General features: G+C 40.7%; 5 protein-coding genes, 2 long non-coding RNA genes and 3 pseudogenes across 15 annotated transcripts; all 10 read left to right on the plus strand.

The window, feature by feature from the left end:
- Positions 1–6,398: 6,398 nt before the first annotated feature.
- DDX21 (DExD-box helicase 21) lies at positions 6,399–28,957 on the plus strand. Its single transcript, XM_001917940.5, has 15 exons — positions 6,399–6,593; positions 8,595–9,044; positions 10,329–10,404; positions 11,123–11,301; positions 12,993–13,110; positions 14,338–14,523; positions 16,148–16,293; positions 17,000–17,149; positions 17,531–17,692; positions 18,913–19,032; positions 20,203–20,276; positions 22,296–22,455; positions 23,339–23,473; positions 25,507–25,551; positions 26,108–28,957. The coding sequence occupies exons 1-15, from the start codon at positions 6,507–6,509 to the stop codon at positions 26,375–26,377; spliced, it is 2,358 nt and encodes a 785-aa protein (XP_001917975.1). The 5' UTR covers positions 6,399–6,506; the 3' UTR covers positions 26,378–28,957.
- Positions 28,958–40,467: 11,510 nt separating this feature from the next.
- LOC102149671 (unconventional myosin-XVIIIa pseudogene) lies at positions 40,468–41,902 on the plus strand (annotated as a pseudogene).
- A 1,813-nt stretch (positions 41,903–43,715) lies between these two features.
- On the plus strand, positions 43,716–82,518 carry KIFBP (kinesin family binding protein). The gene is made up of 7 exons (XM_001503642.7): positions 43,716–44,309; positions 55,401–55,499; positions 69,181–69,260; positions 69,593–69,776; positions 72,400–72,484; positions 77,475–77,590; positions 81,066–82,518. Exons 1-7 carry the CDS (start codon positions 43,884–43,886, stop codon positions 81,939–81,941), a joined length of 1,866 nt encoding a protein of 621 aa, XP_001503692.2. The 5' UTR covers positions 43,716–43,883; the 3' UTR covers positions 81,942–82,518.
- LOC138918845 (vitamin D 25-hydroxylase pseudogene) lies at positions 49,238–50,398 on the plus strand (annotated as a pseudogene).
- A 17,073-nt stretch (positions 82,519–99,591) lies between the features above and the next one.
- Positions 99,592–101,952, plus strand: LOC138916157 (uncharacterized). Its single transcript, XR_011423003.1, has 2 exons — positions 99,592–100,835; positions 101,596–101,952. It is a non-coding gene; the product is annotated as an uncharacterized lncRNA (long non-coding RNA).
- Positions 101,953–105,583: 3,631 nt separating this feature from the next.
- SRGN (serglycin) lies at positions 105,584–153,538 on the plus strand. 5 transcript variants are annotated; one of them, XM_070226376.1, is made up of 5 exons: positions 105,584–106,138; positions 117,929–118,004; positions 138,404–138,611; positions 148,097–148,244; positions 152,637–153,538. In XM_070226376.1, the coding sequence occupies exons 3-5, from the start codon at positions 138,536–138,538 to the stop codon at positions 152,878–152,880; spliced, it is 468 nt and encodes a 155-aa protein (XP_070082477.1). In that variant the 5' UTR covers positions 105,584–106,138; positions 117,929–118,004; positions 138,404–138,535; the 3' UTR covers positions 152,881–153,538. The 5 variants fall into 5 exon arrangements, with proteins under 5 accessions (XP_070082477.1, XP_070082473.1, XP_070082475.1 ...); XM_070226372.1 differs by lacking the exon at positions 105,584–106,138 and having other exon boundaries at positions 117,918–118,004; XM_070226374.1 differs by lacking the exons at positions 105,584–106,138; positions 117,929–118,004 and adding an exon at positions 137,208–137,285.
- LOC138916166 (uncharacterized) lies at positions 139,493–141,912 on the plus strand. The gene is made up of 2 exons (XR_011423026.1): positions 139,493–139,597; positions 141,235–141,912. It is a non-coding gene; the product is annotated as an uncharacterized lncRNA (long non-coding RNA).
- Positions 153,539–177,504: 23,966 nt separating the features above from the next.
- On the plus strand, positions 177,505–208,737 carry VPS26A (VPS26 retromer complex component A). Of its 4 annotated transcripts, none has more exons than XM_023644171.2 (9): positions 177,505–177,762; positions 183,792–183,941; positions 195,102–195,177; positions 196,339–196,495; positions 197,354–197,518; positions 199,337–199,443; positions 201,978–202,046; positions 204,396–204,538; positions 207,046–208,737. In XM_023644171.2, the coding sequence occupies exons 1-9, from the start codon at positions 177,760–177,762 to the stop codon at positions 207,157–207,159; spliced, it is 984 nt and encodes a 327-aa protein (XP_023499939.1). In that variant the 5' UTR covers positions 177,505–177,759; the 3' UTR covers positions 207,160–208,737. The 4 variants fall into 4 exon arrangements, with proteins under 4 accessions (XP_023499939.1, XP_070082562.1, XP_023499938.1 ...); XM_023644170.2 differs by lacking the exon at positions 177,505–177,762 and adding an exon at positions 177,808–178,109; XM_070226461.1 differs by lacking the exon at positions 195,102–195,177 and having other exon boundaries at positions 177,567–177,762.
- Positions 204,736–205,326, plus strand: LOC102147667 (large ribosomal subunit protein eL42-like; annotated as a pseudogene).
- A 352-nt stretch (positions 208,738–209,089) lies between the features above and the next one.
- Positions 209,090–240,168, plus strand: SUPV3L1 (Suv3 like RNA helicase). 2 transcript variants are annotated; one of them, XM_001917989.6, is made up of 15 exons: positions 209,090–214,087; positions 222,067–222,144; positions 222,525–222,632; positions 223,614–223,728; positions 224,882–225,050; positions 226,668–226,779; positions 229,226–229,303; positions 231,140–231,231; positions 232,357–232,537; positions 233,087–233,180; positions 234,120–234,339; positions 235,798–235,878; positions 236,219–236,395; positions 238,884–239,032; positions 239,686–240,168. In XM_001917989.6, exons 1-15 carry the CDS (start codon positions 213,817–213,819, stop codon positions 240,119–240,121), a joined length of 2,361 nt encoding a protein of 786 aa, XP_001918024.2. In that variant the 5' UTR covers positions 209,090–213,816; the 3' UTR covers positions 240,122–240,168. The 2 variants fall into 2 exon arrangements, with proteins under 2 accessions (XP_001918024.2, XP_023499944.1); XM_023644176.2 differs by lacking the exons at positions 209,090–214,087; positions 222,067–222,144; positions 222,525–222,632; positions 223,614–223,728; positions 224,882–225,050 and adding an exon at positions 225,558–225,726.
- The last annotated feature ends 12,819 nt before the right edge of the window (positions 240,169–252,987 follow it).

Consider the following 252,987-nt stretch of genomic DNA (forward strand, 5'->3'; position numbering starts at 1 on the left):
AGTGGTGAACAAGGCAGCTGCTATCCTCAAGGAACTTAGTCTAAAGACAAGCAATTATGAATGAGACTAATACCTAAAGGCTAAAATGAAGGTAGGTATGGAATGCTAAGGACTTAGTTGGGGTGTGCCTAACCAGTCCTAGGAGTCAGGAAGGCTTTTAGAAGAAGTGAGACCCAAAAGAAGTAAAGCAAAGGTATCAGTTGATCTAGCCAAGTATATGTGTATGGTGGGAGGAGGAGTTTAGAAGGGAGAGGGTTTGCAGGCAGAGAGAACGGTATGTGCAGAAACCCAGAGGCAAAGAATAGCAGGTAAGTATGAGGACCTACAGTTAGTTCCATATGGTTTGCATGTGATAGGCAGAGGACAGGGGAAAAAAAGGTAAGGATTTAGTATTTAATGGGGACCAGATTTTAAAGGCCTTGTGTGCATTGTTAAAGAGTTTAAATGTTCTCTTGAACACAGTGCGGGAACCATTAAAGGGTTTAAATTAAGGAGTAACATGATGACATTCGTGTTTTAGAAAGGGCTTGGATTATGCTGAGGACACTGGATTGCAGAAAGGCTAGAATGGAGGCTAGGAGACTTCTTAAGATGCTGTCAGGGGCCGTCCCGGTGGCGCAGTGGTTAAGTTCGCACATTCTGCTTCTCCGTGGCCTGGGCTTCGCTGGTTCTGATCCTGGGTGTGGACATGGCACTGCTTGGCACGCCATGCTGTGGTAGGCGTCCCACATGGAAAGTAGAGGAAGATGGGCATGGATGTTAGCTCAGGGCCAGTCTTCTTCAGCGAAAAAGAAGAGGACTGGCAGTAGTTAGCTCAGGACTAATCTTCCTCAAAAAAAAAGAAAAAAAAAGATGCTGTCAGAGTAATCCAAGGTGGAAGTGATGGTGGTCTGCACAGGTAACACGTTTTGAGTGATGAGAAGTGAGGCACTTGAGAGGTTGTTGCTTGTTCATGTCACATAGCTGGATAATATGTAGTGGAGTGAGGATTTGAACCAAGATAAGTCTAGCTTCTGAACCAGCACTCTTAACCACTGTGCTAAGTAGTGGCAGTGGACACTGAGAAACATGGATAGATTTCAGAGGTTTTTAGGAAATAGAATTGTTACGATTTACTACTTTGAATTGGAAGTTAAGAGAGAGGCAGAAGAATGAAACCTAGAGTTTTGTCACTAAGGTAAGGTACAAGGACGAAGAGCAAGAAAAGTTATGTGGGAATGGAGTGGGAATATAATTAGTTCAGGATTAGATATATTTTAATATTGAGTAGCCCATGAGATATGTAAGAGGAGATAAACAGCAGGCAGTTGGATTTATAGGTTTGAAGCAGGAGAGAGATCTGTTCTAAAGATCTGGGAATAATAAAAATGGTACTTGTAGGTAAGGTAGTAGATGAGATTATCTAGGGAAAGTATAGTAAGAAAAGAGGACAGAGAAGGGAACCCAGAGGCACACCAGTGTACTTACTGCATAGCAGAGGAAAGGGGGTCTCATATGAGAAGGGATGATGAGAAGAGGGCAGAAAGCCGAGAATTATGAGGCTTTCAAAGGAACCAGAAGACAAGCCTGAAATGGCCACTGAATTTGTCAAAAAGGGGACATTTGATGTGGGGAGCAGCCATATTAATAGAGTATTAAGAGTAGAAGCCATTTAGCAGTGGGTTCAGCAGGAAATGGGAGTTAAAGAAGTAGGGACAATAGTCATGAACATGTCTTCCAGAAATTTGGCTGTGGATAGGCAATAATAAGCTGAAGCGGGATGTAAAAGAAAGGACATGAGGTTGCAGTGAGAATTTTGTGTGTGTGGCCTGGGGGACAAGGGAGATGAGGGAAATTTGAGCATGTTGAAATACTAATTGGGAAGGAGCCAGAAAGGAGGAAGGGGGAAAAAGAATATATGATTGAGCAAAATCCCTCTGAAGACCCAGAGGGATGAGATCAAGGACACAGTGGAGAGTTTTAGCCCTAGATGGTAGGAGCACATCTCTAACATTTTGTCAGGAGCAAAGTGATTATTACTGTTAAGGTAAAAAGTTGAGGGAGTGCCTGCCTAATGTCTTCTATTTTTTTCTGTGGTATTCTTGCATTGTCATCTACTGAGAGTAAAGAAGGAAGCAGTAGGTTAGGAGACTTGAGGAAAGTGGAGAAATGCTGAGGTATCAGCTATGGAACAAGATGGAGAACTCACCAGGTAAACCATGGGTCACAGGCAGCTTTGGGGGCCCACTTGAGCTTAGAGACTGATTTTGTAGTGGCAGCAGTTAGAGTGATTGAGTGATTTCCTACAGCAACACTCAGCATTCTGTTGTAGGAATGGAAATGGGAGACAGTTGATTGAGGATTAGGGTTTTGCTCTGTGAGATGAAAGGATGACAAGGTGAAGAGGTTAAGAACTCCACAAAAGTGATTGGAGTGATGGTCCAGGGAGTCTAGAATGCCTAGGGATTGAAGTGGAAATGGGCTTGATAACAGGGAGAATGCAGAAGGGGCAAGGGACTGAAGATCAGTGGGGGCTATCTGAATTTGAGATTACAAAAGTGGAGAGGTTGGGGAGAAGACAGGTGCACAGTATGGTGGTAGGGCTGTTGGGGTCAAAGGTTATTTCAGTTGAGGTGGTCAAAGAGCCAAGAAGCCAGGTGTTATATGGGTGATTTTCATGGGCAAGGAAGTCTCCTAGAATGAAGACAAACTAAGACTGAAGAGAGAAAGGAAGACTAAGCCAGGTGCCAAAATATCAAAGAATGGTGGAGCCTGGGAAATTACCTGAATTGGGAGGGAAGTAGGGTGATATTACCACATACCTGCAAAGGGACAAGGGTATTTACATGAAAGTAAAAGAATAATAGTTTGGAAATGGCTTTGAGGAAAAGAGGACATTGATACCAGGGTACATGGAATATGAAGGAATGAGCAATATATGGATGAGATAGCTACAGGGAGAGTATTTTTCAAGAAAAGTCAGATTTCATTTAAGCCAAGGAGGGAGGAAGGACTCAGTGCTGGATTGAGAAAGAGGGAAATTTTGATTATGGGGAATGGGGTTCCAGATAGCTATGACTGGGGGGAAAATCTCAGTTGGCTCTGTGTCTGAGTAATTGTGAGCTCTAGATTTATATCCAGGATGAAATAGGGGCTCCATTCCTACTAGAGTGCATGAGTACTAGTACTTCAGTCATAATATGTTGTCTAGCTGCAATGTCCCAGGCACTATGTTTGGGGTACAAAGGTAAATACGGAGTGCCCAGTCTCGGCCCTCAGCTCAGAATCTAGTGAAACAGATGGACACATAAACTTAGGTCCATGGCAATGATTAAATGCAATGATTTGAAATTTCTACACAAGGGCACCCAGCCTAGCCCAGGAATGGGGGTGGGGGTTCAGAGAAAGTTTTCTGGATATGATTGAACATGAATTAAGTCAGGTAAAAGAAACAGGAAAATGGCAATGGGCATGCAGGCAAAGGCACAGAATAGCTCATAAAACAAGATCTAAATACGGCAAATGATAAGTAGCTCTTGTTGCTGGGATCTTCATGAGGAAAGCAGTGGTGCAAACATGGCAAGAGTCCTATCTTGGAAGGTTTGTAGGCCTTCTGTTGGACAACCATTGAAGAGTTTCAGGGAAGAGAGTGAAACAGATAAGCACGTAGGTAAATTCCAGCAGGTCAGAGATGGATTGAAGGGGTCCACTTGCTCGAGGCTGGCTTCTCTGTTAGCAAGGAAAGTGGGGCAAGTCCTAACAAGGTGAAATAATAACTTCCCATATCTTCCGGAAGGAGAACCCAGGGCAAATTCCTCACCAAATTCTCAGCTTTGGGCTGCATTCAGCCACCTATCTTTCCTCCTCCCTCAGAGCCCAAGCACCTCCATGACTCCAACTGTTGGCTCTTCAGAGCCTGTTTGTACTCTCTGCCCTAGTGTGGTCACTTACCAGCTATTTGAATTTGAATCAGTTACCCTGATCTTCAGTTTTTGAATTTGTAAACAATATCTTTTATTCCATTCAGCATTAGAAATCTGAATAATGAATTCACATTTTGGTGTGAATGTCCAAGAGCCTCCTCTCTCGTTGTTTTTCTTTTGTATATTTTGGAGGCAGTGCTTAATAAGGTTTTTTTTGGTGAGGAAGATTGTCCCTGAGCTAACATCTGTTGCCAATCTTCCTCTTTTTGCTTGAGGAAGATTGTTGCTGTGCTAACATCTGTGCCAATCTTCCTCTATGTTGTATGTGGGGTACCACCACAGTGTGGCCTGAATGAGCAGTGTGTAGGTCCACGCCTGGGATCCAAACTGGCGAACCCAGGTCGTCAAATTGGAGCATGCAAACCTAACCACTATGCCACTGGGCTGGCCCTGCTTACTAAGTTTTTTTAAACCACATTCCTTTTTTTAAATATTAGTAATATATGTCCACTGTGAAAAATTTGAAAAAATAGAGAAGCAAATACAAGAAAATAAAAACCACTCATAATCACATCGCTCAGAGATAATTACTGCTAACATTTTGTTGTGTAGACTTTTGAATTCATTGTGTGTATACATACTTTTTGAAATAGAAATTCTGCCAATTTTATGAAAACATATTACATCATCTACATCAAAGAAAACTGGTCTGGCAGAATCAATATTCAAGCACAACTTCACATTTCCTATCAAATGTTATAATTGTTACTGAATTTTATACTGATGACTAGGTTTCATACAGTAATTTGGCTACCTTTGAACCAAAAAACGGCCTTTTGCATGCTTCCTCGTGGAATATTGGCCTCGTGCCTATGTGCAGTTATGTTAAAAAGGAACTTATATAATTTATAAGCCTTGACAACAGTTTTCCATTTAGTAATGTTCTGGGCTTACTCTCTTGTTGAACATCTGTTGGCAATAAAAATGTCCCTGTACTGTTTACAGCAGTATCATGTTCAACAATATCATGTAGTTTTGTGGTTTATTAACCAGACTTCAGGTTCCTAATACCAGGATGATTTAATTGCTTTCCTACCTGGGCACATACCTAAAATTTATTTCAAGGGGTCCCTTCTTTTCCCCACCCCCCACATTGCCATTTTAACAATCAATCAACTTTTAGTGACAGGCTACTACGTGCCAGGCACTGTCTGAAGTCTTAAGGGTAGAATGATAGATAAATCAAGGCTCCTGGAGCAAGGATGTCACAGAGTTAAAGTGTTGTTGTACATTTACATGAATTTATCTGTTAAACTGAGACTGTGAAACATCAAATAATAGTTTATGTGAAACGTGAAATTTTTCCTTTAAATGGTCAGATTAAAAAATGTGCAGTAAAAACTAATCTTATGAAACAGAGAAAGCCAGCTTCTGGCATTTTCCTTTGTCATAAAATGACTACATTTTGAATTGTCTTTCTAAACACCTGTGAGTTTTAAAAGCTCTCGTTTATTGTGCTCTAGGTGACCAGGCACTGCTAAGCCCGTTTCATTCATTATCTTAATTTTATCAACTGATGAAGGTTTTCTTATCCCCATTTCATGCATGAGAAACTCAGGTTCAGATTAAGGTAACGCGACCAAAATCACAAAGCAAATGGTGCAGGTTTTCAAAGCCAGGCCTGATTTCAACCTATTTTTAAAAACGATTCTATGATAAACTGGCTCCCAATTCTTTAGATCACTAGTTCTTCAGAGGAAATTTAGCAACATTGTCATAGACCATTCAATGGACCACTTTCCTTCAACTGCTTGAATTAGTGTATTGTCCAAGTTATGCAAGACTAAGGGCCCCTCTATTTTCTAATAGAGGTCTATGTGGTCTGGGGCCCCCTTCTCCTGGTCTCAAGGAAGGTTTACGTGCCTCTCTGTGCTTTTAGAACAACTGACACTCCTCTATCTCCCACCAATCTATAAAGCTTCTTGAAGACTAAGGCTTGTGTATGATCTGTTACCGAATCCTAGCCCTGTTTCTCATACCTGACACGGTGAATGCTCAGGGGATGCTGAGTGCACGCGTGAAATGAATGACCAGGCTCAACTGAATTCTAGTTCTTATCCAGGCTTGTCAGTCTGGGCGTCTCCTTTCAGTATCGATGTTTCCACAAGACGATCAAGAATACACACCTCGCGCGTGTGTGCGTCAACGGATTTTGCAAACTCGAGCAATCTAATATAAAGCACTGAAGAGGGGCCACTCAAAAGCAACTACAAGTCTTCACTTTCAGGCCGGGGCTAGCGAGAATCTGGTCAGTGTTTGAACGAGAATACAAAGCCACCCTTTGTGGTTCCTTCCAGTTCCACCTTTCGGTAAGTGCCTCCTAGTCCCAGCGTCTTAAGCGGTCTATTCGCTAAGCGCAGCGAGCGTGAGCAGCCGGTGCTCCGGGCCTACACGTGGACCTCAGCCTCCTCCGAGGTTTCTGCTTCCGCAGGAAATGCTTTGCGACAGGAAGTGACGGAAGCTGGGTGGGCTGAAGGGGTAGGACTGTCTGTTCCTCTCCACGCGGTGGACGAGACAGTCGGCCGACACACCTTGTGCTGAGTGATGCCGGGGAAACTCCTTAGTGACGCGGATTTGGAGTCAGACGCAGCCATGGAGCAAGTGGAGATACCGCGAAAGCAAAGTGAGAAGGTGCGCTGAGAGGAGCGGGGCCGCGGGGCACTGGAGAGGAGGGGTGCCGGCGCTGGAGCGCGCGGCGCTGACCCGGCTCGTCCGGAGACCCGCGTAGGTCTCGGCCAGGGTCGCCCGGAGTGGTCTCTCCGGGCGCGGTGGGCGCGGTGGGCGCGGTGGGCGCGCTGCCCGCCCCACGGAGCCCGCGCCGCCGCGCCCCGGCATCTCTGGCGGAGACGCCGGGGCGGATCGGAACTGGGCAGAGGCCGGGTGTCCCACGTGGTCCCGGAGTCGGGGCGCCGGGTACCCGGGACGCAGTGTTGGACGTTCACGGATAGGCCCTACGTTGTTGGCTCAGGCTCAGACCTAACTCTGGGCGTGAGCGTGCGCGGAGGGCGATTGTAAGTCCGGTCAAGACGCTTTAGACGAGACTGGCAAGACCTTAAACCCATCTGCACACGTGGGCGGCGTCTGCGGTGACATGCTTTTTACCCTAGTAAGGAAGTAGAGTTTGTTTTCCGGTAAGCAGCCCTTAGAAGAGGAAATAATTCAGTTCCCCTTAAAGTTTATTTACCAGATTTCCCCTGGAAATATGAAGACGTGTTGTGGTGCTAACCGTACGCCACATTTTTGATAGAGGCCAATAGTGTGCGTAGTCTTAAGTGTCCTTGCTACCTGACTACCTCCTTCCTGCCGCTTCCTTAGACAGTGATTTAACTTGTGACTGAGTCTCTGTTCTGAGTGAGATAAGGTCCGTGGAAACAAAGATTGTCCCTGAACTTATGTTGTACATGAATTAGAATTTTTTTCCCTTGCTGTTTCTGGGTCTTTTTGATGGGGAGCTTTTACAACAACATTTTGGTGTTGTAGGAACACCAAAGAGATCGCAGATTTGTCCGCTCAGTTGGGGAGGAATTGATCCTGGTTTACCTGCACCGCATCAGTGAGCCTGTTCACTTGTGCGATGCTCCAATTAGGAGAGACATGACCAAACTCCATCACATTCCAAAGAGTCCACCAGAATGGGAAATCCACTCTTGTTTGATGGAACCACGGGATGAAAGAACCGAAGTCTTGCAGGGGAGACCAGATTTTTTTCAGATGCCTGGAGGACCATCATGTGGGAGAGATTACCTTTCATACATGATTTGAGAGCAGAGAGCAGGCCTGAAGTTTCAGGGAGGTGGAGTTCAGCTAATGTAGTAGTAGTAGTAGTCTCCATACTTCTGGGATTGGCCTGGGGCTCCGCCAGAGATTTGAACAGAGACTGTAACACTTGTCTAATTGTTTTCAGTAATATTAAGTACTTAAGTTTTCAGTAATATGAAAAGTTGGGGAAGGTCAGACATTTTGGGTAGTCTGGTTTGGTTTTGAGGTTTTACCCATTCCATTTCCTTGTAACTTGTGCTTTTTTCCCCCTTCTTTAAATTAGGTACATCTTTTTTACACGGGGGTTGATAGATTGTGGGTTTTTATAGCTTTTTGGTTCGTAAGATGTCTCTGTAAATCCATTTGCACTTGTGAGATAGGCGAGACAGATATTATGAATCCTTGTTTTACTTGTTCAGGAATTCTGCAGAAAAAAGAAATCTGCTGAACATCCTCCATCTGTGACACATATGGCATGTCACTCTATCAGAATTACATTAAACTGTACTTGCTCACTCTTTAGGAGTACTTACTTTAGAGCCTGTCGGAGCATCCCACCAGCAACCCCAAATCCATTATGAAAATTTGATTTCACCACTTGTTCAACCAACATGAATAGTTACCAAGAGGTATTCTCTTTCAAGCTAATGAAATTATTGATATACACTTATCTCCATATAGCCAAAAAATGGTATTAAGAAACATACCGTTTCATTTTTGCCTTATTGCCGGGTGAAAGTACGAATGTTGAAAAATGGCCCCAAATTGTGTTCTACATATAACTGTGATCTTGAAATAATCCAGAATTGATGTGCCATACAAATGTATAGATGCCTTTGTTCACTGTTTGTATTTTCTTGATTAACTTTTTAGAAAGGTAGAAAAGAGAAGCCAAAATCTACTAAGACTCAAGAGGCAGCAGAAGAAAAGGAAGAAACTATTTCCCCCAAAGCTAAAAAAGTTAAAAAGAAAGCAGGGCCTTCTGAGGTTGACATGAATTCTCCTAAATCCAAAAAGGCAAAAAAGAAAGATGAGCCATCTGAGGACGACATTCTCTCTCCTAAAACCAAAAGTGTGAAAAAAACAAAGGAGCCCTTTGAAAAGCAAGTTGTTTCTCCTAAAACCAAAAAAGTAATAAAAGATAAGGATCCTTCTGAAGAAGAAACAGGTGCTCCTAAGCCCAAGAAAATGAAGAAAGAAAAGGAAATGAATGGAGAAATTGGAGAGAAAAGCCCCAAACTGAAGAATGGACTCCCTCATTCCGGACCTGACTCTGACTCCAGTGAAGCTGCCAGTGAAGAAAGTAACAGTGAGTTAGAGCAGGTGAAGTTGCATTTTTATATGTGGAGTGTATCTTTCATTGTTGTTTGAGAAAAATGAATGGCTAATCGCTGCACATATCATTTGGTAACGGGAGGCAATTGGATGTCCACATTTCACGGGGGTCCCTTGAGCTGCAAGGTGAAACTTCATCTTAAAAATTGCATAGTGTCAGAATGCCTCCGTTGCAAATAAGCAGATCTTTCCAAGTTTAGGGAAACTCCTCCGCACACTTGGTCTGCTCATTTGCAAGTCAGAAATCAACAGGAGGGATATAGTAATGCAAATAGCCCCCCTCCCCTGGAGGGGGTTTCACCAAGGTGCATTGTTAGTGAAAAGGTGTTGGCTTGATTGCGTGAGTCTTCTTCTTCAAGCCCCTTAACTAACTTGAGTTGAACTGGATGAGTAAATGTCCACTTGGAAACTAATTCTCTTACCTTTCAGAAAATCAGTCATCAAAGAAAAATCCTGATTCTAATAAAAATAATTTTCTGTTTGCCATAGGCCATGATCAACATTTAAAAAATTTTTACTGATTATAAAAAATACGTGATCTAGAGAATTTAGAAAATATAGGAATTTACCAAAAAGAGAAAAGCTCCCTAGAATTTCAGCATTCCTTAATTCAGTAAATACTAAACATTTTTCAGGTACAGAGGTAACCTGTTGCTGAATTTGATATTTCCTTACAGTACTTTTAATGTATACATGTCTACAACTATTATTTTTTGTCAGATTAGGGTTCTACTATATGCAATCTTGTATCTTACCTTTTCTATTTTTATATAAGCATTTTCCCCACTTTTAAATATTAAATACTTTTAACGGTTACATAATCCATCATATAAATGTCTAGAAATTCAATTAATTATCCTTCTATCAAATAATGCCATGGTGACCAGTTTGTCGTAAATGTTTGTTCTTTATTTTCTGTGGAATTATGAGAGATGTTGCTGTGGAAAGGCTAATGACCCATTAAACAGTATCTTGCTGGTTTGGAATGGCTGTGGAATAGTTCTTAGTTGAGACTGAATCTGCCTTCACTAGCCACACATAGTATATGTGCAGTATATATTTGCTACAGATTTTTCTTTTGTTAGAGTTTTATAGATTATTAATGATATATTTCCTTTTCAGATGTCAATTTACCTACCAAAGTTTTTGTGTCTTTTTGGTTGATTTAGAAGAGATATAATAGGTTCTTTTGTTTCTTTCTCAGAAGGCTTCTCTGTATTAACCACTAGGGATAAAGTTATTAATTTCTCTCTGTGGCCCTTTACTTGATAGGAAATACCTGTGGAACAGAAAGAAGGAGCTTTCTCTAATTTTCCCATATCTGAAGAGACTATTAAACTTCTCAAAGGTAATATTCTTGGAAATATTGTATAATGTTAGAACATATTATTGGAAGTGCTGCACTCTTTGAGAGGAACTAGGACATATTCTTATTGGAGGCCAATATATGCGACCTTACACTGAAGTGTGTCTGTATATTCGGTATAGAACTATCCCACTGATGGCCTTTGCTGCTTCTTAAGCGGGTGATTAAAATTTATTCAATACTATATACATTCAGAAGTAACAACTGATAGTGCTGGTGCAATTAAACAGCGGATGCCTTGTTTGTATTTTCTTTTTTATCTTCTACTTCTTGAGGCATCTCTAGGTTAATGATACCGCCTTGACTCAGAACTCGTCTGAGCAGTGTTCCTGTGAATGAGCTAGGTAGTCACAGATGCTGAACTAAGTGTTTTCTGAATCAGGTGCAGCACAATCTGGACTGCAAAGCACCTGATTTTCAGGCTTATACTGACCTGGGGGCGGGGTTTCATGACAAGTAACCTAATCTCTTAAAATAATAAATATTTACTATAATTCAGTGCTTTAAAGTTTGTTGATATTTTTTAATCCAGCAGATTCTTCATTACCAGAATGTATTTGAACCTGACTTTGTAAATGTTGACAAGAGGGTAGAATTCCTTAATTCTGCAGGACCAGGAACATGGATATGCTGCAGTCCTCCAGGAGGGCTGGGATTTTGAGAACTGCGGTGTCAGATAACACGGTTAATGTGTTCACAGCCCGTGGGGTGACCTTCCTGTTTCCTATACAAGCGAAGACATTCCACCATGTCTATAGTGGGAAGGACTTAATTGCACAGGCACGGACAGGAACTGGGAAGACATTCTCCTTTGCCATCCCTTTGATTGAGAAACTTCAGAGAGAACTACAGGACCGGAAGAGAGGCCGTGCCCCTCAGGTAACTGTAACAGAGACCCCAGGGCTCCAAATCCGCCCAGGAAAGAACATTGCTTAGGCAATGATGACATACTCTCTTGTTTTTTATTGAGTTCTCCTTAAAGCCTTTTTTTGGTATTTGCTGTAGATTTGAAGGTAAACCAGAATAATTCCTTTAAGACCATTGGCCACAAACCCTGTATATTTAAATATTGTAATCTGGCCCATGGTTGTGATCACCTATATTATTAATGTTCATCATCTTCCTTTCAAACTGTTAGATGTCCCTGGGGCTCACAGGTTTGATAAGTGTCTAACCATTTTTGCCTAAAATGGAGAAAGCACTTTTAGTAGAGATGCATGAATAGAAGGAGGGGCCCTCAGAGAGGTGCAGAGGCCAAGCCCCCTTACACGATGGTGCTCGTTGAGCTCATTTCTGGAGAACCTGGCATTTGACGAACCTTAACCCCACTGAAATGCCTATGTTGTCTCCTTGGCTGTGGGTGCTTGCCCCTTAATTTTTGGCCCCACCTCACTAGTTTACTGGCCTTCCTGTGTCCGTGCTCCCTCCTCATTAAATCATTTAACATTTAAGTCTTTTTTTTTTTTTTGAGGAAGATTAGCCCTGAGCTAACTGCTGTCAATCCTCTTTTTGCTGAGGAAGACGGGCCCTGAGCTAACATCCGTGCCCATCTTCCTCTACTTTATATGTGGGACGCCTACCACAGCATGGCATGCCAAGCGGTGTTATGTCCGCACCCAGGATCCGAACCGGTGAACCCCGGGCTGCCAAGAAGCAGAACACGTGAATTTAACTGCTGTGCCTCTGGGCCGGCCCCTCATTTAACATTTAAACAAATAGAGCAGTAAACAAATGAATTATTCTAGCACCTAGACTAGTGCCTGGCACATAGTGGATGTTCAGTAAATATCTGTTGGATGAATGTGTTAGGTTGTTCTTAAATCATGTTTGTTTCATGCTGTTACTTTACTTGAGGATCTGTAGTGGTTTCGTGCTGTATGTCCTGTTGGATCAAACTCAGACTACTCAAGAGTTCAAAGCCCCTCCCTATGTTGGTCCTGCCTTACTTGTCTGACTGCCATTCGACTTCAACTTCTCTGTAGCGTAGGGGTTCAGACTACAGCTTTTGGAGCCTGACTGCCTGAATTTAAATCCAGGCTCTGCCTCTTAGCCTTTTGGTTTTAGAAATCTGTTGTGTATTATTGTAGGCATTACAATACAATTGTAGGTATTGCAGGTGAATAACCTGTGAGAATTAAGTGAGAATAGTGCATGTTAAGCATTTTAGTAGAGCCTGAGACATTGTAAAAGCTCAAATGTTAGCTGCTGTTATCATCACAGTAGACTCCTTGCACAAGGTGTTCCTTTCCTGGAATGCTGTTCTTTAAGTACTAGCAGCTCCATGCAACCTTCCCCAAGTCCTCCAGCCTGTTCCATGCAACCCTCCTGAAACACCATACATTTGGGCATCTACGTCTCCTCTGATAGGTAAGATCACAAGCTTTTCTTCTGAGTAGATAGGAACCATATTATATTTATGATCCTTCCACACCACAGTACATTGCAAAGCATGTAATAGATGTTCTGAAAATAATTGTTAGGATGAGTTGAACCTTTGGTAAGTTCCAAATTTGTTAAGAAACAAATACTGCACATAACTTTGAATTTAATTGTTAGTTTTTCCTTTTCAGGTACTGGTTCTCGCACCCACAAGGGAGTTAGCAAATCAAGTAAGCAGAGACTTCAGTGACATCACAAAGAAGCTGGCAGTGGCTTGTTTTTATGGTGGGACTCCCTATGGAGGTCAAAGTAAGTAAGTCCAAAAGTTAGAGAAGGAAATGCCATCCATTGTTGGATGCTCTGATTGGCTTTCTTCTGACCTTGACATCTGGCTTTACCAACTAGAGTACAGTCTAGTCATTTACGGTCATTTTCTCCTGTCATTATTGTTAAAGATGGTCAAGAACATGGTCCTGCATGATGATGTGTCAAATCCTGTATACAGTTCTTAGGATTTTTGTATTATCTATGTTTGTCTAAAGGCTTCAGAAGTATCTTACTGAACCCAGGAAGACAGTCCAGTTGGGCCCTTGGAACTAAAAGTCAGAATTCAGGGTTACTCTTTTTATGTCAAGGGCCTTGGGTCTCTGCCTCTTTTTGCGTTAGGCAGGCTTTCTTTTCTCTGGGTCCAAGGCCAAGTTTTGCAGCCCCTACTGTAGTATTCCATTTCTTCCCAGTTCAGACCTTGAAGCTTTATTATATAGAGCAGATACGTAATTCAGGAAGGGACTTAAAGCATTAAAAAAGTCTTAGCATTGGCACACAAGGCTTGTGATTATTTCTTTCCAGCTTTGCTGAAACGAAGGTAGGCTTTGGCATCAGAAAGGCCTGGGTTTGAATCTAGACTCTGCTCATAGAATAGCTGTGTGATTTTCAATTCAAGTTGCTTGATTTTTCTGCTCATGTATAAAATAACATGAGGAGAAGACTCACCCTGCAAGGGTGTTGTCATTGGGTTGAATTGGATAGTGTATGTAAACGGCCTCGTGTGATCCCTAGGCTGCAGTAGCCCTGCAGTGAAAAGCTGCGTCATTACCGTCTCGTCTCGGCTATATTGAACTCCATCTTCCTGAATGTGTCTACACCTTCGTGGAATACTTACCCTTCGCTCCTGTCATTCTTTCTCTATCTGCTTACCTCATAGAAAGTTCCTGTTTCTGTAAGATTCTTATTTTTACTTTGTCTATGAAACCTTGACACTTTCCACCAGCCAGGGGAGTCATTTCTTTCCTGGTGCTACCATCCCCCACTGGTGTATTTTTCTGTTATGTCATGTGATACACTGGACTGTCCTTTCTTCCGAGTTTCCCACACTGGATTAAAGAGTTCTTTGAGTGTTTTTATCTTCAATACTTAGCATCTTACCTTGTACTTGTAGTTAATAAATATCTTAGAATAAAAATATCTTTAAGTGGTACCCAACACTAATAAAAGGACTTAAAAACCCAGCATGTCTTTCCTTGGTGTTCTTTACAGTTGAACGCATGCGGAATGGGATTGATATCCTGGTGGGGACGCCAGGTCGTATCAAAGACCACCTGCAGAATGGCAAGCTAGATCTCACCAAACTTAAGCATGTTGTCCTGGATGAAGTTGACCAGATGTTGGACATGGGGTTTGCTGATCAAGTGGAAGAGATTTTAAGTGTGGCATACAAGAAAGGTAAACTCCAAATTCAAGGAACTTGTCATCGAAGAGTTAAATGAAGCCTAAGGAATTTGGGGGGTGACTGACTTTATTCAGGAAAACTTAAATTAAAAAAAATTCGTGATTTACACATAAACTACAATGGAGAAGATTGGGGAAAGTAAAAGAACAAAAATTCCATATTCTGCCAGCTTGGTGTACTTTGCTTTGGTGTATTTTTTCCTGGCTTTGTGCTGTTGTGTGTATGTGTGTATGTTAATTTTAATCTACTGTACCTATAATAGTTTGGCATAATACTCCATGAAGTGGTTGTGCCATGATTTAATTCCATCTACAGATTTTAATTTTTAGGTAATATAAATAATTCTGCTCACATATTTTTATGCAGGCAGCTTCCTTCACACCTCAGTATTTGGAATTAGTTCTGTTCTGAAGAGGTGAAATGACAGTAGTACCCCCCTTGTCCATGGCTTTGCTTTCCACAATTTCAGTTACCTGCGGTCAACCGAGGTCTGAAAATATGAAATAGAAAATTCCAGAAATAACCAATTCATAAGTTTTAAATCTTATGAATGCGATGTTTTAAATGCGATGTTCTGAGGAGCATGATGGAATCTCGTGCTGTCCCACTGCGTCCCGCCTGGGAAGTGAATCGTCCCTTTGTCCAGCGTATTCATGCTGTATATGCAACCCTCCTGTTACTTAGTGGCAGCCTCAGTTATCAGATTGACTGTCATGGTATCGCAGAGCTTGTGTTCAAGTAACCCTTACTTTACTTAATAATGGTCCTAAAGCGCCAGAGTAGTGATGCTGGCAGTTTATTACAGTATACTGTTATAATTGTTCTATTTTATTATTAATTATTGTTATTCTCTTACTGTGCCTAATTTATGAGTTCAACTTTATCATAGGAATGCATAGGAGAAAACACAGTATATAGAGGGTTCAGTACTGCCCGTGGTGTCAGGCACCCACTGGGGTTCCCAGAACGTACCCCCCAGATAAAGGGGGAACTCCTGTCCTGAGATGAGAGGTATAAATAGTTTATACTCCTCAAAATACTTTGTCAGATTGCTCTCCAGAAGGGTTCTGTCAGTTAACACTGCCATTTGAAATATATGAAAATGAAATGGTATTCTAAGAGCAACTGGAAAAAAAATTGAGATTGAGGAGCTTTTTGATACCTGACTTCAAGAATGAGTAGACTGAAATTCTCAACTCAAAATATTGAGGAAATGCTAGAGGGAGTATAGATGAGTACAGAATCTGTTCTGGTGTTTATTATAGGTTATTTGCTTAAGTGCTATAAACTGGTTGGTTACTGGGCTTGACGAATTGGTGTTTTCCAGTTGATAGGTCTCATTATAATGGACAGATTGCCCTTCATAAAGGCCAGTGGTCAGAAAGCAACATAAGTTTAAAGTACTTTGGACATTTCAAGGATCCTTTACGTAAATTATTTAGGCAATATTTCTTTGTCCATTGGGAACCTTCGTGTCTTTCGTTTTTGTGTCTTCAATGTTTGGCTTCGCCTCAATTGGTTGCGGTAGAATGTTATGGACCCTGGAAGAAATGGGTGAGGTGTGGATACTATGTAGGCTTGTTTGGGTTATTCATACTGACTTTCTTTCCCCCAAAGATTCAGAAGACAATCCCCAAACATTGCTTTTTTCTGCAACTTGCCCTCATTGGGTATATAATGTTGCTAAGAAATACATGAAATCTACATATGAACAGGTGGACCTGATTGGTAAAAAGACTCAGAAAACGGCAATGACTGTGGAGGTAAATGATTCATTCGGTTGCTGGAATTAGTAATAAATTGTGTATCATTTTTTTCCTGTCTGATGGTATTAAGGCTGGCAAATACTTTTTCCAAATAAATACTAAGTTTATGTGTAAAGCTAAGTAAAGATATATTTCTATTGAGTTGTATATGGTATTTGTGTTTTCTAAATTTCATCATCTGGTAGGCTGATTTCAGAATCTTTTGGAACCTAACTAACTGTCTGAATTATGTAAACTGAAAGAAATTACACCTAGAATTTAAACATCAGAGGGCAGCAGAGAAATCTAGTGTTTGTGTTGAAGCCATTTTTATCTTAGGTTGTTTACCTAGATGAACTCATTTCACCCAAGGAATAGGTCTGTACAGTAACTGACTGCTGATTGCATTTTTAAGTGGAAAGGACAAAACATCCAGAGACTTTCCTCTTGTCAGGTTACTTGGTTTCCTGTAGGAATCTGAGGAATGGCATTTCTTTCTATATTTACCTGGTGAAATCAGAAACTAAAGAAGGCAGATGCTCCCTGGAGGAAGGGGAAAGGCTCTCTGCTTTGATGGTTTACTTCTTCCTCTGGCGGTGGTGGCAACAGTCTGCTGCAGTCAGGCTCAGACAATGCTTCTGGTACCCTTAGTGCTGAGCAGGGGATTTCGATTTCCAGCTGGGCTTCACTAAATAGATCTTTTTTTTCCTCTCTCTCTTTCAAGCATCTGGCTATCAAGTGCCACTGGACTCAAAGGGCAGCAGTTATTGGGGACGTGATCCGAGTGTACAGTGGTTATCAAAGACGCACTATCATCTTCTGTGAAACCAAGAAAGAAGCCCAGGAGTTGTCACAGAGTGTGTCCATAAAGCTGGTTGGTCCTTCCCCTCCCTTTCTTTTAGGGAGAAAGCATCTTTCAGTTAATAGAGTGTAGGTGTTAGGCTCACCTAATCTGTCAGTCTCACAGATGAACAAAGGGTGGCTCAAACCCAAGGTTACACCGACAAAGTAGGTTTGATCGGTCTCATCCGCTGTTGTTTACCTTCTCAGTATAGTGGGTGCAGTTGATGTCATGACCAGGATTGGAAATAATTTGGAGGCTTGTCCATGTAAGGCACGTGTTTTCTCCCCTTTGCGTTATTTTCAGCGGAAGCCTCACCACAATATGAATGCCTTTGACAGACCTAACTGGTGCTCCCAAAAGTACCTGTCTTCTTGGGTCTGGTTTTCTTAGGCCAGTTTATTTCTTTGACAGGATGCCCAGTCATTGCACGGAGACATTCCACAGAAGCAAAGAGAAATCACCCTGAAAGGTTTTAGAAATGGTGATTTTGGAGTTTTGGTTGCAACCAATGTTGCTGCACGTGGGTTAGACATCCCTGAGGTTGATCTGGTTATACAAAGTTCTCCACCAAAGGTAAGTCTTTTTACTTAAATTTTATTTTGTTGTTTCTTTTGGGTACTGAAACAAATTGGAAGTTGTGTCATTTACCTTCATGTGATGAGTGAGAGCTCTGTCTGGAGTGCTAGGATGCTAAGGATGATTTTCAAACGAACCTGTCGTGAGGCCCCCCTCAGACCTGACGGTTGAGTAGAAATGCAGTGAGTGGCCGGAGGTTGGGAAGATATTTTCTGGTGAGAGAGGAGTCCTGGAAGCCTTCGTGGAGGTAGTGCAATTTTGAACTGTACTTTGAAGATGGGTAGGACTTAGATGGGATGAGATAGGATAGATAAACTCGTGAGCTCGAGGACAGAACGGAGAAAAGGCCTGAGGTTAACAGCCTCCGTGGTTAAAACTGCTTGGGTTTGTGGGTGGGAACCTCTCAGGGAGGGTCCTGGAGCACAGTTTATGGGGTGTGGATAGTGCTTCATGTAAACAAAAGTTGGTTTGAAGGAGCCTATTCCCATCACTTCAAGGGTGAAGATCCTACAACCTCCCCCCAAACTGGCAAATCCCTCAGGATTAAAGGTTGTTTACAATGATGGAGAAAAATACCTAATTAGTATGAAGCCACCAATTCTTATAAAGGAAATCCCATAGTGTGTGGCATAGATGCGGTGTAAATGACCCGGTAGGCCTGTGCTCTCCAGTCTGATAGCCACAGCCCAGTGGAGCTGTAGAACACTTGAAAGGCAGCTAGTCGGGGTTGGCCTGTGTACTCTAACTATAAAACACACATTGGAATTTTTTTTGGTTTTGAACTTTTTATTATGCACACTGGATTTTGTAGACTTATGATAAAAGAATGTAAAATATCTCATTGATAACTTGTTTTATATGGATAGCATATTGAAATGATAAAATTTTTGGATATATTGAGTTAATTAAAACTAACGTAACTTTTTCTTTTTAAACCTTCTTGTGTGGTTACTAGAAAATTGAAGATTGAAATTACGTATATGGATCTATTGACAGCACTATTTAGATGATGCTTTTTGGAGATTTGCCTGCAGAATAGGGTCCATTGTTCTAGAGGTTTTTAAATTCTTTAATTTTAGTAGTTCTTTAAATTGAACGGCTAGGGAACCTCCTCCCTCATACGCCCTGGGTATATCACCGTCACCCTTGCGTCTGCGTAGACTGCCCAGGTCTCTCTCTCCCTTTGCTGTCAAGTGTCACATGTTTTACTTCCATAGGATGTGGAGTCCTACATTCATCGTTCTGGGCGCACGGGTAGAGCTGGAAGGACGGGAATTTGCATCTGCTTTTATCAGCACAAAGAAGAGCATCAGTTAGCACAAGTGGAGCAAAAAGCGGTGAGACGATTTCCTGAGTCTTTATGCAGCCAGTGTTGGTTTCTTTATTCAATTTTTATTAACTTCAAATTATTTATTTCTAGCGTGTGGCCCTAACTGAAAGCTTGTTGTTAGACACGTGTTTTGGATGTTGTCCTATGATAGAAGGCCCATTTTGAAATAACTTTGCATTTAAAAGCAGTGGTTTTTTATATTTATAATTACATGGGGCATTCTTAGGTTTGAAAGGCAGTTTTCAGACAATGATGACATGACCACACCAGAAACATTTAAGCATAGATTAGGGAGTTACAGGACTTGCCTAAAAACTGAAAGGACATGAATATGTCAAAAGGATGAATTTAAAAATGGGAGAGAAGGGACTAGTTTTCCTTACAGAAAAACTCTGTAAGGAGATTCTTATGTAGGTGCTTCTCCTCCTCCAGGAGGTGGAGCTTAACCTCCCCTCTTCCCCTTTAGTGGACCGCACTTAGTCACTTGCTTGCAAAGAATAGAGTAGGGTCGGGGTGGGGGGCGGTGAGGACTTCACAGTGCGGAAAGTAGGCAACCACCACCTAGCCAGGTGATCGTGGTTAACATCAGCCATGAGCACGGGCTCCTGATACAATGTGACGAGACAGGCATTCCCTTCTGGTCTTCTTCCCCAAAACCCATAAGCCCAGTCTAAGCATGTGAAAAACATCAGACAGCCTCAAATTGAGGGACATTCTACAAAATACCTGACCAGCACTCCTTAAACTGTCACGGTCATGAAAAAGAAGGAAAGACAAACTGCCACAGATCAGAAGAGACTAAGAAGATGTGGTAACTAAATGCAATGTGGTGTGCTGGATTGATACTGGAACAAAAAAAGGATGTTAGTACAAAAACTTGTGAAATTCGAATGAACTCTGGAGTTGAGTTAATAGTAATGAAGCAATGTTGGTTTCTCAGTTGTGACAAATGCACTATGGTAATAACAATAGGGAATTCGGTGCACGGTATACAGGAACTCCCTGTGCTGTCTTTGCAACTTTTCTGTAATCTAAAGCCATTCCAAAATAAAAGGTTTATCTTTTAAATATGTAAAAAATACATTTGGTAAATATAAAAAAATCAGAGGACTACTAATCTTGATGGAAACAGTTGATGGCTACATTGCACATTAAAGTATGGTTCATTTTCTTGTAGGGAATTAAATTTAAACGAATAGGTGTTCCTTCTGCAACCGAGATAATAAAAGCTTCCAGCAAAGACGCCATCAGGTATGCTCTCCACCCTCGCTGTGGGCTGCTTCAGTGCTTGTCCTGTTTCCTGCATGCCTTTGTGAAGGAATGAGATTTGGCTTTTAAAATTTATTTTGTGGGGCCAGCCCCGTGGCCGAGTGAGTGGTTCAGTTCACACGCTTCGCTGCGGCAGCCCAGGGTTTCGCCAGTTCGGATCCTGGGTGCGGACATTGCACCACTCGTCAGGCCACACTGAGGTGGCATCCCACGTGCCACAACCAGAAGGACCCACAACTAAAATATACAACTATGTACTAGGGTGATTTGGGGAGGGAAAAAAAAGCAGGGGAAAAAAAAGATTGGCAACAGTTGTTAGCTCAGGTGCCAATCTTTAAAAAAAATTGTTTTATTCATTATTTTTAACAGTTTATAACCTGCTTGTTATAAAAACATTCAGACTGTAGTGAAGTGAAATTTTACCAAGAACAAAGCCTCATTTTTACTTATCCCTGCCCAGTCAATCCTGTTCACCAGAGGAAACCACTGTCACTAGTTGGTTTGTCTTGGGCATTTTAAGGAACTGCATCTTAGATAGGGTGTAGGTGCTTCCCATCTGGAGGTTGAGTAGATGGGATCACACATGATATCCCAGATCTTCATTAATCCAGTCTGCCACCCGGTAGGAATGAGAGTTGATTATTTCTTGAAGTTATAGTAAATATCTAGATGGTGAGGATCATACTGGTGTTGGGGGCAAGAAAATTATTTATTGTGTGGGATTGTCCTACACATTGAATGATATTTAGCTGTTTAGCATCCCTGACTGTGCAGTATATTCCTGGGGGTGAGTGGGGTTGGCATTATGAGAATCAGAAAGGTCCTGGCTGTTTTCCACATGTCTCCTAGTGGTGAGCTACATCCCCTGCTTAAGAACCTGAGTCTCAGCATCATGTTTAAAGTGCTTTCCACAATGACTATTGTAAATACGTGAAGTGCTTATTTAAAAAACAGATGGGGTGGGGGTTCATGATCAAAAGATGCTGAATATTAGCTTGGGAAAGTTCTGCAAATGAAAATAATCTAAGTGTCCTGCAGGCAGGGTTTCCTGTGACACTAGTTAAGGAAATTTGGTGTTAGGTGGCCAGGAAGGAGAAAAGACAGATGCTGGTGGTGTATGAGAGACAGCCTCTAGAGGGGGCAGCCTTGCCCAAAGAAGCTGCCTCACATAGCCTTGTTCATCTTTGTCCTGGGTGATCTTTTCAGCTTTGGGATGTGACATTTATTATCACCAGGATAATAGTGACTCCCTAACAAATGTATAGTCTCATAAAGGTCTTTATCATTTTCAACCTGATTTGGGGGTGTTTTTCTTTTATTTCAGAATGGAAATAGCTGTAGTATTTGATACCCATACTTATTATTAAAAATATTCAACATTTATTAACGTCACTTTTTTTTTTTAAGAGTTCTTTTTATTTTTCCTTTTTCTCCCAAAGCCCCCCGCTACATAGTTGTGTATTTTTAGTTATGGGTCCTTCTAGTTGTGGCATGTGGGACACCGCCTCAGCATGGCCTGACAAGCAGTGCCATGTCCGCGCCCAGGATCCAAACCGGCAAAACCCTGGGCCGCCTAAGCAGAGTGCGTGAACTTAACCACTCGGCCATGGGGCCGGCCCCTAACATCACTTTTAATGCCAGTATGGTGTGTCATTCTATCTGTTTCGTGGTTTATTTAATCAGTCCATATTGATGGCACGTTTAAAAATTGTTTATACTTTTTCTATAACACTGTGGTGAATATCTTAATATTTGTCTTATTATCTCCTTAGGATAAAACATTTTTTTTTGGTTTGATGGTAAGTTAGGATTAGATACACTCAGAGGAATGGATTTATTACTATAGAAATGTGATTGTGTCCATTGCATCTAAATGATCTTTTACACATGGAAGACTTGGTTTGGAAGTGATTTATTTATCTTGAGAAGCTGTTGTCTTGAAAATGAAATCTGTCCACTTCTACTATCCTTTCTCCTAACGAATATACTCTCAAACTGTAGGCTTTTGGATTCTGTGCCTCCCACTGCTATTAGTCACTTCAAGCAGTCGGCTGAGAAGCTGATAGAGGAGAAGGGAGCCGTGGAAGCCCTGGCGGCAGCACTGGCCCATATTTCTGGTGCCACCTCAGTAGACCAGCGCTCCTTGATCAACTCGGATGCGGTAAGGGTCCCTGTTGAATTTCGGACACTACTTTGCAGTTTGAGCTGGATTCAAAAGTGTTCTGTTTAAACTTTCCAGTTGTTTTAACTGCATGAAGGTAGATATATATAAACAAATCTAGAGAGACAGAGTAGATTGGTGGTTGCCACTGTCTTGGTGGAGGCGGGGAATGGCAGTGACTGCTGATGGGCACAGGGATTCTTTTTAGGGTGATGAAATGTTCTGGAATTTTAGATAGTTGTAATGGATGCGAACTTTGTGAATATACTAAAAACTCTGAATTGTACACTTTAAAATGGTGAATTTTCTGGCATGTGAATTATATCTTGATTATTTTAAAATCCTAAAATATATATTTTAGGGTCCTATATATATAGTCATGTGCCACATAATACTCTATGATGTTCACACAATGATGAAATTGCCAAATGATTCATTTCTTAGAACATATCCCCGTTGTTAAGTGATGCATGACTATTTATATGCATATACACACAAATGTGTGTAGTACACTTAGCCAGCGTACCTAGACACTTGAGCAGGTGTATGCTTTTCTTTTTTTTTTTAATATTTAATATAATTGTAGGTACTCATGTAGTTCTAAGAGATACTATAGAGAGATCCCTCATATACTTTGACCAGTTTCCCCCAGTGGTAACATTTTGCAAAACTATACTGTCACAACCAGGATATTGACATTGGTACAATCCACCAGTCTTACTCAGAGTTCCCCAGTTGACTTGTCCTAATTTGTGTGTTGGGCTGGGAGTGGTGTATGATTTTAGGAAGAGCTTTCCCCAAAATATTTTAGAAACATGACATCAGGTTTTTATCAGTTAGGTTTGTTTTTGAGACTTTAATTTTGTGCCCCTTTCTTCGCTAGGGCTTTGTGACCATGATCTTGCGGTGCTCAATTGAAATGCATAACATTAGTTATGCTTGGAAGGAACTTAAAGAGCAGCTGGGAGAGGATATTGATTCCAAAGTGAAGGGAATGGTCTTTCTCAAAGGGAAGCAGGTAAGGAAGGCTGGGGCCTCTGTTGTGAGCTTGCATTGGTTCAGTAGCTTTATGTGGGCAACTAAACACTGCACAGGGGTGTCTCCCTGGTCTGTGGGGATGCTGCATCTTTGCACTGTATAGTCTTCGCTGGACATTGTCATCCATGCCCCTCAGTTGCCACATAGTCACTGACAACCACTCTCCTGAATCTCTAACCTGAAGCATCTGCACCCAGCACTGGACTGGAACACCCAGCTGCTTCGCTGACACCCCCACTCACATGGGGTTTATTAAGCCACTTAAAACAAACTTACTGGAAACTGAATTCAAATTTAAAGTCTTGCCTTCCAAACCTGGCGTTCTTTCTTCTGAGTTCTGTTCTCATTTAATGGCATAGATTAGCCTAGCAGTTCTCAAACCTTTTGGTCTCATGACCCCTTTACATTCGTAGCAAATGTTGAGGACAGTAAAAAGCTTTTGTTTATGTGGTTTATATCTATTAATGTTTACTGTATTAGAAATTAAAAGGAGCTCCAGAAAATAAGAATGTCATGTTCCATTAGCTGTCAGAGCAATGGTATCATCCCCTGTAATGCAGTGTCTGCGAGACTCCACTGCCCCCTTAGGAGAGAATGAGAGTGAAAGGACAGATAACATTTTAGTATTATTATGAAAATCATTTTGACTTTGTGGAACCCCTAAAAGGCATGGACTATACTTGGAGAACCACTGCCTAGAGGACCAAATCAGGTTTATCTTCAACTCATTGTGTGGCCCACCATGTTGTTTACCTCCTTAAGCAACTCCACATAATCTATGGGATAAAGTCTTTCCAATGGGGGATAAGATCCTTCATGAGCTGACTCCTGTCCCCCTTACCAACTTCATCTCTGTCTCCTAACTGCCACACCTTCCTCTCCAGCAACGCCAAGTACCCCTTGCTTTCTTATCCCAAGTGCACACTCAACTCGCTGTTTATATAGTGTTTCTTCCCTCTACGGTATCCGTTATGACTTGGCTTAGCCTTGAGTCTCCCTGTGGAGCTTTCCCTGGCCGTATGGCAGAGTTGGGGGCATCTTTATCTGTACATCAGAGTTCTTAGGCCATACCTTTATTCAGGTAAATTTTACCTTGCTGTGCTTGCTTATGGCTTAGAGCTTCAGGAACACTATAACCTACTCAAGGGCAAAAACTGCTTTCTAGTTATCTCTATACACCAATAAGTGCCTGATTTGAATACTTAGTAAACATGTGAATGAAGATTCCCACAAATGGCAGAATCCATCAGTATCTGATGCTGCCTGTGGTTATAATTGGGTAACTTATTGGGTGGAAAGGGTGTTCCTCATAAAATGTTGCAGTTAAAGACAGCCCGGGGAGAGGCGTGCCTCTGTCACTTGCAGGGGTGGTTAGACTTTGTTTGTGGAGGCCAAGAAGCAGGAGGACTTCCTTAATTGGAGATGGTGCACTGCTTATCCTCAAAGATAGTGTCCAGTAAAGTATTTAATTTTTTAAAAAACTTTTTCATAGGAGGCTGAATTAAGAAAAACTGGAAAATTAACAATGGAAAATCATTTATTTTTCTGCTTTTACTTAGGTCATCCTGAATAGTTGACATTCTCTTTGATGGAAGGCAGTGTATTTTACTGGTTTTAGACCATAGGTTTTGGGGCCATGCAGACCAGATAGTTTAACATTCTGCCCTACTTCCCAGCTGTGGGGCCTTCGACAAGCCAGTCAGCCTCTCCAAGGCCCTGTTTCCTCGGCTGTGAGATGTAGCTAATACCTGCTTGAGGATTAGCACAGTGTTGTAGCCGAGAATGATCTCTAGTCAGTTCTAAGACGTTTTGAGTCCTTTTTTTAAATATCCTTGGCTTTTTGGTATTGTACTTTTGGGAGGTATAATGTGTTGGCCTCGGCCTAAAGTTCATCTAAAATTGATACCTCTGGGGTTTTTTTTCATAGTGCCTGGTCTTTTGGAGTATCTCTTAGTGTGCATTTTGTAATTCTAGTCCAAGGCGGGTTTAACTTGGGTTTGTTTTGCTTTCCAGGGTGTTTGCTTTGATGTCCCTACTGCGGCCGCAGCAGACGTGCAGGTATTCTTTCTCTTGGGTTTTGAAGTTAACATATCCAAATCGTAAAATGTTCATTATTGAAAATACAGAATATAGAGGGAAACAACAGCTCCCGTCCCTTTACTAAAAGACAAGAATTAAATTTTAGTATTTTTTATTCTGATATTTTCCTTGTTCAGCCTGCCTGTTTTCCCTTTCTACAGTTGTGAGCAATATCCAGCATTTTTCCCCAGTATGTTACACAGGGTTTACGTAGACACTTTTCATTGCTCTATCTTTGTTCAGTACTGCTGTGAGAAGTGTGTTTGGGCATGCTATATTTCTATGTTTACTACCTGGCGGCTGTGGATACCCCGTAATTGAATTGAATCAATGATGCAGTGATGAGGGTACTTCACATACCGAAACTTATTTCCACACACTTCAGTGACTGGCTTTTGGGTCATGAAGGTTAGTATTATTTTTGACAAGTGAGCTTTTAGGTGATTAGGTTATCAATCTGGCTTTTGTCTCATGCCTTTTTAAGCCAAATTCAGTAGAAATCAAAGCAGATAAAAACAAAACCATCTCTCATCAGGAAAAATGGCATGATTCACGGCGCTGGCAGCTCTCTGTGGCCACGGAGCAGCCAGAGCTGGAAGGACCACGGGAAGGCAGTCGAGGCTTCAGGGGACAGCGAGACGGCAGTCGAGGCTTCAGGGGACGGCGGGAAGGCAACAGAGGCTCCAGGGGACAGCGGGAAGGCAACAGAGGCTCCAGGGGACAGCGATCAGGAGGTGGCAACAAAAGTAACAGATTCCAAAACAAAGGCCAGAAGCGGAGTTTCAGTAAAGCATTTGGTCAGTAATTTGAAGTAGAGAACTTATCTGGCAAAAACAGAACTATGTTTGGCAACATTATTTTTCATACAAAGTGAAAAGCACATTGTGTTTCCTTGCTGACCACTTGCCCAGTCCCCTTCTCTTCCAGAGAGACAAGTTTCATCTAAATTATTTCATCTGATTATTACCATTTGTTACCTTATTGCTACTTCTGTATCAGGTTTTCCTTTTGAAAAGGTGTATGGATTCATTACATTTTTATTCTAATGTGTTGTCTGTACATTACGAGATAAAGTCAAGCGTGTGTTTGTCTAGACTTTTCAAGTTGACCTGACTGTGTACGTAAATGTCTGTTAATAGTGTCTTTCCCTAAATGCCTGTGGGGAGTGCCATAGTGTCTGGAGAGCACTTTGAGCAGTCAAGGCCGTCTTCTGTGTTTGGCATTCCTCAGCCACCTGCCTAGCAGTTACCCGTGTGGTCCCATAGCATGTCTTCTGAGAGTTAATACTGAACCAAGTTTTGAAGCAAGATTTCAGATTTAGCTGGGATGTAACACAGTTTATACCAGCATATGCTGCAGGTTTGGAGGATAGTGATACATTTGATAGGAGACATTGTAATGGTTAGCAATCATTATGTGCATTTTGATACATTTTTAGCTTCTCAATATTAAGATGATTCATCCGTCAGTGAATTCTTTACAGATTTTATATATCTATCAATATATATGTAAAGAAGTATTTTAATAGAAATCAAGTGTCTTCAAAGAATTCCAAATGTAGAAGATGGCCCCATAACTTTCTTCCTAAGTAAGGAGGCTGATAAATGGTGCTTGATGATAATGTACTCCACTTACTATTGGAAGATTAACATTATTTACCAAGAAGGAATTAAAGGAGTAGGGGCAGATTTGCATTGCTGAAGAGTCAAAAAACCATTGAAAATTTTTTTCACATGCAAGAAGGAAACATAGCTGTTGAGAGCAAAGAGAAGAACAAGTGAAGATACATGATAAAGTGCTTTTATTTTTTTTCTTTTTTGGTGAGGAAGATTGGCCCTGAGCTAACCTCTGTGCCAATCTGCCTCTATTTTCAATCTTCCTCTATTTTTTCATATGTGGGATGCTGCCACAGTATGGCTTGATGAGTGGTGTGTAGGTGTTAGTCCATGCCTAAGATCTGAACCCACGAACTGCAGGCCACTGAAGGGGAGTGTGCAAACTTAACCACTACACCACCACGCTGGCCCCAATAAAGCATTTTTTTAAATTGTGAAAACTTAATGGGTCATTAATGTTTCTAGAGGTTAACTGCTAATGGGCAAACTGGGGTTTTTAGGTAGAATGATCTAATTTAGTTTTTCAAAGGCCTAGTTCCTATAGCCACAGTATGGGATCTGTTTCTTTCTATTAGATTACTACTCCATTGAAAGGGTTTTTCTTTCTTGAGACTTCCTTTTAAGACAAACTCTATATGGCTATTTTAAATTGTTGCTCCGAGGGAACTGAAGAACTTAGTATAGCCCCTGGCCAGATAACTGTCAGTTCTCGAATATTACTTCTGGGAAACTTTCTGCATGGTGCAGGAGCTTAAGTGCGACGTTGTCCTTTCGCCTTAATTCCTAGAAATTCTGTACAGAGAATCCCAGGGAATAAACTGTGATGGGAGAAGTTAAAATACATGGCCGGTCTTGTTTTCATTATTTTAAACAACTGCAACCTTTCTAGGCCCTGGTTTCTCTCACTTAATCGGCTCTTTATCTGTCTCTTACTCAGCCACCTTGCAATGAGGGGCTCAGAGAGTCAACTAAACTCTGATTCTTGAGCGACGTCCTTTTTCTGTGTGGACTTCAGTCTGTCCTTGAATCCTAACTGGATGTCTCTCTGTTCTCAGCAGTTCTCTTGGCTTTTATTCCTTGATCCACTTGTTGATTTTCTCGCTTTTCCTCCTCCTCATGGTTTCCTGTCAAGCCGCAGGGACTGAGGGGAAGGCATTTGATGACAGGCAACTCACGTGTCCTGTGGATTACAGTTTACTAGATTCTGGGTTTTTTTCAAATACTGAGCAGCAGTTTATTAATAACCAAAACATTTCACAGTTTGGATAGGAATGGGTACCTTATCAAGCAGATGAAAAGGACATGGTACCTGTCCTTTAGGAAGAAACAGCTAAAACCTTGATGTGGATTAGCATAAAGAAAAATAATAAGGCATGAGTAAGAGGGAAAACTAATGGGAATTTCACTTTACGTAACTTAATTTTAAGGAAAACATGGCTGTTTCAATAAGTGAAGCTAAAATTTCTCCTAAATCCCGGAATTCAAACCATATTTATAAATGTATAATGCAGCTACTGTTTGGTTTAAATAGGCTCGTTGGGCTAGCCTTGGAAATGTTATCATTTTTACTATTTTCTATGGAGAAAATATTTTCCACTTTCTGTGTCAAACAACTCAATGAACTTTTAAGATAGAACCCATTTTTATGTTGAACTATCTGTACAGCGGTTTCTTTACAGTTGTACATAAAATGTTTTTACTGTAAAATTGAGTTCATGTATAAAATACTGCTTTGCACCATAATAAAGATATTAGTACTTACCTATTTACATTTTTGTTATTTTTTTCCTAATATTGAAAATAGCTTGAAATTTTTATTGTAAAAAATAATAAATGATAGCTGTAAAAATCCAAACATAGGAGAAAAAACAAGCAAGTAATAATGTCGCAATATCTATCATTTTTGTGAGCATCTCTTCCAGGAATGCATTTACAAAATTGGAATCATTCATTCAGGTTTTTTTCTTTGTTTGTTTGAGGAAGATTAGCCCTGAGCTAACTACTGCCAATCCACTGCCAATCCTCCTCTTTTTGCTGAGGTAGCCCGGCCCTGAGCTAACATCCATGCCCGTCTTCCTCTACTTTATATGTGGGACACCTACCACAGCATGGCTTGCCAAGCGGTGCCATGTCTGCACCCGGGATCCGAACCAGCAAACCCCAGGCCACCGAGAAGCGGAACATGGGAACCTAACCGCTGTGCCACCAGGCCAGCCCCGATTCAGTTTTGTGTATTGCTTTTTCCCCCTCAACATGTTGTGCATGCTTTTCTGTAAATACAAATCTACAACTTTTTTTTTAAAGATTAGCACCTGAGCTAACTATTGCCAATCTTTTTTTTTTCTGCTTTTTCTCCCCAAATCCTCCCACTACATAGTTGTATATTATTTAATTGTGGGTCCTTCTAGTTGTGGCATGTGGAATGCTGTGTCAATGTGGCCTGATGAGCAGTGCCATGTCCGCGCCCAGGATCCGAACCAGCGAAACCCTGGGCCACCAAAGTGGAGCGTGCTAATTTAATCACTCGGCCACAGGGCCAGCCCCAAATCTACAACATTTTGATGACTGGTATCTCAGTAGGGATATGCCACCATATATTTAACCAGGACTCTAGATGGCTGTGTTGGTTATTTGTGATTTTTCACTATTATAAACAACCCTAAAATGAATGTCCTTGTATAAATTTTTGCTTGCTTGTCTGATTGTCACTTTAGGATAAATTTTCTAAAGGTAGAATTGCAGGGTCCACATAAACACGTTAAATTTTGGTGCAAGTTGCTCTCCTAAACAGGACCGGTTTACATTCCCACCCTACGGCACAGGCAAGCCTGTTTCCCACATCACCATAAAACTGGATTTGGCTTCCTTTTCTCAGTTTGTTAGGCACAAAATAATACTGTATCATTTTTATTTGCATCTTTTAATTGAGTGAGGATTAACATCTCAAATGTGTTGGGCATTTGCATTTTTTAAAAGTTACACTAAACATTTGTCTTTCTATTGGGGTCTGACTCTTGTTGATGAGAGCTCTAAGTTTATTAGTAATAAACATCCTGTAGCAAATACTTTTTCCAAATTTTCATTTGTCTTTTAACTGTGTGGGGTGTTTTAAGAAAGTTTATTTTTTTATGAGGTGGTAAGTATCAGTCTTTTATCATTTCTGGCTGTCTTATGTTTAGGAGAATATTCTCTACCTCCAAGGTTATAAAAATATTCACCCATATTTTCTTCTAGAACTCTTGATTATGTTTCAATCTTCAGTTCATCTGGGATTTAGTGTGAGGATCAAGAAGTGATCTACCTTTATGCTCCCCACCTCCCTCCCACGTGACTGCTACTAATTCCACACCATTCAGTGACTAATCCATCTTTTCCTCAAATTTTTAAATTTTTATTTTAAAATAATTGTAGACTTAGAAAAGTGTTGCAAAAATAGTAGAGAGTTCCTGCATACTCTCCACTCAGTTTCCACCAGTGTAGCAGTATGTCCTGGAGATGGCTCCATATCAGTTATAGAGATCTTAACTCATTTTTGTTTGTTTTACAACTGCATCATACTCCATTGTGTGGGTAGTTTATTCAACTGTTTTCTTATTTCCTATGTCTGGGCACATAGGTTGTTTCCAATATTTTGCACCTACAAGCTGCTGCAGTGAGGAACCTCGTGTGTATGTATTTTCATACTGTTGGAGGTGTATCTTCAGGGTAGATTCCTGGAAGTGGGATGGCTAGGTCAAAAGATAAATGCATATGTAGTTTTTTGTTATGTATTGGCAAATACCCCTCTGCAATGGGAATCTTTCCCTGCAATTTATTTTTTGAAGAATCCAGGCCATTTGTTCTGTAGACTATGCCACATTCTGAATTTCACTGCTGCATCTTCATCTGTCATTTAACAAGCTCTTTCCCCCACCCCAGACTTAATGTAAATTGGTAATTAGATCTAGAAGGGTACACAATGTCCAGTTGTCCCTCTGTCTTAATAGCAGCAAGAGATTTTCATTTTCTAAATCCATAATTTCATTAGGGTTCTTGGAAAATGGTGATATTCTATCATTTCTTTTTCATTCATGAGCTGGAATACCTCTAAAGAAGGAAACTTGCCCTAATCAACACTTGGGTTACCCTGAATGCTGTTCCTACACAAAGGACAGAATAAGTGCTTGATTCTTCCCCTTTATTTGTGTACCAGATTTCAGAATTATGACTGGTTCCTTGCTTCCTTCAAAGGTGGCCAATGAGTTTTTCATTGTTACCACTGATTCATTATAAATTTGTGGATTTTAACGTTTGATATACTTTAATCTATTGCATTTATTTTATTGATGCTCAAATTTTCCCATCTTTGGCCAGCAAAAGCCTGTTTTTAAGTTGACACCTTCTCAGTCCTTCTGACCTGACCCTCATCTTTGATAGTTTCGTTGATTTCTGGTGTGACAAGATATCCGGACTCATCCTGCCCCAGAACCAGAATCATTTTCTCCAAGGAACTCTGTTTCCTTATAATAGGTAATGCTATTTAGAGCCTACAATCTGGGAACCAAGGCTTATTTTATGTCCTACATTGTTAGTATTATTTTTGTCTGGCTCATTAAATAGTTTAAATTTGTGCTAGATTTTCATTGTTGTTGCTACTATGAAAGTGATCGTTTACTCTATTGCATCATTCCTTTAATAAAAAGTTGTTGATTTTGCATATTTGTGACTGACCTACTTACTGAACTTTTTAACTTTTTCCTGTGTTCAGCTGTTTTACTTTGCTTTTTCAGGAAAACAGTCACACCATCTGTAAATAATGATAATTTTCCCATCTCCTTCCCAATCATTATACCTCTTAATTTGTTTGTTTGTTTTTTTGTCCAATTGCTTTTTCTGGCACTTTCAGATCAATATTATATAGTAAAGATGACATAGTCACCCTAGTCTTATTAATGAATTTTCCATTAAGTTGGCTCCCTGACATAAAAGACAAAAAAATTAGTGCTCTTATTAGTGAGCTTTTTTTACTGGAATGAACAGAACTGATAGACATTAACTGTGCTCTGACCAAACAGGTTAATTCCCTTTCCCCACAACACGCCTTGTGCTTTTCTGTGTCCTCTAATTGTTATCTTCCATGAGGTAGATCTCAGGTCACTGCATCTGGTCATCTGTACTCTATTCTGTTCATTGGACAGCCTCCACAGGGACTGCTTTATAACATCTCACAGGGATCTAAGAATGCACAACCCTCAAAATACTGATATAAAAAGAAGGCCAAGAGAGGGGATATGCTCCCCAAATGGCAGCTAGAACTCTTCCATCTCAAGTTTCCTAGTCCCATGCCTTTGTATTTCTTAGGTGTGTCTAAGGATTTTTCAAAATCCCTATTTGAGTTTTCATCTGGGTATTCTGCCAGTGAGATCTTTAGAGGTCAGCACCATGTGTCATGGTTTATTAATTTAGCTCCTACTACAAGACAGTCTAGCATAATGCTCAAAATTGTGGGCTTTGGAGGAGTGATGTCAGCATGATGGCAGAGTGAGCTCTCTCCCCTAAGATACAATGGAAAGGACATTCATATACCAACAGAGGACATTGACATGATCACAAAAGACATCTGAGAGACCCACGCAGCCATATGTCTGAAGGAGGAGGTGCTGAACCCCCAGAGGAAGTAGAAAGAGGTAAAGAGGTCTCCTCTCCTTCCTGAGTGGCAGTCACCCTGGGACTGTACGCAGCTCTGAGAGGAAAGGGAGGAGGGGGCGGCCCTCCGTGGGAACATCTTTGCTCTCCAAGTTCCCTCACAGCCCACGGGAAAGCCCCATACAGAGGTGACTAAGTTATTGCAGGGTGCAGCTTCATCAAGCTAGCACCCCAGGAAAGCAGATATCGAGGGCAGAGTGAGAACACCCTGGGGATTGCACAGGTGAAAGAAATCGCCCTCCCCCACCTGGTGTCCAGGTCAGCTGGTTGGTCAGAGCAACTGCACAGAGAGAAAGGCAGTGACTGTGAGTGAGTGAGCCATGGATCGTGGTGGGCTCAGAATATACAGCTCTTGACTCCCACTCAGTGGCAGCAAGTGGAAGCTGTGACCAAATACTATCACTATGCAAAGGCACAAATCCATGGACTCAAACAGCATGAAAAAATATATTAAATCTCCAGACCAGAAGGAAAATGACAAGCACCCAGAAATCAATCCTGAAGGCACAGAAATCTATAATCTAAATGACAAAGAATTCAAAATAGCTGTAATTTTAAAAACTCAACCATGTGCAAGAAAACACAGACAGTTCAATGAAATCAGGAACTTCACAAAAGAGCTTGAAACTATAAAGAAGAACCTATCAGAAATTTTGGAGATGAAAAACACTTCGGATGAGCTAGAGAAAAATCCAGACTCCTTGAATAATAGAGCTGACATTGTGGAGAAGAGAATCAGCAGCCTAGAGCACACAAATATAGAAATGCTTCAGATGGAGGAGAGAGAACTAATACTAAAAAGAAATGAAGAAATTCTCCAAGAAATACCTGACTCGATTAGGAAATGCAACATAAAGATTATTGGTATTCCAGAGAGAGAAGAGAAGGAGAAGGGAGCAGAAAGCTTGTTGAAAGAAATGATAGCTGAGAACTTCGCAAACCTGGAGAAAGAGCCGGAAATACAAGTGAAAGAAGCCAATAGATCTCCTAACGATGTCAATGTAAAAAGACCTTCTCCAAGGCATATAGTAGTAAAGCTGGCAAAAGTCAATGACAAAGAAAAAATATTAAAGGCAGCAAGGCAGAAGAAAATAACTTACCGAGGAACCCCTATCAGGCTTTCAGTGGATTTCTCAGCAGAAACCTTACAGGCTAGGAGAGAGTGGAATGATATATTCAAAATTCTGAAAGACAAGAACATTAAGCCAAGAATACTCTGTCCAGCGAAGATATCCTTCAGATATGATGGAGAAATAAAAACTTTCCCAGGTAAACAAAAACTTTTTGTTTGATTCCCTTAGGAGTTTATTGCCACAAGACCCCTCCTACAAGAAATGCTCAAAAAGGCCCTCATACCTAACAAAAAAGAAAGGGGTTACAAAGCCTTGAGCAAGGAGATAAATAGGCAAAGTCAGAAAATTATAGCTCTCCATCAGAACAGGTTAGCAAACACTTAATTATAACAATAAGGATAAAGAGAAGGAAAACACCAAAAATAAATATGGTCTCATCATTTTAGCCACAAACTCACAAAACAAGGTGGAATAAACTGTGACAACAATAATTTAGAAGGGGAAGAGGAAAGGGACTGAACTGGTTTAGTCTAAGGAAATTAGAGGCCATCAGAAAATGGACTATCTTATCTAGGAGATTTTTTTTTATACAAACTGCAGGGAACCACTAAACAAATAATCAGAACAGAGACACAAATGATAAATAAAGAGAAAACTAAGAATACCATCATAGAAAACTACCTAACTGAATTGGTAGTCCAAAATACATGGGATGAGAAACAAAGGAAATGCAGAAGAACTGGAAAACAAGCAATAAAATGGCAGCATTAAGCCCTCATATATCAATAATCACTCTAAATGTAAATGGATTGAATTCTCCCATCAAAAGGCACAGAGTGGCAGAATGGATTAAAAAACAAGACCCAACAATATGCTGCCTACAGGAAACACAACTCAGTTCTAAAGATAAACACAGGCTCAGAGTGAAGGGATGGAAGACAATACTCCAAGCTAATGGCAAACAAAAGAAAGCAGGTGGTGCCATACTTATATCAGACAAAGTAGACTTCAAGACAAAACAGGTAAAGAAATACAAAGAGGGGCAGTATATAATGATAAAAGGGATACTCCACCAAGAAGACATAACACATAAATATATATGCACCGAACACAGGAGCACAAATTACATAAAGGAACTATTAACAAACCTAAAAGGAGATATTAACAACAACACAATAATAGTAGGGGACTTTACCACTCCACTCACATCAATGGATAGAGCATCCAGACAGACAGTCCACAAGGAAGTAGTGGATTTAAAATAAAAACTAGACCAGATTCCCTTTATGGATACATATAGAACACTCCATGCAAAAATAACAGAATACACATTCTTCTCAAGTGCACATGGAGCATTCTCAAGGATAGACCATATGTTGGGAAAGAAGGCAAGCCTCAACAAATTTAAGAAGATTGAAATCATATCAAGCATCTTTTCTGACGATAATGCTATGAAACTAGAAATGAACTACAAGAAAAAAGCTGGGAAAGGGACAAAGATGTGAGGACTAAACAACATGCTATTGAACAACTAATGGATCATTGAAGAAATTAAAGGAGAAGTCAAAAAATATCTGGAGACAAATGAAAATGGAAATACACCATACCAATTCATATGTAATGCAGCAAAAGCAGTCATAAGAGGGAAATTCATAGCATACAGGCACACCTTGACAAACAAGAAAATCTCAAATAAGCAATCTTAAACTACACCTAACAGAATTAGAAAAAGAAGAACAAACAAAGCCAATGCTCAGCAGAAGGAGAGAAATAATAAAAATTAAAGCAGAAATAAATGAAATTGAAACCAAAAAGACAGTAGAAAGGATCAACGAAACAAAGAGCTGGTTCTTTGAGAAGTTAAACAAAACTGACAAACCCTTAGTCAGACTCACTAAGAAAAAAAGAGAGGGCTCAAATAAATAAAATTAGAAATGAAAGAGGAGAAATTACAATGGATACCACAGAAATACAAAGAATTATTAGAGAATACTATGAAAAACTATATGCCAACAAATTGGGCAATCTACAAGAATATAAGGATAAATTCTTAGATGCATAAAACCTCCTAAAACTGAACCAAGAAGAAATACAGAATGTGAATAAACCAATCACAAGTAAAGAGATTGAAACAGTAATCAAAAACCTCCCAAAAAAATAAAACTCCAGGACCAGATGGCTTCTCTGGAGAATTCTACCAAACACTCAAAGATTTAATACTTATCCTTCTTAAACTATTCGAAAAAGTTGATGAGGACAGAACACTTCTGAACACATTCTGTGAGGCCAATATCACACTGATACCAAAGCCAGACAAGGACAACACAAAGAAGGAAAATTATAGGCCAATTTCACTGATGAACATAGATGCAAAAATTCACAACAAAATATTGGCAAACTGAATACAGCAATACTTTAAAAAGATGATATATCTTGATCAAGTGGGATTTATACCAGGGACACAGGGATGGTTCAACATCACAAATCAATCAATGTGATACACCACATTAACAAAATGAGGAATAAAAACCACGTGATCATCTCAACAGATGCACAGAGAGCATTTCACAAGGTCCAACATCCATTTACAATAAAAACTCTCAATAAAATGGGTATAGAAGGAAAGTACCTCAACATAACAAAGGCCATACATGATAAACCAACAGCTAACATCATACTCAATGGGGAAAAACTGATAGCCATCCCTCTGACAACAGGAACAAGACAAGTGTGCCCACTATCACCACTCTTACTCAACATAGTACTCAAGGTTTTGGCCAGAGCAATTAGGCAAGAAAAAGAAATAAAAGGAGTCCAAATAGGCAATGAAGAAGTGAAACTCTCGCTGTTTGCAGATGACATGATTTTACATATAGAAAACCCTAAAGAATCCATGAGAAAACTATAGAAATAATCAACAACTACAGCAAAGTTGCAGGGTACAAAATCAACTTACAAAAATTAGTTGCATTTCTATACTCTACTAATGAACTTACAGAAAGAGAACTCAAGAATACAATCCCATTTACAATTGCAACAAAAAGAAAATATCTAGGAATAAATTTAACCAAGGAGCTGAAAGACCTATACAATGAAAACTATAAGACATTATTGAAAGAAATCAACAATGACATAAAGAAATGGAAAGATATTACATACACCTGGATTGGAAGAATAAATACAGTTAAAATGTCCATTCTACCTAAAGCAATCTACAGATTCAATGCAATCCCAGGCAGAATCCCAATGACATTCTTCATGGAAATAGAACAAAGAATCCTAAAATTCATATCAGGCAACAAAAGACCCCAAATAGTTAAAGCAATCCTAAGAAAAAAGAATAAAGCTGGAGGCATCACAATCCCTGACTTCAAAATATACTACAAAGCCATAGTGATCAAAACAGCATGGTACTGGTATTAAAATAGACACACAAATCAATGGAACAGAATTGAAAGCCCAGAAATAAAACCAAACATATATGGACAGCTAATCTTCAACAAAGGAGCTAAAAACATACAATGGAGAAAGGAGAGTCTTCAATAAATGGTGTTGGGAAAACTGGAAAGCCACATGCAAAAGAATGAAAGTAGACATTCTTTCACCATACACAAAAATTAACTCAAAATGGATCAAAGACTTGAAAGTAAGACCTGAAACCATAAAATTCCTGGCAGAAAATATAGGCAGTACACTCTTTGACATCGGTCTTAGAATGATCTTCTTCAATATCATGTCTACTTGTGCAAGGGAAACAAAAGAAAAAATAAACAAGTGGAACTTCATCAGATTAAAGAGCTTCTGTAAGGCAAAGGAAACCAGGATCAAAATGAAAAGACAACCCACCAACTGGGAGAAAGTATTTGCAAATCATATATCTGACAAGAGGTTAATCTCCAAAATATATAAAGAACTCACACAACTGAACAACAAAAAAACAAACAACCCGATCAAAAAACGGGCAGAAGATATGAACACACATTTTTCCAAAGAAGATATACAGATGCCCATAGGCACATGAAAAAGTGTTCAACATCACTAATCATTAGGGAAATGAAAATCAAAGCTACACCAAGATATCGCCTTATACCCGTTAGAATGGCTATAACAACCACGACAAAAAATAACAAATGTTGGAGAGGATGTTGAGAAAAGGGAACCCTGATGCACTGCTGGTGGGAATGCAAACTGCTGCAGTCACTATAGAAAACAATATGGAGATTTCTCAAAAAATTAAAAATAGAAATACCATACGGGGGCCAGCCCAGTGGCCTAGTGGTTAAGTTCAGTGCACTCTGCTTTGGGGGCCCAGGTTCAATTCCCAGGTGCTGACCTACACCACTCATCGGCAGCCATGCTATGGTGGTGACCCACATACAAAGCAGAGGAAGATTGGCACAGGTGTTAGCTCAGCAACAATCTTCCTCAAGCAAAAAGAGGAAGATTGGCAATGGATGTTACCTCAGGGCGAATCTTCCTCAGCAAAAAATAAAAAAAGGGGCCAATCCCATGGCCAAATGGTTGAATTTGTGTGCTCTGCTTCGGCAGCCAGGGTTTCGCTGGTTCAGATGCTGGGCACGGACTTAGTACTGCTCATCAAGCCTCGCTGAGGCAGCATCCCACATAGTAGAACCAGGAGGACCTACACCTAGAATATACAACTATGTACTGGGAGGCTTTGGCGAGAAGAAGAAAAAAAGAAGAAGAAGATTGGCAACAGATGTTAGCTCAGGTGCCAATCTTTAAAAAAAAAAAAAAGAAATACAATATGACCCAGCTATCCCACTGCTGGGTATTTATCCAAAGAACTTGAAATCAACAATTCAAAGAGAATTATGCACCCCTATGTTCATTGCAGCACTATTCACAATAGCCAAGATGCTGAAGCAACCCAAGTGCCCATCGAATGATGATTGGATAAAGAAGATGTGGCATATATACATATATATATATATATATATACAATGGAATACTACTCAGCCATAAAAAAGACAAAATTGTCCCATTCACAACAACATGGAGAGACCTCGAGGGTACTATGTTAAGCAAAATAAGCCAGACAGAGAAAGATAAACATCATATGATTTCACTCATACATGGAAGATAAATACACGGACAAAGAGAACAGTTTAGTGGTTACCAGTGGAAGGAGGTTGGTGATGGGCACAAGAAGTGAAGGGGTGCATTTCTATGGCGACTGACAAATAATAATGTACAAGTGAAATTTCACCATGTTGTCAATTATTATGACCTCAATAAAAGAAATGTGTGGGCTCTGGAGCAAAACTGCCTACTTATTTTATGTGACCTTCGGTAAACTATTAATCTCTGGATCTCAGTTCCTAAACTGTAGAATGGGGATAATAATTCTATCTCACAGAATTGTTCTGTAGATCAGATGATTTTAATGTAGAGAATGTTATCTGGCTCCTAGTAAGTAATTAGCTCCCATTATTAACCATGTGCCAATCACTTCGCTATTCATGAACAGATATATACTGAGCACCACGTATGATTATTATGGTAATTTTCTTACCAGTCTCCCTGCTTCTTCCCTTCGCCCCCCTTCAGTCTGTTTTCTGAATAATCCTGTAAGTCAGATCTTGTCACTCCTTTCTTCAAAACCATCCAACAGCTACCATCTCACTCAGAATATCCAAAGTCCCTATAGCGGCCTTACAAACCCTGCATAATCAGGCCCACATTACTTTTCTGACTTCATCTCCTACTTCTCTGTCCATTATCTCTACTCCAGCCAAGAGGTCTCCTTGTTCCTTGAAGACGAGGCACACTCCTGTGTCAAAGCCTTTGAATTTGCTGTTCCTGTGTCTGGGATATGAGCCTAATGTCTTCATGGCTCAGTCCCTTACCTTCAGATCTTTACTCAAAGGATGTCTTCTCAGATGGGCTTTTCCTGACCAGTCTGTTTAAAAATTGCACCCTTGCCTCACCTGCTAACACTCCTTATCTCCTCCTTTTTTGTTGTTTCCATAACACTCATCATCTGACGTTACTCTATAGTTTACTTTTTAATATCTTTAATGTCTTTCCCTATACTAGGGCAGAGATTTTTGTCCATTTTTAACTGCTGAATTCATGAGCCTACAACAGTGCCTGGCAAATTAACACTTCAAATATTTATTGAATGAGTGAATGAGTCATCCAAAGTGTTGTGGAAAATGTACTGGTAGGAAGCCAGACTGGCAGCAAGAATACCTGTTAAAAGTAATTCAGACAATGGTGGTCCAAACTATTGGATATGAAAAGTAGACAGATGTAAGAACTATTTAGGAGGTGGACTGGAACGGTACTTGGTTTTCTATTTAAGGATGAGAGAAGAAAGGAGGGTGCAGGAAATCACCTCGGTGTATAGAGGTGCCATTCACTGAGATGCAGAACTTAAGAGCAAACGTGGTGTGGGAGGGAGGGGCATGTGAATAGGAAGGTAATGAGTTCTGATTTGAACATACTGATATACAGGAGTGAGTGGAACACTCAGGTGTGGTTGTTCCAGTTGGGAGATGGATAATACTGCCTGGAGCTCCGGAGAGCCCTCTGGCTGGTAGACCAAGTTTTGGAACTGAGCAGCACATGTCATGGAAGCCCTGGAAATCCATAGGTCCTCCTGGGAGATCAGGAAGGGATCCTGAGGAACACTAACATTTTAAAGATGGATATTTAATTTCATTTATACTCCCTAGAATAGTTCTGTAGAGAGAAGTAACATCATTTGCGTTTATTATGAGAAACCTGAAGCTTAGAAAATTTAACTTGTCAATTAGAAGCAAAGCTGAGATTCAAACTTTCTGTCTATGAGCTTCCAAAATCAGTGCTCCTTTGCGTATCTCAAAGGGCTTTACAGAGCTAGGGCTGGACCACCTGAAGAACAATGCACCCAGCAAGAGGGAGACGGCCCAGCTGAAGAACCAGCCGGAGCGGTCAGAGCTCACCTGTGCAGCAGCCATCCAAGCACAGAAAGCAATGGAGGGGGAGATCGAAGACCTACACCTGCAGATCAATGACATCACCAGAGCCAAGATGGCACTGGAGGAGCAGCTGAGCCACCTTCAGCAGGAGAAGAACGAGATCCAGAAGTAGCTGGAGGAGGGTCAGGAGGACACGAATGAGCTGATGAAGAAGCACAAGGTGGCTGTGGCTCAGGCCTCCTGGGACCTGGCTCAGATGAATGATCCCCAAGCCCAGCGAGAAGAAACCAATAAGGAGAAGCAAGAGCTGCAGGAGAAGTTACAAGCCCGCCAGAGCCAAGTGGAGTTCCTGGGGCAGTCCATGGTGAACAAGTTCCGGTGAGTAGGCAGGAAGCTAAGATCCAGGAGCTGGAGATGTGCCTGGAGTTCGAAAGGGCCCTGGCTAGCTGGCTCAAGGAGAACGTGGAGAAGCTGACAGAGGAGTGGGATCAGAGCACAGCAGCTGAGAATTGGGAGAAGCAGCAGAACAAGAGGTTTCAGTGGCAGCTCTGGGACACCAAGGAGGAGATGGGCGAGCTTGCCAGGAAGGAGGCCGAGGCAAGCAGCAAGAAGTATGAACTGGAAATGGATCTGGAGAGTCTGGAGGCTGCTCACCAGAGCCTGCAGGCCGATCTATAACTGGCATTCAAGCACATTGGGGACCTGCAGGCCGCCGTTGAGGTCCAGATGGAGAGCAATGAGAATGAGGACCTCATCAACAGCGAGGGGGACTCAGATGTGGACTCGGAGCTGGGGAACCGTGTCAACGGGGTCAAGTTGTGGTTGTCAAAAAACAAGGTGCCTTCCAAGGAAGCTTCCAGTGAGGGCAGCTTGAAGATTTCCAGTGCCATCAGCTACTGGCAGTCCCTTGCCCCTGACCGGTCAGATGATCATGCACGACCCTCTCGACAGCACCTCCAGGCCCTCATACTCCCACAACTATCTCAGTGACAGCAACACAGAGGCCAAGCCAATGGAGACCAATGCATAGCCCTGGGGAGTGGTCCACACCCGTCCCACCTGGCCTGCTGCTGCCATGGTGCCTCTCCCAGGAAAGGGCGGGGCTCCCCCACCTGACTGCTGATCTGTATGGGAAACACCCAACCCTCTTGGGTCAGGTGGCTTTCCAGGCTGTGAGTGTCTGACATCTCCACATGGAAGAGGTGGAGGGAAGACAAGTTTCTGAAAACGGAACTTTTTGCTCCTTCTGCCTCCAAGTGCCATCCTCTTGGCTTCTACCTTGGGCCACCGTGGGCAGTGGCAGTTGGCTTGGCACTGCATGGAGCCAGCAAGCTGACCCTCATCTCAGCCCCCTGCTCAGGGACGGTGGACAGATTGCCTACCAGAACATTCTAGGTTGCTGAGTCCATGGGGAGGAGTTAGGGGTAGGAACAACAATTCCTTCCCCCTTGCTTGGGGTGAGGGCTTTCTCTTCTCAGGGCCTGCAGTCTTTTTACTTTTTAATTTAAATACCCAACCTCTCCATCACAGCTGCATCCCTGAGAGTGGGAGGGGACTGCAGTGGCAGGTGCGACCCTGGTGAATGACTAGGAGAATCTCATCTCCATCTTCACTCTTCAGAGAGCAGTTATTTCTCTGTGAAGCTGGATAGATTTGTGAGCAGAGCTGGGTCCAGGTTCTTAAAAGTCAGCATGGGGAGAGGCACTCAGGTGCTTCTGGGTTTGGGTTGAACAAACCTACACAGACGGGGTACATATGTACCATCTGGAACTTCCAGCCCCCACCCCTCCTCGTCTCATCAGTGTGTTAAGAGCAGTGACTTGCTTATAAGTAAACCGATTCATTCCAGCTATGCCAATTCAGGGCTTATTCAAGCACTGCCTCCCTCCCGCTCTGTCCAAGTTGCCTGGACCATAAGCTCAACTTAAGAGGGAAGACCTTGGGTTGAGGGCTTGTCATCAGAAAAACTGAAGACGGAAGATTTGGTCAGTGCTACTGTGTATTAGACATGAGTCCTCACTCTGTGTTTTGAGCCTGCGTTATTTTTCTTCTTCCAGTCGTCCTGACCCCACATACTTATCCAAGCTATGACAACATGCGGCCTGACCATCCCAGCTCCCACCCTAAAAGTCATCCCGCCAACCCCATCAGACTTGGGGGCCCAAGGGCGGTGCCTGGTGCTGCTGCCATCTGCTGTCCCCACTTCACTCCTACAGTTGGTTTGTCCTCATTGGGCTATGCTCTCTTTTCTGTTTACATGATATCTGAAAATAAATGTCCTTTTCCATGTGGAAAAAAAAGTTAAAACCTTCTCTGTCCCTCCCCCCAGATTTGACTTGATAATTTACGAAGGCATGTAATGGAAAAAGCCCTGCATGAGGTGGCTTGTCACAGCTCTGGGACTTAACTCGTGTTACTTTGGGAAGTTGTGTACACATTTCTCCAACCTGTATTTCAGAGTTGAAGTGAAAATATTTATCGATCATTGAGTGCTTTTTACATTCATAGCTTTTACTCAAGAGGCTAGATATTAATTAATAAATTATTTATCCTTGGTAAATCCTTGTTACATTTTTATCCAGTGATGGGCTGGGTTATACGCTAATATCAAACGGTTTCTTCTTCTGAGCATATATCAATTAACGAGAGTAGTTAGCTAGCAATGTTTGTAAGCAATACTTCCATGTGTTCTGTTCAAGTCACCTGATGTCTTTATATAGATACAACTTCACGGGGTCAAGAGAGAGAGGGAGGACCTGACTACTTCAGAGGGCGGGGCAGCCCCTGTGCCCACCCTCATTGACAGCTTTGCTTCCATGACAACGGTTGCTATGGTGACCACTACGCCTTCCCATTGGTCAGCGTAGAGCATATTGCGGTTCCCTTGGCGGACTCCATTAGTTACCGTTCTGCGGCGGCGTGTCGGGGCCGTAAGTGAAGTGTCGCAAAGCAGAAAGAAGGCGGGAGCCCCGATTGCAAACATTGAGGAACCCTAGGCTGTACAGGCCGCTATGGCGAACGCTCCCTGGGCAGAGATTCGTGAGAAATTCCAGGCCGCGCTGGCCTTGTCGCGGGTTGAATTGCATAAAAACCCCGAGAAGGAACCGTACAAGTCCAAATACGGCGCGCGAGCGCTGCTGGAAGAGGTCAAGGCGCTGCTGGGGCCCGCGCCTGAGGACGAGGATGAGCGGCCTCAGGCCGAAGACGGCTTGGGCGCGGGGGACCACGCCCTGGGGCTGCCGGCTGAGGTGGTGGAGGCCGAGGGGCCCATCGCCCAGGGGGCAGTGAGGCTGGCGGTTATCGAGTTCCATCTAGGAGTGAACCACATCGACACCGAGGAGCTGTCGGCGGGGGAGGAGCATCTGGTGAAATGCCTACGGCTGCTGCGCAAGTACCGCCTGTCGCACGACTGCGTCTCCCTCTACATCCAGGCGCAGGTGAGAGTGCGGCCCCCGCTGCTGTCGGCCAGAGCCGAGGGGATGGAGAGGGGCCCCAGTTCTCGCCAAGGCCAGGGGCACATGTTGTAAGGCACAGTTTGTCCCCGCGTTGTTGAGGCTTTGGGATAAGCGGCCTCCAAACTCCCTCTCCACCCTCATTGCCCACTCCAGCCCATCACCTGCTGCTTCGCTTAGTCGTGGTCATCGCGTTGGTTGCCCGAGATAACCTATATCGTAAATGCTCTTTCCGCCTCTTCTCCACCAGCCCAGATCCTGTTCATTCAATTAGGAAAAAATCCAAAGTAATTTAAGTCTTGAAGTCCCAAGGAAATTACAAAGAATGCCTGGAGTACATTCTTAGTTTAAAGCAAGGTATCTAAAATCTTCCGTTTCTATTCTTGCCGTATTCACTTTGTTTGCTCCCCAGGGAATTCCTGCCTAGCCTTCAAAACCTATCTCAAGAGTGACCTCATATTTTTAGTAACTTTCCTTGGGTCATTTTGTTTCAAACTTATTCCTCCCTCCTACCTTTGAATTCTTATGATACTTAGTTTCCCAGTTATATGGTACTTGGTTCATTAATAAATCTAACATTCTCGTCGGGAACATAACACTTCAAAATATAAATATGTATGAACTCCTTGTATGTGCCAGCTTCTTTGCTTAAGCCCACAAACCCTTAAACAGTAGTTGCAGATCCTAATGTATGTGATCCAGGGAACATTTACCAAAATTGATCATATGCTAAGTAGGGCTCAAAGGAAAACCTCAAAATTAAGAAGGAAATTGTATAGGTCATATTCTATTGTCATGACCCAATAAATAAAAGTTATATAATAACAGGAACTTTATGTCTTTTTGCTCGCTATTTATAACCTTAGTACCTGGCACATAGTAGGCCATTCTTAATATTTGTTGAGTGGATGGATGATGTAATGAAATTCATAAGATGTTGAATTCAAACAAAACCTCAATTTTCTTTAACCGTATGGCTGCCTAAGATCTTAATAAACATTTAAACAATTACTCCAATATTTCACAAATAGAATTCGAAACCTTCCTTAATGTAATATAGAATCTCCATTCTATTTTAATACCTCAAATCAGGATGCATCTTCAAGCTAATAGATTTTGTGTCATAATTTACTTGGCAGTGTTTTGTTGACATAAAATAATTGTGTATCTTAACAAATTGTGACATCTTACGTTCAGTGAAATGTAGTATTTCAAACAGCCTTTTCTGAAGGGTGAAGTATTAGAAGTATCTTTGCTAAAATCAGGAACAAAACCTCAATTAGAAGTTCTGGCCATTGCAATAATATAGAAAGCAAATAAGAGTTACTAATTTTGGAAAAATAAAGTAATTTATAAAAATAAATATCGTTTGCACATGTGATCCTTGTATACCTAAAATACCTAAAGTCATCAACTAAAAAACTGTTGGAATTATCAGTTAAGTAAAGCAGAGAATATAAGGTAGATATATAGTATCAGTAGTATTCTTGTATACAAGCAATAACTTGTTAAAAATGTTTTTAGAAAGTGCATTCACAAAAGCAGTATTAGGGGTTATAGAACTGGTAATTTTCTAAGGCAATATACCATGTTCCTGGGTGGCAAGATTAAGCATAATAGTATTATTCCGATATTCATTTATAGGTATGATGCAGTTCTTGCTGAAATCACAATAGGCTTTTTTCTTGGAACTTGACAAAATGAATATGTTTATCTGAAAGAATAAAGAAAAGTGAATATAAAAATATGAAAAGAGGTCTTCCCCATTTTACTGAGGAGGAAACTGCAGCACAGAAATGCTGACCAATTTGCAGACAGTCACATTGCTGCTGACTGGCAGAGGAAAAGGCCAGAAGACAAGCTTGTGTTTGGAAAGGTGTCCTGACCTCAGAAGGAGGCAGAGGTTTCCGGAGCTCTGACACTGCCTGAGCTCACCTGTTTCGTTTTGGATCCATGTGTGCTCAGCAAGGGCTCTGCCGAGTGCTGGGGATGAAGACGTGAAGGATTTTAGGGAGTCACTCTTCTGAGAGAGAAAATTAATGTAATTATCAACTGCACATTGTGGTGAGTGCTTTGAAGGAAAAGTGCAGAAGGGCTGTTTGGCAGTTGTGTTATTTCAGGTAGGGGCTTAAATCCTATTTAAACCAGTTTTTACAAGAATTATTCTAGGCTTTTGCAGCTCTCTAGTGCGTTACATTGTTAAAGGGAAACTGGATTTAGGTAAAGCAAATATATATAGTTCTTAGATTTTACTTTCCACCCTCCAGTTCTCTAGGAATGGACTGTATTTCTATGATTTCCATTGAATATATTTGATCTTTGGTATGTTGGTACAAAGCGTCATAATATTCTAGAGAAATCATGAGATGTGAAAGCATGAGACTAGAGGTTAAGTCCTCTTTCTTCAGATAAAACTTGACCTTCACTTCTCTGAATTTTAATTTTTTCTCATGTGAGGACAAAAATAACTGAAGGCAGTTAGGTGCTACTCTAATGTTCTTGGTTATTAATTACGGAACAATTTATTAGGCCTGCAAATTTAGAAGTATTTTTAAACCAATTATGTGAAATGGTGTCTTGCAGAATAGGAAATTGTTTTTCGTATGTAAATATTTGAACCGAAAGGAAGGCTACATTTGCAATGAACATTCTTTTCGGGAAGCAGGTGGTCTGAGTCTCCTATCATAACAGATTACAAGTTAAATCATAAATGTGCTGGAAGACTCATCTTGGGATACACAGATCTGGTTCAATGTATTTGAGAATTTGGCTCGATTAACCAGTCTTATTGCTGGTACAACTATTTGAGGTGACCATGGTCCTTTACAAAGAGGGCCCTTACTGGAGGTGGTAAAATCGAAGAGGGCTAATCTGTGCTGTTAGGTGCATAAGGGACAGAGGAAAAAGAGAGAGGAGCGAAAGTGAAAAGGATGTGTGCATTGAAGAGTAGACATTGTTTGCCTGTCTCTGCCTTAGGCTTAAGTTGAAAACCACCTAAGATATTAACTATTAGCTATGGCAGGATTTGATCTTAGTTGTGAAACACTGCTAAAGGTCTCCCATTGTCTTAGAATTATTTCCCAATTCTGACAATGTCAAAGTTAGTGTAAGTTGTTAAAATACTATACCTTTTTGGAAGTGGGAGGAGACGGTTATTTCCTGTACTTCTGGAAGGATTCGGAGGTGTGTGCTCACAGAAAATAATTTAGACTTGAAAATTGCTTATGAGAAATGACAGTCACTTCAAGTGACACCTACTTTTATGAAGTCTGTGAATTCAATTCTTTATAATTCTTTTTTGTTTTAAACATTAGCTTCAACTTATTTCTTTTTCTTTTTGGTGAGGAAGATTGGCCCTGAGGTAACATCTGTTGCCAGTCTTCCTCTTTTTGCTTGAGGAAAATTGTCCTGAGCTAACGTCTGTGCCAGTCTTCCTCTATTTTGTATAAGGGATGCTGGCAGAGCATGGCCTGAATGAGCAGTGTGTAGGTCTGCGCCTGGGATCCTAACCTAAGAACCCTAGGCTGCTGAAGTGGAACACACGAACTTAACCACCACACCTCTGGGCTGGCCTTCTTTATAATTCCTGAAAGGAAGACAACCAGTCCTCAGGTCTTACACATTCATTTTAGAGGCAATCTTAAATAGAAATGTACCACATTGAGAATTACCCTTTCCTTGGAGATTCACTCTGAATGTGTAAGCTTCTGCAGTGACTTTAATCTTAGTCCAAATTTTGAGAAGCATTCTCTAGCTAGCAAAACTAATGCAAGTGGTTTTTACAGATTATTTTCAGGTAAATGTAAAGACAATAAGATAATTCCTTTAAGCAAGTAGAGTTGACAACATATTAATTTATTTGTGTAATAAGCATTTATTGAGACCTGTAAGCACAGCACTGAGAGTCTATGGAGGATTCAAAGACCAAAGAGGTGAAATCACTGATTCTGAGGAGTGTCTAATTTAGCAGGCAAGCAGAAGACGAGAACATGAATGTTTCTTGTTGAAGGTATTATTAAATAACTGTCATGGTTGCTTCTAAGCATGTGCTTTGGTGGTTCAAAGGAGAGAGAGAAAAAGAGTGCACCAACAAAGGCTCTGTGGAGGATGGTCCCTAAAGACTTGGTATGATTTGCTATACAGCATGGCACTCGAGGGAGGCATTCCAGAGAGAAAACAGCCCAAGCAAAGGTTGAAAAGTGTGTGGCAGTTATTTACCAGTTTTCATCAACAGCACTCTTCGCATTCCTCTGTTATTAGCACTTAGCCCATGGTGTTGTAATAATATGGTTAAATGTGTGCCTCCACCACTATTCATTAATTCAGCATATATTTGTCAGTTGTCTTCATATACTATGTACTGTCCTGGGTGCAAAGATATAGCAGTAAACAAAGCAGAGATAAAAATCTCTGCCCTCGTGTAGCTTACATTCTAGTGGCAGGCAAGACACACAACATAAACACAATAAGTAAATTATATAATGTTAAATTATATAATATGTTAGAGTACGGAGGATGACATAAACTAAATCAGGGAGATGGAAAATGCTAGGGGGTGAAATTTTAAATAGGTTAATCAGAGCAGGCCTCACTGCAAAGAAGGCATCTGAGCAAAGCCTTAAAGGAAATAAAGGAGAAAGCTGTAGGAATTCTAGGGGAAGGACGTTCCAGGCCAAGAGAACAAGCACAAAGGCCAGGAAGCAGGAGTGTGCCGTGTGGAGAATCATCTTTAGAGAGACAGGAGGCTGTTGTGCTAACATACGGGAGACATGAAGGTGGCCTGGATCGGAGTGGCAGTAGAGGAAGTGATCTTCACTTTAGGTCTTGGAGGCATAGTGACTGTGGTTCACAATGGCTGTGAGGCAGTAAAGGAGTAGCCCGTCCATCTAAGTGACATTTTTGTGGACAGACCATGTCTTCCTTTGTTCATGATGATGACAAAAATGGGAGGCTTACTCGATTCCAGATATGGCTGAGGATGGATTGATCACAGAAGATTAGCTGTAAACAGCTTTTGCTATTTTGGATCTGGCAAAATCTTTGAGTCTAAAATCTTAGAAGAAACCAAAGTTTTCATTGATGGTATTGAAATATGCAAAGGTAGACCTTTCCTCTTGACTTTAAACAATTAATAACAAATGCTGTTTCAAACATAACTGATCTGATCATTTTTGGAAAACAGTTTGCTTATGAAGACACTGATTTTCAGCACGATCGAGTTATTTGGTGAAAATGTGGAGCTGGCTGCCAGTGCCTCAGCCTTTCCATGGATTGGCATCTTACCTTTTGGAAAACATCAACAGCTGCTTAGAAATGCAGCTGTGGCCTACGATTTTTCTCCCCAGGCTTATTGAAAAAGTTCCTGGTGACAAAAAGCCTCAGTTGCCTCAGCATTTTGTTGGTGCTTATTTAGATGAGATGGATCAAGGTAAAAATGACCCATCGTCTGCTTTCTCCAAAGAAAAGCTAATTTTCTCTGTGGATGAACTCATCATTGCTGGAACCAAAACTATAACCAATGTGCTATGGTGGGCAGTTCTTTTCATGGCCCTTTATCCTAACATTCAAGGACGGGTTCAGAAGGAGCTTGATTTAATTATGGGACCCAGTGGGAAGCCATCTTGGGATGACACATGCAAAATGCCTTATACTGAGGCAGTTTTGTGTGAAGTTTTAAGATTCTGTAATATAGCGCCATTAGCGATTTTCCATGGAGCCTCTGTAGATGTAGTTGTATGTGGTGATTCCATTCCTAAAGGCAAAGCAGTTATTACAAATCTTTATTCTGTACACTTCAATGAAGAGTACTGGAGAGACCCAGAAGTATTCTATCCTGAGCAATTTCTGGACAGCAGTGGACTTTTTGCCGAGAAGGAAGCTTTGCTTCCTTTTTGCTTAGGAAGAAGAGATGGTCCTGGAGAACAGCTGGCTCAGTGGAAATGTTCCTGTTTTTTACAGCATTGCTTCAGCTGTTTCACTTGCATTCTCCAGATGAACTGGTTCCAAATCTGAAGCCCAGGTTAGGCATGACATGCCAACCGCAGCCTTACCTCATCTGTGCAGAAAGACACTGAAAGTGCATGGATGTTTTGTGGAACAAGACTATATGTTCACCTCACCTCTGAACCTTGTTTAATTAGTCTGTGTGTTTAGACAAAAGTCACAGCGTCATAAAGCCAATGAACACAGATCTGTCTTTAAAAACAGTACTACTACTAATAATAAGCAATAATAAGCATTAGCTATGAAAAAAAAAGAAAAGTAATGCACTAAAACTAGCCTGCCAGGTACTAAAACAGTTAAGCAATAGTAATTTAATTAGATTCGGTTTGTGCTAGACTGTTTCCAAATTCTATTCAGTTGATCTGTTTATTCCATTACCACACTATAGCATTTTATTACATTTAATATTTGCTATACATGATGAGAGATTTGACCTCACTAATGATAAGCAAACTAAAAGAATGAAATAGAAAAATTGTAACAGATTGGCAGAAATTATTAAAGATATTTATTATACTCGTTGTTGAAGAGATTGAGGAAATGGATACTATCCATTAGCATTATTGCTAGTGGAAATAGAAATTCATAGAACTTTTCTGGAGATGAGTAGTTGTCAAAACTCTCGAGTCAATGGGCTGGCCCAGTGGCATAATGGTTAAGTTTGGTACACTCTGCTTTGGCAGCCCAGATTCTCAGTTCAAAACCTGGGCGTGGACCTACACCTCTTGTCAGCCTTGCTGCTCACTGGCAGCGATCCACGTACAAAATAGAGGAAGATTGGTACAGATGTTAGCTTAGGGCTAATCTTCCTCAAGCAAAAAAAAAAGAAGATTGGCAACAGATGTTAGCTCAGGGCGAATCTTAGCAAAAAAAGAACGGAAAAACAAAAAAACTCTTGAGTCAAGACTTTGACTTATAAGTTCCACATCAATATTCTAAAATAATATTGGGACAGGTATGCAAAGGTATGTTAACATGGATGTTCATCACAGCATTGTTAATTTAAAAAAAAGAATAAATATCAGTCAGTAGATATATGGTTAAATATGTTCTGGTACATCCATAGAGAAGAACAGTATGCAGCTATTAAAAATAATCATTTATATCTGTTAACCAAAATTATCAATATTAAGAGGGAGAGGGAAGACCATATGGCATGTTTGGAATTATGTAGAATGATTTCATTTGCGTGAAAGACTACCTATACATGTGTGTGTGTGTCTATGTGTAGGAAAAAGTTTGAAAGTGTCAGTTCATGGGGGATTATAGTGTTCCGACTGCTTTGACTCAATCTGGTGTCTCCTTCCTGGGACACTATAGATATACAGGATGTGGACCCACGTTAGATTATCAAAAGAGACTGTCCGCTTCTGTCTTCACCAGGTTCTGGGGGCCCTAGGGAGATTTTCCTCTGGTTTTCTTCTAATTTTTGCTATCGGCAGTATACACTTGCATTATCATTTTGAGTGATATTTAACTAATTCACTGTAGTAAAATTCCCTGAAAAATTAGATTATTCTCCCCACTGCCAGGATATATATGTATAAGGAGTACCTTTTGTGTGTGTTGATAGCTTTATTGAGGTACCATTGACATACAATAAACCCACATATCTTAAGTATACAATTTGATGAATTTTGACATAGGTATATACCCATGAAACAATCGCTGCAGTCAAAGTAATGAACATAACCATCACCACTGAAAGTTTCATTGTGCTCCTTTGTGATCCTTCCCTCCCTCCTTTATTCTCTCTCTCCCTTCTCCTTGTCCTCCTCCTCTACGTTTTCTAAATTTTCATTATGGAATCATACAGTGTACATACTCTTCTTTTGTTCTGACTTCTTTCACTCAGCATCGTTGTTTCATCGCTGTGTCTGAGATGATCATGTTTGTTTCTTTTTTAGTCTGTTAATATGGTGAATTACATTGATTGATTTTTCAATGTTAAACCAAAGTTTCCTTCGTGTGATAAACTCCACTTAGAGTTTTTCCTAAGTAAAACTTGGGTAAAGTATTAGACTTTCTATATATTGGTGGAGTCAATTTGCTAAAATTTTGTTAACATTTTTTGTATGCACATGAAGGGTATCAATCTGTAGTTTTCTTGTTAGGCCTTTGGTTTAGTATGAGATGGGAAGTGACCTTTCCTCTTCACTTTTCTGGAAGAATTTGTGTAGATTTGGTATTGTTTCTTCCTTACATGTTTGTGGAATTCACCAGTAGTACTTTTTTAGCTGTTTTTATTTTATATTTGACTTCCCCAGGGTCCTGCAAAGGACCTCATAAGTAGTATAGAGGAGAGAACTAACGAATCTCAGTACATTGTCACTATGACCTACAGTCCTAGACACTGAGGACTGAGCAAGTCGCTTAAACATATACATATAGAATAGGTATATTATGTGAAGCCAGGAGACCAGCAGTCTCTGTTCCAGGAGAATGATCAAGTTACCTTGGAACTGAGGGTTTCTAAATATTTTTTGTCATGTGCCCCTTTTGCAGTCTAGTGAAGCCTGTGTTTCATAAAACAATAATGATTTTAAATGTATAAAATAGAATGTAAAGAATTACAAAAGAAACCAATAATATAGAAGTTATTGAAATATTTTTTCATGTGTGTTTGTTTTTTTAATTAAGATTATGATAGTTTACAACCTTGTGAAACTTCAGTTGTACATTATTGTTAGTCATGTTGTAGGTGCACCACTTCACCCTTTGTGCCCTGCCCCCACTCCCCCTTTCCCCTGGTGACCACCGATCAATTCTCTTTGTCTATATGTTAACTTCCACCTGTGAGTGGAGTCATACAGAGTTCATCTTTCTCTGTCTGACTTATTTCACTTAACATAATACCCTCAAGGTCCATCCATGTTGTTGTGAATGGGACGATTTTGTCCTTTTTTATGGCTGAGTAGTATTCCATTGTATATATATACCATATCTTCTTTATCCAGTCATCAGTTGCTGGGCGCTTAGGTTGGTTCCACGTCTTGGCTATTGTAAATAATGCTTCGATGAACATAGGGGTGCATGGGACTTTTGGAATTGCTGATTTCAGGTTCTTAGGGTAGATACCCAGTAGTGGGATGGCTGGGTCATAAGGTATTTCTATTTTTAACTTTTTGAGAAATCTCCATACTGTTTTCCATAGTGGCTGCACCAGTTTGCATTCCCACCAACAGTATGAGGGTTCCTTTTTCTCCACAACCTCTCCAACATTTGTCACTCTTGGTTTTGGATATTTTTGTCATTCTAACAGGTGTAAGGTGATATCTTAGTGTAGTTTTGATTTGCATTTCCCTGATGATCAGTGATGATGAGCATCTTTTCATGTGTCTATTGGCCATCCTTATATAGAAGTTATTGAAATATTTTTTAAAACAAATGTGTGATATAGTAATATATGTGCTTCTTTATTAACATATTAAATAATAATACCTAATGATGTATCTAATAACTTCCGTAATTTTAAAGTATCAAGTGAATATAAATGATATTTTGAGAGATCTGAAAATTGTAATATGAAAATCTTTTCACTTCTATGGGTCACAAAATCCAAGGTACTGTAATACTGTTGCATTTTGTTTCCTGAATTCATAATTGGAAGAAGCGCTAAATTTTAGTAGGACATAGTAAAAATAAGTTTGTGATATTTTCCCCATCCACATTCAAAGACTCTGAATTCTCTTCGTGGATATCTTGTGGGTTCATGAGCCCCAATTTAAGAACGTGCATTGAAAACTGTTTCCTTATTCTGTTCCCTTTCCTAGGGAAGTAAGCAAAAGATGGTAGAAACCCAGCCTTAGAAGTACTCTTGTGCCTGAAGGACTATCCCAAGGGATGGGAGGCAGTCTATCCCCATTGTCTAAAGGGCAGCTAGGCGTCCAGTCTTGAGTTCTGACCACCTAAATGGGCCTCCTTGCCCTGTACAGAGCTGACAAGAGTCATGTGGAAGGACACAAAGTGGCTTAGTTTTAAAAATGTTATTTAGGATATAACCTCAAATCTAATCAACTTCTTCTTAGCACCTTCATGGCAGTAGAAAGAAGTTGGTGCTGTGGAAATCTAAAGGAAGTGATCAATACAAGAAAAGATACTACAAATGAAGGATTTTTGATTGACTAGATATCATTATAAAGCTATATAATTTTAAGAACTCTGGAAAATATAAACAAATGTTTTATTGTTCAAAATAGTAAACAAGAATCTGACTTAACTGATAAGGAAGAGCATATAGCATCTTCAGATTTATCGTACCATATAATTTGAATTATCGGAATTTGTGAGCTCATCTCCCTTTCTTCAGGCTTGAACCAAACAGTAACTGCTGAGAATGCTTCATTTTTTAAGAGGTCTCTGGGGGAGATTGTAGACATTTTGAAAGCATTGTATTTTCTGACTCATCTTTGTCTCTATGTATATTAGTTATCTATTGCTATGTAACATTTTACCCGCAAATTCAGTGGCTTGAAACAACAGACTTTTATTATATCAGGAATCTAGGCATGGCTTAGCTGGTTGCGTCTGACTCTCATTAGATTGTTGGCCTGCTGGGGCTACACTTGAAGGCTTCACTCAGGGAGGATCTGATTCCAAGCTCACTCACATGGTTGTTGGCAGGATTCAGTTCCTTACAGGCTGTTCTGAGAGCCTCAGTTCCTTGCCACGTGAGTCTGTCTGTAGGGTGTCTCACAACATGGCAATTGGCTTCCCTCAGAGCAAATAAGCAAGAGGGAGCATCCAAAATGGAACCCCAGTGTTCTGTAACCTAACCTTGGAAGAAACTTTCTGTCCCATTTGCCATATTCTGTTTGTTAGAAGCAAGTCACTAAATCCAGCCCATACTTAAGGGGCAGAGGGTGTACAAGGGCACGAAAACCAGGGGGCAAGGGTCATTGCGGATCCATCTTAGCGGCTGCCTACCGCTACATGAGGACAATATTACTATGAGTAATTCATTGTTAATCAGACTCCAGTACTATTAGATAGATAAATATTGACTGAAATATGCAAGTTACTTTAATTGGGAGATTTATGTTGTTATTTATTTCTCTTTGCTTTGTTTTCCAGAATAACCTGGGTATCTTGTGGTCTGAAAGAGAAGAAATTGAAACTGCACAAGCTTACCTAGAATCATCAGAAGCACTATATAAGCAGTATATGAAGGAGGTATGTTGCATGTCAGATAAATTTTAAGGTTTGGTTGAAGCTGGTGAAGAATTGATGTTAAGAATTCTTCATTCGTAATGTTAGTATACGACTCTTCGGTATACTCAGGCCTCTCTATAGAGCTGTCTAGGTGGTCACCTAGAGTAGCTGAAATTATTTTATGTTGAAGACTTTAGGGTTCTTAAAAATAATCCTTGGATAGGGTCTAATGGCAACCTTATTCCAAATATAATTGTATAGAAAATATTATTATAAAGTTATTCTAAAATACTGATATTTGCCTATTTTCATTTATAATCTAAATTCTGTTTTGATTTCCACTGAGAATAGTAGGGCATAAAGGAAAACAAATAAGTACTTAAGCAAAATATCTGAACTCTTTGAGCCAGTGGTTCTCAGATTTCAGCATGCATGAGAATCAGCTGGAGGGCTTGCTTATTAAAGCAGAGTGCTTGCTCCCCGACTCTGATTCAGTAAGCCTGGGTTGGGGCCTGAGAATTGGCATTCTTAACAAGGTGCCAGGTGCTGCTGATGCTCGTGGTCTGGGTGCTGCACTTTGGGAACCACTGCTTCAGGGCAGTGCTTTTTTCAATGATTTTTTTTTTTTACACCTGTGAAACTTCTGAAGCGCAGTAACTTAAAACTGATTGAGCTGCTCTGGTTAAGCAGGTTAGAAGGACCCTGAGCCCAATCCACTACAGATACCTTCCTCCCTCCCCACTGGGGTAGACAAGAGAGGTACGTAGAACTTCCGGGGCCCTAGGGAACCCAGAGTGAAAACTTTTACTTTAGTGGGTCACAGCCCTACAAAGGTGAAAAACCACTGTTGCCATCCATTTCCTTAATAAATTTTACCTACTAAAAGTTGGCAGTCTGGAGGAGGCCCTACATATTTGGGGGCAAGGAGGTATATAGGAAAACTCTGTACCTTCTGCTCAGTTTTGTTGTGAACCTAAAACTTCTCAAAAACAATAGTCTATTAAAAAAAAAAGATTGGCAGTCTTCTAAAATTGAAATGGATTTCAGTTAATTTTGTTTTGAGGCTATGTGTAGCACTCCTTTAAATAACCATATGTTTTGTGATTTCTCAAATGCAGAGTTAGGAATCAATGTCTTTATGAAGTTCACCAGTGATTTATATGTTGCTAAATTCAGTGGTAAATTCTTAGTTCTCATCTTATTTGACCTATCAGTAGCATTTGGCATAGTTGATTAGTCTCTCTTCCTTGAAACACTTCTTTTACTTAGCTTCCACTTGTCTGTTTTTCGTTTTTCTCAGTCTTTGATGCTTCCTCCTTATTTCCTCAACCTCTGAACACTGGAGTACCCAGAGTTCAGTCTTTGGACGTCTATGTTGAATAAGAGTGATGATAGTGGGCATCCTTGTCTTGTTCCTGTTCTCAGAGGGGTGGCATTCAGTTTTTCCCCATTGAATATGATGTTGGCTATGGGATTGACATATATGGCCTTTATTATGTTGAGATAATTTCCTTCTATCCTCGTTTTAAGAGTTTTTATCATAAATGGCTGTTGGATCTTGTCAAATGCTCTCTGTGCATCTATTGAGATGATCATGTGGTTTTTATTCCTCATTTTGTTAATGTGGTGTATCTCATTGATTGATTTGTAGTACATTTTGAAGTCAGGGATTGTGATGCCTCCAGCTTTGTTCTTTTTTCTCAGTATTGCTTTAGTAGTTCAGGGTTTTTGGTTGCCCCATGTGAATTTTAGGATTCTTTGCTCTATTTCCGTGAAGAATGTCATTGGGATTCTGATTGGGATTGCACTGAATCTGTAGATTGCTTTGGGTAGTATGGACATTTTAACTATGTTTATTCTTCCAGTCCATGTGCGTGGAATCTCTCTCCATCTCCTTATGTCATTATCTGTTTCTTTCAATAATGTCTTATAGTTTTCATTGTATAAATACTTCACCTCCTTGGTTGAGTTTATTCTTAGGTACTTTATTCTTGTAGTTGCGATTGTAAATGGAATTGTATTCTTGAGTTCTCTTTCTGTAAGTTTATTAGAGTACAGAAATGCAGCTGATTTTTGTAAGTTGATTCTGTACCCTGCAACGTTACTGTAGTTGTTAATTATTTCTGATAGTTTTCTGACGCATTCTTTAGGGTCAGATAATGCACTTACAGGTCTTCATAAGGTCTTGGAGTCTACTCTGAGTGAGATGGGAAGGTGATTAGAGGATTCTGAGGAGAGGAGTGTTGTGATTTGATTTGCCTTTGAGCAGAGTTGAGAACAGACTGAAGAGGGCATGAGAGTAGGAAGACCAGTTAGGAGACTGCAGCAATAATCTTGGCAAGAGACGATGGCGGTTTGGATCAGGTAATAGCAATGGTCTGATTCTAGATATAATTTAAAGGTGAACCCAACAGGATCTGCTGATAGATTAGATAGAGTGTGAGAAGGAATCTTCAAGGTTTTAGGCCTCAGCAACTAGAAGAAAGAAGCTGGTGTTTACAGGAGGGAGGTGTGGAAGGGAAGGGTATCAGAAGCTCGATGTTGGACAGTAATTTTAAAGATACCTACTCCATAAACAGTGTGAATGTCAGATGAGCAGTTGGACAGACAGGTCTGGAATTAGAGAGGGACAGACTGGGGAGATAATTTTTGAGTCATCAGCATAGAGATGGTATTCAGAACAAGGGAATGAATGAGGATGGAAAGAAGAGACTACATTTTCTTTCTTATTCTATATTTGAGCAATTTTATGGGAAAAAAGAATCACTTAATACGACAAATACAACAAATATTTAACTATTATTACCTTGGAAGCCAGGATGGTAGAGTAGAAAGAACAAGAGTTTGGGGTCAGACAAACCATGTTTAAATCCTGATTCTGTCGCGTAGTGTATGTTAACCTCACCAAATCTCAAATTCCTTACCTATAAATGGCAGTAACAGTACCCCCTTCATAGAATTTTTGTGAGTATAAAATGTATCCTACTTAAGCAGTCAATAAATACTAGTTTTTATTAGTTACATCTTCTAAAACTAAAATGTTAGTTTTTATTAGTTATATCATCTAGTTCCTCTGTCCATAGATGTGCGGTTTTATTTCTGGGCTTTCAGTTCTGTTCCGTTGATCTGTGTGTCTGTTTTTGTATCATACCATGCTGTTTTGATCCCTATGGCTTTGATTTGTGGATGTTGAACCATCCCTCTGTCCCTGATATAAATCCCACTTAATCATGATGTATGATCTTTTTGATGTATTGCTGTATTCGGGTTGCCAACATTTTGTTGAGGATTTTTGCATCTATCTTCATCAGCAATATTGGCCTGTAGTTTTCCTTTTTTGTGTTGTCCTTGTCAGGCTTTGATATCAGAGTGATGTTGGCCTTGTAGAATGTGTTAGGAAGTGTTCCATCTTCCATAATATTTTGGAATAGCTTGAGAAGGATAGGTACTAAATCTCTGAAAGTTTGGTACAATTCCCCATGGAAGCTGTCTGGTTCTGGGCTTTTATTCTTTGGGATGCTTTTGATTACTGTTTCAATCTCTTTCCTTGTGATTGGTCTATTCAGATTCTCTATTTCTTCTTGGTTCAGCTTTGGGAGGTTGTAAGAGTCTAAGAATTTATCCATTTCCTCTAGATTGTCCATTTTGTTGGCATATAGCTTTTCATAGTATTCTCTTATAATCCATTGTATTTCTCTGGTATCCCATTGTTATTTCTCCTTTCATTTCTAATTTTACTTATCTGAGCTTTCTCTCTTTTTTCTTTGTAAGTCTGGCTAGAGGTTTGTCAATTTTGTTTATCTTCTCAAAGACCAGCTCTTTGTTTCATTGATGCTTTCTATTGCCTTTTTTGTTTCAATAGCATTTATTTCTGCTCTGATTTTTATTATTTCTCTCCTTCTGCTGACTTTGGGCTTTGTTTGTTCTTCATTTTCTCCTTCAATTAGGAGTAGTTTGAGATTGCTTATTTGGGCTTTTTCTTGTTTGTTAGGATGAGCCTGTATTGTGATGAATTTCCCTCTTAATATGGCTTTTGCTTCATCCTATATGAGTTGGTGTGGTATGTTTTCATTTTCATTTGTCTTCAGATATTTTTTGATTTTTCCTTTAATTTCTTCAATGGTCCATTGGTGGTTCAATAGCATGTTGTTTAGTCTCCACATCTTTGTCCTTTTTTCAGCTTTTTTCTTGTAATTAATTTCTAGCTTCATAGCGTTGTGATCAGAAAAGATGCTTGTTATTATTTCCATCTTCTTAAATTTATTGAGGCTTGCCCTGTTTCCCAACATATGGTCTATTCTTGAGAATATTTCATGCGCTCTTGAGAAGAATGTGTATTCTGCTGTTTTTGGATGGAGTGTTCTATATGTATCTATTGAGTCCAACTGGTTTAGCTTTTCATTTAATTCCACTGTTTCCTTGTTGATTTTCTGTCTGGATGATCTATCCATTGATGTGAATGGAGTGTTGAGGTCCCGTACTATTATTGTGTTATTATTCATGTCTTCTTTTAGGTTTGTCAATAGTTGCTTTATGTACTTTGGTGCTCCTGTGTTGGGTGCATAGATATTTATAAGTGTTATATCTTCTTGGTGGAGTGTCCCTTTGATCGTTATATACTGCCCCCTTTGTCTCCCTTTACCTGTCTTATCTTGAAGTCTACTTTGTCTGACATAAGTATTGTGACATCTGCTTTCTTTTGTTTGCCATTAGCTTGGAGTATCATCTTCCATCCCTTCACTCTGAGCCTGTGTTTGTCATTGGAGCTGAGATGTGTTTCCTGGAGGCAGCATATTGTTGGGTCTTGTTCTTTAATCCACCTCTCCACTCTGTATCTTTTTATTGGAGAATTCAATCCATTTACGTTTAGGGTGATTATCAATATATGAGAGCTTAATGCTGCCATTTTATCACTCATTTTCCAGTTCTCCTGCACTTCCCAAGTCTCTTGTCCTGTGTATTTTGGTCTGCCAATCGAGTTATGTAGTTTTATGTTGTGTTTCTTTGTTTTCTCCTTATTTATTATTTGTGAGTCTGTTCTGCTTTTTTGTTTAGTTCTTATCCTGAGGTTTGTATTCAAAATCTCATGGATGATATAGTCCCTTTTCTGATGGCCTCTACTTTCCTTAGACTAAACCGATTCAGTCCCTTTCTTCCTCCCCTCCTAAGTTGTTTTTCTCACATCTTATTGCATCTTCTGTTATGAGTTTCTGGTTAAAATGACAAGATTATCTTTGTTTTTGGTATTTTCCTTCCTTTTGTCTTTAATACTATGCTTGAGTATTTGCTAACCTGTTCTGATTCTGTCTGCCTATTTACCACCTTACTCTGTGCTTTGTAACCCCTTTATCCCCCCCCCTTTTTTTTTTTCAGGTATGAGGGCCTTCTTGAGGATTTCTGTAGGAGGGGCCTTGTGGGTACAAACTCCCTTAGCTTATGTTTGTTTAGGAAAAGTTTTATTTCTCCATCACATCTGAAGGATATTTTTGCTGGATAGAGTATTCTTGGCTGAAAGTTTTTGTGCCTCAAATATTTGAATATGTCATTCCAGCCTTTCCTAGCCTGTAAGGTTTCTGCAGAGAAATCTGCTGAAAGCCTGATGGGACTCCTTTGTGGGTTATTTATTCTGCCTTGCTGCCCTTAATATTCTTTCTTTGTCATTCAGTTTTGCCAGTTTCACTACTATATGCCTTGCAGTAGGTCTTTTTACAGTGACATATTTAGGAGATCTGGCAGTCTCTTCCACGTGGATTTCCTTTCCTAGGTTTGGGAAGTTCTCTGGTATTATTTCTTTGAACAAGCTTTCTACTCCATTCTCCTTCTTGAATACCTATAATTCTTATGTTGCATTTTCTAATTAAGTAGGCTATTTCTTGGAGACCTTCTTCAGTTCTTTTTCATCTTAGTTCTCTCTCCTCCTCTGTCTGGAGCATTTCAACATGTCTATCTTCGATGATGCTGTTACATTCCTCTATGGTGTCCACTTGAGTGTTCAGGGAATCCATCTTTTGTTTTATTTCTTCCATTGTGTCTTTCATCTCTAATATTTCTTTTTTTTTTTTTTAAGATTTTATTTTTCCTTTTTCTCCCCAAAGCCCCCTGGTACATAGTTGTGCATTTTTAGTTGTGGGTCCTTCTAGTTGTGGCATGTGGGATGCCGCCTCAGCATGGCCTGATGAGTGGTGCCACATCTGTGCCCAAGATTCGAACTAGTGAAAGCCCGGGCCGCCGAAGCAGAGTGCACGAACTTAACCACTTGGCCATGGGGCTGGCCCCCTGATCTCTAATATTTCTGATTGATTCTTCTTTATACTTTCAGTCTCTTTTGTGAAGTAGCTCCTGAACTCATTGAATTATTTCTCTACATTCTCTTTTACCTCGTTTTTTGATGATAGCTGTTTTGAATTCTTTGTCACTTAGATTACATATTTCTGCATCTTCAGGACTGATTTCTGGGTACATGTCATTTTCCCTCTGGTCTGGAGATCTAATATAATGTTTGATATTGCTAGAGGGAGTGGCTCTGCTTTCTCACATCCTGTTGTTATTTGGTTGCAGTTACCATCTATTGCCACTGGGTGGGGGTCAAGAGCCGTGTATTCTGAGCTGTCTTCAGCCGAAATCCCAGGGGCTGGAGCTGGGCTGAACAGGTGGGAGGAGGGGCGCTTTCTCCTGCGTCCTCTCAGGGTTTTCTCCCTCTGCTCTCTCTGTCTGCTGTCCTGAGGTGTTGGCTTGATAAAGTCACCCTCTGTGAAAGCTTTTGCCCCAGTAGAGGGCTTCCCTCTAGGCTGCAAGGGCCCTTGGGAGTCCTTGATGTTCCCACGAATGAATGTCCTCTCCCCTGTTCCTTTCCTCTTGGAGGCTGCCCGCAGTCCCTGATTGCAGTCTTTAGAGGAAGGAGTGAAGTTCTCTCTTACCCTGTTCTACCTCCTTCAAGGGGGGCTCCAGCCTCTCCGCCCTCCATTATCTGGCTGCATGGGTCTCTCCAGCATTTTTGTGTTGTATTTTGATGTCCTCTGTTGGAGTATAAACGTTCTTTTCGTTGTATATTGGAGGGGAAAGATTACAGGAAAACTCACTCCACTATGATGCTGATGTCACTCAAGTAGTTCTCTTCCTTTGGAAGACTTAAGATGGGATTATAAGTGATTTACACCTATATTCATTGAATCCTCATAACAACCTTATGAGGTATAGGTACTGTTATTATCCTTATTATATAGATGAGGAAACAGAAGCACAAGAGATTGGGTGACTTGCCCAGGGCAATAAACAATGGAATCACTGGTTTTAGTGTCCCTGTATTGAAAGAAGATAATCTATATACTCTTCTTGTTCCCTTGAGAAAATATTAGAATAAATATTAAAAACTTTGATTTTCATTAGTGGTCAGTTTAGAAGAAGGATGTATACATTTTTCCTATTCGTCATGCTTATGTAAGTTTTTAAAAGAGCTTTTTTTTTTTAACTAGACAAAATTAAGACTTACAATACTTAAAATTACACATCTCTAAAAGCAAGTTGGTGGATTTCTTTTAAGCATGCTTGAATTCACCTGCAACAGCAGTTGAAATTTTGTCAATTGTGAGCTTGTAGGCAATCTTTTTTTATTTGTTTGACTCTTAGATTTTGTGGTTAAGAAAATTCCTGGGTAACATGAAAATGAACTGGTAAAAAAAAGTAGTATATTGGGCTTTTAAAATGTGATTTCTCCAAGGACTGGGGCTGGGTGGAGCTCCAGAGGCCAGCCCTGCAGCCCGGAGGGGAAGCTCCAGAGTTCTGCCTGGGCAGCAGACAAAACTCTCTGTCTGCTATTAGCAGAGGGGCTACGCCCAGCATCCACAATACCGGGAGGGTCCCGGAGAGGAGAATATCAGGCAGGGCAGCAGCTGACTGACCAGCTACCACTGAAATCGGGATCTCTGGCTATCCTCCAGACAGGGCAAAGGGCTCCCCGAGTTCCTGGGGAACAGGACTGGGGCTGGGTGGAGTTCCAGCGACCCAGCTCCGTAGCCTAGGGGGAAATCCTACAGGCTCACAGCAGCCTCAGCGAAAGCCTCTGCACAGCACTAGTAGAGAGCACCCAACCGGCAGCCACAAGGCTGGAAGACCCTGGGACAAAAGTAGCATAGCTAGGTGAGCTAACCACAGACTGTAGAAGATGCCAATAGCTCTGCTGCGACCCATAGTGGACAAGTGAGATTTTGTGGGTGCCAACAGTGACGGAGCGGCAAATATAAGTGATCCTACCCCTGGCCACTGGAAAAGCCCATAACACCGTTGCAGACCCCAAGGAGGGAGCACGTCTAGGTGGGCTGCAACAGTAGGCACCATCAGTCTGAAGCCCCCCCGTGACGGCCCCCATGACAGAAGAGGGAATCCAAAGGACCACTGTGACTACAAGGAGGGGCCCAGGCCTGGTTAGCAACTGCGGATAGAGTTCCTGGTTGGTGCAGTATAAACAGCTGCTCCCCCACCACAGCAGCAGAAACAAGTGAAAGGAGCAACTAAACTCTATCTCTATGCGGAGGCACAAATCAACAACATCAAGCAATGTGAAAAAATACATTAAATCTCCAGAACAGAAGGAAAATAACAAATACACAGAAAACAGTCCCAAAGAAAATGAGATATATAACCTAAATTATGATGACTTCAAAACAGCCATCATTAAAATACTCAATGAATTAAGAGAGAATTCAGATAGACAACTCAACGAGTTCAGGAGCTATGTCACAAAAGAGTTTGATACAATAAAGAAGAACCAAACAGAAATACTGGAAATGAAGAACACAATAGAGGAGATTAAGAAAAATCTAGATGCACTGAACAGTAGGGCCGATAATATGGAGGAAAGAATTAGCAATTTGGAAGATGGCAATATAGAAATGCTGCAGGCAGAGGAGGAGAGAGAAGTAAGACTAAAAAGAAATGAAGAAACTCTCCGAGAATTATCAGACACAATTAGGAGATGCAACGTAAGGATTATAGGTATACCAGAGAGAGAAGAGAAGGAGAAAGGGGCAGAAAGCCTATTCAAAGAAATAGTGGCTGAGAACTTCCCAAATCTGGTGAGAGAGATGGATCTTCAGGTGACAGAATCCAATAGATCTCCAAACTTTATCAATGCAAGAAGACCAACCCCACGGCATATAGTACTGAAGCTAGCAAAAGTCAACGACAAGGAGAAAATACTAAGGACAGCCAGGCAAAAGAAACTAACCTACAAAGGAACCCCCATCAGGCTATCAGCAGATTTCTCAGCAGAAACTTTACAGGCTAGAAGAGAGTGGAATGATATATTCAAAAATCTGAAGGACCAAAACCTACAGCTGAGGATTCTCTACCCAGCGAAAATATCCTTCAAATACGATGGAGAAATAAAAACTTTCCCAGATAAACAAAAGTTAAGGGAGTTCATTGCCACAAAACCTCCTCTTCAGGAAATCCTCAGGAAAACCCTCATTCCTGAAAAATCAAAAAAAGGAAAGGGGCTACAAAACCAAGAGCAGAGGAGATAAGTAGAAGAACAACAACAGAGAGTAGCAGCTCTTCATCAAAACAGATTAAACCATGGGACGAGAAACAAAGGAAATTGAAGAAAACCGGAAAACAAGACATAAAATGGTAGTGGTAGGCCCCCACATCTCAATAATCACTCTAAATGTAAATGGATTGAACTCCCCAATCAAAAGACACAGAGTGGCAGGATGGATCAAAGAACAAGACCCAACAATATGCTGCCTCCAGGAAACACACCTCAGCCCCAAAGACAAACACAGACTCAGAGTGAAGGGATGGAGAACAATACTCCAAGCTAATAATGAACAAAAGAAAGCAGGTGTCGCTATACTAATATCAGACAAGGTAGACTTCAAAGCAAAACAGATAAAGAAAGACAAAGAGGGACAGTATATAATGATAAAAGGGACTCTCCACCAAGAAGACATAACACTTATAAATATATACGCACCCAACACAGGAGCACCAAAATTTGTAAAGCAACTCTTAATAGAACTAAAAGAAGACATCAACAACAATACAATAATAGTAGGGGACCTCAACACACCATTAACACCAATGGACAGAACATCCAGACAGAAAATCAACAAGGAAATAATAGAATTAAATAAAAAATTAGACCAGATGGACTTAATAAATATATATAGAACACTTCATCCAAAAACAGCAGGTTACACATTTTTCTCAAGTGCACATGGAACATTCTCAAGGATTGACCATATTTTGGGAAACAAAGCAAACATCAGTAAATACAAGAGAGTTGAAATAATATCAAGCATCTTTTCTGATCATAACGCTATGAAACTAGAAATCAACTACAAGAAAAAAGCAGAGAAGGGTGCAAAAATGTGGAGACTAAACAACACGCTTCTGAACAAACAATGGATCATTGAAGAAATTAAAGAAGAAATCAAATATTATCTGGAGACAAATGAAAATGAGAACATGACATACCAAATCATTTGGGATGCAGCAAAAGCAGTCCTAAGAGGGAAATTCATCGCAATACAGGCTCACCTTACTAAACAAGAAAAAGTTCACATAAGCAACCTCAAACGACACCTAACAGAACTAGAAAAAGAAGAACAAACAAAGCCCAGAGTCAGTAGAAGGAGGGAAATAATAAAAATAAGAGCAGAAATAAATGATATTGAAACAAAAAAGACAATAGAAAGGATCAATGAAACAAAGAGTTGGTTCTTCGAAAAAATTAACAAAATCGACAAACCTTTAGCCAGACTCACCAAGAAAAGAAGAGAGAAATCGCAAATAAATAAAATTAGGAATGAGAGAGGAGAAATCACAACAGATACCAATGAAATACAAGGGATCATAAGAGAATACTATGAAAAACTATATGCCAACAAATTGAACAACCTGGAAGAAATGGACAAATTCCTAGGCTCCTACAATCTCCCCAAACTGAATCAGGAAGAAATGGAGAATCTGAATAGGCCAATCACAAGTAAGGAAATAGAAACGGTAATTAAAAACCTCCCCAAAAATAAGAGTCCAGGACCAGACGGCTTCTCTGGAGAATTCTACCAAACATTCAAAGAAGACTTAATACCTATTCTTCTCAAACTGTTCCAGAAAATTGAGAAAGATGGAGTACTCCCTAACACATTCTGTGAAGCCAACATCACTCTGATCCCCAGACCTGACAAGGACAACACAAAGAAGGAGAACTACAGGCCGATATCACTGATGAACATAGATGCAAAAATCCTCAACAAAATTTTGGCAAACCGAATACAGCAATACATCAAAAAGATTATACACCATGATCAAGTGGGATTTATACCAGGGACACAGGGATGGTTCAACATCCGCAAGTCAATCAATGTGATACACTACATCAACAAAATGAAAAACAAAAACCACATGATCATCTCAATAGATGCTGAGAAAGCATTCGACAAGATCCAACACCCATTTATGATAAAAACCCTCAATAAAATGGGTATAGAAGGAAAGTACCTCAACATAATAAAGGCTATATATGACAGACCCACAGCCAACATCATACTCAATGGACAAAAATTGAAAGCCACCCCTCTGAGGACAGGAACAAGACAAGGGTGCCCACTTTCACCACTCCTATTCAACATAGTACTGGAGGTGTTGGCCAGAGCAATTCGGCAGGAAAAAGAAATAAAAGGAATCCAAATAGGTAACGAAGAAGTAAAACTCTCGCTGTTTGCAGACGACATGATCTTATATATAGAAAACCCCAAAGAATCCATAGAAAAACTATTAGAAATAATCAACAACTACAGCAAAGTAGCAGGGTATAAAATCAGCATACATAAATCAGTAGCATTTCTATACACTAACAATGAGCTAACAGAAAAAGAACTCAAGAACTCAATCCCATTCACAATCAGAACGAAAAGAATAAAATACCTTGGGATAAACTTAACCAAGGAAGTGAAGGATCTATACAATGAAAACTACAAGACTTTCTTGAAAGAAATTGATGACGACATAAAGAGATGGAAAGACATTCCATGCACATGGATTGGAAGAATAAACATAGTTAAAATGTCCATACTACCTAAAGCAATCTACAGATTCAATGCTATCCCAATCAGAATCCCAAGAACATTCTTCACAGAAATTGAACAAAGAATCTTAAAATTCATATGGGGCAACAAAAGACCGCGAATTGCTAAAGCAATCCTGAGCAAGAAAAACAAAGCCGGCGGAATCACAATCCCCGATTTCAAAACATACTACAAAGCTACAGTAATCAAAACAGCATGGTACTGGTACAAAGACAGGTTCACAGATCAATGGAACAGAGTTGAAAGCCCAGAGATAAAACCACACATCTATGGACAGCTAATCTTCGACAAAGGAGCAGAGGGCCTACAATGGAGAAAAGAAAGTCTCTTTAACAAATGGTGCTGGGAAAACTGGACAGCCACATGTAAAAGATTGAAAATTGACCATTCTTTTTCACCACACACCAAAATAAACTCAAAATGGATCAAAGACCTAAAGATTAGGCCTGAAACAATGTCTTCTGGAAGAGAATATAGGCAGTACACTCTTTGACATCAGTTTTAAAAGAATCTTTTCAGACACTATAACTCCCCAGTTGAGGGAAACAATAGAAAGAATAAACAAATGGGACTTCATCAGACTAAAGAGCTTCTTCAAGGCAAGGGAAAACAGGATTGAAACAAGAAAACAGCCCACTAATTGCGAAAAAATATTTACAAGCCACTTATCCGACAAAGGGTTAATCTCCATAATATACAAAGAACTCACACGGCTCAACAACAAAAAAACAAACAACCCGATCAAAAAATGGGCAGAGGACATGAACAGACATTTCTCAAAAGAAGATATGAATATGGCCAATAGACACATGAAAAGATGTTCATCATCGCTAATCATCAGGGAAATGCAAATCAAAACTATACTAAGATATCACCTTACACCCGTTAGATTGGCAAAAACATCCAAAACCAAGAGCGACAAATGTTGGAGAGGTGGTGGAGAAAAAGGAACCCTCATACACTGTTGGTGGAAATGCAAACTGGTGCAGCCACTATGGAAAACAGTATGGAGATTTCTCAAAAAGTTAAAAATTGAAATACCCTATGACCCAGCCATCCCATTACTAGGTATCTATCCTAAGAACCTGAAATCAGAAATCCCAAGAGTCCCTTGCACCCCTATGTTCATCGCAGCATTATTTACAATAGCCAAGATGTGGAACCAACCTACATGCCCAGAAACTGATGATTGGATAAAGAAGACGTGGTATATATATACACAATGGAATACTACTCAGCCATAAAAAAAGACAAAATTGGCCCATTCACAGCAACGTGGATGGACCTCGAGAGTATTATGTTAAGCGAAATAAGCCAGTCAGAGAAAGATGAACTCTGTATGACTCCACTCATAGGTGGAAGTTAGTATATTGACAAGGAGATCTGATCGGTGGTTACCAGGGAAAAGGGGGGGTGGGGGGAGGGCATAAAGGGGGAAGTGGTGTACCCCCAACATGACTAACAAAAATGTACAACTGAAATCTCACAAGGTTGTAATCTATCATAACATTAATAAAAAAAAAAAAAAAAAAAGTGTGATTTCTCCAGTTCCTCCAGAGGAGGGCGCTTGGTGTTCACAGCAAAATTTTAGTGTTGTTTTTCTTTAATTTTAGATTGGGAGTCCTCCTCTTGATCCTACTGAGCATTTTCTTCCTGAAGAAGAGAAACTTACTGAACAAGAGAGATCAAAAAGGTGAGTAGGTCTAGAAACCAGCCTTCACAGGTATTTCCACATAGTGTAGATAAGATGATTGTTCAAAAAAGCACAAATGTTTTCTCTTTCAAATGCTCATAAAGGTTGTAGAATGTGGATTCTGACATGGATTAAAACCTCCAGTTGCTACATGCTAGCTATGTGTTCAAATCTGATACCTGTTCAAATCTGAGGCTCAGTTTCCTTATCTGTCAAATAGATAGAATGACCGTACCCAACTGAAAGGGTTGGTGAGAGGATCAAGATAAATATATATGACAGTCCTTATAAATTATAAACCATTATGCAAATATTAATTTTTTTCTTCATAGATTTGAGAAGGTTTACACTCATAATCTCTATTACCTGGCTCAAGTCTACCAGCATATGGAAATGTTTGAGAAGGCTGCTCATTATTGCCACAGTACCCTAAAACGCCAGCTTGAACACAATGCCTACCATCCCATGGAGTGGGCTATTAATGCTGCTACCTTGTCACAATTTTACATCAATAAGGTAAGCTTCTTGAAGTAGTTGTCTAACAAAGTTACTGATAGGGTGCATAAAAATAGAAGCAATAGTACCTTGACAAGGTTGCCTTTTAAAAACAGGTAGCTTGTATTTTATGATGTAAATTGGACAGAAAAATGCAGCCCAATTTGCTAGTGGAGTAAAATTTTGTAGCTTTTTGTTGCATTAATCCTTTTGAATCTTAAAATACTGAGTTTTATCCTTGTCTTGTTGCTAGCCCCTAAAATTATGTGTTACCTAAGACCAATTCTTTTTTGATATAGGCAAGTTATCTCAATTCATTTTAGTGAGATGTTACCTTACATTGCAGATTTTATCTTGTAGATATAACTTTATCTTTAAACAGTGGTAATCTGGTAGCTATGAGAATTTGTCTGAGGAAGCTGACTGTTAAATGTGGGCTTTGATAAAAGCATGTGACGCATTTCAGTTGTTCTTTAGAAGTAACTCTGCAATAATTTTTCTATATCGGAAATATCTCTGCTCAGTTCCCGGTCTTTATGATGTCCTTCTCCTGGAATATTACACAGGGACAGATCTGAGCTTCTTAGTTGTTTTCAGAGTCATGTTGGTGGACTCTTAATTGACCTATTTATTCCTTTAGTCCTTAAGAGTTTTTAATGCTAAAACACTTTTAAGCCATGTTTCCTAGCCAGATTTGCTGTTAATCCTGAGTAAGATAGCTCAGCAATAGAAATTACTTTCATTTGTGTTTCTGATTCACAAACCTCTCTGAAATTTTGGTAATTCTTTGCTTATCAGAGTTCCTTCTCAGATCTCTCTGGTTGCCTGCTGTCGTATCCTTACTGGGCCTTTATCCTTTCTCAGCTTTTTCTTAGTGCTGGTTCTGTAAATGTGCCCTATGTTTAAAGTATTGTCCCACAGAATTTCATTCAGAAAAGCTATTAGCAGGAGAGAAAGGGCTGTGGTGACTGCAGCATCGCTTCTAGGACTTTGGTCTAAGATCAAGCGTGTAAGTAATGCTACTGCGTATGTCAGAGCATTCAGTTAAATCTAACTCTCATGAATCCATGTCATTGTGGTCATCATCAAAAAGTGTTATGTGGTTGCCTCTGCTTGTGGCACCTTTTTTATAGCTTCTGGAGGCCCCTTGTTTTGTTTAGCAACTTTAAAATTATATATTCTCTGTGATTTTAATTAACACTTAAAACTCCATGGATATCAATAGTACTAAGAAAATTAGATGCTAATTTACTGCATAATTAAAAATTTAAAGTTGTTAAGCATTGCTTATGGGAGCATGCAGTAATTTTCATGAGTACCTCCCCCACCCTGCGCTTTTATTTTTTTACCAAAATGTTTTATAAGTTTTTGTTACAGCTAGCTAAGTTATATTGCAGAAAGATTTGAACCATGTTTTTAAAAAATGCAATTTTCATTTATATCACTGTCATCTTCATGTGGTTCCAGTCATGAGTTTTTGCACTTGGAGAGTCCCTACCTTGCAGGGGCTAAAGTCCCACATTTACCAGCCACCTACAGGGCACAGGGCACTCACTGTGTTAGCAGTGGTTGCTCACAGGGAGCCAATCTGGACAAAGCTGAAGTGATGGTGATGTGTAAGGGGTTGTTGAGGGACAATTAGGGCTTCTTTATGTAAGCTAACTTTCTTTTGGTTTTCAAGGTTTAACACCAACGTTTTGATCCATAGGTGTTGCTGGGCTAATACTACATATGGTCCCCAGCTATTGTGAGGATGGCTTCTGAATTTGCCGTAATGGAGAGATATATTTAATGCTGAGATTTTAAAGTCATAGCCAACCATTAAAATCTTAGCAAAGTCAAGTATTACTAACATGAAGTAGAGATTGTCTTTAATGAGGGTGGCTTCTGACTAAAAGCTGGACTTTAACTTTGTGCTTCTGCTGGGTGGTCCTGTGACTTAACGTGACAAATGCAAAGTGTTTATATGAACAAGGAGATCTTCTCCAAGTGTTTGAGAATTTACCATGCCCAGATTTGAATGATGAAGGCTTCAAGTGTGTTGGTAGAGCAGTTCCATAAAGTTTGTCTGTGGAAATCTGTTGACTTCAAAACTGGGTAGGAAACCTCACTATATGTAAATTCCACAGATTTTAGGACACAGGAATCTCTTCCTATCAAAATTTATCCTTTTTGCCTTTGGATGGTAGATGAAAAAGGGACCTCTAAACCTAAAGAAATAAATTAAACCTTAAAGCCTCTGACAGAATGTAAATGGTTTAAGAATTTATCGTTCATGGAACTTTAGCTGTTTAGACTGAAGCTGAGAGACCGAGGCGCTTTGAGTGAGGGTGGCAGCCCTTGTACACTCAGTGATTACTGGAGGAAAGCTAACTTGCAGTCAGCACTTGTCTTTCTGCCAGTTTGGATTAACATTAAGAGTTTGGGGGCATTGTCATTTTAATCCTTGACGTAGTTTTTTAACCAGATAATACTACAATGTGTCTTAAATACCTTCTTAGTGTTCAGCAACCACACAGGGTCTCCTTAGTAGTGATTTTACCTGACTTTATAGCTTTTCCCTTATTAAAAGACTTTATGCAAATATCAGTTGCAAATAAGGCTATGTAATAACTGCATTTACTCTTGTCTTTTTCCTCACCAGCTGTGCTTTATGGAGGCGAGGCACTGTTTATCAGCTGCTAATGTCATTTTTGGTCAAACTGGAAAGATCTCAACCACAGAAGACAGTAAGTTTATGTGTGTATGCTTTGCTATACAGCTTTTATAAAACTTTATTTTTTAATAATTTTAAACTTTAGAAAGTTCAAAACCAGAACAAAAAACTACCATATGCCCTTCTAAATTCATTAATTTTTAATATTTGCAATCACGTTTTTTTTTCTGAACCATGAGAGAAGATTGCGGATATTAGGCTTCTTTACCCCTTTAGACTTCAGTGTGTGTTTCCTAGGAATAAGAATATTTTCTTACATGGTCATAGAACAGGAAATATAACATTGATATAATTCTTTTATCTATAATGCATATTTCTGTTTCGTTAGTTGTCCCCATAATGTCCTTCATAGCAATTGTTTTCTAGTACCAGAGTATCCAGTTCAAGATTGCATATTGTGTTTAGCTGTCACAGTTCCTCAGCCTTTCTTTCTCTTTCGTCACATGGACATTTTTGAAAAATACAGGCCAATTATTTCATAGAATTTCCATCAATTGGTGTTTGATGTTTCCTTATGCTAAGATTCAGATTATACATTTTGGTTAGACTACTACCTAAGTGATGTGTCCAAAAATCTAGCTTTTTTTCTAATAGTGTTTTATTTAGTCTTAAAAATCACAATTAACCTGTGTATTTGAGCAAATCAAAACTACAATAGAATATCACCTCACACCTGTCAGGATGGCTATTATCAAAAAGACAGGAAATAACAAGTGTTGGAGAAGTGTGGAGAAAAGGGAACCCTTATGCACTTTGGGTAGGAATGCAGACTGGTGCAGCCACTGTGAAAACAGTATGGAGTTTCCTCAGAAAACTAAAAATAGATCTACCATATGATCCAGCTATCCCACTTCTAAGTGTTTATCCAAAGAAAATTAAAACACTAACTTGAAAAGATATCTGCATCCCCATGTTCATTGAAGCATTATTTACAGTAGCCAAGACATGGAAACAACCTAAGTGTCCATCAACGGATGAATGGATAAAGAAAATGTGGTACATATACAGTGGAATATTATTCAGCCATACAGAGAAGGAAATCTTTAGAGGAAGATACAAACTTCCAGTTATAAAATAATTAAGTTATGAGGATGTAATGTACAGCATGGTGAATATAGTTAATAATACTGTATTGCATATTTGAAAGTTGCTAAGAGAGTAGATCTTAAAAGCCCTCATCACAAGAAAAAAAATTTTGTAACTATGTATCGTGATGAATTTTAACTAGAATTATTGTGATTATTTTGCAATATATACAAATATTGAATCATATTGTACATCTGAAACTAATGTTATGTGTCAGTTATACCTCCATTTAAAGAAAAAAAAGATTGATACTTTCCATTGTTACAAAATCAGTAACATGCCTACACAGGCAGGGCACCTGAGCACATTTTACTAAGGTATCGTGCAGTAACATTTGCTTCCAAACCTTACGGAAGTCAAGTACCCAGATCCACAAGCCATTTCTGCAAAGGAAAGCTCAAGGACTTCATATCTAAGTGCAGGTTCCTAAGTACAGTCAATCCTCATTATTGTGGATTCCGTATCTGTGAATTTGCCTACTTATTACAATTGAGTTGTAACCCCAAAATTAGTCCTCAGGGCGCTTCTACGGTCATTCACACTGTAAATAAGTATCCTTTTTGCAGGCTATTTAGTGCCACGTTTTTCACTTTTTTGTGCATTTTGTCAGTGATTTCATTGTTTAAACTGGCCCCCAAGTGTAGTGCTGAAGTGCGAGCTAGTGTTCGTAAGCATGTGAAGGCGGAAGCATGTTCCTGCCTGACGGAGAAAACACAGCGTTCGATAGGCTTCGTCGAGGCACGGTGAAGTTATAGCGCTCCGGCAGCGGGTTCACTGTTAGTGAGTAAACGGTGTATTTTAAATAAAGTGTCTTTAAACAAACACATAAAATAAGATTACATATTAATCAGTTGACGAAAATATTGTGACCAACAGCTCATAGGAACCTACTCCTGTATTTCCCCTAGGAGTTTCAGCATTTGCTATTTCAGTGTTCACAACAATTTTATAAAACATAACTATCATGAATAATGAGAATCAGCTGTACGTTGTTTCCTTGTGAGAGAATCTAGGTAGGAAGTTTTACCGTTGGGGATAAAACCCACTTGTTCTACTGAAAGGAATGTTCATCTGAAGGAGATAATCCAAACCACTAGTGACTTACATCAGGGCTGTTTCTGTGCTGCCTGAGAGCTGAGCAGCTTGATTTTCTCCCTGCAGAACTGGGCAGCACGACTCTTGGACTGGTATTGGTGCTGTTGGTGGCACACCCAAAAAGGAAGACCACAGAGGAAAGCATGCAGATTGATAGCAATACTGCATTAAATCTAACACAGTGACCAAAAACATTACTTCATGTTATGAAGGATTTTTGAAAAATACTAGTGAAAACCAAAATAATTTAAACCATGAAAATTTTTAGAATAAATTTTTCCTTGAAAAAAGGAATTCCTTCCACAGATGTAACAATAATATTTTGGTAAAACTGGACATGGGATTTGAATTACAAAATGAAATAATTGGCTGTTGATTAAACCACCTGTGTCATTCCAAACATTATTTTGAGGGATTCCTTCCACTCAGGACTACTTTTAATTCATGAGAAATCCATTTCAATTTGGATTCCACTAAATTGGAATTTTTGACAAATTGGTAACAGAGACCACAGCATAGGCAAGGTGATGAAAGTAAATGTTTATAAACAATTAGAGGAAACTGCTTTCAACCACCTCATAAGGATCCATGTATAGACATGAATTATAGAATTCATATCTTAATTAAACTAGGTATTCTAAGAATGTGAGCAATTCTTTTGTTAATCCAGTTTGATTAATAATGGTGTTGGGGCTGGCCCTGTGGTGTAGTGGTTAAGTTTGGTGTGCTCCACTTCAATGGCCTGAGCTTGCAGGGGGTTCATGGGTTTGGATCCCAGGCGCCAACCTACACCATTCATCAGCCATGCTGTGGCAGTGACCCACATACAACGTAGAGAAAGATTGGCACAGATGTTAGCTCTGGGCGAATCTTCCTCAGCTAAAAAAAAGAAGAAAAGAAAAAGGTGTTGAATAGCCACATGTACCAGATCCTGTCCTAAGTTCTTTGTGGGCACCATCTCATTAAATTCTCATAGCAACACTTCAGACAGTCATTGTTACTACCTACACTTTACACATGGGGAAACTGAAGCACAGAGAGGTTCAACAGCTTGCCCAATGTCACACAGATAGTGAGGGGCAGAGCTCTCATTCAAACCCAAGCAGGATTGTTCCAAGCCTGTAACTTGTAACTCCACTGCCTGAGCAGAACTACACTTACCCGACCTCTGCTGGCTTGAGATGAAAAGCTGCCTCTGGAGCTGGGTGGGAGACTTGGCAACCTTGGGAGGGCTTAGAAATAAGGACAGATAAAAATCAAACCCACAACATTAAATTTGGGAATAAGTCTGTGAATCTTATGATAATGGGCATTGGTTTCTAATAAGATGTTTGAAATGCCTAAGGTATGCATTCTTAATAGGGGCAAAAATTGTTTCTTGGAAAGTGAAAAAAAAATCTTAGTTATTACAATGGTATGTTAAAAAAAAAGGGAAATCTTGCCATTTGTGACAACATGGACAGACCTTGAATGCAATATGCTAAGTGAAATAAGTCAGATAAAGAAAGACAAACACCGTATGATCTCACTTACACGTGGAATCTAGAAAACAAAACAAAACAAATTCATAGATAGTACAGAGAACAGATTGGTGGTTGCCAGAGGTGTTGGGGTGGGCAAAATGTGTGAAGGGGGTCAGAGGGTACAGACTTCCAGTTGTAAAATAAATAAGTCATGGGAATGTAATGTACAGCATGGTGACTATAGTTAATACTACTGTATTGCATATTTGGAATTTGCTAAGAGTGGATCTTAGAACTTCTCATTACAAGAAAGAACATTTTTATAACTATGGTGACAAATCTTAACTAGACTTATTATGGTGATCATTTTGCAATGTATAAAATATTGAATCACTATGTTGTACCCTGAAACTAATATAATGTTATGTGTCAATTATATTTCAATTAAAAAAAAAAGTGTGCTTGAGTCATTAAACAGGTTTTGTAATATCACAACCTTCTTTATCATTGTGACTCAGAAGAATATAGAGGCTATGAAGAGTTAGAGGAATGTACCTTATCAAATTAAATAGTTGGGTTTCTCCTTTTATTTATTACATTGAATTACTTGTAGATTGGTTAAAGTCTAAAAGGCACTTGTCCAAAAAGCATAAAAACTAAACCACCAGTGGGATGTCATTTTGTGTACACTCTTCAAAACAGAAAGCTAAAGAAATCACAATGTTTAATGTTTTCTAAATTCTTTCATTGAATAGCCTCATATATTGTTGGTTAGAGTATTTATTGAAAATAATGCGGCAGTATGTATGAAGAACATTTTAAGTGGTGTAAACTCTGACCCAGTAAATTCTACTTCTAGGAATCTGTCCTGAGGAAATCATCCAAAACCCACATAGATTTATACACAGAGATCTTCCTGTTTAGTGTTGTTTGTAATAAAGGGATTGGAAACAGCAAATACCCAGTATTAGAAGAATTGTTAGATAAAGTATGAAACATCTATTTAATTGTATGTAATGCTACACTTAAAAATGATGTTAAAGAGTTGATAATGATATGGGTAAAGTGTTAGTGGTTTAATATGTGAAGAAAGCTATATTCAAAATTGAATATACATTGTGACCTTAGTTTTTACCTACAAACAATACATAAGAAAAAACTAGAAAGAAATATGCAAAAATAATAGCAGTGAGTGTCTCTGGGTGGTAGGAATTTGGGTATGGGTTTTTCCCCCACTGCTTCAGTGAGGATCTGTTACTTGTACAATCAGGAAAAAGTGATGTTAAAAAAGAAAGCAGTACACAATGAAAATTCTAGCTGTGACCATTAACTTGGACAAATCTCACTGTGTAATTTTAGCTACTGAAGCTGAAGGAGAAGTACCGGAACTTTATCATCAAAGAAAAGGGGAAATAGCAAGATGCTGGATCAAATACTGTTTGACTCTCATGCAGAATGCCCAACTTTCCATGCAGGTAACGCAGCCAAAAGTTGCCTTTTCTTTCTTAAATGAGCAGGATGTAAGTAGAAGCTTAAAAATGGAGATTATGCTCATTGGGTTCTTCATGTTTATTATGCCAGGCATGTGGAATGCGCTCCCCTTCTCTACCTTTTAAAATCTTACTCACTATTCAGGGCCTATCTCAAATAGCACCTCTTCCTTGAAGACTTTCCTTTGGATAGAACATAAGGTCCTTGAGAGGTGAGGTCTACATTATATTCATATTATATTATTATCTCCAGGCACAATAGGTTCTCAATAAGTAATTGTTAAATGTGTAATTCTTCATCCCCAACAGATGTCATCTCCCTCCTTTAAACTGCATAGAACTTTTCTTACTCTTTCCTAAGTCACTTAAATTCAACTTTGTGTTATCCCTCTTCATATTCTTGTCTTATTCTTTTACCTATTTTAGACTATAAGCAACTTGAGGGCAGGAAACAATTCTTACTAATCTTTATATACTTTATATAGTATATAAATATATTTTTTTATAAAAATATGTGGAAACAGCCCTGGCAGTTTGTGGCTGTGTGTTCGTGGCAATTTACTTAATCTCTCTGTGCCTTAATTTCCTCACAAGGTGGAGGTAATAATAGTACTTACTTAATAATGTTGTTATGAGAGTTACATTAATATATATAAAGGACTCAGAAATGTGCCCGAGACATGCCAAGTCCTCAGTAAATGTTAACTATCCTCATCATTATAATTATTATTACTAATTCATACTGAATCCTAGTTCCTAATCACTAAAGAGGAAGAACTTTAGAAATTCTAACGGAGAAGTTAGAGCCAGGAAGCGCTGTCAGCTGTCTTCTGCTCAGAAAGCAACCTAGAAAGCGTGTAGATAAACCAGCAGCCAGGAAGCAAGTAAGGAAACAAGACTCAGACTTAGAGCCTGCGTCGGAAGTAATTGTGTCGAGCAAAATACCCTATGGGTTACCTCTCACCCTTCATTTAGTTGATGAAATAGAACTTTTCACCTGATTAAACTGAAATAGTTGCCATGCTATTCAATTACTCAGATTTTCCTTAATCTGACTTTTTTTTATTACTTTAACTTCATTCTTTGATCATCTGTTTATCTAAAAAGCCTTCTTCAATTCCAGCTTAAAATCATACTCAAATTTATTTAATTAAGGATTTAGGCCAGCTGTGTGAGTCATTGTCCTATGATGAACAAAATAGACCTGGTTTTGACTTCATGTAGAAGTGCACTTTGGTGAGTTCCACAGAGGAGAGACATCTGATGGGAGAAGATGCAATAGGAGGACGTAACACTTGTAGGAAGCACTGGGAAAGAGTAGGAATTACCCGGATTGGAGAAAAGAAGGTGCACATTCCAAGGAGCTGCAGCAGCGTGTTTAAAAGTTCAGTGGCCTAGGGAGCATGGTGTTAGGAGGGGAACAAGGCCTGTGAAGCTGGAGCAGGGTGAGAGCGCGTGTGGTATAAGGTAGAGTAGAAAGGGGCTAGAACAAACAGGGCCTTCGAGGAATGGAAGCCTTGAAGGGTTTTTGGAACAATCCCTTAGGTCGCAGAATGGAGAAGGAATTGAGGGAAAGCAGGAGTGGATGAGGGAGATTAGTTAGAAGACCACTGCAACAGGCCAGGTGAGATGGTGGCGGAAGAGATGGAGGAAAAAAGAATGGATTCACGAGGTATTTAGGAAGCAAAATGTAAAGGACTTGGTGACAGAATGGAAGTGTGGAGTACAGGGGAGAGGAGAGGGACATCTCAAGGATGGTTCCTAGGATGCTGGCTGTCCAGATGGATGGAGTGTCCTTCGCTAGAATAACACTTGAATAGGAGCCTGTTTGCTGAAGAAGAGGAGGAGTTCCCTTGGGGAATGTTGAAGATGAAGTGCCTTTGAGTCTTTGGAGAGGAGTTCTCACGTACGGAGATGTGGCTTTGGGTCTAGGGGCTTGAGAAGAGGTCTGGGCTGTAGCTGTAGATTTGTGAGTCATCCTCCCATGGCTGGCAATGGCAGCCACAGGTGTGGATAGAGCCACCTGTCTAGAGCAGTGCTGTCCAATAGAAATGGAATACCAGCCACATATGTAATTTTAAATTTTCTAGTGGCCATATTAGAAAAGGAGAAAAGCAAGTGAAATCAAAATTATACATTTTAATTCAGAATATCAGCAAATATTGCCTTTTCTAAACGTCCTGAATATTAAAAAATTAAGAGGGCGAGCCTGGTGGCGCAGTGGTTAAGTCCCCACACTCTGCTTCGGTGGCCCAGGGTTCACTGGTTCAAATCCCAGGCGTGGACCTATGCACTGCTTATCAAGCCATGCCGTGGCAGTCATCCCATGTATAAAGTAGAGGAAGATGGGCACAGATGTTAGCTCAGGGCCGATCTTCCTCAGCAAAAAGAGGAGGATTGGCAGTGGATGTTAGCTCAGGGCTAATCTTCCTCAAAAAAAAATAAAAGAGAGAGATTTTAGATTATTTTTGTATCAAGTCTTAGAAGTTGGGTGTATATTTTACACAGATAGTCCACATCTCAGTTTGGACTTGCCACATTTCAAGTGCTCAGTAGCCATCCACAGGTGGCTACTGGCTACCGCTTTGAACAATGCAGGGTCTAAAGAGAGAACATCAAGTGAAAAGAAGAAGAGGCCTTGGGGCTGAGCATTGAAGAATGTGATGTTTCATTTTATCCAGGAAGAGGAGGATGACCTCACTCTATTTTTTAACCATCTTAGGTCCTTTTTTTTTTGTCCCGAGGAGGTAAAGAAAATAACTTTAACTATGAAGGTAGATTTAACTATCTTCACTATAGTGTCTTTAAGAGACCCAGAGCATTTCTCTGTAATATATTTTGTCTATATATATATATATATTTTTTTTTTTTTTTTAAAGATTAGCTCCTGGGCTAACAACTGTTGCCAATCTTTTTTTTTTTTTTCCTCTGCTTTATTTCCCCAAACCCCCCCTGTACACAGTTGTACATCTTAGTTGCAGGTCCTTCTAGTTGTGGGTGTAATATATTTTACTAAGTCACTTATCCTGGCACAAATATCATATCATTAATCTTACTGGCATCTCTGTGAAATACTTGTAGAATGTAGATTACAGTCTGTCTCTAATGTTAGAATACTAATAATGTATTACATGTATGTAATGTTTCACAGTCCTTAAAGTTCTTTCCTATGCGTTTATCTGAAGGAGTAACTGTAAAGGAGTTTTAGTTCCCCAAAAAGGAAAGTAATATATAAGCAGTTTATCTATTTTACTTAAGTATTTTTTCCTGATTTCTTGCAATTTTAATATAATTGGAGTATAATTAGAAGAAAGAAGTTTTAAAAGATGTTTAAGATTATACCTCCCTAACGAGGCTGGGAAGTTAGGGTTTCTTTTCTTTACTCTTACGTTTGCTGTAATATCATTTGACAGCAGGAGATCAGTGTCCGAATTAACCATGATTTATATTTTTCTTTCAGGACAACATAGGAGAGCTTGATCTTGATAAACAAAATGAACTTAGAGCTTTACGGAAAAAAGAACTAGATGAGGAAGAAAGCGTTAGGAAAAAAGCTGTGCAATTTGGAACCGGTGAACTGTGTGATGCCATCTCTGCAGTGGAAGAGAAAGTGACCTATTTGAGACCTTTAGACTTTGAAGAAGCCAGAGAACTTTTCTTATTGGGTCAGCACTATGTCTTTGAGGCAAAAGAGTTCTTTCAGATTGATGGTTATGTCACTGACCATATTGAAGTTGTCCAGGACCACAGTGCTCTGTTTAAGGTGCTTGCGTTCTTTGAAACTGACATGGAGAGGCGGTGCAAGATGCATAAACGTAGAATAGCCATGCTAGAGCCCCTGATTGTGGACCTGAATCCACAGTATTATCTGTTGGTCAACAGACAGATTCAGTTTGAAATTGCACACGCTTACTATGACATGATGGATTTGAAGGTTGCCATTGCTGACAAGCTGAGGGACCCTGATTCACACATAGTGAAAAAAATAAATAATCTTAATAAGTCGGCATTGAAGTACTACCAGCTCTTCTTAGACTCCCTGAGAGACCCAAATAAAGTGTTTCCCGAGCACATAGGGGAAGATGTTCTTCGCCCTGCCATGTTGGCTAAGTTTCGAGTTGCTCGTCTTTATGGCAAAATCATCACTGCAGATCCCAAGAAAGAGCTAGAAAATTTGGCAACATCATTGGAACATTACAAATTTATTGTGGATTACTGTGAAAAGCACCCTGAGGCCGCCCGGGAAATAGAAGTTGAGCTAGAACTTAGTAAAGAGATGGTGAGTCTCCTTCCAACAAAAATGGAGAGATTCAGAACCAAGATGGCCCTGACTTAATAGGCCCTGTTTTTATGAAAGAAAATGTGCAGTGTGGAAGAGTTTTTCCTCTTAGTCAAACAGGCCCAGCTCCATTGTGATATTTACCTTTACAGCCAGATAGGTGCAGTTTGAGCTTAAGATACAGTCTGACCAATAGAGTCTTTGCTAGGACCTTAATCAACATAAAGATAATTAATAATTTATGCCTAATTATGTAAGTTGCCTTGTTAACGTGATGTGTGATTGGTGTTTTAGATCACTTGTTTCCTATTTAAATGTAAACCTCTCCTGCCTCGGTTTCTAAAGGGAGGTTCTTTGTTGGCTGGTACTTGATGGTTTCGTTAAGAGGAAAGATGCTGGGTAATATACCTGGTGGAGGAGACTTTATTAAAATTGAAAAGGAAACTTCCTGTAGTTGTTATTCTCAAGACACTTACTTTCCTAAATGCCCAAAGAAATCTTTCCTTTTTGAAAATATTAAAAAATTAAGTTATGTTGTTGTAAAGCAGTTTGTCTCATTTATAGAGGAAAAAGGCCCTGTTGGAAAAATAGTAAATTGACTTGTTTCACTAATAAAAGCTTCCTTTTACTCTTTTGTTTTCTTGTAAGAATTGCTTTTATTTTTGATACTTCAAAGGTATTTCCTTATTTGAAGCCAGAGAAGAATATTTCTTTGGTAACACTGCACAGATAGAAAACATTAAAATCTCATTCATTGAATAAATATTTACTGAGACAGTAGTCTGTGTGTCTGAAAAATCTTATTGGCTGCAGTTTTTCGCTGGAGGATCCTGGTATACTTATAAATCTTTAGATGCTACTGAAAAAGGATATGTACATTGTTAATATACTTAGTGATTTTAAGAAATGCAGAATTGGGGGCCGGCCCGGTGCGTAGTGGTTAAGTTCATGTGCTCTACTCTGGCAGCCCAGGGTTCACAGGTTTGGATCCCAGATGGGGACCTGGCACCACTCATCAAGCCATGCTGTGGTGGCATCCCACATAAAATAGAGGAAGATTGGCACAGATGTTAGCTCAGTGACAATCTTAAGCAAAAAAGAAAAAGATTGGCCATAGATGTTAACTGAGGGCCAATCTTCCTCACAAAAATAATAAAATAAAAAGAAATGCAGAATTGAAATGGAGTCCCTATCCAGGGTAAAAATCAAGATCAGTTGTAAAAAAGAGAATAACTCGGTATGTTGGCTTGCCCATTGCTTCAGAAAGCTTAGGAATAGGTCAGCTCTAAGATTTTGTAACATGTATGTATGTGTGATGAACACCTTTTCCTTTGAGATCAATTTGCCAGGAAAAAAAAAAAATCTTTGTATATAACAGCAATGTGTAATTCACTCAATATTTAACTAAAATTTATTTAATGTCTACTGTGGGTCAGGCACTGTTCTCGCTTTTCTAAGCATAGAGGATTCAGTGATGAGCAAGATAAAGGCAAGTTTTCATGGAGTGAGTAAACAAATAGCAAGATGATTTAAGGTGCTGTATGCTGTTGTGAAAGGAACCAGAGTGACACAGTAAACATCTCATGGGAAGGGGTGCTACTTTAGCTAGAGTGATCTGGAAAGGCCTCTGAAAAGGTAGGAAGTGACATTGAGCTGAGAACTAAATGGGGGAAAAAAGGCAGCAAAGATTCTTTGGTGGAGTATTCCGGAGAATGGTAGCCCCTCAGGCTGGAGCGAGTTTAGGAAGGAGTTTGGCTTTTTAGAAGATATGTGTGGCTGGAGCAGATGAGGGTGGGGAGTTGGGTGGAATTGGGCAGGGGTAGGGAGCCAGATGGAGAGGACTTTGTGGATGAGGGTAAGGAGTTTGGATTTTATTCTAGGTACTGTGGGAAACCTCTGGACTTTTTAAGAGGGGAGTGGCATGATCTGACCAGCATTTTTAGGAAACCACACTGGCTCCTAGGAGAACAGATCGTAGGGGCATGGGGAGGCGCCAGAGGGGAAGCAGGGAGACAGGCTAGGTTCTATTAAGATTAATCCAAGTGATTTGGACTAGGGTGATAGAGGAGGGATGGAGAGAAGTGGATAAATTCAGTATGTGCTTCGGAAGTGGAATCACAGGACATGTTAAAGGATTAAATGTAAGGCATGAGGGGAAAAGAAGAATCAAGAACTAGATTAGGAGCCGGCCTGGTGGCACAGCGGTTAGGTTTGTGTGCTCTGCTTCAGGGGCCCAGGGATCGCCGGTTCGGATCCTGGGTGCAGACATACACACCGCTTATCAAGCCATGCTGAGGCAGGCGTCCCACATGTAAAATGGAGGAATGGGCACAGATGTTAGCTCAGGGCCAGTTTTCCTCACACACACACACACACACACACACACACACACACACAAAACCCCAAATTAAGTGGAAGTATGCAAGAGGAGCGCTTTTTTATGAGGGTGATGTGGGTTAGAATTAAGAGTTCTATTTAGGTCGTATTGAATTTAGGATGTTAAGATGCTTGAGATGAAATGATTGCTAATAACATCCCTTGGTCAGACTTTAAAAGGAAAGTGAAGAGGATTGAGAAGTGGCAAAAAGGGGAGGGAGGTTTCTTGGGGGTAGTGATAGGGCTCTGCTGCTCAGCTACTCTCATTTCTTCCACTCTTTTTGAGAACTGATTCTAGAGCAAGTCACCCCGTTATAAGCCTTTCTTGACATAGCCATTTTGCTGCCAACCTAATTCAACTTCACTTACGTAGTCATTCATTTGTTTAAAGATACTTAACTCTTTCTGTGTGCTAGTCACTGCTGAGCTCTGAGAATGTCACCTGTAAGACAGTCTCCTAAATCTTGATAGCTTTTCTTCTTCCCAACTGTGTTATTCAACTTGAGTTCAAAAGATAAAATTCAAGTATAAAAGACACTGGTCTTAAAACCAGTCTTTATCCTAATAGCCATCAACACGCTCTGCTATTTGTCGTTTGCTGTCTGCAGTGACTTTTAATATTTTAAGACTTTGTCTTTAGTTATCAGCAGAAAACCTCACTGGCTGCTTTGCAATCCTGTACTCTAGTTACACGGCCATTCCGCAAACTGCTTTCCCTGAGCATGGCTTCCCAAAGGCAGCTGCCCTCCGAGACGGCATTGCTTCTCTAGCTTAGTAGTTCTCAAACTTTTTGGTCTTAAGGCTCCTTTCCACGTGAAATTATTCAGGATACCAAAAAAAACTTTTGTTTATGTAGGTTATATCTTTCTATATTTACCTTATTTGAAATTCCAATTATGAAAATTTTAGCAATTTAACTTAAAATGACAATAATAAACCCATTGGATTTAAAAGTAATGTTTCATGAAAAATAATTATTTTCCGAAAAAAAGGCGTGTGGCATATTTTACTTTTTTTATCTGAAAAAACGCTGGTTTTATTTTTTTATTTTTATTTTTTTATTAAGATTATGATAGATTACAACCTTGTGAGATTTCAATTGTACGTTATTGTTAGTAATGTTGTGGGTACACCACTTCACCCTTTGTGCCCTCCCCCCACCCCCCCTTTTCCCTGGTAACCACCGATCGGTTCTCCATGTCTGTATGTTAACTTCCACCTATAAGTGGGGTCATATAGAGTTTGTCTTTCTCTGGCTGGCTTATTTCGCTTAACATAATATCCTCAAGGTCCATCCATGTTGATGCGAATGGAACAATTTGGTCCTTTTTTATGGCTGAGTAGTATTCCATTGTGTGTATATACCATATCTTCTTTATCCAGTCGATATTTTACATTTTTGCAAATATCTTTAATGTCTGGCTTAATAGGAAACAGGTTAATTCGTACAACTCGTGTGATAGAACATGTCATGTAGCCTTTGGAAAACTCTACATTTGTGAGAGAGTGAGTAAAGCAATGTTTTCTTATTATGAAAATAGTTTCATGGGATCTCCTGCCCCACTCCGAGGCACCCTGGACCCGACTTGGAGAACTGCTGCCCTAGCCTGTTCTGTGTTGGGCATGGTGCAGGGTGGATGATGTTGAGGGTTGGTTTAGGAAACTAATGTGGCTATGCTGCCTGGTCTAGATCTCACATCCAAAGAAAAATTGAATTCTTCTATTATTTAGTACATACTGGTTTTGGTTGAGTCTGGAGTCACGGCAATGTCATGTCTTTGTTATTTTTTCACAGAATATATTGGATTTCTTGGCAATGCTGGATTCTTTAATACTGTGTTATCTGCTTGGCCTCTGCCAAAGCTGTTTTGTCCCTATTACTGTAGAGTCCTCAGGGTACTAGAGGCTCTTCCTTACCCTGATAGTTGGTTCATTATTCTGGGCTAGTTTTGCAGAATCTTATATGAAATACTGTGCCCAGAACCTGAGAAGCGTTGGTAGCGTGATAGAGTTTGGGCTAGAGTCAATGACCCATCAGAGTCATAGATTTATTTGAAATAGCCTGTTGTTCCTCTTTTCCTCACCCCTAAAACCAATTATCGGGCAAGGACTATATACTATGCTAGTGAAAAAATGTGCTTTTAGGGGCCAGCCCCATGGCCCAGTGGTTAAGTTCACACGCTCTGCTTCGGCAGCCCAGGGTTTCACTGGTTCGAATCCTGGGCGCGGATATGGCACCACTCATCAAGCCACACTGAGGCGGCGTACCACATGCCACAACTGGAGGGACTCACAACTAAAAATGCACAACTATGTACCGGGGGGCTTTGGGGAGAAAAAGGAAAAATAAAATCTTTAAAAAAAAAAAGTGTTTTTTGACAACATTCCTTTACAATTGTCTTTTCAATCTTGCTAGATTTAGAGACTTATTCAACAAATATATATTGAAGGCCTGCCATCAGAAGACTGCAGATTGCCTGTCAGTTCCGAGCAGTTATCTCAGCAGTTGAAATCGGTATGTGAATTTTAGAGTCTTCCAGACAGTGCAGGCTATCTTTTGCGGAAATCCAAGTTACTAAGAACAGGTTTGTTTCAATGCCATCCTCATTACTTTTCTCTTATTCTCAGGGGAACACACTGGGCAAAGGAGAGACTTTTCCTCTTCCCTTGCAGTTCCTCTGGGAACCTCGTAGCAGTTGCTTGTAACTCTGTGGAGGTTTCTGGGTTATCTGCTGTTGTTCGTCTCCGCTCCTCAGATCACAGTGTGAGCCAATGCTGTCAGTTTTTCCCTGAATCCTGTAAGAGGAAGGGCTTGATAGATATGTATTTTCCTTTTTCATTTTTGTTTTGACTAGAAAATAGACACGTCCATATTTCAAATGTTATTTGTTCCAGCCAATTGAATTTCTTACCCTTGTCCTCGGGAGTTGGCAAACTTTCTTTAAAGGGCCGAACGGTAACTGTTTGTGACTTTTTGGGCCATACGGTCTATGGTAACTATTCACTCCTGCTGTGAAAGGAGCTGTAGACAGTACATAAATGAATGAATGTGGCTGTGTTCTAGTAAACTTTACTTTCGAAAACAGGTGGCAGGCCGGACTTGGCCTATGGGCATAGTTTGCCAACTCTTGCTTTTACTGGTTTACTTGGAGTTTCTTTACACCTTAGATGTAACGTTATAAAAGCTAATGTTATTAGGCACTGTCTAATCTATTCCAGGCCCTCTGCTAAGCAGTTTATATGCACTATTTCATTCAATTGTCTTACAAACTTTATTATCCTCCTTTTACAGAATGTGAAGCTGAGGCTTAGAGAGAGCTTCAGTGACTTGCCCAAGGTTACACAGCTAGTAAGTGGCAGAGCTATCTGAACCAGGTCAGTACGAATAACATTTACAAAGTTAACAAGCTGCTGGTTCTATCAATTTTAGTTTGAATGGACTATAAGAAGGGAGAACTGCGCTTCAACTGAAATTGCTGACAAGCCATTAAGCCAGGCAGAAGCTATAAGAGAAGATTTAACCTAAAATCACACATTGTCCAAACTATACTTATAGCTATTATATTTATATAGCTATAGACTTTTAAAAAATTATCCCTTTTGTAGCTAAGTAGCTGTCACAGTGTTTCCAAACTATTCATAGCTACTTGTATTGCGTGTCTGTTTTTGATTATCACAATCAGTTACTAATCATGAAGATATGAAGAGAGAAAACTAAAATATGTTAGGGCGACAACATTTTTTAAATGGCCCAGTGTGTAGAGATGCATTCATATTGTGAGTGGCAGGACACAAATGGGCCTTTTAGTCATTTTGCACTCCAGAGAGAAGTAGTCTTTTTTTGGGGGAAAAAAAATCAATCGGGGCCCATAATATCCATGTAAATTGTTTTTATCACTACTTTTATTATTATTGGACTTTGTAAAAACCTAGAATGGGAAAAAAATTCAAGAAAGCAACCAGGAACTATTTGTCAAGGAGAAATCCCAGAGAAAGTACAGCTCTCATAAAATCTCACCCATATAACCCACATAATCCGACCAGACCCCTTAAGCCAGTAACTTCTTTCTCAGGAAGGTCACGACAGAAAGGCCATATACAGGCTCTGTATGAAAATAGGGTTCAAAAATATAGTTAGGAGAAAACCAAACAGCCTGCTGGATGATGATGAGTTTCTGGATCTGACATGACCTGCCACATACCAGCTCTATCAGTAAGAGCCCCCCCACCCTGCTTCCTCCTGAACTGTCTCGCTCGATGATTAACCACTCTGCCTTTCCTGTTATCGTCCTGAGTCAGGTTGTTATCAAGATCAAGACATTCATCACCCTTCAAAGTCATCTGTAATCTCATTTGGATAATTTTTATGCTTTTAATTTTCACCCAAAAGCTATTTCTTGGACACTAAGAAAATGGTACAATCATGTAAGAAATTGTAAAAATGAAAACAGATCTGCTGTGCTGATTATGCAAAAGTACAGGACAGCTTTATGTCAAGAACTTACTGCCCTTTTAGACTCAAGAGTTTTTAACTCTGCTTCTGAATGTTTAATCCTCTGTTTTTTCGTGCCTGGAGCCCATAAAAATCTAATTATATTCCACTTAAAAATAAGGAGAAATGATTCCCAAGATCCTCTGGGAGAGTAGTGTGAGTTTCACTCGCTGAGGGTGTGCCAGAGTGCTCCGAGTTCCACAGTCTTATCTCGTGAATTCAACAGAGACTGTGTACCCCACGGAGAGGGTATGTTTGGAATGACCTGACTTGATACATGATGTTGATACAGTTTACTGACAACCATTCCATAGATAGGAGAGAGAAAGTGAGTTTTACTGAGCGAAGCAGAGGACAACCCAGGAAGGCCGTCTCCACAAAGGAAGAAAGCGTTCCAGAGAAGCATGGTTTTCAGTACAGTTTTATATCTTTTTGGAAGAAAGAACATACATCAAACATTGCCCAGGATACATATTTATCAAAGTTTCAAAGAGGTATTAATTTGCAAATTAGTGGGCCAACATGATTCTGAGGTCTGGGAAAGGAAACTTACTACCTTCAAGAGTACTGATAGGGGCGTTACCCATCCTGGTGTCTTAGGAGGGAAAGTATGCATTCTTACCTTAAAAGAGTACATTCTTTTACTTGGAGGTCATATTTCATGCATTCTGTAATGGATAAAGCAGATGCACAATGTATGTTTGGTAGGCCATAAGTCAGGCTTCTTTAGTTCAAGCCACACTAGTTTTAAACCAGAATAGCCACTCCATATACCTCAATAAGTGACAATTTCTTGTCAGTGATTACCCATTATAAATGAAAGTCACTTTGAGATTCCTTGGGGTGCTTAGAGAACTAGGCAAACAGCCGATAATAAGGTGTGAGAGGCTTAGGCGAGCGCTGTTCAGCAGAGATGGGACTAAGCTGCCAGACACAGAGAAAACAAATAGATTTCAAATATGAGCTCCAAATTCAAGTACTGACTGCCAATTAAGCTGCTTCTCACATGGGCAACTCCATGTTATTTCAGGATCAGCAGCAGGAATTCGTTTACATAGTTATTTAATAATAGATAATGACTATTGAATAACTGGGATAATTAGACAAGATATTTTTAATAATAGTTTGTATTAGCACAAACTGTAGGCATTGTTTCCTAGAGTCGAGTCCCAGGACCACCTGCATCAGAATGATTTAGTGGAACTTATTAAAATGCAGATTCCCAGACTCTAGCCTAGAATGAATCAGGAAATCTGGGAGTGGGGTCCAGGGATCTGCTTTTTAGTGGAACCACATGTGATTCTTACGTACATTAAGTGCAAGAACCCCTGCGTGTAGAATTAAGAGAAGGAAGCCAGAGCTAGAGTGTACTGGAGCAGTTTGTACAGGGAGAAGCATCCTGAACCAGAAAGTTATTCTATGCCTTTGGTTCCCAGAGAGAACCCAGCCTGGGGACAGAGGGACAAAATGAACATTCCCAGCAGCTTTTTTTTTTTTTTTTTTGATTTTATTTTTTCCTTTTTCTCCCCAAAGCCCCCGGTACATAGTTGTATATTCTTCGTTGTGGGTCCTTCTAGTTGTGGCATGTGGGACGCTGCCTCAGCGTGGTTTGATGAGCAGTGCCATGTCCGCGCCCAGGATTCGAACCAACGAAACACTGGGCCGCCTGCAGCGGAGCGCGCGAACTTAACCACTCGGCCATGGGGCCAGCCCCCCAGCAGCTTTAAGTAGCCAAGGAGCTGCAACTCTCTCCTCTTAGCTCCCTAAGCACCTCCTGCTGTACTAGGAGGAGAATTCTGCTGGGTGCCTGGCAGTGGGGGGCTGAGACCAGCAACCACAGCACTTGGTCTCTCAGGGCCCAAGAGGAAGCCTCCTAGATGAAAGCTAAGGACTCCCTAATGACCCCTGAAGAATATTCTAGAATGCCTCAAAGGAGGCGAGGAAAAGGAAGGAGAGGTTGTTTGACAAAGACTACAGACTCGACACACAGCATTTCTTGGAAGATTTGAGTGGAAATACCCAAATGGTTGTCCCAGTGTTGTGGTATTAACTACCCTGCATGTAAAGCCAGGAGCATCTCTCAGGAACCTGACTAGTTTGAGTGAGCAAATCCTCAGATTCCTCCACTCTCATACCCCAAGAAAGGCTATGTCCTGGTGACATCTGGTTAAATGAAAGCTGAGTGCCTGCTTATGGGGACGCAATCCTTTCTCCTTTCTCCTGTAGTAGACGGAGCATCTCTTCCCTAGGGAAATCCCTGAATTGTAGAATGGGGACATATTTTTGTAACTCAGACCTTCCATTAATACTGTCTTCCTTTGAAGGGGATGATAGTCACATACCAGGTGGATGAGAGCTTGGAACTTTGTGAATGAGAAAAATGCAGCCCTCCCCTCATATTTCTGTAGCTGGACAGTCCAAGACTCCAACATATATGTGTATAGTCCAATATACCAATATATGTGCATACGGCATATGGTAGACTTAGCCACTGCCCGGAAGTCCAGGGGCCTCCATGCTGATAAGCCCAATGGAAACTTTTCAGTCCTCATCATTCCTGACCTCTTGATGGTATGGCATTGGACAGACTGACATCCCCTCTTTTTTTTTTTTTTTTAAAGATTGGCACCTGAGCTAACAACTGTTGCCAATCTTTTTTTTTTTTTTTTGCTTTTTCTCCCCAAATCCCCCCAATACATAGTTGTATATTTTAGTTGTGGGTCCTTCTAGTTGTGGCATGTGGGACCCTACTTCAACATGGCCTGATGAACCATGCCATGTCCGTGTCCAGGATCCGAACCGGTGAAACCTTAGGCCGCGGAAGCAGAGCACGTGAACTTAACCACTTGGCCATGGGGCTGGCCCCTGACACTCTTGAAACAGTTTTTTCCTCTTCCTTCCACAATACTGCACTTTCCCATACTTCTACCTTGCCAGCCATTTCTTGTGTTCCTTTTAAGGACTTTTTAAATCACTTAAATATGATGATCCATAGGATTCTGACCTAGGGCCTTTGTCTCTCCAGGCTCTCTGGGCCAATGCCATCTATTATTAAGATGTTGGTTACCATCAAGATGGATTTCTTCATCTTTCTAGTTCACTTATCCCCAGATTAGTAGAATCTGTTGAATGTTACTTACACTCTCACACACACTTGCATTCATTTTCTTTTTCAAAAAAGTTATTTTAAATAATACTTTTTAAATCAATTTAAGAAATACCCTTAATTTAAAAAATAGTTTCAAGGAGTTTAAAATGAAAAGTACTACCCTCCCCTACACTGCCACCCACGCCTGGGGGGAGCCCGTTTAACTGTCTTTTGCTGGTTCCCTGGATATGTGGTAATAACATGTTTGTATCACTATTTCTCGATTTATCAATTTACAATGTTATGTACTGACTTCTCCCAACGATAGTGAAGGATTTAGCTCACAGCATCCTACTTCCCCTCCTCACCTCTTTCAGTATATCTGCCGATATAAACACTGTTTTTTGATTAAGCTATATATGTATTATATGTAATAACGTAATGAATATATATGTAAACAATGTATAATAAACACACAGGTGTAAATACATGTGTTTACAAATGTAAATAATGTGTAATAAATATGCATGTTTAAATGTATATGTATATACATGTGTGTGTTGTTCCATTTCTTGACCATCCACTAAGGTAAGGATCTTAGTGCCCATACTCTTCCCTTTTTTTTTCTTTTTTCTGCTTTATCTCCCCAAATCTCCCCAGTACATAGTTGTATATCTTAGTTGCAGGTCCTGCTAGTTGTGGCACGTGGGAAGCCGCCTCAGTGTGGCCTGACAAGCGGTGCTATGTCCGGGCCCAGGATCCAAACCGGCAAAACCCTGGGCCGCCGCAATGGAGCGCGGGAACTGAACCACTCGGCCACGGGGCGGCCCCCACCCTTCCCTTTTAACTGATCTGTCTTCATCAAGCTCACAAAGCCTCTATATTTTCTTTTATACATTGGCAGTGTTAATAAGAGCACATTATGTATACATTTTACTCTGCCATAATCGTTCTTCTACCTTTGTAGGAGGATGCTAAAAGTTAATAATGAATAAACTGTGTTTATATTCAATGATTATGTAAATATCACCCACTGCAGAATTAAGTAAAATATACTATGATTATATTGCTTTCTCATACAGATTTATGTTCTTCTTTGAGTTTCCAACTGCCTTTTTTTTGCCCCCTCACTATTTGCCTTTGTGTTCTGGCTGTCAGACTCACCCTCATAATCATTTATTCATCCTTTTTTCCCCCAAAGACGTCCCTCAGGAGCCTTCCTCCTCCCTGCTCCCGTCTGCACTGACTCTTCTCTAGATCCGACGCCTGGCTATCATTCTGGGACTTCTCTTCACTGCTCTCCTAGGGGGTAGCCACTCTTTCCCGGATCCCATATCTTTCTTTTCTTGGTTTATTAGATTTTTAATTTAAAAAGTAATATATGTTTGTGACAACTAGTCAAGTACGGGAATGCATAAAAATCTTCCCTCATTCTCCTCCAACCTTGCGCCCCTGAGGAACCTAAATTAACAGTGTGGAGGGTGCCCTTCTACCCCCTCTGCTCAAATATACATATTCAAATGTATGAACACACAGATATGGCTTCCTTCTATTTTGTTCTTTTAGAAAAATGGAATCATACAACTTACTCTGCAACTTGCTGCCCCCTCCACTTAATAATTTTCATAAACCTTTCTCTAGCTCAATACAGATTAATATAACTGTTGTCACAGCTGCTTCTGATTCCATAGCACAGATAGACCTTATTTGTTCACCCATTTCCTATGATGAACAGTCAGGTTATTTCAGTTTTTATGTCACTAAAGACCAATAAACATGCTTATGAATGAATCCTTACATATTGATACTTTTATTTTTATAGGATATATTCCTAAAACTGGAATTGCTGGATCAAAGGATGTGCATATGTTATTTTAACTTTCTGTCAGAGTATAACACACTGAAAAGTGCATGCATCATGAAGGTACAGTTTAATGAATTCTCACAAACAGAACACACAAGTGTGACCAGTACCTAGATCAAGAAACAGAACATTGCTGGCACCTGAGGAACCCGCCTCGCAATCCCTTTGGGTCAATACTCTCCTCCCAAGGGTACCCTCTCTCCTGAGCTCTAACGGCATGCAAATTTTTTGTTTTAAGATATTGCCACGTTATTCTCCCCATGAATTGTAGCAATTCACATTCTCACAAGTAATGCACAAATGTATCCTTCCCTGCTTCCTCACTAGCATCAGAAGTCACTTTTTACCACCTTTTGCTTACCTGATGGTGGAAAATGGTATCTCGTTATTTTAATTTGCATTTTTCTGACCACCTAGCAAGTTTGAGCATGATGGCACAAACTCTTTAACCTACAGATGAGAAAACCAGGGCTCAGAGAAGAGCACTGATCTTGCCTCTCTGTAACATAATCTTCATTTCAGTGGTTAGCACCGCGGCGTGGGGCTCAGCAAAGAATCCTAGATCACTTCCCAACTTGCCAAGTTCCCTAAGCGTCCCTCATTCAAGCTCTGAAGGAGAGTGGGAAAGAAGGACATGCCTCATTTTCCTCTGCCAGGCCTGGGAGACAAAACTTGTTCTGCCTGTACAACCCTCCAGTGATTTTCTAGCCTTGTCTCAGAGACCGGTTTGGGGGCATTGAGGGTAGGGGCCTTGCTGATGCAGGCAAGCATGGCTGGCTGTGGAGGTAAGTAAGTTATCCGGCCCGCTTGAGGCGATAATCAAGCAGTCACATGTGTGACGAATCTCTCCCAATGGCTGGAGGCTGCAGGGAAAGGTGGGAAGATCTGTGGACTGAACATCAGGAGGCTTTGGGGGCGTCGCTGCCCTCTCAGAGCCTGTTTTCTCCCCTCTAAGAAGAAGGGGTTGGAGGCGCTGAGTGTATCAGACACATAGCCTGGGAAGGAGGCGGGCCCTCGGGGATTGGCGATCCAGGACCAGACAGGACAGACAGTTGTCCTCACACATCTCAGACAACAAGAGCATTAGAAGGAGTAGGCCACGCCCAAATGAGCGTGTGTGTGTGTGTGTGTGTGTGTGTGTGTGTGTGTGTGTGTGTGTGGCTGAGGATGCAGGTCACCTAGGGGAGGTGGGACTAGAGCTGAGCCCAAAGGAAGGGACCGTGGGGTTACAATAGGCAGAAGAGTGTGGCATAATTTGTCAGGGAAGAGATGGAAAGGAAAGTTGGGGGTGTTTTAACACCAAAGGCCCGGAGAGGAAAATGAGAAGAGGAAGCCCGGCTGAAGAAGCCCCTGAAAGAGGCAGCTATGGAGACCTGAGGCTGGAGAGAGAGGCTGAGGCCAGACGGGGCGGCCCACGAAGGACCTGAATTCTAGGTGAGGAGTGTGGGCTTGCCCTGCAGGCAGGTGGAGCCACTGACCACTAAAGCTCAGGGCAGGGGCAGGCGGCAAGATACAGGGTGCTTTAGTTTTCTAAACTAAACTAACAAATTATCGCAAACTTGGTGGCTGGTGTAACGAACTACCAAAAACTTGGTGGCTTAAAACTACACAAATTTACTGTCTTACAGTTCCATAGGTTAGAAGTCTGACATGGGCCTCTGGGCTAAAACTAAGGCGTCGGCAGGGCTGCATTCCTTTCTGGAAACTCGAGAGGAGAATCTGTTTCCTTACCTTTTCCAGCTTCTAGAAGCTTCCTGCATTCCTTGGCCGTGGCCCCTTGCTCCATCTTCAGAGTTAGCAAAAGCAAGTTGAGTCCTTCTGGAATCACGTTACTCTGACCTCTTCTTCTGCCTCCTGCTTCGTTTTTAAGGACTCCTGTGACTACTTGGGTCCCACCTGGATAATCCAGGTTATTCTGTATTTTTGGTTTTTTTTTGAGGAAGGTTAGCCCTGAGCTAACTACTGCCAATCCTCCTCTTTTTGCTGAGGAAGACTGGCCCTGAGCTAACATCCATGCCCATCTTCCTCTACTTTATATGTGGGATGCCTACCACAGTATGGCTTGCCAAGCGGTGCCATGTCCGCACCCGGGATCCGAACTGGCGAACCCAGGGCCACCGAAGCAGAAGGTGTGCACTTAACCACTACGCCACTGGGCCGGCCCCTATTCTGTATTTTAAGATCATCTGACCAGCAGCATTAATTGCGTCTTACAACCTTAATTTCCCTTTGCCATGTAAGGTAACATAGTCACAGCTGCCAGGGATTCAGATGATGGACATCTTTGGGGGGCGGGGCATTATTCTGCCTACCATACTGCGTTAGTTGGGAAACTTTGCAAGCAATAAATAAATAAATATTAAACAGAAGAAATACATTGGCTTAAATAACAGGCCTCAGTATCTTCCTCTCTTGGATCTGCTTTCCTCTCTGTTGGCTTTCAGGCAGTCTCCTTCTATAAGGGGCCCCTGGCAGCACCAGGCTTACATCCTACCAGCCTGGCAATGTGAAAGAGGAGTCCCCTCTCCCAGTAGTTTCAGCATAACCCAGGAAGATGGGTATTGACTCTGATTGACCCAGCTTCTGTCCAGGGCTATCCTTGGACCAAACACGGTGGCGTGGCAGACCACTCTCCTTGGCTAGGCATGAGTTTCACATGCTCTCCTGGAGCTGAGATGGGGGAAGGGCCACCAAACCACATGGACTGAGAGTTGAGGATGAGTGGTTCCTTAGAGGGAAACTGGCAGACTGCTACCCAAAAAAGAACAATGGTGGTAATCATTGCACAACACAGTGAATGCACCTAATGCCACAGAACTGAACACTTAAAAATGGTTAAAACGGTAAACTGCATGTGATATGTATTTGCTAAACAAAAAATATCAATCATGGCCTTTTGCTAGACCTGTTAGAAAAGAGGATCATTGTCTTTTTCTTGGAGATTACTAGGCTGGTCCAAGCCTAGCTGGGAGCTGCTGGGGCTGTTGTGTCATCCATCATGTGGAGAGAAGACCCTGCCTGAGAGCAGAGATGACATGAGGAAAGCAGAACCCAAAGATGCAGACAGATTCCTAATGAAGCCCTCACCTACCCAATAGATTCCCTCTTAAGCTTAGATCAATTCACTTTGAGTCTCTGTCATTGGCAATGAAAAGAGTACAGACTTAAAAAAAAAAAAAAAAAAAGACCCCTGGCGCCATGCCAGAGGAGGAAGATATCAACTTTCAAAAAAATCACCAACCTATTTGAGCAACCAATGCGTTCTCGCTAAGCTTATCAGTTCACAGTGCCCAGTTAGAATGAAAAGGTGTAATATTGTTATGTACATGAAGCTCACGTGAAGCAAACTCCGTGTAAGGCAATTCAATTTAATAGGAAATATAAATTGGGAGTTATTTCCTTAAAACTGTGGTTCTCAAAGCGTGGTCCTTGGATCAGCAGCAGCAGCAGCATCAACTGGAAACGTTGAAAATGCAAATTCTCAGGCTCCACCCCAGACCTATTGAAAGAGAAACTCTAGGTGGCCTAGCAGCACAGGGTTTAACTAGCCCTCTGGGTGACTCTGATGCCAGCTCAAGTCTGAGAACCGCTGTCTTAAAGGTTCTTTGTTTTGTAGTTTTCCTGAGTATTTTAAACATGTCACTTTGAACAAATAGATTCAACCACGGATTTTCAGGGGATACAAATTATTGCATAAGGTGATATGTGATACACATGGGAGCAGATGTGTCATATTAAATTATTTGCCTTAAAATGCTTAAATAAAAACAATGTAACTACAACTAAAAAAAAACGATAAGGAATGTTGGGTAGAAAACAGAAAGAGAAACCCACAAATAGCAGCTACAGGACAGGGTGGATCAAGGGCAGCCTGGAGGCAAGAAAGGATCGGAAAGTCCTTAGATTTCGATGTGAGATGTTGAGGAAATGGAAAGACAGGAAGAGAAGCTTTAAATCAGTGGTTCTCAAACTTTTTGGTCTTAAGACCAGTTTATACTTTTAAAATTACTGAATTTTGTGGCTGCAGGTTATATCCATTGATGTTTACCATATTAGAAATTAAAACTAAGAAAAAAATCTAAATAATAATAAACCCATTACATGTTAACATATTTTATGATTAATTAATAACTATATATTCCAAAACAAAAAAACTAGTGAGAAGAGTGGCATCGTTTTACATTTTTTCAAATTTCTTGGTGTCCGGCTTACGGGAAAGACAGCTTGCTGGATTCTCCTATCTGTCTCTGCATTCAGTCTATTGTGATAACACACATCACAAAGCTTCTGAACTCCACTGTACCTTGTAAGAGAATGAGAGTAAAAAAGACAACATCTTAGCATTACTGTGAAAATAGTTTTGACCTCACCGACCCCTGAGGTCTCAGGGATTCCCAAGGGTCCCTGGAAGCACTGAAAAAACCCTGCTGCTCACTGAAGTTGGGTCTGGATCTGAGTCCTGGTTATGCTGCTGAAGCTGGGTACCAGAGGGTTACTGTAAATATTCAATAAGAACATGATCACCCTTTGACCCTGTTCTCAACACAGACATGGATGAAAAGAAGCTAACCTTGTTAATTTGCTATTTTCTTGTTTACCCTGAGGGGTGACTCAGGGGTCACAAGGAATTATGAGCTTGTTTTGCAGAAGAAAAAGAATGCCTCCCAGGAAGTTACATCACCAGATAATCAGCCCTCAGTTGCTGTTGACACCCAGAAGTGTGATTGCCCAAGGGCTTGTCTGGGGTGAAAGAAACACAGATTTCCCCTTTGTTTCTCTAAAACTCCTATTGCCAAGTCCCTTAGCTCCATAAAACCCCTGCTTTCTTCTTTTGTTGTGGTGGAATTGACTGAACCTATCCTCCCACCTTCTCATTTTGGCGAATTTGAATAAACCTTTCTCCATCTCTAAGCACTGACGCCTTGGTGATTGGCTTACTGTGCATTGGCACACAAACTTGAGATTAAGAGGTTCTATATCACTAATTTCTAGGTGTATGATCTTGAGCAAATTAATAACCTTTCTGAGCTTACCTTTTCTCATCTGTAACTGAGCTCGCTTCATAGGTTTGTGGTGAGGGTTAAATTAGGTAGTATATGTGCCTGGAACATATTCAGCACTCAGTAGATGTGACCCCTTTCTATTGTTACTGAAGTTCTGGGCTGGGGAGACTGGGTAAGAAGCAGTGTCCTTGGCAGGAATAGGGATGTAAAGGGCAGGAGCCTGTGGGAGGGGTAAGAAAAGTTTGACTGGGTCGTGTTGAATTTGAGCTGATGATGGGCCACCCAGACGGACCAGCCGGGTTGGAGCTCTGGGGTCAGGTCCCAGCTGGAGGTTGGGATTTGTGAGTGGTAGATTCACAGGGGGAAATGGAAGATGTCAAGGCCGAGAATGCCAGCTCTGTGAGGGCAGGACAGTGTCACGGAGCCCCAGCTCTGAGAACAGTGCCAGCTCAAAATGCGTTGTTCCGGAGCAGAAGTGGAAATGGACCAGGGAAAGGGAAGGATGACTAGTCCTGGGGTACAGAGAGGAGGGAATGGCTCCAATGCCACCGTCCTGACTAACAGGGATGCCAGGCTCCTCTGGAAACATCTGTTTTTAATCAGCAAGGGGCTCTTTTCTGAAGCTTTGGTTGAGACACCCTCCTTTTAAATTGGGACCACTTAGCTAGGCTCAAGATCTGCACAAACAAGGGTCAGAGAGGGGTCTTGGCTGTACTCTGGCCCTTTAGGTGTCGCTTCACACTCAGTCGCTTATTTACGTAGGTTACCTTGCCCCTGAGTTGTCTTATTTCACGTTGTGGAAGGGAGAAAAGGTGTGTTTTCATGTGACTCTTGAAGTCGGGATTTATAGCAGAGGATCATTGACATTCTAGTCCTTCTTTACTGTCTCACAGAAGAGTAAAGAGGAGCTGCAGGCCAGACTCCAACTTTGCTTCTCCCTCTGCGTCCACTCCTGCAGCAGATGCGCAGGGGTTGCACAGGATGGGACCCTCCCTCTCCACCCTCCCCTTGGCCCAGTGCTCTCCTTTTCCAGGATATGCTTGCAGTCTCAGAGGCAGCAGCTACTTGTCCCCATAATTTTTCCATCAAGCCTGGAATGGACATTTTTAAAAATTTAATTTAATTAATTAATTTTTTTAAAGGAAGATTAGCCCTGAGCTAACATCTGCTTCCAATCCTCCTCTTTTTGCTGAGGAAGACTGGCCCTGAGGTACCATCCGTGCCCATCTTCCTCTACTTTATATGTGGGACGCCTACCACAGCATGGCTTGACAAGTGGTGCCATGTCCGCACCCAGGATCCGAACCAGCGAACCCTGGGCCGCCGAAGTGGAATGTGCGAACTTAACCACTGTGCCACCGGGCTGGCCCCTGGAATGGACATTTTTAAGGCCAGTATGATTTCAATAAAGTCCTTCTTTCTTAATTTTAAATTTTATCTCAGGCATCTTAGGGCAGTATCAGTGGCTGAAAACTACTGGGTAGTGGAGATCTGGGAAACTTCTAGACTTTGGACTTTAATTCTTAGGGAAATAATTCCCTTTTACATGTGCTTTTGCTATAAGCTGTGTATTTTTAGAATTAATTTTGTCATACAATATGAACTTTCTGCAGAGCGCCTCTTGGTGATCCTTTCTTGAATGGATGTATCTGATGGCCTGATCCTTCCTGTAGGATGCTGAAGGACACAGAGACAGGTCACTGAAGCTGGTCCTCCTTGGGATGGACTCTGGTTTTCCTTCAGCTAGCGCATTAGCATCACTGTCCTCAAAAATGACCCATGGTCAGGCCATCTAGAGATGGGGATTTGACACCTGTGGCTCCTGTGGTCCCAGAAGGAATGGGTCGTGAGGATGCTCCCCTGCTCCCTTGCTGCTCTCTGAGCCTGGCAGAACGCATGTACCTGGTTGGAAAGCTGGTTCAACTGGCACTGACGCTTGTGTGCAAGTCCAGAGCCCTGGATCCCCTTCATACTTGCCTGCCAGGAGCCTCACTCAGACCTGACCCCACTCACCACATGCCAGACACGGTGCAAAGCACACGGTGCAAAGGAGTGTGTGCACCTTGTCTGACCCTCCCAACAACTTTATGAAGCAGATGTCATCCCTGAGGCCCAAGTCACAAAGCTGGTAAGTGCCAGAGATGGCTAATTTTTTATGTGTCAGCTTAGGCTATGGTGCCAGTTATTTGGTCAAACACGAGTCTGAATGTTGCTGGGAAGGTAGTTTTTAGATGGTGTCTTGGTTCATTCAGCTGCTCTAACAAAGTTCCATTGACTGGGTGGCTTACAAACAACAGGAATTTATTTCTCACAGTTGTGGAGGCAAGTCTGAGATCGGGGTGCCAGCATGGTCGCGTTGTGGTGAGAGCCCTCTTCTGGGCTGCAGACGGCCATCTCTGGCAGTGTCCCCACAGGGTGAGAAGACAGCGAGCTAGCTCTCTGGCCTCCTGTAAGGACACTAGTTGCATTCATGAGGACTCCACCCTTATGATCTACTTCCCTCCCAAAGGCCCCCTCCTAATCCCATCACACTGGTTTCCAATTTTAAACATGTGAAGTCTGGGGGACATGATCAGTCATCGGGGATGAGATTAACATTTAAATCAGCAGACTTTAGTAAAGCACATTACCTCCCATAATGTCGGTGGGCCTCATCCAATCATTTGAAGGCCTTAAAAGAAAAGACTGAGGTCCCCTGGGAGGAAGGAATCCTGTCTCCCGACTGCCCTTGAACTGAAGACTGCAGCATCAACTCCTGTGGGAATTTCCAGCCTGCCGGCCTTCCCTGTAAATTTTGGACTTTCCCCTAAATCACATTAGCCAATTCCTCAAAATAAAGGCCTCTCTCTCTTTCTTTCTCTGAATCCGTGTGTTGTGTGTCTCTGGAGAACCCTGACTAATACTGAACCTGAGACGGGATCTGAGACCAGCATGGACTCTACAGCCCTGGAGTTTGATCACTACCTTGTTCTGCTTTCCAACTCATGCTGGTGCTGACTGGCTGGAAGAGTGGTCCAGGGCTGGCCTGAGCAAGCTCTGGGAAGTTGAAGGCCCGAGACTCCTCTGGCCTCGCCTGGTGAGGCCCCAGGCAGACCCCCAGGTCAGCACTGGCTTTCCCTGCTGGTGGCCATCCACAGCCCGGCCACCTAAGTGTGGACTGCCCAGGCCCCTTGAATCTTCTACTTTATTCTGGAGGCAGACCTGTTTCTAATGTGTTATTTTTGTATATAAAGTAGCCAGCTTACTAATTTTTTCCTTTCCATTGTCGTTTGAAAAACTGTGCACGGCTTACGTGAGCAGTGTCTGTGTCTGTGTCTGTGTTGTGGGATCAGAGTACCTGTGTGTGGGTTTGGGGGTAGCTTCCTTCACCGGCACAGTGTCAACAATGATGGTGAAGCATCTGTGAACTCAGTTGTTCATTTATTAATTCAACACATTATGCAGGGCCTACTTTGGGCCAGGCACCGCGCTGGGCTCTGGAGCCCTAACAGGGAGCGAGACACAGTCCTTGCCCTCAGGGTGCATGCGCTCCAAACGTCATCCCTGGAGCCCAGCTGGAGGGGCAGTGAGGAGCAGTAGAGTTGGGAACCAAAGGCTGTTTGCTATCTTAGCTGTTGGTCATTGTAACTAAGATACCATGAACCTAGTAATGTCCTCCATTTGAGTCCAAGACATTGGCATTTCTTAGAGCCAGCCGGCGGAAGTGACCTGATTAACCATCTATTCCTGATGCCTCAAGGGCGAAGACCATGTTTTTTCCCTTCTCTTCCCTTATCCTCCTCCTTATTCTAAATAGGACTTAAGGTAAATTTCACCAGGTTGATGAGAAAAATAGAGGAAAAAAATGAAGATATGAACATAAAATGGAGCCAGCCAAGAGAATAATACAGAAGTGGACACCCTCACTTTGGTAGGTCACAGGATTGACTCTGAGCTTCTTAGAAACCAATGAGAAAAGGGAAACTAGATCGATTACACAGTTCAACACCGTGTCCATGAAATAAAACAAGCTAATGACTCAGGAAAAACCCACCCTGGGCAGGATTTTTTCCTTCTCAATATGCTTTCTCCTTGACTTTGTGATTCGTTTTGCTGAAGGGAAGCCCATTTATGGAAAAGTGTTTCTGAACGTGACAGAGGTCCTAAACCTAAGTAGAGGTCCATCTCTCACTGTCTCCAGCTGACCTAGTTCCTGGCCCCAAAACTAATCTTGCAATAGGCCTGTGTTTCTGAAACCAAAAGCATCTCATGCAGATAACAAACAAGATGTGTGCACACTGTGGTTAATCTGTTTTGTAGCAACCCTTGTTTCCTCTTTTGCAACTTCAGGTTCAATGGGACTTGACATAAACATGAGTCATGTAGGCCCAGTTCTTAGGCTGATATAATTTGTGTCTAGGCCCTAAGTTAATTCAAATTTTCACTTCTACCCCTTGGAGCGTTTATCAGACCCGGCAATCAGTAAAGGTTTATTGAGCGCTTCTTTTGTGCAAGGCCCGGCACCGGGCCCTGCCTGGGGACCCAGGCTTCCAGCTTCCAGTAAAGGGGAGATGGGAAGTGAAGGATGGAGGAAGCAGGAAGGAGGAAGTGCAGGTATCCAAAGCTTTGGGAACACAGAAGAGGGAGCCTGAAAACTCAGGGAGCTGGAGAGGCCTGGAAACTTCTTGGAGGAGATGGGACTTGAAGGATGAGAAGGGATGGGGAGGAAAAGAGGGCACATGTGATGACAAGGACTCAGGCTGGGGTGGCTGAACAGAGTTCAGGCACCAGGAGGAGACTGGCCTGCGTGGAGTGGAGGTTCATGCAGGGGAGGAGGGGAAGAGAGTGCAGATGGCAGAATGTTCAGGGAAGCCAAGGCTGGAGCTGCTCCCTGCTCCCGTATCATCCGCCCGGCACGGGAAAGGGCAACCCCTGCTTGTTCCTCATGGCACCCCCTCAGGGGATCTTTAGGAGTAATCCAACATGGGACTTTCTGAAACAATTTGTTACTTGGGATTTTACGGACTTTTAAAATTTCATCATCTCTGAGTGTGGCTAGGGGTCAACATTAACATTTCTGTCAGTGGAAACTGCAGGATCCCAGCCACTGGCTTTGAGGGAAATGTGCAGAGTCGCTTGGGATCATGTCAAGACTCTGAAATTGGTTGCAGGAATATTCCTTTTCCATCCTTTGGGGAAAACAACTATGGTTATCTTTCTTTTGGCATCTTGAGAGAAACTCAAGGAAGTGTCTTGGCCCTAAACGTGCTGGTGTCTCAAACGTTTGGTTCTTCTTTGAGCCACTAGACCACATCCTCGAAAGAACCTTCCCAGTTAGATGGGGGACCCGGGGAGTGGGGGGGTGGGGTGGGGTGGGGAGGGCGGGCCCAGGAGGCTGGCACCGGCCAGGATGAAGAGCTTGCAATGATTTCATCTAGTATTTTCTCCATTCTGCCTGCAAGGAAATGGAGACTCAGGGAGATTACATCAAAAACTTGTCCAAAGTCACAGAGCTGGAAGGAGGCAGGACTCCGCCTTCAAAATTCAGGTGACTGCAAAGCCCAGCTCTCGCTCTGCCATGCCTCCTTCCTTAGGAAAAGGAACAAGTGCAAAGGCGAACGGCACCCCCAGGGCTCTGTCAGCAGAGGGCTCCCAGGCGATTTTCCCAGGGGTTCCGGTGCCATGGGTGGGGGGCACCTACATTTTCCACACCGGCCAGGGGATTCTGATGCTCCCTGTGCTCCCTGCATGTCCGCCCGGGGTGGGGGGTAAAGGGCCTCTACTGGGAGCCTCCTCCGAGGGGCAGGGTGGAGACCCACGGGTGCTGGGCTCTTGACGAGGAAGATGGGGCAAGAGCACAAAGAAAGGAAGTTGTTCTTTCCGTGGAAACTTGTATGAGAACAAAGATGAGGGCAGAAGGATGTGTCACACTTGTGGGCGCAAGAGCTGTGGAAACTGCTGCCGTCTGACTTCGGCTCCCTTCCCCACCCCTTCCCCCGCTGCTGATGTCACACCAAGAGTCTCCGCGGCCCTCCAGGGCCGGGAGCAAGGTCCGAGGGTCCCGACGCATGGCTTCTCCTCCAAGCTGTGTCAGGAAGCTACTCTGCTCCCTTGAGGAGGGCACCCCTTCTCTGCCCACAGGCTCCCGTGCTGCAAAATGGAGGAGCCGGCCTCAATCTTCAGCCACAAATTCTGGACCTGCTGCAGGGGCCCTTAACCTGTCAGGGACCCAGGCTCCTTTGAAACCTGACAGAACTATCAGCCCTCTCCTGAGGGAAAGGCACATGCCCTCAAATTTTGACTAATGGTTTTAGGGAAACTAGTGGACTCCCAAAGCGCATGCGTGAAGCCCTGGGGATCCGTGGGCCCCACCTGAAGCACTGCTACTTGGTCTGGAAGCCTCTGTGACTGCTGTGTCCAGCGGGGTAACCTCTAGCTGCAGGTGGCCACTGAGCACTTGGAACGTGGCTGGCCTGAATTGCGGCGTACTGTAACTACAAAGTGCATGCTGGATCTTGATGATTTAGTAGGAAAGAAGAAAGAAGATATCTTACTAATGATTTTTATATTGATTACATATTAAAAGATAAGTTGGATGTTTGGGGTTAAATAAAATATCTTATTAAAACTAATTTCACCTGTTTCTCTTTGCTTTTTAAAAGTGTGGGTAGAACATTGGAAGTGACAGCCGTGACTGGCACCACGTGCCATTGGACAGAGTTGCCCAGTGTCGGCAGGGACTCATCACCCTTTCCCCTCAGTCAGCGGCCGCCCTTCACAACCTATGTTTGCTTCACTGTGAGCCCATCACTTCCTCTTTCTGGAAGACGCAGTTACGAGAATGGGCAGGGAAGTGTTTGCAAGACAAGCTATAAGTCGTATCTTCCCAACTAGATTGAAATCTCCTCGAGGGCAGGGGCGTGCCTTATGCTTCTGGGTCCCTCCAGAGATGGGCACCCAGCAAAGGAATGGATCCGCCTTTGACCACTAATGAGACTAAAGTCCCGGGTAGCACTGGTGTGTTAGTTTCCCAGGGCTGCCCTAACAAAGTCACCAGCTGCCTGGCTGAACCCGGGAATGTGCTAGTTCATGGTTCTGGAGACCCGAAGTCAGAGGTCAGGTGTCAGCAGGGCTCTGTTCCCTTCAAAGGCTCTAAGGAAGAGTCCTTCTTTCCCTTCTCCCAGCTGCTGGTGGTGGCTGGCCATCCTTGGCTTGTAGGTACATCACTCCAGTCTCTGCCACCGTGTCACCTGGCCTTCTCCCTCTGACTCACATCTTCCCTCTGTTCCAAATCTTCCTCTTGTAAGGAGAATTGGATTAGGGCTCATCCTAATCCAGGATGACCTCATTTTACTTGATTACATCTGCAAAGACCTCTTTTCAAGCAAGGTCACATTCTGGGGTTCCAGTGGACGTGAATTTTGGGGGACACTATTCAACCCAGTACAATTGGTGAGTATCTTTTGTGAGAAAGATATTTCCAAAGAATCTGGTTATTGCTTCGGGAGTTTCCCTAGCATCTCCTGACCCCAGTAAAGGGGAGAACAGGGTACCTAGTGTGTGCCGGGCACTGGTCTAAACTCTGGGGACACAGTGATGAGCACGACACAGTCCTTGCGCTGATGGAGCTCACTTTCTAGCGCTGGAGACAGACGATCGATACGTTGGTACAGAGTCTGATGGCAGGTTGTGGTAAGCAGGGCGGGGGCATAGGAAGGAACAGAGGGGTAGAGGTGGTGGGCATTTTTGATAGGATAGGGTGGGCAGAGGCAACATTTGAGAATAGAAGTGAGGTGACAGTGCATCACAGAAGTATCTGGGGACAGAGATTCAGGGCAAAGACAAGACAAAGTGCAAAGCCCGGGAAACAGGACTGTGCTCGATGAGTTGAAGGAACACAGGGAGAGGGCAGGTGATGTGCGTCACCCACCAAAGGTGCTGGGGCCTGGATGGAGCAGAGGGAAGGCCTGGGCTAGGGGCTGGGCATCCGGCCCCGGAGTCCAGAGCTGCTGGGCTGGGGTGGGGCAGCAGTGGGGAGGAGTCCTCCAAGGCTTCTGGCTCATGGGTTTCACTTCCTCCAGCCCCACTTCCCCCATCGTTTGGCTGAGTAGGAGGCTGGTTATCCTTGGCTCTCACTGGAGCGGTCCAATGCCATTGTCATCTTGGCTTTTGTAGACAGTAAGAAGGGAACTGGGTCTTTGCTTTGCTACTTCCTCTTGAAGCTCAAGGTCTAAAACCCCTTCCTCCATTTCTTCCTTGTTTTCCCCAGGGACAGGCCTGAGACTTTTCACTCTGTCTCTCCAGGGTTTGAGGCTGGCTCCTACTTTTCTCTGGAAGGGGACAGGTAGCCCTCAGCCTCCTGCATGGGTGGGCTCTCCACCTGGCTAACCCCTTCACCTCCTTCAAGCCTTCACTCAGATATCACCTTCTCAGATAAGCTCCCCTGACCACACCATTCAAGAAGAGTGCAACCTGCTTCCACCCACCTGTCCTCTTGTTTGCTCATTTCCCCCCAGCACACTGTATAATTTCCTCAAGCATTATGTGTCACTTAGTGTCTCTCCCACTCCTCACCTCCATCCTGCTAAATTGTAAGCTCTGTGAGGGCAAAGATTTGTACCTTTTCTTCATTGCTACAGCCCAGGCACCTAGAATAGCACTAGGCACATAGTAGGTACTCAAATATTTGTGGACTGAAATGAATAAACAAGTGAATGGGTTCTGGAGAAGAATCTTTTGTTTTTCCTTTGCTGAGGAAGATTTGCCCTGAGCTACCACCTGTGTTAGTCTTCCTCTATTTTGTATGTGGGTTGCCGCCAAAACCTGGCCACTGCTGAGTGGTGTAGGTCCGCTCCTGGGAGCTGAACCCAGGCCACTGAAACAGAGTGCACTAAACTTAACCAATAGGTCACGGGGCCTGTGTGAGAAGAATCTTAAATGGCTGAACTAGTAGAGTCCAGAATGATTACTCCCCTGCGCCTTCTCTTACAGGGGAAGTGAGATGCAGAGAACAGAAAGGAATTCTTTAGAATACTTCTAGAGTGTGCGTGGCCTGGTGCCAGAAGCAGTGGGGAGTAGAACAGAGCCTGCCCTCAAGGAGTTTGCATTCTAGTTGCAGGGTGGGGGGGTGGTGGAAGCTCCCCTCCTTGCACAACTCTAGGGGGCACCATTTTCATAGAACACAATGTAAGTGGTGCCCTAGGAGTCTGTAAGGCAGTCGTCTGGGGGTGAGGTTGGTGAGGACAGGCTGTGGAGGCACCAGAGTGTAGGGCTCAGAAGAGAGAGCACAGCTGTGTAGGGTGGGACAGCTCGGAGGGAAGGCCCAGCCCAAGAGCATCACCAGGCCAAGGCCAGAAGGAGCACAGTCAAGGACGGCCTCCACAGAGTTCTCCAGGCCCAGCACAAGCCCAACCCGGGCCAGCGCCCAGGAAGTGAAGGCTTGATGAGTGGGCGGCGATGCCCAGGCTCCCGTCTTGGGAGCAGACTTCAGGCTTGCTCTAGCACCTGGCCCTCTAACCCAGCGGGGCTCACTCCCCTTGATTCTCTTCCTCTAGCTGGTGGCCTTCACTCTGGCTGAATGGTAGAATCTAAAATCCCCTGGGGAGTTTAAAAAAACACACACCAGATGCTGGAATCCTCAGGGATTCCAGTTCAGGTGGTCGGGAGTGGGGCCAGGCGTCCCCTCACCAGGCGATTCTAATGTCTAGCCAGATGGAGAACAGCTGCCCCACAAGTGTCACCGTTGTCCCAGTACTGTGGAGGGATCCAGGGTGAGGATTCCTAACCTCACAGCTCCACAAATAGAATTCAAAGGAGTCTGTGGGCTTGAATGGGAATAACTCTAACTGAAATTGAGTATTTTTTCCATCATGGATGTGGGCGTCAAACCACAGTAGTGTCAACAGTGCCTGTGACTTTGTCACCCATAGAAATCACAGATATTTTCATATTACCTTGTGGTGGTTGTGGGTATCTCGAAATATCATTTAAGCTCATCCCTACTTCAAAATTAAGCTAATTATTAGACTTGCTCCTAGAGTTTGTTATTTAATGCATTCGTAAAGATGCACATATATCACCATATCACAAGTCTTAAAAGATTTTGATTACTGGTATTCGAAGTGATTGTTTCCATGGAAATCTTATGTATCTTCTGTATTTTAAAACAGAATTCTGTGAAGGGATCTGTCGGGGAGGGGCAAATTACCCCTTTCTGCCCTTGTCCTGTTCTTATGGCTGGATTAATAGTAAAATTGACACAAGATCAGATTAACAGGAGAGAAACCCAGTTTCATTATGTGTGCATGGGAGAATCATGAAAATGATGCTCAGAAAGTGAACAAAGCAGGCAGGGTATATATCTTTTATATAAAGAGACAATAAATTTGTAAGGAACGACAGGACAAGGAAGCTTAGGTTGGGGGAACATAATTAGTGAGGAATTTAAGCAGAATTTGGGCTTCTTGTAACAAGGTTTGTTCACACAGGCAGCTCGGCCCTGAATTCCCCAGCTCTGGTGACATGGATGTCTATCTCCTGACGCTGGAAGGGTAACTTGCCTGTGGGAGAACAGAGAGAGGGAGGTCAAAATGCTTTTTTTTTTCCGCATTGGCTGCCTCTCAAGTAACTTGAATTCAAAATAATCAATATGCCATTGTGGGATATTTGGGGCTGGCCTGCCAGGTCTGTAGGCTACCCCAGATGGCCAAGGGGTCCCTGACCGAGCTGAAGAATGCCTTTGGAGGAGGCCCCCTGCTGACCCTGGCGGAGGACACAGTGGCCGCAGGAGAAACAGTCACTCCTCTCCTCCTTTGTGGCCTTTGGGCAAAGTCACACCATTCATGGTGAGGGCTGTGGGACTTCCCCTGGGGGTGGGTGCCCCAAGCTCACTCACCCTATTTCCCATCTCTTGGCAATAGCTCCCCTTCGCCCCCCGGGCAGCCTGGGGGAGGGCCTCCTGTCCATGTCTGGCTGGTGGTTTCCTTTCCGCCATGTCATCCCACTGGGGAGGGACAACCCAGACAGCGAATAAACAAAAGCTCAGACTGGAGGAGAGCGACAGTGCCCTGAGCCTCAGCTGATGTCTGTCGACTATGCTGCCTTCTCACCCTTCCATCTTGGCCCCTATTATTGGCATTTCAGCCAGAGGCAGGGGAACAGGAGACCCCTCGATTCCCGTTGGCCCTCCTTGAGTGCCCTTCTCCAATTCAGCAGACACGGGGCACCCAAGGCTGACCCAGACACAGTCCCTGCCCCAGGGAGCTCACAGCCCGGGAGGGAGTCAGAGCTAGGAACTCAGAGTTGGAAGAGATGGAAAGCTTATAAAGGTGTGGAGCTGAGGGCTGGTGTAGGTGGGCAGAGCAAATCACAATCAGCTGGGTTAACTGTAAATGCCGCTTCCACACTCTCCTGCCTGTTCCTGGGCTGTTGGTGCGTGGCTCAGTGGGACCACAGCTGTTTAGTGGAAACAAGAAGTAGAGGCACAGGGAAGAGCTGGAGAGAGGAGTCTGGTTCACTTCCTGGGCTGCTCAGCTCATGCTGAAAAGATACCATTTCCTGGCAGCCTGGATGCAAAAGCCTTTGGCCCACTTTTCTTTCAGATTTCAGCGGGGGCAAGCACTCTGGGTCACTGTGGGTTGGTTCTTGTTAAAATCCTGAATGCTTTCTCTGCTTGAGGAGGAAGGTCTTGGATGGAGAAGAGTGTTCACTGCCCAGCTCACAACAGCGTCCTTGGAATCCTTCCCCCGACCCCTGCGGACATGCCGGCGGAAGGCACGCACACTGGTGACCAGTTGTTGAGAGGTGGCGGTGTCATCATGGGGGAACTTGACCTCTTGGCTCAGCAGCCAAAAACAAGGCTTTGAGAAACAAAGAGAATTGTAATTGTGGGTGGCGGGAGTCCTGGAGGGGAATCAGAGAGCCCGGGGCAGATGGCTGGGCTGCGAGTGGGAGGTCACTGAGGTACGACCCTGTGTAAAAGTCTGTCAAATGGCGAGCCCAGGAAATGCCCCGAGTCAGAGAACAGGGCCCTTACACATGACCTTTTATCCTCATGGGGTCGGGGGACTCTTTCAGCCCACAGACCCTTCTCCCCAGGAGAATTCATGTGTATTATTTAAATTCTACATGCCATTTCAGAGATTCTCACCCAAAGTGTGGAAACCCCATGTTTGGAGGAGGAAGAAATAAAGCTAGAGACTTTCCCCACAATCCATTGCTCAGCTGGTGGCAGAGCCAGGACCCCGGGTCCCTGCTGGCTTAGTCTGATGCCCTCTCCCCTCCTTTTACTGTCTCCCTTGGAGAGGAGGAAGTGGGATGGAGGGTAGACCACACTTTCGGTTCCACACCATAGCAGGGAAACTGACTGGTAGAAATAAATGCAGGACACCACGGGCATGAAAGGTGGCAGAGGCCTCTACTTCTCCCTGGTTCTCACGCTCCCTCTGAAATCTTGATTCCACTGCAAAGGACCGGCAGGTTTTCTCCCTGAGGCACAACCTGGGGGAAGGTGCAGAGTCTTCCAGCCTCTTCTATATCTAGGACCTTCCTCCTCAAGCAGGGAAAGGTTTCAGGATTTAACAAGAACCAACCCACGGTGGACCCCACAGTGTCCGCCTTGCTGAAGTCTGAAAGGAACGTGGGCCAAAGGCTTTCCTGCCTGGGCTGGCTGGAAATGGTGTCTTCTCAACATAAGCTGAGCAGCGCAGGACAGACACCCCTCCCCAGATACCTCTTGGCAATAGTGGAGGGGCTGCCGGTGACAAAAGGAACCTCCCAGAAACAAGTAGAGGATCACCCACAATCTCCCAACTGCCTCCACCTACCAACAAGGGGGAAAGGGTGGGCACTGTGCTTTGGTGAGCTGAGCCTCCCAGAGTCGGGGCTGACCGAACCCCCAGAGGGCTTGAGAGGAATTCAGGTGGCAGGTAGCCAAGGCTGGGGTTTGAGAGAGCTCTGCCCAGAGGCCTTGGGTTTTCTGAGTCAGTGTTCATTTCAGATATGCTGTTTCCCTTCTGTTGTGGGTCCTGGCTATTGATTCAGAAAATATGTCATTCTGAAGAGTCTGGGGCAAAGGCCTGGGTGACTGATATGGGCAGGGCTTAGTAGTGTCTGTAGGAGTGCGTGGATTCAAGAGTTCTGTTCCAGTTTTCACTGTCTAGGGTCAGGTTACTTTCTGTTTAAAGTCAGTTCTGGGTGGACCAGTTCATTCCTCTCCTCTGTTTTTTCTTCTCCTCTCTCTCCTTTTCTTCTGCATTCCCCAATTTTTGCCACCACCAAAGAAAGGCCAACTCCCTTTTCCAGCCTCCAACCAATTTTTTAATTTCATGGTCAAGTTGACTAATCTGGGGCAAAATACAGGCTGATTAGTGAAGAAACTGTCTTAGTGAATATTTGAAAACGGGAATTTAGGTAAGGATGGTTTATAATCAGCATGTCTCGACTAAACTGTGGTCTTAAAAAAGTTTATTCTCAAGTTTTCTCTTCTTTTTTATTTTTTTGTGAGGAAGATTGTCACTGAGCTAACATCTGTGCCAATCTTCCTCTATTTTGTACGTGGGATGCCGCCATAGCATGACTTGATGAGCGGTGTGTACGTCCACACCCGTTATCTGAACCCATGAACCCTAGGCCACCAAAGTGGAGCTGGCGAACTTAACCACTGCACCACCAGGCCAGCCCCTCTCAAGTCTTCTTAAATTAAGAAATCTCCCCCCCTCGGTCTTGTTTGCATGATTCATTCACTTGATCTCAAGAGTTTGGTAAGTAAAGGTAAATTTCATCTCCACCCTTGCCAAAATGAGTGAGATTTCTCTGGGTCTAGAATTATGTTTGGAGGCTCCTTCTGTGCAAAATTCTCTTGATTTATAAATGCCTCTGAATACTAAACAGAGATGAAGCAGGAGCTGCCATGACCTCTTTTCAACAGCCCAGGAGGCTCAGGTACCATGAGACTTGCAGAGACAATGACCCTCCCCACATAGCTTTTCTATATATGTTTATCCCACGTGTGGTCACCTTTGAAGGACAGCATGGAGTGGGAGGAGTTTTTTATATCCTCTGTCATAACTCTTGAGTAACGTGTCAAACCAACCCAGGAAATTTCTTAGGAACAGAGTGTAGTTGAGGAGCTGTAGTATTTCTCGGACCGGGGAGCCGATGATGAGGCATGGCAGTTTGGGAATTACACAATCTCTGTTCATATGCATTTCTTAATGGTTCATTGGATACAGTTAAATGAATCCTTTCAGTTCCTGTTGGTTTAATAAAAATAGCAAAAGAAGCATCTATGGGATTAGGAGAGGAAGAAAGCCCGACAGCAAATTGTGTTCCATTCGACCCAGTGTACACCGTAGCGATCAGAGGACATTTCTGAGAGCTCATTTTCCTTTTGACCTCGTGTACTTCCTGTGCTTGGCTGCCTCTTCCGGGCATGCTGCCCGGGCTGGGCTGGGGCTCCTCTGCAGCACGGCCCTGACAGACTAGTGGCAACCGCCAGCTACTGAGCGTCTACCGCGCACGAGCAAGCACCGCTCAGCTCCCTGCAGGTCCCCGCCACAGCTCTGAGCGGCAGCTGGCACTACCCGCATTTCACAGATGGGAAAAGGAGGCTCAGAGGGTCTCAGCAACCTGTCCAAGTGAGGCGACTTGAGGTGGCAGAGCGGGGCTCATGACCCAGGTCTGTCTGATTCCAGAGCCGGTCCTCCTGTGGCCCCACCACCCACCCTGTTACTTTGTTGCCACTTGTTTTTCTCAACGAAATTTTTTCGCAGTACAGGAGTGAGAAAGTCTGGCTTCAAGGAGCTCGCAATCTGGTTAAGAAGAAAAGATGAAGCATTTATTTCTCTGTACAATGAGGAGCCCAGAATTCAAGGATTCTTTTTTTTTTTAAAGATTTTATTTTTTCCTCTTTCTCCCCAAAGCCCCCCGGTACATAGTTGTATATTCTTCGTTGTGGGTCCTTCTAGTTGTGGCATGTGGGATGCCGCCTCAGCGTGGTTTGATGAACAGTGCCATGTCCGTGCCCAGGATTCGAATCAATGAAACACTGGGCCGCCTGCAGCGGAACGCGCGAACTTAACCACTCGGCCACGGGGCCAGCCCCATCGAGGATTCTAATTGGAGCCTCAAACCAGATGGGCTGAACTGCAGGATGCTGGAACAGAGCACTGTGGGAATTCTGGTTAATTCTGGCCGAGCTGTGTGTATGAGGCTGTGGTGGGGAATTGCAGTGGGAAGCAGTGCAAGTTGGAGGGACCAGGACTCATTCCCCTAGATGATGGGTAAGATATAGACAGTATCGCAGCAACCTCAACAGCTAGTATTTATTTGGGGTTCACCAGAGCCAGGTTTTCAGGGCTTTACAGGTTTTGATGCATTGAGTCCATCTTATACCCCTCAAGGCAGGTGCCATCGTTCTGCTCACTTCCACATGGGAAACAGAGACATAGAGGGGCTGTGGAGCTTCGCAGGTCCCCCAGCTAGTACCCGGGGAACAGGGATTTGAACCCGGGCTAGCTGGCTCTAAGCTCTTACTCCTTACCCAAAGGACGGGCTAAGTTAAGCAATACCCTCTTGTAGACTTTGCCATTACACTTATCAGAATTGTAATCATTCGCTTCTGTCTGTTTCCCCGCCCACACTGTGTCTCTGGGAGGGCAGGGGTTGCTGTCTTGCTCTCAGGGGTAATTCCAGCACCCAGGCTAGTGCCTGGCGCACAGAAGGCACTCAGAAGTTTTGAAGAATGGATGAAAGGCACTTGAGGGAAAGAGCATTCCTTTCTATGAGCAACCCCATCCATCCCACGGGTGCCCACTCAGCGGAGAATACGATCAAATCACCTCACTTCCTCCCACCTGTTTCTTCATCAGCAACATGAGGATGAGAACAGAGGTGAAACGTTAGAAAACAGTCCAGTGGTTCCTCAACACAGAGTTCAACACAGAGTTTCCATAAAACCCTGCAATCGCACTCCTGGGGAGGTACTCAAGAGAAATGAAAACACACTGTATGTCCGCACAAGAACTTGTACGTGAATGTTCATAGCAGCATTACCATGATAAGCAAAAAGTGGAAACTACCCAAATGCCCATCAACTGATGAATGGATAAACAAAATGAAGTATATCCATGCGATGGACTATCATTCGGCCATGAAAGGAAGGAAATATTGATATATGCTACAAGATGGGTAAAACTCAAAAATATTGTGCTAAGTAAAGAAGCCAGTCACAGAAGGCCACACGTTGCATGACTGCATTACGTGAAATATCCAGAGCAGAAAAATCCACAGAGACAGAAAGTAGATTAGTGGTTGATGGGGGCTGGGTGGAGGGGGATGGGAGTGATGCTAATGGGTACAGGGTTTCTTTTCAAAGTGATGCAAATGTGCTGCAATTAGATAGTGGTAAATGTCCTAAAAACCACTGAATTTAAAAGGGTGAATATTATCATATGTGAATTACATCTCAAAAAATCAGTAGAAGTGAAAACAATGTCCACGAAAATAATCCATGACCAATCTATAAATGAAAATTTGGGTGAGTTTATTCTGAGCTTAAATCTCAGGATTATAACCCAGGAGAGTCTTTCCACAAAGGAACAGAGCACTCCAAAGAAGTGGGGGTACACGGGGTGGTTATATACCCTCAAAGAGTATGTTTCACATATGATTGAAATGTCCCTTTTACAATAGTCACGAGGCTGCTCTGTCAGCACAGTGATTGATGGAAACGGCAGATAGGTCTGCTGTCTCAGTGAACGCAGCGGGGTGGCAGGTGTGTTACCTCGGGCTGGGCGGTCACAGATGAGCGCTGCAATTGGTTCCCAGTCTAAAGAAAGATGCTTAATCTTTAAGGAGACGCCAACATTGGGAGGGGGAGGGAAGTTGCACCTTTATCTCAAGGGCCTTTTGCTCTTGCCATAGGGAATCTCTAAAGCAGACATACAATGCATGCTCAACGGCCTCCGGCAGGCCCTTTTGGAAAGACAAGGTCAGGCCGAATTAGGTTTACACCAAATGGCTTCCTCACATACTCCAATATATCCTATTACTTGCCATTTTTATTTGTCAACAACATACTAAGTTCTGCATAAATTTAGGTTGACTACTTATTAAATTTTGTAGAGAATTTGGGGGTCTGGGCATAGTTTGAAAAATGAGGGGTTTTCCACGCATAAACAGTCAATCAATTTTTGACAAAGGAGCCAAGAATATACAATGAGGAAAGGATAGTCTCTTCAATAAATGGCGAGGGGAAAACTGGACAGCCATGAGCAAAAGAAGGAAACTGGACCACTACCTCACACCATACACAAAAATTAACTCAAAATAGATAAAATTCCTAAAAGAACTCCTAAAAGAAAACATAGACAGTAAGCTCCTTGACACAGGTCTTAGAGACGATTTTATTTTTTTTATTTATTTTTTTTTTTCTGCTTTATCTCCCCAAACCCCCCCTGTACACAGTTGTATATCTTAGTTGCATGTCCTTCTAGTTGTGGGACCCCACCTCAACGTGGCCTGACGAGCGGTGCCGTGTCCGCGCCCAGGATCTGAACCCTGGGCCGCCACAGAGGAGCACTCGAACTTAACCACTCAGCCACGGAGGCGGCCCCAGAGACGATTTTAAAAATTTGACACCAAAAGCAAAAGCAAAAATAAGCAAATGAGACTACATCAAACTGAAAAACTTCTGCACAGCAAAGGAAACCATCACAAAATGAAAAGGCAACTTACTGAATGGAAGAATCTGTTCTTTATAAGCCTGCGGGATTTGCTTTGTTTGGTTTTGTTTTTAGATTTGACAAATAAAAATGGCAAGCAATAGGATATATTGGAGAATATGAGGAAGCCATGTGGTATAAACCTAATTCGGCCTGACCTTGTCTTTCCAAAAGGGCCTGACCGAGGCTGTTGACCATGCGTTGTATATCTGCTTTAGAGATTCCCTATGGCAAGAGCAAAGGCCCTTGAGATAAAGGTGCAACCTCTCTGCCCCTCCCAACTTTGGCATCTCTTTAAGGATTAAGCATCTTTCCTTAGGCTAGAAACTGATTGCTGTGCTCACCTGTGACCGGCCCAGCTCGGGACAATAGACTTGCCTCCTGCTACGCCCACCAAGATGGCAGACCCACTACCTGCTGTGTCCATCAAGCGCTGTGCCGACAGGGCAATCTTGTGACTATTGTGGGAGGGACATTTCAATCATATGTAAAGCACCCTCTTTGGGGGTATATAACCACTCTGTACACCTCATTTCTTTGGTGCCCTTTCTTCCTTCGGGAAGAAAGGCCCCAGGCCATGGTCCTCAGATTTCAGCTCAGAATAAACTCACCCAAATTTTCACTTATAGATTGGTTGTGGATTATTTTCGTTGACAGATTCCACATATAAGTGAGATCATACAGTACTTGTGTTTCTCTGTCTGACTTATTTCCCTTAGCATAAAGCTCATGGTCTATCCGTGTTGTCACAAATGACAAATTTCCTTCTTTTTATGGCTGAATAGTATTCCATCATATCTATATACCACAATTTCTTTATCTAGTCATCTATCAGGGAGTCAAGAGAATTCACATTATAGATGGGGAATCTGAGGCCTACCAGAGGGAAAGAATGTGCCCAGGAGAATTGGTAGAAGATCCAAGGTAGAAGTCATCAGACTGGCAGAGCTAACTCTGGGCATTCATTAAAACTGCTAAAATTATGTGAATAATTTTATGGTTGTGGTCATTTTTCTGAGAGGAGGGTTCATCAATGTCTTAAGGAGTTTCTATAAAGGCTTTAGGAGGTAAGAACACTTTGAGGGGCATAGACTCCTTTGAGAAAATTATAACTGAATTCCTTGGGGTGTCATGTTACCATTTTCCTAGTATATAGCAATGCCAGGCTCATAGCAGATGCCCCGACACTATTTAGTGAATGAATGAATGAATGGATAAGGAATGAATGAATAGATTACTGGATTGATAAGTGAAACATCTCCTCTACTTAATTCCAGTGCTCTTTTTATCAAGTCACAAATGCAAAAGTTAATCCTAGCCCAAAAAGGACTGAGGACTTTGGATCCATCACCTGACTGTCCTGTGCCTCCAGGATAATCTTCCAGGATCTGTGCTTTCTGGATTGGGCAGACCTTGAGAAGCGCTCTCTGAGCCTTCCGTTGGACCAGACTGTCAGCTGACCTGAAGATGGTCCTATTGTATGTAAAAGACTCAAGCTTTCCCTTTTTGACTTTGCCAGGTGTCAAGAAATCCAACCTCTTGCTCAGCTCTGGTCCTTGGCAGTGCAGCAGGGCAGGGACAGGAGCCAGAGAGAGGTGAGTGGCTAGAAGTCCAAAGTTTCCTTCCATTTCCAACTAGTGATTCTCCTGGGGGGTGGTTTGGTTTGGAACACAACAAGGTCCATTCCTTTAAAAAAATCACCAGGCAGATCCTTGTATTTTAGACTTCAGTCACCTTGGCCCAGACAGACCCACATCAAAGGGCTGGGAGCAAGTGAGAAAGGAAGAGTGGACCCAAGGCTGAGAAAGCTGAGAGGAGAGCTGGGCGGTGACTTTCATTAGCTTTGAGACCTTCCTGCGTTATCTGACAGTGGCTATTGGGAAAGAGCACCAGAGTTGGAGCCCAGAAGCTTGGATCTGTCTTTGGTTACTTAGAAGCTGAATGGGCCTGGCCATTGGAGACAGAGCTGCGTTCAAACTCTGGCGCTCTCTTTGCCTGGGGTATGACCTAGGGCAAGTTGCTTCATTTTCTGAGCCTCAGTTTCCTCTTCTATAAGAGGAGGACCCCGATCCACTTTGATCACCACCATCCTGTTAGCTCCTTCCTCTGGAACTTGGTGATACGCTCAGGAGGAGGGACTGTCCCCTGTCCCATTGGATTGCCCTGAGGGCAGCAGACGCCCGAGATTGCTTCTGCATCAGGCAGGGCACTTTTCCTATCTAATGTTGAGGGCTCCTGCCACGTGCTGGGCTCATAGGAAAGTGAAATGCTTACTCTGAGGAACCTCCCTCCCCTGGAGTCTGTGGCTCTTCTCTTGCCTCATTTTCTTCCCCTCTTTCCCAGTTGCCCTTCACGGGACACTGAGGACACTATGTACTGAGTCTTTTTAGACAAGGAAGGTGAGAAGGAGTTCTATGCCAGTCACTCTTTTTAATGACTTCTCCAGGCTCCTTCATGAACTCAAGGGAACCGAGGTAACCACTCAGGAGTAGAGGGCAAGCTGGTGGCAGAGCAGGACGCTAGCTCTACTTCTTGTGCTAGGATTCCACAAAGGCAGCTGGTTCATAAGGTGGATTGAGCAAAATTAGTGATTATCAGGGAGCCACAGAACTCCCTTCTCACTCACCCACCAGAGGCTGGGCTCAGGCTTAGAGAGAGAAGGGGTTGCGATGGAGATGGAATGATACCGAGGACATTTCTTGTATCCCATTTATTTCAGAGAAAGCTTTCTGGGTCTTTTAAAGCATTGGTGATCCCAATGTGCAGGAAAGTTTGAGAACTAAGAGGCTAGAATAAGGGAGCTCGTAAGCCTGGGCTCCCACAAGACCAGTTGATCGACATAAATAACGAGTAATACATGGGAGGCGGCAAGTGGGGAGAGCTGTGGAGTAAGGAGCCAAGAGACCTGGTCCTAATCCCTCTCCTCCTCTGAGATGCTGTGCAGTCTTGGCCAAGGCACAGCCCTCCAAGGGGCTCAGCTCCTGACTGATGTGAGGAGGGGCCTGGGCCTAAATCTTGGTTAATATCAGAATCACTGAGGAGCTTATAAAAAAGCTCCTAAGGCCTAATTCAGGAGGTCTGAGGCTGGTTCTGGAATCTTGTTTATTTCCCCCCCCCCCCCAAATTCCCCAGGGGATTCCAATGTGCAGCCAACTTTATTTAGCTAGCATACACCAGAATCGCTGGAAATTTGTTAAATACCAATTTTTGGGTCCACCCCCAGAGTTTGTGATTCTGAGGATCTTTTTGGGGTCCCAGAATTCACATTTCCAACAAGTTCTCAAGTGATGATCATTTTGCTGGTCTGGACCACCCTTGGCCCAGACCAGAGCAAGAGGATTAAACCATGGCTGGACAGTAGAATCACCTTGGAGCCTTGCAACTCTCAATGCACAGGCTGCGCGAATTAAATCCATCTCTGGGGTGGGACCAGGCATCAGGATTTTCCCTCCAACATTGCATTATGAAAATGTTCAAGTGTGAACAGCCACATACTCACCACCTAGATTCTGCCATGGCTGGTGACTCTGCTTGCTTTATCACCCATCTATCCATCCACCCATTGCCCCGACGTCAGAGTTTCTTAAAGCTCCAGCTCCCCAGTGTTCAGCCAAGTTTGAGAACCAGGTGCTAGTGTTTCTGGGCTCCTCCTCTGTAAGGCTCTTTCTGGCTACAGTCTGCAGAATCTCTGCAGACATCCCCCCACCCTCCTAGGGTTTGCCAAGAAAAAAGACATGCATTTATTCAGCACCTACTGAGTACCATTGGGGAACCCCTTCCTTTGAGCTGAGTCTAGTGAGAGGTTTCATTTTCTGAAATGTGTTAAAACCAGAGAAATTCAGACCAAAGAGCCTAGTATTCTTAGTATGTGGCCCTCTGCTGGTGGGGAGGGTCCTGCTGTCGTCCCATCACTAGGACAGGACTGGATTTGGGTGTCCTTGTCCTGTATCTCCTGTCTAATAAAGACTGGAAGGGGATGAAGCTTTCAGAGACAGCACCTTATTCACTGATTCCAGGGTACTGACCAAGCTGTCACTGTGAGACCTGTGCCTGCCTTTGGACCTCAAGGCTTTGTGGGAGCCAGTAAACTGTCCTTCACAATACAGCATGATCCTATAAATGCTCTGCCAAATCCCCCAAGGCTTACCAAGCACTGGAGACAGCCTTTGGAGCCAGCCCTGGAGGGGAGAAAGAATTCTACCTTGTGGAAGCTTCCAGAAGGGCAAATCTGACCAGTAAGCATCCCTCCTCCCACCCTATTGGGTGCACAGCTGGTCGTGTGGGGCCTCGGAGTCTAGAGGAAGAGGGAGAACCCACAAGCACATAAACTTGCCCCGGGCTGTCTGAGGCCTGGAGTCTCCAGCTGGGCTGTGTACCTCTGGGTTTTCTCCTACATCAGTTTCTGACAGCTGGGGTATGGTGGGGACCAGAGAGTGGGGTTTTACGGGAGAGACAGTCTAGGTGGGATAGAGTAAGTGAGTATGTGTTCTTTAATTTCTAAGGAAATCGTGGAAAGTCAGTTAATGAGGAAATCTAAGCCATGGCTCTCTTTCTGGGGCTCCTTTCCCGCCCTCTGTTTGGAGTGAAAAGTGGAGAGGAGAAAGGTCAGTCCAGAGAGAGGCCACCCTACTCAGTAACACTGCCCTGCCGGACACAGGCCTGAACCAGCTCTCCCATCGATAGGAGGGGAGTCTGGGGTTTCCTGGCTGGTCAACAGGGTTAGGGAGTTCATTCTGAAAGAAAGGTGGGTTTTCCCTCGGTCACCAGTAAGATCAGAGGGGTCGCCATTCAGAAACACAACTTTGTGTGGAGATAGTTTCAGCTCTGCTGGGACTGAAACTTGGGAGCTGGAACTTCCTCAAACACTTTACTTCAGTCATTCTGGAAATGTATAATTCTTTTGGGCCCCTCAGACTTGAATCCCTTTTGCTGGGGCTTTTTAGTCTGATTCACTTCGTGTGTCTTCCAGGGTGTCGTTGCATTTTACTGAAATGGTTTGCTAGAGTTCCTTGGGACTTTAAGGGCCAGGAAGACTCTGACCTCTCTGATTCACTGGTGGCCTCCGGGGCCCTGATGCTCCCAGGACAGGACCTGGATGGGGCAGGTGCTCCACCGGCATCACTGAGTCAATGAGCTCTGCACTGTTTTCCACCACTCCAAAAAAAAAGGTGGAAGTCCAAGAATAGGGGAAGAGTTTGTAATTCTGGCACAGGAACCAGGATGGAATAGCATGAAGCCTTTTGAAAAAGCTAATTATGAAGACTAGGCAGGAATATACAAAAACACACATGGTGGAAAAATATTACCCTGCAAGAATGTGTGATTACAGCTAACGCTATAATACATGACACATAGGATGCAATGAGGAACTAAAAGGCAAAGGCCGTTGGAAATAGTCGTGCTAAGGCAATGAGCTTATGGGCAGTGACTCTTCAAGGTTTTTCTTAAATTTTAACTGTTGCATCATCATTATAATACAAAAACCAAACCTCTGTGGCAGTGTCCCATGATAGACAGAACCAGGATTTGGGTGGCCGAAGCCCTTTGCTTGTCCCAGCTGGAAGGAGCTCCTCAAGGGCGGGGTCTGTTTTGTTCACGCCTCTCCCCCATGACCCCACACCTAGCACATAGTAGGTGCTGGATAAATACTTGCTGAACTAGCGGCTCAGTGGACAGCTCGTACCAAAGGTGTAGGGCTTTTTTGAAGGTTCTCAGGCCTTTTGATTGGAGGAGAAAAAGACTTGGGAAGAGAATCACATCTGATCCACAAATCACCAACCAAAGGAAAAGTTTAAGTACTGTGACCTCTCATCTTGATTGCATGTGTCAGTTCTTTTCGGTTACAGTGGTTTGGCAAATGTACAACCAAAGAATTAAAAAAAAAAATTTTTTTTACTTCTAGGTTTTTTTGTGTGTGAATAAAATCACAAGAGAGGAGGGAAAAACCATTTGTCCACAAGGGACCCCCATTCTGGGCTGTGAGTCCTGCAAGGGTGATAAAGGTCTGCCCTCAGGGAGGAGTGGCTGCCTAACTGACATCCCCTTTGGGCTGGGACTCAGAATCGATAACCGCAGGTTGACCTCCCTCTTGCTCCAAGTGTGGGCCCCTGTGGAGCTGGGAGTGGGGCATTCGCTGCCATCTTTCCTTTTCTGGGGTCCTGGTGAGAAGGTCCAAGACTCTGCCAGCCTCACTGGGGCCTTTATGTCAGCACAGGGGACCACTTGGCTGTGGACAAGGAGCAAGTGGGGTGTTTTTGGGTTGGGTTGGCATTTGATAACTGGGAAAAGTTCTTCCTCTGAACATTCCCTCAGCAGCCATCCTGTGCCTGAAATGCCACCGTTAGTTCCTCCTCAAGGGTAGGGCTTTGAGGACTTCTGCTCAGGCCCAGATCGGGAAAGGGAGCCTCTCTGAGTCATTTCTCCAATGGAAAAAGAACCACAAGGTGACTCAGCTCTGGGGGTGAGCAAGCACAGAATCAAGTCGGGGGATAGTGCATCCGGGAGCTGTTCCTGATGCGCCCCTAGCAAGGGAGGCCCAGAGCGATTCTCTGCTAGAGAGTCTACCTGGACACTGATATTAATTATATAGCCAGCCAGTTGGTCACTCAACTAGCAAGACCCTGAAAGAATGGAATGCAGCACAGTGAATGACTGACTTCCTGCTGATTGTTTTCCAAGCAGTGCACTAAGCTCTCCACACACGATGTCCTCTTACAATCTTCCCAACAACCCTGTGAGGCAGACGATATTCCTACCTACAGGAACAAAAACCAAGACTCAGAGATGTGATTTGCCCTGTATCATGCAGCTAAATGTAGTAAACGCTAACTAACAGCTAACAACCGTTGAGTGCTTACTACTGGAGAGCTTCCTGTTTCAACTCCCTGAATCCTCCGAACATCCTTCTTAAGGAGGTAGTGTTACCCCATCTTAACAAATGCAGACCCTGGAGTACAGGAAGTTTAAAGGCTCCACAAGGCATTCAGTTAGAACTGTCAGAGCAAGGATGTCAACACAGGCAGCTCAGCCCAGTCCTGCTCTCAGTTTCCCTGCTGTATACTCTACGTGTTGGATCCAGCTGGGTCTTGTGCGCAAAAACAACAGCCTGCTGTGTGCCAGGCACATACAGCTCCCCTGGTGATCAGACCCAGCCCCTGCCCTCATGGAGCTTTCATGCTGGTGGCATTGCATCAGGACAGTGTGTGGATGGGCCAGAGCGGGGAAAGGGGTGGGACAGCCATGAGTAGGAGATACAGAGCACGCTGGGCCAGGCAGGGAGTGGCCCTGCCTTCTGTTTCCCCCTGTCTGGGGAGGGCAATCAGGGCTGACCCTAACCTCATCCTTTGTGGCTACCCTGAATTAACGACTATCCTCTTTGGGGGACGAAAGCAAGAGGTCAGGCGTCTCTAGGGCCTGCTTATCTCTGGGACTTGGACCTCTGCGGGGTCTTGTGTCACACGCTCATTGTGCGGTTTTTCCTATCTCCACTTCACAAACACACCGCAGAGTAGGAGATGCTGTTGATGGATCCTATCAGAGAAGTTCCTCCCAGGGAAATTTTGAGGCCAGGATTAAGAGGCCTGAAATGGAAATTTCTGCCAGGGAGAAATTGTGCTTGACTAGTTGGCTCAGCCTTTGGAGGGTCTGGAGGCGGGAAGACATGATCTGACTTGTGTTGTAACAAGCCAGCTCTGCCCGCTGGGTGGTGACAGGATTGATGGGGCCTGAGTCTGGACTCTCTCCCTCCTAGAGTCAGTCCTACCGGAGCCCACCTCAGCCTGAGCTCTGGCAGCCTGTCCTGGATTGGAGAGGTCCCCTCTGGTCTGCATCCCTGGAGCTGGGCCTCAGCCCGTCACTTTCTCCCCTCAGCTTCCTCATCAGTAAAATCCCCAGTGCACTGTGAGAGGCTGACGTGTTAATATGTGAAAAGTGCTTAGAGCTGTGCCTGCTCACATCTGCACGTGAGTTATTATTACTACAATTACACCTGGCCTTTTGAACAGAGCTGGACAGACACCTGGTGTGTCCTGGCTCCCTCCTCTTTACCAGCCGGCCTTGAGCCTTGATCTCACCTGTTGGGTGGGATGATAAAGGCCAACCTGGTAGAGTTGCACGAAGATCAGGTCTCACACCCACACCCTGCCTGGCACATAGTAGGCCCCTCCCCACCCAAGATCAAAGAAAATGGGTTTAAGATTTCTTGGGAAGGTTTTGCTTCTGCTGTTTTTCCTTCTTGACTTCCTGATTGTCCACTCTCTCGCTGCCACCTGCCCCCAAGTTTCCCATCCTTCAGTTTCCAGATCTACTGTGTCTCCTTGTAGCTTTTGTCTCAATTAAGATACCCTTTTGGTCCCTATTCCAGCCCTTTGCCTCTGGGAAATGGCATATACATTTGAGGACTTCTAATTTAACCACAGCTGCATGGTGAGAGCAAGGGCACGGACTGGGTGACTGGCTCTGTTTTTTATTGCCGCATGCCAGGTCTTCACATGGATGTGCTTGTTCAGTCCTCAGTGTTCCTAGGAGGTTGGTGTAATATTACCCCATTTAGAAGACAGAAAAACTGAGGCACAAGTGGTTAAATAACTTGCCTGATGTCACAGCTAGGAAGTAGCAGGTTTGAATCCAAGCAGTCTTAGTCTAAGCCCCAGCTCTCAACCGCTCCATTTTCTTGCCCCTGTATGACTCTGACATTTACAAGCCTTAGGAATTGGGAAGAGGAACATCCTCTTTGTCCTATGGGTGTCAGAACTTTATTTGTCTGCTTTTTTTAATCAAAAGATATTTTAGGGGCTGGCCCGGTGGCACAGAGGTTAAGTTTGTATGTTCCGTTTCAGCGGCCCAGGGTTCGCAGCTTCAGATCCCAGGTGAAGACCTACACACTGCTCATCAAGCCATGCTGTGGTGGCATCCCACATACAAAATAGAGGAAGATTGGCACAGCTGTTAGCCTGTTAACGCCCAAGGCGGGGGGGGGGGCATCTGCCCGCCGCAAGACATGCCAATAGTCAAGAGGCAATGTGGTAGGAGAGAAAGGGTTTTTTATTATGGCTTGCTAGCAAGGGGGAAGATGGCTGACTAATGTCTGAAAGAGCCATCTCACAGAACGAAGACCAGTTATGTAGGGGGCTGGTCTCCAGGTGGGGGAGGCATTTGCTCTTCTGGTGGGGGCATCTATCTGATCTCCGGGTGGAGGCAGACATCTGGTCTTAGTTCCCTTTAGTCTTTTGTTTTACTGGATATGCATCAGAGACCCTATACTGATCTTTCAGTTGTCATGGATGATGGTTATCGGCACAGATTCTCTGCCGAGGGGTCATCACATTTCTAGGGAACTCAAAAGAATACAGTTATTTGCAGCCTGGTGGTATAGTGGTTAAGTTCACACACTCTGCTTCGGTGGCCTGTAGTTTGCAGGTTTGGATCACGGGCTCAGACATGGCGCCACTCATCAAGCCACACTGTGACGGCATCCCATGTGAAATAGAGGAAGATTGGCACAGGTGATAGCTCAGGGCCACTCTTCCTCAAGCAAAAAGAGGAAGATTGGCAATAGGTGTTAGCCCAGGGCCAATCTTCCTCACACACACACACAAATGTATATATCAAAAAGAAAGAACAAAGTTATCAACTTATAGCAGCTAGAAGGGGCCCTAAAATCTACAGAGCATGTCTGAGTTAGCCAGAGATCATTCAAAGTTACAATATGGTTCTTTTCTACTATATGGCTTCCCTTATGCCAGCCTTGTGTTGAGCCTGTGTCAAGCTCAGCGACAATCTTCCTCAAGCAAAATGAGGAAGATTGTCAACAGACGTTAGCTCAGGGCCGATCCTCACCAAAAACAAACAAGATATTTTACTCCAGAGTTGGAGCCTCAAATTTTCCCTGGTTATATTCTCTTGGTGTTTCATGTTCTTCTAAAGAAGGCATTCTTTCTAAATCTCAGTGAACTCTCTCATACTCAAAAATAGGCACATTTTCTCTTGCTCTGTTACCTGTAGAGACAGCAAACTGCCAATCAGCACATTCTTTCATGTGCATGAAAGTAGTCTTATGATGTCTCAAAATCTCTCCGAACCCATTTTTCTCTGAAGCAAGAGGGACTTGGCCCCTTTCCACCAGGCTGGTTTCCTGTCCCCGGGCCCTGAGAAAAGTGTTCAGAGTTTTCCAGGCTCTTTCCTTCCACTGGTTATACGCTGGACAATGAGGGTCACACGGGGTGCACATGGGGTCCAAAGCAAGTCACACTGGGGTCCTCTGCCCCTGCTCAGAATTTTATTTTAGCTTAATTTGTTATTTTCACATCCCAGGGCATTTAGAAATGAAATAAAAGTGTAAAGAAGTAAGGGGGAAAAGTTATCCCTAAGACCTCCTCTTCTGACGTTTTTATACAGATTAGAGTTTACTTTAAACCCGAGGGCCTCCCTGTGTGCTGGGCACTGAGGGCCTGGGGCAAGGACACGGTCCTTGTGCTGAGGTTCTTACGATCTGAGCTGATGAGCAGCAAGGACAGCTTTGAACGATTTCCATTTCAACCAGTGTTTACTGAACATCTACCGTGGCCAGGGCCTCTGCACACTTGGGGCACGTCAGTGAACAAAAGACCCCTGTCCTCACGGAGCTCACGTTCTAGTAGGGGAGGCAAGTACTTGGTTGATAATTTTTTCTTGGTGCCATCGATTCAAACTCCTAGCAACCCTGTGTACAGCAGAGCCCTGCCTGATCTTTCTGTGCCACCTTCTCATCTTCTGGTGCTGTGTCAGACAATGCTCCGTTGCTAGTCGCAGCATCTTCATGCCCAGTCTCTTTCCGAAGTGGGTGGCCAGGTCCTTCTTCCCAGGTTGAAAGCTCCGCTGAAACCTGTTCACCACGGTGACCCTGCTGGGATTTGAAATACCAGTCACATCGCTTTTGGCATCGCAGCAACATCCAGCCGCCACAGTATGACAACCGACAGACAGGTGTTGTGGTTCTCTGACCGGGAAACAGACCCAGGCTGCTGCGTGAAAACACGAATCTTAACCACTAGACCACGAGGGCTGGTTGACCGATAAAAGCTATAGAAAAGGACAAGGGAGGGGGCTGGGGTGCAGGGTGTGTGTGGAGAGGCTGCACATTAAATGAGGGTTGGGGTCTCCTTAAGAAGGTCAGATTTGAGTCAAGACTTGAAAAGGGTGGGAGATTTAGCCATTTGGGTATGAAAAGAGCGTTTCAGGCAGCGGGAATCATTAACTCCTCAAAGAAACAAAACCCAACACAAATGTCAGGAAAGGGCCTCCCAAAAGATAAGGAGTCTGAGAAGGGGCGGGGGAGGGAGGTGGGAGGGCTTGCATGCCTGTGCTGATTGCATTGTGGCTGCCCTGCTGGGTGGGGTGACTTATGCCACCCTGGGGACCAGGCTCTGCCCAAATCTCTGGGCCAACGGGTATCAGCTCCGATCCAGGCTCTTTCACAACTAGGACAGGGCCTTGAGTAAGCCGCGCGCTCCCTGGGCCTCAGTGGCCACGTCTGTAAAAGAAGACAGCCAACACCTGGCCACTCCCTGGTCTTCTGCCCATCAGCCATCTGAGTGTACCTTGTAATAATAATAGTAATAATAGTAATAACAGTAATAGTAAGAATAATAATGTTACAAATAAGATGGTGATTGTAGCATCCCTGCAGGGTGAATAAGTTAATTACTCTTATTATTGAGATTGTTTTAAAACCAAAGCAAAACCATCTAACTTCTGTGGTTTCTGAGGAAAAGAAAGGCAAGGGCATGGCCTTTGGTCAGGAAAAAAAAAATGAGGTGAAAGAGGCAAAAGGCTTCCTCTCACTAGCACTTAACTGTCTTCCTTTTGTGGGAACTATGCTCCGAGGGCCCCTCTGGGCTGCTCCCTGAGAGCGTTTCCTTCGCTGAGCTTCAGAACATCCGCAAGCAGCCAACTGTCAGTTTGGGAAGGTTTGGGAAGTATTATGCAAAAGCTGAAAAAAACGGTCTTTGGCAAATTAAAAAAAGGATAAAACCTGGCAAGTTTCCTAGCCTTTGGGCTGCAGAGGCCAGAAATGCAAACTTGTGTTTTCACAGTCCACGGGGCTGCCGAAAGGGGGGATTTGAAAGCACCATGTTGTCAGACACTTGGTTTTACCCAAGCCCTAGGATCCGGGGCCCTGCAGGTAGGGCTTTCCTCACCCATGACAGACAGGAGCATTTGGTTTTTTAAGTGACAAGGCAGGGGTAGGATGGGCTTGCTAGGCAAACAGGACTAACAAAGGAAAGCATCCCCCTCCCCTGACGGTACATCCAGAAGGGAGGGGTCACAGAACAGCTAAGGGTCAGGGTCTGGACTCAGATTGCCAAAAGTCAAATCCCACCTGCATTTTACCACTCTGTGCCTCAGTTTCTTCATCTGTAAAATAGGTATAAAAATGATGCCTACTCCACAGTGCAGTTATGATGATCAAGTTAATTAATACACATGAAGTCTTTAGAATGGTGCGTATGTCCTAGTGGAACAGCTAACAGTGGGGTCTTTTGTCTCTGGTTACATGGCTCTTCCTCACCAATGTCTGAATGTTTTCAGTGAGAGCTGCCTGCATCGGGGACGTTTGAGGTGCAAGCACACTTTCAGGGCATGCATCTCTGTTCTTTCTTATCGATATTTTTCTTATTCTTCAAAGAGCCACCATTTTCTAAACCAACATTGTCCAGTAGAAATATAATGAAAACTGCAAACATAGGGCAGCATATGTGATTTCAAATTTGCTAGTAGCCACATTTAAAAATGTAAAACAAAACAGGTGAAATTAATTTTTGTAATGTTTTTAACCCAATATATCTAAAATATTATCATTTCAACATAAAATCAATATAAAAATTATTAATGAAGTTTTACGTTCTTTTTTCCTTACTACCTCTTAGAAATTCAACGTATATTTTACAAATACAGCACATCTCAATTTGGACTAGCCACATTTCAAGTGCTCAGTAGCCACATGTGGCTGCCATGTTGGATGACACAGTTCTACATGACAGGAGGATAGTTCTAGGCCATGAGCTTGGATGGGTTAGTCAGGCTGGGCCCTGACTCTCCCAATCAGCACTGTGACAACCAGGAAGGCCTCTAGGATTGCGGGGGGGGTGGGGGGGGGGTGGGGGGTGGGTTGTCTTCTGGTCATATGGAACAAGAAGGATCTGGATGCAAGCCTTACAAATCCTACAGTGTGGTTTTGAACTGAGATCTATTGAGCAAGCTCTTGCTTGTCCTTAACGGTCTTTTCCTCCCTCTCCACCAACCCCCTCCTCTACCTCCACCTGTCTGGAGGATTAAGTTCTCAAATCATTATGTTAATGATTATCATCCTTTATTAAGATGCAAATATTGGGATAATACCTTCACTGAGTGTCAATTAAGACTAGAGTAGTTGGGATGGTGATTAAGATGGGAAGTAGAATGCCTTTTTGGGTTCTGTTTGGAAGCTCTGAGAAGTGGCATTCTTCAAAAGCCAGCAGTGATAGGAAAGCCCTGCAGAGCTGATTCTGCAGGGTCCCAGCCCTTAATGGGCCCTTTCAGCTCAAGTCGCTTAGCTCTAATGGGAACCTGATTAACCAAAGGCAGCTATGAGAGTGAGAGCAGACGTCAACATTCTGGGTACCTTGGGTCTGGATTTTTCTAGATAAATGAACCTGAACCTGAAAACTACATCAGGAGTCCCTTAAAGTAGACATTTTCCAGACTTGACCTGCCCACCCATTCCTAGCAGCCCAAAAGAAGGAGAGATCACCCCCACCCCGGGGAAATGCCCTTTGATTGTGTTCAAGGAGAGTTCAATTTCATCTTTAAAGTAGGCTGTGGCTTGGGAAAGGCTGGCTTGATTTTGAAGACAGGACCTCCTCTCTTTATCTCTCCTCTCCCCATTCTGTTGATTTGGGGTGAATTTGCACGTCTTGCCTCCAATTCATTGTTATAATTTTGTTTGAGGGGGATCTCATTTTTCTATCTCCAAGTCCTCAGGAAGATGGAAGGGACCTCACTTTCACTCCCATGAGCTGGTGGTATTACTACGTCCATGGACACTTTAAAATCTGAAAAGAAACTCTATTCCTGTTTCATTTGTGAGGAGATTGGACTGTCTACTTAACCCACAAATGTTCTTTCCCTTCAGTCTTCCTGACAACTACTTTTTTCCCCGTCTATCATATTCCTAGCTACACTGCCTTGAGGAAAATCACTTTTATCAGGCAGTTCCTGAGTGCTGATCTCTGCCCCAACTTCTTTAGTCTCATTGTGCCCCAAAGAAGGTTATCCAAAGAAGGCTCTCCATTAGTAGTTATTTTTTTAAGTTAAATTTTTGTCAACAATCAAAATATTTTTATTGAGTGCCTGTTTTCTTGATTACTAATACGATATGTAATTTTGTTCTAAAAAATTTGGCATGGTCTGGAAAGGATGAAGAAGAAACATTTGCCATCCTACTGTCTAGATAATATCACTGTTAACGTTTTGGTAATCAACAGTTATTTGAGCCCTTTATGTTCTATACCAGTTGAAATTATATCCTTGGAATAATCTAGATGTGAAGACAAGACCAGCACATGCAACAAAATAAAATTCACTTAGTGCCTTGGGAGAACGTATAGAAACATGCTAAACTAATCTAGAAGTTTATCCATCTGAGGAGATGGTCATGAAATGTAGAACATATCATTGAAGTCAGAAGAGCAGCTGATTCCGGCAGTAGATACTATCTTTTTGGATGGAGGCTGGGCAGCATCCTTTCACTGTTTGGGGGGGTTAAAAGTTAAAATTGCCCATGAGAAAAATTTTTGCTTTCTCAATTTAATAGCTGTGACCAAACCGTGAAGCTTCTAAATACCATTTCACTAAGCGATTCTGTTCATTTTTCGCGATTATGATCAAGACCAAAAAGAAGATTCCAGAGTCTGGCAAAAAATAAGAACCAACTAAAGTGTAGTAACTTACTTGGTAAACGTGGTCAGCCTCAGAGGACTGAAATCAACAGGCCGTTGAAGATCTGGTTGGTGTTCTGCGGTTGCAAAGTAAGGAGGGAGAATTTCTCTCTTCCTTAGTGGCCCACAACCTTAAATATAACTGCAGGCATGTGAGTGGAATTTCAATATGTGTGTTTTTGGGAGTAGGAACGAGGTTGGGTTGTGAAGCCTAGGAAACTTGGATAGTTTTTTTATCTGCAGAGGGAGCTCAGTGTCTTGAGGTGGTGAATTGGTTGATGGGTTACAGAATTGGCTAGAATCGACAACCAAGTTAGTTCCGGGGACATCTGTGGGGCCAGGTAGTGCCACGGGGTAGGGTATAAAATAAAAGCAGCATGAGGAGATGAGAGGGAACCCAGTGTGCTGACAAGTGGCATGTGCCATTTTGAATTACCAAGGCAGGACATGGCAGGTGTAATCTCTCATGGAAGGTGACAAGGGATCTGTCCTTTCTTTTAAGTCCTCCTTGCCACTCTTCAACTGCCTACTTTTCCATAGTAAACATTTATTAATTAGAAAATATAATTTACTAAAGATATAAAAAAATTTAAAATAGTATTGACAGTATGTCTTGGGAAAAAGATAAGACTTAAGAAGTCAAATAAGGACTTCCTTTCTTGATTCATTTGCAAAGAGTCTGGTTCCCCTTAACCCATGTGTCCACTCCTGTTCCCTCATGTCTAAAATTTTCCCTAAGAGATTTCTTTCCAAAATTTTGATCCCTGTGAAAATATTCCCAAGAGAAGTAACACATCCTCCTGTTCCCAGTTATTTATATCAATAATATCTAGCATGTGGCTCTTCCATTGCAACTTTTGGTTCTTCAAAGCCCTATAATTTTGGAATTGGAATGTCACATTCTACTAAACTCCAGGTAGCAGTTGAGAAGTTCTTCTATGCCTTTTTTTAAAAAAAATAGAATTTATTTTTTAGAGCAGTTTTAAGTTCACAGCAACGTTGAGCAAAAGGTACAGAGATTTCCCATATACCTCCTGCCCCTTGCTTTTCTTCTTGTCAAATTGTAGACCCAAACTGTGGTGGGCAGCTCTTCCTTTCCCCTATTCCCAGGCCAAGGTTAAAACACAGAAGTTCCCAAACTTTGAGGTACTTGGCAACATTTGGGGAGTCTTCTGGACTAAGGCCTTGGAGATCTTCAACAAGGGGAGACCCTGCTCCTGGGAAACTAGATGTGTGGCTACAGTGATGAGAGGGGAGGAGCTAATGAAGGAGCCACTGGCCCAGCTGAGGATGCCCATGAGCCTGTGCCCTCTCCCAGGATGTCCATCCTGTGGGCACCCATCCATTGATACTCCGTGAGGGGATTAAGAACACAGTGGTAGCTGCTCCCTTGAGACCAGAAGTATCAAGATACTTTTCTGTCTTGGCCACAGCCTCCCCATTTACTAATGGGAAGGGGATAGGAATGGGAATAGAACTGAAAGAATGGGAAACGCAAAAGTGCTGAGATCCATGAATAAAGGAGGTGCTTTTATTTTCCTCTACTTTGTATGTGGGATGCTTCCATAGCATGACTGACGAGCCGAGTAGGTCTGCACCTGGAATCCAAACCTGCAAACCCTGGGCAGCCAAAGCGGAACACACAGAACTTTAACCACTCAGCCACAAAGCTGGCCCCAAGCAAGATCCTTTTTTTTTTTTTTTTATTAATGTTATGATAGATTACAACCTTGTGAGATTTCAGTTGTACATTTTTGTTAGTCATGTTGGGGGTACACCACTTCCCCCTTTGTGCCCTCCCCCCACCCCCCCTTTTCCCTGGTAACCACCAATCAGATCTCCTTGTCGATATATTAACTTCCACCTATGAGTGGAGTCATATAGAGTTCACCTTTCTCTGACTGGCTTATTTCGCTTAACAAAATACCCTCGAGGTCCATCCACGTTGCTGCGAATGGGCCAATTTTGTCTTTTTTTATGGCTGAGTAGTATTCCGTTGTGTATATATACCATATCTTCTTTATCCAATCATCAGTTTCTGGGCATGTAGGTTGGTTCCACGTCTTGGCTATTGTAAATAATGCTGCGATGAACATAGGGGTGCAAGGGACTCTTGGGATTTCTGATTTCAGGTTCTTAGGATAGATACCCAGTAATGGGATGGCTGGGTCATAGGGTATTTCTATTTTTAACTTTTTGAGAAATCTCCATACTGTTTTCCATAGTGGCTGTACCAGTTTGCATTCCCACCAACAGTGTATGAGGGTTCCTTTTTCTCCACAACCTCTCCAACATTTGTCGCTCTTGGTTTTGGATGTTTTGGCCAATCTAACGGGTGTAAGGTGATATCTTAGTGTAGTTTTGATTTGCATTTCCCTGATGATTAGCGATGATGAACATCTTTTCAGGTGTCTATTGGCCATATTCATATCTTCTTTTGAGAAATGTCTGTTCATGTCCTCTGCCCATTTTTTGATCGGGTTGTTTGTTTTTTTGTTGTTAAGCCGTGTGAGTTCTTTGTATATTATGGAGATTAACCCTTTGTCGGATAAGTGGCTTGTAAATATTTTTTCCCAATTAGTGAGCTGTTTTTTTGTTTCAATCCTGTTTTCCCTTGCCTTAAAGAAGCTCTTTAGTCTGATGAAGTCCCATTTGTTTATTCTTTCTATTGTTTCCCTCAACTGAGGAGTTATAGTGTCCGAAAAGATTCTTTTGAAACTGATGTCAAAGAGTGTACTGCCTATATTCTCTTCCAGAAGACTTATTGTTTCAGGCCTAATCTTTAGGCCTTTGATCCATTTTGATTTATTTTGGTGTGTGGTGAAAAAGAATGGTCAATTTTCAATCTTTTGCATGTGGCTGTCCAGTTTTCCCAGCACCCTTTGTTGAAGAGACTTTCTTTTCTCCATTGTAGGCCCTCTGCTCCTTTGTCAAAGATTAGCTGTCCATAGATGTGTGGTTTTATCTCTGGGCTTTCAATTCTGTTCCATTGATCTGTGGACCTGTTTTTGTACCAGTACCATGCTGTTTTGATCACTGTAGCTTTGTAGTATGTTTTGAAATCGGGGATTGTGATTCCGCCGGCTTTGTTTTTCTTGCTCAGGATTGCTTTAGCAATTCGGGGTCTTTTGTTGCCCCAAGCAAGATCCTTTTTAAAGTTGAGATATTTTCTTGTTTATATTGACTTCAAACAAGATGAAGACACCTTTTTTAAAGGCGGATTTTTTAAAAAGTGTTTTATTATGGAAATTCTCAAACACGTACTAAAGCAGGGAGACTAGTATAAAGAACTTCCATCTGCCCATGGCTCCACTTCAGCAATTATCAGACCACTGCTGTATCTCTCTCAACCTCACTCCTCAGACTGGATTATTTAGAAGCTAATCCCAGTTATTTTATCATTCCAAACAGAAATGCTTCAGTATGTACCTTTAAAAAGAAAATTACGAAAAGGAAGACTTCTGATGATTTACAAATCTTAATCTTGTTTCCTCATCATTCTTCATCTGTCACTGGACTTTGAATTAGGAAACTTAAGTTCCAGACCTGGTTTTGCCATCACCAGCTGTGTGACCAGTGGACAGTCATGTACCTTTCTGGACTTGCACTTTTCTCACCTGCGTGGGTGAAGTAGATGATTTCTAAGGTCTCTTCCAAGGTCATTCTTTAAGCCTCCAGAGACAGATAGATTTGGTACAGGATCTATTTGCTGGTTTGGTGTTTTTTTTTCATGCAGTGTCCAGTTCAAAGTCAAGACCTTCTCAGTAACAATCCGAGTCCCAGAGGCTGCTGAGTGGAGACATCTTTAAGTCGGAGCTTTAAAAAAGAAGCGAGCCTTGGAGCCATCCCTGGGAGCAGTTTTGTGCTGCCCTCAGTATCTCTTCTAACAACCTCAATTCATCTTAACAACTATTCCGTTGAGTTGTGATGCTGGGAAGATTCAAGTACTCCAAACAGATCCTCTCTTTAAAAAGACCACCCTGAGTGGGACTCCATCAGACTAAAGAGCTTCTTCAAGGCAAGGGAAAACAGGATTGAAGCAAAAAAAACAACCCACCAGTTGGGAAAAAATATTTACAAGCTATTTATCTGACAAAGGGTTAAGCTTCATAATATATAAAGAGCTCACACAGCTCAACAACAAAAAATCAAACAATCCGATCAAAAAATGGGCAGGGGACATGAACAGACATTTCTCCAAAGAAGATATACGGATGGCCAATAGACTCATGAAAAGATGCTCATCATCACTAATCATCAGGGAAATGCAAATCAAAACTACACTAAGATATCACCTTACACCTGTTAGAATGGCAAAAATAACCAAAACAAAAAGTGACAAATGTTGGAGAGGTTGTGGAGGAAAAGGAACCCTCATATACTGTTGGTGGGAATGCAAACTGGTGCAGCCACTATGGAAAACAGTATGGAGATTTCTCAAAAAATTAAAAATAGAAATACCTTATGACTCAGCCATCCCACTACTGGGTATCTATCCAAAGAACTTGAAATCAGCAATTCCAAAAGTCCATGCACCCCTATGTTCATTGCAGCGTTATTTACAATAGCCAAGACACGGAAGCAACCTAAGTGCCCATCAATTGATGATTGGATAAAGAAGGTATGGTATATATACACAATGGAATACTACTCAGCCATAAAAAAGGACAAAATCGTCCCATTCACAACAACATGGACAGACCTTGTGGGTATTATGTTAAGTGAAATAAGCCAGACGGAGAAAGATGAACTCTGTATGACTCCACTCATAGGTGGAAGTTAATATATTGACAAGGAGATCTGATCGGTGGTTACCAGGGGAAAGGGGGGGTGGGGGGAGGGCACAAAGGGTGAAGTGGTGCACCTACAACATGACTGACAATAATGTACAACTGAAATTTCACAAAGTTGTAAACCATCATAATCTTAATAAAAAGTTTAAAAAAAAAAAAAAAGAACACCCTGAGACCAATAGCCACTGCAAAACAATGTTTATATAGCTTTGAGAGAGTTGCATTACTTTCTTAGACAATAAAGAACTGCTATCGGTCCTGTTCCAGGGTGACTGTTAAGGAATAAGGATGCTCATTTTACAGGCAAATCAATTGAGTATGGAGTAAAGTAGGTGCATTTAAAGTTGCCTAGTAAATGAAGGATTAAGTCTGGAATAGAATTTGTCTTTTAAAATTATGCAAAATATGCTTAGCGTAGAAGTCGATGTTCAGGGAAACATAGGGGGCTCCTTTGGTTAATGGAGGGAACTTTGTGCAAGAAGATGGTTCGCAGCCCAGAGAAGTGCAGCCAGTGTGACCCTCCCAGTGTGTGGCATGAGCCTCCAGAGGCATCCTCTCACTGGTTTCCCACACCATGGCTAGAACTAGATTGATGGGAGCAAAGAGTAGGTGGCCCAGCACCTCTCAGCTGGTCAGTGAGGGAGACAAGCTCATAACCTGGGTTCCTGGCTGCCACATGCATTTGTCCTGCTCCTCTACAGCTTGAAGAGGACTAGGGAAATGAAACTAGAGGAAGGCTATTTGCAAAAAGACACTGTTGACTGTCAGTGTGGTGGGAGAAGAGCAGATGCTTATGAATGCTGCAAATTTTTAAAAAAATCTCCATGACCCAGAGAAGGAAAAAATGAAGTACCCAAATGGTAAAAGCCTCCAAAATTACCATTTTAAAACACAAGCTCTAATCATCTCTGAGGTTTTGCAGAGAATGCATTGAAGCTATTGACAGGAATTACTGTTTTGGTGCCAGGGTTTTCAATTGGAGGATAGGGTTAAAAGGAACCAAAGATGAGAGCTGGTATCTCAAGCTGAAACCAGTATTCCATAGTGGGGCACTCACTGGGCTCGTGAGTTTGGGGGTTGCTTACTGCACTTGGAGGAGTCCCTGGACACACTTCCAGCTTGTCCTGAGGTGGGTCCAAATGTGCATTGTTTGTGACCCTTGTGGGCTTGCACCACAGCTGCTCAGCGATTAGGTTCTGAGGCCTGTCCTTAGCAGGAAATGGTAAAGGAATCAGCAGGAAGCCGAAAACAAGGGAAGGGAAACTCCTCCCTCCTGTCAAAGGACGGGCAAGAGTGAGGGTGGAAAGGGTAAGTGGGAGCTGCAGGGACAGACGTGTTGAAATGGAGAGTGCTTGAATCTTGAGTGGAAGTAAGGAAAAAGTGCGTGCCCCAAAAGCAAGGACATGCCATAAACTGTTGTGTTTACTGTGTGACTTTGATATGGAGCTTGTGCCTTGTGTTCCTCGGTCCTTCAGAAGTCTGCTCACAATCCCCAGAACCTGGGAAAATGCTGTTTGCATGTTTTCTGAGGTCCAGCAGCCCACTGAGACCTCAGCCACTTGTGTTTGATTTCTGGCTTATTTGAGGCAAGAGACCCAAAAATCAAGTTGAAAAATTTACCAGGAGAAAAGACGAAAGTATAAATGGAATCAAATCACAAGACATACTCGGTGTGAAGGAGCAGAGGAATGCAAAATCATTTTTCTGTTTTACTCACTTCTTTGTAACTGAAAACCCTCTCTATATTCTTGAGGTAGAGGGAGAGCCGGTGAACCAATGGGAGAAACTGAGTCCGATAAGAGGAAACTGGTTATCTGAAATCCTACAACACTTTCTTGTACATTAGCACTCAGTTTTGAAGTTTCACTTCTTGAGCTTGGCTTGGCGAGTTATGCTGCTTCTTTTGAAAAAGACAGTGAAGAATACTTTACGTTGAAGGTGCTCAGTGATGAAGAGGCAGCATCCAGCCCCCTTTCCTCCTGGACAGTGCAGTGGGCCCTTCGTGTGAACAATCTCATGTTTAGATTGCTACCTGATGAAAGGAAAAACAAACCGTACCGAATGCTGATTCTACTGTTTTAGTGGGAAAAAAAATTTCTGACAGGCAAGTGGCAAACAACAAAACTTTTGAAAAAGCAGACCTGGGGAGAGTCCAATGCAGTTTCGTAATGGGTGTGAATAGTTATTCTGCTACGTTTTTAAAAAATCTTTCTGGGTTCTGATGTAGATCTCTTTCTATTTGTTCAGGAAATTGTGACGTGTGTTCTGGGCAGGGTTTGAGGTTTTGGAACCTCTTCTAAACGGGACAGAGAGCACCCCTGCTACATTTCCTCCTCGCGGGGTTGGCGTGCGGGCGGTAGAGCCAAGTGAGCTGTCACGATGCAGGTGCTTCTCCAGGGCAGTCGGCTGGTCCTGGCTCTCACCCTCATCCTCGTTTTGAGTTCTTCGGTTCAAGGTAAGACCTAGGAGTCTTGTCCCCCTGTAATCTTCTTGGTGAGACTCAGCATCCACATAAATGATTATATTCACTCTAAGGGACAGAATGTACTATATTGTGGAAAAGCAGGCAAAGAAAATGGATTTCAGGTGGCTGAACTCCTTATTGTGAGTTTGGCTAAGTTTGGTACCAAGAAAAATTAAACTCTGAGGCAGGTGCATCCTTGTAAACTCTTACAATGATTGAAATGCGCTATTTCATTTTGGGATGAAAATGTACAGTTTATAAATTTCTTAAGTTTAAGAAAGGAACATAGAAAATGACCCATGTGTCTGTTGCGTGGAGGAGATGGCATGTCTGAGTGATTGGGCGTATCTACCTACCCCTAATGTGTCATGATATTGAAACACTGGGAAATGCTGTTTTTTTAATCAGTAAATTTGACTACATGTATTTTTTCTTCTTTTTTTTAACTTGATTCTTAGTGAAAATTCAGTTATGGTTAGATATAGTTAATGCAAACCCTCTCAGATTTTAAGAGAAGCCAAAGAATTTTAGTATTTGTGCTGTTGCTCAGAGAAACATCACATTTGGAAATTTCTGTTAAAACCTGACTTTCTCTATCATTTAGGGTTGTTTAGTCAGACTGAAACAACCTGAAACCTTTAATGACTAAGGAAATGAAAATGATCAGTTTGTAAGAAAAATACAACTTCTTCTCCTTTGGTAAATAAGGGATCATGTGTAAATAAGGCAGAGGGTCATGGCCTGATAAATAGATGGGAGAATTTACAGTAGAAAAACATTAAGTTCCCCCAAATCGTAAAGGAAATACTGAGTCATAGTGACACATGTCCTGGATTTGTTTCTTCAAAGTGACTTCTAGTTGACTTGTTTTTACTTCTAGTGGAAATGAAATTGTACAGATGATCTCAGATATATTTACTATGTATTGGAAATTTATGAAGTCACTTTCATCTTATGCAATTATTGAAGAAACAACAGTAAGTAATGTTGCTGAAACTTTTCCATTAAACTATTTATTTTTTAAAGTATAAAACATTGTTGAGAGGCTGGCCCACTGGTGCAGTGGTTGAGTTCGGTGCATTCCACTTCGGTGGCCCAGGGTTTGCGGGCTCAGATCCTGGGTGTGGACATATACCACTCATCACCATGCTTTGGCAGTGTCCCACATACAAAATAGAGAAAGACAGGCACAGGATGTTAGCTTGGGGCCACTCTTCGTCAAGCAAAAAGAGGAAAATTGGCAATAGGTGTTAGCTCAGACCAATCTTCCTCACCAAAAAACCCCCAAAGAAAACCCCCCAAAACACCCCCCCACACACAAAAAAAACCATTGTTGACTGTAGGGAACAGATGGATCTTTTAGGGAAAATCCTCAGTTTGATGAAATAATTCCCTAATGTGCTTTGACAAGATCCAGAGCAGTGAGGTTCATGTATGTAGCACAGACTTGAGCGACCAGTTGGTGCTGGATCTACCCAAACCAGAGCTATGTAAGTCTTTACATTGTCAAAATTTCCCAGAAATGTCACATTCTTCACTAAAATGCAATAGGTAAAACTAAAATTAAAACAAAAACATTCCTTATGTAGAAGTTGTTCATTAGAAAAAAGTAAAGAAAGAAACCATTATGAAATTGTATAAAGTATATGCATTTATGTCATCATCAGGCAGGTTTAGGTCTTTGCGGAAAAGAAACCAAAAAAGAGAGAATGAACGAACTGAAAAGCTAAGGTGTTTCCAAAGGAGAAGTGCGCTTGGTGCTGGCATTCAGGGTTCGTGCCCATGTCTGAATAAGAAGGGAATAGATGTCCACCCGCAGCTGCGTGCGTAGTGATAGCAGCTCAAGGCTGCAATGCAGAGAGCCACACCACTATTCCACTGGCCATCCACGTGATGCCAGATATGATTTTGGTATATTCTTTCCCCACCTTTAAAAAATTTTTACTTAACTCATTGGTTTGACTGAACGAATCAAACTAACTAGCCTTTTGGCTTGCTTTGACCGAACACATTCAAAACATTTTAGGTCACTTCATTGATCTGCTGGGGCTCCCATAACAAAGTACCACAGACTTCGTGCGCGGCTTAAACAACAGAAGTTTATTTATTTCTGAGACTAGAAGTACAAGAACAAGGTGTCCACAGGGTTGGTTTCATTCTGAAGCCTCTCTCCTTGGCTGGTGGGTGGCTGTCTTCTCTCTGTCTCTTCGCGTGGTCTTTCCGGTGTGTGTGACTGAATCCCAATCTCGTCTTCTTAGTGAGGATGTGCCACATTGGGAAACGGCTCATTTAAATGGCTTCAGTTTACCTTAATCACTTCTTTGAAGGCCCTACTTACAAATACAGTCCCATTCTGAGGGACTAGGAGTTAGGGCTTCAACATATTGTGTGGGGGCACACAATTCAGCCCGTATCAGTTACTACAAGTCAAACCCAAGTAAAGAGGTGTGTCTTTACTTTGCACTGTGTCTACTGAGTGCAAAGAAATGAAACTTTGGCAATGTGTGGGAGACCCTGGAGAGCACGATGCCTAATCGATTTAATGTAGATCTCCGGGGGATTATCGATGAGGCCTACAAACCCTAAACTCTCCTATTGCCTCTCTTTTTCAAAGATGTCCATAAAAAGAGAAAAAGGAATATCTATGAGCAGATGTGGCCAAGGGCGTCAAGGGTGTCAAGGGAGTATGCATTCACTCCATACTGCCTCCTAGATCACAGCAATGATGTTGATTCCACCCACATGTGCTGCTGTTTGACTGCAAAGTGAGTTTACATCTATTCTCTGATAAATGATCATCATATTCCCTGTGAGGAGGAATTAACACCAATTTATAGAGGAGAAAACTGGATCTTACATGCATCATCTGATTTGCTCTTTATATCAGCCTCTTGCAAAAAATTTATGAGACTTGCCCAAGGCTCATTACAAAAATGAGGTACTGGCAGAATTAACGGCAGAACCAGTCAGCTGATTTCAAGGTCAGAGTTAACTTTCTATGGCAACTTGGCTGTCTTCTAGGTGGATTAGAGATTTTCTTTATTTAAAACAAAAAACCAGGGCTGGCCCCATGGCCGAGTGGTTAAGTTTGTGCACTCCACTGCAGGCGGCCCAGTGTTTCATTGGTTCGAATCCTGGGCGCAGACATGGCACCACTCATCAGGCCATGCTGAGGCGGCGTCTCACATGCCACAACTAGAAGGACCCACAACGAAGAATATACAACTGTGTCCTGGGGGGATTTGGGGAGAAAAAGGCAAAAAATAAAATCTTAAAAAAAAAAAACAAAAAACCCCCCCAAAAAACCTTGCTTTGACTATAGCCCTGGCTATAAAGTTTACCACTGAGTTGAGGGACAGAAAGAGAGAAATTGAAAGTAAACTTAGAGCTTTTTATAGCTTGTCAAACCATGTAAAGGCAGGGGAATCTTATCATCTGGTGGAATTGCTTGGCCAAGTGGAAGCAGCTCCAACTTAGTGAAGTCTGTTTGAATGCTATCAAACAATGAATCAAAAGGGTCTCCCCCTACCCATGGCAGTCTCTGCTTAAGTTTCTCTAACACGCCTGCAGTAAATCTCCAATAAGAATACGAAATTCGTAAATTGTGATGATGCTAAGGAAAAATTGGTACTCCAATTTAAAAAGATACAGATTACTGGGGTGAGTTATTTGCTCTGGTTACGTTTATTCATAGACAGTATTTTGGTAAAGCGGGATAACTGTGTGTGTGTGTGTGTGTGACACAGAAAGAGAGAGAGATAGAGATAGAGAGAGAGGGAGAGAAGAGGGGAGATGGCAAGTGAAGAAATGAATTCTAAATAAAAATCATTCTCTTCCTTGGAATCCACCACAAAATTAACCAGCGGATCTGGTGAGTGGGGCCTTTTAGAAAGATAGCCTTCCTGTCCATAGCATACTCCCTTTTATTTTTAAAATTATAGTAATCATAAGACATTTCTCTCAAACAAGATAGACTCAAGATACTCCCACAACATCAGGGGCAGGAACTGCTGAATTTTCACATCCTGTGAACACCCTTGAGTAGATATGTCAGGAACTTTGTGTCTGTAACCATGTTCTTTATTTTAAAGTAGATTAAAAATCATCAGTCCCAAATTAGATAAACTTTTTTTGGGGGGGAACTTCTACCTTTGATTTCTTTATAAATTTTTAAACAGCTTTATTAAGATAGAATTCACATACCATACAATTCACCCATTTAAAGTGTACAATGCAATGTGTTTTTTCAGTATATTCACAGATCTCTGCAACCATCACCATAGTCAATTTTAGAACATTGTCATCACCCCAAAAAAGAAATCCCTCTTTATAAATTTTAAAAGCTGAGATTCCAAACTTTGGGAGGAATTTTGTATTTTAGAATTTTTTTTTTTTTTACTAATCTACTAAAGTTGTATTTATTATACCAGTGAAAAGATGTGGTCTTTTACCTGGATGCATCCTCCTAAAGTATTAGTTTTGTTCTTCTGTTTAACTTCCTATCCATGCAAACGTTTCCTCAGCTTGATTTTTAGCGCATCAGCTGCATGTAGAGGAGAAAGTCTAGACCCACTATGTCAAAAGGGTAGCATGAGACAACTGTGGCTACTGAGTATCTGAAATGTGTGAAATGTGGCGGGTCCAAACTGAGACACGCTGTGAGTGCAAAATATACACGAGATTTCAAGTCTCGGTATGACAAAAAGAATGTAAAATATCCATTAACATTTATTGATTATATGTTAAATGACAATATTTGGATATATTGGCCTAAATAAAATGTATTAAAATTACCTTCACTTGTTTCTTTTTACTTTTTAAAATACGGCTGCTACAAAGTTGAAAATTCCATGCGTGGTGTCGTTTCTATTGGACAGCGCTGGTCTAGACAGCGTAGGGTGGGAAGACATCGCCCTCTGCCGGAGGAGATGTTGGATTTTTATCTCACCTGCAAGACCAGGCTTCTAGAAGCAATTAGATGTCAAACATGCTGCTTCACTGTTGTTGTTTTTCCTTTGGCATGTGAAGGTCTGAATGAGGGTTTTGATTTTGAATGTTTCAACGTTTTTGAGAAGCCTTGCTTACATTTTATGGTGTAGTCATTGGAAATGGAAAAATGGCATTATATATATTATATATAAATATATATATTATACGTGCTACTCTATTTCAGTTACCATCTCCATAGAATTTGACAAGAATTGCTATGACCGAAAGGTTTTCGAGTCCTAATTAAAACTTTATTTATGACAGTATTCATAATTAGCCTGACATGCATTCTTAGGTAATCTCTTTGAGCTTCTGGAAGGTTTTCTTACTTAGACTTTTTGGATGTGCAGCCGCTTACATGTCTGAAGTTGCTTGAAGGCATCACTTTTAAGAAAGCTTACAGTTGGACCCTGTACCATCCCAAGTCCTTTGTAGCTCCTCTTGAATATTTTTTGCCATAATTATTAAAGGGTAGTTGTATAAATAGCATCACCATTCTTTGCTGTGGCACAGGTTATAAACTTAAGTGGAGTTTACCGGCAGCATCAAATGTTTCAGCTTTAAAACATAAAAGTAGGGTACAAGTTACATGTTTAGTTCTAGAAAATTTGTGCAATATGTTCATAACGATGGCTGTGGTTGCCACAGAGTGCCTTGTTTACCTTTAAATACTGTTAATGTGTCATGCCTGCAGATGGAAGAGGTGGAGCTGTGCACTAAAGTGGGGCTTTAACTGCAGTGTTTGGCATAGTTGCCTTCTACCCTGTCAGTTCAAAAGTTCACTCTGTTTTCATATAGAATATATATACTAAAAAATTTCAGTCTGTTAAACAGCCTTACTCTGATTCAGCCTCTTCATATACTCTCGTGCTGTGCAGCAGTGGCTCTGTGTGTAAATGCTAGGCACTGAGGATACACAAAAAAATATGATGTGTACAGGATAATGCCTCATACCAATCAGATGTCCATTTGTTATTGTGTTTGTTAACAACCCTCTATCTCTTAGTGTTAAAAACTCCACTTAAAACGGATTAAAGTTTCATTCTTGTCAAAACAAAACAAAACATGCTGCTTCAGGAAAGAATCAGCGAAGGAGAAAGAATGAGCTAAAATGTATTAAATATCTCCCATGCGCAAAGGCGTGTGCTGGATGTTTCACATACTTTTATCTCGTTTAAACAGGAACTCTTTGAGATACTATCATTCACGTTTGAAAGGCGAGAAATTGAGATTCAGAAAGGTGCTAAATGGTGGAATGGGAATTTAAATTCTGGTTTCTCTACAAACTGTCCACTAGCAGAGATAAGCTGTTGTCATCACCCTCCTCGGCAGAGAAACCAGCATTTAATGCATTCTGACCGTGGTGCTGAGAACCTAATATTTGTATCTCATAATTAGATCCATTACTGCCCCCATTTTATGGATGAGGGAATTGAGGTACAGGGAAGATAAGTAAGTTGGTCAAGGTCACACAGCTAGTAAGGGGCAGACTTGTGATGTCGTCTTGCTACCTTACTTCCAGCCTCCAGGCAGTGACAGCCCATTTAGGATGACTAACTGTCCCAGACCAGACATTGTAAGCCATATTCAGGAACGATGGGAAAGACTGTGATAGAATAGGAGTTCCAAAGGGAGGAAGGAAGGGAAGGAGGGAAGAAAGGAAGGAAGGAAGAAAGAAAGAAAGAAAAAAAAGGGAGAATGTTTACTTTCTTCCTACATTACTCTTTCTTTTGTTTATATTTTTAAATATTATTACAGCAATTTAGAAAACGAATGAGAAAAAAGTCACCAACAGTCTACCGCTATAGTTATTTTTGTGTATTTCCTCCCAGTTCCTCCACTATCTGTTGACGTAGTTGCACTAGCAACTATTATGCATACAGAGTGGATTTCTGCTTTTTTCACTCATTTTTAAATAAAGATTTTCCTATGATGCTACATAGTCTTCTCCTAACCACTATTTTTTTACCATTTGGTTAATATTATCTCATATGAATGTCTCATAATTTATCTGAGTATTTTCTATTGTTCTGAGATTACTTAATTATTTCCTGTTTCTCTATTTTAAATGATACTAAGGTGAGCGGCTTTATGTATCTCTTATGTATTACATTTTTTTCTCTCTCTCTAGATATATATAAATATGTATATCATGTATATTGTAATGACATAATAACTTGGCAACTCTGTATTTATAAAATTAATCAGAGATATTAGCTAAGACAAAGTTGAATATAAATAGACATAATGGAGAGTCATGAGGAAAGAGGACATTTTGAAAAAGTTCTGTGGTTCTGCAGTCTTTTAAGAACAAAGTCCTTGGCCATCCTGTTGAGATGTAAAGTGAACCTGCCCTCGATCGAGGCTCTGCTTTTCCACCTCTGGTGGTTGCTGTCGGAAGAGAACAGGCTACACCTTGGGCTTAGTCTCCTAGAAACACAGACGAGGGCGGGTGGGCATCAAAACTCCAAAATTCATGATCTCTGGGAGGGGGTAATTTTTCTTTTCTTTTGTTTGCTACATTTTTCAAAATTTTCTATAGTGAACACATATTCTTTTTCTAACATAAATGTTACTTTTAAATATTGCAACAAAAGGAGTCTGGATGTAAGTAATATTTAAATAGACTCTCCACTTTGAGGAGAGAGTACTATGAAAGGTAAGAGACTCCTCTCAACTAGTCCCTGTGTAAAAACGAAGTCAGGGAACCCTTTAACAAGTTGCTATGTGAGTCCATTGTATAAAACTCTAGAAAATGCAAACTAATTTATAATGACCAAAAGCAGATTGATGGTTGCGAGGGAGGGGGGGGGTGGTGGGGTGCGGGGGGTGGGGTGGCGTGGGGGGTGCTGTTGAGGGAGAGTCAAGAGGAGGGTGGGAGAAGGGTAGGATTACAAAGGGGCGCAAGGAAACATCGAGGGTGTTGGATGTGTTCAGACTCTTGACTGTGGCGATGGTTCCATGGGTGTATACACATGTCAGAACATGAAGCTGTACACTTTAAATATGTACAGCTTATTGTATGTCAATTCCACCTTAATGAAGCTGTTAGAAAATAAAAATAATTAATTTTGAGTAGATAATGCATACATATGGCTCAAAAATCAAAAGGATGTGCAGTGAAAAGTCAATGTCTTTTCTTCCACTGTCTTCCAGCCACCACTTCCCTCCACAAAGGCAACCAATTTGTTATGTTATCTTTTCACAGGTGTTCCATGCATGTAAGCAAATGTGTAAACATATTCTTAAAATATGCAGTGTTCCTTATTTTTTTTACTTAATAATATAACTTAGAGACTATTCTATATCAGTACCCAGAGAGCTACGCTCCCTCATTCTTTTAATAGCTGTATAGTATTGTAGGCTATACTTTCATTTATTTAACATCTAATTTTCCAATCTTTTGCTATTAGAAAAGATGCTTCAGTGGTTGTCCATAGCACTGTTTTGTGTTTTGTTTTGTTTCTCAAACAGTTGTTATCATTTACATTTTGATCTGTACAGGACAACAATGTGTTGGGCTTTAAAACCACCTTGCCTGCCTTTCAGGAATCCTAGATATGCCCCTTCTCACTAGGTGAATATTGTAGCACTTGTGTGAATAAAGTGAGTGCTTGGGACTGAGAAGAGATGATGCTTTCAAAGGGTGGTGAAGTATTTCTCACCACCAGGCCTCCATCCTTGCTAAACTGAGGAAAGAAGAATTTATTTCATGAACTAACAAGAGATTTCCTGTACAACCCCGTAACACCAGATTTGGAGTCTTTTCTGTAGAAATTAAACTCAAAAGAAGCTGTGACAGACTAGGATGAGACCTGTCTCTCCCTCTGTGAATAGAGAATCCTTGTTCTTTTGAAATCCAGATCTGAGGGCAAAGAAAGAGGCCAAGTTTTTGTCTACTTTTCATTCCTAAGCACACCATACGGCCCTAACGAACAAGGGCTCTGTAATATCTTGGGTGCTGCTTGGTGTATTCCTTAACCTTTCTAAACATGATGTGACTCATCTCTACAGGAAGGAGCAGCCTTCGGGGACAGATACAGGTTTGAATCCTGGGTCCTCTACTTAGCACCTGTGTGGCCTCAGTTTTCCTTTGTGTAAAATGAAGACGATAGTACAAAAATAATAATAATTAATACTATCAAGTGTTTACTGTATGCCTGGCACTATATTAAGGTCTTTACATGCATTGTTCTCATTTAATTTTGATGAGCAGCTTATGAGAAAGAGACACTATCGGTACCTTCCTCTTGGAGTGGGGCTCAGGGAGGGGAAGGTTTCACAGTTCGTAGTAGCAAAGCTGGGCCTTCCCTCTAGGCGCTGATTGCCAAAGCCTCTCCTAACCGCAAACTCTGGGCGACTTGTTAGGGGTGTTGTGGGCAGGACGAATGATGTGTACAAAAGTCCGGCACATAGTGGGTGCTCCTATTATATTAATGGTCAGAAAGCATGTCCATACCTTAACTGTGTGTTCCCTGTTTGGGCAGGTTTTCCTGTGCAGAGAGCCAGGTACCAGTGGGTCCGCTGCAGTCCCGACAGTAATTCTGCAAACTGCATTGATGAGAGGGGACCAGTGTTTGACCTGCTTCCCGATGAACCCAACAGAATCCTCCCTCCAAGGACTGACCCTTTTTCGTAAGTGGACTTTCTCTGGTTTTACTTCCACTGACCTCTGTTGGGCTCTTGACATGGAGGTGGGAGGGTTGTCCAGAGCGTTTTCTTCAGGCTCTTGCTCTGGTGGTTTGGCTGTCACTGCACAGTACATGATAAAACTACTGTATTTACTGGCATATGAGATATGCAGGAATTTACCTGATTCTCCTACACTCTTGCAAGGTGTTTTTGTTGTGGCAGAGACAAAAACTGAGTACTTTTAACAAACAGGTATTGAAAATGATTGGACATTATTTTATTTATGTAAATAGAGCACATTGTGTATTACAATCCAATAGGAGTCTATCAACTGAATGGATAAGCAAATTGTGGTATTCCCCTAAAGTGCAATATTATTTGGCCATAAGAAGGAGCAAAGCACTGCTGCAACATGGATGAACCCTGAAACCATTACACAAAGTGAAAGAAACCAGACACAAAGAGCCACATATTGTATGATTCTGTCTGCATGAAATGTCCAGAACAGGAAAATCCATAGAGGTGAAAAATAGATTAGTGGTTGCCAGGGGCTGAGAGGCAGGGAGGAATAAAGAGTGACTGCTAATAGGAATGGGATTTTTGAGGTGTGATAAAAAATGTTCTGGAATTAGATAGTGGTGATTAAAAAAAGATGGAGAAATTAGGGAAAAGAAGAATAAATGGCCATGACTTACAAAAAAAGAAAATCAAACTCCTTATTTATTTATTTATTTATTTTTTGAGGAAGATTGGCCCCAAGCTAACATCTACTGCCAATCCTCCTCTTTTTGCTGAGGAAGCCTGGCCCTGAGCTAACATCCGTGCCCATCTTCCTCTAATTTATATGTGGGACGCCTACCACAGCACAGCTTGATAAGCAGTGGTAGGTCTACACCCGTGATGCAAACTGGTGAACCCCAGGCCGCCGAAGCAGAGCATGCAAACCTAAGCACTATGCAACTGGGTCAGCCACTCAAACCTCATCTTAATCAAATAGAATCTGCTTTAAATTTGCAAAAAAATCCAATAGGGGAGGCTGGCCTGGTGCCATAGTGGTTAAATTTGTGTGCTCCGCTTTGGCAGACCCAGGTTCTTGGGTTTGGATCCCAGGTGTGGACCTACACACAACTCATTAAGCCATGCTGTGGTGTCATCCTACATACAAAATAGAGGAAAACTGGCACAGACATTAGTTCAGGGTCAATCTTTCTCACCAAGAAAAAAAAAAAAGATTCAATAGGAATTCATAAGTAACAAAAAATTTCATTGTATTAGACTCCATTAATTCAATGAATGTCAAAGTTATATAATATGTGGCAAAAAATGTATTATGAAAAGGATTATTATAAAAGTTTTAATCTTCAGACTTAAACCTAGAAAATCACTCTCCTCAAGGCCAGGTAAATCATCACGCCCAAAGCAGGGAAGCCCATTATCCCTTTGGGGATCCTGGTGACCGTCTTCATCACTGGCATGCATGTAGAAGAGATTACGTCATCTCCATTCTCAAAATGCAGCTCTGCAATCCCGCCCTGTGCTTTTACCTTAAGTCTGCAGCATTAAGCTTGACCCCGATATTATAGCATCCTCCATTATTTTAAGTTATGGGTTTTAATAGTAATTCACTTAAATCTAAAATGTTAAAGGAATAACCCAAGTTCTCCAAAACAACAGCTTTACACCATTTCTTCTCTCTTCAAATCTCTATGATGGTCCCTTTCTTCAGCCAGTAACTTTCCTTCTCACTCTGTCACTCCTGTCACTATGGATGAACAGTCCCTGCTTCTGTGTTGGTCCTGGAGCTGTTTGCCCTCAGATCCATTCCTTCTCCTCCTTCCTTCCTGCTCTGTATTGGATCAGGGTGAGGGCTGATCCTTGCGGTCTGCATTTCTTGAGCTCCCACATCGGTGGCTGAGTTTGGCCAAGGGGAGGCACAGAAGGGCGATTGGAGAACATGGGAGGCAGGGAGAGACCAGGATATTTCTTCTCCTCACTCCCTGCCTTGGGTGGCATCTTTGGCAGGGCTCTGTCTCATCCATGGCTTCAGCTCCCACCTGATGCCCCTAGTCCCTGGGATCAGGAAGCACCACCTCCTTCCATTGTCCCTATAGCCCAGGGAGGGAAGTATTTTCTTGTAGTCGCTAGTCTCTGGGTTTTCTCGATATCCCCTATTTGGCTTTGCTTCTCTTCCATCACATGTGTAAGCAATTCCCCGTGTTAAATATTTAGATAAGTTTCTGATTGGACTCTGACTGTGGCAGCTTCTAAGGCCACCCCTCCTTGTGCTGAGTATCCTATTGCCATGCATCTTCTCCAGGACTTCAATTCTGCAGTTACCCCTTTGAACCCAGCATCTGCTTCCTGCCAGTATACAGACATTCTCTAGTCTCTCCTACATTTAGGTAAAATCCTTTCTTTGACTCTGCATCCTCTCCAGCTATTGCCCATTCTCAGCTCCTCTTCACAGTAACACTTTCTGAAGGGGTTTCAGATGCTTGCTGTCTCCCCGCCCTCCTCTCCTCAACCCCTTTTGGTTGGACTTCTGTTCCTACCTTCCACCCCTAGTGCTTGTTAAGGTCACAGTTTCTTCTGGATGACACATCCACTGGTTCCTTCTCTATGTTTAGCTTACTTGACTTTTTTTTTTAGGTATGCTTTTTGGTGAGGAAGATTGGCCCTGAACTAACATCTGTTGCCAATCTTCCTCTTGTTTTTTTCTCCCCATAGCCCCAGCACATAGTTGTATATCCTAGTTGTAAGTCATTCCAGTTCTTCTATGTGGGATGCCACCACAGCATGGCTTGATGAGTGGTATGTAGGTCCACACCCAGGATCCAAACTGGCAAACTTTGGGCTGCTGAAGCAGAGCATGTGAACTTAACCAGGGCACCATGGGGTTGGCGCCCCTTGCTTGACTTCTTAATTGCCTTCAAAAACAGTTGACCACCCCTCCTTTGAAAAGCTTTTTTCTGGGCTTCCATGGCCCCACCTTATCTTGGGTTTCCTTCTTCTTCCCTGGCTTGTTCTTTCTCCTCTGCTCAATATTTAATATGTTGGTGTGGCCCTGGCTCTGTCCTGGACCTCTTCTCTATCTGCATGCTTTCTTTAGGCGACCTTATCCTGTTCTATGGCTTTTTTTTTTTTGCTGAGGAAGATTAGCCCTGAGCTAACATCTGTGCCAATCTTCCTCCACTTTATATGTGGGTCGCTGCTGCAGCATGGCTGATGAGTGGTGTAGGTCTGCGCCAGGGATCTAAACCCATGAACCAAGACTGCCAAAGCACAGCGCACCAAACTCAATCACTACACTCCGGGACTGGCCCCTCCATGCCTTTTTAGACTATTTACATATTTTACATGTGTGTGTGAGAGAGAGAGTAACTACCGAGTCTGTGTTTCCAGCTCTGATCCCTCTTCTCTGACCTCGCAGTCTAAACTTCATAGCCACCTGGTCACCCTCTATTACACTAGTCTATTTTATTCCTCTGCATAGCATTTAGCACGACTTAATATTTTCCTTATTTATTTATTCACTTTTTATTGTTCATCTTCCCCACTAAGTTATAAACTTCTTGAGCAGGGACCTCATCTCTCTGTCCCCATTCTAGCCCAAGTTCTTAGAACAGGGATCACATATTCAATAAATATTTATCAACTGCATGCATGAATAAACCTCTAATCTGTTGTATGGCCTGTGGTTTATTATTTTCATGGAGAAAATGACTCACAGGCTGTGAACCTCTTTTGTCTCTGATACTTTGTTGTCTTGATCTGTTATTGAGGGATGGCACCATTGCTCTGGTCTTTCGGTGCTGAGTGGACTTTTAAGCACCACATGGAACCCGGTGGAATGCATGCACTTATTTTTGGGGAGGAAATTGAGTGTTAATATGCTGGAAAATGTAATGTTTACTTGTTAAAAAAATTCTTAAGAGTAAGCTTTGTTGAAGCACTGTGAATTATTAGGAGTTTTGTACAAATTTTAAATTAGGGAAAAATGTCTATCTCGGCCGATTTACTTGTTCATCTTTTCTTTAGTGAGAGAAAATGGAAAAAGGGGTCTTCAAAAAAAATGACGCCTTAAGTAAGTTCCAAATATAGAATTGCTATGCTAGTGATAAGAAAACTAGCAGTGTTTATGTGAATCTGCAATGGGCAGACGAGGAATGATAAATGCAATGAGTCAGGTACAACAGGTACATATAGGCAAACATGTGGAAAGGTCTGATTTGTTTTTTGCTTTAAAGCATTGAATAACTGGGAAACTTGTAACTTTTAATTTGCACAACTGGGTGGCTGCATTTATTTTCTTATCTTAAAAAATTTATCATGGTTGTCTTCCTTATGTCTCAAACTTTACGGTGTTTTTTTTTCCACTTTTCTGTCTTATTTCAGAATGACAAGATCCCAGAACTTGAATGATGTCTTCCCTCTTTCTGAGGACTACTCTGGATCAGGCTTTGGATCAGGATCTGGAAGCGGCTCTGAAAGTAGCTTCCTAACCGACATCGAACAGGAATACCAACCAGCAGATGAAAATAATGCTTTTCTTTACAACTTTAGGTCTCTCAAGGGAAATCTGCCCTCCGACAACCAGGACTTGGGTCAAGATGGATCAGAGGAGAATTTTATTATGTAAAAGAGAGGGTCTCCTCCCTTGATGCTGGGCAATGCATTCAGTATATTTTGTGTACCATGGTTAAATGGTTAATTTGGGGACAAAAAGTTTTATAGAAATTTTAAAACTTTTGAAAAAGAAGTTTAAGTTTTATCACCTTTTTTTCTCATGAATTCTTAAAGTCTACTTTATCTACCCTATTGTCCTGGAAAATACCTGCATTTCCTTTGTATCACATTCAACCAACATCACTATGATTTAACTAGACTCCTCATGTCTATTAAATTGCTTTAAAGAATAAATTATACTGTTTGTAAAAAATTCAGTTTGAGAAGAAAATTGACAGGCAGGGGTTGATACCAAAGTCTTCAGGAACCTGACTGTTGTGAATTATAGATATACCCCTTTGTTATGACAAAACCCGGGTGAAACACACAGTGAGTTCAGAGTGGGTATTTGACATGTTTTGCTGTGTGAAGTGCGCTGCTCTAATGTTACCATTGATGTGTTTGCAGAGCTAGTAGACACCGTGTGTTTAGAAGTGTGATTGCTGTTATTAGAAACTTAAGACCCAAATGAAAGCACATTGTGCTCTCAGGACTTCACACCACTTTACCTTTTTTCCTGTATATCTGTGTATTTTCAAATGTTACTCTATTAAAGCAGAAGTATAATCAAAGGTTTGAGCTCTTTGGGATCTTTTGTTCTAAACTCAGGAAATAATTATTTTTGCTCAGATGCTTCTAGAAGTCTTATCAACAAAATATCTGTAAAATTATTTTACAGTGGGAGCAAATTTTCTAACTAGAATCAAATCCTATTAACTAGCAGATAAAGAAAACAATCATGTTGCAGCAAGGGGGTTACTCTCGTCCAAGCACCACTTCTTGACGGCCGTTCCCACCTCTGTTCCTCTTAGTTCTGAAAAGCTTGTCAGCATCATTGTCATGGATCCTGTTCTGTATCATCTAGATCCCCTCTTCAGAACTGAAGACTTACTCAAATTAATCTCCGCTGAAGAGAGGCACCTTGTCCAAGGCCACACCTCTTCCCAGGGCAGTCTGCGCCCAGTGACTGGTTCATGTGGCTGTATGAATGCCAGGCCCCTCCTCTGAACTTGGCCCAACTCAGAAGGGCTAGCACAGATTTAGAGCTCCTTGAGGGGTCAACTGAGGCTTTGTTGGGACTGCTATGCAGCTCAATTTCTTCCTTTGCTTAGTCTTGCTTCCTTCCGTTCCCCTCACAGGTGTCTATCCTGAGAGTACTCCCTTAGAAACTTTCTGCATGCTAGTTTCCATCTCAGAGTTTGCCCCGTGGAGAAGCCAACCTATGATAGTTGGTGCCTGGACAGGTAGAAATCAGACGCTAAAATGCTATTTTGGAGCTAGATCACCTGCTGCCTGGGTGGCAATGAGGACCCCATCCCTGGCTGTAGATGCAACAGGCATGGGATAGCATTGCAATTGTTAAAACTTTCACTGTTGATAAACTGGGATGGTGTACAGTGGAAAGAGTGCACTGGGTGCAATGTATCAGGCATTTGAGAAATATGGGAAAGTAGTAACTATAAAGACAATGATATTGAATGGCTATTCCTGGAGGCAATTAATGCTTTTAAAAGAGACAGTGAAAGGCCAAGAATGATTAATTAAAAGCTGAATGTGAAAGCCAATGGGCCTCTTTGGCAGCATATTAAGAAACTCTTCTGTAGTGGAAGGGCAGAAAAAACTGAGGACCAGGCGCAGGCCCAGGATGTAATCATAGGAATAGAAGAGTTCAAGAATGTTCAGTTGTCAACCTAGACAAGTCTGTTATGCAAAGTCAGGGCCCCGATTGGGAAAAAATAGGACCCTGAGAGGTGAGGACATCTGGGTTGATACATTCAGATCGTGAATCCCCAGATTCTCTCAAATCCTCTGAACCTATAGAAAAGGTCCACTCCTTAAGAACGAATGCTTTCCTCTGGCTTGAAGGCCTCTGAAGAGCCTTTAAGAGGCCCAGTAGTAGTGCTCAGCCATCAGAAGCCAGGTGGTGCAGCTATCATAAAGAACAGCAAGGTCATAATGGAATCCAGGGGAACCTGATGGGCAAGGAGTTATGGAGATGGCATCTCTAGAGGTAAGATAGTTGGTAATGGTTCTGCAACCAATTCCAATGTGTGCTGGAGGTAGTTTTCCCCACATCAAACAGCAAGTCTCCAACACCAGCTGGGTGTCCTACAATTTAACTCAATTCTGACACTATCTACCTGGAGATAGCATCAGATTCCACAGGTTAAGGGCTCAGACTCACATCTGCCCTCCACTCCAGATGTCAGTTGCAAGCCCAGGTTGTTACCTGTGCTTCTGACCAACTGGCTATAGTTTGGAGGTTCCAGTGACCCCCTCCTTGGGTTTGACTAATTGCTAGAGCAATTCACAGAACTCAGAGAAACATTTTACTTAATAGATCACTGGTTTATTATAAAAGGATACAACTCCAGCCAGATGAAGACATACATAGGGTGAGGTCCTGAACAAAGGAGCTTCTGTCCTCTTGGAGTTTAGGGCCTGGCAGGGTGGCACATGGAAGGTTCTGCTTCCTCATCCTGGAAGCTTTCCAAACCCCATCCTTTTGGGGTTTTTATGGAGGCTTCATTACATAGACATGATTAATTAAATCATTCGCCATTTGGTGATTGACCTTAATCTCCAGCCCCTCTCTCCTCTGGAGGTCAGGGGGTGGGACTGAAAGTTTCAATGCTCTAATCACACAGCTGGCTTCACTGGTAACCAGGTTCCATCCTTAGGTATGGTCTAAAAGTCATTCATTAACACAACAAAAGACACCTTTAGGCCTTTCATCTCTTAGGAAATTCCAATTGTTTTAGGAGCTCTGTGTCAGAAACAATGGATGAAGACCAAATACATATATTTCTTATTATAAATCACAATATTACAGTTGGGCAGCCAACAAAGGTATTGCTCAATCTATTCAAACAGAAAAATCAAGAATGAATGATCAGGAGGCCTAGGGCAGCTGCCTCAAGAAAAAAGCGCTATCCCTTTGACCAGTTTCCTTACCTGAGCCAATTTTCAGACCTGGGATCCACCGACTAAAAGAGAGATTATGTCTTCTGGAATAACGACCCTGCAACACCATGGCAAGTATATACAGAACTGATTTCTCCAATGCTTAACCAAAGGGTCTGATGGACATTTATTCAGGTAGCACATTCTGGGGAAAGGAGAATATTCAAATATTTCAAGGACAAGTCAATCACAGAGTCTGATTGACTTTGATACACAGAGACCCAAAACATCATCATGGCATCCCTGTTAGTGGGGCATTAGGTGGCAAGGTAATAAATGAGACCTTGACCCAGGTCTGGCTCATGGTGGTCATTTTCCCAGATGAAAATGTGTAATTAGAATGGGCATACTTGATGGTTAGCACAAAGTCCACATTGGTTTCTTGACCTGTGTGATAGGAACTATTGTAATGGGGAAGACCAAGTGGAAACTTCTAAAACTACCACCCCCATCTGCCAATAAATGAAAACATTTCATCCTGGGGGAATGTCAGAAATTAGTAGTACCTTTAAAAGTCTAAAGAATCTAGGGATGCTGATCCCCAATGTATCTCTATCTAATTCACCAGTCTGAGTCTTGCAAAAACCAGATGTATCCTGAAGGGTGACAGGGGATTATCACAAATTCAACCAAGTAGTATAATTGGAGCAGCTATGCCAGATGTAGTACTTCTGCTAAAGCAGAGTTATACAACTTCAGGTATATAGTAGACAGGCACTGAGCTGGCAAATGCTTTATTTTTCATCCCTATCAAAAAGGAGGATCAGGTGATAGAGTGAAGTCAGCATCATGGCAGAGCAAGCTCTTACCTTAGACTCTCATCCCTAAGATACAATGAAAAGGACATTCATATACCAACAGAGGACATTCACACAATACAAAAGACGTCTGAGACCCATGCAACCATATATCTGAAAGTGTAGGTGCTGGACCTACATCTGAAGGTGAACATGATGGAACCCCTGGAGGAAGTGAAAGGAGGTGAGGTGATCTCCTCTCCCTCCCCAACAGCAGTGACCCAGGGCATGGGACCATGCATGGCCCTGAGAGGAGAGAGGAGGAGCAGCCCTCCATGGGAACACCTTTGCTCTCCAAGTTCCTTCACAGCCAGTGGGAAAGCCGCATGCAGAGGTGATCAGGTTATTGCAGGAGTGTCTCCATCAAGCCAGAACCCCAGGAGAGTAGATAGTGAGGGCAGAGCAAGAACACCCCTGGGATTGTGCAGGTAAAAGAAAGCACCCCTCCCCATTCCCAGTGCTCCAGCTCAGCTGGTCAGCCAGAGCACCTGCACATATGATAAACAAGCAGCAGCTGTGAGTGAGCAAGTGAGCTGGGGTCACAGTGGGCTCAGAATACACAGCTCTTGACTCCTGCCCAGTGGTGGCATGTGGAAGCAGCGACCAAATACTATCAATAAGTGGAAGCAGAAATCCATGCCGTCAAACAGTATGAAAAAAAATATTAATACTCCAGACCAGAAGGAAAATGACAAGCAGCCAGAAATGAGTCCTGAAGGCACAGAAATGTATAGCCTAAATGACAGAGAATTCAAAAGAGCTATCATAAAAAACTCAAGGAGTTACAAGAAAATACAGATAGATAGTTCAATGAAATCAGGAACTTCATTACAAAAGAGATTGAAACTATAAAGAAAAACCAATCAGAAATGTTTGAGATGAAAAACACATTGGATGAGATAAAGAAAAATCTGGACTCCCTGAATAACAGAGCTGATATTATGGAGATGAGAATCAGCAGCCTAGAGGACAAAAATATAGAAATGCTTCTCCTGGAGGAGGAGAGAAGACCAATACCAAAAAGAAATGAAGGAATTCTCTGAGAAATATCTGACTCAATTAGGAGATGCAACATAATGATTATAAATATTCCAGAGGGAGAAGAGAGGGAGAATGGAGCAGAAAGCTTGTTCAAAGAAATATTAACAGCTGAGAACTTCCCAAACCTGGGGAAGGAACTGGAAATATAAGCGAAAGAAGCTAGTCTATCTCCTAATTACATCAGTTTAAAAAGACCTTCTCCAAGGCATATAGTAGTAAAGATGGCAAAAGTCAAGGACAAAACAAACAAACAAACAAACAAAGCATTAAGGGCAGCAAGGCAGAAGAAAATAACTTACAAAGAAACCCCTATCAGGCTTTCAGCAGATTTCTCAGCAGAAACCATACAGGCTAGCAGAGAGTGGAATGATATATTTAAAATTTTGAAAGACAAAAACTTTCAGCCAAGAATACTCTATCCTGCGAAAATATCCTTCAGACATGATGGAGAAATAAAAACTTTCCCAGATAAACAAAAGCTCAGGGAGTTCACTGCCACGAGACCCCACGAGACAAGAAATGCTCAGGAAGGCCCTCATACCAGAAAAAAAAAAAAAGAGTCTTTGGTTGCCCCATATGAATTTTAGGATTCTTTGTTCTAGAATGTCATTGGGATTCTGATTGGGATTGCTCTGAATTTGTAGATTGCTTTGGGTAGTATGGCCATTTTAACTTTACTTATTCTTCCAATCCGTGTCTGTGGAATCTCTTTTCCATGTCTTTATGTCATCATCTATTTCTTTCAATAATGTCTTATAGTTTTCATTGTATAAGTCCTTCACCTCCCTGGCTAAATTTATTCCTAGATTCCTTATTCTTTTTGTTGCAATTGTAAATGGAATTGTATTCTTGAGTTCTCTTTCTGTAAGTTCATTATTAGAGTACGGAACTGCAACTTAGTTTTGTAAGTTGATTTTGTACCCTGCAACTTTACTGTAGTTGTTTATTTCTAATAGTTTTCCAATGGATTCTTTAGGGTTTTCTATATATAAGACCATGTCTCTGCAAACAGTGAGAGTTTCTCTTCTTCACTTCCTATTTGGATTCCTTTCTTGCCTAAGGGCTCTGGCCAAAACCTTCAGTACTATGTTGAATAAGAGTGGTGATAGAGGGCATCCTTGTCTTGTTCCTATTCTCAGAGGGATGGCATTCAGCTTTTCCCCATTAAGTATGATGTGGGCTGTGGTTTTTTCATACATGACTTTTATTATGTTGAGGTAATTTCCTTCTATCCCAGTTTTGTTAAGAGTTTTTTTAAATCATAAATGGCTGTTGGATCTTGTCAAATGCTTTCTCTGCATCTGCTGAGATGATCATGTGGTTTTTATTGCTCATTTTGTTAAAGTGGTGTATCACATTGATGGATTTGCGGATCTTGAACCATCCCTGTTTCGCTGATATAAATCCCATTTAATCACGATGTATGATCTTTTTGATGTATTGGTGTATTCGGGTTGCCAATATTTTGTTGAGGATTTTTGCATCTATCTTCAACAGCAACATTGGCCTGTAGTTCTTTTTTGTGTTGTCCTTGTCAGGCTTTGATATCAGAGTGATGTTGGCCTTGTAGAATGTGTTAGGAAGTGTTCCATCTTCCATAATATTTTGGAATAGCTTGAGAAGGATAGATACTAAATCTTCTCTGAAAGTTTGGCAGAATTACCCAGGGAAGCCATCTGGTTCTGGGATTTTATTCTTTGGGATGCTTTTGATTACTGTTTCAATCTCTTTCCTTGTGATTGGTCTATTCAGATTCTCTATTTCTTCTTGATTCAGCTTTGAGAGGTTGTAAGAGTCTAAGAATTTATCCATTTCCTCTAGATTGTCCATTTAGTTGGCATATAGCTTTTCATAGTATTCTCTTATAATCCATTGTATTTCTGTGGTATCTGCTGTTATTTCTCCTCTTTCATTTCTAATTTTATTTATCTGAGCCTTCTCTCTTTTTTTCTTTGTAAGTCTGGCTAGAGGTTTGTCAATTTTGTTTATTTTCTCAAAGAACCAGCTCTTTGTTTCATTGATCCTTTCTATTGCCTTTTTTATTTCAATAGCATTTATTTCTGCTCTGATTTTTATTATTTTTCTCCTTCTGCTGACTTTGGGCATTGTTTGTTCTTCTTTTTCTAATTCATTTAGGTGTAGTTTGAGATTTGGGTTTTTTCTTGTTTTTTAAGGTGAGCCTGTATTGTGATGAATTTCCCTCTTAATAAGGCTTTTGCTGCATCCCATATGAGTTGACACAGTATGTTTTCATTTTCATGTGTCTTCAGATATTTTTTGATTTCTCCTTTAATTTCTTCACTGATCCACTGGTTATTCAATAGCCTGTTGTTTAGTCTCCACATCTTTGTCCTTTTCTTAGCTTTTTTCTTGTGATTAATTTCTAGCTTCATAGCATTGTGATCAGATAAGATGCTTGTTATTATTTCAATCTTCTTAAATTTGTTGAGGCTTGCCTTGTTTCCCAACATATGGTCTATTCTTGAGAATGTTCCATGTGCACTTGAGAAGAATGTGTATTCTGCTGTTTTTGGATTGAGTGTTCTATATATGTCTATTGAGTCCAACTGGCCTAGCTTTTCATTTAATTCCAGTTTCCTTGTTGATTTTCTGTCTGGATGATATGTCCAATGATGTGAGTGGAGTGTTGAGGTCCCCTGCTATTATTGTGTTATTGTTAATATCTTCTTTTAGGTTTCTTAATAACTGATTTGTGTACTTTGATGCTCCTGTACTGGGTGCATAGATATTTATAAGTGTCATGTCTTCTTGGTGGAGTGTCCCTTTAGTCATTATATACTGCTCCTCTTTGTCTCTCTTTACCTGTTTCATCTTGAAGTCTACTTTGTCTGATATAAGTGTTGTGACACCTGCTTTCTTTTATTTGTCATTAACTTGTAGTATCATCTTCCATCCCTTCACTCTGAGCCTGTGTTTGTCATTGGAGCTGAGATGTGTTTCCTGGAGGCAGCACGTTGTTGGGTCTTGTTCTTTAATCCATCTCGCCACTCTGTGTCTTTTTATTGGAGAATTCAATCCATTTACGTTTAGGGTGATTATCAATATATGAGAGCTTAATGCTGCCATTTTATCACTCATTTTCCAGTTCCCCTGTATTTCTTTTGTTTCTCATCCTGTGTATTTTGGTCTACCAATCGAGTTATGTAGTTCTTTATATTGTATTTCTTTGTTTTCTCCTTATTTATTATTGTGATTCCTTTCTGCTTTTTTGTTTAGTGGTTACCATGAGATTTGTATTCAAAACCTCGTAGATAAGATAGTCCATTTTCTGACGGCTTCTTATTTCCTTAGATTAAACCAATTCAGTCCTTTTCTTCTTCCCCTCCTAAGTTGTTTTTCTCACATCTTATTCCATCTTGTGTCATCAGTTATGATTAAAATGACAAGATTATCTTTGTTTTTTGGTGTTTTCCTTCCCTTTATCTTTAAAGCTGTTCTTGAGTATTTGCTAACCTGTTCTGATGTATAGCTACAATTTTCTGATTTTGTCTACCTATTTATCTCCTTACTCAGTGCTTTGTAACCCCTTTCTCCCTTTTTTCTTCAGGTATGTGGACCTTCTTGAGGATTTCTTGTAGGGGGGGATCTCATGGCTACAAACTCCCTTAGCTTTTGTTTATTTGGGAAGGTTTTTATTTCTCCATCATATCTGAAAGATATTTTTGCTGAATAAAGTATTCTTGGCTGAAAGTTTGTGTCCTTCAAAGATTTGAACATGTCATTCCAGTCTCTCCTAGCCTGTAAGATTTCTGCTGAGAAATCCACTGAAAGCCTGATGAGGGTTCCTTTGTAGGTTATTTTCTTCTGCCTTGTGGTCCTTAGTATTTTTTCTTTGCCACTCAGTTTTGCCAGTTTCACTACTATATGCCTTGCAGTAGGTCTTTTTACATTGACATATTTAGGCGATCTGGTAGCCTCTTCCACATGGATTTCCATCTCCTTTCGTAGGTTTGGGAAGTTCTCTGCTATTGAATAAGCTTTCTGCTCCATTCTCCCTCTCTTTCCCTCTTGAATACCTGTAATTTTTATGTTGCATTTCCTAATTGAGTCGCATATTTCTTGGAGACTTTCTTCATTTCTTTTTAGTCTTAATTTTCTCTCCTCCTCTATCTGTAGCATGTCAATATGTCTATCCTCAATTAGGCTGATTCACTCCTCTATGATGTCTGCTTGACAGTTCAGGGAATCCATATTTTGTTTTATCTCATCCATTGTGTCTTTCACCTCCAATATTTCTGATTGGTTCCTCTTTATATTTTCAATCTCTTTTGTGAAGTAGCTCCTGAACTTGTTGAATTATTTCTCTACATTCTCTTTTAACTCATTGTGTTTTTTGATGATAGCTATTTTGAATTCTCTGTCATTTAGATTACATATTTCTGTGTCCTCAGGACTGATTTCTGGGTCTCTGGTCTGGAGATTTAACATAATTTTTGATACTGCTAGAGGGCGTGACTCTGTTTTTGCACATCATGGTATTATTTGGTTGCAGTTACCCCATATCGCTACTGGGTGGGGGTCAGGAGCCATGTATTCTGAGCCCTCTGTGTTCTGCCAAGATCCCAGGTACTGGAGCTGGTGTTGGGTGGGTTGGAGGGAGGGGCCCTTTATTCTGCCTGCTCTCGAAGTTTTCTCACTGTGCTCTCACTATCTGCTCTCCTGGGGTGTTGGCTTGATGAAGTCACCCCTGTATTAGCTTTCAGCTCTGTAGTGGCTTTCCCCTAGGCTATGAGGACCCTTGGGGATCTTTGATGTTCCAGCAAACAAATGTTCCCTCCCCCATTCCTTCCCTCTCAGAGGCCACCTGCAGTCCCAGATCCCAGTCTTCTGGGGAGGGAGTAAAGTTTTCTCTTACCCTGTTCTAGCTCCTCCAAGGGGGGCTCCAGCCTCTCTGCCCTCTGTCGTATGGCTGTGTGGGTCTCTCAGACATCTTTTGTGTTGTGTATGGATGTCCTCTGTTGGAGTACGAATGTCTTTTTTGTTGTATGGTGGAGGGGAGAGATTGCTGGGAAAGCTCACTCCACCATGATGCTGACATCACTCCCCTCAATTGACATGATTGTATATATAGAAAACCCTAAACTAGCCATCAGAAAACTATTAGAAATAATCAACAACTACAGCAAACTTGCAGGGTACAATATCAACTTACAAAACTCAGATGCATTTCTTTACTCTAGTAACGAACAAAAACAGAAAGAGAACTCAAGAATACTATCCTGGGGCTGGCCCCGTGGCCGAGTGGTTAGGTTCGCGCACTCTGCTGCAGGCGGCCCAGTGTTTCGTTGGTTCGAGTCCTGGGCGTGGACATGGCACTGCTCATCAAACCACGCTGAGGCAGCGTCCCACATGCCAGAACTAGAAGGACCCGCAACAAAGAATATACAGCTATGTACTGGAGGGCTTTGGGGAGAAAAAGGAAAAAAATAAAATCTTAAAAAAAAAAAAAGAATACAATCCTATTTATGATCACAACAAAAAGAATAAAATATCTAGGAATAAATTTAAAAATCAAAATACCATATAACCCAGCTATCCCACTACTGGGTATTTATCCAAAGAATTTAATATCAACAATTGAAAGAGACTTATGCACCCCTATGTTCATTGCAGCATTATTCACTATAGCCAAGATGTGGAAGCAACCCAGGTGTCCACTGACCAATGATTGGAGAAAGAAGACATAGTATATATATACAATGGAATACTACTCAGCCATAAAAAAGGACAAAATTGTCCCATTTGCAACAACATGGATAGACCTTGAGGGCATTATGTTAAGTGAAATAAGCCAGACAGAGAAAGAAAAACACCGTATGATTTCACTCATATGTGGAAGATAAACTAACACACAAAGAGAACAGTTTAGCAGTTACCAGAGGGGAAAGGGGTTTGGGGGTGTGCACAAGGGGTGAAGGGGCACATCTATATGGTTACTGACAAATAATAATGTACAACTGAAATTTCACAATGTTATAAACTATTATGACCTCAATAAAAAAAAAGGAGGATCAGAAACAGTTTACATTCTCTTGGAACAGACAACAGTATACATTTAGTCTATTCCCAGGGCTGTGTTAACTCTTCTACTCTCCATCATAATACAATCTGAAGAGACCCCGGCTGGCTGCACATCTTACAGAATATCACAGTGGTCCACTGTATCGATGGATCATGAACCTGTGACTAGACCCCCATGTCATACACTGCTGATGCACTGATATCTCTCCCTCAGCTCACATCTGTGGCCATATAGTGGGGACAGGGGGGTGTTCACTATTGCTAACTGACAGAGTAGGAATAAGATCAAGCTTGGTTCACGGATGGATTGGCCTCATACGTGGGTGCAAGTCAAAAACGGATGACAGTTGTACTACAGTGCCAATCAGGAGTGTCCTTGAAAATAGCTGTAAGAGGAAATCCTTCCCATGGGCAGAGCTTCCAGTAGTGTACCTAGTCATTTACTCTGTGTGGAAAGAGAAGTAGCCTGAGGTTAGAACATATACCGTTTGTTTTGGTCATTTGGTCAGGGGCCTAAAATAGAAAGATTGGAAGACTGGGGACTAAGAAGTCTAGGGTAAAGACATGTGAATTGACTGATGAGAGAAGATACAAAGTGTGAAAATCTTTGTATCAAATGATGATGCCCATTAGAAAGCATTAATTACAGAAAAGGTTCTAAACAACAACACAGACAAAATGACTTGGACAGATGTTAGTCTGCCTCTGTCATGGACCACCCTAATGCTAGAACAATGAACTCATGGAGGAGTAGCCGTAATGGCAGGCATGCAGGCTATGCCTGGGCTCCCACTGACCAAGGCTCATTTAGCTACTGATCTTGCCAAATGTCCCATATGCTATCAACATTGCTGAGCCAGTGATATGGCACCATCATTCAAGGAGACCTTAGTGGCAAGTTGACTATATTAGGCCCCTTCCATCCTGGAGGGGCCAAAGATTTGTTCTAACAGGAATATAAATGTATTCTAGGTATGGGTTTGCCTTTCTTACCCACGGGGCCTCCCAGAGTGTCAATACCTAAGGGCTTACATAATGTTTGATCCACCGACATAATTTCATACATAACATTACATCTTACCGAAGGACCCACTTTACAGCAAGAAGATTCAGCAGTGGCACATGACCATGAGATCCACTGGTTCTATTATACATCACATCTTCTAGATGCCACCAACATGATAGAATGATGGAAGGGCCTGTAGAAGGCACAGTAAGATACTGGCTTGGATATGATATATGGAGGTTAGGATGTGAATTTCCAGGATGCAGTATACATGCTAAATCAATAACCTCTATACTGTGCTGCATCCTTTTTTTTTTTAAAGATTGGCATCTGAGCTAACTATTGCCAATCTTCTTTTTTTTCTTCTCCCCAAAGCCCCCCAGTACATAGTTGTATATTCTAGTTGTGAGTGCCTTTGGTTTTGCTATGTGGGACGCCGCCTCAGCATGGCCTGACGAGTGGCGCCATGTGCATGCCCAGGATCCGAAGCGGTGAAACCCCGGGCTGCCGAAGCAGAGCACTTGAACTTAACCACTCAGCCACGGGGCCAGGCCGTGTGCTGTAACCTTAATGTGTAGAATACATGGTTCTAGGAACCAAGGAATGGTTCCTAGGAAGTAGTATAGGACACAGTTTAACACCAAGACTACTTAGGGAATTTTTGCTTCCTGTTCCTATAACTCTGTGTTTTGTAGATTTAGATGTTATGGTTCCCCAGGGGAAATGCTTCCACCAGAGGACACAGTAAGAATCCTATTGAAATTTAAGCAATGGCTATCATCATTCAGGCACTTTAGGCTCTCTGTGCCAAGGGATGAACAGTCAAGAGAAGAAGTCATCATCTAGGTGGGGGTAATGGACCTGATCACAAGGAGGAGGCAGGACTGCTGCTATACAGTGGGGACAGGGAAGACTGTCTTTGACATGCAGGTGACTTACTGCAGCTTCTCCCAGTAATTTCTTATCCAGTGTTGACGGTAAATGGATAAATTCAGCAGCCAGGCCTGAGAAGGGCATGGTAACCAGGGGCTCAGATCTTCGTGGCTGAAGGTCTGGGTCAGTCCTCCAGCTAAGCCTCTGGGCCGGTAGTGGTGTTAGCCAAGGATGAGAAAAATCTCAACTGATAACAAAGGAGGAACTTGATGACTGTCAGTTGTAGTCTTTATACCGGCGGCAGTTCATTCCGCTGACCTTCCCCTCGTAAGTCATCTCCAGGAAAAGAGCACTCAACCGTCCTGAAGGAGCTGCTTCCAGAATTTATACGAAGCAAATGGATTTGAGTGGCACAGGGGTGGACTGTTATGGATGCTGTGCTGTGTTGCCCAGATTTCCCCTTCAGAACCGGAGGGCTTATTCCCCCAGCTTCTGGGAAGTTTGGCTGATAGCTACAAGTTCTTAGATGAAGAGAGCCACACCACACCATTCCTGGATAAGTCACAGCCAGAGACTCATCTAAGTGGGTGTATAAAGGCTCAGACTTCACACTCCACTTGGGACAACTCTGAGGGGACATCTCAGCTTCAGAATTCTTTATGGGGTCAGGTGAAACTTTGTTGCGAGTCCATTACAGCTCAATTCATTCCTGTGTAATCCTACTGCTTCTGATCCTGCAAAGACGTTGATCCTAAGAACACTTCATCTATGAGTCTGCTTCTCATAGGGCTCAACTCATACCAATTATCTTTATAACATTTTACTGTTGGTGACAACTGTTAAGTTATATCCTGATCTTTTCACTAATAAATCTATCCGTAATTATTTAACAGGAACTTTGTATTTATGCTCAGTAGGGTGTTACTGTCATGAGACCTAATTTTTGGCTCCCATAGCTATTATAATATAGCAGAGAATAAGGCATGTTTTAGAAAATATACACATTGCTTTGTGTTTTCTAGTTAAGCACTAGGTTTTACACATTTGAAGAAGGGGTAGATAGTTTAGGTTGATTTTTATTAAAAAATGACACTTTTATTAAGAAGGATCTTAAACTTGCCACTAAGGAAATGTAGAATATGTCTGTCTTTGGAGAGGTAACTAGACTGATTAAAGAAAAAGTATGAGCTTTAGAATTTCCAAGTCCTGGCTTAAATACCAATTTCACTCTTTTCAGCTTTGTAAATCAGGCAAGTTAATTTTTCTAAGCTTATCTAGGGAGGGCAATGTTGTGAAGGGGTTAATTGTGTGGCCTCTGAGCCAGATCACCTGGTTTCAAAGCTCTGTCACTTACCAGCTAGGTAACCTTAGACGAGTTACTTAGCCTTTCTGTACCTCATCCTCCTCCTCTTTAAAATGAAGATAATGATAGTTCCTACCTTATAAGTTCATTGAGAAGATTAAATAAATTAATGTATGTAAAGTACTTGGAATAACCTCATTGGTGATCAATAAACACGGGCTATTATCATTATCTATAATATAGGTTAACACTATTTGCCTCCAAGGTTATGGTGAAAGTTAAGTGAGGCAATGTATGAGATATGATTAGCTTAGTGCCTGGTACATAGGAAGCCCCTATAAAATTATAATCATGAAATGTGTGTTGTGATTACTTGGTAAGTTTTTTTTTTTTTGAGGAAGATCAGCCCTGAGCTAACCACTGCCAATCCTCCTCTTTTTGCTGAGGAAGACTGGCCCTGAGCTAACAACCATGCCCATCTTCCTCTACTTTATACGTGGGACGCCTGCCACAGCATGGCTTTGCAAGCCGTGCCATGTCCACCCTCGGGATCCGAACCAGCGAACCCCGGGCCGCTGAGAAGCGGAACATGTGAACTTAACTGCTGCGCCACCTGGCCGGCCCCCTGTAAGATTATTTTAAAGATTCCATCTACGTGCCAGGTACTGTGCTAAGCGCTGGGGATACAGCACAAAGACACATGAGACAGTCTGTGTCCTTAAGCTTAGAGTCTAACAGGGACTGAATGAGAGTGAATGTAATATGTTCTTGCCTGGCCCAAAGGAAGGTAGGTAGATGGAGGTAAATATTCTCAGGTACATAGAGGAAACAGTATATAAGCCATACGGGTTCTTTCTAATCCTAACTCTTTTTAACTTTTGGGTTCTATTTGTCAATCAGTCATTTACCATAATTTTTGGAGGGGGGCAGTTGGAGCTTCTTCCAATTTGTACTTTTGAGTAGATCTCTAATTCACAGTCACTTTTTCTCATATTATACGATGCACAAAAATCTACTAAGGACCAAGACTACAGGAATAAACAGTTAAGACTACTCACAGTGTAGTGAGGGAAACATAAATAACTGTAATACATTTTACATTATAGATTTTTTCAAACATATAATAATTATAAACAAAATGCTAAGATAGCAAAGGGAAGGGAATGATTGATTGTGAAGAAGCTTTTTGTCTCCATTCCCTCAGCACATAGTCTGTTTTACCATTTGAGTCACTGCTTAAAATATTAATAGCATTGATCTTTCAGAATTCTGTTTGTCTTAGGTTTATACTAAACCATGGTCTCTTAGCTTTGGCATTATTGACATTTTGGATGACTTATTTCTTTGTTGTGGGGGCTGTCCTGTGCATTGTAGGATGTTTAGTAGCATTTCTCATCTCAGTAGCACTCCCCCACACACGACACTCAAAAATGTCTCAGACATTGCCAAATGCCCATTGGGGAGAAATATCTTCCCCTCTTGAGAACTACTGCACTAAACCAATGATTGTTTTTTGACTAAAGTCTTATCAGTTATGTTCCCATTTTATAATGGTATAGTATGATTTATCATTTATCATTGGTCCATAAGAACCAGGAACTTTACTATCACAATCATTCAACTACTCGATATGTGATTTGTTACAGAGAAAAATTACATCAGTGATTTATGTACAAATCTACATTTTTAGATATTTATGTGTTGATTACTGGATGTTTTCTTTCTTTATCTTCACCAGGACAAAATGCTAATAAAATGGGATTTTCAGAGAATAAGAGAGAACTCTTGGAAATGAAAAAATCTAACAGCATCTGTTGGTTATCTATTGCTGAGTAATAAATTACCTCAAAATTTAGTGGCTTAAAATAATAAACATTTATTATTTCATAGTTTCTGTGGATCGAAAATTTGGAAGTAGATTACCTAGGTGGTTCTGGTTAAGAGGTCTCCCATGAGATTGCCATTAGGATGTTAGCTGGTGCTGCAGTCATCTGAAGACTTGACTGGGGTGGGAGGGTCAGCTTTCCAAGATGGCTCACTCATATGGCTGTCAAGTTAGTCCTAGTTGTTTACAGGAGGTCTCAGTTCCTCATTATGTGGGCCTCTCCATTGGGCTACATGACATGGCTGCTGACTTTTCTCAGAGTGAGTGATCCAAGAGAGAGCAAATCAGAAGCAGCCTTGGAAGTCACATACCATCACTTCTACCTTATTTTGTTGGTCACATAGACAAACTTGATAGAATTTGAGAAAGGACTGTGTAGAGGTATGGATCATTGGGGGCCACCTTAGAAGCTGGCTACTGTAACACTGTAATAAAAAAGTATAAGGGTTGGAACATAAAATTGGGGAAAATCACCTAGAAAAGAGAAGAAAAAGACAGATAGATGGAAAATAGGAAAGAAAAAGTACAAAAGTGACACAATTAATCCAGAAACTGAAAATGACTGATAGGAGCTCCAGGAAGAGAGAGGAGAGAAAAGAGATGGGAGGAAATTACCAAAGAAATTTAGCAAGGTTTCAAGACACAAAGTCAATATAGAAAATCATAGACACACATACATACACAAGCACTGAACAATTGGATATTGAAATTTTAAAATCTCATTTATAACTGTCAAAATAAGTGTTAAGGGATAAATTTCACAAAAGATGCATAAGACCTCTACACTGAAAACTACAAAACATTACTGAGAGAAATTAAAGAAGAGCTAAATAAATAAATAGAGAAATATACCACGTTCATGGATTGGAAAGCTCAATATTGTTAAGATGTCAATTTTCCCCAAATTGAGCTATACGTTCAATTCAATCTTGATAAAAATCACAGAATTTTTTTCCTTTTATGTAGAAGTGGATTAACAATTCAAAAATTGATGTGGAAATACAAAGAACTTAGGATGACCAAAACATTCTTGAAAAAGAACTAAGTTGGAGTAACTAGATTTCCTTACATCAAGGCTTCTATAAAGTCATAGTAATCAAGACAATGTGGTATTGTATAGACAAATAGATCAATGAAACAGAGTAAAAAGTCCAGAAATAGATCCATAATATATAGACAATAGATTGTTTACAAAGGCACCAAAACAACTTAATGGAAAAAGGAAATTATTTCAACAAATGGTGCTGGTGGGGCCAGTCCGGTGGCTCAGTGGTTAAGTTCATGAACTCGGCTTCAGTGGCCCAGGGTTCACCCGTTCGATCCCGGGTACAGACCTACGTACCGCTTGTCAAGCCACACTGTGGCAGGCATTCTACATATAAAATAGAGGAAGATGGGCATGGATGTTAGCTCAGGGCCAGTCTTCCTCAGCAAAAAGAGGAGGATTGGTGGCAGATGTGAGCTCAGGGATAATCTTCCTCAAAAAAAAAAAAAAAAATGGTGCTGGAACTATATGGACACAAGTAAGCCCTCAAATCCTATCTTACATTATTTGCAAAATTTAATTTGAGATGGATCACATACCTAAAAGTAAAAGCCAAAATTCTCAGGTCACCCAAAAACGTTATTAAGAAAATAAATAGGCAAGCTACAGACTGAGAGAAAATGTTTGCAACTAATATATCTGATATAAGACTTGTATCCAAAATATTGAATAAACTATAACTCAATAATAAGAAGACAAACATCCCAATAAAAGATTGGCAAAAGTCTTAAGAGACACTTCACAAAGGGAGGTATACTAATGTCCCATAAGTACATGAAAAAGTGCTTGACATCATGAATCATCAGGGGAATGAAAATTAAAACCACAGTGAGATAGCCACATTCCCATAACAATGGCTAATACTGAAAACATTGACAATACCAAATATTGGCAAGGATGCAGATACTAAACTTTAATATATTGTTGATGGGAAGGTAAAATGGCAAACCATTTTAGAAAATGGCGTGGTGGTTTCTTATAAAACTAAATATACACCTACCCTACCCAGCAATTCCACTTTAGCTATGTTCACAAAAGGACTTGTACATGAATGTTAGTAGCACTTTTTTCACAAAACAGATGTCCATTATCAGGAAAAAGGATAAATATCCTATGTTCTATTCATATAATGGAATACCACTAAGCAATAAAAAGGGACAAACTGCTGATACATAGAATAACATGAATGAATTTCAAAATCATTATGTTTAGCGAATGAAGAGAGACACAAAAGAATACTTACTGTATGATTCCATTACTATGATACTGTAGAACGCTCAAAGCTAACCAATATTGAAAAAAATCACAACAGTGGTTGCTTCTAGATGAGATTGACTGAGAGGATATAAGAAAGTTTTGTGGGGTTGATGGCAGCATTCTATATCTTGATAGAGGTGTGGGTTAAATGAATGTACGCATCTGTCAAAACTGATCAAAATGTATACTTAAGACTTACACATTTCACTATATGTAAATTATATCTCAATAGAAAAAGAAAAGGGGGAGAGTGAGATAAAGTATTAAGTATGGGTACATTTAAGAAAAGAACTGTATATTGTGAAAGAAACATTTGGCATTTGCAATGGTAACCCAAAAAAAGGAAATAAGAATATTTACCATGATACAGCTTCACTCGCTGAACTTAAGCAGAGTATATTCTGTCTGGTCTGGGAGGTTAACAGGAAAGACTGTTTTTATACTCGTTGGCATGCTTTAAATTAGATTTTCACTTTTTCTTTCTTTGGTGTATTTGTATTTGATTCTCTTTCCTTAGCTTTGGCTGCCAGCTCTGCAAATAACTAGCTGCTCCTTGACACTGTCACAGTTATCAATATAACTTTTCCATCTTTATCAATTTGGATAAATGGTTATTTTTCTCTTAACTGGTTCCTGGTAGATAAAGGCTCAGATTACCTTCTCACCTAATACTTTTTTACCTAAACCTGGTACTTTTGTTTTTGAAAGTAAATGCTTGTAAGTTAGTCACATTTTCCCCACCTCTTTTTTTGCAAAGGGCAAATTTACAGATGCCACAGTCCTTGGCTGGCAAAACACTATACTTCTCATAATCTACCTTTAACATTCTGGTTTGCCAAATAAATAGATGGGTAGATAGATAAATAAATAACTCACTCCACTGTTCTGTTGCTCCTCGTGTTTATTACAATAGCACAATGATTGGGTTTTCATCAGTAGGACAAAGAACTAGTATCAATTAGCTTCTAGCGTGACCGTCTTTGCCAGCTCTGATATATACTCGGCTTCATCAGTATTTCTTTGCTGCTGCTACTTTTCTTTCACTTATTCTCTTTGATGTGTTGATACTTAAGCCCCCAAACAAGAGTAGGTAGGAACCAGAATAGCCGTCAAGGTAATAGGCAAACCTTCTAAGTGAAAAAAAGTTTTCTTCTTCTTTCATTGTCTTATTTTACGAAGACTTGCTTTGTGTTTACTGTTTTCTTCTCACAGTTCAAATGACAATACTAGTGTCACTATAGTTATGAATAATATACTAATACATAGTGCACAGCTTTAAAATAGCTTTTAGAAGTCACTGGACCCCATCCGGATTCTATCTGACTTACTAAATGTGCTTTGACTATCCTCTTATTGACTAATGTCAAGTGGGTAGTCCGATAGAGTTAAAAAGAACTCTGCACTGGGAGTCAGGACATCAGCATCTACACTAACCAGCTGCATGGTCTTGCTCCTAGTAAAACAAAAGAGTTGGATTAGTTGATCTCCAATTAGATCTACAGCTCTAATTAAAAATTAAAACAGAATATTTATTGTGGGTTTACTGAGTTTAGGTATTGCAGTTGGTCAGAGAGGAGTGGGATGAAGTTGCAACTTTTGGTCCCTTCTCTAAATCTGGTAGGCAAGACAGACTATATTCAAAGAGAATAAACAGAGTGCTCTGTTAGAATGAGGATGGAAGAAGAGAGTTCTCCCCAAGACTGTGAAGAGATACACAGTCAAAATCAGAACATGCTACTTTAAAATTCTGACCCAACAATCTTTTTGGATCTAGAGTTGGGAGCAACATCTATGGATCTCTCTATACTCAACTGTTCTCTATCTGCTCCTCATCCTGTGTTACTGTCCCTGTCATTCACTAGGCTTCCGCTACACTGTATTCCAATTCCTGGAAAGAACTAAGCTTTTTCCTAGTTCAGGACCGCTCCCCTTGATGTTCTTTCTGCCTGGAATGAACTTCTCCCTTCATTTCTTCTAATAGGTGACTCATCCTTTCAGATTTCAGTTTAAATGTAACTTTCCTACCACCCTATCTAAAAATAGCTCTTTTCCACTCATCATGACATGTTTATTTCTTTTTATTTCATGTTTTATTTCATGTTTATTTTTCCAACTGAAAATATTTTATTTAATTACTTGTTATTTACCATTTCCTAAACTAGAATGTAAACTCCTTGGGGGCAAGGATATTATTACCATTATTGTTACTGTTATTACTATTTTTGCTAACTGGCTCTAATCCTCAGCCTAGAACAACACCTGGTATTTAGCGAGCACTCACTAAATATATGTTTAATGAATGAATATAAGGATCCCAGAATCCAAATATCTGGCTCCAGCAAATACTCTCAATTACTTGACAGAGACTCCTATAAAAAATCAATCTAAGGAGAGGAAAACATAAAACACATTCTCTGATTTATCCTTGTTTCCTTTACAGTCTTAGGGAAAAGAATTGTACTTGTTTCATTTCACATTTTATCATTATATATAATGCCGAACTGAGCATCAGCAATAATAGAGATGAACTTTAAAACATGTATAAAGAAAAAAAAAAAACATGTATAAAGATGTTGCCCCACTCTACTAAACAGGAATTTTACAGGTACACAAAGGAGCACATTTAACCACAGTGTAGGGCTAATCCATAGATTACTGTTTTTAAAGAAATTTCTGCCTTATAAACTTGATTTAGGATTTTTGCAGCTAAGTTCACAAAGGATATTGATATGTAACTGTTTTCCTGTAATGTCTTTGTCAAGTGTTGGTATCAGGGTTATGCTGGCCTCAATAAAAGAAGTTGGCAGTGGCTGCCTCCTGGCACAGTGGTTAAGTTTGGTGTGCTCCTCTTCAGCAGCCCGGGTTCACAGGTTTGGATCCCAGGTGTGGACCTACACTACTTGTCAGCCATGCTGTGGTGGTGACCCATATATAAAATAGAGGAAGATTGATACAGATATTAGCTCAGGGCTGGTCTTCCTCAGCCTAAAAAAAAAGGAAGTTGGCAAGTGTTCTCTCTTCCCATATTTTCTTAAAACGTTTATGTAAAAACTTTTGTTGTTATTTCTTCATTACATTTTGGTAGAACTCACCAGTGAATTCTATGGCCTAGAGATGTTTTGGGATGGGAAGATTTTAAATTTTGCATCCAATTTCTTTAACTGATATATGACTGTTTAGGTGTTTTATTTCCTCTTATGTCCATTTCAGAAAGTTGTGTTTTTATGGAAGCTGTCCACTTCCTCTAATTTGTCAAACTTATTGACAAATTGATATATTCTCCTATTATCCTTTTGATGTCTATAGGATCTGAAATGCTGTCCTCTTTTTCATTCCTAATATTGTTAATTTGTGTTTTCTCCTTTGGTATTGCTAGAGGCTTAACAATTTTATTAATTTTTCCAAAGAACCAACTTTTGGATTTCTTGATCTTCTCTATTGCTTGTCTATTTTCTATTCTCTTGACTTCTGTTCTTATCTTTGTTTTCCTTCCTCCTACTCAAAGTTTAATTTGCTTTCTTTATTGTGGTAAAAAACACATAATATAAAATTTATCATCTCAACCATTTTTAAGGGTACAGTTCAGTAGTGTTAAGTATATTCACATTGTGAAAAAGATCTCCAGGACTTTTTCATCTTGCAAATCTGAAACTCAATACTCATTAAAAAGCCCTCCCTTTTCCCCTCCCTCCTAACCTCTGGTAACCACCATGCTATTTTCTGTTTCTATGAATTTGACTACTTTAGATACCCCATATAAGTGAAGTCATACAGTCTTTTTGTGACTCACTTGTTCCCCTTAGCATAATGTCCTCATGGTTTATCTGTGTTGTAGCACGTGACACAATTTTCTTCTTTTTTAAGAGAGAGTAATATTCCACTCACCTGTCCATGAACATTTGGGTTGCTTCTACCTGTTGGCTATCACGAATGAACATGAGTGTTCATACGTGTTATGAATGTAGGTATGCAAACATCTCTTTGAGACCCTACTTTCAACTCTTTTGGATATATACCCAGAAGTGGGATTGCTGGATCATACGGTAGTTCTATTCTCAATTTTTTGAAGAACTTCCATACTGCTTTCTATAGGGGCTGCACCACTTTGCAATCCCACCAGCAGTGCATGATGGTTCTAAGTTCTCCACCTCTTCACTCACACTTGTTGTCTATTTCTTTTTTTTCCCCCAGTAACCATCCTAATGGGTGTGAGGTGATATCTTGTGGTTTTGATTTACATTTCTCTGATGACTAGTGACGTTGAGCATCTTTTCATATGCTTCTTGGACATCTGTATATCATCTTTGAAGAAATTTCTATTCAAGTTCTTTGCCCATTCTTTTTTTTTTTTGAGGAAGATTAGCCCCGAGCTAACATCTGCTGCCAATCCTCCTCTTTTTGCTGAGGAAGACTGGCCCTGAGCTAACATCTGTACCTGTCTTCCTCTACTTTATACATGGGACACCTGCTACAGCATGGCTTGACAAGCAGTGCATAGGTCCACATCCAGGATCCGAACCAACAAAGCCTGGGCCGCTATAGTGGAATGTGCAAACCTAACTACAGCACCACCAGGCTGGCTCCTCTTTGCCCATTGTTTAATCAGGTTATTTGATTTTTGGTTATTGAGTTGTAGGAGTTCTTTATATATTCTGAATATTAAGAATATATGTTATTGTATTATAGGAGTTTTTTCCATATTTTGGATATCTTATCAGATATATGATTTGGAAATATTTTCTCCCATTCCATAGGTTGCCTTTTCACTCTACTGTGTCCTTTGATGCACAAAAGTCTTTAAGTTTGATGTAGTCCCATTCGTCTATTTTTGCTTTTGTTGCCTGTTCTTTTGGTGTCGTATCTGAGAAATCATTACCAAGGCCAATGTTGTGAAGATTTTCCCTTATGTGTCCTTTTAGGAGTTCTATACTTTTAGGTCTTATGTTTAGGTCTTTACTCCATTTTGAGTTAATTTTTGTGTATGGTGTAAAGTAATGGTCCAACTTCATTCTTCTGCAAGTGGATGTCCAGTTTTCCCAACATCATTTGTTGAAGACACTGTCCTTTTCCCACTCAGGTGTCATGGCACCTCTGTCAAGATCATCTGACCATATATGCAAACGCTTTTTTTTAGTCGACTTTATTTAGAGCAGATTTAAGTTCATAACAAAAGAGAGCAGAAAGTACAGAGTTCCCATATATCCCCTGCTCCTCTCTACATGGTATGTGCTTTTTTAAATCTTCCTGATTTGAACTTACATTGCTGATTTTAAACCTTTCTTCTTCTCAACTGCATGCATTTAAAGCTACAGATCTTCCTCCAAACACTACTTGAAATTGTATCCCATAAATCCTGTTATGTTGTATTTTCATTATCTTTTAGTTCAAATATTTTAAAGTTTCCACTGATGTCTTCTTTGACACAGCGCTTTAGAATTATGTTGCTTAGTTTCCAAATACTTGTGGATTTTCTAGCTATCTTTTTGCTATTTGTAGTTTAATTCTATTGTGATTAGAGACCATACTCTAGTCTCAAGCCTTTTACATTTGAGACTTGCTTGCCCTGCTTCACAAACTTGATTCTGTTTTGTGACGGGATAATTACGGTACCTTCAGAGTGTCATTCTTTTCTGCTTTGGATATACGCATAGAGAGCAATGCGGTGGTTCAACACTAAGTTTTGAAATCCTAAAGCAGGATTCCATTTATCAGGAGGTCCCCTAGGCTTACACCACCGCGATTAGGATGTGGTTAAAGCCAGGGTACTGCAGCCAAAGGAAAGCATTTGCCCCTGTCGCGAGGGCAGGGCGGTATGAGTCCTCTGTGAGCCCTCTACAGCTCCGGGCGGACAGCTCACGAGCTATCCGTGCCCTTTACGAAGCAACGGATGTAGCACCCTAACACTTCTACTGGTCGTCTCTTCTGAGGTGACAAAGCCGACACGTTCTCAAAACCCAGAAGCTCTCAGAGGGAGAGGGAGCTGGGTAGAGTTCGAGAAAGGCGGGAGAATGCCTCATCCTGGACTGAGAGAGCACGTCTCTCGCGAGGCCTAGGGAAGCACGGCCTCGGTTAACAGCTCCCCTTCGCCTCGGCGGCCCAGGGATCCAGCTGCGGAGAGCGCCTCCTGAACGAACCCTTCCTTCCCTCCTTCCTTCCGTCCCAGCCACTCAATCTTCCAGAGGCAAGAGGAACCGGGTGTGGCCGAGACGCCAGTCAGCGAACCGCCCGTCACGTGACAGAAGACGGGCGGGGGGGGTGGGGAGAGGACCCGGGGAGCCTACGTCCGCCCGGCCCCCCCCTTTACGTCATCTCGGTGGCCACGCCCCCCGCCGTAGCGTGTTGCACCGGGCCCCGCCTCCAAACGGCGTCTCCTCCCAGGGCCTGGCCGGCCAGTAGGGCGGGGCGAGCGGCCCGGAGGGGGCCGGTGCCGGGGGAAGGGAGGAAAGGAAGGGAGGGGTCACGTGCGGCCCGCGGTTCGGGGTCACGTGACGGGGCGCCGGGGCGGAGGGAGCCGGGGCCGGGAGTTCTCCTGAGGGAAGAGGAGTGAAGTGGGGGGGACGCGGTGGTGGCGGCGCTGACAATGGTGAGTGCGCGGCGCCGCGCGCGCTCGCCGCCAGCCCTCGCCCCGAGCACGGCGGGACGGCCAACGGCGGGCCAGGAGTCGCGGGAGGGGCCGCGGGGAGCTGCAGGAGCGGGCAGGCGAGCAGGGCGGGGAGCCGGGGTAGGCCTGTCGGGCCACCGCGGGGTCGGGGAAGAGCGGGCGGCGCCGCCTCGTCCCGGTCTCGGCGAGGCCCGAGCACCTGCGGGCGGCGGCGCGCTCTCCTGGCCATGTCGGAGCCTCTGCCGGCGTTCCTTGACCGGCTCTGGGGGCCCTGGCTGGGTACTCGGACCCTGCCTCTGCGGGGGCTCGCCGCCGCCTCCCCTTCCAAGGTAGCTGGTCCCTCCGCTCGTCCCGGGCAGCCTCGCTTCCTTTCAAGTGGGATGACCCAGGAGTCCCCCAGGTCCGGGCCCGGGGACTTGGTCACTCTCTTCCAGTGTGTCACGAGCTTGATAAACTTGATTTTTCTCTTTTTCCTGGATATGATGACATTCTGCCATTTCCTGACCCCAGTGCAGCCTTGATGTTGACACTTGTAGAATGGGAGAGAAAAAGAAAAGGACGTTGGGATGGGGGACGTCTTTAACTCCGAAGACACTAGTTTCGTGCCCTCTGGTTTAAGCATTGGCTCCCATTTCCTTCCCCAAGCCATTTCTAGAAACTTGACTGCTTTGGGATGTTGAAATGGCCTACGGAGAGAGGAGGGAGGGAGATCAGAATACAGTTAGTGGGAAGCGCCAGCGTGGGCACGGGGGCATTTAACTTTGTGTGTTGGCAATCTCCTCTAGATTGGAGCTCATTTGGCTCATTTTATGGTAGTATTCGTTTATTCGTTTCATTGAGCAAGCAGATGTTGAGCGCCTACTGTGTGCTCTCCTTATACTACCTGCTTTCCTGAAGCTTACTGGTTCAATAAACTGCTTGAAACTTCTGCCTAAAGACCAGGCTAGGTTTATAAAAAAAAAAAAAAAAGGTACTGTGAATAAATATATTTTAAAGTCAGAAATCGTGTTCTTTTAATCAAAAAAAAAAGTAAAGACAGACATGTTCATTCTTGGAGTCTTCTTTTCTTTGATTTAACAAATGATTACTTAGGTGTGCCCAGGGGCTGTGAGCAAGACTGCAACAGCCCTTGCTGTCTTGTAGCTTACAGTCTAGAGGGAGATAAACATTTATTTGTGTAATAATTTGTTTAACGTGGAAATCACAGTTGTGATAACTACCAAGAAGGAAGTATTGGGAGACCTCGCTTTGTCGGGGAGTCACTGAAGGCTTCTTTAATTGACTGTAATTTGCAAAGAAAACTTAAAAGCTCTCCTATGTTTTGCTTACATTTAAAATTATTACTTTTAATAAGTTTTTGAATTATGTTCAGGAGCAGTTTATTTTTATTTTCAAGTTACTTGTGAGACATAAACTAAACTGAAATGGGCACAGATGTAATATATGTATGAAAATTTGCTGTTTCATTGCTTGTCTATGGGCTAAGTGAATAAATTTTGAGAGCGTCCCCTCCGCCTCACCTTGAGTTGCATTTCTTTACATCAGCTGGAGTAGTGAAATTTCTTCAGTGAGGTCTAAAAAGTTTGTCTTTTAACATATCCACGTGTAGTTTTGCTAGATGGGTAATACTCAATATTGGGTTTACAAATTATAGGACAAAAATTAACCTAAAGTCAGTGATATGAAGTTTAGGCCACGATTAGAAAACTGTAAGAACAGTTACTATAATGTTTTAATGGTCATATATATAGCAGTGTAGCTATTTAAGAGTTTTACTTGTATATTGATTGTCTTATATTGTCTGGTATTGCTCCTGCAAACCTCATATTCTAAATGCTCGCTTGAAGCTATCTTTACCAGAAGTCTTTTCTAGATATCTTTTCCATGTAGTCTTTGACTTAAAAGATCTCAAACTGCCTTCTATATTTCAGCAAAAGTCTATGTTTTGTCGAGTAACCCTCGTTACAATTTTTATTCCCTTCCCTTTTCTAGACTTCACAGTCCTGACAATTCTGTATTTTGTTTCCTCTGTACATATCAGGAGAAATATTATAATTTATGAATAAAAAAGATTTTAATGATATGACTTTTTGTTTGAAATGACAGAAGATGCACATCTTGAAATGAAAACTTCAAAAACCAAGGCATTGGGTAGAGAATCTTTCAACTCCTTTTAGAAGGAAAAGAAAAAAGACAAACTTTTTTCTCAGATATTTTTTCTCTCTGTTGTCTACTTGTTAAATGTAAGACATCTACAATTTTGTGGAGGCTTTTAGTAAGACTAGTTCATTTTTGATTTGTCCTAGTGTAAAAAACTGGATGTTAACCCAGGGCCAAATTCTCATGGCGTCATTAACCTCGTTAAAGTGCTATAATTTATTACTCAACCTATTATTGTTTTGCATATGCTATACTAGGCTTTTTTTTTCCCTTTTGATCTCTCCCAATCTTAGTGTTTTGATTGTGTTGAAAAGTAAGTCTACTTTTCATTCTTAGTTATGAAATACTTCGTGCATATGGAAAATAATAGAGGATAACACATCATTTTTATATACTTTTAATGCCTAGGAATTTTAAATTTTTACATATGGTGTCAAAATAAGACTTGTTTAATTATAATTGTGAAGTTTTATAAGACTCTTAAGTGTACACCATTTTAATTAGTGACCATTTTTATTTTATTTTACTTTTGATAACTTGATCTTTTATTATTTCTAAAATTTTTTTGTGAGGAAGATTGGCCCTGAGCTAACATCTCGGCCAGTCTTCCTCTACTTTGTATGTGGGATGGTGCTTGCGTGCCGGATCCCAGCCCTCGAACCCCAGACCACCGAAACAGAGCGTTTGAACTTAACCACTACACCACCAGACAGGCCCCCTTGATCTTTTAATATCAGCTTTCGAATCCCAAATTCAGCTCTATGTGTTAAGTATATGTATGTGGAAAAAAGTTATAATATTTTATCTGTAAAACAATTTTTATAGTTTTCAAATCTCATTTTTCTTGGAAGCAGCTCTGGAAAATATTAAGAGGAAATGAGAAAATTAAATTTTATTTTCCTGCTTCTATTTTATAACTCAAACGAAGCTGTTGTCTTCTACCCTTTCATAGTAGCTCCTCCTACATGAGCACCTCCCGACCCCCTTTGCTGGCTCCGTGCTTTGCACATAGTTGATAATTAGTAAATATCAGCTGATTGATTTTGTGCTGCTATACATTCTCATATCTGTAGCCCTTAGGAGAAAATACACCATGTTGAGCAAGTTTTGAGTTTAAAACTTGGGGTATGAAAACTAACTAGAAAGGGACAGTGCATGTGACCTATCATTGATATTTTTCATTCTCTCAAGTTTAGAATAGTTTTCTGATTAAAATTAGTTTTCTGGTTTAAAGTAGAGTTTATTTGTAATGTTGTTACGAAAGGTTAAAACATCTTGTCAAGAGGAAAATTTGCTCTTTGTGTCTTTGGAGTATGTCAAAAATACTAATCTGGCCATTCTTTGAGTTGATTTCTTGAAGTTAAAATCCTCTTGTTAATATAAGATTAATAAAAACAAAGAAGCAAGCTCAGAATTTAGGAAAACACTCTCTCTTTTGATCACAGCATCACCCTGTGACCTCCCTAGCTTTACAAAGATCATTAGCTCGCTTACTGTTACCCTGCCACCTGAGGACGGACCTGAGACAACGCAAGTGCCTTGTACTAAGCTGCTGCACTAATGCTCACTTCCTGGGGGAGGGCCAGTCTTACCAAAAATGCCAGATTCTAGCTCATTTCTTTTGAGTATCCACTTATTTTTTATTATTAGGACAGTATGTGTTTTGTTTAAAATTAATTTAACATTCAACAGGTATTTGAGTGCTTTCTACTACATGCTACACGCTGCCCCTAACTACTGAGTCTTCAGCCATGAGCAAAGGAAAAGTATCTGTCCTCATGGAGTTTACAGTTCATTCAGGGTGTCAGGTACTAAATAAGCACACCAATTATAATAAATGATGAAGTAAAACTACATGGCATTGTGAGACCTGAATTTGGAGAATACAGTTTTGATTAGGAAGTTAGCGAAGGCATCTGTATGGAGGTGGGTCAAACTGATACTCAAAGGACGAGTGAATTAAGTTAAGATTCTTGGTCTAGGAGAAGAGGGAGACTGACGGACAAATTTCATGAACTTGAATCATTTGAGGCTAGTGAGGCTGGAGAGATGGATAAAGTGAGATATATGTAGGCCACCTTAAGGAATACACTGTGTATGTATTTAAAATAACATTTCATGGAAGTAAACAGTTATAGAAAAGTGACAAGTGTTCAGCTTCTGAATTTCCATAAAGTGAACATACCTGTGTCTCAAGCACTCAGATCAAAACAAAAAAAAAAAACCATTACTAACACCCTAGAAGATCCCTTTGTGCCTTCTTCCAACCAGTTCCTGACTTCTACTACAGTACTATAATGTACGTTACGTGTTTTTGACTTTTTAATCAATGGAATCCTATAGTGTGTATTCTTTTTGTGTCTGGCATCTTTCAATATTGTGTGTGTGAGATTCATCCTTGTTGTCTATAGTTGTATCTCATTCCATTTCCCAGTGTTTGAATATAGACTAAAATTTATGTATCCATTCTCAGTGATGGATATTTGGATTGTTTCCTATTTGGGGCTGTTATGAACAATGATGTGATGAACATTCTTATATTTGTCTCCTGGTTCATATGTGTAAGAGTTTCTGTTTAGGGTGGATACCTAGGAGTGTAATTGCTGGGTCATGGAATATGTATATCTTTAGCTTTACCAGATGGTGCTAAATATTTTCTAAAGTAGTTGTTCCAATTTATATTCTCACCAGCCCACTGAAGGATTTTAAACAGAGAATGATATGATTAGATTTATGCTTTTTTTGTTTTGGTTTGGTTTCTTTTTGGTGAGGAAGATTGGCCCTGAGCTAACATCTGTTGCCAATCTTCCTCTTTTTGCTTGAGGAAGGTTGTCCCTGAGCTAACATCCATGCCAGTCTTCCTCTACTTTATATGTGGGACACTGCCGCAGTGTGGCTTGATGAGTGATATTTAAGTCTGCGAACCTTGGGCCACTGGAGCAGAGTGCGTGAACTTAACCGCTTTGCCACCAGGCCAGCCCTGGATTTACATTTTTCAGAGATCACTGTGGTTTTTGTGTAGGGCGAAGTAAGAAGGGATGTAGGATGACAGGATAGGAGACTGTTCTCTGTGTAAATTTAAAAAAAAGACTAGCTTTCATTATTGACAAAAATAATCCATAACTCTATCTGATATTGGAATAGCTGATGGGTTCTGTATTATTACCAACTAATGTGTTTTGGCATTCATAGGCAATTGATCTTTGTCCTTTAGATTTCTGTTAGATTCAGGATTTACAGAACAAGGCTTAAACGTTTTCTTTGGAAAACTTCACAGGAATTTAATTAGTCTCCTTTATTAGAGCCAGTTTTATTCCAAGGGCTTATATAATGTGACACATCCTGTTCAGATCCGTATAGAAGTAGATTTACAATAAGTAGTACGTTGTAATAATTCATTTGGATTTGGATGAGTAATTTGGATTGTATGAGTTCTGCTATAATGAAAGAACCTAATAGAAGTATAACTAAAGGTAACTTCAAATCCAGATGTTGAGAATTAATTTTTTAGATTTCTGGTACATGTTAGTATTTGATTATTTATAATGGTTATCTATGGAAATGATTGAAATTATAGCATGTTTAAATTTGTTTAGTTTTCTTTTTGTCTTTTTTTATTGTAAAAACTATGTAACATGAATTTGATAAATTTTTAAATGTATAGTACAGTATTAACTATGTGCATATTGTTGTACTATATTTAGTTTTGATGTAGAATTTGATGTAAGTTTCCTTGTGGACTCACAGGTTTGCAGGCTGTGTAACTGTAGGTCATAGGTAATTAAATTTTAGTTACAAAATGTAGTGAATAACAAAACATGATAATTGTGTGCATTTTCTTTTTATTTCAGAGTTTTCTTGGAGGCTTTTTTGGTCCCATTTGTGAGATCGATGTTGTCCTTAATGATGGGGAAACCAGGAAAATGGCAGAAATGAAAACTGAAGATGGCAAAGTAGAAAAACACTATCTTTTCTATGATGGAGAATCTGTTTCGGGAAAGGTACATCTTTTGTTTGGGACAATTACCTAGTTGTAGCATATTAGAATTAGTCATCAAAGTGGTCTGTGCTGTTTATAAATTTGAATGGTTTTATTAGAGACAGAAATTTTTTTTCCTGAAGATCAGCTAAAATCCTTGATTCGTTAGAACATTTACAGGAAAGATTCATAAATTGCAAGGGTTACAAGGGAGAGTCTAAACTAAATTGCATGCAAAATTTTGTGTGTTTGTGACCATGTGCATCTGTTTAGCTTCAGACAGTTTCTCTGGTGGGGCTGCAATTCACTCACAATTTGTTTCTCCTTTAACATGAAGTTGAGTTATAGATATTAGGGATACTTCTCTAAGTTTCTTTCTCATTCTTTGTGGCTTCTCTCTCTATACTACTACCATCGTGTCTATTGATCTTATTTCTTGGTACTCTGTAGAGGACTTAAGTACATTTGGAATGTATCCATGCATGCTGAGATACATTTATGATACCTTCTGTAACGTTTCACTTTTTCCCCTTTTTCTTGTCAAATGATGTGTAAGATTATTTTTATACCTTAGGGAATATGACCAATACACATTAGTCTGTGATACTGAGGAATGGTAATATAGACAAAATCAAGCCATAAAACATTTGAAATAATTTTTTTTAATATAAAAGTTTTTCCACATTGTTTGTTAAAAGTAATATATATACATGGTAGACAGTTTGGGAAAAAAAATAATTATAGTCCCATCGTATGGAAATCACTCACTGTTAAAATTTGGGTGTGTTTCCTCTTGGTCTGTCTGCATTAATGTTTAACTATAAGTAGTATATTAAGCATATCTTTTCCCTATTATTGGATATTTAAGTAGTTTCTATTTTTCAGATGGCTTGTAGTATATCACCATATCTTTGGTGATACAGACATCTATGTGCATACATTTTTCTTTAAATTTCTGTAGCATAAGATTATTTCCTTAGAATGAATTCCTGGAAGCGAGTTCCTGGACGAAAAGACATGAATATTTGAAGGGTGTTAATACATGTTAAACTGGGAAATTTGCATCAAATCACATGTCCACTTATAATGGCTTGTTTTACTCAACGTAGCATTTTTAATGTTTGCTATGTTGATGGGCAAAAATGATACTATTCTTATAATTAGCATTTCTTTGTTTACTAGATAGGTTGAACTTAAGTTTATTAATCGTTTACTGCATTGTCTACTCTGGTCCTTTGCCAAATTCTTCTGTTGCCTTCTTAGTGTTGTTTCTGAAATAAATCTTTTGGTTTTCAACTTTACTCTCCTGGTACTCTTCCTTTAAAAAGATGGAGAGAAACAGAAGAGGCCTAAAAAGAGCAGACAAAAATCATCAAAAGGATAGAACATGTCAAATGAAAGAACAGTAAAGGAAGTAGTCTTTGGTTTATGGAAAAGAAGACTTGTTAATATGGTGGGGGTGGAGCGGGTAGGGACACCAATCTAGTCTCCTTTCTAGGGAGACGTTGAACCTGCCAATATCTCAGATACTTAATTTATAGATGTGACAAGTAAGTAAATAGCTCTCCTGCCAGGTTATAAGCTTTTTAAGATCAGGGGATCAGAGTGTGCTTCTGTATTCTCCATAAATGCATCATAGTATTATCTATATAATAGACTCTCACTAAATATTTATTTGGTTTGTTTATTTACTGTTTTTAAATCTAGTAGGGAACAATCCCTGCCTAGTTTAAAGTAATCTTATGTCATCTGGACCAATTAGGAGTTCATGGCTGATGTTTATGGGATAAGGAAGAGGGGAATGTTTAAGGAAATAAAGATACTTTATGTGATGATACTATATTTTTTTAAAAATAGCTGGCATTCAAATTAAATTTTTGGAATTGCTAGAGATTGTATGTAGATCTAATCAATAACTATAGAGTACACTTAAAAAATGATAAATCTCTTATAGGTAAATATTTTCTGTTTCTCAAAAGATAATCTGGAATCTGTTTATTTATTGACCTGAGATTTTTTCATTTTTAACCTTTTTATTGTAAAACAAAACACATAGAGAAAACCACACAAAACAAAAATGAATTATGTAAGGCATATTTTCTTGTAATAACCGTTCAAGTCAAGAAGGAGAACTTTGCCAGCCATCCCATATGTCCCATCCCAGTCACAGCCCCTTCCCCTCAAAAGTAACCATTATGCTGACTTTTATAACAAACTTCCTTATGTTTTTTTAATTGTTTAGTTCTCCTTTAAAAAAATTTTTTTTATATGTCTTTTAAATCTCGTTTAATCTCAGGTTCCCTCTTCATGCCTTTCTTTTCCTTATAACTTATCTTTGCAGAACCTGGGCCATTTGAACTGTAGGGTTCTGTGTGATTGCATGTTCAAGATATAGTTACTGCCTGTAAATTGCCAGCTGGATCCACAGACTTGATCAGGCTCAAGTTTGGTTCGGAAGAATATCGGTGGTGGTGTGTTTTTTCATCAGGGGGTTCCTGATGTCTGGTTTTCTCTTCCACATTTTTTCCTTTTTGCAACTGTGGTAACTCTTGTTAATATTGACTCCTGACATACCTTTAGAACAGGTTATTAAATAGACGACTTATGAGCACTTTGAAAAGAAAGCTCAAAAGAAAGAGAAGAAAACAAGCGTTGGTTATTTGTGACCCGGCATGGGTCGCTAAGAGCAAGTCTTATCACACCAGTCTAGGTTTTTTGAAATGTCCAAGTATAATAGAAAGATAATTGGGCTAGAGTTGGAATATCTAGCCTTGACTTTACCACTCTTTTGGTAGATAACTCTGGGTGGTCATTTAACTTTCTGAATCTCACCTGTAAATTGAGGAGGTTGGACTGAATCATTGGTTTCCAAACTTGGCTTTGCATTGTAGGATTCTCTGCTAAAAATTCTGCGTCTGTTATATGTAGTCTTGGAGATCTGGGAGGTCTGACGTCCCACCCAAAGCAAGAATAGATTCTTTTTATGATATTCCTGACATGTGAGCTTCTGTATGCACATTTTGTTTTCAGATTTTTAAAAGAGTTTATTTTTTTTCATATCTGTCATTGTAATATCATACAAGATATTTTCATTGCCCTAAAATTCCTCTCCGCTCTGCCTATTCATCTCCCCCCACCCTGCCCCCAAAACCACTGATCTTTGTATTGTCTCCATAGTTTTGCCTTTTCTAGAATGTCATGTAGCTGGAATCATACAGTATGAAGCCTTTCAGATTGGCTTCTTTTCAGGTTCCTCTATGTCTTTTCATGGCTTGATAGCTCATCTGTTTTTAGTGCTGAATAATATTCCATTGACTGGATGTACCACAGTTTATCTGTTCACCTACTGAAGGACATCTTGATTGCTTCCAAGTTTTGGCAATTATGAGTAAAGCTGCTGTAAACATCTGTGTGCAGGTTTTTGTGTGGACATAAGTTTTCATCTTTTTTGGATGAATACCTAAGAACGCACTTGCTGGAATGTATGGTAAACCTATCTTTAGTTCTGTAAGAAACTGCCCAACTGTCTGCCAAAGTAGCACTACCATTTTGCATTTCCACCAGCAATGAATGAGAGTTCCTGTTGCTCCACATCCTTGCCAGCATTTGGTGTTGTCAGTGTTCTGAATTTCGTCCATTCTAATAGGTGTGTAGTGGTTTCTCATTATTTTAATTTGCCATTCCCTGACCATGTGATGTTGAACATCTTCCCATATGTTTATGTGCTAAATGTATTTCTTTTTCTTTTTTAATTGCTTTTTCTCCCCAAAACCCCCGGTACATAGTTGTATATTTTAGTTGTGGGTCCTTCTAGTTGTGGCATGTGGGATGCCACCTCAGCATGGCCTGATGAGCAGTGCTATGTCTGTGCCCAGGATCCGAAAAGGTGAAACCCTGGGCTGCTGAAGCGGAGCATGCGAACATTTGGCCCCACCAAATGTATATTTTTGGTGAAGTGCCTGTTCAGATCTTTTGCCTAATTTTTAATTGGGTTGTTTGTTTTCTTCTTGTGGAATTTAAGAGTTCTTTGTATATTTTGGATAACAGTCCTTTATCAGATGTATCTTTGGCAAATACTCTCTCCCAGTCTATGTCTTGTCTTCTCATCTTCTCATTCTTTTGTTATGTGGTGTTTCTTTCTATTTCCCTGATGTCTAAAGAGGTTGAGCAACTTTTCATATATTTATTGGCCATTGGATATCTTTTGTGAAGTGCCTGTTCAAGTTTTTTTTTGGCTCCTTTTTCTACTCAGTTGACTTTTTTTCTTACTGATGTATAGCATTTTTTTTGTATGTTCTTGATAAGAGTCCTTTATGCTTCTTGATAATATACAGTCCCTTTGTCTATATATGTATTGTAAATATCTTCTCCCACTTTCTGGCTTGACTTTTCACTCTCTCACTGGTGTTTTTTGATGAACAGGAGTTCTTAACTTTAATACACTACAAATGTTATCTTTCCTTTTTGTTTGTCTTTTGTATCCTATTTAAGAAATCTTTGCCTACCTTATGGACATGAAGATATTCTGTTTTCCTTCTCTTATAAATTTTTTAATTTTATTTTGCACATTTAGATCCTCAGTTTTCTTGGAGCTCATTTTCTCTGTGTGACATAGGAGTCAAGGCTAGTTCCTCCCTCAATATAGATATCTGCTTAACCCAACATTTATTGAAAAAGCCAATCTTTCCCCCACTGCACTGCAGTATCAACTTTGTCATGAATTAGAGGTTGTGTGTGTCTGTTCCAACTTCTCTGTTCTGTTCCATTGCTGTATTTGTGACACATACCTTTTTTTTTTAAATAGCCGTATTGACTTATAATTCATATACCATAAAATTCACCATATTAAAGTGTGCAATTCAGTGGCTTTTACTATATTCGCAGAGTTGTGCAACCATCACCACTATCAAATTCCGTAACATTTTCATCACCCCCAAAAGAAACACCATACCATTAGCAGTCATTTCCATGGTGCCACAGACTGAATGTTTGTGTCCTCATAAGATTCGTGTGTTGAAACTTAATCCCCAATGTGATGGTATTTGGAGGTGGGGCCTGTGGGAGGAGCCCTTGTGAATGAGATTAGTGCCTTTATAAAAGAGACTTCAGAGAAATCCCTTGCACCTTCTGCCATGTGAGGACACAGTGAAAAGACAGGCGACTGTGAAGCAGAAAGCGAGCTGTTACCAGATACCAAATCTACTGGTGCCTTGATCTTGAACTTCCCAGCCTCCAGAACTGTGAGCGATAAATTTTTGTTGTTTATAAGCCACCCAGTTTATGGTATTTTGTTATAACAGCCTGAATGAACTGAGACTCCTAGCAACCACTAATCTACAAATCTGCTTGCTTTCTCTATGGATTTGCCTATTCTAGACATTTCATGTAAATGGAATCATAAAATATGTGGCCTTTTGTGTCTGGCTCCTTTCACTTAACATTATGTTTTCAAGGTTCATTCTTTTAAAAAAAATATTCTGGTAAAATATATATAATAAAATTTGCCATTTTAACTATTTTTAAGTATATAACTCTGGCATTAATTACACTCACAATGTTGTGCAACCATCACCACTATTTCCAAAATTTGTTCATCGCCCCAAACAGAAACTTTGTACCCATTAAGCAATAACTACACATTTCCCTTTTCTCCCAGTCCCTGGATACGTCTAGTCTACTTTGTTTTTCTATAAATTTGCCTGTCCTAGATATTTCACGTAAGTGGTCATACGAGATTTGTCCTTTTGCTTCTGCTGTGTTTCATTTGGCATGTTTTCAAGGTTCATTCATGTTGCAGTGTGTATCAAAATATCATTCTTTTTATGGCCAAATAATATTCTAGTATTTATCCATGTGGTATATGGCTATAGCACATTTCCTTTATCCATTCATCAGTTGAGGACATTTAGGTTTCTACTTTTGGTTATTATGAATAATGCTGTACATTTGTGTACAAGTTTTTGTGTGAATATGTGTTTTCATTTCTGTTGGGTTTATACCTGGGAGTGGAAGTACTGGGTCATATGTTAATGCTATGTTTAACTTTTAAAGGAACTGCCAAACTTTTCCAAAGCAGCTGCACCATTTTACATTCTCTCCAGCAATGTATCAGAGTTCCAGTTTCTTCACGTTCTTGGCAATACTTATTATTTTGTGTATTTTTGATTATGACCATCTTATTGAGTATGAAGTGATGTCTCATTATGGTTTTGATTTGTAATTCCCTAATGGCTAAGAATATTGAACATCTTTTATTGTGCTTATTGCTGTTTGTATACCTTCTTTGAGGAAAAAATCTATTCATATCCTTTGGCCATTTTTTATTGGGTTATTTGTCTTTTTATTGTTGAGTTGTAAGAGTTCTTTATATATTTTGGATATAAGTCCTTTATCAGTTATGTTTTGCAAGAATTTTCTCCTGTAAGTTATCTTTTCACTTTCTTGATGGTGTCTTTTGAAGCACTAAAGTTTTAAATTTTTATAAAGTCCAGTTTTTTTCTTTCATTGCTCATGCTTTTGTGTCATCTAAGAAATCATTTCCTATCCAAGGTAATGAAGATTTACAGCTATATTTTCTTCTTAGAGTTTTGTAGTTGTAGCTCTTACATTTAGATCTTTGATCCATTTTGAGTTAATATTTGTATACGATGTGAGGCAGAGATCCAACTTCGTTTTTTTGTATGTTGATATTCAGTTGTTCCAGCACTTATTTGTTGACGAGAATATTCTTGCTCCATTGAATTGTCTTGGGACACTTGTAGCATATATTTTTTTAAAGTTAAAGTTTTCTCTGTCTGGCTTTTTTCACTTAACATAATACCCTCAAGGTCTATCCATGTTGTTATGAATGGGATGATTTTGTCCTTTTTATGGCTGAGTAGTATTCCATTGTGTGTGTGTGTGTGTGTGTATATATACATACGCACCATATCTTCTTCATCCAGTCATTAGTCGATGGGCACTTAGGTTGCTTCCACATCTTGGCTATTGTGAATAATGCTGCAATGAACATAGGAGTGCATAAGTCTCTTTGAATTGCTGATTTCAAGTTCTTTGGATAAATATCCAGTAGTGGGATAGCTGGCTCATATGGTATTTTTGTTTTTAGTTTTTTGAGAAATCTCCATACTGTTTTCCATAGTGGCTGCACCAGTTTGCATTCCCACCAGCAGTGTATGAAGGTTCCCTTTTCTCCATATCCTCTCCAATATTTGTTATTTTTTGTCTTGGTTATTGCAGTCATTCTAATGGGTGTAAGGTGATATCTTAGTGTAGTTTTGATTTGCATTCCTTGGAGAGTTTTTGAAGCATTCTTTAAGACAAGAGGAAATATTTTGATTACCATAAGTAGGGAAATTCTTAAAAGCTACTTAGGTTCTTTTTATCCTTAGTTAGAATATTTACTGCTTTGGTTCATGTCAAGTGACAAATCTTTCTTAAGTCTAGAGTAGTTGGACTATATCCTGAACTTTTTATGCTTTAAGAATACATTTAAACTAAGTTTCTCCTTTTTAAAATACAATTTGTGTTGCTGTGCCTTCTGAGTAATTTTGAGAGAGTCTTGCTGACTGTATGTTTAATTATTGAGATACAGTGTTTTTTTTGAATTGTGAAAATTTTTCTTTATTCGTTTTGTTTTGCTGAGGAAGATTTGCCCTGAAAGCTAACATCTATTGCCAGTCTTCCTCTTTTTGCTTGAGGAATATTCGCCTTGAGCTAACATCTGTGCCAGTCTTCCTCTATCCTGTATGTGGTCACTGCCATAGCATGGCCACTGACGAGTGGTGTAGGTCTGTGCCTGGAAACTGAACCTGGGCCGCCAAAGTGGAGTGCATTGAACTCAACCACTAGGCCATGGGGCCTGTCCCCTGAATTGTGAAAAATTTGACTAGTAATTTATCTGGGGATTTTGGAGTCGGGGGCTCATAAATTATAATTCCTTAACCAAGACATTCTTTTAGACTGGTCAGTGATAAGTAAATTGTCTTGAAGTCCTGGTACCAGTACCAAGCCACCTATAGTGAACTCTGCGTCTCTTCCTTGTTGCAAAAGTGAACAAAGGCATATGCTTAGTCTAAGATTATGGGAGTTTATGGTTTAGTTCTTTAAGCAAGAAATATTGTTGTTTCTTTCATCAACATGAATATGGGCCATATTCTCCTGGCAGCAGATGGAAACTAATCTTGAATAACCACAACATCTAGCAAAAATAATGTACAGATATCTTGGTACCTCACTGTAAATGACCCTATAAATGGCATGTAGTACACTGATATATGTTTGTCTTAAACGCAATGTAGATGGATTTCACTCCTTAAATAGCTCCTGAAGACAGCATTATTTGAGACATCTACAGAATATTATTTGCCAAAGAATGAGCCTTAAGATTGGCTTGTTAGAGCACTGAATAAGTTTTATATATAGTTTCCCTACATTCTGTTTTCATATCCTTTTAAACATAGTCTCAAGTTTCTTCGCTCAAACTACTTATTAATAGCAAAGGGGAAAACAGTAACTCTAAATTGGAGAAACCTGGTGGATCACCTTGACCAAGTGATCAAAGTCAATGTCACCAATATTGGAACAAACTGGCATCACGCCCTTCCTAATAAGATACACTGGGAAGGATAGAACTTCTCTTCTGTGATGTCTTGCCAAAAATGCACAAGCTGAATCTAACTGTGATGAAACATCAAACAAACCCAAATTGAGGGACATTCTACAAAGTAACTGACCTGTATTCTTAAAAATCATCAAGGTCAAGAAAGGCAATGACTGAGCAATGTTCTAGATTAAAGGAGACTAAAGAGACATAACAAGTGTATGTAATGTGTGATCCTGGATTGGAGCCTGGACTGGAGGAAAAAGGGATATAAATTACCGTACTGGGACAATTGGTGGAATTTGAGTATAGATTATGGAATGTTAACTTTCCTGATTTTGATCATTGCCCTGTGATTATGTAAGAGAAAGTCCATTTTCTTAGGAGGTACACATGAATTGTTTAGGGACAGAGGGGCATGAAGTTTCCAACTTATTCTCAGTTGTGGAAAAAAGAGTTGTATATGTATACATGCACATGTGTATTTTGAAAGAAGATGAGAAAGCATATGGGGCAAAATATAAACGTATGATGAATCTGAGTAGAGGTTATGTGGGATTTCCTTGTGCTATTCTTGCAACTTTTCTGTAAGTTTGAAATGATAATAAAAGTTACAAGAGTATAACTGAGTTGGTGTTAAAATTCTTTAACCCAGTTCACCAACATAGTTTCATTTACTTTTTCATGCTCCCTTGCGGAATAGCTTTTAAACCAAAATGTTTAATTATGCCTTCCAATTCTGGGATCCTTCAGATTCCAGAATAGTTTGTATTAGGCTTAAAAGCAATAATGTTTTAACAGTGGGAGATCAAGGAAAATTTCAGAGTTTAGGCAGGTGGGAAAACAGAATAACTTTGCATTTCTATTTTAATAGTGTGGTTTCAAAATGTGTTTTGAAGAACTGTAATTTTAAAAATATCAGACACAGGGGCCAGCCCTGTGGCCCAGTGGTTAAGTTGACACGTTCCGCTTTGGTGGCCCAGAGTTTCACCGGTTCAGATCCTGGGTGCGGACATGGCCCTGCTCATCAAGCAATGCTGAGGCAGCGTCCCACATAGTACAACCAGAGGCACTCACAAGTAGAAAATACAACTATGTACTGGGGGGCTTTGGGGAGAAGAAGAAGAAGAAGGAAAAAAAAAATCAGACACAGTTATGTTCAAACAAAGACATTCTCAAAAACTGTTACCAAGTAGACATTTTTTAAGGTATGCTTTTTTTTATGTGCTTTGTTAATACAGATTAGGGAATAGCTCTAATTACTGCCTAGCTTGTCAAAGAGCTGGGAGTTATGCTTGTTTTATTTGTGGTTCGAACCTAAAATTCAGCTTGAAAATGTATGTGAAACCTCTCTGAGTTCTACTTTTTTTCTTAAGCTAAGTAATTTTCTGACTTTGAAAGTGTTATTTGCCTATTGTAAAAAAAAAAAAATTACAAAGAAGAAAACAAAATTAATCATAATCAGACATTCCAGAAGTAACTGCTGTTAAGAGTATTTCTTTTCTGTACTTTTAAAAAATATGATTGGCATTATACTTGTATACAATTTGACCATGCTTCTTTCATGTAACATATCATGCACATCTTCCCACATCATTAAAAATTCTTTGACCTTATTATTTTTAAACTTTAATAATACTCCATCATATGGTGTACCACCAATTATTTAGTGATTTACTTCTTTTTCTGAGATATTAATTTGGAAGGCAAATAACTAACTCATCCTAGTTATAAATATGGAAGATATAGAAGAGTGAATTTAATTTTAATTTATATAGTTTATAAATGGAAGTAATTGGACCTGTTTTTATTGTTCTTTGTTTTCTATTATCTTTTGAGAAGCATTGTTTGAGAGAAGAGCTTTTAATAGTCAATGTTACCAATATTTTTTATAGTAAAGAATAAACCTGGAAGTATACTTTTTTTGTATGGTAGCTAATCCTTAAACATTTGGAATTTTATTTTTAATGTGTATGTACAGATATTTTGTCAAATTAAAAATTTATAAAGTTAAGGTTTTCATTTGGCAGATATGAATATTTAGGGATCTTTGAGGTTATATATTTTACTTCAGAAGTATAAGATATATTATACTCAAAATTTAAATTGTTAGACATTCTGTTTTAGGATGAATAGCAGACTCAGGGCAATTAGCATTGCTTTTAAGATTAGGAATTATGACTATATTCTTGGCTACAAAAACCTGAAAGTGATGTTTTAGGTCAATTCTTAAGAGTTAGTGATTACCTTACATTAAAATGCTATTGGTGTAGACTTGTTTAACTATTTGACTAGAAAACACATTTGAATAGTTAAAAGTTTGCCCCGTTTTTGATTGAGTCTTTATAGTTCTTCAGCTATTAAAGAGGGATTCCTTCCTAACAAAGCAGATGCTTTAAGTGTACTATAAGTAATAGGTTCATGCTGTGCTATAAGGTCATCATGATCTAAGTGTGTGGTGGTGTCTCAAACTTCAGAAGTGAATACCTGAAATACTTACATATTGCATTCCTCTGGAAGGAATCTACTAGTAGGCCCACTCAAAAGATTAACATCTCTTACAATTTCATCTTTTGGCAGGTAAACCTAGCCTTTAAGCAACCTGGAAAGAGGCTAGAGCACCAAGGAATTAGAATTGAATTTGTAGGTCAAATTGGTGAGTTTTGAAATAGTATTACTTTTTTTTTCCTTTGATAACTGAATTTGAAGAGGGTTGGATTTGGCACTTAAATAACTGAATTAGAGAGCTTAGCTTTGTGGAAGGAGGGATTTGGTTTTGCATAATAAAAGGATTTACCTTATAAACATTAAATCATGTTTCTTTTAATTGTATTAAATGATATTTGATTCATCCTGCTTTTATTTGTTATTAAACTTAATTACTAAAAATGAAAGGAGTTGTGTAAGCTACCAGTCTTGAAAAATAATTCAATTAAATTAGTTGACTCACTGAAATTTCCATCTGCATACATTTTTCACCAGCTTTACTCACAATTATCAGTGTCATCTTCGTGCTTCACTTTCTAATTACTCATGCCATCTGTCTTCCTAACCTAGTGTGTGCCTGTAGCCAGACTCACCTGTCAATGGAAAATTCCATGTGAAAAGAAAAGGTGTAATTTCTTCTTGACTTAGATCAACTTGTGTACATTTCTCCACATGTATTTCAGAGACATTCTTGATTTAGCAGGAGTTAAACTGTAAATACCTGCTGGTACTGCAGATTCAGAAAAGAGAAAAGAAAACAGGTCTTTATAGTACTGTATGCATGGCTAGGTTTTAAATCTAGCTTTCTAAGTTTTACTGTACATTTTTAAAGTATCAAAATTGGACTGGGTGGATATTTGTTTACATATTTATTCTAGATGAGATTATACTTGAGGGGCAAATTATAGTAATTAACTGATAGTTCATTTTAGTCTTTTGTGTATTACAGTTTTATCAAGATACAATGTATTTGCCTAACTAAAGTAAAACAACAAAACACTTTTTGTCTTGAAGGGAGGAAGTTCAAATAATTGTTGGAAATGTGTCTTTTAAAACAGCTTCATGTTGGACAAGCTCTACATTAAAGAAAATGAATTTATTTTTTTATAATAGAAATTTTCTTTGTGCTGTGGGAATTTTTTTATGCCTAGGTGGAGCATAATAATGAGAAAGATAATGGAGTTCAGATCAATAGCTCTAGGATATTAAAGCAGAGACAAATCCAACTAATTCTTTTGTTAAAAATGATTTGCTGTGGAGGTAGAAGTTTGGGTTTTAATGAAATGGATATGAAATATAACTGGTCTTTTTGCTTTTTAAAATTTCTTAGAACTTTTCAATGACAAGAGTAATACTCACGAATTTGTAAACCTAGTGAAAGAACTGGCCTTACCTGGAGAACTGACTCAGAGCAGAAGTTATGATTTTGAATTTATGCAAGTTGAAAAGCCATATGAATCTTACATCGGTGCCAATGTCCGCTTGAGGTATGAATGTGTATTAGAAGCTGTAGACAAAGTCAAAACTAGAAAGTAATGGCTACTATTGAATGTCTTACTAGAACTTCTAATTATAATTCTGGACTGGAAGATTTAAGATTTTAAAAAATTCTGTCAGATATTTAGTTTTGTCTGGATAATGCCGATCTGAGGTACTATGAGCCGTCTATCATTATAGATTTAGAGAACCCCATTATGAGAAGTTTTAGTCATATACTTCCCTTGTATGAATTGTCCCTTAGGTACTTCATTTGTCGTATAAATGGAATTACTCTCTAAATCAGTTTCTCAAGAAATCTCATTTCATCTATGGTTAAGATTTCCTCAAGCAGGCTTGATGGTAGCACTCCAAATTCATCTACAAAGTATATACGCTATTCTTAAAATTGAACTTTGTATTTTTTTTCATGGTAGCGGCATTTATTTAAAAATTAGAAGTCCTTCATGAAGTAAATGAAGTAAGGTGATTCCAAAGGAGTTCTAGCAAGGAGAAGCTGAGTTGTAGTTAGTTTGCTTATTTAAAACACTCAAATTTGGATCACGCCTGGTGGCGCAGTGGTTAAGTTTGCACGTTCCGCTTTGGTGGCCCGAGGTTCGCTGGTTCGAATCCCAGGCACAGATGTATACACTGTTTGTCAAGCCATGCTGTGGTAGGAGTCCCACATATAAAGTAAAGGAAAACGAGCATGGATGTTAGCTCAGGGCCAGTCTTCCTCAGCAAAAAGAGGAGAATTGGCAGTGGTTGTTAGCTCAGGGCTGATCTTCCTCAAAAATAAATAAATAAATAAATAAAACACTGAAATTTATCATAGAAGATTTAACTTGTCCTCTCCATTAACTTTGTAGGTATTTTCTTAAAGTGACAATAGTAAGAAGACTGACAGACTTGGTAAAAGAATATGATCTTATTGTTCACCAGCTTGCCACCTATCCTGATGTTAACAACTCTATTAAGATGGAAGTGGGCATTGAAGATTGTCTACACATAGAATTTGAATATAATAAATCAAAGTAAGTACTTTTCACAAACAGGTAACTTAAATGTTCAGGGAAAATTAAGAAATAAGCTTTTCAGGTCTTTGTAAATTGGTCCAAGTAAGGATAGAATTGACATTAATCTGATGTTAACAGACCAACAGAATCTGAGCTGAAAGAAACCTTAGGAGTTTGGTTTGGCTTCTGACTCACTGCAGGTGTCTTTCATATTCTATTCCTGATAAGTCTCTGCTTGGCCATTTTCTATAGAGGATCTCACCATCTCGGAAGGCAGCTAATCCCTTATGTCTGTAAACATTTATCTTACTGGCATGACATCACTTTAGCCTGGTCATCTCTTTAAAACTAAACAAAAATACTTTTTTTCTGACTACATAAGCAATACATTTTCATTATTGAAAAATTTGACAATGTAGAAAAGTCAAAGGAAGTAAAAATATCACATATTGTCCCCTTTACCACTTAACCACAGTTAACATCCTCTTGTATATCTTTACGTGGGTGGGGGGGAAGGTTTATACGTATGTTTATATATGTTGTATTTTTACAGAAATGGACTCTTATTTTGTTTATTGTTTAATGCCTTTAAAACTTTATTATGGAAAATGTCAAACATATACCAGTGAGTCCTCATGTACTCATTGCCCAGTTCCAACAGTTATCAACACGTGGTTGGATTTGTTTTATTTGTATTCAGCCCCCACATTCCCCATAGATTATATTGAAGCAAATTCCAGATACATAATTTCATCCTTAAAAATTGTGTATCATTTTTAAATAACCACAGTACTGTTATATCTAAAAATATTAATAATTCCTTAATATCTTGACATATCCAGTCAGTGTTCACATTTCCCTAATTATCTCATAAATGTCTTTTTTTCTCTTACTTGGTTTCTTCAAATTAGTATCCAAACAAGATTTGTTCAAATCCAGTGCATCCAAAACATTGCATTTGGTTGGTTGACTCTTAAATCTCTTTTAATTTAGAAGTTTCCTCCTATTTTTTTTCTTTAAGGTTTATTGAAGAAATGGAAGTATGCACTTATCCCCTTCCTGTGCACTTTTCTGTTACCTCATTTTTATTAGTAGCCACTTCCTGGTTTACATCACTGAAAATGTGATAATGCAAGCCTCCAGAAGTCTTAAATTATATTGTAGATAAAATTATCAAATAGTTTAGGACCTAAAGACTTGGCATTGGAAGCCTCCCTTCAGACACACAATTGCATTAATAAACTCTTGGGTTATTATTTTGAGATCCAAACCTGGGAAGAAGGCTGAAAAGCCCTCTGGAATTGTGGGAATTCCCAGGTTTATTGCCACATCGTTTCAAGGAACCTGGAAAAGGTCTCTGATTATTAGATATTACAGCAACAAACTGAACCAGTGGAGTCTTTTTTTGTGGCCAGGTGCCTTATTAGCTGCAGTGTTGTAGTGCTTAGAGTAATAATGACACTAAACTCTTCTATAGAGTTTTTAATGTTCAGAAATGTCTTCATACACCAAATAAATATTTCAGGCATAAAAATCTCAGTTTTCCATGCTTAAGTTCTTTGGAAACTGTTAACCTCTAAGGAAGGACCAACAATCAGGCTGTTCTTCCCTCTGAGGTGTATTAATGGTTAAGTAAATGTTTGATTCCTTATTTTCATAGTAAAATGAAGAAGTGTTTTTTGAAAAAATGGAACATTAAATGATATGAATAGTCAAGATGGTATTCTTAGATACTTATTATCCTAAAGATGTCTAATAAGTCTTTTCAGGACATATTTCACTCTTTTTGTTTTTTAAACTGATATTTAGTAAGTGAGATATATTCTTTCCCCAAAGGTATCATTTAAAGGATGTGATTGTTGGAAAAATTTACTTCTTATTAGTAAGAATAAAAATCCAACATATGGAGTTACAACTGATCAAAAAAGAGATCACAGGAATTGGTAAGTTGAAAAGAATGTTTGGATTAAAATTCTTGTTTTAGTTGAAATTTAAAATTTTTTAAATATTTCCAGTCTTTTGCTAGGACAAACAGTGCTTCAGTTGATAATGCCATTTTGCATGTCTGGGGGTGTGTGCAAGATAAAATCTTAGAAGTGGAATTGCTGTTTCAAAGGGTATTTTCATTTGTAATTTTGATACATATTATCAGTTTGTCCTCTTTAAGGGTTGTACTAATTTACATTACTACCAGCAGTGATTGTAGGAGAGTGCCTCTTTTTTTCTCATATTCTCACCAGCACAATATTATAAAACTTTCAGCTGATCTGATGGGTGGGGGGAAGAAGTTTCCCACTGTAGTTTTTTTTTTTTTTAAGGAAGATTAGCTCTGAGCTAACTGCTGCCAATCCTCCTCTTTTTGCTGAGGAAGGCTGGCCCTGAGCTAACATCCATGCCCATCTTCCTCTACTTTATACATGGGACAGCTACCACAGCATGGCTTTTGCCACACGGTGCTGTGTCCGCACCCAGGATCCGAACCGGTGAACCCTGGGCCTCTGAAGTGGAACGTGCGAACTTAACCGCTGCGCCACTGGGCCAGCCCCACCCACTGTAGTTTTTAATTTAGTTTTCTCATTTTGAGTGAGGGTGAGCATCTTTTCATATGTATGAAAACCATTTGTATTTCTTTTTGTAAACTGCCTATCCATGTCTTTTATCTCCTCTCTATTGGATTATTAGTCTTTTCTTATTGATTTGTAGAAACTCTTTATATATTAGGGAAATCAATCTCTTTTTTTCGTAGTAAGAGCAGCAAAAATTACCACAGTTTGTCTTGCTTATGGTGGTTTATGCCATGTGGAAGTTCTTGATGTTCATGTAGTCAAATTTGTCAGTGTTTCCTTTTATGGAATTGGCTTTGTGTCACAATTAGAAAGGTATTTTTCACATTGAAGTTCTAAAAATAATCTTCTGTGTTTGACTCTATTAAAATAATAGATTAAACTTGGGGGATTCTTTTTAAATTTTTAGTTCATTTGGAATTTGTCCTGATGTAAGATATGATGTATGGATCTAACTTTACTTTTTCCAGATGGCTGACCAGTTGCCCCCAAATCATTTATTGGTTCATAACTGCTTTTTAATTTTAATTAGCATATAGATTTAGTTTGTCCCCTTTAACTTTGTTGATTTTTTGCTGAAAGTAATTTTAGGCAACACTTTCTAAGAATTTATAATTAGTAGTCATAATTATAAACACCTATGATTTCTTAATCTCCATTTTTCATCTGCTAATAAAAGTTTAAGCGATTTAAAGATATTAAAACCAAACTTCAGATTCCCATTAAAAACAAATTGTTTATTTAAACATTTTTTCTGATTATAAAAATTGTTTGATTCTAGAAGATTTTAAGTAAAAAATAATCTGTACTCATCATCCAGAACAGACTTGCATATTGTATATTTTACCACATTGAGACCATTACTATACGTTTTGGTATACTTTTTCCACTTATCGTATCATTGACTTTTTAAAAATGTCTGGGCTCGAATAATTTCTTAGGGGGTGAATCCCAAAATTTAAAAGAACTTTAAAGATAAAGTCCGGGGGTCTGGCCCCATGGCTGCATGGTTAAGTTCTCGAGCTCCGCTTGGGCGGCCCGGGGTTTCTCAGGTTCGAATCCTGGGCACGGACATGGCACCGCTCATCGGGCCACACTGAGGCAGCATCCCACATGGCACAACTGGAAGGACTCACAGCTAAAAATGCACAACTATGTACCGAGGGGCTTTGGGGAGAAAAAGGAAAAATAAAATCTTTAAAAAAAATGTAAGCTCCTTGAAGCAAAAGTCATATTTATTTAAAAAAAAAAAAAAAGAACTATGTCAGGGCTGGCCTGGTGGCATAGTGGTTAAGTTCATGCCCTCTGCTTTGTTGGCCTGGGGTTCACAGGTTCAGCTCCTGGGCATGGACCTACACACCGCTCATCAGACCATGCTGTGGTGGCATCCCACATACAAAATAGAGGAAGACTGGCACAGATGTTAGCTCAGCGACAATCTCCCTCAAGCAAAAAGAGGAAGATTGGCAACAGATGGCAGCTCAGGGCAAATCTTCCTCACCAAAAAAAAAAGAGACTATATGTCAGTCAAGTATTTAGATGTTTTGTCTATGTTATAGTTAACTAACTCTGAGAGAAGACAGTTTGGGTGTTACAGAGAAAACTAGCATGTCCATGGTTAGTTCTGATCTGTATTGCTAGTTTCTATTTTAGCAGATATTAGAAACGATAGAATTCTGTGAAGAAGATTCTTTCCAAACTGTATATTACCTTTGGGAAGAAGGGAGTGAAACATTCAGTTGAGTAATAAGTTAAGTATAGACCAAGAAATAGAAAAAATGATCAATATTTTCACAAACTGGGAAGATAAATTAGTCCTACAATAATGTAGTTGGAAAATAGGAAGAAGGTATAACGCTGGAAATTATATTCTGGAAATATTTTAATTAATATTATTTACTTTATTGCATTAGGACCCAGTACCACAACAGAAACGGAAACAATTGCTAAATATGAAATAATGGATGGTGCACCAGTAAAAGGTAACACACTTTTCATTTACTTCTTTCGTCTTATAGGTAGTGCAAACTGCAGTGTTCATGGCATAAGTTTAGTTTGAAAGTATTTATTCAGTGAAAATAATTGTGAATTCTTAAAATGCTTCTTAGAGTGATGGTTTTTAAGATCAAGTTTGCATAGATACTGAGAAGACTGTAATAGTACCTCCTGGTCTGAAATAAGGTTTAGTGTTTTTACTCAGTTTAAATTTAGAATTTAGAAGAGACATTTATGTATATCTCTTATGTAGTTCTGTATTTGTAATATTTTGATTGTCTTGTTATAATAGTTCATCTCTGTAAATCTTTTTTACTCATGCTGAACATAAGGTGCAGTATAGCTGAGTGTTAATTCCTGTGGGATTTTGGAGTCCTTTTAGCCTCAAGAAAATAAGCAGTTCATTGCTAGATAATCTTCAGTGTCTAAGGTAGTAAAGCCAGTAATTTATCTTCTTAAATTTATGTCTTTGGCTTTTTCTCACTCTGTTAGTAATTATTTCAAAAAGTAACTGCCGTTTATTGAGTGCCAACGGTAGATGAGGCATTGTACTCTCAGGTGCTCTAAAGTTCCCTACCACCCTTTGAGGTAGGTGGTAGTATCCTTTATTTTACAGATGAAACTGAGATGCAAAGAGGTTAAAAAACTTGTTAAAGGTGATTTAGTGTAGGAGAAGCAGAACTTTACCTCCACCCGTCTTAGTTTTCACCTGGGACTCTTTAACAAAAAGACAGATTAATAAGAGGAAAACAAAACAGTTTCTTAATGCAGGCAGTGCACAACATGCGAGAGAAACCTCAACAAAAAGTAACTCAAGGGGCTGGCCTGGTGGTGCAGCAGTTAAGTTTGCATAAAAACACATTCTGCTTCAGCAGCCTGGGGTTCGCTGGTTCGGATCCTGAGTGCGGACCTACGCACTGCTTGACAAGCCATGCTCTAGCAGACATCCCACATGAAATAGAGGAAGATGGGCACAGCTGTTAGCTCAGGGCCAGTCTTCCTCAGCAAAAAGAGGAAGATTGGTGGCAAATGTTAACTCAGGGCTAATTGTCAAAAGAAAAGTAACTCCAGGTGGGGGCTTAGAATTTCAGTTTATATAGCATCTTCAAATGGACAGTAAATTTGGAGAGAAATGACTGGACAAAGGAAAGCCGTTTTAGGCTTACAAGGGTGGCCAGCTGTGGGAAGGTAAATATATGGGAGGGAACTAATGGAGTAAGGTTTGTTTGCAGATCCCTCTGGTGCCATCCCTGGACCAATAAGAGTCTGTCTCCAGTAAAAGGAGAATTTATATCCTGCTTTTAGACAGAAAAGGGGGAGCCTTTTCTGCTTTTGCTGCTGCTTCATTGCCTTCACCTCAAATAATTTTTATGTCAAAGCGACATATTTCTTCATGACATATTCTGGTTTCCTTCAATAGTTAATCATTGCAGAGCTGGAGTTTGAGCCTAGGCCTTTCTGACTCTAGGACCCGTGTGTGTGTGTACGCTTGTGTTATGCAACATTACTTCATAAAATTCTAGCAGCCACAAACTTTTATGTAAAGTGATGGGTTGTATATCTTTCAGGAAATAGATATGCACAAGAAAAGTATTACTTAAAAAAAGATTCAAAACAGAATATACAAATAATTACCCTTAGGAAAAGAGAAGCCATGAGAATCTGAATAGCAATCTTGTTGGTAATGACGGAATGTCATCATTCTGAACATGTTTGTTGCTTTGGATGAATTAGTAATAAGTATTCAAGAATTTATCCATGTTTAGTAATTATGGTAAACTTCATGAAAGCAGAAACTAACAAAAGTAAAACAGCACTTAGCTGCTGGCACTGTTCAAAGCTTTTTATATATATGAACCCATTTAGCCCTTACCAATTCTGTACAAGATGAATATTGGTATTCCCCATTACACAGATGAGCAACTTGAAACAGAATGGTTAAGTGACTTGGCCAAGGTTACACAGCCAGTAAGTCGTAGAGTTGGGATTTGAATTGAAGCATTCATTTAGGGGCAGTTTTGCCCACCAGGGGACATTTGGCAATGCCTGGAGATACTGTGGTTGTCACACTTGGGGAATGCTACTGGCATCTAGTGGCTAGAGACCAGAGATGCTGCTAAACCTCCTACAGTGCATAAGACCTTACCCACAAAAAAGAATTATCAGGCTCAAAATGTCAATAGTGCCAAGGCTGAGAAACCCTGGTCTAAAGTTTTTAATTATGCTGCAGTCTCATGATGAACTCAAGTGTTAGTATCTTCTATATAATGTTCTAGGTATTATTTGACTATATTAAATCATCTTTTAGAATTAAATGGAAATTGCTTTTCTTTCAGGTGAATCAATTCCAATAAGACTATTTTTAGCGGGATATGACCCAACTCCAACAATGAGAGATGTGAACAAAAAATTTTCCGTAAGGTACTTTTTGAATCTAGTCCTTGTTGATGAGGAAGACAGAAGGTACTTCAAGCAGCAGGTATGGTGCCACCCAAGCTGATAGTTTGTTCTACGGCAGTTCCAGAAACAGCTGGAAAGCACTCACCTTTCTAAGCTTTATTGTACTGAACAAGTGGGGGGTTTTAAGTGAAAACACTCTGTGTGTGATAAGGAAGTAGGTGTGAATGGAATTGTGTTGTGATAGATCTCTTCCCAGTCATTATGCAGGACTCCAGGATGGGCTATAATTTGGCAGGGCTTTTATTTTTCTCTTGGAAGTTTTGTTTTTTATAAAAACAGTACCTGCTGTTTTTTTTTTTTTTCCAAAAAAAATCAGCTTTCCGTGCCATTAGCACTCTCACAAACGTGGTGAACGTTCCTAAAACCCACTGGACTTTCTATAAGAAGTGTAGCAAACACCAACCCCACAAAGTCATAGCACTAGAAGGGCAAGGATTCCCTATATGCCAAGGGAAAGTGGCATTATGACCGAAAGCAGAGTGGTTATAGTGGGCAGGCTAAGCTGATTTTTGGGAAAAAGGCTAAAACTACAAAGAAGATTGTGCTGACGCTTGAATGTGTTGAGCCCAACTGCAGATGTAAGAGAATGCTGGCTGTCAAGGGATGCAGGCATTTGAACTGGGAGGAGATCAGAAGAGAAAGGGCCAAGTGATCCTCTTCTAAGCGTCATCTTTTGTTTTATTATGAGGACAATAAAATTTTGAGGTTATGTTAAAAAATCAGGTAATAACAGAATGAAATAAAGGTCAACAAAAATTCCACCAGCACTGTGATTAGTTTTCCAGACAAATTTGTGTATAGATCATATTTTGCTTGTTGTTCTTTAATTTGCTTTTCCATGCAATAGTGTCTTGAATATTTTTCCTTTATCAACACATATAGATTTCCACGATCATATTCAATGACTGCATTAGCTTGATGGATTAAAGAATTCTGTTTAAACAATTTAATTAAACAATTCTGTTATCAATTTCCATGAGATGACCCAAATCTAATACTTTTTTTTAATGTAAAATGGTTATGATAAAACTTGTTCTTGGGGCTGGCCCTGTGGCCAAGTTCATGCACTCCACTTCAGCAGCCCAGAGTTTTACCTGTTCACATCCTGGGTGTGGACATGGCACTGCTCATCAGGTCATGCTGAGGTGGCGTCCCACACAGCACAACCAGAAGGACCTACAACTAGAATATACATCTATGTACTGGGGGGCTTTGGGGAGAAGAAGAAGAAGAAAGAAAAGATTGGCAACAGATGTTAACTCAGGTGCCAATCTTGAAAAAAAAAACCAAAACTTGTTCTCATTTGAAAATCAATTAAAAGCCCTTGGTGAATTTAGACTAAAGACTGTGATTAGAATGGCCTTTTGTATTCTGAAACAGATTAATAAATATTTGAATGTCAGTTGAGTGTTCAAAACTAAATCAGAAATTATTGTATGCTGACTACTGTGAGAAATACAAAAACTACCTTTTATAAACATGGTTTGTCCTCAAGGTCCTCACATTGCAGATGTGTGGAAAAAGAAAAATTATATAAGTTAATTAACAGAAAACTTAATAGTTTAAAGATAATTTAGAAGAGAAAACTTATTCCACTAATGCTTCCTTAGTGCTATATAGTTAAACATAGGTAATTTATAACTTCAAAATAGAGCATATGAAATTTACAATTCCCAAGTAAATTACATATTGTTGGCCCTGTTGAATAAGTATATTGCTTCCCATGGGCATTCATTTGGATTTTAAATTGATACCTTAAAAAAAAACCCAAATAGCCTTTTTATTAAGCAAATAACTTTAGTAATTTAGAAGAGAAGCGATCTCAGGATGGATTGGTTCTAACGGGTAAAATTTAGATAGGCAAGAAATAGAGATTTGAAGAATGTAGAGGGGAAGATGTAGGGCAGGTTTATTTGGAGTGACTGGAGGCAGAGAGTAAGTCAGTTTGGCTGGTGGAGGACAGGGGTCTAAGGAGGGAAGACAGTGATGTTGGTAAATTGGATAAAGGTTATGGAGGCCCTTGAATGCCTGCTTGGAGAGTTACCCTAGACGCACTGAGAACTACTGAAGAGGATTCCAAGCAATGTTTTAGAGGAGTCTGGGAGTGGTAGAAGGATGGATTAGAAAGGGGCCTCAGGCGAGGGAGGCAGAGCCATGTACTCGAAGGTATTTTAGTATCTAAGGTTGAGGTGACTAGCACTTGAACTTGGATAAAAGGCAGTGGAACAGCAAACCAAAGGACTGATTTTAGGAATTCTTGAACACCAATAATAGCTAGAACTTTGAGCCAGATTGGATTAGTGGTGGTGGTGTATATGGGTGCTGGTGGGGGAGCAGAGTTGGCAGAAGGGGCGGTCCAAGATTAGAATTGGAAAAAAGTGGGCCAATCAGGAAAGAGCAGGGCTCTTGTACGGAAGGATTTAATTTTGTTAGGGATAAAACTGAAGTGGCAGTATTGCCATGGTGAAAATTTAAGGCATAATATGAGAACATTTATTTGTTGATATTTTGCATTTGTTTTACTAGGAAATCATTTTATGGAGAAAAGCTCCTGAAAAACTGAGGAAACAGAGAACAAACTTTCACCAGCGATTTGAATCTCCAGAATCACAGGCATCTGCTGAACAGCCTGAAATGTGAACTGAATAGAAGAAAAGAAAAACAAAAAACTCCTATATCCGTTGAGACTAAGTTTGGCAGGTTAAAGGTGGTTGCAGCGTGTAGGGGGAAAAGGCCAAAACTCCATTTAGAAGTCTTCCTTTATCTTACAGTGCTGCATTTATTTTATGATATAACGAAATGTTCTTCATGTATATACATTAAAAAAAGTGCTTTCTTTGAAACACTGGAACTTTCCTAAGCTGCCGGTTTGTTTTTTTACTGCACACCTTGACTTGTTCATAAGCACTCAGCTATGCATCAGCATAAACATTAAAGATTTTCATGTGAGTAGGCTGGTATTTGTAATTTTACTTTCTTTCTGCATAATGTTGATTATAAAGCCTTTTCTTCTCCTTTTTCATGCTAATGATTACCTCTTACTCTCTACATGCAAAATTAAATATTTTGTGTTCAAATAAAATTAGAAAACCTGAGTGGCCCTTACATCCTGCAAAGATTTGAAAAGAACTACATTTATGTTTTTACGTCTGTGTTTGAGAAATGCACATGGAGTGTTTCACTGTACGTGCTTCTGAGTCTACCATTCTGTGGCCTCCTGAATTTTACCTCTTTGAAGTCTTCTGTCGTATGAATATTAAATTTTCTCCCCAAGAGATTATGTGGCATGTCTTTGTGGCCGCCTTTCTCTTTTTTGGGGGCCATATTAAGTAACCATTTTGCTACTGGTATCCAGCAGGTACCACTGTTTTCTGCAATGTGGAATTGACTCTAAGTTGGCATTTAGAATTCGTTAAAACTATATAATTTTTCCATAAATACTTTGAAATTTTTTTTAACTTAAGGAATCTTTTTACCACATATACACAAATATAACTTGCTTGACTTCACAAATATTCTCTTCCCCTTTCAGGGGAAAATTTGAGGATGGGGGACTCAGGAGGACCAGTGAAGCATGTAGTTATCCAGATCTGGAAAATTTCATGTTTGTTAAACTGGAACTTTGACTAGTTCAAACTCAAATTTAAACTTCACCCACTCTCTTTAAATTTTTTTAACACTAAATTCAAGTCTTTTGTTCAAAGTCTCTAAAAAAGAAGTTGCAGTCATCTGTTCATATGCATGGGGTCTGATCTCAAATACACTAAATGCGAGGTGTAGGAACTAAAAGCCTGCTGCGTGAAACTACTTTCACTTATGGTTCATTGGTTTTTATACCAATATTTTTTTATACACTTCAGTACAAGTCTTGTCAGTTAACCTTACTTTATGAGTAAGCTAAGTAACCCAAATTATATTTCTTTAAACCTGTTTTACTACTATGGCACTTTGATAAAATGGTCAGTAACCAACTTTTTTACTGACAAAGGTTCCATGTGCCATGTGCTGCAGCATCTATTTTAAATATGGGTATCTGTGAATGGTAGTGTTTTCCTTCATGTAAGTGCCTGTTCAGAGTTTCAAAATTTAAAAATGCCAAATATTTTCATGGTCACTTGCATGTAGTATCTAGAAAATAAAAGAAATTTTGAAAACCAATTGTATTTAACCAGCCTCAAATTGTGCAACCATAATATATAATAAAGAATTTGAAACAGATACTGAGCTTGCTATTTGAATGATTAAAATAGTCCTATTCCCAAATCTCTTCTCATTGTCAGATTTATTGTTAAGGATAGGATTGCTTAATAGTTTAGGAAGCTATAATTGTGATCATTAGTTTTTATAAATATTGTGAGTTTCAATTTAAAATAGCTGTATAATGCTTTTAATCAGGTAGCTTAAACCACTGCCATAAACAGGATGCTTACTCACTTTGCTAGAGACTTTGTTGCATAACCTATTTGAAAAATAAAAATTTGAATTCAGTGTTGGGTGAACTGAATAAAGTTGGTCAGTTAATTAGAAATAAACTGAAAAAGACATTTGTCTTTAATAAAGAGTACAATATCTAATCCACTGGTTGTCAACCCTGGCTGCATGTTCAGATCACTTTAGGAGTTTTTAAAAATACATCAGGTTGTACCGAGACCAATAAAACAAGAATTTCAGGGGCCTGGATGTAAGGATTAAAAAAAGCTGCCCAGGATTGAGAACCAATGTCTAAACCATTTAAAAAGTTATTTCTCCACTAGTGAAGAATTTTAGTTTCATTGTTTTGACTTGCTGGGGAGGAAAAACTTGTCCTCCACTCTCTTAGGTTCTTTATTTGGGAGCCTGCTAATTAAACTGACAATAGACAGATCAGCAAGAGAAAAGATAAATTTAATCAAGTATAAGGGAGTTTACAAAAATGTGACTTAAAGGGATGGTTAGAAATTGGGCTTATATATCATCTTGAGAGGGGAATGAGGAGGGGCTGAAGGACACAAATGATTTAATAGGGGAAGTTGGAGGACAACGGGTACTTAGGGAAAGCAAATGACTTTTAGGAAAGATAAATGGTAGATATGATAGTTTTGTGACACAGTCTGTTTAGGTGTGGGGCCGACTGTTCACTGTCTCTGGTGATGTTAATCTTTCCTGGTTGCTCACTGCGAGGGGATTTATGACAACTGCGTTCTTTTGGGAGGCTCTATTTTTAGGCAGACGAGATCTCAGGAACTCAAATGCCTTCTACTCAAAATTTTTATTCCACAGTGGCATCTTCTGGACCCCTTCCATATGGGTCAAGTAGTTGGAATATTCAATTCTAATTACCATGTGAGTCAGTAAAGTCTTAAATTTAACCATGTTCCTTTTATATTCAGCTTAACCTGTGTTGAACATATATAAAGGCACTCTCCAGGGCTTTATACTAGCCTGGATTGGAATGTGACATTGTAAGTTTCCAATCAGATAAAGGCATAGCAAGGAAAACGTGCACCCTTAAATATAATGTGTTTTTTAGGCTTGGGGTCTTCTATGAGATTAACTCTTATGTCACTCCCCTATCTAAAATCTTGTAGTGACTTGATTCCAGGGTAAAGTTTGAATAGCATATTACAAAACACACCTTCATCTCCAGTTATGCCAGACTCCTTGAAGAGTGCCCGCCCTCCTGCCTGCGCTCCATCTAACTCCAGCTCTCCTGGCCAATCTTGCCTGACACCATCTCCATCTCCAAGTCAGAGTTAGATGTCCCCTTATTGTGCTGCCAAGGCAGCCTATGCACACTTTCAGGACTGTGCTTTTACCACAGTTTTAAAAGACTTTTTAATTCTATGGATTTTACGCCTCTGGAGAGCTCAGTCTGCTTTGTTTTGGTATACTTTGTGTTTATCACATAATATACACTCAATATCTGAATAAATGGATCAACCTTATTTTCCTAGTGATTATAAAATTAAAGGTGTCCTTTAGGAAAAAAATATGGGTCCAAATTAATAAAATTATGGACAAGAACTGTTCTTGTGCCTCAATATTAGAACCAAGGAGACAGATGAGATTCTCTAGGACTGTTGTCAGGCTCTGGAGAGAAAGCAAGACAGAGAAGAGCAGAACTATGTGGGTGCTACTTACAAATTGCACAAATGCGTGTGACAGTTGACCTCTCCCCAGGTTTGGGGAAACTGGACCATATAATTTCTAAGACGACTCCTGCTCTAAATCCCATGACTCTAAAAGTAAGTCTTAAAAATTCACTTAAAAAAAATTTAGTATCTATATCATGATAACCTTACACCAGAAAATAGTATACACTTCAATATACAGAATTTGGTAGGCAAGATGTGAGGGGGAGAAATCTACAAGGATGTGTTTTTGGGAAACCTCGTATACCAGGTTTTGTTAATAGCAAAGGCAAAGAGAAGAACTTGCTTACTCCCTACCACCTGGGTTATCTTTACTATTCCCTCTTCCTTTCTCCATCCATTTATTTCTGTATTTCTGTATACATGTTTCCTGAGTATCTCAGTGCTATTTCATTGGCCCTACCATGAAAGAAGCATAATCCAGAGCAGTGGTTCTCAAAGTGTGGTTCCCGGACTAGTTGGGTCAACATCATCTGGAAATGTGTTAGGAATGCAAACTCTTGGGCCCCACCCCAGACCTACTGAATCAGAAACTCCAGGGGTAGGGCCCCACCAATCTTGTTTTTAATAAGCTTTCCAGATGATTCTGATGCACCCTAAAGTTTGAGAACTACTATTCTAGAGACACAATTATGATACAGTTTTAGTGCCGTGATAGCAGTTGTATTAGGTCCTATGGTCTACAAGAGAGGCACCCAATGTGTTCAGAGGTACAGAAGTGAGAAATGATATAATAACTGGCGTGTAGTTCTGGAATGAATAGAATGACAGATACAGGGAGTAGAGAGATGAGGCTGAAAGAGGCATATAAAGAGCCAACTTTAGGGCTGGCCCTCTGGTATAGTGGTTAAGTTTGACACACTCTGCTTCAGCGGCCTGGATTCATGGGTTTGCATCCCAGGTGTGGACCTACACCACTCATCAGCCAGGCTGTGGTGGTGACCCACATATAAAGCGGAGGAAGGCTGGCACAGATGTTAGCTCACGGCTAATTTTACTCAGCAAAAGAAAAAAAAAGAGCCAATTTAGGAAGGGGCTTGGATGATGTACAAATGAATGGAGTATCGGCTTTATCTTAACACTTATTCAGAGTTCACTGAAGGATTTTAGGCAGAAGTAACTCAATTAGATTGGTGTTTCCAAAAGATCATTATGGTGACTGTGCAAAGTACAGATGGAGGCTTGAGAGCAGGCAAAGATACCAGTTACATGGTTACTGCATTCATTCATTCAACAAACAAAACAGTTATGGAGGCTCTAATATGGTGCTTGGTGCTGATAACACTTAGTACTATAAATATCTCCCAAAGAGAATGACAGCTCTCTATCCTGTAAAAGCAAAAATTTTGTTGATTTTTCCCATTTCAGTGTTTATAGAACTCTATGAAAAGCTGAAGAGGAAAATCTATATATACTATCATAAAATTCAGACCACACTTTATATGTGCAAGAGGTACAAAACAAAGTTACCAGTTACAAGAGTTTTAACATTTTTTTATTCTGCAAAACTATATTAGGGTTTGTTACTATGTCCATAAGATTAGCAACAACTGTTGGTTCTGGCCCAATAATTATAAAGTTATATTTAGGTATATTAACAAAAGGAATAACAACACTTGCCTCAGTTGCGTATTAAATGTTTGGCTTATCCATTCTCCTAGTTTCCAAATCTGATGAGACATCCTTGGTTAACAGCATTTTCTATCATATTTAGTCACTTACTAAATTGTCTTCGGCCTTTGTAAAATCTCTCCATTACATATACATGGTCTCTACCATAATTCAGACACACTAATCCACCACCTTCAGCTTGAACTTTTGTTACAGCTTTCTTCCCTCTGTGTGTGTGACAAGGGTGGGGAGAGAGGGGGTGGCGGGTGTTGTTTCAGTCCACCTTAGATACTTTCTAAACTGATTTCTCAAAACTTTGACTATTTGCAAAACATACAAGGCCTGCCTTAACTGTGGTATTTAAAATTTTTCAACATGGCTTTTCCATAGTTAAGTCTCTGCTTACACGGTTTCCTCTGACTAGAATTTCCTTACCACTTCTCTTTCAGTCTTGTTTACTTTTAAGTCTGGCAGAATCTCAAAGCTCTCAAATTGCTGCTTTCTTTGAACTTTCATTATTCTAAGAGTAGTAAGTAGTTGCATTATTTAACCTGTACCATATCACCAAAACCAGGTCAGAAACTCTTTGGGGCAAGTGGCCTTCTATTTGTATCCCCGATGTTTAAAAAGTACTGTGAATCAAAAGCACATAGCAAATTGTTCCTGGAATCCTTTTTGGCACACAGTATTACATAAGACACAATACGCTCCTTCAAATCAGATCTTAACGTTTTAAGTATAATGAGAGACAGATGCGGAAAATCTATCAGCATATTTTGAATTGAATATGAAGTTGCAACCTCATATGACACAGCATTCAACCAACGCAAACGAAACTAAACTTTGGCCGGGGTAGGGAGGATATATTTTGCTATGCGGTTATGACATATCAGCTACTAGAATGATGTTCACAAACTGATCACATTAAAGTATAAGTTACGCACGTCATACAACGAGTTTATCTAAGAACTTGTAGAACAAAATTCCTTGGCAACGTTCCTGAAGGGCAGATCAAGTTATGTTCTCTAACGCTACTCTATCAGAAAACAAAAATTAAGAATCCAAGAAACTTTGGGGAAACGCGCCTTAGTGTCCCAGTCCGCAAACCACACCGGTGCCCACAGCACACGCACGCTTTCCTCCATCAGTCCGCCCCACACTGCTGATCCTGCTGCCCACGTGCTTCTGAACACGCGCTCACCGACAGGGCCAGCTTGCGTCACGTAACACAGCTCGCAGGCCCCGCCTCTTGTCTGTGACATCCCCAAAGGTGCCTGATTGCTTTCTTTTCTTTAGAGAAAGCTGGCCCCAATCTCAAGTGAAAGAGAGAGAGAACAAGAACCTATCTTTTTCTGGTTTTCATTTCTAAGCTTTTCTTTCCCTTTCAGAGCAATCTTACGGCACTACTTTTTCCTTACTGATCGGCCGTTTTTCTGGGCAGCTACCCTGCTCGGTCTGGGTCTTTCCAGACAGTAGGCGCCGGCGATGTGCGTCACTGTCCACCGCCGTGTCGCCAGGCTGCTCCAGCCAGCCTCCTGTAGGGCCTGCGGCCTCGATGTCCTTCCCCCGGTGTGCCCTGTTGTGGGCTCGGCTCCCGGCGGGGCGCCGGGCTGGCCACCGGGCAGCCGTCTGCTCTGCCCTTCGCGCCCACATTGGGCCCTTTCCTGGGGCTCTGGGGCGCGTCCCTGCCGTTGCCTCCTCCTCCTCTGCCTCGGGAGGCTCCAAAGCCCCGAACACCTCCTTGTTCGTGCCGCTGACTGTGAAACCTCAGGGCCCCAGCGCGGATGGCGACGTAGGGGCCGAGCTAACCCGCCCTCTGGACAAGAGTGAGTGCAGGAGCTGGCGAGGGCAGCGGGGGTGGTGTTTGCAGGGCCCCGGCTCGGCCAGGAGGAAAATGCACCCCCTTCCCCTGGAGACCCGATGTCCCCTCGAGCGTTGCTCTCGTGCCTGTCAGTGTCTGCCTCCCTCTCTGGTTTGTGACTTCAAGGCTTGGGACTGCGTCTGATTAGTCTTTTAATGTGCTACCCTAGAAGTGGTCTTTTCCCTTTCACTGGCCTGCTTGTGAATGGTTTAAACTCTCTTGCGATGGAAGCCTTTATGAGTCGTTAGGTGGACGAGCGCATTTTCTAGCATTTTTCTTTATTCCTCCCTCGCTGCCCAGAACTGTTGTCCCCGAGAATAGGCAAGGGAGTGTGGCAGTGAAAAGCGAGAGGACTTGTTTCAGGAGTCTTTGTCATTGGGCACTTACACAAACCAGACGCTGTGTTAGGCGGTATGGTGGTTGCCGAGAGCAACCAGACTCAGAACCAGATCTCTTCTGTTCCAGAAACTTAAAAGTTTTGTGGGGAGGAAAGACATATGGGTAACCAACTGTGATACAAAGTAGACCATGATACTGATGTCTTTGCTAAAGGTGGTGGGTACCCTGATCACCTGGGGCCCCAGAGAGAAAGGAATCGCTTAGCATCAGCGAGTGGCAGTGGGTTTTGTCCCCAAAACTAACTTTGGATGGATTTGGTAGGGAGGCATGTGAATGTTTTCGAGGGGAATTTCGGATTATAGGGCTGTACTGCTTGAGTGTCTGGATGATTAGGGAGGTGAGGGAATTTCCTCTGAGCAAATGCAGCTCAGGAAGGCTGAGGGAATGCTGTAGCTCCTCAGAGCACTAGCTGCCCAGGAACACTCTTCAGGCAGTTAGCTTCAACCAGCCACATTGTTGCCTCCTATGGTAATTTTAAAATATGGACTACAACATGCTATGGGTCAAATCCTGGTTTTCAGGGCAGAAGTACAATACTTACACTAAGAACGTGATGGAACTCACAGTATCTTATTCTTTAACAAGGTCTTCGAAGCCAGTGTTAAGCAAGCCGGTTCACTTTACTTGGAGTTGGGGGCTATATTATTTTGATAATTTTAATAATGTAATTATATTATTACTTATTTTAAAGTTGTGATGAAAACACATAACATAAAATTTACTATCTTAACCATTTTTAAGTGTAAAGTTCCCTAGTAAGTATATTCGCATTGTTGTGAAATAGATCTCCAGAACTTTTTCATATTTTGCACCTGAAACTCTAAACCCGTTAAACAAGTTTTCCCTTTTTAAAGCATACAGTAATTTGTGAGATAATTTGCCTTATGTATTAAATTTAAATATAGATAAATTCTTTTTTTTTTTAAAGATTTTATTTTTTTCCTTTTTCTCCCCAAAGCCCCCCCGATACATAGTTGTATATTCTTAGTTGTGGCTCCTTCTAGTTGTGGTAGATAAATTCTTATTTTGTACAGCTATTGCAATTTATCTGAAAGTGTGAATGCTTTTGATGCTCCCAGTAAGGAGGTAAAATGAAGCTGTGGACTGTCAGCGTGAGCTTTTCTTCTGGTGGAGAATCCTTAGATACCTCATTGAGTGAGTGTGTGCTGGGTGATTTTTCATTTCCTTTGGCTAGGATTGGTCCAGATGTTGAACTTACTAGAATGATTGTTTTCAGCATTGCAAGAGGGACTCCAGAGAACAGTGAATTACTACAATCTTATATAGCCTCATGGTTAAGGTATCAAGATTTTCGCACAGAGATTGAGACAAGAAGCTGTTACCTTTTAATCTCTTTCCTGCTCTTCGCCCAGAACATTGGTGTACTTCAAGTCTCTGTCCTGTGTCACCTTGCCTTCTTATTCTATGCTCTCTGCCTAGGGTGGCTCGTTCTCTCTCCTTTCCCCTCAAGTCAGTATTCCCCTCGGATCTTTGTCTCTAGCCTGGACTGCTCTCATTCTCCTTGGACCTGTATATCTAGCTGCCTACCAGGTATCTCCGCTTGGATTTCTTATGTGCACCTGACCTTCGCGTGTCCAAGACAACTTATCTACCCCTCACCCTGTTCCTCTCCAGGTGCTCGGGTCAAAAACCTGGTAGTCTTGGTTCTTCCCATCCCCCTCCCCCTACTTCTGACAATCAGAAAGTCCAGTTGACAAGTCCTGTTGATTCTACCTCATAAATATTTATTGGATTAATTCTCTTCCCTCCTTCTCCACTGCAACCAACCTAGCCTAAATTACCAGCTTCTGTCTTTTGACGGGCTATTGAAATAGTCCTTGCGTGTCTCCTTGGACACCTTTGATCTCTCTAATCCATTCTCTGCCTTCAGTCAGAATGTTCTTTTACAAAGATCTAATCATGTTGCTCTCCTGTATGAAATTGTTTAATGTTTGCCGTTGTCCCCTGTGTAAAAGGGTCCTCAGTCACTAGTATGGACTATAAGGCCCACCTGATCTGGCCTGGGTACCTCTCCAGTGTCATATCACACCAGTCTCCACGTTCAGCCATATTGATGAAATGTGCCCTTTTGCCCCAGGGCCTTTTACACGTGCTACTCCCTTCTGCCTAGAATGCCTCTGTGTTTCCCTCATTTTTTTTTTTTAAGGAAGATTAGCCCTGAGCTAACTACTACCAATCCTCCTCTTTTTGCTGAGGAAGACTGGCCCTGAGTTAACATCTGTGCCCATCTTCCTCTGCTTTATATGTGGGGCACCTACCACAGCATTGCTTTCGCCAAGCGGTGCCATGTCCGCACCTGGGATCTGAACCGGTGAACCCCCAGCCGCCCAAGCAGAACGTGTGAACTTAACCACTCTGCCACCGGGCTGGGCCCTCATTTTTTTTTTTAACTGGAATGGCTGATATTGAATGGTTGTGAGACACGGGCACCAATCTAAGCATGTGACTCATTTAATCTTCCTAATAACCCTTATGAGGTAGACACTGTCTTTATTCCCTCCAAATGCTTATTGAATGCCTACTATGTGTCAAGCACTCATCTAGTCACAAAGTAGGTGCTGAATATATATATGTATATTTTCTGGTTGAATGTAACACATTAGCCATGTGGATGTAGATTGACTGACTACAAGTAGAAAGATGGTGCATATTTGTGATAGTCATACGGTACTTAAGTGACTGACCTGCTTTACAATTTACTTACCTCTTCTCCATTTCCAAATTAGTAAAATGAGAATAATATTTTCTCTGCCTACATCTCTGGATTGTGAAAATCATCATAACATGTTTGGCAAAGCACTTTGGAAAGTGTAAGGGGGTGAAAAAAATGTAAATTAGTATCATTTGTACTAAACATTTGCTGTTTGAAAAATGAAATTAAAAGTTGTTGGACTGTTGAGTCAGCCCTGCTGGCCTAGTGGTTAAAGCTGAGCGCTCACTGCTTCGGTGGCCTAGGTTTGTTTCCTAGTCATGGAACCCGTCTGTCAGTTGCTGTGCTGTGGTATGGGCTCACTTAGAAGAACTAGAATGACTTACAACTGGGATATACAATCATGCACTGGGGCTTTGGGGAGGGGGGAAAAACTGAAGAAGATTGGCAACAACTGTTAGCTTAGGGTGACTCTTGCCTGCGAAATAAAAACGTTAGGTTGTTATCCTGCAGTAGAATCTGTGATGTGTGGAAATTGGAAAAACTATTCCCCTAGGAGCCCAAATAATCTACCCTACCTGTATAATATAGGTTGATGTGAGGATTTAACAAAATAATGTACAAATTGTTAGCTTATTGTATAAATAGGGGATTTTCTTTTAGCCTCTCTTTCTGTAGGCTCTTAATAGCCAGTGTAAAATTCACTAGATATATTTCTACTCATAATCAGCTGGCTCCACCAGAGCAGTGTTTTTGTGTCTTTTGGGCACTGTTATGAATTTTTAAGTGTTTGGAGCTACATTTGACAGCAGAGTGGCCCTCCTCTTTCTTGGAAAGTTGACCGAGCTGGAAGCTTTGAGTGGTCTCAAATGGAGCAGTGAAGGAGGAGGGTAACACCCAGGCGTTGAGATCAGCCAGGTGAGCCCAGGCTGACCATGGGTGACAGATGCACCTCCAGATCATGATCTCCTTTGATTTTTGATTCATCACTGGCATGTTTATGGGAGGTGGCAGCAACAGATAAAATTGATGGTGGATTTTATAAGCAGCTGTGACTCCTAGGGAAGGCATCAGATTAATTGAGGCAGTTTGTGGTAGTTTGCGCATAGATTCTAGTGGTGGTAGATGACTAGATGCAGATTGGAACTTGGGTTCATAGAGCTGTGGCAAGAGGGTTGAAGCCACTCACCTCCCTATTAGGGTGAACTGGAGTCGGAGTTTTGGGGAAGCTTGCTTGTTAAAACACCTGAACTGATACGTTCTGGCATACCACTTATGAAGTACAGAATTACGGTGTAATGCTAAGGGGCTCGAGATTATGGAGACAGTCTCAGTATAGGCTATTAGGCGACACTTTTCTGATCAGAGCGCCTCTGGCTTCCTGGATGAGAATCATGTTGTTGGTTGCAAGAGGAACCTTATGAAAAAGCAGAGGCTTAACGACGTCATTGTAATTTGATGTACGTGTATCAGGTACAGACACATTTGGCAGTGTAGGGAAAAGCCAAGGCTCATCAATCTTAATGCTGCCGTCACACCCATCACCTGAGAGAGATGCAGAAATGTCAGAGATATTTAGCCTAATTTTTGTAATATTGCAGTTTTAGCAAATCTAGTACTACTTCTTTATAATTCCCTTTGTGATGACGTGAAAGGTTCAGCATGAGTTCCTACCACTACTAGAATGATATTCTGCTGCAACTTCATATTCAGTGACAAGGATAGTAATACTAGTTGCCATGTTAGAGGGGCAGGAACTAAATGCCACTACTAGGTGGTCTTTGATACAATCTCTTCAGGATTGATTCTGCTTTTCCCTTTTAGATCCTGGAGATTTTCTCACCTCTCCTGATCCCTTCTCTCCACCTCTGTTTCCACTTTACCTTTGGCCTTTCCAATTCTGTTATGAAGAAGTTGAGTTGCATACCGTCCCATCTGCTTCTCCAACCCTCAAGTGAGCATGTAGCTTTGGTGTTTGGATGGGCTTCTAGTTAATTACTGATGAGTACAGTGAAACAAGTGAATTAAAACATTTTAACAAAATGGGTAAATCATAAGGTTTAAGTACTCCCAACCCTGTAGTACTTTGTTCTTCATCCCGATGTCAGTGGAGTGAGTAAAGTGGATCATTATTTTTGTGTAAAGACTCACGTGAGGACATTTGCATCTTAGAAGAGAATCTACTCTGATGGACTGTCTTGAACGTTTTGCTTAGAGTTTGCAGTGGGTTTCTTAATTTTAGCAAATGAGGTTGAATCTCAAAGTAATGATATTAAGTCCCAGGCCCCCATTGTAGGGAGCTGGGAGAAAGCTGTTGCCTGGTTAAAAGTTGTTGTGACTGAGTCATTTCCACTGTGGCTGAAATCCAAAGAGTGTCTCCTTTAATCACTGTTAATTTTAATGAGAACTAATTATGACCCAAAATCAGGTCATTCTGTTAGAAACAATGAAACAGTTAAAGCTTAATTTTTATGAAAAACAAAACTATGTATCTATATACTTCTGTAGATTGCAGTTTCTTTCAGTGCTATTTCCCTTGTGTTAATGTTTTGCAGTTATCTTTTAAAAATTGATAGTGGATTTTAGAAAATCCTTTTAGGTAAAATAAAGTACTGATACAGAGAAACCTCTTTTTTTGTGTGGGTAATACTCATTTTTTAAAACAGCTTTAAAATACCATTTTTATATACCATAAAGTCATCCACTTAGGGTGTATAATTAAGTGATATATTTGCAGGAGTGTACAACTATCACCATAATCTAATTTCTAAAATGTTCTAAACATTTTCATCACCCCACAAAGAAATCCCATACCCGATAGCAGTCACTCCCCATTTCTGCTAGCTCCCACTCCCCTCTGCCCAGCCCATGGCAACCACTAATCCATATTCTGTTTCTGTTTGGACATTTCATATAAGTAGTATCATATCATATGTGGTCTTTCCTGACTAGTTTCTTTCACTTAGCATGAGAAACCTCATATTTTCGAAGCATTTTATCATCATTCTTGTATAACACTCGAGAGTGTTACAGAAAATGGGTTAATTCTAAATAAATGTGATGTCTTCGGTTTTTATTGAGTTTGTAGATCAGCAGAATTTCCCCAATCAATTGCATGTGCTTTTTTTCCGATCTTTTATTTGCCACTGATTTTTCCACTATTGATGCTAAGAAACTGTTGCCCCCACTGAGTACAAAGTAACAGAAACCCAGAAATATGAGGATAGCTGCCTGTGATGGGAGATATATATATGTATGTATCTCACATTTAGTTGTGGGCAACTGTAGTGGCTAAACGAGTGATTATGAAATCCCCTCATTCTGCAAAACAAATTATTGTAAGTGGGATGCTTTGTTCAGGCTTAATTTCTTCAGTGAGCATTGTGTGTGTTGTGGTTGTATGAAAATGCAGTTGGCACTTTTGTGGGAGGTGAAAATACAGGCCATTTGGCCTTTTTGTGTTTCGTGAACAAAAGTTGTATCCTCAATTTTGGCCTCCCTGCCCAGAAATGCAGAGTGTGCGGCTGGATCAGTGAAATATTTATCTCTATAGAATAATGCAGCACAATTAACATGTACAATGTTAATACAATCTCAGCTTGATTGATTTAAAATATTTTCACCTATAAAGTTATTCACAGTGGCATGTTACTTCATCAGGCATCTAATTCAACCTCCCCTACCACACAGTAATTTCTCTGCCATCACTCTTTTTTTTTTTAAAGTTTTTATTTTTCCTTTTTCTCCTCAAAGCCCCCCGGTACATAGCTGTGTGTTGTTTTTTTTTAGTTTTGGGTCCTTCTAGTTGTGGCATGTGGGTCACCACCTCCGCATGGCTTGAGGAGCGGTGCCATGTCCACACCCAGGATTCGAACTGGCGAAACCCTGGGCCACCGGAGCAGAGCTCGCAAACTTAACCACTCAGCCACGGGGCCGGCTCCTGCCATCACTCTTGAAATGCAGTCATCTAAGCCTTGCTTGAGTACTTTCAGTGACAAAAGGCTGGCACTTTTGTTTTCCTTTTTGTTTATTTATTTATTTTTGGGGGAAGATTAGCCCTGAGCTAACATTGCCACCAGTCCTCTTTTTGCTGAGGAAGATTGGCCCTGAGCTAACATCCATGCCCGCCTTCCTCTATTTTATATGTGGGACGCCTGCCATAGCGTGGCTTGATAAGTGGTGTGTAGGTCTGCAGCCGGGATCCAAACTGGGGAACCCTGGGCTGCAGAAGTGGAATGTGCAACCTTAACTGCCGCTCCACTGGGCCACCCCCAAGGGCTGGCACTTTTGTGAGGCAACCCTTTTCACTGTTTTAATTGTTAGGAAAGTCTTGTGTAAATTCCACTGGGATCTGTTTCCCTCACTTCCCACTGACTTTAATTATGCCATCTAGAACAAGATAGGTATAATCTGTCCTCCCTAAAATCATCTTCTTCAAACTAAAGGTCATCCTGGCTCCTTTAGTCATTTGTGTGAAAACACGATGATCTGCCCTGACAGTATTGGTTGTCTTTCTAGATGCCTTTTAGCTGCTCACTTAGATGTTCAGAATGGTTGTAAGTAAATGAAACAGAATGTGGTTGTCTAAGGGTGGCCTGATGGAGGCTAGGGGCACTGCCTAATCCTGTAGCAACTTGCTTGTTCCTCTGGAGTAGAACAGGACTATTGCATTGTTTGACTATAATTTTTCTAGACACTCCATTGCACTTAAACCATAAAGAGTTTATGATCAACTAAAACCTTTAGGTTCTTACAACACTCAGTAGACTGCTGCCTTGAGTGTTATGACTTCAAGTTTCTTTTGCTTTTTGGGCATTTCTCTATCTGGAAAACAAATGTTAAACAAATGTTAAATTTTGATATCTTTCTTCCAGATGAAGTAAAGAAGATCTTAGACAAGTTTTATAAGAGGAAAGAGATTCAGAAGCTGGCTGCTGATTATGGACTCGATGGTAAGGCTAATAATTTTTCCATTAGAGATATTTTATTACTTCTTAGATTACAGCTTTGTCAGTATTGTGTGGCACCTTGTGTGGTCTGGACATAAGTACACTGTAATCTGGAGGATGTTCCTGACCTTTGCTTTTGTCTGGGCAGGAGACTGGCAAGATGTCCCTGGCTAACCGGACACATGGCAAAGGAGCTGTGTGTTCAGCTCTCCTGCATGTTGTGCTAGGATTTCAGTTTTAGCCCAAACAGTAATAGACCGGCTGTACTACTAGAAAAAAAAGACACTTTGATGAGTTAGGTGTGATGTGTATATGTACTTCTTTTTAATGAGAAATGAAATGAAAACTAAGCCCTACCTATTTTGATTTTGTGTTTCCCACAGCTCGTCTCTTCCACCAAGCTTTCATAAGCTTTAGAAATTATATCATGCAGTCTCATTCCCTGGATGTGGACATTCACATTATTTTGAATGATATTTGCTTCAGTGCAGGCAAGTGTTTAGAGACTTTAAAAAATCCTGTTGAACATACCTTCTGTTTCTTCCCATACTTCATGTTTGTTTCTGTAATCAGGGCTATTTGTCTGAGAACAGGCCCTATTAACATCCTCTGTAGATAATTCAGTGCTTTCCTGGAGGCCTTCTAGGTCCTTTTGTTTTTATAGTGGGTCCCTGAGCTAGTTGTTAAATCACCCATGCGTCTTAGACTGGAGGAAGCCTGGGGCCTTAATATGTCACCATCTGCTTCCCACTCTGTTCATATAGGGCACCGTGAAATGAACTCTCACACAAGATAGAATTAATACATAGCAGATTCCATCTGTTTCTGCCACTGGCTTCTTCTTCCTCATATCAGGACAAAGCTTTTGCTATAGAAGAAAAGAATGTAAAGCATCATTATTTTGTTGCCATAGACAGTTTGACTTTGATTATATTTTTAAGATGCATTTGACTATTAAACCTTTACCCTGTGCTAGGCATCGAGCTAGAACCTGGATACAAAGCAGAGTGGGATACAGCCCCACCCTCCTCAGAGCCACTAAGGTGTGGAGACTTCTTGCTGAGGAATGAGTTCACTTTCGTGTTTTGTCCCTCAGTGGTCTCTGTGGTTTAAAAATTATTTTCACCTGCATTTTTCTTCAGTAACCACAGGCCTTCTCTCTAGTGTATGTTTCCAGGTTCTTTATTTTTAATTTAACTTTCACCAGTGCTGATCTTTACCTGTTTGTGGAGGAGTAGAACATGGTGGTTGGCAGCCAGTTTTCTGTTTTTCTAGAAAATATAAATGAAATTAAGAGGAAAATGTAAGACAAAGTAGGATCTCAGAAAAGGATAGAGGTCCTTGCTCCTGGGTTTTCCTTTTTATCCTGGCAGTGTCCCCATAACTTAACTCACAAAGAAAAAAGGTTTCACTCACTTCATTTATGCATAACATGTAGATTACAGGCATTAATGCATTGTTTTATTTTCCAGCTCATGTGGATGATTTATTTCCATTTTTCTTGAGACATGCAAAACAGATATTTCCTGTCTTGGAATGTAAGGATGATCTACGTAAAATCAGTGACTTAAGAATACCACCTAACTGGTTAGTTTCTTCATTTGTGGATTTGAAATTTTCAGTTTCTAATTGGGAGATTAGTGGCCATTATATTTTTTTATTGTATGCTGGATGATAAATCATAAGGAGTCTCCCTAGAAAAACTGGCACTTAATTTTGGAAGTTAATTAACTGGTGTCTCCCCTTGACCCTGATCAGGCTTGGTTTTAGGTTTTATTAAGACAGATCTAGAGTAGCCCTTACTTTAGGATATTGTCCTTCTGGTCCAGATGTGGCCTTTCTGGTGTCTCAGCTGAATGCCTCTAGAGTGTCAGTATTCCCTCTCCGCCACCACCGTGGCTGGAACGCCACCGTCTCCTAGCACTTTGCTCCCTCTTTGAGACTTTCCACTCAAACCCTTAGCAAGCTATTGTCTGCTAGACCCTGCGCATGTTCAGCCCAGCCATTGACCAAGGACCCATGGGGAACCCCCCCACAGGCTTCAAGGCTCCCCCTCCATTGCCTCTTTTCCTCACTTCCACACACTGCTGTTCAAAGTCCGGCTGCTTCAGCAGCACTGAACTTGATACCTGCTGCTCTGCTCAGTGAGACTGTCATACTTTGCTTGGGTTCCACCTCCCTGCGTCCTACTGGGGTACACTGGGGCCCATCTCAAGTGCCCTTCTTTCAGGGCTTGTAGTCCTGCGTTGCCTGTTGTCCATGTCCTCAAGAAGCTGCTGCATATATTTCTTGTTTATGGTGGGAGGGCAAGTCCGGTACCATTCATCATGAACAGAAGCAGAAGACTCAGTTATTACATTGTATACATTGAAGTTCAGAAGCCTGGGAATATTTGTTTAGGGATCATGTGTTTAGAGCTGTGGAAATGATGTGAACGTAAGTATGGAGCTAACAGCAGTTTAAACTTCTTTTAAGTAACTCCTGAGGAAAAGGGATTGGTACAATGGCAAAAATATCTGAGATTAATTTGCATTTTTCTGTCCTCTAGTTAGTAAATGCCATTCTTGGAAAGCAGTCATTATTTTAGCATGGAAATGAAACTCATTTAATTTAGTTTTTCAAAGATGCTATCTTGTGAATGTTAAGAGGATGTTTCATTGGAATTTTTTTTAATTGATACCTTTGCCAGGATGGATTTTGAGGTTAATGAGATTAAGCTATTTACCTACTCATGTTTTAGGTACCCAGAAGCCAGAGCCATACAGCGGAAGATAATATTCCATTCAGGCCCCACAAACAGTGGAAAGACTTATCATGCAATTCAGAAATACTTATCAGCAAAATCTGGAGTGTACTGTGGCCCTTTAAAATTACTGGCACATGAGATCTTCGAAAAGAGTAATGCGGCTGTCAGTATATTACCAAATATTCGCTCTTTTTCTTGTTAATGGGAGTGGGCTGGGGACAGAGTGAAGTGGAGGGTGGGGTGTATGTGTAGTAATTTACCATTAACAAAAATTGCCATATTTCGTTGCATCTAAGCAGCCATCAGTTGTGAGACGTACCATTATTTTATGTACAACTGAGAAAGAAAAAGATGCTGCTAACTGAACTCTGATATGCCATCAATTGTTAAGATGTATCCTGATTTCGGAGATACTAAAATGTGAAAAAATGTGTGTATTAGAATGAGTGAAATACAACATTACAGAAAATTTCACATATACAGAGAAATGCAGAGAATAACATACAAATAACCTGAGCCCACTACCCAACTCCCATCAGATTCTAACATTTTGCCATACTTGTTTTATGTTTTTTTAAGAAATAAAATACTGATTTAGTTGGAACTCCCTTTGAACTCCTCCTTTGCCTCCTCAGAATTAACCACTACTCTGTTAATTTACCTTTTTTAGATTAGACCTCTGATGCTATCTACTAGAACTAATGATAAAGACTGAAGCCACCTTTTCAGACCTGTAAAGGACTACATGCCCTGTGATCTGAGGCATTATTTCACTAAATGGGCCACATTTTGGTTCATTGTTTTATTATGACTTTATAATGTGAAATTAACCAGTTTTGGTAGGTAATTTGCATTCTCTTTTTTGTTCTGAAAAATTTGTGTAATTTGCATACATAATGCCCTCTTATCCATAAATGCTTTCAGAACAAAGACTTCCTTTTACATAACCACAGGATATTTATCTGAAGCAGGATGTTTAATAGTGATCAAATACTATTATTTAATCCACAGTCTATATTCAAATTTTGCCAGTTGTCCAATAGCAACATCTCTGCTACTTCCCTTCTCCCTGAGATTCTGTTCAGGATCTCACACTGTATTTTGTTGTCATAGCTCTAGTTTCCATTAATCTGAAACAATTCCTCAGTCTTTCTTTGTCATAATCTTTACATTTTGGAAGACTACAGGTCAGTTGTGTTTTAAACTGTCACTCAGTTTGGATGTGTCTGATGTTTCCTCCTGCTTAGTTTCAGGCCACCAGGGAGACCACTTGTCCCAGTTTGCCTGGAGTCTCCCAGATTAAACAGCAAAAGTCCTTCCTCCTGGGAAACCCCTCAGTCCTGGGCAAACTGGGGTGGTTGATCACTCTACTATACTGTAGCATTGATGTTGGTCCTTCTCAAGGAATTATCTTAGATCCTTACATTCTTAAATTTTATTTATAATATTCTTCTTGAATATAGAAGCAATTCGTGTTCATTTTATTTTAATGAACTGAAATAGTGCAGAAATGTACAGTTAAAAAGTGAAACTGCTACAATTTCTCATGCTTTTGTTACCTGAGAATTTGGCTGATTTGAGATGTTTCCAAGTTTACCTAGTTATGTAAGAGAGTGGCTTTTATTTTATTTTTTATAAAAAACTTTTTTAAAAAATCGGTTATATTTTGTTTCAGCTATTAGACAAATAAATTTGTTGGTAATGGAGAGAATACTCTATTAAACATCCAAAACTTGTTTTCTAAGTGGAAATAATTTCAGCTTTCTTTGTGTCATCCTAGGGTGTGCCATGTGACTTGGTAACAGGTGAAGAGCGTGTGACAGTAGAGCCAGATGGGAAACAGGCTGCCCATGTGGCTTGTACTGTTGAAATGTGTAGCGTTACAACTCCTTGTATGTATATGCCATTTAAAAAAACCTTATGATTTTTTTTATTTTAAAACATGTATGAACATATGAAATGTATTTTTTATTGTGAAAAAATTTTTAAATTGGGACAAAGAAGAGAATAGTACGATAAATACCCAGTACCTACCACCACTAATAAATGCCGGACTCTGTTTTGTTTGCATTGTCAACACAAATAATCCATAACCAATTTATAAATCCAAGTTGGGGTGAGTTTATTATGAGGCAGATGTGAGGACCGTACAGCCTGGAGAGTCCTTCCACAAAGGAATGAGCACTCCAAAGAAATGGGGGTGTACAGAGTGGTTATACACCATCAAAGAGCATGTATCACAAATGATTGAAGTGTCCCTTTTACAATAGTCATGAGATTGCCTAGCTGGCACAGCAATTGATGGACACAGCAAGTAGCGGGTCTCTTGTCTCAGAGCTGAGTGGTCACAGGTGGGCACAGCAATCGATTCCTAGTCTAGGGAAAGCTGCTTATCCTTAAGAAAATGCTAATGTGGGGGAAGTTGTACCTTTATCCTAAGGGGGTTTGTTCTTGTCTTTGGGATGGAGCAAATGCTTAAAGCAGATATACAATGCATGCTCAATGGCCGCTTCAGGCCCTTTTGCAAAAAACAAGGTCAGGCCAAATTAGCTTTACACCAAATGGCTTCCTCGTTTACTCCAATATATCCTATTGCTTGCCATTTTTTTTTCTCAGTGTTTGAATATTCTTTCCCTTTTTCTATTAAAAGAACTAAAATGTTAACACGTATGAAGTTTCCTCTCTATCACTCCCTCGTTCAGTTCCTCTCCCCTCTTGATCTAACTGCGGTCAAATATTTTGTGTATCTTTCCTGCCTTTTTTTATATCATTGATCTATATTACCTATGAATACTATAGATTGTATGTTTTAAAACCTTTGTATGATTATCATGTTGTATTGTTCCACAACTTGCTTTTCATTCTATACATTTTTAGATCTAGTCTTGTTTTTTATATATATCTCTCAAATTTATTCATTTAAACTGTTATGTAGTATTCCATCTTATGACTAAAATTATTCATTCCCCTATTAAAGGATATTTAGGTTGTTTAAAGTTTCTCACTATTATATACATCACTTCAATGAACTTCTATTTAAGTAGTTTTAAAATATTTTAAGTGAAAATTGTTTTTTCTTATTATATCAGCAGTCATATCTTCATTGTAGAAAATATAAAAATGCAAAGAGAAGAAAAAAAATACATGATCTCCCAATCCCACCCACCCAGAATCAACAAATGTTAACCCTGGGGTGGACATTTTCCAGACTTTTTCTTTGTTTGTATTTGTATTGTGTATTCATATACTTATGTGTGCATCGTGAGTGTGGTATTAAATAACATAAGGATTATGTATTATGTACTATTTGGTATCTTGTTTTTTTTCATTTTATCTTAACTTTCTGAGTAAATGGATAGTTTTTAAAAAATTAATTTAATATAAAAGTAATACACTGTAAAAATTCAAATAGCACGGAAGTTTATAAATCAAAATTCCCTCTTCTGCCCCCTCTTTCTAATCTTGTTTGTGTATACCCAAGTGTGATAAGTAATTTTTAATCTGATGCTTTTTCAGTTAAAGTTAGCTTTCTTTTGTTTCATAAATGTCATTGCAGGCATATTAAATTTTTTTTTAAAGTGCCCTTCCAACTCCTTGGTATTTTGGGGAGAAAATTAAAATATAATTTATATGACTTAAAAAGAATAAAATAATATGTTTGGAAACATTTTGGCATTATAAAATAAAACGAAGCACTAATTTTTCCTATACTGATGAGCTTAAAACCCCTAAGAATGAGTGTAGCTGGAGCTCAGGGAATTACGCTTCCTACTCAGCTTTCTGCTCCTGACACCCAGCGGGGTTCCTGTGGTAGAGATGCTTCGTCTGCTGCAGGGTTATCTGCTTCTTGTTCCTGGAAGCATAGATACCTTCTTCTACTACTCAGTAGGTGGGTTAGTTCTTACCGGGTAGATTCTCCAGGCTGCCTCTGAGATTGCGGAAAATAGGCCACATGAACCTGCTCGATTTGGGAGGCAGTGAGTGCCGTAGAGTGGTTGAGAGTGTGGGCTTTGGAGCTAGATGGCCTGGGTTTGAATTTCATGTTTTTAGATCTTACTAACTGCACATACTGCGTATGTGGGCCAGTGACTTAACTTCTCTGGGCCTCAGTTTATTCTTCTGTAAAATGGAGATGATGATACTTACTTCATAGGTTTGTTGTGAGGATTAAATGAGTTATAATTGTAAAGTACTTAGAACAAGCCTGCCAGAAAAGAAACACTTAGTGAGCAATGATGATGATTATAGCAGTGTTGAAAGCTTGAATTTTGGTGGTGTAATTTATTTATAATACTATTTGAGTAGATTGTATTGCTCATGATAACTTTTTATTTTAAGATGAAGTAGCTGTGATTGATGAAATTCAAATGATTAAAGATCCAGCCAGAGGATGGGCCTGGACCAGAGCACTTCTAGGTTGGTGGTCTTTTTTTTTTTTTAATTGAGGTAACATTGGTTTATAACATTATATAAATTTCAAGTATACACCATTATATTTTGATTTCTGTGTAGATTTACATCATGTTCACTACCCAGAGACTAATTACCGTCCATCACCACACACATGTACCTGATCAGCCCCTTTTGCCCTCCTCCCTCCCCACCTCCCTTCTAGTAACCACCAATCCGATCTCTTCTCTATATTTGTTGTTGTTTGTTGTTGTTGTCATCTGCTGAGGAAGATTCACCCTGAGCTAACAGCTGCTACTAATCTTCCTCTTTCTGTATGTGAGCCGCCACCACAGCATAGCTACTGACAGGAGTGGTGTAGATCCATGCCTGGAAACAGAACCCAGGGCCCTGAAGCAGAGCATGCCAGACTTAACCACTAGGGCACTGGGGCTGGTCCTGTTGTTGTTTCTATCTTCTATTTATGAGTGAGATCATTCAGTATTTGACTTTCTTCCTCTAACTTATTTTGCTTAGCATAGTACCCTCAAGGTCCATCCATGTTGTTGTAAATGGCAAGATTTCATCTTTTTTTTTTTTATGGCTGAGTAGTATTCCATTGTGTATATATACCACATCTTCTTTATCCATTTCTTTCTTGATGGGCACCTAGGATGCTTCCAAGTCTTGGCTATTGTGAATAATGCTACAATGAACATAGGGGTGCATGTATTAGGTTGGTGGTCTTAATGCTATAAAACCTATGCCTTTTAACATGTGCACTGAGATGCATTTATCTGCTTGACATTGCCAAAGAGAGCCAGCTAGGTCCTCTCTTTTTAACACAAATCAAACAAAAAAGTCAGCTAAGTGTGAGTTTTTATTTTCTAAATATTATTTTAGTAGGGGGAAGTCCATTTTTCCTATTATAAAATTAGCATAACCATTTAATTAAAGTTAAAATGTTCAAATCTCACCATATTTAAACAACCACTATTAATATTTTGGTATTTCATGCCAGTCTTTTTCTCATGCGTATGGTATTTTGTGAATATATATAATTATGTATCTTGCTCTTTTTCAGTTCTATTGTTTCATACTTTTTTTTCACACCACATATTAATATTACATGTTCTCCATTGAAGAGTTGTGCTGTGATTTGTTCCATAGCGTTGAACATTTTCCCTCTTATTAATAATGCTGCAGTAAAGATGTTTGTGGCCATAGCTTTCTATTTATTTATTTTATTATTTCTTTAGGATAGGCTACTGGGAATGAAGTTTTTGAGGTCCAGGAACGTGAAGGAATGTTTCTACTGCTTGATATTGGAGTGAATTTTTGATCAGCATGTTGTGGGGCAGGTGTTGTCACATTTAAAAACAAATAGCTGAACTCTTTCTTCAAAGAGTATGCATTGAAGCCTGTAATGTAAAACAGATGAAAGTGGATCTGCTGAGGAGTAAGGAGCTTGGAGGTTCTTCTGCCCGCCAGCCCCCAGTCTCTTGAGGCACCTCAGTGAGTCCATGGAGCCTAATTTGAAAGCCACAAGATGGGTCTAATGTTCAGTACTATCCATCAGTTTGCAGGTTCTAGTCCTGACTGGCTTCACCCTCTAGTACACTCAAAACCTTGGCCAAAGTAATTTAAAAGCCCTGAAATTTATACAAATGTAGATAATCTTTGCCCACTAGAAGGTTGTTGTTTTGAGGTTTGAATCAAAGAGATAATATTTATGAAAACACTTGTAAAGTTGTAAACCAGTAGGTAAGCAAACTTTAAGTATTTTTGCTATGTAAAGTGTTGCATGTTTAATTTTTTATCTTTAAAATTAAAAAAAAAAAATCCCTGTTTTGTATTTAACAGGACTCTGTGCTGAAGAAGTCCACTTGTGTGGAGAATCTGCTGCTATTGACCTGGTTACTGAGCTTATGTACACAACTGGGGAGGAAGTGGAGGTACCAGATTATGTGCTTTGTTCTGAAGGGTGCATAGCAAATAGCCCAGTACCCAGGCAGTGGCTTCATAGGCCCCAGGTAGTGGCAAAATCAGAACTTAAATGAAAAGAAAGCTTTGTTTCCTCTTAGTTGGCTAGATCATACACACTTGGTTGAACCTTACGATTTGAAGTTCTGACAGAGTGGCCATCACACCCTAAGTCTTCCAAAAGTGCAGGAAGGAGGTGCTTCATCTTCTCATGATAAAAGCTTTTGGAGTTTGAGCAGATCTCCTTAGAATTAAATAAATCAGTAAGGTTGGAAGTTTGAGGCTCAGCAAAAGGTTGTGGTTTTCAAAGTCTTAGATATCAGATATTGGGGCCTTTGATATCCATCTAATTGCTAGAGATAGTTTGTATCTCGATCTTAAATTGCTAGAGTAGGAGGAAGTAACTAGTTTCCTTTTCATCCTGCTTTCATTTTCTTTGCCAGAGTTCTATAATAAGAGATTTTTTTTTTAAAGATTGGCACCTGAGCTAACAACTGTTGCCAATCTTTTTTTTTTTAATTGCTTTTTCTCCCCAAATCCCCCTAGTACATAGTTGTGTATTTTAGTTGTGGGTCCTTCTAGTTGTGGCGTGTGGGATGCCACCTCAACATGGCCTGATGAGCGGTGCCATGTCCACGCTCAGGATCTGAACTGGTGAAACTCTGGGCCCCCGAAGCGGAGCACACGAACTTAACCACTCGGCCACGGGGCCTGCCCCAAGAAATATTTTTAAATTGGTCTGTTACCTTAGTTTTGTGCTCAGCTTTCAGCGAGCGATAATGGAATGTAGTGGAAGAAATTCTGGGTTCTAGTCTGGGCTTTGCTGTTATTAACTTTGTGTTCTTAAGCAAATCACAGAAGTCTAGAACTGGAACAATCCTCATCAGACCTGATCTTTTTAACGTTTTATTCATTTACAAATACCAGTGAAAACTGATGGTAACATTTATAATTTCAAAATAAATATTTTTCTCTTGAAAAACATGGGATCTTGTCAGGTTTTTAGCTACTCTTGATTGCTTTGCAAGTTTTTCACTCTATTAATTACAAGAAGTTGAGTTAGGTGTGGTATTTTACAAATCATGTCTTTATTGTAGGTTCGAACCTATAAGAGGCTTACCCCCATTACTGTGCTGGACCATGCACTAGAATCTTTAGACAACCTTCGACCTGGGGACTGCATTGTCTGTTTTAGCAAGAATGATATTTATTCTGTGAGTCGGCAGATTGAAATTCGGGGATTGGAATCAGCTGTTATATATGGCAGTCTCCCACCTGGTAATTATTGGCTTTCATCATGATAGGATATGAAATCTCCTATTTTTGCCATTTATGTTGAGATATGTGTAGAAAACACCATAAAAGATATTGAATTAGGTTGCTTGATATATTAGTAATTTGTTATAGGTCATGTAGAAGAAATATTTCACTAATTCATCTTGGTGGGCATAGAAATATTTTAATTATTTATAGCTCTTGTTATTTGCTGTTATTGTTAGACTATATTTTAAATGTTGAGCTGATGATTTTCTTATAGAGATGTCATTAAAATTTGAACTTGGTAATATTCTTCAGGTTGTAGTCCTGAAATCTGTTAATAAGTGTCCTCAGAAATGCTAAGACTAATGTGGTGGGGAATTGTGTTGCTCTATATGGGATTATTTAAAGGAGTGGAAATAAAGGATAAGTGGTTTTTTGAGGATATGAAGAAATAAGTTTAAAACAATAAGAGTTTCTTGCATAAAAATGAGGGTTTCCGAGATATACTTAGTGTAGTGTAGTAAGAGATTGAGAACGCTGATTTAACATAAACTGTTCTTATTTTAGGGACCAAACTTGCTCAAGCAAAAAAGTTTAATGATCCTGATGATCCATGCAAAATCCTGGTTGCTACAGATGCAATTGGCATGGGACTTAATTTGTAAGTCATTTGTTTTTAATAATTATGGATATTCAGTGGCTTAGATGGCAATTAAAAAATTTCTAACTGGTATTAGAATGACTAAACACTTTGATTTAGGAGAATGGGTATTTTAGTATAGATCTGAGATTTATTTTGCTTACAGCTGTTGAGGGAATAAAAAGAAAATATCTCGTAGCACTAGGATTTTTGAGTGCTGCTCCTTACCACTGCTAACCTGTTAGGTTACCTCACTTTATTTTCGGTTTCTCAGTCAACAAGTGTGGAGGGTCTGTTATGCATGTGGGGCTAACCATTATCTCTAGGGGTAATAGTATTAAGCCTAAATATTCCTCTCTGGGGAATGAAGGCATCTATATGAATCAAAGAACTATTCAAAGCCATTAATGGCAGCCAACTTTGAGAAGCAATCTGAGGGGGCCAGTCCCTTGGCCAAGTGGTTAAGTTCGTGGGCTCCACTTTGGTGGCCCCAGGTTTCACCGGTTTGAATCCTGGGCATGGACATGGCACCGGCTCATCAGGCCATGCAAGGTGGCGTCCCACATGCCACAATTAGAAGGACCCACACCTAAAATATGCAACTGTATGCTGGAGAGATTTGGGGAGAAAAAGCAGGGAAAAAAAAAACAATCTGAGAACAAACTATGTAGCTTATTTGTAAAAAAGTTATTTTCTATAGTCTTATTGAGGTATAATTTCCATACTATTTACCCTTGACTGTTGTTGATGATTTCTAGTAAATTTACACAGTTGTTAAACAATACTCTTTAAAGGGAAGAAAAAGAATTACCAACAAACCTCTTTTCCTTATTTTGTAAATAGTGGGCAAGATTGCAAGTAGACCTAAACTAGAATCGGAGTGAGCATTTCTCCAGTGACCCAGATGATGGAGGGTTTTTCACATCGCAGTCTGTGAGATCACTTTTATTTCTATTTCAGGAGCATAAGAAGAATTATTTTTTACTCCCTTATAAAGCCCAGTATCAATGAAAAGGGAGAGAAAGAAATCGAACCAATCACCACCTCTCAAGCTTTGCAGATTGCTGGCAGAGCTGGTAGATTCAGTTCGAAATTTAAAGAAGGAGAGGTTACAACAATGAATCGAGAAGACCTCAATTTATTAAGGGAAATTTTGAATAGGCCTGTGGATCCTATAAGGGTAAGGTGTAACATGTTAATTACTTCCTCCCTGTGGTGGAGGACAGTCAATCCTTCCTTTACCTACCTTCCAGACTCTTGCCTCAGACAGCTGAAAACAGACACAAGGAAGAAAATTTTGCACCATGAAAATCATGTTGAGAAAGCCCTACTTTATTGCTTTGGAGAGTCATAGACTCTGCTTGGTCAGAGAATGGTATGCAAGTGACAGATCCAGATTAAACAAGTTTCGTAAACCTGATTTTCCTTTAGTTCTTCGTATAATCTAGCAGTGGGTGGAGACGGGCACAGTTGCTTCAGGTGGGCACACAGCTATGTCAGCTGACTGAAAAAGTGCCAGAAGCTTGAATGTAGAAGAAACCCTTGAGTGTGGGACAAAAACAGCACTAAGCAATACAACTTCGAGCCAGTAAGGACAAGGTTAAATTTTGGTTAGTGTAGCTAATGAGGCAGAAGTATACTGTTTTAAACAAACTAACTGTTACAATTTAAAGTTGCCTGGAAAATTCACTTAACATGGCTCATCTAATTTTTCAGTGACCCTAGGTAAAAAGGACTATAAATGAGATAATGTAAGGAAAAGTTCCTGGAGGAAAGCTGTGGTTGAAATCATTTCTGTTGCTTTTGTTAAAAGTGCAGTTAATAGGGGCCGCCCAGTGCTACAGCAGTTAAGGTCACACACTCCACTTTGGTGGCCCAGGTTCACCAGTTCGGATCCCAGGCATAGACCTACAACACGCTGCTTGTCAAGCCATGCTGTGGCAGGTGTCCCACATATAAAGTAGAGGAAGATGGGCACAGATGTTAGCTCAGGGCCAGTCTTCCTCAGCAAAAAGAGGAGGGTTGGCGGCAGATGTTAGCTCAGGGCTAATCTTCCTCCAAAAAAAGAAAGTGCAGTTGATAATGACTCACCCCATTTCCCTCCTCTGAACCTCATTTCTTGTGCTCTTTCTCCTTCCCATGACTCCTATGTCTGTCCTCTCCTCTTTCTTTTTTCCATTCTCTCTTTTTTCTTGCTTATACTTACCTGTAGGCATTTCTTAACACTGCAGTATACTGTTAAAGAGATAACTGACCTCCAGTTTAGACTCATGTATGTATGTTAGTTTTATTGCCCTGTTAGGTTTTTCCTTGTTCGTTTTTGTTCAGTAGAGAGAATTGAGACCCTGAAAAGCATTTTTGGTACTCTGTCAGATCATCATATATTTTAGAAATATAACTAAAATAAACAGTTTATATATAACTAATATATGTAGTGTTATTAAATCATCTCATCAGTCTTCCTCATTGCTAATAAATAGTACAATAATGATGCTTTCTCTATTTTACTCAAATTCTTGTCATTTAATTCATTTGATGACAGCTTAGCCTGAATATAGACTTTATCTTGAAATAACAAGAAAACTTATCCTTTTTTTAAAAAAAAATAAGCTTAAGGTTGTTTTTTCTTTTACTAAAGGCAGCTGGTCTTCATCCAACTGCTGAACAGATTGAAATGTTTGCCTACCATCTCCCTGACACAACGCTTTCTAATCTCATTGTAAGTAGAAACTCACTTCTAAATCTCTTTTCTAAAAATGTTGATATGCCAGACAATTACCAGTTAACTTTGTGAGCATGACTGGATAGTCTGTTTTAGTGAAGTTGCTATTTATGAAGTTTGTCTTGAAAGTGAAAACTTTGTCTCACAATCTGGGACTTTTCTCCTAAGCAGTTCTGTGTATCTCAGGTTGGGAAGGCTGTGGGGGCGTCTTTTAGCTTGAGGCAGTGAATTCAGCAGGCTTTCTGAGTCTGTTATGGATTCAAGAGGTTGTCTTTTGTAGACATGAGTGCTTTATTCATGCCCAATTAGTCCAGTAATTTATCTGTTTTCCCCCCAGGATATTTTTGTAGACTTTTCACAAGTTGATGGGCAGTATTTTGTCTGCAATATGGATGATTTTAAATTTTCTGCAGAATTAATCCAGCACATTCCATTAAGTCTGCGAGTGCGGTATGTTTTCTGCACAGCCCCTATCAACAAGAAGCAGCCTTTTGTCTGCTCGTCATTATTACAGGTGAGCCTTTATCTCTATGATATTTTGAGTTGTTTCAGGTTGATGCATTTTCCCCAAACAATACTTTGTTATTCAAAATAAAACAATCGGAGAGCACCCTTTAATATGAAATACTATGGAAGAACTTAAATATAAAGTGGCTTTTATTTCTGAAGGATAACTTTTTGAGGAAAGGTGAACTCTTGCCTTGTATTTGAGCTTATATGGTAGCCTTTGTGAAGAAGCTGAAACAAAGATAATCACAATCTTTTCGAAGGACGGGGGTCTCTGTTCTTTGCTGTTGGTAACTTTTTGGAAGGGAGGGGGGTTAGGGATTAGCAGTGGAATAGTGCTCCGTTTTCTTAACTCCAAGACACTGCCCCAGAGATTGCTGTTTCACCTGGGCTTCGGTGCCAAGGTTCCAGCCCCTTTCCTTTTAACTCATTTGGGTCAGGATACAAATCTCTGACTTCTGAGAAGCACAGGATTCACCCAAACAAAGGGGCCAGGGAAGGGCAATGGAAGCCGAACTTGCAGGCCCCGCTGTGTTCTCTCCCCTCTCTGGGCCTGTGCTCACCCTATTGCCTCTGCTTGGAGTGCGCTCCTCACCCCACTAATCCCAAAGCTCCCCTCTTTGGATCTTTTCCTATCTTATTATTGTAGTTTTGCTGCCGTCTTCTCTATAGACCTTAGCATTCTACATACCAGCTCTGTTCTTATCAACTCCGTGTCTAAATTTATGTTTTAAATTACATAATTAATACATAAATACTTTCTCTTTGCACAAAATTGAAACATTACAGATAGATTAAATTGGGCTACCACCCCCAATATCAGTCCTCTGATGTAACTACTGTCAGTTTGTGTGTATCTTTGCAGACCTTTTCTGTTGTATTTGCCTGCGTGCGTGTATGTGTAGAAATTCTAGTTTTGTTGTGTGGGTGTTTTCTCATTATAATGAATTGTTCTGCAATTTGCCTTCTTTTTCCCTAAATATGTCTTAGAGGTGTTCTACGGCCAGATATTTACCTAGAAAATATATTTCTTAGAGCTGGCATTTGTGAGAGAGCTAGCTAGCATAAGGTTGAAGTTTTTGTGACAAAGGCTTAAATGCTGTAAACTGACCTGCGTGGAGCTTGAGTGCATGGCCCTGACTCTGTTTACACCATCCTTTAAGCAGCCATTCTGATGAAGCAGAAGCATTTTACTAAGGAGTAAGGAGTCCGAAGCAGTACAGGTCAACAGTTGCTTATGTGTTCTGTTTACAGGTTAGAATGTGAAATCTAGAGGTATTTCCTTTTTTCTTGATCTCCATTATTACTGAACTATAAAAAAGCTCAATTCCATTGATGGCCTCTGATGCCTCCTAGGACAATTGTTTTGAAACTGTGCTCCACGGAGCTCCTTTAGGGCTGGCTGCTGGATGGAGGTATCTGCATAGATGGGCATCTCTCCCTCCCCCTCTCTAGGCAGCTCTGTACTTACCTTTTTTCCATTTTGGGCTTCCGCTAGTGTTGGCCAAAAATATTAAAGACACTGCCTTTATCAGAGAACTTGCGTTTGGCATGTCCTGCTTATTTAGCATGGTCACATTTCCATCCTTCATGACTATCCTACTTGATATTTATTAAACTTAGCAGAATGCACCAGACTGAATTTAATAAAATCATAACATTATTTAACCACAAATGTTCTAAAACTGCCTTGCCTCTCTAAAGTATTGGCCTTGCTTAAGTTAAACATTTAGAGAGAATTTTCCATAATCAGGAATTGAGCCATTTGAAATCAGCTTATTGTTGAAGCTAAAGATTTTAAACTCTTGCCTGAGAGGTCTTATATGGTTTGTGTTCCTGCCTCCTATAGTGTATTGTGATGTGTAATCATGCCCAGCAGTGTCGAGGGGGCAGCATGGTTTTCAAAGCACATTCTCCAACAGTGTCTTGTGATTCAAGAAGGAGGGATGGTGGTCTTATGGTATTGATGAGAAAGCTGAAGCACAGAGTGGTGACTTGGCCAAAACCAGACTCTGTTTCTTTACTAGTTTGAGTGACTCATGACCAACCTTGCATCAAGCCACCTCAAAGAGTTTCTGTGTAATAAAAGAGGACATTAACAAGATACAGAAGATTAAGCTCATGTTTGAGGTTATGGGACTATCACATGAAGGGATAGAAATGAGAGTCTTGAGGTACAGTCTGCCCTGAACTTAGAAGGTGAAATGTTCATAGGCTCAGGCCCTGGAAAGTTAGTTCTTGTACAACTTCTGATGCACGTATTATTGCCCTGGTTTTGGAAAAAGAAGGAAATCATCCTTTTTTTTTTAAAAAAAAGTACCTATATAAAGTATTAAATGTCCTTAAAAATATAGAAAAGTATAAAGAAGGAAAGAAACCAGCCTGCCTATTGAAATACACCCACAGTTAATATTTTGTTGTGCTTTCTTTTTTTTTCCTAATCACAGACTGAAGTGAATTCTGATTCTTTTACCAAACTCTTCTGTTTCTCTCAGTTTGCCAGGCAGTTTAGCAGGAATGAGCCCCTGACCTTCTCTTGGTTGCGCCGGTATATTAAATGGCCATTACTTCCACCTAAGAATATTAAAGACCTCATGGATCTTGAAGCTGTCCATGATGTCTTGGATCTTTACCTGTGGCTGAGGTACCAACTTTTTCCTTTATGTATTCTAATTTTTCTAAGTAATATGGCAAATCAAAGGTTTTATGAATGATCTGTTGCTCTTTCAAATTAGGCACCTGTTTGCAGGGCGCTCTATATTATGTTTATTCTCCATTGAGACAGTTGAGCCTGGTTTATGCCCATTCCAAAAATGACGTGAGGAGTTTGTATGATTCTGGTTAAGATGAGGCAGGTGGGGAGGGTCTCTAGAGGCGTGCTACACAAGTGGTGGGCCCTGGACCAAAAGCATCGGTAGCACCTGGGGCCTTGTTAGAGCTAGAGTATCAGGCCCACCCCAGACTTAATCAAATTCTGCGTTTTAACAAGATCCTCAGGTGATTTATTTGCATGTTAACATGTGAGAGGTACTGCTCTAGGTTGTGATTCTCAAAGAAGGGGCATGTCCCACTGGGGAGCATCTTGGAATCACTTAAGATACGAGTGAAGACCCACTCATAAAGACATGTTCCTTAGTGTATTGGGGCAGAAATAAAGGTTGAGCAAAGTCACTGGACAGAGTTTGCAAAAACAGAATATTTGGAATTAATCAGTGCCAAGGTGTAGTTATGTCGTCGAGAGTAGTTCAACAACTGCGATAAGAGCTGTTGCTATAATGTAATATGTCTTTTTCCCAGCTACCGATTTATAGATATGTTTCCAGATGCCAGCTTTGTTCGAGACCTCCAGAAAGAGCTAGATGGCATTATCCAAGATGGTGTGCACAACATCACCAAACTGATTAAAATTTCAGAGACACATAAGCTGTTGAATTTGGAGAGCTTGTCAACAGAGAGCCAGTCCCGTTTGTCAGGCGCCTTAAAGAGTCAAGCTAGAAGAACACGCAGTACCAAAACTTCCGGGAGTAAAGCTGCTGAGCCACCCGGCCCCCATGCAGGAGAGAAGTCCCTTGCTTCCAGATTGGTTCAGCAAGGACTCCTCACTGCAGACATGCTGAAACAGCTAGAAAAAGAGTGGTTGACACAACGAACTGAGCATGGCAAAGAAATAACGGAATCTGGGACTTACTCAAAAGGGACAAGAAGAAAGAAGAAGGAACCTGATTCAGATTAGTTCTATTTTATTTATATTTTTGCAAATAAAAATCTATTTTAAAATCCTCTTTTCCTCATGTACATTTACTGCCTGCTATGATATTGTGGCATACTGGTTTATTTGAGTTTTTTTGCCCAGAAAAATTAACTCTTAAAGATGACTAAACTGCTGTTTGTTTCAACATTTGTAAAATAACAGAATGTCTTAGAGATTTTATTTAAAACTTTATATAATGGCTGTTTGTGGTATAGCACTAACACAGCGCTCTATAAGGAACTCTGCACGGGAATAAAATCAATGTAGTGAGTTGTTTTGACCAGTTTCCTGCCCCTTTGCTGAGGATGTCATCGATGGAATTCTTTGACACACCTTGCTGTCTATTGCACTTGTGTATCAAAGGCTGTTCTAGGTGCTGGAAATAGGCAGTAAGCGAGACAGATAATGTTCCTGCCCTCATGGAGATTATATTTTGATATGAGACAGACAGGAATAAGTTAACAAATAAATAATGTCAGCTTTGTGGAGGCAGAGATTGTTGTTTGTTAGTTCACTGCTGGATCTGCAGTGCTTGGAAGATAGTAGAAGCACATTCAGTCTTTGTGAAATGAATGGATGTAATTTCAGAGATAAATGCTAGAAAGAAGTAGAATAAGGGAAGAAAGTGACAAGTGGTAGTGGTGGGCTATTTTAGATGGAGTAGGTGGTCTTCCCATGTCCGAAAGCCAGTCTGATAGGCTTTGGAGCTGGACAGACCTGGGTTCAGCTCCCATCACTTCTGGCTCAGTGACCTTACCCTCTCTGGGGCTTGGTCTCCGCATCTGAAGAAGATGGACAGTGATGCCCACCTCGAGTTGTTCCGGAGGTTAAATGTGATGAGATGCTGTTTAGCACAGGGCCTGGTATACAGGAAGTGTTTTAGGAATGAACCTGAAGCTTTGGGTTCATTCTGGGCTGTGAATTGAGCTCTTAGGTCATTCTAAGAACTGAACTAATTTCTTGAGCAACTGCTAAATTGAGGCTGACTTCAGACTAGGGATTAAGCCTGATTTGGTTGAAATTGGGTAAGGGAACAGTCCAGTTTGCCAAGCTAGTCATCTCTCTCTGGCTTTTTCTTCAGTAGTTCAAAGTTCAGATGATATCAGATGGCAATCTTTATTCTTTTAACCTTTGCCTTCATGGAAATAAAGGCTGAACAGGTGGCACTAACTATATTTCTCCCTTGCTTGTGAGTAAACAGTAATGAAATGCCTGGAAGGGCATGTTTCTTCTAATATTCTACATTTGAGCAACTTCAGCTTCAAGACTTTGCTTTTGCCTGTGACTTACACCATAGCAGACGTAGTCCATTCTTGCCCAGATGATCTCAAGAAATACCCATGAACTGAACTGGATAATGGATTTGGTCTCCTTGTATTTAAGTGATGAAGTACATCACTGAGAGGGTTGTTAATTCTCCCGCTTTCTCGAGTTTGAGGACCAGAGTTAGTATGTCGAAGATAAGACAAACTTAGGCAAGTTAAATGTTAGTGAAGCCTCAGACAAAAGGAGTTGGTGCGGGCGTGCGAAAGGGAAGCGCTGCTTGAACATTGAGCTAAAGAGTGTTTCTAGACATTGGCAGATAGTTCACCCCTTCCCCTTTCTCTTCTGAGAGGGAGAGCTCTGTGGTCAGGCAGAAGAGACTAAAGAAAGATGAAGCCAGTTGAAACAAAAAAGGAAAAATATTTGGAGGGCTCTGAATGATTCTCGGCAGTGTGTTTAAAATCGTCACCATGAAAATGGCCGGATCTTCCTTTTCTGCGACAAGTTTGACGTGTCACATCTTCCTTTGTGGGCTTCTTGGCCAGCTTAGTTCCAGACGTACATTTCACTAAGGTCGTGTTCTCAGCCTTTCTAAAACACAACTTTTTTTTTTTCATGCAGTTTTCTAACAGCTTTTGAAGTACGTACCTGAAAGCCCTCCTTGGATTATTGTGGACTCAGCTGAGTATCAACATGGGGAATGGACTGAGGCGTAGACGCTGACCTCAGTTCCATCAGTACAGATCTGGGTAACTTAATAAATAAAATGTGGTTAGTACATAACTGGATAACGAGAATAACGATAACCAATGACTGGTAATGCTTCTGTACATTGTATTCGTGAATGAGTGTAAATCTACAAAATGGAATTGGACCTTTTGAAAAATGTCTTACTGTGAATCACAAACATACAAAACTATCATCACAAATCACCAGTCTGTTGGAGCTCAGAACTGGGAGTCTGTAATTAGGATACAGTCATTCTATGTGTGTCCAACTCAAAACAAACCTATTAGGATAGAATGGAAAGCTGTGGTTTGCTAAGAGAGAAGCAAATGGATAAACGAATCAGGCCATTTCCCTTCTCTATTTCAAAGCTATAAAATATATAAACGAGCAGAGATCACAATGTTTATAAATGTGCTTCTAAGCTATCTGTTATCTAAAAGCCTGTTGCTTAACACAGTGGGACAATTCCACTCAGAGATGATAAACAATAGTTGTCTTTATGGGCAAAAAATGCTAGAGAAAAAAAGGAACGTCGTAGGATTGGGCTTTGAAGGCAATTTAAGAAGCTGCTTTGGGTAAATTTGGCTGGAGGAGGTGATTTTGCAGTTGGTCCTTTAAGGCTACACTCATCTGCCTACAGCTTTGCTACGTGTTTCCTGTCCACTCCATGCCCTTGAAAAGCCCCTGCTGCTTATGGAAGCTTGGGAAAGGCTTGTAACCCCCGAGACTACTTTGAACCACTGTTTGACACACCTGTAAAGTGCAGTGAAATTGATAATCCCCTACTCGAAAACCTTTTTTTTCAAGTGCTTGTAATCAGATCAAGATCATATATATATATATTTAAATTCTTAAGTAATTTGTAATGTTCACAAATTGACTTATTCTCTTAACAGCTACATTTTTGTTTTCTTATGTTTATAATTCATTGTTATCCTTTTAAAACTGATAAATAGATGGATGTTGATCACATTCTATCTATAAAATTCCCTCTGCATATAAGAATTTAAAGTTATACATTATGTCAGTTCAAAACAAAGCTCACTTGGAAATATGAACTTTCCCCTAAACCACACTTCTGCACATTAACTTATTTTAATCTATGTACGTAAGCCAAATAAGTTTAAGCCCTTTTTTAAAAATTAATTTTTTGTCACAGGAATATTTTTTGTCAAAGCTTAAAAACCAGACAAGCACTTTCAACTCTATTATCTATTTCTTCTGGTATTTACCTCATTGACTCTATATGATATGTATCTTCTATTTCCTGAGTCATTTTAAAACGTTACCTACTGATTTCCTGTTACATCAGATGAGGATTTAGCTTTCTTTTTCTTAAATCACTTCTTTTCTCCACTTCTCTTTTGATATAGGTATTATTCCTTTGTTGTTGTTGTTAAATCAGTATTTAGAAGTTATACTCATGACTTTTGTACTACTTTTTAGGCAATTTCTCCAATTTTATCTTCTATCGAAATTTAAATTTTCTCTGTCATAGTCTTTGTTTCTTTTTCTTTTTCTTTCTTTTTTTGCTGAGGAAAATTTGCCCTACGCTAACATCTATTGCCAATCGTGCTCTTTTTGCATGTGAGCCACTGCCACAGCATGGCCACTGATGAGTGGTGCAGGTCCTCACCTGGGAACCCAAACCAGGCCGCCAAAGTGGAGCGCACCAAACTTAACCACTAGGCCACTGGGACTGGCCCATGGTTTTTGTTTCATAGAGCTCTTTATTATTATTTGATAGTTCTTTTTTATTTTGGAAATAAGAGGAGTAACAATAAACAATGTAATTTCTACATCTAAGAAGAGATTCAGATACACATTTGGAGAGAAAGGGAGTCACAGAATTCGAAAGGATGAAGAGTGGTTCGAGGGCATTGAGGGAGAAAGAAGGTAACAATTTTGTTGCTGCTTCTGAGAGTGGTGGCATTCTCATAGCTGCCCGTCCCCAGTTTCTAGAAAGTAGCTTATTTTAGCGCTGGGCTGTTCTTGGAGGCTTTCAGCCATTACAAGAGAAGAGTCTCCACCTTGAGATGATGGAAGAAAAACCTCTGTGACTTAGTCTGCTAAATTCTGCAGTGATTTCGTTTCATCACCAGCTGGTCCATATACCGTGACTTTTTACTCAGTTATAGGTACACATTTCTATAAATGATTTCCAGCTGAATTATCAATTCTGCCTCTTTTTAATTTTTAGTAATAGTAGGACTCAAGTGTTTTTACTTATTCTTTTAACTCTAAATCTTACCCTATCTTGACACTTTTTAGCTTATCTTGCTTGTTTTCCCAGGCTAATGCTCTTGTTTTCTTAGAACTGAATGCACCATATCTTGTCTTGTTATAGCAGAGCTTACAATGTATGCATATATCTATTATCCTTATTTCATTTACAGACAACTCTAGTGTAGTGTTTCTCAGAGGCCATTCTCTTATTAGCTGAAATTAAACTGCTCAAAGCTAATTAAGAACGCTGTAAAATGTAACCAGAGAATATAAATGTTTAATACTATCAAAATAAAAAATACTGGAAAATGTGTCAGAGAGTACACCTTTAAATCATTCCCAGAAAGTTTTATTAGGAAGTTCTCTATAGATTCATATAAGCTTTTTATCAGTTATGGCTTTTCCTAATTAGCCTGAAATTAAATTTCTGTTTTTTGAGTTTAAACCTCTTGCTAGGAAAAAATTACTGAATTTTTTTTGTGTCTTATGGTTCCTCCCCCACAGCCCCCAGTTCTCTTTTTAGTCATCTCGTTCTTGTTTCATGGATGCAATATCTTGTTTCCCTAAAGATATTGTAATTTTTAAGTTTTCTTCTGTTTCCTATGTTCTTTTTTTTTCTTGTTTGGTTTAATTTCTGCCTTTACCATGGGAAACTTTTCTTGAGTGTCTGGTAATCTTTGGCTGTGTTTGTATTTAAAATTGAGGAATTAAGCTAATGGGAAGCTCTGTTTGCATGTGTAGGGCTTATCGATGTTTGGGTTTTGATGTAGATTGGATCATAAGCTGGCTTTTTTTAAAATTGAGAAATAATTGACATATAACATTGTGTAAGTTTAAGGTGTACAATGTGTTGGTTTGGTGCATTTATATATTGTAATATGATTACTGCAGCAGCATTACCTAGCACCTTTATCATGTCACATTTTTATCATTTCTTTTTTGTGTTGAGAACAGTTAAGATTTAGTCTCTTAGTGGGGCCAGCCCTGTGGCATAGTGGTTAAGTTTGGTGCACTTTGCTTTGGTGGCCCAGGTTTACCAGGTTGGGTCCTGGGTGTGGATCTACACCATGACTCGTCAGCCATGCTGTGGCAGCAACCCGCATATACAGTGGAGGAAGATTGGTATGGATGTTAGCTCAGGGCTAGTCTTCCTCAGGAAAAAAAAAAAGAAAAAGAAAAAGATTTTAGTTTCTCAGTAACTTTGAAGCTTACGGTACAGAACTGTTTACTGTAATCATTATGTTGTGCCTTAGATCTCCAGAACTTATTTATCTTCTAGTTATAAGTTGTATCCTTAAACAACGTCTCCCCAATTCCCTCACCCCCTAACTCCTGGTAACCACCATTCTACTCTCTGTTTTTAGAAGCTCTGTTTTTTCAGATTCCCCATGTAAGTGATATCATACAATATTTGTCCTTCTCAGTCTGACTTATCTCGGTTAGGATAATGCCTTCAACGTCCATCCATGTTGTCGAAAATGGCAGGATTTCCTTCTTTCTCATGGCTGAATAATATTCTGTTGTGTATATATTACCACATCTTTATCCATTCATCCCTTGACGGACACTTGGGTTGTTTCCATATCTTGGCTATTGTGAATAATGCTGCAATGAACACAGGTGTGCAGATATCCCTTTGAGATACTGATTTCAGTTCCTTCAGATAGATACCCAGGAGTGGGATTACTGGATCATGTGGGAGTTCAATATGTAGTTTTTTGAAGAACCACCATACTGTTTTCCATAATGGGTGTATCAATTTATGTTCCTACAAACAGAGTGTAAGGGTTCCTTTTTCTCTACATCCTCGCCACTATTTGTTATCTCTTGTCTTTTTGATAAAAGCCATCTTAACAGATGTGAGGTAATATCTCATTGTGGTTTTGATTTGCGTTTCCCTGATGATTAGTGATGTTGAGCACCATTTCATATACCTGTTGGCATTTCTAAATCTTCTTTGGAAAAATGTCTCTTCAGGTCCTTTGCCTATTTTTTAATTGGATTATTTTCTTTTTTGCTATTGAGTTGTATGAGTTCTTTATATGTTTTGGATATTAATGCCTTATCAGATATGTGGTTTGTGAATATTTTTTTCTCCTTCTGTAGGTTGCCTTTTCAATTTATTGATTGTTTCCTTTGCTGTGCAGAAGCTCTTTAGTTTAATGTAGTCCCACTTGTTTATTTTAGTTTTTGTTGCCTGTGCTTTTGATGCCTTATCCATGAAATCATTGCCTAGACCAGTGTCAGATCTTTTTCCCTAAGAGTTTTATGGTTTTAGGTCTTACATTTAAATCTTTGATCCATTTTGAGTTAATTTTTGTGAGTGGTGTGAGATAGGGGACCAGTTTCATTCTTTTGCATGTGGATATCCAGTTTTTACAATGAAGAAGCTGTCCTTTCTCCACTGTGTATTCTTGGCACCCTTATCAAAAGTTAGTTGACTATACCTGTGGGGGTTTATGTTTGGACCCTCTGTTCCATTCCACTGATCTATGTGCTTGTTTTTATCCAGTACCATACTGATTTGATTACTATAACTTTGTAATATAGCTTGAAATCGGGTATTGTGATGCCTCTAGCTTTGTTCTTCTTTCTCAGGATTGCTTTGGCTACTTGGGGTATAAACTGGCTTTTTTAGTACATTCCCCAAATATCAGCATCTGTAGAGTTTTTTTAAAATAAACTTTAAAAATATTTAGAGTACTTTTAGAGTTACAGAAAAGTTGCAAAGATAGTATAAAGAGTTCTCATGTACCCCACACCAGTTCCCACTATTGTAAAATTTCACGTTAGTGTGGTGTATTTGTTGTAATTAATGAACCAAGATTGGTACATTATTATTAACTAAAGTCCACAGGTTATTTAAATTTCCTTAGTTTTTAGCCTAACGTCCTTCTGCTGTTCCAGGATCCCATCCAGGGTTCTTCATTACATTTACTTGTCATGTCTCCTTGAGTTTCTCCTCTGGGCTATGACAGTTTCTCAGACTTTCCTTGCTTTTGATGACCTTGATAGCTTTGAGGAGGACTAGTCACATTATTCTATAGAATATCCCTCAATCGGGATTTTTCTGATGTTTTTCTTAGGATTAGGCTGTAGTTACGGGTTTGGGGGAGGAAGACCATAGAGGTAAAGTGCTGTTCTCATCACATCATATATAAGATACAGTAGTGCGTCACTTAACTACATTCTGAGAAATGTGTCGTTAGATGATTTTGTCATTGTGCAAACATCATGGAGTGTACTTACACAAACCTAGGTCGTATAGCCTACTACACGCTTAGGCTGTATGGTACTAATCTTATGGGACCTTCATCATATATGCAGTTAGTCATTGACTGAAATGTTGTTATGTGGCACATGATTGTACATACCATCAACATGGCCTACCTGTTGATGTCAACCTTGATCATCTGATTGAGGTAGTGTTTGTCAGGTTTTTCCACTGTAAAGTTACTCCTTCCCCCGCCTTTCCATACTGTACTCTTTGGGAAGAGGTCACTAGGCACCACCCACACCTTAGGAGTGGGGGGTTATGCTTCACCTTCTTGAGAGGGGAGTATATACATAAATTACTTGGAATTCTTCTACATAAGAGATTTGCCTTGGAGCCGGCCTGGTGGCACAGTGGTTAAGTGCACACGTTCTGCTTTGGCAGCCCAGGGTTTGCCGCTTCGGATCCCAGGTGCGGACATGGCACCGCTTGTCAAGCCGTGCTGGGTAGGCGTCCCACATATAAAGTAGAGAAAGATGGGCATGGATGTTAGCTCAGGGCCAGTCTTCCTCAGCAAAAAGAGGAGGATTGGCAGTAGTTAGCTCAGGGCTAATCTTCCTCAAAAAAAACAAAAAGATTTGCCTTTTCCTCCCCTATTTATTTATTTATACCAGTTTGGATTAATGGATATTTATACTTTGGGTTTTAATCCAATAATACTTTATCTTGTTGCTCAAATTGTTCTAGCTTTGGTTATTGTGAGCTGTTTCACTTGGCTCCAGTGTCCCCTTGACATATCCCCATCATTTTGGTGCTTTCTTTGTTTTTTTTTTTAAGCATTTCCTTATTTTCTGGTGCTACAAGATGCTCCAGGCTCTTCTTGTATATACCCTGCCCCAGCTATAGAATCAGACATTTCAGGGCCGGCCCCATGGCAGAGTGGTTAAGTTTGTGTGCTTCTCTTCGGCGGCCCAGGGTTCACCGGTTCAGATCCTGGGTGCGGACATGGCACACTCATCAAGCTGTATTGAGGCAGCATCCCACGTAGCAGAGCCAGAAGAACCTACAACTAAAATATACAACTATGTACTGGGGGGCTTTGGGGAGAAGAATAAGAAAAAAGATGTTACCTCAGCTGCCAATCTTAGGGGAAAAAAAGAATCAGACATTTCTCTGAGCAGCCCTGACTCCTTTTTTTTTGTAGGAGGTATTAGAATGCAAGATCTGGGTACTGGGTGTGCTAGTTGCTACTGGGTATCATTGCTTCTGGGGTCTCTCAGCTGACAAAGCGAGGAAATACATGAATGTACTAACCCAAGTACATGCACATATCTACAAATCTTTCTATATACATATATGTATATATCCATCTATATCTATGTTAAACTAATAGTGAGTTTATACTGATGTCCTCAACTCTAATCTGGTAACATGCGTCATTCTAATCCCCCTCACCCATGCTTGACTGTAACCTCTCCCTCCAACAGTGAGAAACCTCCCTCCTGCCATCCACCCTTCATTTACTTAATTGTCCAATTCCAGTATCCATGTGTAGTGATTTCAGAATTGTTAAGCCGAACTCCTATGGGAAACAGCGTTATCAGCCAGAGTACAGTGCTATGTATAGTTCCTTTTGCCTTTAGTCTTGCTGACTCCATTCATTTCCAGTTACTTAGGTTAGCATCTTTTCTCCCCATCCCCTTCAGTGAAGGTATTTCATACATTTGTAATACAGTTAGATTCTTTTGTTAGTCTATATTACATTTCTGATCTAAATATTTTCTTAAATTCACATACATTAAATTTATTCTTTGTACTGTAAAGTTCTGGGGGTTTTGACAAATGTATTATGTCACGTATTCACTGTTACAGCATCATACGACATAGTTGCACTGCCCTAAAAACTCCCCTGTGCTTCACTTATTCAAACTTCCTCTCCGAATTCCTGGCAACTGCTGATCTATTTGCTGTGTCTATGGTTTCGCCTTTTCCAGATCTGTAGCTGTTAAAATTTTTCTCTCAGATCATTTAGTTCTACCAGAGGAAAAACTGGATCCCCCCCAATCTCTCCTGCCCCCCACCCACCGCCCCCTGTGAGGGAGGAAGGGGATGTATAGAGATAGATGTCTGCTGCTGGAAACCAGACAGAAAACAGTGGTTTGGGGTCTCATTGTTTGGTTTGGGGATTTCACTTGGTGGCCTTGTTTTCAGTCTTGTGCCTTACTTCCACTTCTCATGGTGCCTGATGGTCCCCAGTCTAGAGGCTGTTGAGCTCAGTCTCTCAGAGAATAAACTCCTAGTCTCCTGTAGGGGAGGGGGTTGGGTGGCCATTCATTGCTCTGGGTGGAGGGGCACACCTGGGGCCTAACTGCTTTCTAATATAGACTTTTAGCCAACCTCTTGTTTGCGTCTCTATGTCTTGCCTCCTGCTTTTCTGAAGTATCCGGGCCTCCAATTTCTGATTATTTCTAGTGTCACAAATACCATCGCTCAATTCTCAGCAGAATCCCTCTGCTGGCCCTTAAGGTTTTGTTTCCTCTGCTCAGCTATTACTTCTCTGTCAGCTTTTTGTCTTCCAAAATTATATTAAGATCTCTTATCAATCACTTTTTCATTTCTCCTTGTTCTTGTGGGTTTATGCCATGTTTAACCAGAAGTGTGACTTGTGTTTAGAAGTTTGCAGTTTTATGCAACTGAGATGGTAATTACTCTGAAAAATGTTAAAAGCCATAGGAATTTCATTTTCTTGTATCACTAGTCTCTCGGTATGTATTTTGCAAATACGGCTCTTAGTGTACAGTGATCGTAAAAAACAATTGTGTGCAATTGATTTTTTCATGAGCACTCACTGTCTTCTCTTGTGTTAGGAATAAATCTATAAAAAATGATCAGTCGCGTTCTTTGGAAACTTGCTGAGGTTAACATTTCTGCTTCACTTGTAGTTGCTCCCATGGAGACACCATAGTAACTGTCACTATTGGCAGGGCTTGGAAGTTTCTACATTGACTCTCGTTTCTAGAAGTTTGCTCTCTCACACACACTCTTTCTTATTCTTTTGCAGCAAGTGGAATACCACAGGTTAGATTGATTTATATAAGGAACAACTTAACTTTGGACTTATCATTAACAAGAACCTGGGACAAAATTCAAGATCTGTTTTCTTTAGGAATAGGAATAGACTTATTTATAAAATACCTAACTGTTCCTGTAATTCCAGTAAATGGAACTGTACCTTCTAATGGTTTGTGGTTATGTTCTGGTGAATGTGCTGAAAGGGCTGCACGCATTTTTCTTTTCCTAAGGGATCAAATGGGATGAGATGAAATAGCAGTTTTAAGAAGGGGTCCCTAGCCAGGTGAAGGCTTAGATTGAAGAGATGCTTTTAGTGTGCCCGCTATGGGCCACATGCCTTCCCTTATGTGATGTCATTTACTTTCATTCTCACAGTGACCACTGAGGCAGCTGTGAACCCACTACAGATATGAACTTGGAGCCTTCGCCTTCAGTGAGGGCAGAGCCAGAGTGGGAACCCAGGACCTGTGTGCTTCCCAGTGTGCTATCTGGGGCTTTGGGCTGGTTTTCTCAGCTTAAGTCCCATGTTTTCCCTGTGCTTTGCTTCCAGACCAGTGAAAGCCAGTGTAGCACAGTGGTTAAGCCTGGACTCTGAAGCCACGCTGCTGGCATTCAAATATCTATTCCACCATGTGCAGTTGGGCTCTGTGCCTCAGTTTCTCCATCTGGAAAATGGAGAGAATGACAGTTGCTGTGGGAATTAATATTGTAAAGCACCTAGTTAACCATATGCAAGTGTTTACTAAATAAACAGGTAAATTCTATTAGACTTCTAGTCCTCCTCTGTGCTCAGTAGTTAAAAGAAAGCAGATATTATCCTTAGGCCTTGCCATAAGGGAGAGCTTTTCAGAAACAAAGATGTGTACAGAGGTGAGAGAGTTTCCCTTCTTAACTTCTTCCCTTCCTTTCCTACCGATTTGGGCCACTTGGGTAGAACACTTTAACTAAAATGTCACTTAGCAGTGCCAACCCTCAAATGGGTGTTCTTAAGCAAAATCTAAGTGCTTATAAAACTTAGACCCAGATGTCCTTGAATAGCTATGTAGAGCTTTAATAAGGGTGAAAAATTCCAAAGGTTAGACTGGGATAATCAGATGAGTAATGGTAAAATAATCGAATTATTTTGTCTTTATATAGTAAAGGGGCTGAGCTAGATGACTCCAAATGCATGTGACTTTTATAATCATTAAGCTTCTTGGTTTGATCCACTAACTCAGACCTGGAACGCAGATGCCTATGTGCTTAGATAAAAATGGAATCATGTAATAGATGAAAATCCTCTGGTGTCATTTCCTCATTAAAATTTCCAAAGGCTGCGTATCTGGTGATAGAAGCAACCGCGAGATTGCAGAGATCTTTGGTTATGACTTTGTGTCTTTTTGTCCACTGGTCATTATAACCTCTGTATCCCTATGTTGAATAAATTAATGGTGGTGCCATCCTGCACTGCAGAGGTTCCTTTTTATTTATTTTTATTGTTTTTTAAAGATTTTATTTTTCCTTTTTCTCCCAAAGCCCCCCCGTACATAGTTGTGTATTTTTAGTTGTGGGTCCCTCTAGTTGTGGCATGTGGGTTACTGTCTCAGCATGGCCTGATGAGCAGTACCATGTCCACGCCCAGGATTCGAACTGGTGAAACCCTGGGCCACTGAAGCAGAGCACGTGAACTTAACCACTCGGCCACGGGGCCAGCACCCAGAGGTTACTTTTTAAATGGAGGAATTAAGACGATTACCATTATCACTTGTGGGCAGGTGACTGGCCCCATGATTTCATCCTCAACCAGTGCAGACTTAGGCATAGCATGCCTGTTACAGAATACCAACAATTCCATCTGGTTTGGGGAACTGAATAGTTTCAACAACTGAAGGTTAACCTTTGCTTGGATGATAGACAAAGTAAAGGAGCTGAAAGGGAGGGCACAGTATGAAGGGTAAACAGACTGAAAAGGATAAGGTTTCTCAATATGGGAGATGGTTTTATATCAGTCTAGAAGAGTGATCTACAAGAAGAATATCTGGAGTAATTCTGATCAAGTAGTGCAGGCTTCAGCTAGACTTCCAATGGCTCATCTACGGGATGGATGGGTAAAGAGCACTATTGGAGAACGAGTGGCTTCTGAAGAGGCAGCTGTTGAATGTTCTCTCACCAGGCAATTGTTTGGTAATTGTTTTGATTAATGAGATTGTGCAGTAGAAGGGCAAACAAAGCTGAGGCTGCTAAACTGACCAGGAAAACACGTTTTTTCCCTTGTATTGAAGAGCATGTGCTGTGTAGAGCAAGAGACACTGGCGTGCCCAGCCAACCTTCATTGGCATCTGGTTGGTTGCTAATTTTAGGAAGC

This window comes from Equus caballus, chromosome 1, assembly GCF_041296265.1.
Source record: "Equus caballus isolate H_3958 breed thoroughbred chromosome 1, TB-T2T, whole genome shotgun sequence".
Lineage (NCBI taxonomy): Eukaryota > Metazoa > Chordata > Mammalia > Perissodactyla > Equidae > Equus > Equus caballus.

Excerpts from the sequence above, each read along its gene's own strand:
- SUPV3L1 (XM_001917989.6), top strand. The coding sequence starts at position 213,817 with ATGTCCTTCCCCCGGTGTGCCCTGTTGTGGGCTCGGCTCCCGGCGGGG. Across the intron at positions 226,780-229,225 it reads GTGTAGCGTTACAACTCCTT|ATGAAGTAGCTGTGATTGAT; the intron begins GTATGTATATGC and ends TTTTATTTTAAG. Across the intron at positions 239,033-239,685 it reads GATCTTTACCTGTGGCTGAG|CTACCGATTTATAGATATGT; the intron begins GTACCAACTTTT and ends TCTTTTTCCCAG.
- KIFBP (XM_001503642.7), top strand. The coding sequence starts at position 43,884 with ATGGCGAACGCTCCCTGGGCAGAGATTCGTGAGAAATTCCAGGCCGCG. Across the intron at positions 44,310-55,400 it reads CCCTCTACATCCAGGCGCAG|AATAACCTGGGTATCTTGTG; the intron begins GTGAGAGTGCGG and ends TTTGTTTTCCAG. Across the intron at positions 69,777-72,399 it reads CACAATTTTACATCAATAAG|CTGTGCTTTATGGAGGCGAG; the intron begins GTAAGCTTCTTG and ends TTTCCTCACCAG.
- VPS26A (XM_023644170.2), top strand. The coding sequence starts at position 178,008 with ATGTCGGAGCCTCTGCCGGCGTTCCTTGACCGGCTCTGGGGGCCCTGG. Across the intron at positions 197,519-199,336 it reads TTTGAATATAATAAATCAAA|GTATCATTTAAAGGATGTGA; the intron begins GTAAGTACTTTT and ends CTTTCCCCAAAG. Across the intron at positions 204,539-207,045 it reads GAAGGTACTTCAAGCAGCAG|GAAATCATTTTATGGAGAAA; the intron begins GTATGGTGCCAC and ends TTGTTTTACTAG.
- DDX21 (XM_001917940.5), top strand. The coding sequence starts at position 6,507 with ATGCCGGGGAAACTCCTTAGTGACGCGGATTTGGAGTCAGACGCAGCC. Across the intron at positions 14,524-16,147 it reads AAGTGTGGCATACAAGAAAG|ATTCAGAAGACAATCCCCAA; the intron begins GTAAACTCCAAA and ends TTTCCCCCAAAG. Across the intron at positions 22,456-23,338 it reads CCTTGATCAACTCGGATGCG|GGCTTTGTGACCATGATCTT; the intron begins GTAAGGGTCCCT and ends TTTCTTCGCTAG.
- SRGN (XM_070226376.1), top strand. The coding sequence starts at position 138,536 with ATGCAGGTGCTTCTCCAGGGCAGTCGGCTGGTCCTGGCTCTCACCCTC. Across the intron at positions 138,612-148,096 it reads TTTGAGTTCTTCGGTTCAAG|GTTTTCCTGTGCAGAGAGCC; the intron begins GTAAGACCTAGG and ends CTGTTTGGGCAG. Across the intron at positions 148,245-152,636 it reads CCAAGGACTGACCCTTTTTC|AATGACAAGATCCCAGAACT; the intron begins GTAAGTGGACTT and ends GTCTTATTTCAG.